This window comes from Eubalaena glacialis, chromosome 8 (assembly GCF_028564815.1).
Source record: "Eubalaena glacialis isolate mEubGla1 chromosome 8, mEubGla1.1.hap2.+ XY, whole genome shotgun sequence".
Lineage (NCBI taxonomy): Eukaryota > Metazoa > Chordata > Mammalia > Artiodactyla > Balaenidae > Eubalaena > Eubalaena glacialis.
The window spans coordinates 2,297,612-2,585,969 of NC_083723.1; the positions used below are offsets into that span (position 1 = coordinate 2,297,612).

The 288,358-nt window shown below is 40.0% G+C and overlaps 2 protein-coding genes and 1 pseudogene across 2 annotated transcripts; 2 read left to right on the plus strand and 1 right to left on the minus strand.

Annotated features, from left to right (window-relative positions):
• Nucleotides 1-16,050: 16,050 nt before the first annotated feature.
• ZPBP (zona pellucida binding protein) lies at nt 16,051-109,875 on the minus strand. The gene is made up of 8 exons (XM_061197524.1): nt 109,749-109,875; nt 106,183-106,263; nt 98,258-98,383; nt 90,390-90,539; nt 77,745-77,963; nt 65,242-65,318; nt 52,945-53,122; nt 16,051-16,145 (listed from the first exon to the last, which is right to left on the minus strand). Exons 1-8 carry the CDS (start codon nt 109,873-109,875, stop codon nt 16,051-16,053), a joined length of 1,053 nt encoding a protein of 350 aa, XP_061053507.1.
• A 2,049-nt stretch (nt 109,876-111,924) lies between these two features.
• SPMIP7 (sperm microtubule inner protein 7) lies at nt 111,925-166,450 on the plus strand. Its single transcript, XM_061199027.1, has 10 exons — nt 111,925-111,938; nt 112,647-113,212; nt 121,393-121,490; nt 134,586-134,662; nt 137,019-137,157; nt 138,009-138,076; nt 150,469-150,510; nt 151,815-151,922; nt 161,334-161,441; nt 166,327-166,450. The coding sequence occupies exons 1-10, from the start codon at nt 111,925-111,927 to the stop codon at nt 166,448-166,450; spliced, it is 1,344 nt and encodes a 447-aa protein (XP_061055010.1).
• Nucleotides 124,686-125,402, plus strand: LOC133096705 (aspartyl/asparaginyl beta-hydroxylase-like; annotated as a pseudogene).
• Nucleotides 166,451-288,358: the final 121,908 nt, after the last annotated feature.

Below are 288,358 nucleotides of genomic sequence, written 5' to 3' on the forward strand. Positions count from 1 at the left end.
TGTTTGCAATCTCTTTGCTTTACGTAACTTAGCAGTTAAGACTTTGGCCATTGGAGGCTGGTTCTAATCCCAGTCCCACCACTTACTGAATGCTGATCAAGTCCAAGCTACCTACCTCCAACTCTCACCCTGCTCATCAGTAAAATAGAGACTATAGTACCAACCCTTAAGATAATTAAATGAGTTAATATTTGTAAAAAACACACAGACTAGAAGAGATCATATTTATATATTTATATAGCACAAGGTCCATATAAAAGTGCTCACTGCTTAATACATTGGAAATATGAGACTATTGAAATTAAAACATTTTGGAGAAAATACTTGTAAAGAATATTTCCAGTAAGGGGTTAATATCCAAAATATATAAAGAACTTATACAACTCCATATCAAACAAAGAAACAAAAAATCTGATTAAAAAAATGGGCAGAAGACCTGAATAGACATTTTTCCAAAGAAGACATACAGATGACCAACAGTCACATGAAAAGATGCTCAACATCACTAACTGTCAGGGAAATGCAAATCAAAAGTGTGGTGAGATATCACCTTACACCTGTCAGAATGGCTATTATGAAAAAGACAACGATTAAGTGTTGGTGATGATGTGGAGAAAAGGGAACCCTTGTGTGCTGTTGGTAGGAATGTCAATTGGTTCAGCCACCAGGGAAAACAGTATGGCATTTCCTCAGAAAACTAAAAATAGAACTACTATATGATTCAGCAATCCCACTCCTGGGTATTGATCCAAAGAAAACGAAAACACTAAATTTAAAAAATATATGCACCCTCATGTTCATTGCATTATTTACAATAGCCAAGATATGGACAGATGAATAGATAAAGAAGATGATAAATATATATATATATATGTATATATATAAAAATATTACTCAGACATAAGAAAGAATGAAATTTTGACATTTGCAACAGCATGGATGGACCTAGAGGGTATTACGCGCAGTGAAATAAGTGAGAGAAAGACAAATAATAAGTGAGAGAAAGACAAATACAGTATGTTTTCAATTATATTTGGAATTTAAAAACCAAAATAAATGAACAAACAAAACAGAAACAGACTCACAGAGAGTAACCTTGTGGGTACCAGGGGGAGAGGGCTGGGGGGAGGGGCGGGACAGGTGAAGGGGATTCAGAGATACAAACTACCAGTTATGAACCTAATCAGTCACAGGGATGTAATTAATGTACAGCACAGGGAATATAGTCAATATTTTATAATAAAACTTTTTTTGAAGATTCTAATTAAAGTGAATGTCTTAATTTAGGACTCATTTTCCCCTTATTCTATGCCTCTCAAATGTTTAAATTTAAAACATATCTTAGTTTTTATCCTATTTATATAAAATAGCTGTCAGGAAAATGTTTTATAATACTTTAATTATATGTGATGTTGAATTTATATGATTAGGCCCAATGTGTACGTATTGTTTCATGGGTATGTGTGTCAAGCTGATTTATAAAGTAAACTATTTTTTAAGCTGGGTTTTGCACTTCCACACAGAGTTACGTTTAAAAGAATACTTTTGAAATAGTTCAGTCTTTTAAAGTAAATTAAACAAGAATAATAACATGTGTGTCATTAAAAAAATACTAAAAATGCTATAAATATTTTGAATTATTTAAATATAATCCTTGAGGCTTATTTCAATATATACTATGACTTTCACTTCTTATTTAAATAAAGGATGGACATTACACTGAAGTAGTATCTATAATATAAACTTGCCTCATGGTACAGACTGTGATGACAATACATTTTCATTTTGTTGGTTCTAAAATTAAATGTGGAACTTCCCTGGTGGCGCAGTGGTTAAGAACCCACCTGCCGATGCAGGGGACACGGGTTCGAGCCCTGGTCCAGGAAGATCCCACATGCCGCGGAGCAACTAAGCTCGTGTGCCACAACTACTGAGCCTGCACTCTAGGGCCCTCGAGCCACAACTACTGAGCCCGCGTGTCACAACTACCAAAGCCCGCAACCCTAGAGCCCATGCTCCACAACAAGAGAAGCCACCGCAATGAGAAGCCCACACTGCAACGGAGAGTAGCCCCCACTCACTGCAACTAGAGAAAGCCCACGCACAGCAACAAAGACCCAGTGCAGCCAGAATATATATATATATATATATATAATTAAATGCAATGCTCATTAAACTATGTAACTAGAAATAGGGTTTAACAGTAAGTAAATAAACCTTAAGTGCAAACTTTCACTAGAGTTTCCTCCACTGTAGCATGGAGGAAGACTTCTTTAAAAATAAATAAAACCCAAAAATCTTCTTTTTAAAGCTAAGAACTTCACATTCCTGAATTGGCAGATGGGATAATTTAGAAAAATCTTCCTGCCAAAAGCAACAAAAGAAGCTGGACAGAATGTATAATTCTTCTTTTGGTATCAAAAGAAACCATGGAATTCTGAAGACAGCTGAATATCATCAATGTGCTGAAGAAAAATAAATGCCAACTTAGAATTTCATATACAGAAACAGTACCCTACAGACTGTAGTATACATAAGTAGTTGTCTTATTAAGACGTAATATTTATTGATGCTTTTATCACTTTACAGGCAAAGCCATAGTACAATTTAACTCCATTTACCTCTTCCTTATGTATATCCATTATTTTTAAGTATTTTAATTCTACGTGTTTTATATCTGACAAGTCTTGACTATTATTTTTCTGATAGTCATTATTCATTTAGCTATATCCCTGTATCTGCTATTTTATTGGTTTTTATTCCTTCTTTCATTTTCATTGCAAATCATATTTCTTCTGCCTGAAGAATACTTTTTGGTATCTCTTTTAGTGAATTTCTACTGGTGGTGATTTTTTTCAGTTTTCGTTTGATTGAAAATATCTTTATGTCAACTGCATTCTTAAAACTATAAGGATATAAAATGGTAAAAAATAAACATTAGATCTTGTTAAGAATATATACTATAATTTATATTTTTATATATAACTGGTAAAATGAATAGGAGACAAAATACTCAGAGACATTTTACCAACCTGAATAACTTAATTAACAAAGTTGACCCAGTGGACATGTACATAATTCTTCCTAAAAAACTTACAGAATACATATTTTTTTATAAGCACGTGTGGAAAATTTATAAACAATGACTTTATGCTGAGCCATAAAGAAAGTCTCAACACATTATAAAGAACTGACATCATCCAGATTGTAATTCCTGACAACAGTTCAGTTAAACTATAAATCAGTAAGAAGAGCTAAGTAAAAAGTCTCCATATGTTGCAAATTAATAGAATTCCAAATATCCCAGTGGACAAATGAGATGTCATAGTGAAAATTATAAATCTGATGGACTGACCAAGAACAAAAAGAAAGAAAAGGTACAAATAACAAATGTCAGGAATGGAAGAGGCAAAGTCACTTGAGACTTGGAAGATATTAAGATAATCAAATTATACTTCAGGAGACGTCTGGTTCTGCCAAAATACAGTAGTTCCCTTCCTCGAAGATTCTCCCTCTTTCTACGAAAAACCCTGGACATCACTCAAAAGAAACAAAAGAAGACTCTGGAAGTTGCAAAGAAGCAGGGGGCTGCCTAAGTTCCGTGGGATTTGGGGAAGACCACTGCAGAGAGTTCCCTGGTTCCTTACTGTCTCCCCTAGAAACCACGCCCGCCAATAGCACAGACAAAAGTGCTCCAAGCAAGGCCAAAGGATGGGAAAAGGGTGACCAAACAACAGAAGACTTTTCTGCCCATTCCTACCCTACCCTGGGCACACACCAGCAGAAAAGTGTACCCCACCCCTGGTTTCAGCAGACTGAGGGGGAGCTGGCCTCCCACTTGCCCTCCACCTGCAGAAGCAGGTGGCACTGCTGCTGCCCTGCTGGGTGGTGGGGGTCCACTCCTGCACCTTCTATGCTATGGAGTGGTCCCATCCTTGGCTGGCTACTCTTCTGTGCAGGATTCCATGGCTGGGGCCAGGCTGGGAGTGGCACCCTGGGCAGTGGTGCTGACTACACAGTGGGTGGGTGTACATTCCTGAAAGGATGGACCGTTGGAAGATGAATGTCATCAAGTTGCTACCCAGTTGCTGGTGTCCTGAGGAGGGCGGCCATACCAGGGACTCAGAGGTGGCGTGAGCTGGAAGCGTCCGGGAAAGTGGGGGTCTGTGCCATCGGGAGCACACATAGCTCCACCTCATTACCCTGGCCATTCTGTCCATGTGTCCATGTGATGAAAGCTGGCAAGTGTCACCTGGCTGGGACATTTTACCCACTTGCTTGTTCAGGGCCTCTTCCAGGGCACAAGCTTCCTGCTGGATGTTAACGTGAGATTCAATGTCCTCATACTTGTGCCCATGCCCCTGTGTCCGTCCACAGATCCCTGCTCCAGACATTTTTGTATCCAATCTTCCAGGCTTTTTCCTTCTAGGCCCCTGGCTGCAGCCAGCCTGTGGACCACTGACCAGGAGCAGGTATAGAGTGTCCCCTCTCCAGTCTTTCTGCAACCTCTGAAATGGGCAGCCACTCATAAATTCTCGCTTGCGCTCACTGACGGAGCCAGTGCACCCATAAATCAAGCTTGGGATTTTCCTCATCCTTGCGTTGGTTGAACTGATGTGAGCGTGGGGAAGGGCCCTGGTGCAATGGTTGTGGATAAGATGGGGGTTGGGACGCCGGCTCTTGCAGTGTACTTGGGCTCGCTGGTCCTGTCTGGACTCAGTCCTCAATGGACCACTTCCATGCAACAATGGACTGCTGCCGGGTCAGCCCCGATTCAGTGCCCAGTGGGCGGTTCTGGGTCCGTGATCACTTGTGCCTAGAGCTAGGCATTCCCTCAGGCTTTATTACTGCATTACTCTATCTCTCTCTCCTCCCTCTCGTCCTGGCCTGCAGAGGAGACCCACCAATGAAGTGCTTAGTGATGCTGGTACTGCTCAGACCCTCACGTCCCTGATGGCTCTGTGAATGGCGTGCCCTTGAGCCCCCTTGTGGGACACAGTGCTCTGTTGGGATTCTCAGCCTCATGTCCGTTATCAGTTCCTGTATCCCTACGTCTGCATTCCTTGCTCCATCACTTTCCCGGGGCGGCTCCAGCACTTCCACTCTGCTCAGTGGGGCCCATCACTTTCCCCAGGCCTCTAAGAGCACCGCCCCCCCAGCAGTGAGTCTGTGCATAACCTAGGGTCCTTGCCAGGGGAACCCCCCAAAAGTGTCCTGCTCAGTGAACCCCTGCACCGTCCATTTCATACTCCAGTTCCTCTGACCAAATACCCTCACACTCCCACCTCCTGGTTGCAGCCAGTGCAATGAATGGGGTCTTTCTGTGGCCACAAAGGGGCCCCCCGGCTCGAGCCGTGGTCTTCAGTCATCTGCGTCTCGTTATTCCTTCTCGAAGCGTCCATCGGACTCAACAGCACTCTGCCAACACAGCTGACCCTGCTCGCACCACTGTCCCCTCATCTTTCAGATCGTCACGCCTGCAAGCACACGGCACACCGGTGAGCACCCTCTCTGCCCGCTGGCTGCGCAGGGAATAAGTCCCTGAGCCCCACCTCACTGCCTGTGTTCTCCGACTACTCCTGGCTCCTGGCCTTCCTTGGGTTAGTTAGGATCTCCTGAGAAACAGTCACAAAAATAAGATTAGATGTGTAAGAGATTTATTTGGGAAAATGTGTGTGAGAGAAAAAGGGGAGAAGAGGCTGAGAGAGCCTGGGGTAAGATGCAGGTTGGACCCCTAGGAGGCAAGGAGGAAGGAGGGGAGGCCCTGGGTGGAGCTGGAGGCTGCAGCAAGGGTCCAAGACAGAGCAGGCTGGGTGATGGGCAGCCCTCAGGCCACAGTCGCCCATCAGGAAACCCCATGTATGAGGATAACGGGCCCGAGCTCTGCGCTCCATGGAGCTCGGTCACTGGGGGACACAGCCTGCAGGAAGCGCGGGGCCAGGGCAAACAGTGGGGTATCCAGAGCGCGGCCATGGGTCCGTCGGTCAGTCACCTCTGATGGCAGAAGGTGGGGAAGGCGTGTTGTCACAGCTGTTACACCCGCATCCTGTGCCATCACCAGCCTGTCTATCCTGGGCACTGTGGTCTTCGATTCACTCTGCCACAGGACACCGGGGTGCTCAGACTCGCCACGGAGGACCCCAGCCTTCCTGCCTGTCTCCACAGTGCTGGGGAAACCCAGTCTCCTCTGGAACACTAGAGTCAATCACTCTGACCTTACAGCCAGCTCCCTCTTACGCATTGATTCGAGAGCGTGAGATGCAAGTTCCAGCTCACAGTTTAATAGATGCATTCCTCCCTTGGTAAATACTGCCTCTAAACTAGCAGAGTCCACAATTGCAGAGACCAGAAGCTAATGTTTGCTAGCTGGTCTGGGGTGTAATCGTGAGAAGCCATTCTTGTCACCTACCCCCCAACACACGCACAATTTGGAGATCCACGCGGGTCTTAACTATAGAAGTGACACTACCAGATACTACTGTCATACAGGTAGGGACAGTTCTCCCACCATGCCCTTCTCCAGATAATCACTGTAATTCTATAGGAGTAAAATCAATGAGGAGAGTGTGGCCATTGCTATTAGTTGGTGATTCAAAGCATAAGTCACACCCAGGAGGACATTACCTGAGCCGCCAGGTGATCCCTTCAGGTGGCACCAGAAGAGTCTTCACCAGACCAACCCACCATCCTGTCACTATAGATGTTTCAAGGTAATGGGGAGCAGGGTGAAACTAGCAAATTGTAAGAGCACAAGTCTATTGTCATGCTTCACCTCTTGTAAAGTAAGTTCCCTGTTCAGTAGCAATGCTGTGAGGACTATAATCACAGCAATAACGGCATCTGCTAAATCCGCAGGTGGTGGTTTTGGCAGAAATACTGGAAAGCAAATCTGCACCCAGTTCCAGTACGAACAAAGCATGTCCCCTTTCAGGATGCCCTTGGTCCCATGCTGCTGGACCTGCCATCCAGGTGGTTGGCTGTCTCCCTGGTAAATGCTGCCGTAATGGGCGCTCCTTGTTGGACCCTCCTGTTGGAAGATCGGGCACTCAGAAGAGGCTGCAGCCAGGTTGTGTCTTGATATCAGGCAGAGCCTCCATCTTTGTCACCATGGCCACTTGGTTCATGGCAAGGAGAGGCGGACCACTGTCCACAGAACGGTCACCCCGCGTACTGGACGGTCAAGGAGCTCTCAGCTGAGTTTCCCTTTAGTGTGCATTCCTCCGCGCTCTGTGCTTATTCTGAGAGATGCAGTCACAAACATTTCCTCTTTGTCGCCAAATTTCCAATCTTGTCCCACTAAGCTTTTGCTTATTGCTTAAAAATCCATGCAGCTCCATACTTCTAGTCAACTCTCATTTCTGACCAAGTGGAAAAACAAGGGCACTGCTCAAAGTTCCATCTCTTGAGAAGATTCCCCTTCACCGCTCTTACGGGACTACCTGTGAGCGTGGCTGTAACTGTCCACTTTTGGATGCTTCCAATATATCATGTACAGTCAACTTCCCCAGGCCTTCAGGACCCGCCCAAGCCCTTCTCACGCACACCCATCCAGCACCCCCGCGGCTGGTGGCGGGAGCAGCTCGTGCAGTGGCCTGCAGCAGCTGCAGGGCCATCTACTGCTCTGAGTCTCATTCAAAACTGGCAGCTTGCCAGGGTACTTAGTAAATTAGCAGGAGAAACACATCAGTAGAAATAAATACTGACTCCAAAATCAAGAGAATTCCCCTCTTCGGCTTTGCACCTCTTTCTTGCTGGAAGAAGCCAGATGAAGAAATTCTTCTACAGTCATGGAAAGAAATCAACATGGGCCAGATCACAAGACCCCTAGAAATGTCACCAAGGTGGCAGGATCCTGAAATCTTGTGGGGCTTGCATCCAACCTTCTGACACGTCTGTGTCTCACAAAGCTGTGTGAAGAATTTGGTAATTCCTGTTTAGCACTGCAGTCAGCACAGTGCCTTTAACACAGTAGGTCAGCCTGGTGCACTGTGGAATGGAAAGGTCAAGTTATCGGCAGACAAGATGATGACAGAGTTGGAATTTGACACAGCCTTGCAGTAGGACAGTAAAAGTGTTATTATTGGCTGGCCAGCTGAAAACAAACTGCTTCTGGTGGACTTTACCTAAAAGTACAAAGATGAGAGCATTCACCAGATCAGCAGCTGTGGACCATGTATCAGGGGCTGTTTTAATTTATTCTAGTAAATAAACAACAACTGTAAAGGAAGTTGCAACTGGAATCCCACCTGATGGAGTTGGACGGTCATTCTCCAAGGTCCACCGTCTTCTGCCCAGGCCGGAGAGATGCGTGCATGATGATGGGAGAGGAATCACTAGCCTTCATCCTTCTAGTCTTTGAAAATGGCATTAATCTCCTAAATCCCTCCAGAAATGCAATGTTGCTTTTGGTTTATTATTTTCATAGGTGGAGACAATTCTAGGGGCTCCACTAGGTCTTTCCAGTTCCAATAACTCCATAGTTCATGGAACCAACAAGAGGAATTCATCCAGCTGCTATTCCGACTACGCGTGCTAGAACTCGGAAGAGTCAGGCAGTGGACCAGGGAGCCCATCCAGCCCATCGTGAGACAGACCTGATCCCACAGTCCTTTACTAGTCCCCACCCTGAGCACGGTGGTATCGTGAGTTCCCGGGAGTAACATCAGTTGAGAGCCAGAGTCGAGTAATCTCCAAAATAGCTGGTATGTTTCATTCTCTATTATGCAGCCACCCTAGCAAACGGCTGTGGGTCCCTTCTGGAAAGGCTGGAAAGATGTGCAGCATATATCTTGGGCCATGTGGCGGGTCCTTCCTCAAGAGAGCCCCCGTGGGCTGCCTCTGCCCCAAGGTACACATACCTCTGAGTCTGTGAATTGATTCAGTTCTGGGAATTAGCTAAGAAGTCACAATTCTCAACTGCCATGGCTTAGTCAGGCTTCTTTGAAACAGGCCTGGAGCTCTGATAAACCAACCTGAATTTGAATCTCACAGACGGAACTGCCCTCCACCTCCTTCAGTCTGGGGACACCATGAGCAATGTGCCAAGACCCCTGTGGATCTGGTCGTTCTGATCGCTGCTTCAGCCCTGACGCCCACCACCTCTGGCCTCTGTATGGCACTTCTCCTGGATGCCATCAGCCCACGTGATTCACCAGGTCCATCTCAACTCCCATCGCTGGACCACAAAGCGCTGCCAGTACAGAGACCTCAAGATGCCAGCACGCTCTTCACCAAGAACTCCTCTGAGCCCTGGAAGGGAGAGGCCTCTAGACCCATCAGGGGCCAGAAATAGGGGAGTCTGCGTGGAAATCTCACATAAAATGTCCACGCCAGCATTCCAGCCTCTCTAAGCCTTCAGATGCCTTACTCGGCACGCCAAGTAATTCCAGGCTGTCAACTTAATTCAGTGTAAGCTACCCACCGCTGGGTTCAGAGTCCAGTCAATCAGATGAGCAAACTGTTAGTGTGATTCCCAGCTGCTCCAACTAATACACTGAATCCAGGCTCTCTGGCAATGACACCCGTCTCAATACGTTCAGCCCCACCCAACACGGCATTCCTTCCACTCTGGCTGAGTACACTGAGGACCTATTCCCTATGCATCGGTTATACACTTTCTATTGCTGTGTAACACATCACCATACGTTTCATGGCCGAGGACAACACCCGTTTTCATCCCAGTTTCTGGGGTATGGCTTAGCTAGGTCCTCTGCCCGGGACAGAGCTGTAGGCAGGTGCTGGCTGGGCTGGGCTCCTTTCTGGAGGAGGGTGTCCTCATCTCAGCTCACATGGTTGTTGGCAGAATCCAATTCCTTGCAGTCTTAGAACTAAGGCACTGCTTTCCTGCCAGCTGACAGCCGGGGACTGCCCTCAGCTCTCTGAGCCCACTGCAGGTCCTTGCCACTTGGTCCTCTTACAGGTCCTCTCACGACATGGCAGCTGTTTCTGTGCCAGTGGAAGGATCTCTTGCTCCAGATCCAGCAAAAAGGAATTCAGTGACTCTCCCATCTTTGACATCTTCTGTTGTCTAAAATCAAGTCACAGGTTCTACCCGCATTCGAGGGAAGAGGATTATACCAGACATAACTCACCGGCGGGGGGGGGGGTCCCAATCAGGTGTCTCCAACGTCGCCTATGCATGTCCCCAGTAAGCTTCTGCTGTAAACTGGCTACTACAATTCTTCTGATACATGTGGTAGGTTAACACTTGCTAACCAAACACCCTGGGGACTGCCAGGATTCAAATTAAGGTCTAGGTTCAGAAGCAATGAAAAATGATAGTTTTGGGGAGGAAACAAGACAACTGTTTTAGGACGATCATTATAGGCTCTTCAGGCAAGGGGACGTTTAGACTTCTCAGGGGAGGAAGGGCTGCTCTTACTGACAAACAAATCCCAGTAGAATGTTGGGCTTAATGTGTTTGGCTTCACTGGGACTTTCACATGTCCTCACCTCAATTCTTTCCCAACCAGTGCCTGGCCTCTATCATGAGAAACATATTAGGTGGTGAGTTCAAGTAGATTTATCATTCAATCCACCATTGGATTCGAATTTAAGTTTGTTTATCAAAAATCTGTGTGGCCACAGGAAAAGAGAGCTACTTCCATGGCAGTCACAGGAACTTTCTGGGTTTTTTTGAAGCCCTGAACTCATCATTTTCTTTCACCAAATGCAGTTAGAAGCAACCAACTCATCTCAGTCCTTATACTTCACTGTTTTCATTAAAATGTACTATTTCATCTGCGGCCTTGTCTTCCATAGGCACTTGGCCCTGAGTGATGACAGGTGATAATTTAAATGATGTTCCCCCAATGAATGCCAGGAGTTACCACCATCAGTGGAGTCCATCTTGTCTTTACATCTATAAAAGGACAGATCTGTGGAAACCGAGACCCCTGGGGAAGCTCAGCCTCTGGACATCAGACAGTGGGTGGCATAACTGAGGTCACTGCTGGTCAATGCTGGCAGCAAGTCAGATGCACAGCAGAGGAGAAGTGAGGGCCAGCTGGGGCCTTTGAGGGCACCTGTGCATCTTTTGTCACCAAGCTTAACCATGAGGACACAACACAACCTAAGAGAACTGTCCTGCCCTTGGATACCCAAATCTGGGCAGCAATAGCTTATGAGTGTTCTGGGCCCCTGACTTCCAGAAAGTAGAATAGAATAGAGAAGGAAGATAACCACTGAGGTCAGAACCAGGGACCAATCAAAGAACTCACCCATATTTGACAGGAGGAAGATCTCACTGTATCTTGCCCACCTGGATGGTGACTGGGATGTGTTTCTCTTTACTCCCTTTTCTGAATGGGCATTTTAAACTAGTCACTCTCTTCCTTCTCACCCATTTTATATTGGTAGTTTGGAGGCACATCAACTCTAGACCATAGGGACCCTGGAACTGATGCAACCTTCCACACATCACCCATGATTTTGAACTTCAACCTGAATGCACTCACTGGGTGAGAGTTTGAACCTGTATTATGGGGGAGGGAGAGACAATGAGCATGTGACATGCAGAGCTTGTTAATGTGAAGGGTGTGTATTGATGCAGACTCGTTAAAGGGATGCTCTGTGTCAGATAAAGACACTGGCCCACTCAACACCATTCCAAGTCCATGTCCACTTTTAAGCCCTCTTCTCTATTAATGAGAATCAAAGATGAATATATCAATTTCCCACTTACGCATCCTTGGGACATTGTCCCCTTCAATGTGATATAGAAGTCTTGTAGAGGGCTTTCATCTTCATCTTTTTTCTGAATGGAAGGTCAATCCAATGCCTAGATGCACAACAGCCACCTACAACCATGAAGACAAAAGCTACACTAAGGAAGGTGGAGCAAAAAAGGACAGGTGGCCCAAGGCAAGGACAGCTCTATGGAGACATGGCACCAGCTCTAACCCGACCTTTGCTAGACTCGAGAGAGAACAAAAACCACTGCATCAGGGCTCTCTGTAACTGACACACATCTTCACCACTAATCAGCTTGTAAACTTGGGGAAGTTATACAATTACTGTGACTCAATTTTCTCATATACGAAATGAGAGTAATATAATAATAAATCATAGAATTGGGTAAATAAAACACGAAAATATACGCAAAGGATTTCAAACAAATCTTTTCACATAATAAGCACTCGGTAAATAACACTCGTTAGCACTAGCAGCAGCATAATTATACGAGGAAAGCTCAACCTCACCAGTACCGCAGAAAAATGAAAGTATAATATGGGAAACTATTTCCATCTGTCAAGATAAATAATTAAAAAAATGAATTCAGGGAATTCCGTGGTGGTCCAGTGGTTAGGCCTCTGTGCTTTCACTGCTGGGCCTGGGTTCAATCCATGGTCGGGGAACTAAGATCCCACAAGCTGTGTGGTGTGCCAACACCCACCCCCCAAAAAAAAAGAATTCAGAGAGGGTGCAGTGAAATGTATACTCTGATATATCACTAGTGGGACTATAAATTGATACAATTCTTAGGAAATAAATTTGGCAAATGGTCCTAAGGATTAGAAATATCCAAACCCAGTAATTCTACTTCTGGGCAGAGAGAAGACTTAAAAATACCACAGAGTATTAAGAAAGAAGATGTTACCTGTAATGCTACATAAAACAGCAAAAGTCTGGAAGCAGTAGAAATGTCCAACAATTAGAAATGATTAACCATACTATAGTAATTTTGCTGAAATGTGTCATATGTAATAATCATTAAAATTATGTTAGTGAGGTGTATAAGATGGTATGGAAAATATATATTAAGGGAAATACTGACTGCATATACATGAATAAAACATATAACATGAATAAAAAATCACACAAAAGTAGGAAATTTACCAAAATGTTAACATTGCTGATATCTGGGTTATGAAACTGTAAGTGGTATTTTCCCCCTACTTCTAATTTCCTCTATTTTACCTATTTCCTGTAATGAACTCTCTACCAATTAGGATGCTTTTAGCTGCAGAAAACCTAACTTACTTTAACGAAAGGAACTTTCCTATCTCACAGGACTGGGGAGTCCAGGGCAGGCTGGGATTCAGACACAGTAAGGGTAGTGATTCAGCAGCAGCATCAAGTGCCAGCTCTTCCCATGTCTCCACTTGGGGTCCTCAGCGTGGGCTGCGTCCTCAGGGTGTTCACCTCATGGTTTCAACAAAGTGGCGGCCAAAAAAAAGTCACGTGCTGATTGGCTAAGAAGGATAGGTCTCTGGGGTAAACAAACTTGGTGCTCTGTTGGGAAGAAGGGGGGCGAATTGATACTGGAGAGTGAGCAACAATGTCTTCCCCAAATGGCTACTCTTGTCATTTGTCAAAGTATGTTTACTGCTTCCAAGATTTTCCAAAGTAATTCATTTCACTGTAGAAGACTTGGAAAACAGAGGGTATCAAAAATCCTCACACAGGACCCTATCACATAGCATGACCACTATTAACATTTTGGTTCATTTGTTTTAAAACTCTAAACAATACTACATAACATTCTACCATATGGAAACAGCATAATTTATTTAACCATTTCATTCTTGCAGATAATTTCTGTTAATTCCATTTTCATTATTAGTTCCATTGGATGGAATATTTCACCTGATCTCTAATTTGCTTCCTTTGGATAGTGCCCTTTAAGTGAAATTACTGGACCAAACTTGTTAAGACTCTTTTTACATATTGCCAAATGAATACATATTACACACCTATAGTGAGAAAAAAATCTAATTGATAAAATACAAAATGGGAACCATATTTCCCATAAGTTCACAGGTCAATGTAAATGTCAGATTGTGTAATTAAGAAAAAAATGTTTTGTTAAAATTAAGGCACTATATAAATGTAAGATATTATTTTGATATAAACAAAAATAATGAACACCTGTAACTGTCTTATGACAACAATCTCTCTTAGGGATTAGTTTATAGTTTTTATCATACATATTGTCAATTGCTTAAAACAACTTTCAACATTCCACAACCTATCTATTAATATAACAGAAGCAACTTTTATCTTAGTTATTATTTATACCCACAGGACTTTAATAATCTATTAATTAGTTTTAAAATTATTAAGCACATAACTATGTGCTTTGAAGATGACTAGGAAACTAGGAATACACTAGTATAATTGAATGTGGCAGACACACAACCAACTAAAATAAATGTGATATGTGGTAAAACAGAGCCAAGAACATTTCACTTTGAGAACCAAGAAAAAGAATTAACACTTCTCTTTCTTCTCCTAGCTCATCCTCTGCTTAAATTTCTACCAGCTGTTTTTTTTACCTGGACTTTAAAATCTTACCTGTTCTGCCCCCTGAAATTTGTGTGGCCTCATTTCTGGTCTGCCTTCATATGCTGAAAGTCCGTGACTGGCTCCACTCACTCTCCTGTCATTTGTCTCTTCTCATTCCAGATTACCCGTCTCTTCTGACCTCCAGTGCCCGTCATCACCATGTCACCCCCGCCGCTGCCTTCCCAGCTGACCAGCTAGGGGGCTAGTACTGATCAAGCCTCAGAAGGATGTATCAGAAATTAAATTCCTCTGGGCTTTTAAATAATAGGAAGAAAGTAATCCAAACTTAGGGAGTACAAAGGAAAGAATATGTACTCCAATTCATCTTACTATTAAATTAAGAAATTTGGAAAACTTTAGAAGCTTGCACTACTTTTACAGATGGAGACTTAATAGGTCTTTTACTAGTTACAGAAAGCACGTGCTAGAGGAACAGTAACTCACCCAAACAGCAAAACGGCAAAAATACGTGACTTAATAGTGGAAAGACGGCTCTTGAAAAACCTCTCAAAAATATATGAAAACGATTATGTCATGATTAGGAAAGTCCAAAGGGATTGTTAAAGAAAGATCAACAGGGCTAACAAAGAAATGTCATGTCCCTTCCCTCTCTTATTTGTGTGAGAATTCCAGAGTAATGTTTGTCTACAGGACGACAGAGAAGCTAATGTATTTACTGGACACTTTCAAAAAGCCATGCAGAGCCTCCGTGTAAGTACATGCTTCTCCTGTCCAGTGTGCTGCACAGCTGTGCCCAGATCCAATCTGTGTGCATTTGCCATTTACATGTGTTCACGTCTCCAGAAAGGAAATATGAAGAGAAAAACAGGGAACGTTCCAAGAGAGTGTAAAGTGGATACAAATACAATTAAAACAGTAATTAGAAAACTGAGAAGCTACTAATTTTGTGATTTACTTAAATATTTAATATTTAAATTTTTGGTAGTTTTTCATATTCAAACACAACATTCCAGGGTGAGAGAGTAAGTATTAGGCGGTCGCAGCAGTGGTATCTGTCACAGAACACTGTAATAGTGAAGGAAGTGAAACGACTGCTTGATTCTCACCCCTACAGGTGCTGCTGGGGAAAGAAACTGCTTAGTTTCTCTTTCTCTCCACATTGTGAAAGCTCAAATGTTAATTCAGGCACATACAATGATTACTCCATTCTAAAATGTCAAAAAGGTAATTTGAGGGACTTTCAACTGAAAAGTTTAAGATCACCACATTGAAGTATATTAAAAACTCATAGTGTGTTTGGGACTAGGTCTTAAACTAAAGTGGCTAAAAATTGCAACAATAAGACTTGCAGTGACTTTGAGCTATGAAAGGTCAAACTGGAAGGAATAGAATCCCATAAAATTAAAACAAAGGAATGAAACAAGTTGAAATTAAAATGATTGTGGAAAAATATGGTGGCCTGAGATTAGTCAACATATAATAATGATAGAATGGGCTATTTTTGAAAAATCATGAAAAAATCTTTTGGGCTAACCCAATATAGTATATTTCAAACGATTTTAAAAACAGTGATCCAAGAAATATTTTGGAGTCATATGTAAGTCTGGCACTAATGAATAAAGATTACTGGATGTTCTGTATATAGGACATTTGGACATACCGTGTTTCAATTAAAATGATGACACCATATTTTGGTAATATCTAATGTATTTAATTTTGGCATAATAGTGATTTATTATGTAGTAATATTTCAAAAATATACTTTTGTGTTTAACAAACCACCGAAGAGCTCAAAATAATGGCCTATAAACATGCTTTTGCTCCAAACACCAAGCTGCTATTGCACTGAAGGCAGTGAATTCCATCACGGGAGTTATAAGATCCAGGGCTGCAGATCACTGTGAATAAAAAATAAGTTAATAAGTAACGGTTTCCTAATGCCACGTAAATTAACTTTACATGGAGGATAAATTTTCAAAGAAGGTTCTTTTTTTTCTTTTTGTTTTTAATTGTGGTAAAATGCACATAGCATAAAATTTGGCATTTTAACCATTTTTAAGTGTACAGTTCAGTAGTGTTAAATGTATGCAAATCATTGTACAACTAATCTCCAGAACTTCTGCATCTGGGAAAAACTGCAACTCTATACCCACTAAAGATCTCCTCATTCCCCCTCCCCTAGCTCCTAGCAGCCACCATTCCACAATTTGTTTCTATGAGTTTGACTCCTCTAAATGCCTCATGTAAGTGAAAAGTTTTAAGTTTTCACTCTAATCCAGCTTAAACCAAGACTGTGACCTAAAATAATTTTACTGACCACACGATGTTGACATGAGAAGGCTGACTGGGCCATCCTGTAAGTTACAGAAGAAGCCACAAGGGGTCAAGAACCAAATGTGACTACCAGATGGTCCATAGTAACCACGATTTAGATGTATAAAGATAGCCCCAAATATGGGAAGGACTTGCAGATCATTTCTAACAATCCTCTGATTTCAAATCCTATTTCTATCATGGGCTAAAGGTGTAATTCTGGAAAAATTACTTAGCCTAAAACATAACTCAGTGTGGTCATCCCTAACATGTATACCATGAATACGTCACCACTGCTCCCTCTGCGTGATGGAAAGGAAAGAAAGGCAGGAAGAAACCAAAGTCAAATACATTCTCTGCCATTGATTAACTTTGGGATCCTGGGCAAAGTAGTCAATTCTCTTAGTTCTAGTTTCCTTATTTGTAAAACAGGTACAGTAACAATCAAGTCACAGCATTATCGTGAGGACTGAAACCAGATGACTTAGATGAAAAGGCACCCAGCATGTGATGGGCACTCAATAAATGCTTAACTCTGTGCATTGCGGGGGTGCTGCCTCTACTCACCTCTTCCACTGGGGGGGGCGGGCATCAAGGTCATGGGATGCCATCAGCCCCTAACTGGGTTGGGGTCTCTGACTAACCTATTGCAGATGTGGTCAGCCAAGGGATCACAAAGACGTTAGTAACAGCACATCTAAGGCATGGGTATCATGGACCATCAAAAAAGATTCTTTTTCTAGCACCATGATTTAATAACACATGTCACTGACTGGATCTGGGTCATATTATATTATTTAATTTCTTATTCTTTTTAAAATATATTTTTTCAAATTGGGAAATATCTTAACCGTCACTCAGAAAAAGTATTTTCCATTCTAGGTTCCACAGAGTTCCTCAAGTTTTAATAGACATTTTATTTGGGAATTAATGTTCCAGATGGAAAAAAATTGGGAAACAAAGTTAAATAGATTTATTTGCTGCAGTAATAAGAAGAGTGTTTAAAGTGAAAATGTATGTGGTAAAATTCTAATGATATAATATTTCTCAAAGGTGTGTGATCATGGTACACTTTCTCTCAAAACACATATTAATATTTCTTGATACACAAATATGGAAAGATTTAGCGAATGTATTGAAAGTGTCAAATCATTACATATGGAAAAGAGAAACCTGCATGCAGTCTTTACACACAGACTTTATACATGACTGTTACAAACAGAACTGATACTGGCATACAATCATCTAAACCAAAGTTTAAATAAATAATGATATTCTAATAAATATTCTTATAATTTAAAAAACCTTCATAATAATATAGTACATGTTATACCACAGAGCCCTTATCTGTAGCACTCTCTCCTAGGATATATCCTGAAATATTTTGTTCTCTTTTAAGTGGAATTGAGGAAAAATGCTAAAATGTTATTTATATTTAAAGTACAAAATTAGTGAAGTTTTCTTCCAGGTCTGAGTCTCAGTGAGTACAACATCTCCCAGCTACAGTTATGAGAGCAGCCTGATTAAAACTTGATTATTTCAATAAGAAGAGAAGGAAGCATTGGTGACTGATCGGTATCGACATATGAAGAAATAAGTAAATACAGGAAAATATCTTAATAAATTTTGGATAGGGAATAATTCCTTAAAAAGGGAAGTGACTAGCCATAATAGAAAATAATTGATACATGTGGTATTAAAATTAAGAACTTAAAGTAACAATAGTAACAATAGTCAAGCAAGAAAACTAGGAAATAGTTGCAGCTATATAACCAACAGAGGACTACCATTCAGAAAACACACACAATTCATATAAATCAATGAGAAAAGGACAGAAAATAATAGGAAAAACTTAACCAAGGAGGCAAATTCTTGTGTACTGAAAACTACCAAAAATTGCTGAAAGAAATCAAAGACACAAATGGGAAGACATCCCATGTTCATTTAATATTTAATATTGTTAAGATGTCAGTACTACTAACTATCCATGAAATCTCTATCTAAGAAATCTCTAGATTCTATGAAAGCTCTATCAAAATCCCAGTGGTGGCGTTTTCAGAGATAAAAAAAATTCATCATAAAACTAATTTGAAATCTCAAGGGACTCAGAATAGCCAAAACAATTTTGTAAAAGAATAACAAAGTTGGACATCTCACACTTGCTGATTTAAGTACTACAAAGCTACAGTAATTTCAGTGGTCTGGTACTGACATAAAGACAGAATTACAGACAAAAAAAAAATAGAAATAAACTCCCAAATAATTTTTAACAAGGATACCAAGATCATTCGATGAGGAAAGGACAGTCTTTTCAACAAATGGTTGAGCAAACTGGATATCCACTTGAAAATGAATGAGGCTGGACTCACTTTACACCATATATACAAAAATTAACTCAAAATGGATCAAAGACCTAAACATAAGAGCTAAAACCATGAAATTCTTGGAAGAAAACATAGGAAAAAGCTTTATGACATTAGATTTTACAATGATTTTTTATATGACACTGAAAGCATGAGGACAAAGGACAAATAATTAAATTGGACTACATCAAAATCAAAACTTTTTCTGCACACTTGAACCAAGGAAAGGCCACGTGAGGACAAAATGAGAAGGTGGCCCATTATGCCATCATCAAGCCAAGAGAGAACTCACCAGAAACGAATCACCAGCACCTTGAACTTGGGCTTCCAGCCTCCAGAATTGTGAAAAAAAATTTTGTTTAAGCCATCCAGTATACGGAATTTTGTTATGGCAGCCCAACCTAATACAGTATTTATCCAAAAGAACTAAAAGTAGGATCTCGAAGAGATATCTGCGCACCCATGTTCAGTGCAGCATTATCCACAATAGCCAAGAGGTGGAAGCAACCCTATGTCCATTGACAGACGAATGGATAAAGAAAACATGGCATACACATGTGGACAACGGAAATGTGGTACATTAGTGCTGGGCCACCTAATGTGATGTTAATGTGGGAATGAGAAATTATAAAAAGTACTGTGAAATGGTATGAAAATGTGTGATGGTCACATACTACACATGTTGGAGGTGGGAATGTGACACATATACACACACATACACAACAGAATAGTATTTAGCCTGCAAAAGGAAGGAAATTCTGACACATATTACAACATAGATGCCAAGTGAAATAAGCCAATCACAAAAGGACAAATGCCACATGATCTCATTTACGTGAGGTACCTAGAGTAGTTGTCAAATTTACAGGGACAGAAAGAAGAAGGGTGATTGTCAGGGACTGAAGGGAGGGCAGAATGGGGAGCTAGCGTTTAATAGGTATAGAATTTCAGTTTGGGAAGATGAAAAAGTTCTGGAGATGGATGGTATTGATGCTTACACAACAATGTGCATGTGCTTAATGTCACTAATTTGTACCTTTCAATATGCTTAAAAGGTTAAATCTTATGTATATTTTACCATAATAAAAAATGTGATGCATTACATAATCATCAGATTGCAAATATTTAAAGTTTGGTTATGCCAAGAATTGGCACAGATGTAGACAGGATCTGTCCTACATTGCGTTGTAAAAGTGTTTTCTAAATTTTTTGTATTAACCCAATCTGACATATTTTAATGAATTGCTCATCTTATGATCCAATATTAGCTAAAGACCTAGGATATACAAACAAAAATATTCACAACACCATTGTCTGTCATAGTAGAAAAACTGAGAAGTAGGAAGCAATTTCAACCAACAATAAAACAGATATATACTCCTTGATATATTCATGAAATAGAATATTATATAGAAAAGAAAATTTTAAAAAATTGTGTTATAACCACAAAAATGTGCATGAATCTCACAGATACAATTTGCAATACTGTGAATCTGTTAAAATAGCCTATCATTGGACAGATTCTCAGACTGGATTTTTAAAAATCCAACTTTATGCTGTTAATGTAAAAATGTAAATTTTAATCAAATTAATCTACACCTGCACTGCACTCATAAATAAAACTTCAACTACAATTTTATTTTATATATCTTGACAAATCAATTTAAAATGGACAACTTCTAAAAAGAAAAAAGAAGGTGGTTTACCCTCTCTATACATCAAGACATTAATTACCACAAACAGTAAAACAAAAACGAGGACCCTTTAAAAGACATATATATTCGTGTGTATGTACATATATGTGTATATACATACAAATGTAGGTGTGTGTATATATGCACCATACATTATAAGTATATATATGTGTATGTATACACACACACACATACACACACACACACACGGTATGTACCCTTATTTTATGGACCTGAGAGTAAAGAAACAAAATTTGAAATTAATAAAATAAATTATTAGAGAATTTTTTCCTGGTTGTGAGGCAGGTAAGACTTTTATAAGAGAAAGCAAATAGAGAAAATAAGCAATAAGACTTATACAATATTAAACAAAAAATAATGTACCAAAGACAATGTCCACAATGCTAAAAATCAAGTGGCCAAGAATTCTAATTCTAGCTTATATTGAATTAATCAATCTGCAGAAAACACTTATAACATCTGGAAAGAGGAAACATACACTATTTGACAGCCTTGAAGAGGTAGCAAAGACAGGCAAATGGGTAAAAGTATTATTATATATTTCAGCAGTGGGTACTCACCACGCTATGTGGTGCATGGGTGGCTAAAACTGAAGCAAAAATTATGTCTACTTGGTTACAAAAAATGAGAGGACAGACTTCTAGGCCACCAGAAGATATAGAAAGTAATGGGAGAAATTCAAGGAAACAGGTAGAAACAGAAGCAAGAACTCTAAAATCTCATATAAACTCCATGCAGATCACTGGCTGATGTGAGAACTTCACATTAGTCAATGATATTGCAGGAAGTTCAAAACCAGAAAGAGTTGGAAAGCTGAACAAACTGAGAAGATGGTGCCTACAATGGAAGAGACAGTTTAGATTTTGAATCTAGCATATTATTAGACTAAATAATAAACACTCTTCAGAGCAAAAATAAGCCAGAAGACTCTACATAGCACTACCAATAAAGTTTAGCATATAATAAAAATTATTAGATTTTCAAAGACACAGAAAACTAACTCAGAGTCAAGAGAAAAAACATCAATAAAACATTCAAAATAACAGAGGCGTGGTAATTAGCAGATAAGGACTTTAAAGCAGCTAGCATAAATGTATTCAAAGACATAAAGGAGTGAATTATTATAATAAGTAAACTGATTGAAAAATCTTATCAGAGAGATGGAAACTATAAAGCACAACAACTGAAAATTCTAGACCCCAAAAGTAAAATATTTGAAGTAAGTAACAAAACAAAACAAAACTGGATGCGCTTAATAGCAGAATAAAGACAGAAGTAGAATATGTCAGTAAGTACAAAGACATACCTATAGAAACTGTCCATTGTGTAGAAGAAAGAGAAATAAGAGTTTAAAAAAATTGAATAGAGTAACATCAGCAAAGATACTGGCAGCTCCAAATGACAGTCCCAACTAAAGAAACATGAAAATAATCAAGCAAAAACTCTCAGAATTAACTTTGAAAGAACTCTAAAAAACAATCAACATACAGGAAATAGTAAAATGGCAGAAATAAGTCCTTTCTTATCAGTAATTACTTTTAATGTAAATGGATTAAATTCTACAATCAGAAGACAGAAAGTGGCAGAATGAATATTTATGATCCAACTATATGCAATCTGGAAGAGACTCACTTTAGACCAAATGAAACAATTAGGTTGAAAGTGAAAAAGTGGAAAAAGATATTCCATGGAAACTGTAATGAAAAAAGAGCTGGCACTAATTCAGATTAAATAGACTTTAAGTCAAAAACTGTTATAAGAGAAAAAGGAAATTACATATTCCTAAAAGGATCAAATCATCAAGAAGATATAACAATTATAAAAATATACACACCAAACAACAGGTACAGAAAATATATAAAGCAAACACTGGCAGAACAGAGGGAGACATAGCTCTACAGTAATACTTGGAGATTTCATTACCTCTCTTCCAATAATGAATAGAGTTTCTAGACAGAGGATCAATAAGGAAATAGAGGACTTGACAACACTATAAACCAACTAAATTAACAGACGTATATAGAACACTTCACTCATAGCAACAGAATACCCATTTTTATCAAGTACACATGGAATATTTTCTAGGATAGATAATATTTTAGGACACAAGACAATTCTTCATAAATTTAAAAAGAATGATATCATACAAATCACAACAGAACGAAGCTACTGAAGAAATCAGTAACATAAGGAAAAGTGGAATGTTCACAAATATGTGGAAATTAAACAACACATTCTTAAAAGGCCAAGAAGATAAAGAAGATATGAAAAGGGAAATTGGAAAACATATTGAGATGTATTAGAATGAAAGTATAACACACCAAACCATATGAGATTAAGTGAAAGCAGAGGAACATTTATTAATAGTAAATGCCTATATTGAAAAAAAAGAAAGATCTTAAATCAATAACATAACTTTACACCTGAAGGGATGAGAAAGCAACAAACTAAATCTACAGATAGCAGAAGGAAGAAAAATTTTTTAAAGATTAAAGTGAATATTAATGACAGAATTTAAAAAATAGAGAAAAGCAAGGAAAATAGAAGTCGATTTTTATAAAGACTAAAAGGATTGACAAACCTTTAGGTAGATTGAGAAAAAGAGAGAAGAGAGAAATTTCCAGAGTCAGAAAGAAAGATGGAACATCACTACCAAACTTACAGAAATAAAAAGAATAAACCAATTTTAAGAAAAATTATATGCCACCAAATTAGGTAAGCTAGAAAAAAAATGAAAAATACCTGGAAACACACGTGTTACAAAAACTGACTGAAGAAGAAATAGAAAATCTGAAGAAATCTATAACAAGTAAAGATATTGAGCTAGTAACTGAAAACCTCCAATAGTGAAAATCTCAGGGTGAGATGGCTTCACTGGTGAATACTACCAAACAGTTAAAGAAGAATTAAACCAATTCTTCTCAAACTCTTTCAAAAACAGAAGAGGAGGAAACACTTACTAATCAATCTGTGATATCAGCATTGCCCTGACATCAAAGCCAGATAGAGTTATTACTAAGACAAGGAAATAAATGTCAATATCTCTAGAATGCAGATGCAAACATCCTCAACAAAATACTAACAAGCAACTTCCAGCACTATATTAAAGTATTATTCACCATAATCAAGTGGGATATATCCCAGGAACTGCAAAGGTGGCTAAACATATAAAAACCAATCAAAGTAATATACTATACAAATAGAAGGGGGAAAAAAAAAACTACATGGTCATCTCAATTGATGCAGAAAAAGAATTTGACAAAATCCAAAATTTTCATCATAAAAACACTCAATAAACTAGGAACAAAATGAAAAAAAATTCAATCTGATAAAGGGTTTTTATGAAAAACCCAAGGCTAACATCATCTTCAATAGTGAAATATTGAAAGCTTTCCCCCTAAGATCAAGAACAAGGTAAGGATGTCCTAAAGAAAGTTCTAGAGAGAGCAATTAGGCAAGAAAAATAAAAGGCATCTGAATTATAAAAGAAAAAGTAAACTAATTGTAGATGACATGATTGTGTGTATGTATACACACACACACACACACACACACACACACACACACACACAGGGAGAGAGAGAGAGAAACCTGTGAATACACATATACACATGGTACTAGAACTAATAAAGGAATTCAGCAAAGTTGCAGGATACAAGATCAACACACAAAAAGTGGTTATGTCTATACACTAGCAGTGAAAAATCCCAAAAGAAAATTAGAGAAGCAATTATATTTACATGATAATCCACAAAAAATCTAGATGTAAATTGAAGCAAGAAGGTTGAAGACTTGTAAAATTAAAATTATAAAACACTGCTGTAAGAAATAAAAGAAGACCTACATAAATGGAAAGACATCCTATGTTGGAGAAGTGGAAGACAATATTGTGAAGATGACAATACAATCCAAAGGAACCTATAGATCAATGTATCCTGTATCAAAATCCCTCAGGTCTGTTTTGAAGAGAGGGAATGATGATCCTCAAATTCACATGGAATTGCAAGGGGCCTAAAATATAGAACATAGTTTTGAAAAAAGCAAACCTAGAGTACTCACACTTCTAAATTTCAAAACTCCCTACAAAGCTACAGTAATCAAAACAGTGTAGTACTAGAAAAGGAGAGAAGGTACACTAATGGAATAGAACTGAGAGTCCAGAAATAGCCACACACATCAGTGGCGAACTGATTTTCAACAAAGATGACAAGATCACGCAAGGGGGAAAGAACAGTCTCTTCAGTGAAAAGTCCTGTGACAACCAGATAGCCACATGCCAAGAATACATTTGGACTCCTAACTCATACCGTTTTCTAGAACTTACCTCAAATCATCAATGTCCTCTTTGAAAAAAATGAAAGGGGTAAATTTTTCACAATTTTAGATTCCGTAATGGTTTTTTAGAAATGACACCAAAAGCATCAGCAATAAAAAAGAAAATAAACTGAACTTCATAAAAATATAAAGCTTCTGTGCACAAATGGACATTATAAAGAAAGTGAAAAAACTCTCTGAGAATAGATAAACATTTGCAAATCATACACGTGCTAAGGTCTGAGTATAAAGAATATGTAAATAGCCCTTAGAACTCAACAACAAAAAGAAAGAAAAGCCAATTTAAAAAATGAACAGAAGACTTGCCTAGACATTTTTCTGAAGATATACAAGTGGCCACCAGGTACAGGAAAAAATGCTCAACATCATTAGTCATTTGGGAAATGCAAGTCAATACTGAGACACTACTTCACACACAAGGATAGCAATAATTTTTTTAAAGGAAAATAACAAGTGTTGTTGAGAATAGTTACCCTTATATATTATTAGTAGCACTGTAAAATTGTGCAGGCACTGTGCTAAATAGTTTGAAAACTGCTCAAAAAGGTAAACAGAGGATTGCCTGTGTATAAAGTATAAAAAAACAATGCAATATTATTCAACCATAAAAAGGAATGACATACTGATACATGCTACAATGTGGTTAAATCTTGAAACATTAGGCTAAATGAAAGAAGCCAGAGAAAAAATGACACATATTGTATCTTTTCATTTGTATGAAATATCCAGAATAGAGACAGAAGGCAGACTGGTAGTTGTCAGGGGCTGAAGGTAGAGAAAAATAGGGAGTAACCACTTAATAAGCACAGAGTTTCTTTTTGAGGTGACTAAAATGTTTGGGAACTAGGTAGAGGTGGTGGTTGCACAGCACCGTGTACTAAATGCCACTGAATTATCCACTGTAAAATGGCTTTATGTTATATGAATTTCAACTTAATTAAAAAATGAGTAGAGCTTCATGTGACCCCTGGGCCAATATAAATTGGTGTAACATATGTGTAATTGATAACCAAAAAGGGAAGACAGAGAGAATAATGCAGAAAATAAATGACATATATGACCCAAAAGCCTAGAATTTAACAAAAGACATGAATGAATAATCCAAAAAACTCTGCAAACACCAACATGAAATGTACAAAACCTCCACCCCTACACACAACATAGTCAAACTGCTATAAACCCCGAGTAAAGATAATCTAAATGCTATGGAGTGAAAAAGATGACACATTAAATGCAGGGTGCGAGAGGGAAGAAGTATGAGTAGCAGCTCACTTCACACTAGAAGCAATAACTGCTAGAAGGCAGTGGAATATTATTCAGTGCTAAAAAGAAATACTACTAAGTGAAGGAAGTCAATCTGAAAAGGCTACACACTGTATGATTCCAACAATATAACATTCAGGAAAAGGCAGAACTATGGAGACAGTAAAAAGATCAGTGGCTTGGGGATAAAGAAGAATGAATAGGTGGAAAGCAGAGAAATTTTAGGGTAGTGTAGCTACACTGTATGATACTATAATTGTAAACATATGTCATTACACATTTGTCCAAAAAACCACAGAATGTACAACACCAAGAGTGAATCCTAATGTAAACCATGGACTTTGGGTGATGATGATATTTCATTCATTGTAGATTCATCAATTACAACAAATGTATCACTCTGCTGAGGGATGTTGAGCGGTGGAGGTTAAGCATGAGTGGGGCCAGGGGACATATGGAAAATCTCTGTACCTTACATTCAAATTTGCTTTGAACCCAAAACTGCCTAAAAAATAAAGTTTATTTAAAAAACGTGAAAGGTAAAAAAAGACATTTGGTAATACAATTTAGAGACACTGTAGACAATAACCCTGCACTACAAGTAAGGCTAAAAGAAGTTCTTTAGCCTGAAGAGAACAGTGACCAGATAGAATAAAGGAAATGATTTACCATTTTGCCTGAAACAACTGAAACATAATAACCATAGAAAGACATGGAAAATGGTTTTCAAGAAACTGGACATCAAACCACAAGGGACAGTGATCCCAAGGGACATACAGGAAACAAAATATTGATATATGAGCTCTACAACTGTTGCAGATTATTGCTTTCAGTGAGTTTCTAAATTATGGCAAAGGGAACTGAGGTGGAGCTGAGTTCTTCCCTGAACTGAAGAGACAAAGCTGAAGTCCAAGAAGACGAATGCAGCTAGTGTTCTTCCTGTGAACCAGAAAGGAGATACTGTGGAGACAGAGAACTCTGGAGATGAGTAGAACATCTCACTTGATTATATAACAGAAATCAGCATATGTGTCTGAGGAACATACCTGAATCTGGGGAAAGGACCATCAACTTTGATAACTTTATAGGAAAGGGTGCTTGGCAATCACTCAGGCTAAGGAACAGTGTCTGTTCCCAATAACCAGAATAGAAAATTCATATTCAAAAGGCATTGGGTGGAGCACTTAGGAAATTAGTGGAAAATGATCAGCTTTAGACTGAATACTGAACCAGAAACACCAATCAGATTAGAAAAGCAAGACATGAAATGATCAAATTGTTTTCAATAATGTATTAATTGCATGTGAAAAAAAGAAGACAAAATTCACAGGAATACAAAAATATGCAGTACCAAATAAGGTAAAATCACAGTGTTTGGAATCTACACAAAGATTACTAGGCATGAGAAAGAGGCAAGAAAACACATAATAAAGGGAATAATCAAACAATAAAACCAAACTAGAAAAAAGGAGGTGAAATACTTGTATACTAAAAACTACAAAACATTGCTGAAAGAAACTACAGGAGACCTAAATAAATAGAAAGTCATTCTGTGGTCATGGTAGGAAGACTTAATATTAAGATTTCAACATTACCCAAAGCAATCTAGATATTCAATGCAATCCCTATGAAAATTCCAACAGCTTTTGTTTTAAAGAAATTGAAAAGCCATTCCTCAATTCATAGTAAATTGCAAGCGGCCCTGAACAGCCAAAACACAATCTTGAAAAAGAAGAACAAAGCCAGAGGACTCATACTTCCCAATTTCAAAACATACTACAAAGCTCCAGTAATCAAAACAGATAGACGTACAGACCAATGGAACACAAATAAACCTATTCATTTATTACCAACTGATTCTTGATAAGGGTGCCAAGTCCATTCAATGTGAAAACAGTAGACTCTTCAACAAATGGTGCTGGGAAAACTGTATTTCCACAAGCAGAAAAATGAAGTTGGATCTCTACCTCACGCTATATACAAATATCAACTATGACTTACATAAAGAGCTAAAAATTCCTAGAAGAAAACATAGGGCTAAATCTTCATGTCTTTTGGTATGGCAACAAATGATGAGATATGGCAACAAAGCTAAAAAATGGATAAACTGGACTTCATCAAAATTTAAAATTTTATGCATCAAAAGACATTATCAACAACTTTGTTAAATGGCTAAGCAGAAATGTTAACAGGATCTATCTCTTCCTGACACAAGATATAAGCACTAATCATAAGAAAGCTGGAGTGATTATATTAATATCTAACAAAGTAGACTTCAATGCAAGGAATATTATCAGGAATAAAAAGGTGTATCATTACATAATGATGGAGAGTCAAGTCATCAAGAAAAGTACCAATCCTAAATGCCTATTTACATAATTACTGAGTTTCAAGATACTTGGAAGAAAATAAAGGAGAAATAGTCCAATCCACAATATCAGCTGGGAGCGTCAACATTTCACTCTTACAAATTGATTTAACAAGTGGAAACTAGAACAATAGAAATACAGAAGACAACTTCTACTTAAATGCCGGAATAAACTTATTATTCAAGAAGACATGGAAGAGTCATCAAGATGTGCCATATCTTGAACCTTAAAACACTTCTCAAAACAACTAAAAGATTCAAAGTAATATAGAGCATGCTTTCTAAACAGAAAAATTTAGTTGGGAATCAACAATATAAAGATACACTGGAAGTGATCAGTTATATGGGAATTAAACAGAATACTATGAAATGAGCCCTGGGACAAATAAAATTACAAAGAAAATTAGAAAATATTTTGCACTGAGTGAAAACTTAAAAATAAATAAAATTAGTAGGATGAAGGTAAAACAATGGTAGGGGAAAATGTATAGCCTTAAATACTTATGTAAGAAAAGAAAAAGATATAAAATCAATGTATTGATAGTATGCTGCTCCCTTAAGAAACTAAAGAAAGAAGAGCACATTAAGTTTCAGATGAGGAAGAGAGCAAAAAAAATAAATAAATAAAAGAGCAGATATTAATGAAACAGAAATCAAATGAAAAATTCAATAAACTAAAATCTGGCTCTTTGAAGAGACTAATAAAACTGATAAACCTCCAGCTAGAGCTTGTAAAACAAAAATAAGACACAAGACAAAAATAATAAGAAGAATGCCTGTTTTTATTTCTATTCAACACCGTACTGGAGGACCTAGTCACTGCGATAAAGTAAAAGAAAAAAGGGCACAGATATCAGATGAAGAAGTAAAACTGTTATTTGCAGATGATATGTTTATTCTTGTAAAAAAATACAGGGTCTACAAAATAATTATGATATCTAATCACTGAATAAAACAGACATATGGGATCCAGGTTAATATTTAAAAATCAATATGCTATAGTAATTCAAAAACACAGAGCAAGCAAAGCAATTTTTTAATGTAATATGGTAATAAAGCTTCATTAATCAAGACACTTTGGTATTGGTGAAATGATAAACATAAGGATGAATGGAGCAGAATTAAACCCACATGAATATAGTCAGTTGAATTTTTGACAGAGGTACCAAGGAAAGTTTAATGACAAAAGAAAAGTCTTCAACAAATGGTGCTGTATCACCAGGATAGGTTATATGTATTGTAACAAATGATTATTGACCCTTACCTCATACCAAATAGAAATATTAACTCAATATCTATCATAGACTTAAATGCACAACCCAAAAGTACTAAACAAAAAGCACAGTAGAAAATCTTTGTGACCTTAGGGTAGGAAAATGTTTATTAGAACACAAAAACACATGAACCACAGAATAAAAAAAATTAATAAATTGGACTTCTTCAACGTTTTGCTTTGAAAACAAAAATGTAAGCCACAATCTGGGAAAATATATTCACAGCACATATATCAGAAAAAAAACTTTTTGTCCATACTAAATTAAGAACTCTTACAACTCAGTGAGACAAACAACCCACTTAAAAAATGGGAAAGATATTTGAACAGATACTGTGCAAAAGAATACCAATATCCAATAGAAACTTGAAAATATCTTTTAAAAAGGAAAATTAATTAAAACCACAATGAGATACCACTACACATACACACATTGGAATGGTTAAAATTAAAACAGAGTGACCATACTATGCTTTGGAAAGTATTTAGAACAACTGGAACTCCACAACTTTGCTGGTAAAACATGAAAATTGTACAGTCACTTTAAAAATAATTTGGCTCTTTTTTTATAAAGTTAAACATACACTTACCGTATGACCCAGCAATCGCAATCATAGGTATTTTCCCAGAAGAACTGAAAACACATGTCCACACAAAGACTTGTACAGGAATGTTCATAGCAGCTTTATTTGTAATGGCCTAAAACTGGAAACAACCCAGATGTCCATCATCAGGTGAATGGATAAATGAAATGTGGTATATCCATACAATGGACTACTACTCAGCAATAAAGAGGAGCAAACTATTAATACATGCGATAATACTGACTAACCTCAAAATTATGCCGAAAGAATTCAGACAAAGATTATATACTGCATGATTCCATTTATTAAAAATTATTAAAATACATGCAGATATATAGTGATGCAGAGGATATCTGCATTTGCTTGGGAATGGATATTGAGGGAGGATTGATTACAAAAAGGCATAAGCAAAATTCAGGGTTACGGCAGAGATCCTCTTCTTGATTGTTGTGATAGTTTCATGGATGTATATGTGGCCAGGTCATTAAACTGTATAATTTCAACATGCGTACTTAATTGTATATCATTGTTGAGCCCAAACAAAGCAAGTTGTAGAGGTTATTTAAGGCAAGACGCCATTTATTACCATGCAAACCAATACTATTTGTCATTGTTGACTGCCTCAATAAGAATTAAAAGTATAAAATCTTGGATTGGGGTAAAAAATATCCAATTCTGATAATGAATATATCTGAGCAGAAGAGGAAGACAATGAATTGTTGAGGCCTTCACAGGAAGCTTCAGCTGTGTCCTATTTAAATCACTTTAAATCTCAGGATACAAAGCAAGTGACAGAATATGAAATTTGTTTGGAATGGGTGATATGAACATACTTGCTTATAACATCATTTTCTATATTTCTAGATGTTTGAAATATAACATTACAAAGAAAAATTTTATTTCCAAAGAGCGATAATAAATCAAAGACACACACACACATACACACACACATGCATCGTTCCCTGAAAACCAAAACTAAACAAGCTTCAAGGTACAGATAGCTTCAATGAGGTATTGAGGGAAAAATTATATAAATTTTACATAAACCATTCAGAAAACGCAAGAAGAGGGAATGACTGCAATTCATTTTTAAAACAGCAAGTGCCCTAATAATAAAATTTTATAAATATTTACAAGAAAACTATAGACCAAAGTTCCTCATGGATATAGACACAAGAATCCTTAACTAAATGTTAGCATATAAACCTCAGCGATATGTAGAAATTATGAATGATGATCACATATAGTTTATATAGAGGTCAGTTTATACAAAGTTGGTTTAACTTCTATGTACCGATCAATGCATCATAAAACATGATAAAAGATACAAAACATATGATCATCTCAATGGTGTATACAAGACATGACAAAATTCAATCTCCTTCATGATGAAAACTCAAAATAAATAGAGAATGGAAGGGAATTTCCTTCATCAACCCAATTAATGGCATTTTAAAAGCTGCCAGCTAGCATCACAGCTAACGGGGAAAGCCCGTGGGCCCTGACAGTTGCAACAGGAAAAGAATGCCAACTCTCGCCGCTTTTGGCGAGCACTTTTCTGAACATTCTAGCCAGACTAACAATATGCTAACATATAGTTCTAAAAAGTAAATTCTTAGAACTATAAGTTTTAGCAAGGCCACACAATACAAGGTCAATGTTTCTAGAAGAAAATAGAAAAAATTCTTCATGAATTTGGGGTAAGCAGAAATTTCTTGGATGGACACAATATCTTTGGTTCCTTAAGAAAAAAATTAAGAAACTTAGTTTTGTCAAAATTAAAACTTCTGTATTTGAAAGACACCACTAAGAAAGTAAAACGAATATATATGGACCTGTTTCCAGAATACATAAATAAACCTTGTAAGTCAATATTTAGAAGAAGAATAACCTGAAAAAGGGTAGAGGAAATGATGTGAACAGACAGTTCACAAAAGAACATATGTGAACGCTCACAGAGAACATGAGAAGATATTTGATATCGTTAGCTATAAAGTAAATACAAATTATATCACAAATAAAATAGCACTACACTGATTAAAATTTAAAAGATGGACAATATCAAGACTGCAAGAATGTGAAACCACCAGAAATCTCATACACTGCTTGGTGGACATGCAAAATCATACAACTACTTTGTAAAAGTTTGGGAGTTTCTTAACAGTTAAAAATACTCTACCATATTATCCTAAAACTTAACTCTTATGCATTTATCCAAGAGAAATGAAAACATAGGTCCACAAAAAACTTACACAGAAATGTTCATACAAGCTCTATTCACAATAGCCAAAAACTAGAAACAACCCAAATGCCTGTAAAAAACTGAATGTATAAATAAACAGTGGTAAATTTAATAAGTAGTTGTGATTGTGAAGTAGCATAAGGGGACAATTTGGGGAATGGAAATTTCTATATCTTCATAGTGGTATTGGTTAAATGGATGAATACACTTGTCGAAACTCACTGAACTGTACAATTAAAATGTGCACATTTAAAAATGAGTGTATTTATGACACCTTAATAAAGTTGATTAAAAAAATTTTCCCACAAATAATGCATGATCTAAAATAGTCAAATTCACAGAGGCAGGAAGTAGAATGGTGGTTCCCAGGGGCTGGTGAGAGGGAGAAATGAGGAGATATTACAAAGTTTTAGTTATGCAGGATGAATAAATTCTGGAGAACCAAGTAGAGCAATATGACTCTAATTAACAATATTACATTGCATAGTTGAAATCTGGTAAAAGGGTAGATCTTAAATGATCTCACCATACACACACACACACACACACACACACACACACACACAAAATATATATATATATATGTAACTATGTGAGGTATGGAGCATGATGGATATGTGAATTAGCTTAATTGTGGTGATTATTTCACAATGTATATATATATCAAAACATCAAGTTGTATATCTTAGATACATAAAACTTTGTCAATTATACCACAATTAAGATGAAAAACAGACACAGAGATATAACACATTTATGAATTTAAAGCCACCTTCTCCCCAAAACATAATCCTATCAGGCTTACTGAAAATGAAAACTGACCAGCTGACTCTAAAATGAATAGGGGAATATAAGGACCTTGTGACAGACTGTATTTCCCAGAGATGGCTAACAATATATCCATCCCATTCTACACATTCTTACAGTTGTGACCTTGTTGAGCAGTAGAATCCATCCAGGTCACCTCCTCTGTTCCTAAGTGGAACTTTGTATGACAGAAGTGACACCAGCTGACTTCTGAGGCTAGGTCATGGCTTTCTATTGTTGTCTTAGGACATAAGCTTTTAGATTCCACTGCCATACTGTAATGTAACAGTGCCCAGTGCTCACACAGGGCCAGTTAATGTGTATAATCCCATGAGTTAGTATGGAAACACTCAAGAATAACAGGCTTATGGCCAGAGTGAACAGAAAATTCTCGCCTCTATAGCAGAGAATGACTAGCCTAGACTGAACATTGGTTCAGCCAAATAAATTACAAGTAAGACCAGAAATAACCAAACTGTTTCCAAACAATTTTTCTGTGTAAGAACAAAATTCAATAATGCAAAAATATAAAAATATTCAATGCCAAACAACAGAACATTCACAAATATCTGGCATTCAGTGAAAAATTACTTGGCATGAGGGAGACAAGACAATATGTATGACTCACGATAAGAAAAAAAGTTAATTGCAATCTACCCTGAATATGTGGAAAAGGACATTAAAAAAATTAATGTAACAATATTCCCTATGTTCAAAACTTAGAAACCCAGAGATAAACCCACGCACCTATGGTCAACTAATCTATGACAAAGGAGGCAAGGATATATAATGGAGAAAAGACAGTCTCTTCAATAAGTGGTGCTGAGAAAACTGGACAGTTACATGTAAAAGAATGAAATTAGAACACTCCCTAACACCATACACAAAAATAAACTCAAAATGTATTAGAGACCTAAATGTAGGACCAGACACTATAAAACTCTTAGAGGAAAACATAGGAAGAACACTCTGTGACATAAATCACAGCAAGATCTTTTTTGATCCACCTCCTAGAGTAATGGAAATAAAAACAAAAATAAACAAATGGGACCTAATGAAACTTACAAGCTTTTGCACAGCAAAGGAAACCATAAACAAGACGAAAAGACAACCCTCAAAATGGGAGAAAATATTTGCAAACAAATCAACGGGCAAAGGATTAATCTCCAAAATATATAAACAGCTCATGCAGCTCAATATTAAAGAAACAAACAACCCAATCCAAAAAAGGACAGAAGACCTAAATAGACATTTCTCCAAAGAAGACATACAGATGGCCAAGAAGCACATGAAAAGCTGCTCAACATCGCTAATTATTAGAGAAATGCAAATCAAAACTACAATGAGGTATCACCTCACACCAGTTATAATGGGCATCATCAGAAAATCTACAAGCAACAAATGCTGGAGAGGGTGTGGAGGAAAGGGAACCCTCTTGCACTGTTGCTGGGAATGTAAATTGATACAGCCACTATGGAGAACAGTATGGAGGTTCCTCAAAAAACTAAAAATAGAATTACCATATGACCCAGTAATCCCACTACTGGGCATATACCCAGAGAAAACCATAAATCAAAAAGACACATGCACACCAATGTTCATTGCAGCACTGTTTACAGTAGCCAGGTCATGGAAGCAACCCAAATGCCCATCGACAGACGAATGGATAAAGAAGATGTGGTACATATATACAATGGAATATTACTCAGCCATAAAAAGGAACAAAATTGAGTCATTTGTAGAGACGTGGATGGATCTAGAGACTGTCATACAGAGCGAAGTAAGTCAGAAAGAGAAGAACAAATATCATATATTAACGCATATATGTGGAACCCAGAAAAATGGTACAGATGAACAGGTTTGCAGGGCAGAAATAGAGACACAGATGTAGAAAACAAACGTATGGACACCAAGGGGGGAAAGCGGCGGTGGGTGGGGGTGGTGGTGGGATGAATTGGGAGATTGGGGTTGACATGTATACACTGATGTGTATAAAATGGATGACTAATAAGAACCTGCTGTATAAAAAAGTAAATAAAATTCCAAAAAAAACCCCAAAAACTCAGTAATGCAAAAATATAAAAATACAAAAATATTCAATGCCAAACAACAGAACATTCACAAATATCTGGCATTCAGTGAAAAATTACTTGGCATGAGGGAAACAAGACAATATGACTCATGATAAGAAAAAAAGTTAATTGCAAACTACCCTGAACATGTGGAAGAGGACAGTAAAACAATTACTGTAACAATATTCCCTATGTTCAAAACTTAAGATAACATATGGAAGATATTAAAAAAAAAGCATTTCAATCAATCTTCTAGAGGCCAAAACCATGTTGTGTGTGATGAAAAACACTCTGGGTAGGATTACTGGTTGATTTGATATTGTAGAAGGAAAGATGACCAATCTTGAAGATACAGCAATAGAAACTACAGAGAATAAAACACACAGAAAAAATTTTTAATGAAGAAATCAACAAAGAGCTGTGGCAAAATGTCAGTCAGGTTAATATGCTTTTAATTGGAATCCCTGGAGGAGAAGAGACTAATAGAAAAATTATTTGAATAAATAAGTAAAACGATTTTCCAAATTTGAAGAGCACTGAGTGTCCACAAATCCAAGAAAATGAAATATTCTTCAATAGCAAATTCACACCGAAGAAATGTTAAATAAAATCCTTCAGGCGATAGGAAGAGAACTGCAGGTGGAATTGGGTCTACACCAAGAATGAAGACTAATGGAAAGGATAATTAGATGGGTAAATACATGTGATTTTTTCTTATCATTTACATCCCCATAAAAGATAAACTGTTTAACAAACAGAACAATGTAGTGTGGGATCTGTGACACAGGTAAGCTTAACTGGGTGGATGTCAACAATAGCACAAAGGTCAGGAGAGAAGAAATGGAAGTATAATATTTTAAGATGCTTATACTTCATATGAAGTGGTATAATATTAATTAAAGGTAGACTGGGATAAATTAATGATATACACCATAAGCCTAAAATTACCACTAGAATAAAAACACAGAGCTGTACCTAATAGGTCAACAGGCAGATAAATGGAAGCACAAACACTATTCAATTAATTTAATTGAATGTAGAAAAAATGGAAAAAAAGGAACAAAAAATAAGTTGGGGAAATAGAAAACAGTGAGATGATACACTTGAAGCTGACAATGCGAGTAGTTACATTAAATTGGGTTTAAAGATGCCAATTACAAGGCAGATATTGTCAGACTGGATTTAAAAAGCAAGATCAAACTGTATGTTGCCTAAATAAATACATCTTAAATATGAAGATATAAATTTAAAGTAAGGGGCTAGCAAAAGGCATAGCATTTGTACTGGCCAGTTTTATGTGTCAATTTGGCTAAGCAATACTAGTTATTCAATTAAACACTAATCTAGGCATTGTTGTGCAGGTACTTTGTAGATAAGATTAACGTTTATGATCAGCTGACTTTAAGGAGATAATCTGGTGGGACTGATTTAATCAGTTGAAAGGCCTAAGACCAGAACTGAGGGTCCCTTGAATAAGAAATTCTGCCCGTGGACTTCAGCTTCAGACTGTGGCCAAGAGTTTTTTGTCTGCCCTTCCTGAAGACCTGCCCTATAAATTTTGGAATTATCTAGTTAGCTATCACAATTACATAAGCCAATTCCTTGCAATAAATCTCTCAATATACATATATCCTACTGATTCTTTTCTCTGGTGGAACCCTGACTGATAAACCACGATAACACTAATAAAAAGAAATCTGTAGTTGGCAGTATTAATATTAGACAAAACAGAAGTCAGAGAAAAGATTATTACAAGGAACAAAAAATATCTCATAATGATAGGGGTATGAACATAACCAGAAGAATACAGCATAAAACATGTTTCAGTAAATTAAAAAGTATTCAAATCACACATATTCTCTCTGACAACTGAATTAAATTAGGTTTCAATAAAAGAAAGATCTCTGAAAATTCCCATAACATCTGGAAATTAAACAACACAATTCTAAATAACCAATTGCTTGAAGAAGAAACCCAAAGAGAAATGAACATTATGAAGTGAATGGAAATGAAAATACAACATGTCGAAATTTGTGAGGTGCCACTAAGGCTAGGGAGAAGTTTATATCTTGACGGCCACAAATTATTAAAACGTTACCCACTCCCGCACCAAAAAAAAAAAAACCTGAATAGCCATATGTATTAGAGAAATCGAATTTTTAGCAAAAAAAAAAAAAAACCCAAAAGACAAAAAAACACTTCCCAACAAAGAAAACAAAATAAAAGGTGTACTCTGTCTTTGCCTTGCTGCTTATAGTAAAATGCAGGAGGAAAGAGATAAATTGATGATGGCACTGCTAAGCAAAAAGGAACCATCATCTGGTAATGAGAAACCTATCCAGATTTCAAAGAATGCTAAAATCAGGAAGTCCACTGTTAAAAAGCAAGGCCTAGAGGGTAATGCTATGGCTGGATAAACTTTTGCTACCAAGACTACGTATGTGATTCATAGGTCCACTCAACCATCCTGGAAGAAACCTGGAATTGAGATATGGAATTGCAGGAAAGTTCTGTGCCTCCACAAGAGCTGTCCCTCTTGACTAATGATGTGAATACCCATGACATACACAGGAGAACTGCAAGGTTTTTAAGAATGTTTTACAGCAGAAACACTGCTAACTTGAACTAAAGGGAACAGAGACAGGATCAAATTAAAGAGAGTTTTTAGATTTCCAAAATTCTACAAGCAGGAAATGGGCTGGTAGAATTAATCATTTGCAAACATGCACTACCCTTCAATAAAAAAGGAATGACTCCCATGGAAAAGTACTGGGTCCAGTGGTGGACCAAGTCAGACCCACAGGCCTGAAACAGGGGATAATGGAACTCCCGTGGACTAGAATGCAGTGCCTCTGTGGGTCCAGTGGGCAGAGGACTGAGATGTAGAGGACTATTCTCAAGACCAGAAATATACTGGAATTTTCCCTTCTAAATTTCAAACTTGCTTGGGACCAGTGACCCCTTTCTTCCTTCCAATTTCTCCCTTTACAATTATTAAATTATTAAATTATTAACTACCTGGACATAATTGATATTTATAAACTAATACACTCAACAACTACAGAATATACATTGTTTCCAATAAAATAACTATATATATGAATTAAATTAATAAGTAACATATTAAATCAGAACTCAATACAAAATGATACCTGAAAATCTCCAAATATTCACAATTTTTTTTGAGGAGGAAAAAAAGAAAAAAGGGAAAAGTGTCCTTTGGCAGTTGCATGGTGAAGTGAAAAATTAGCAAAGGGGAAAAAATTAAGATCCTGCAAGAAAAAAATAACTAAAATCTGGAGGGCACAGAATCCCTCTCCAATTACTGAAACAAATTAATAAATAAATCTACTAGCAGAAAAGGACTAGAAATTTTGTAAGACATCCCAAATATCTTAAAAATGAATATAAAAAGACAAACATATCTGCACAGAACTATTTCAAAAAATGAGAAAATTAGACCAAATTCACATCAACTGTGGAAAAGTTTCCTTCCAAAAAATAAAGCCCCAGCCCAGATGTTTTCATTGATGAATTCTATGACATTTTAAGTAAATCCTAATTTTAAAAAAAAACTAATTACAGTTTTTTTTTTTCCCCCAGAATACAGAGGAAGAGAGAACACTTGCCCAACTTGCTTTCTTAAGGCTGGCACATTCATAATACCAAACCTGAGAAAGAAATTACAATAAAATACATAATATAATAATACAAATCTTTAAAATATTAGCAAATTAAATCCAGCAGCATACAATAATGAAGTAGGGTTTGTCCAAAGACAGAGATTTTGGTGACTACACACAACCGAGTATAAAATAGTTTTACACTTTGCAAAAATAGTTTGGAAAAGTCTCAAAACAAAGGGACTACTAAAACCTTCAGTAAAAACCAAACAAAAGCAGCAAACTCTGGGGAAGGGGCAGAATATGATTTCTAGAGTAACCACATTATATTATTCCAATGCTCAACTTAAAAAAATAATAATAATTAAAAAAAGCTCAGAAAAACATGGCCCATTACAGGAACATAGTAAATTGACATATACAATGGAATATTACTCAGCCATAAAAAGAAACGAAAGTGAGTTATTGGTAGTGAGGTGGATGGACCTAGAGTCTGTCATACAGAGTGAAGTAAGTCAGAAAGAGAAAGACAGAAACCAATCTTGAGGAAGCCCAGACATCAGGCTTATTTAAAAAAAGACTTTAAAATGACTACGTTAAATATGTTCAAAGAGCTAAAGATGTAAAAAGAACAAAGAACATAAGGAAAATGGTGTACAAAGAAAATGAAAATAACAATAAAAGACAGAAATCATAAAAAAGGAAACAGAAATGTTGGAGCTGAAACAACAGTAAATAAAACTAACTGGAGGGGTTGAACTGCATATTTGAGGCTGTACAAGAAAAAAAATCAGTGAATTTGAAAACAGGACAGTTGAAATTACCAAATCTAAGTTGCAGAAAGAAAAATGTAACTAGTGTCAAAGGGACTTGTGGGACACCAGTATGTACATTATGGGAATCCCAGAAGAAGAGAAAGAAAAATAAATAATGTCCAAAAACTTGATGAAATACATGTATCGACAAATCCAAAAACACAAGTTCCAAGTAGGATAAACTGAAAGAGACCCACACCAGCACACACATTATAAGCAAACTGTTGAAGACAAAGGTATAGAAAAATATTGAAAGTAGCAAGACAGAATTAATTCATCATTTACATGAGGCCCTACATAAGACTATCAGCTAATTTCTCAACAGAAACCTTGTAGGCCAGAAGTGAGTAGGAAGATACATTTAAAGTGCTGGGAAAAAAAAAAGTGTCAACTGAGAATTTTATATCCAGCAATAATATCCTTCAAAAATTTTGGAGAAATTAAGCCATTCCAAGATAAAGAAAAGATGAGGGGGTTCATTACCACTAGATCTGTCCTAAAAGAAATGCTAAAGGGAGTCCCTTCAAGGTACAAATGAAAGGATGCTAGACAGTAACTCAAAGTCAGATGACGATATAAAGATCTCTAGTAAAGGTAACATGTAGTGAGTATAAATGTCAGTATTATGGTAGTTTCAGGCTGTAACCACTATTTTTGTTTTCTACAGGATTTAAGAAACAAATGCATAAAAACAATTATAAATTATGTTATTGGGCACACAATATTAAAGATATAATTTAGAACATCAATAATTTAAGGGGGATGCAGAGTTGTAAAGGAGGAGAGTTTTTATATCTGAATGCAGTTAAGTTGATAACCGTTATAATTAGATTGTTATAATAGAATGTTATATTTCATTCCCATTGTAGCCACAGAGAAAAGAACTTTACTATATATACAAAGGAAATGAGAAGTGAATCAAAAAGTGTCACTACAAGAAATCAACTAAACAGAAAAGAATGCAGGAATGGAGGAAATAAGGAACAAAAAAGCTATGAGAAATATAGAAAACAAATAGAAAAATGACAGAAGTCCTTCCTTATAAGTAATAACTTTAAATATTAATGGATTAACATCTCCAATCAAAAGACAGATATTGGCAGAATGGATTAAAAGAAAAAAAAACATGATGCAACTGATATTAACTACAAGAGACCCATTTAGTTCTAAAACACAAATAGGCTGAAAGTGAAAGAACAGAAAAAGATCTTACATGCAAAGATTAATCAAAAGAAGGCTGGGGTGGCCATACTAAAGTCAGACAAAATTAACTTTTGGACAAAAATTGTTACAAGAACATTACATATTAATGATGGACAATTCAGTTCATCAAGAAGAGACAACAATTATAAACATATATGCACCTCACCTAGAAACAGAGTCTCAAAATATATAAAGCAAACATTGAAAGAACTGAAGGGAAACAGAGAGCTATAAAATATTAGTGACTTCAGTAACCCACCTTTAATAATAACCATACAAAAAAATTAATAAGGAAATAGAGAGCTTAAACAACACTATAAACCTATTAGACCTAAGAGACATACAGAGAAGCCTCCACAAGAATAGCTAAATACACATTTTTATCAAGTGCACATGGAACATTCTTCAGGATAGATCATATGTTATGCAACAAAAAAAGTCTCAATAAATTTAAAAAAATTGAAATCATATAAAGTGTCTTTTATGATTACAATATAATAAAGCTAGAAACCAGTACATTAAGGAATACTGGAAAGTACACAAATATCTGGAAATCAAATAATATACTATTAAACAATTAATGAATCAATTGATAAACACAAGGGAAATAGATACTTGAGACAAATGAAAATGATAACACAATATGCTAAAGCTTATGGGATGCAGCAAAAGAAGTGCTAACTCTAAATACTTAGATCAAAAAAGGGAGATCTCAAATTAGTAAACTGACTTCACTTAAGGAAGTAGGAAAAGTGGGACAAACTGAGCACAAAGCCAACAGAATGATGGAAATAATAAAGATTAAAATTGAGGTAAAAAAATATATATATGTATATAGGAAAGTAATAGAGAATATCAACAAAACAAAAACAAAAAGCTGGTTCATTGAAAAGAACAACAAAATTAACCACTTTAGCTAGATTGGCAATGAATAAAAGAGAAAAGACTTAAAATACTAAAATAACAATATTAGTGAAAGTGGGGACATTACTACTGATTTTACACAAACAGCAATATAAAACTATACTATGAATAACTGTACACCAGTAAGTTGTATAACCTAAATAAAATTGACACATTTCTTTCTTTCTTTTTTTGGGGGGTTAGGATTTTTATTTTTATTTTTTCTTTGATTTTCTTTTTTTTTTTTTGGAGTATAGTTGCTGTACACATTTCTAGAAACACATAAGCTACCAAAATGACACATAAAGAAACAGAAAATCTGAATAAATGTAAAACTAGTAAGACATTAAATCAGTAATCAAAAACCTACTCAGAGAGAAAACCCAGGACCAGATGGCTTCACTTGTGAATTCTACTAAAATTTAAAGAAGTAACACAAATTCTTTTTTCAAACTCATCCAAAAATTCAGAGGAGTAGACACTTCCTAACTCATCCTATAAAGCCAGCCAGATGAGACACTACAAGAAAATTAGGCCAATATCCCTTATGAATACTGATACAAAAATCCTCAACAAAATATAAGGACACCAAATTTAGCAACATATTTAGAGGATTGTAAACTGTGACCGAGTGGGTTTTATTCCCAGAATGCAAGGATGATTCAACATTCAAAACCTTGATCAATAAAATATACCACATTAACAGAATGAAATGTGGGGGGAAAAAACATATGCTAATCTCAATTTACATAGAAAAAACATTTTTTCAATGTCAATACCCTTTTATAATAACAATAATCAACTACGTATGGAAGAAAACTCTCTAAACATGTTAAAGGCCATATACAAAGAACTCACAGCTAACATCATATTCAACAATGAAAGACTGAAAGTTTTCCCCCTAAGAACAATACGAATGTCTACATTTGCCACTTATATTCAACATTATCAGAAGTTCTTGACAGGGTAATTTGGTAAGAAAAATAAATGAATACAATTGAAAAAGAAGAATAAAATTATTTCTGTTCAAAGATGTCACGATCTTATATGTATAAAATCATCAACACTCTAAAAACCCTACTAAATCTAATAAACAAATTCTGCAAAATCACACCATGTGAAACCAATATGCTAAAATAGTTGTATTTCTATAAATTAGCAATGAATAATCCAACATGGAAAAGAATAAAACAATTCATTTGCTTTAGCATAACAAATAATAAAATGTTTAGCAATAACTTTAACCAAGGAGGCAGAAGATCTGTTCACTGAAAACTACAAAACATTGTTGACAGAAATTAAAGGAAACGTAAATTTGGAAAGACATCCTGTGTTCATGGAAGACTTAATATTAAGATAAAAATACTACCTAAAGCAATCTACAAATTCAATGCAATCCTTATCAAGATCCCAAATGTATTTTTTTTTCTTTTCAGAAATAGAAAACCTCATCCTAAAATCCACATGGAACTCCAGGATCCACGAAATAACCAGAAAAATCTTGAAAAAGAAAGATTTGGAGCAATCACACTTTTTGATTTCAAAACTGATTACAAAGATACAGTAATCAAAACCGTGTGATATTAGCATAAACACAGACATACAGACCAATGGAACAGAAGAGAGGTCCCAGAAACAAACCCTCATGTACACGGTCAACTGATGTCCAACATGGAGGCTAAGACCATTCCATGGGTAAAGGATAGTCATCTCAACAAATGGTGCTAGAAAACTGGATATCCACATGCAAATGAATAAAGTTGGAGCCTTATCTTACATTATACACAAAAATCAACTCCCAAAGTCCCCACCACCAAATACCACCACACTGGGGATTAGGTTTTGGCATATGAACTTACTGGGGGTACAAATATTCAGCCTATACCAATAAGTTTGGTGAAAGTTAAAGAGGAATACTTTGTACTATTTTTCTGAAGTCCAACATTATATCAAAATAAGACATTTAAAACAATCAATTACCTAGATATAAATCTAAGTAAAATATTTGTAAGACCTCTATAAGAACAATTATAATTGGGATACATTTAAATGAAGACTTAATGGGATATATTTTAATGAAGAAGCACATGTGCACGTGCGCACGCGCACACCCACACACACACCATGTTCATGAATTGAAAGACTCAATACTGGTAGGATGACAATTCTCCCAAATAGCATTGTAGATTCAGTGAAGTGGCGATCAAAATCCAACAGCCATTTTTATAGAACTTGACAAGCTGATTCAAAAGTCTGAATAGAGAGGCAATGGATCTCATAACATTGGGTTGCCCAAAAAGTTCGCTTGGGTTTTTCTGTAAGATGTTACAGACAAGCCCGAACGAACTTTCTGGCCAAACCAATACAAAAGGACATGCCTTATCAGAGATTGACACTCATTAAAAGTTATAACTGTTTTTTTTTAATTGGAGTATAACTGTTTTACACTGTTGTGTTAGTTTCTACTGTACAATGAAGTGAATCAGCTATATGTATACATATATCCCCTCCCTCTTGGACCTCCCTCCCACCACCCTCCATCCCACCCACCTAGGTCATCACAGAGCACTGAGCTGCGCTCCTTGTACTATACAGCTGGTTCCCACTAGCTATGTATTTTATACATGGTAGTGTATTTATGTCAAACCTAATCTCCCAATTCATCCCACCCTCTCCTTCCCCCCATGTCCACACGTCCGTTCTCTACACCTGTGTTTCTATTCCTGCCCTGCAAATAGGTTCATCTGTACCATTTTTCTAGATTCCACATATATGCGTTAATATACGATATTTGTTTTTCTCTTTCTGACTTACTTCACTCTGTATGACAGACTCTAGGTCCATCCACATCTCTACAAATGACCCAATTTAATTTCCTTTTATGTCTGAGTAATATTCCATTATATATATGTACCACAACTTCTTTATCCATTCATCTGTCGATGGGCATTTAGGTTGCTTCCATGCCCTGGCTGTTGTAAATAGTGCTGCAATGAACATTGGGGTGCATGTGACTTTTTGAATTATGGTCTTCTCAGGGTATATGCCCAGTAGTGCGACTGCTGGGGATAGACTAACGTATCAGTGGAACAAGAGTATTCAGAAACATATCTACCTTTAGAGATACTTAAATGTAGCACTGGATAAAGGATGAACTTTTCAATAAATCATACTGAGAAACTGGGCATTCTACATGAAATAAAATCAGACAACTTCACATAATATAAAAAAATTCAACTGGGATTTCAGTATATACCACCTACTCATGCTTAAACATAAGAACCACTCTTTATTCTTCCCTTTCCTCCTGCTTTTACATTCCATAAACACTTTTTCTTGATTGTGTCTTAAATATACTAAATCTACTTTCTATTGCCGTGGCCAGTAATCAGCTCTGAAGCATGTCATGCTTAGTCATGCCTTTGTATGTGTTTTCTCTCTGCCAGGAAAACTCAGTACACAAATCTCTGTATAATCTTCTCCCACTTATCATGCAGGGCTCAACTCAAGAGTCACTTTTTTAAACAAATTTATTTATTTATTTATTCATTTATATTTGGCTGAGCCGGGTCCCAGTTGCGGCATGTGGGATCTTTTAGTTGCAGCATGCAGGATCTACAGCTGCGGCATGAGGGATCTTTTAGTTGTGGCATGCAGGATCTGTAGTTGCAGCATGCGAACTCCTAGTCGTGGCATGAGGGATCTAGTTCCCTGACCAGGGATCAAACCCGGGCCCCCTGCATTGGGAGCACGGGGGCTTAGCCACTGGACCGACAGGGAAGTCCCAGGAGTCACTTTCTGAGTGAAGTCATGCTTGACAATCCAATTAATGGATCCCCTATTTTCACCCTAGACACTCTCCATGGTAGTCTCCAATTGAACCCAAACCCGGTCCATCACCCACCCTTCTCTGCCCTGCTCCCTCTCTTGGAGCTAAGCTCTATAGACTCCATCACCCAGGTTCCCTTCCTTTGGGTCTGGCCACAGGAAGGCTCCATGAGAGGACGGCAGGACAGGACATTTATCTTCCTCTTGCCTCCTGCCAGTTTTATGGAGTGGCTGCCTCACTGTGCGCCTACAGCTCAGCTGGTGTCAGGCAGCCCTGTTTCCCCAGCTCTCACAGGCCACTGTCTCATTCTTCCCTCATCTTCATTCTTCAAGCCTATGGATGGTAGCTGCTTCAAGATGCTGTAGTCCCAGGGCCTCAACATCCCTTATCCCTACCTAGACCTCTGACAGTGGCACTTTCATTCAATCCTATTCAAAATACTAGTGCGCAGACCTCCTGTTTACTGTTTAAATCCTGCCAGGTACACTAGGGTGCATCATATCACCTTGTTTAATGCTTGTTATTGTGCCTATCATCATATGCAATGACTTTATTCACCTGTTTGTTTATAAGCTGCTTGACCAGACAAAATACAAACACAAGAGAAGCAACTTGTTCATGTCTCTCATCAATGTATCCCCAGTGCCAGACACTTAGTAAGCAAGCTATGTATTTCTGAATTCTAACACATTTCCTGGAGGAATAAAATATAAAAAATGACATCAGTGTTACAATAAAGGGTTAGTTGCTCAAGATAAGATTTGGCTTACAAAGGGTATAGTAAGTTATGCTATGAAGCCAGGGTTTTATTATTGTAGGTTTTAAAGTAATGAGATGATTACACTTGGAATTTACAAGTATAATCGGAAGCAATGTGAGATATGGACTGAAAAGGAGAAAAAGTAAAGGGATACCAGTTAGGAAAAGACTAATCATTCCAGGCACAAGAAAATGGAATCCAAATTAAGATGACTGCAGTGGGAATGAAGACAAGCAGATGAATTTGGGTGAAAGATCTAAACAAGAATTTAACTGTAGGAAGGCAGTGGGGGAGAGAGAAGGGAATGAATGAGCAGTTATAAAGTGCTATGGACGGTTGTCCAGTTAACAAGCCCTGAGTGGCAGGCAGACCTGTGAAATCTCCCAGGTAAGGATGTCAGTCTAAGCAGAACGCAGCAGGGTGAGAGATACACAGTCTTTACTCTACACGGCTATAAAATTTTGCTTTTTAATCTTTGAAAAGTCATGCTCAGAAGCAGTTAGAGGACATTCGAAAATGTCTGTAGTTACACATACATTGTGAGAGAGGTTAAGATAGTGTGAACATTGTGAACTGTTAAAATAACACACCAAAAATGTGAAAACTCAAAATGCCCATTATTTAAGATTATTACTCACATTTCTGTAAATTTATACAAGGAAATACTCAAAAAATAAAAGCTGGTTAAGTATTCTTGTAAATAACATTTACTATAATAATAAAAATAGGAAATAATCTAAATTCCAACATAAACAAAATGTTTAAACATAATTCCTACGATTAGTTGGTCATTTTTAACAAATAAAAGTAATAAGAAGACAGTAGAGTAATATGGAATGATATTTACAACTTAGTGGTTAACAGAAAAAAAGTCATTATAATTTCATTATTCCCACTGAACCATTTATTGATAGCTCTATTAAAATTATAAATTTATGAAGACAAAAATCAGGTGATACTATACACAAATGATAGATTTGAATTATTAGAGAAAGAAAGCACTTATTATTTTTCCTTAGCGTGCCTTTAGTGTTGTTAACAATGGTGTTCAAGCTTTAAGGGAAAATTTTAATTTTTTACCTTTTATTATGAAATCTAACACATAGAAAAAATAAGACATAAATGTACAATATAATGAATGCTTGCATAGAAAACCTGTCTAGAAACAACTGAGGCCGTAACGTAGAAATCTGCCACCCCTTAACACTCTGCCTATGTCCCACCCACTCACACTCCTTCCCCTTCACAAGTCAGCACTAGTCTTCTTCTGTGTCATGGTGATAATTTCCTTGGATTGCACTATGGTTTTAGCTTTCAGCATTCACAAATAAATCTCTATAAAACAGAGTTTAGCTATGCCTAAATTACATGGATTCCGTTGTGCTTAGCTTCTTTTCCACAAGTTATGTTTATAAAATGTATTCATGTGGTTGTAATTCCCATTCACCAATTATAGCCATTCCATTGTATGAATACATCACTGTTTATTTGTACATTTTACTATGAATAGACATTTGGGTTGTCTCTAGTTTGGGACTATGAGAAAATATGCTGAGAGGAAATTTCCCTGAGAGTCAAATGCTAGATCATAGAGGATGTGCATCGTCATGTTTACAATAATGCCAAACTGTTGCCCAAGGGGCAAGATTTATACTCACTCAGGCAGTGTATGCTGCTCTGAGACTCCACATTTCTTTGAACACCTAGTGTATTGAGACTATTTTTTGCCCACCTGATAGTTGCGTAGTAGGAGCTCATTTTGTTTTTAATTTACATTTCCCTGATTACAAAAAGGTTGAACATATTTTCATGGATCCATTGACCATTTGGAATTACTCTTTTGTGAATTACTTGTTCAAATCTTTTCCCATTTTTCAAAATTGTTTCGTCTTTTAAAAAAATGCTTTCTGGGCTTCCCTGGTGGCGCAGTGGTTGAGAATCTGCCTGCCGATGCAGGGGACACGGGTTCGAGCCCTGGTCTGGGAAGATCCCACATGCTCGGAGTAACTGGGCCCGTGAGCCACAACTGCTGAGCCTGCGCGTCTGGAGCCTGTGCTCCGCAGCAAGAGAGGCCGTGATAGTGAGAGGCCCGTGCACCGCAATGAAGAGTGGCCCCCGCTTGCCACAACTAGAGAAAGCCCTCGCACAGAAAAGGAGACCCAACACAGCCATAAATAAATAAATAAAAAATAAAAAATGACTAATACTCTAAAAAAAAAAAATATAGAAACTGATAAATGGTCAATAAATGTTAACTATTATAACTTTAAAAAAAAATGTTTTCTATGGGTTCTTTATATATCCTAGTCTTTTGTTGGTTACATCCATTATAAACAATTTTCCCATTCTGTAGATTATATTTTCTCTCTTTGCAGTATCTTTTGATAAACATAAGCACTCAACTTTTATGTAGACAAAATCTTTTTTTATTAAAGTTAGTGATTTTGGGGTGTTTTTCTGGAAATCTTTTTCTGATGCTGAAGACATGATATTTTCTCATTATATTCTAAAACATTTACAGTTCTTTATGTAGATATGTCTGTAATACATCTGGAAGTGAATTTTTAGCTGGGTCCAATCTTAATTTTTTCTATATGGTTTTATATGCCAGTATTACCTGACAATTTTTGTTTTATGTATTTCAGACCTACGTTAAGTCCTCACAGATTTAGAAATATTTTATTTTCACCTCTTCTTGTTAGACTTATCCTTTCATCATTACTTAATGCCTCTCTGTGTAACTAGTAAGACTTCTTGCCTTAAAGTCTGCTTTGTTGACAGCATATTTTTTTGTTATCATTTTTTTTGGTCCTTAGATGTAAAATTAAAACAAGAGTTCGTGGTTGCATGTCTGAGCAGGATAAATTTTTAGAGTCTAAAATACCTTATTAAAAACAATTGTATCTACTAAACAATTCACTTTCACTGCATAATTAAATTACAAAAGTATACTTTATTAATAAAATTATCTCAAGATGTTTAACCTGTAACCTAATTATTTCTAACTACTAACACAAACACTATATCACCATGAAAGAGCTCCTTGCTTAAGTTTCCTGGGACTCCCCAAAGCTTTGGATGTGCAACAGAAAACCTTATTTATAAAGAAAGCAACAGAAAACAACAGTGCTGCATAAACTATTAGTGAGCTATACATTCATCCATAACATTCAATAAAAAACAGTCTGCTGCCTCATTAGGAGGAAAGGCGTCCTATCTAGGTATCACTTTATCAACACCAATACTCAAGAGACTCAAACTTTCATGTCCATCAAATCACCTAGGATGCTTATAAACGTAAATGTGTGGCTCCCACACCTTGGATACATTTTTGAGAAGGTCTTCAGGTAACTTTGAGACAGTGCCATAGTTTAAAGACGAAGAAGAAGGAGGAGTGGGATATTATGTCAAAAAAAATGTTATCTGATGAGCTTAAATAGGAATAAAATAAAAAGGAAAGCAAAATACACAGTCTTACAGAAATAATAGAAACTACAGAAATTACACAGTAAAACATATTTTAGAATCTGTGTTTTAAAAAATTCTATAAGAAACAATATAATATTCTAGCTGGTCTTTGGTTGTAGTATCTTTATGATATAATTTACGAAATTATGAGACATCTATAATTCACAAATTAGAACTTTTTCATTATTCAGTGTCAAAATGATTGACAAAATGATGCATATAGTAAGCAATGATAAATGTGTAAAGAAGTACTTTCAGTAAAAATCAATTTAAAATGCTAAATTAACTAGAAATGAGAAAAATAATACAGGTAGAAATGTTAAGTCTCTAGGTTTATAAGCAAACAATCTTTATCTGTGATCTAGACATAAAGATTAAATGAGTAAAGATATCCGAAAAAGAAGAAAACGTCACTGTTTACTTTACCAACTGCTGAGGAAGTACATAAACTTCCCTCACATAATAGACATGCTTATCTCAATCCTTGCTGAACATAAACTTGGTGTGTCTTCATTTTGGAAGTTAAGTCACTTTACAAAGTATCTCATATGTTTTATGTGCTTCTATCTAGTATTCCATTTCACACTTGAATGGATAAGTTCATTTAATATGTTAATTTTGTCTTGTAACTACTGTTATATTTTATAGTGCCTACCAATTTGGAGAATGATATAAACGTTTTTTGGGTAGTATGTGCTCTTTAAAATTTTTAGAGTGATAGCCTTCTGTAATATAGACTGTATTAATCACTGTAAAAATTCTGTAAAAATGACTGTATATGATGGGGACCTGAAGGTCACATTATATTTAATGAGTTCTGTGCAAAAAAGGAGCTCAGTCTCGCTTAAGTAATCGAACAGAGATGATAATAGCATAAAGGTAATTCTAAATTAAAATATTTATTTACCATAGAACAACACAAACTGAGATACAGCAAATCATTACTTGGTAAGTATACTGAGCAATGATAATGATCCCATAAAATTCAAAAAATAAATGTTATTTCTCTCCTCTATGCAAAGATATGACTCTTAATTGCCACATTAAATTTGAACTCTCCCACTTTGCTTTCAAAGCCTGTCATTCCCCACAGCTCTTCTGATACTAATCCTCTAGTCCCAGTCAAGCAAAATTCCCCCAGAAATCTGACACTCAGTCATGCCCTTGCTTGGGTGGTACCTGCTAAGCTTGTATCTTCAAAGTCTTACCTCAAGTCTCAAATCACTCAGAAAGCCTTTTTTTCAATTATATTAATCCTATATAGAGATTCATCCTATCTCTAACTTAGTTTGCTTTATATAATCTCCTTTCTGTTCTCTTCCCTGTAGTTTGGTGGTCTCTTGTTCTCTAATTGTTTCCTGGATGTATCTCCTGTATCTCTAAGCTCTGTGGGCCAAGACATATATTTGGGAGAGCAAAGCAGTATTTTAGATGCAGAAAATATTTTGGAGATTTATATAACAGTTTTATTATATACTTCCCATGGTGTTTGTTGTCAGGAATAAAAGAGTTGCTTAATGAACTCGATCAAATAGCAGCATATAATAACTTGAATGTTATAATTACATGGTAAAATTAGAGTACCTGAAAATTGTGTTATCTGAACTTTTATAAACACAAAAAAACTCCAATGATGAAATTATTATTCATAATAATTTCATCATTATGATGAAACCTATCATTTCAACTGAAAGAGCTATGTTTATTTCAAAATTCTTAGAATTAATGAGATGCAACTATTTAAAATTTTTAGTTTGTCTTAAGGCTTTATTGACAGACAATATAAATGTATTTAACAGACAGCTAAACTACTAAGTTTTGGTTTCACTGTTTGGCATTGCCAGGCTTTTCTTCATCATTTTCTGTGCTCTAGCGTGATAATGCGTAATCACAGATTATCAAAACAGTCACAAAGTTGGCATTTGTAAGTGCTTTATTTGTTAAATTTGTATTGTATTTCCTGAGATAAATTTTCAGTACATTTTGTCAAATTTCATATCCTTAAGCAAAAACAAAATTATGAAAAAGTAAAGCAAAATCTAACCAAGTTAAATAAAGCAAAGCAAAAATAATATTTAGTGCTCTACCATATGAAAAGGTTTTTAATCTAACATAAGATAGTAGAAAAGAGGGAAGAACAGAGAAGACTCAAACAATGGCACTAATGTAGTGATATTTATGTTAGAAAGTCTTTCAAGACTGAAGGTTAATTGGCTCACTCCACAGCTGCAGATGGAAATTCAGAGACTGTGAACTCACATCCTCATCCTAAACAGCCTCTACAGACGGTCCTATAATGAGCACAAAGATGGGGAAGCCAGATAGCTGCTCAGATCCTTTAGTGCTAGGATCAGCGGTCAGAAGGAACAACTGGTAATAAAGCAACTCATATACTTACTTTTAAAAAAAGTAAAAAGTTACCTAAACCAGACTATACAAATGTAAACTCTTCAAAAATTGATTCTAAAAGAAATATATTTTGGCTGTTAAGATAAGTAACTCTAGGTGTCTCATAACTAGTATTTGTGCTTCCTCCCAGACAACTGCCTAACACCCCAACCCCTCGTCACTCTAGTATTAAAACAAGGCCAGAATTAAGTTGGCCTTTTTCTTTTAAATCTTCAAATTGACACAGTCTTTTCAAACACACTACTTCAAACCTAAATGATAGTAAAAATAAGTGATAGACATTCACTTAGGCATAATGAAGACAAGTGAATTTTCATACGTATAAACCATAAAATCATAGTTCATTACATACCACAGCACTCAGGACATTTTGGGTGTTTCAGGATATTCATTCCATACCCTGGGAAGCAGCGATTAATCCAAACCATTTGGAGAGTACCTTCAATGTAGTATATCTCAGGCAACGGCTCTGCACGTCTGCCCAGAACTTCCACTTGTTGATTAAAAAATCTCTCTATGAGATTTTTAGCCTGAAATAGAAATACAGTATGAAAAAATTATCACATAAATGTAATTTTAGAACAAATAAGGATGCTTATGTATTTAGAAGCAGGGGAAACAAATTCTCAAGGTCCTTATTTTTTCTTGAATTCATAGAATATAAATAACACCTGTAAAACTGAAAAGATATCACCTATAAATCTCAAATATTTCTAAATGTACTTCCATATACAACACAATGAAAATATTTCAATATATAACCAAACTTTTTGGTCCCTTTGGTTTTGAATAATATATGGATGGGCTTAAGAGCAAAAACAAGACAGCTCTTTGAAATTAAATGTACTTTCAGAAAGGTACTCTAACAATTAAATGTTCTTAAAGAAATGTACTTTAAGAATCTTTAAGAAGCATATCCTGAGACATCTGCTCCACTCTGTAAATAAAGAAAAATTAGCTTTAAAGATGCAATACAGCACATGTTAAAACTTCTAGCTCTGTTTCAAAAATCAAATTTACAAAATAATTAAGGCATAATTCTGATCTATAATTAATTACCTTTTTACTTGTAGTAATTATTCCGGCTTGACTCCTAAAAGTAACAAGAGGCTTATACTTCTCAGTGGCTGGTAAGCCTTACCTGGTAAAGCGTGAGGTATGGTCATGAGTTCACACCCTCTACAAGCCAGCTAGCTCTGCTCAGTTCTCCTGTGCTCACCTGCACCTCTCATGTGGTCAGGAGCAGGGGTAAATGAAATCGTGCTCATCTAGAACCACTAATGGTGCATCTCCATCTACTGACTTCTCCAGATACCTTACAAATTACACCCCTCCGATGAAGATTTCTATAAATAATTGTAAAAGTGTTTTTCAATATACTGCATTCAACTCATTCTATTACTGAATTACTATATTTTTACAGTCTAAATGGTTTTCTTGTACTTCTAATAAATTCTGTCAAATTTGCTGCCATTTACAATTTTGGTTAAGGAAGTGCTTATGAATTAATTAGCTACAAATCTGGTATCCAATTAACTATATTTAAATGCAAGACTACAAATAAAAGCATCAGGAGACATCATCATAATCACTTGGCTTCCTGACACCCTATGCAGGAAAAAAAAAAAGAAAAAAAAAAAAAAACAATGAAACTATACCTCACAAAACCTGACAAGAACAAAAATTATCATGTAAATCAGATTCCTGTTTCCTGTTTTCTTTCTAAGAAGCAGAATGAGGATAAATCTCTTATTTGATAAAAATGGAAAGAAGGCAAGAAATTATTTGAATCATTGACCAAATTTTTTTAAAATAATGAGTATGTTGATGGTTGACATGGGGTTAATTATTTGTACCAAACAAAGTGTGAAACTGAAGAATTCTCTGAGTTGGGTAAAGATTAAAGATTTTAAAGTAAAAATTTTTGGACAAATTTGGATGACATAAGAACAAATCATAATTACAGAAATTCTTCATAGATTAATCACCTGGTTTAAGATACAAAGAATTAATACAACTGAATAAACATCAGATTGCCTGGCCCAAGCTACTCCTCCCTTCACCCACCCACCCCCAAATTTTATAGAATTATTAAGCATATATGGAAGGAATATGTTCTATAATTATTGGTTATTGATTACAAGACTAGAACAAGAAATCATTACCACTTCAACAATAAGCAGTTTGTAAACTATATAAACTTCTGCATGGAGAAGTTGAACAGCTTACTTTAAATACCATAATCTTGCTCAACTGATCATGCCACATTAGGTACTGAAAAAGGCGACTAGAAAGGCTTAATATGTGCTCTACATTAGTCCAGCAAGCGATGGGAGTCCCAGGATAGGCAAAAAATGTCATACATTATACACGACCAGAGTTGAATTGGAGCTCCAGTATCCATGAAGGGAGAATTCATTATGTACCAGGTGTTATGGACAATACACTTTTAAGATGGAGTCCATTGGAAACCTTTGGTTAACACCTATATTGGGGGAATCTCTTTGGAAAATGACTATAGTCATCAAATGGGGCTGGAATTAAAAAGCCAAAAAAACCCCAAAAAAACAAAAAAGGAGAGGCTTACAGTATCTTGGATGAAATGGAAAGAATTGTGAATTTGCATAGAAAAGACTGGTGATCTCAGTGCTCAGTGAGCAAATGAGAGGTAGGGTGTCCAGATCTTACAGGACAATGTCCCAATGAAGAACTGTCGAAAAAGTTTAAAACAAAAACACTAAGTTGTCCCTCTCGTGGTAGGAACACCAACATGGATGATGTACACTCACTCATATCAGTAAAACAGGCAGAGAACTATGAGATAAAGCTCAGTTTCAAAGCAGAGCCAAAGGGAAGAGGAAGAAAGTAAAGGGTTATATAATAGTTTGAGTTCTATGAAAGTTGGAATCCACTCCTAAGAAGCATAATGAATCCCAGAACTTTAGAATAAAGAAAAATTTAACTTTGCAATGTAGTCTACTTCAGTCCTGAAGCAAAAGACAAAAGAATCGACTCTTCACTCAGCATTGTCACTGAAATGGTAGTTGCTCCACAAGAAATGAAACCTGTATTAGAAAACCAGATTTTTTAGAAGAAAGATTAAAGATAAATTATAATTTAAGTTTTGAAATTATTAGAGATTTAAACTGTCATATTAAAGTTTTTTAAAGTAGTATATTTCTAATTGAAAAAAAGCAAGCAGATAAGACAGGAGTGAGAGGAGAGAAATGACATTTAAAAATACAGAAAAAGAATTCACATTTCCAACCATATGGTGCACTAGATAGTCTGAAAAATCACCCTGCTAAAAATCACCTAACTGAACATAACACAGCAAAGATATTGTGTACTTATATTTCAACAATAAGAGAGGAAGAAGAAAGTAGAAAGGAAGAAAGGAAGACAGGGAGAGACAGAAAGAAAGAGAGAAAGGTGCTAAAAATGAAAATTATAAACCTAATATTAGCTGAGTCCCTATTTCATTTCATGTCAATCTGAGTATTCCAGAGTGTTATAATTTAACAAACAAAAGAGCTAAGGAAAAAAGGCTTAAAGCTGTTAAAAACAAACAAAATAAACAACCAAGAAAGACTCTAAGTAAAACAGTGGAGCAGGAAAAGAAATTCAATTACAAAAGGGAAATAACAAGAAAGCCTCTCAATAGGGTAGGGAGGGGGCAGCAGGAGGGGGTGATGGAGTGGAGGGATGGGGGAAAGCAAAACTCCTCTGTGAATTCCTACACGATGGTTTGCTTTCAAAGTGGGTGTGGGATTTTGTTGTACTTTCTGTGTGGTACAAGATCCCCAAGTCAGAAATTAACATAAAAATTTGGCTTTGATTGAGAACAACCATGGAACATTAGGCAAAAGCAAACATAGTAACTTTACAGAAAAACACACACAACCTAAGCCAAAGGGGCTACATCTACTGATAAAGGACTGACAAACATGACTTATCAGCCAGAATTATGTAGCAGAGGATGAACTAAGAAACAACAGTGGGGTCAACAAACTGCCAAATTAGACCATCAAGAAATTCAGATAATGGAGCTCCAGTGACCTAAAATAGAAAAAAATGATATGAAGTATCCTTAGAACACATGAAGACATAAAAGTGGTATGAAAACACAGGAAAGGAGATTTATATCACAATAAAAGAGAAAGTATATTTGAAAAATTACCTACTTAAATTACAATTAATGAAGGGAGTAAAAAATGGAGTGAAATTAAAAACTCAGTGGACAGACTGAACATCAGATTAGGCCCTGCTGGAGCCAGAACAATTAAATGCAATAAATAATTGAAGAAATTACTGAGAATGAAGAACATATTTTAAAAAAGAAAAAAAAGTAAGAGAGAGGTGGAGAAATCAATGAGATAACCTGAAACATACTAAATGGGAGTTCAAGAGAAGCAAATGGGGCAACAGGTAATTTTCAAAGATGTTCTGGCAGAAAAAATTTCCAGAACTGATCAAAGTAATGAATCCTCAGATTTCAGTGGAACAATAAATATAGGAAGAAGGAAAAATACATGATACGGAAAGACTGAGATGCAAGAAGAAATCGTAAGCAAAGAAATGGATAAAAGTGTGGGTAAATCTAAACAAACACTGACATTCTGAAACAATCTTAATAATAAGTGAAAAATTAAAAAAAAAAAACTAGAGTACTAGAAAACAAAACCTTGAAAGATGAAAACATGTCATAACAGTTAAAGGTCTTTAAGGCTTTTGTACTTTTTTGGAAGGTACTATAAACTAAGTAAGTTTTGGTTCTGCTACGAAGAATACATTAAAATTTGAAACAAATCCAGAAAAAGAGTGAAAAAAAAATATAACAAGAAAAAAGTCAGTTAAAAAAAAGTTTAATCAATCCAAAGAAGATAGGGACGGAGCAAAACCAGAAGAATAGAAAACCAGGTTAAATGATAAATAATAGAATGATAAAAACCCACCCACATAAATCAGCAGTATGATTTGAAAACAATAAAGCAATGAGCAAGACTATAAAACAGTATCATTCTTTAAAAGGCACAATCATCCAAAAGAAAGAATAAAAGGAAAAAGTTACAAGAGATGGGACAAACAGAAAAAAATGGAAAAATGGTGGATTTAAATCCAAATCATTGATAATTAAATTAAATGTAATTGGTCTAAATATTCTAATTAAGAGGCAGGGATTATTAACTTGATTTGTTAGCTGGATTGTTAACTATATCCAAAAGGAATGCTGTCAGCCACATGGCAGAATAGGAGAGTCCAGTCTTCACTGCACAAAAACACTGATTTGACAACGATTCAGGGATGAAAATACTTTTTAGGAACTCCTGAATATAGTAGAAATGTTCCAGCACCCCCATGGACCACAAAACCCAAGATCAGACACACTGAAAATGGTAGGAGAAACTGTTTCACTTTGACTGCATCACCACTTTCCCAGGTCACCAAAACTCAGCACCCAGAGAGATCCCTCTAGACCACAACTTCTCCCTCAGGGGAAGGAAAATGCAACGTGAAGGTTTGGCTTTCCCAAGCTTGGGGTCACTTCCCATGCGGACTCCTTCTGGAGGTCTGCTTCTCTCTTACTGCACCTAGAACTCTGAGGAAATTAGCATGGCCAAATCATTTAGAGAAAGCTGAGAACAAAGAAAAGGGGTGGAAACTCATGGCACCTGGCATGTGTGCCCTGACAGCTGGCACACAGATCTAAGCAGGCGGTATGGAAGCCAGCAGCAAGTTAAACTCTGCAAAATTTGGTGAAGGCCCACAACCCTGGGACTGTTCCTTCAGGAGAGAGGAAGAGAGATGGAGCTTGCAACCCATGGCTCAGAATCAAGGGCACTGCCCTGGGGAAAAGAGAAAGGTGACTCTTGGGGCACTTGGCATGACTCTGCAGACTACAGAAGGAGCAATCTCCAAGACATCCCCTTTAGGAGGGAGGGAGAGAAATGAAAGATGCATAAAAAGCCTTGGCATTTCAGGCACTGCCCTCAGGATAAAGGAGTGGTTTGCTCTTAGCACCTGATGTGACTCTCATAACCTGACATGGCTCTGTAGGATTGAGAGAAGAAATAATTCTAAAACATCCACCCCAGGAAAAAGCAAGACTTGAGGAGGTGTAGCCATAAGAAAGGTATGAGAGACTCCTAGAAACTCTAGTCTGGTAAAGGTCATTCTCTCCTGAAGCCAGACCATAAAGATTGGAAGAGGAAACTTTTCTTTAAAAGCACAGGCACCAATTCCAGCATACCAGGATCACAAAGAATCAATAAAACATGATATCATAAAAGAACAACAACAAAAAAAAGCTCCAATAACCAGCTACAAAGGCCAAAGATATGAAGATCTATGAATCACCTAAAAAGAATTCAATATAATCTTAAAGAAACTCAGTAAACTACAAGAAAACACAGACAAAATCAAGAAAACAATGTGCACACGTGCGTGCGTGTGCACACACACACACATACACACAAAACCCAAAAAGTACAACAAAGAGATACAAACCATAAAAAAGAACCAAACAGATATTCTAGTTTGAAAAATACAGTGATTGGACTTAAAAATTCAATAGAGCTTCAAAGGTTGACTCAATCAGGCATAGAAAAGAATCAATGAATTAAAAGACAGATCATTTGAAATTATCCAGTCCGAGAAACAAAAAGAAAAAAAGAGTGAAGAAATCCTATGAGACTTATTTGATATCATTACCTAAATCAATACATGCACTATGGAGTTCCCTTAAGAACAGAAAGAGAAAGGACTAGAAAGCTTATTTAAAGAAATAATACCAAAGAACTTTTCAAAGATTCATAAACCTTAAAGAATACCAAATATGTTGTACTAAAGGGAACTACACCAAGAAACACTGTTATTAATTTGACAATATCACAAAGACAGAACTATGAAAGTGGCTAGAGAAAAGCAATTCATCAAATAAAGGGTAACCCCCCACACAAATAATACTATCAGTGATTAGAAGTCAGTGGATGTCTTGGCACAAAACTTTCAGGCTAGGAGAATACATAATGATACATTCAAAGTGCAGAAACAAACAAACAAAACTATGAACCAAGAATACTATACCTGTCAAACTCTCCATTGAAAATGAAGGAAAGATGAAGCGTTTCCCAGAAAAACAAAAACTGAAAGAGTTCAACACCATTCGAAGTCCCAGCATCTCAGTGCTCTGCCCAAGTGAGTGAACTGCCTTACAAGAATTGCTAAAGAGAGTTCATCAAATGAAATGAAATGAAAGAACACTTAACAGCAACATTAAAAAGTATAAATCTCACAGCAAATACAAACTAATGTAATACTGTAAGGGTGATACATAAATCAGATTTTAAACAAGTATAAAACTTACAGACAAAAGTATAAGTATAAAAATCTGTAATTAGATGTACAATATAAAAGATGTAACTTGTGACATCAATAACATACTGTGCAGGGGAGACTATAAGTATAGACTTTCATATGCAATTGAACTAAGTTATCAGCTTAAAGTAGACTGTTAAAAGATTTATACGTAAGCTTCATGATAATCAAAAAGAAAATATCTTTAAAAAAGAGAAAGGAATCAAAGTGTATCAATGCACAAAAAAATCAAACAACAAAGGATGACAGCAACATTGGAAGAAAGGAACAAAAGAACTACAAACATCCAGAAAATAATTAACAAAATGACAATAGTAGGCCCTTACCTATCAATAATAACTTTAAATGTAAATAGATTAAACTCCCCTGTAAAAAACATGACATGGCTTAATGGACAAAACAAGATCATCCAACTATATGCTGTCTACAAGAGATTAACTGTAGATTTAAGGACACTTATAAGCTTAAAGTGAAACATGGAAAAAGATCCCATGCAGATGACAACCAAACAGAGCAAGGATGGATGTACATATATCCAAAAAAATCACCTTGAAATAATAAAAAACTGTAATAAGAAACAAAAACGGTCTTTATATAATGATTAAGGAATCAATTCAACAGGAAGATATAACATATATATACACCCAACATCAGAGTATATAAATATATAAAGCAAACACTGACAGAGCTGAAAGGAAGAACAGACATCAATACAATAATAGTAGGAGATTTCAATACTCCAATTTGAATAATGGATAGAATATTCAGACAGCAAATCAATAAGGAACTACCAGACTTGAACAACACAATAGACCAAATGAACTTAACAGATCCACAGAATGTTCCATGCAACAGTAGAAGAAAATTGATTCTTCTCAAGTGCATACAAACATTCTCTAGGATGGGTCACAAAACATGTCTTTACGAATATAAAAATATTAAGCTCACACCAAGTATATCCTCCAACCACAATGAAGTGGACCTAGAAATCAATAACAGAAGGAAAATGAAATGATTCACAAACATGTGGAATTTAAACAACACATCCTGGGACCACTGAGTCAAAGAAGACAAGAAAATATCATGAGACAAATGTAAACAAAGACACAAAATACTAAAATTTATGAGATGCAGAAAAAGCAGTACTATGAGGTAAATTTATAGCAATAAAAGCCTACGTTAGAAAAAAAGAAAAATACCAAATAAACACCCAACTTTACACCTCAAGAAACTAGAAAAAGAAAGACAAATTAAACCCAAAGTTAGGTGAAGTAAAGAAGGAATAAACACTACAGCAGAAATAAATGAAGTAGAAAACACAAAAATTGAACAATGATGAAACTAAGAGCTGGTTTTTTTTAAAGATAAACTAAGAAGACAAACAATGAGCAAGACTAACAAAGAAAAAAAGAGAGAAGACTTAAATAAAATCAGAAAAAATAAAATCAGAAATGAAAGAGGAGAAATTACAACTGATGCCACAGAAAAAGATGATTATATTATTTCATAAACATTTTCTTTCATAAATCATAAAAGAGGACTATAATGAAAAACTGTATGCCAACAAATTGAATAAGTTAGAATATATGGCAAATTCCTATAAACATACAAAATATAGAGGCTGAATTCAGAAATAAGAAAAAGACAGAAAACATGAACAGACCAATAATAAATAAGAAGACTGAATCAGTTATCAAAAACCTTCTAGCAAGGAAAGCTCCAGGACCAGATGTCAACATAGATGAATTCTACGATATATTTAAAGAAGAATTAATACCAGAACTTCTTAAACTTCATTCAAAAAAAAATAGAATAGGGAACACTTCCAAACTCATTTTGTGAGGCCAGTACCACTCTGATACCAAAACCAGACAAAGACACCAAAAGAAAAGAAATTTATAAGATAATATACCTGATTAACATACATACAAGAATCCTCAACTAAACACTAGCAAACCAAATTCAACAACCTATTAAAAGGATTATACACCATGACCAAGTGGGATGCATCTTTGGGATGCAAGGATGTTTCAACATACACAGATCAATCATTAACAGAATGAAAAATAAAAATCATATGATTATCACAATAGATGTAGAAAAGCATGATTTCACATCCATTCATAATGAAACTTCTCAATAAAGTAGGAAGGTTAGGAACTTGCCAAAATATAATAATTAAGTCCATATAGAAAAATTCCACAGCTAGCAGCACATTCAAAAGTGAAAACCTGAAAACCTTTTCTCTAAGACCTGGGCAAAGAAAGGATGCCCAGTCTTGCTACTTCTATTCAATATAGTACTGAAAGTCCTAAAGAGAGCAATTAGAAAAGAAAAACAAATAAAAATCACCCAAATCTGAAACGAAGAAGTAAAATCATCTGTTTTCAGATGAAATGTTCATATATGCAGAAAACCCTAAAGACTCCACAAAAACTCATAGAATAAGCAAATTCAGTAAAGCTGCATGATACAAAATCAACATTAAAAAAAATTGTTTTATTTCTACACACTAGCAAGAAACTACCTAAAAAGGATATCAAGAAAATAATCCCATTTACATGAGTACAAGAAGAATAAAATATTTAGAAGTAAAATTAAGTAGGAAGATAAGAGATGTGTACACTAAAAACTAAAAAACATTGATGAGAGAAATTTTTTTTTAAATAAATGAATGTAAAGATACCCTACATTCAGATGGAAGACTATTGTGAAAGTGTCCAGAATACTTAGAGGGATTTAGACATTCATTGCAATTTGCTTCCAAATCCCAATGGCATTTTTTCCAGAAACAGAAAAAAAAAAACCCTAGAATTCATCTGGAACTACAAAATATCCCAGTCAAAGCAATTTTGAGCAAGATGAACAAAGCTGAAGTCATCACATGTCCTGATTTCAAATTACATTACAAAGCTATATTGATCAAAACCATATGGTATTGGCATAAAAACAGATATATTGTCCAGTGAAACAGAATGGAGTATCCAGAAATAAACCCACACATATACTGTCAACTGGTCTTACACAAGAGAGCCAAGAATACACAATGGGGAAAGGATAGTCTCTTCAATAAATGGTGTTGGGCAAACGATTTTTCCAGATGAAGAAGAATGAAATTGTACCCTTATCTTCTACCTTACACAAAAATCAATTCAAAATATATCAAAGATTTAAATGTAAGGCATGAAACTGTAAAATATCTGGAAGAAAATATCGAGAAAAAAAGCCTGACACTGGCCCTAGCAATGAAAACTTGGATATGATACCAAAAAACACAGGCAACAAAGGCAAAAACAGACAAATGGGATTACATCAAACTAAAAAGTTTCTGAACAGAAAAGGAAATGAACAAGAAAACAACAAGGCAACCTATGAAATGGGAGTGTATTTGTAAACTTTGTATCAGATAAAGGATTAATTTCCAAAATATATAAGGAAGACATAAAACTCAATAGCAAAATAATAATAATCATCAAATGATCTGAATTTTAAAATAGGCAAAGGAACTGAAGAGACATTTCTCCAAAGAAGACATACAAACAATCAGCAGGTATATGAGAAGATTCTTAACAGAACTAACCATCAGGGAGATGCAATAAAAACCGCAATGCACTATCACATCACACATGTCAGAATGACAATTATCAGAAAAACAAAAGACAGAAAGTGTTGGTAAGGATATATAGAAAAGGGAATCCTTATACTTTATTGGAATAAATGCAAATTGATGCAGCCACTATGGAAAACAGTATGGAAGGTCCCCCAAAAATTAAAAATAGAATTACCATATGATCTAGCAATTCCATTTCTAGGTATATATCCAAAGTAACTGAAATCAGGATCTCAAAGAGATATCTACACTCCCATGTTCACTATTCACAGTAGCCAAGACAAAGAAGCAACCTAAAAGTCCATCTGTGGTTGAAAGGATATATAAAAAACTGTGGCCTACACATATAATGGAATCTTACACAGCCACAAAAAAGAAGAAATTCTAAGGACATAGTTGAACTCAACACCACCATGAATCACCTGTTATAACTGACTTCTATAGACTGAGTCATACAACATCAGGAGAATACACATTCTCCTCAAGCTCAGATGGAACATTCACCGTGACAGACAATATTCTCCACCACAGCACACACTTTAACAAATTAACAAGAACAGAAATCATACAATGTCTGCTCTCAGATCATAATGTAATTAAACAGAAATCAATGGAGATTAAACAACACACTTCTAACACATGGGTCAAAGAAGATATCTCAAGACAAATTTAAAAAAGTATTTTGAAAATTTTAAATTTCAACAAAATATTAACAAAATTTGTGGCGTATACGAAATAATAATTAAAATAGTACTCATGGATTAAGAAACAGAATTAGAAAAATAAGATTGCTTTCTGTTCTCAATGCCCTAAAATTTAACTCCTATTTCAAAAGTAAAGGAAAAAATATATCCCTGGGATGAGAGGTAACCCCTAAGGAAGTTTTTTAAATGGAAATATCTGGTTATATATAAATAGATGATTTAAGCTACATTTCAGGAGGCTTAGTGAGTACAAATTAAGAAATCATCCCCCTGTCAATTTCACTGGGCAAAAGTAATGGATACTGACCTATAAATATGCATTACTTATGATTTTAACAGAAAATTTTCACAATTATCAAATGTAAATTATATTGTATTCCAAATATTTTAAAATATTATTTTTAATAAAGTGTTCAGGGTCACTGAAGAGTAATCTGAAGTAGGAAAATCTGCCATAAATTTACTGAGCATGAATAATATGTTAAGTATAATGTAAAAGAGAAAACTAAATTGCTGCTGGAAGTTACAGTATAATTTTCACCCTAAGCATAGGTACAAGATGCTGAGTATAGAGCAATGTGAAAACAGTTAATAAACAGTATAGATCAAATTTATTATTTAGGATTAATAACAGTAACATGGAGAGAATTCTTCTGGATTATTAGTCATAAATTAATTTGCAATAGCAAACAAGGCCATATAAATGGGAAAATCCTATTTCCTAATACAATCAGTTACAAAATGCTAAATTTCAAAGCATTTCATAAAAATATTAACTCCACTAAATTCTTGTCATTTATTATTTGATGTTATTTGATGAAGTTTTATTTTTATTGTTGAATTCCCTAAGTGTGTGTGTTGGGGGTGGTGGTGGTGTGTTCTATAAATAGCTAAGATGCTTACTCACACCCTGGGCATGTTCACCGTTTCCTCTTTTTTCTCACCTCACATAACATACCTTAGATAGTCTTTTGGAAGATTCACAACTATGGTCTGCACATGGTTTGGGTCCTTTTTCAGTGTCTAGAGATGAAACTGAGAAAATATTTTATATTTTATCATGGGTCTAAACTACTATATCACAATATTTAAATTGGCTTTTGAAATATAAAATAGACAATGTGTCTAATATTTCTATTCCACTAAAAAATTAAGCAATTTTCCAAATGTTAAATCACTTTTTTCAGCCAAAAACCTAATGTAAAAATTTATCTTACATAAATCAGGAAAACCTATTGCAGTGAGTATGTGGCAATTGACATCATACAATTTTTAACAATGGAATTATTTTGCCTTTTATATCATATATATGTATATGTATGTATAAATGTGTTTACTCATTCAATATTCTACTTAACTCTACCCATATAATATAGTGTTAGTCATTTGACTAACTCAATTCTTAATCTCTACAAAGAGATAAATGATTATAACAATACTGAAAAGAGAATGAGGTTGGACTACAGTAGACAATACTGAAAAGAGAATGAGATTGGACTACAGTAGTGGCCATGGTAACTAAAATGATGAACATAGTCATATATGCATGCATTCATGTACCTATTTATTCAATAAGTAATTATCGAGAGTCTATTACATACTAAGAGTTATTCTAAGAGTCTGAGACACATAAGTGATCAAAATCTACAAACTCCCTGACTCTTTGGAAATTATATTCTAAGGCAGAAAATGAGAATAAACAACAATACACACAAACAATAAACAATCATCATTACAGAAACATATTTTGTGATAAGGTGATAAGTACTAGAAAAGAAAGAGCAAGGAAAGAATCCTATAACCTGCAAAATTTCCCTTCAAGAGTGAGAGAGAAATGAAGACTTTCCTAACTAAACAAGAGCTGAGGGAGTTTGTGACCACCTGACCTGCCCAGCAAGAACTGCTCAGGGAGTCCTGCAGGTGAAGTGAAAGGATACTAGAAGGCAACATGAAGTTGCATGAAGAGAAATAAAGACCTCAACAAAGGTAAGCACACGGACGACAGGAGCTGCTGTTACTGTCAGATCGGATTGTAACAGCAATTTTTCTATACATGACTTAAGAGTCTAATATACTTAAGAAAAAACAATTGGTCTAAAGGCTAGTATTACTGTAACTTTGGTTTGTAACTCCACACTTTGTTTTCTATATAAATTAAGAGACTAATTCATTCAAAATAATTATTAGTTTTTATTTTGGGGCACACAATTTATAAAGTAGCAAGTTTATGTCATCAACAACTGAAAAAGGTGGGGATACAGCTGTTAAAGGAGAGTTTTCATATGGTGTAGAAGTTAGGTTGGTGTAAATTCAGATTAGAGTGTTATAAACTTAGGAATGTGAAATGTAATTCCCATGGTAACAACAAAGAAAATAACTATACAATATACACAAAAGGAAATGAAAAAGATTTCAACATTTAACTACAAAAAAGTCTACACAAAAAAGACTATAATGAAGGAAATGAGGAACAAAACTGCTATAAAGCATAAAGAAAACAAATAGCAAAATGACATAGGTAAATTCTGCATTATCAAAAATCATTTTAAAAGTAAATGGATTGGGGACTTTCCTGGTGGTGCAGTGGTTAAGAATCCGCCTGCCAACGTAGGGGACATGGGTTCAAGCCCTGGACCGGGAAGATCCCACATGCTGCGGAGCAACTAAACCCATGTGCCACAACTACTGAGCCTGCGCTCTAGAGCCCATGAGCCACAACTACTGAAGCCCGTGCTCTCTAGAGCCCACGCGCCGCAACACCAGAGCCCGCGTGCTCCAACTACTGAAGCCCGCACGCCTAGAGCCCATGCTCCACAGCAAGAGAGGCCACCACAGTGAGAAGCCCATGCACCGCAATGAGGAGTAGCCCCCGCTCACCACAAGTAGAGAAAGCCCACATGCAGCAATGAAGACCCAACACAGCCAAAAATAAACAAATAAATAAATAAATAAGTGGATTAAATTCTCAAGTCAAAAGAGAGAGAGATTTGAGAATGAATAAAAAAACATAATCCTACTATGTACTGTCTACAGGAGACTCACTTTAGATACAAAAACAAAAATAGATTGCAAATTAAAGGATGGAAAAAGATATTCCATGCAAATAGTAACCAAAACAGAACAAGAGTTGTTATACTCATAAGAGATAAAATAGACTTAAAATCAAGAAAGGGTGTAAGAGACAAATAAGGATAATATATACTAATAAAAGGTTTAACACAGCAAGACTATGTAATGTAAATATAAACATTTACATACCTAATATCAGACCATGAAAATTTTTGAAGTAAAAACTAACAGCATTCAAAAGAGAAATATACATTTCTACAATAACATTTGGAGATTTCAATATCTCACAGTAGTGGATAGAAGAGTCAGATAGAAGGTAAGTAAGGAAATAGAGGTCTTAAACAACACAGTCATAACCCAGGACTGGATGACTTCAGTGGTGAGTTCTAACAACAGTTAGAAGAATTAATACCAATCCTCTCAAACACTTCCAAAAAGGTGAAGAGGAGGTAACACTTCTAAACTCATCCTCTGAGGCCAGCGTTACCCAGACACAAAAGCCAGACAAAGACACCATAAGACACTACAGACCCATATCCCTAATCAACACTGATGAAAAACTCAACAAAATACTAACAAACCAAACTCAGGGGCTTACTAACAGGATCATACACCATGCACAAGTGGGGTTTATTGCCAGAATTCAGGGATGGGCCCACATACAACTATGCCATTTCGTCTCAGTAACGGAAGTTGTAGCCAGTGCGTTGTGGCAGGAAAGCAAAATAAGAGGCGTCCAAATTGGAAAAGAAGCAGGAAAATTACTTCTGTTCAGAGATGCTATGATCTCACATGCAGACAGTAAGATTCCACAAATAAAACTGTTAAGAACTAATAAATAAATTCAGCAAAGTTGCACAATACAAAGTCAATGCACACATCAGCTGCATTTCTATACACTACAATGAAAAGCCTGAAAAGAAAATTATGGGAACAATTCCATTTACAAAGGCATCAAAAAGGATAAAATACTGAGGAATTAACCAATTAATTAACCATTAACTTAACCAATACTCAGGAATTAACTTACAATTAACTTAACCATTGTTGAAAGAAATTAAAGAAGACATAAATAAATAGAAATGCATCCAATGTTCATAGATTGGAAAACGTAACATTGTTAAAATGTCATTACTACATAAAACAATCTGTAGACTCAATGCAATCAATATTAAAATCCCAACTACATTTTCTGCAAAACAGAAAAATCCACGTTAAAATCTATGTGGAATCACAAGGGACTTTATATATCCAGAAGTCTTAAAAAAGAATAAAGCTAAAAATCACAATTCTTGATTTCAAAATTTACTACAAAGCTGCAGTAACCAAAACAGTGTGTTACTGGCATAAAGACAGAAATATTGACCAATGTAACAGACAGCCCAGAAATAAGCCCTCACATATATGGCCAAATGATTTTTGACAATGGTGTCAACACTATTCGATGGGGAAAGGACAGCCTTTTCAATAAATGGTGCTGGGAAAACTGGATATCCACATGCAAAAGGATGAATCTGGATTCTTACCTAACACAATACATGCAAATTAACTCAAGATGGATCAAAAACCTAAATGTAAGAAATAAAACTACAAAATTCTTAGAGGAAAACTTATGGCAAAAGCTTCATTGGATTTGGCAATGATTTCTTGGATATGTCACCAAAGGTACAAGAAACAAAAGAAAAAAAACAGACAAGTGGACTTCATCAAAGAACTTTTTTAAAGTGTGCATCAAAACACAATAGCAATAGAGTTAAAAGGCAACCTACAGAATGTGAGAAAATATCTACAAGTCACATATCTGATAAGGGATAAATATACAGAATATATAGAGAACTCCTAAAATTCAATACCAAAAAAAAACTAACAACCAGGTTAAAAAATGGGCAATGAACAAAAAAAAAAAAAAAAAAAGTGGGCCATGAGGGACTTCCCTGGTGGTCCAGTGGTTAAGACTCCATGCTCCCAGTGCAGGGGGCCTGGGTTCGATCCCTGGTCAGGGAACTAGATCCCACATGCTGCAACTAAGAACCCGCATGCCGCAATTAAGACCCGGCACAGCCAAATAAATAAATAAATAAATAAATAAATATATTTTTTTAAAAAAATGGGTAATGAACTTGAATAGGAATTTCTCCAAAGAAGATGTACAAATGGCCAATAAGCTCAGGAAAAGATGTTCAACATAACTAATATTTAGGGAAATGCAAATCAAAACTATAATGAGATACTACCAAATACCCATTAGGATGGTTACTATGAAAACAAAAGAAAATAGCTAGTGTTGGTGAGAATGTGGTGAATTGGAACTCTTGTACACTGTTGGTGGGAATGTAAAATGTTGTAGCCACTGTGGAAAAACAGTAGCAGTTCCTCAAAAAAAAACAAAAATCAAAACAGAATTACTATTATGATCTAGCAAATCCACCTTTGAGTATATACCCAAAAGAACTGAATGCAGGGTCTCAAAGAGACATGTGTACACCTATAAGCAGCATTATTCACAATAGTGAACTGAAAACAACACAAGCGGCCATCAATGCATTCACGGAGAAGCAAAATGTTGTATATACACAGAATGAAATATTATTAGTTCTTAAAAAGGAAGAAAATCCTGCCATATGTTACAACATGGATGAACCTTGAGGACATTTTGCTAAGTGAAATAAGCCAGAAACAAACAGAAAACTACTGTATGAGTCCCCTTATATGAGATATTTAGTTAAAATCACAGAGGTAGAAAGTAGAAGGGTAGATGCTAGGAGCTGCAGGGAAAAGAGCAACTTATTGTTTAGTAGAAACAGAATATCAGCTTCCCACAGTGAAAGTGTTTTGGAGGTGAATGATGATAACAGTTAGACATGAATGTATTTAATACGACGTAACTGTATACTTGAAATGGTTAAGATTAATTTTATGTTATGTGTATTTTACCACAATAAGAAAATGGAAAAAAATTAAAAATAAAAGAATTAAATCAGACTTCTCCTCAGAAGCCATGCAAGCAACAGAATAGTGTGAATGATTTTAAACACAGTATTGAAAGAAAAAAAATGTAACCAAACTAAAATACTGAATTCTGTGAAATTATTCTTCAAAACTGAAATAAAAACAAAGACTTTCTCAGAAAAACAAAAATTGAGAGAATCTGTCACCAGAAACCCAGACTTATAAGAAACATTAAAAGAAGTTCTTCATAAAGAAGGAAAACAATATGTGTCCGCAACTTGGATCTAAATAAAGGAAGGGCACTAGAGAAGGAATAAAAGAAGGTAATAGTAAATCTATTTTTCTTATTCTTAACTGATCTGACAATAGCTTGTTCAAAATAATAATATGAACAATGTATTAACTGATTAAAGCTTATGGATGAGTAAAATAAATTACTGCATTTTTATAAGGGAAGAGAGGACAAATTTGGGAATTCTATTATAAAGTACTTGTACTACCCATGAAATGGTACAGCATTATTTGAAAGTAGACTTGGATTAGTCGTAAAGGTGTACTGCAAACTATAGGGCAAACATTTAAAGTAAAAAACAAATTATAATTGATATGCTAAGAGAAACAAATGGAATCATATAAATGCTTGATTAAAACCAGAGAAGGCAAAAAAGTGGAAGAGGAAAAAGAAACAAAGAAAAGGGGCAACAAATACAGAACAGTAACAAATATGGTAAATATTAATCCAACTCCACCAATAATCATTTTTAAAGTCAATGGTTTAAATTCACCAATTAAAAGACAGAGACTGTCAGAATGAATTTTTTAAAGATCTAATTATATCTCATCTACAAGAGACCCACTTTAAACATAAAGACACTTATAGACTGAAAGTAAAGGGGTGGAGAAAAATATACCATACTAACATGAATCAAAAGAAAGCTGTAAAAGCAATATTAACTTTAGACAAAAGACAAACATCTAGACAAAGAAAAAAAGAGAAATTAAAGTAGAGGACATTACTATCTATCTTTCATAAATAAAAAGGATTATAAGAATATCATGTACAATAGTATGCTAAAAATTAGATAACCTACATGAAGTAGATGAAAATATAAATTATCTAAACTGACCCAAGAAGAAACACAAAATATGAACAGGCATGTAACAAAGAGATCAAATCAGTAATCAATGATCTTCCAATAAAGAAAACCCTGGACCCAATGGCTTCAGTGGTGAACTCTACCAAACGTTAACTATTAAAAGAAACCTTTTTCCATCACTTTCAAAAGAATAGAAGAGGAAGGGACACTTCTTAAAACTCATTTCATGAAGCCAGTAGTACCCTGATACCAAGGGCAGACAATAACATCACAAGAAAAGAAAACTCTGGGCTAATATCAATTTGAATGCAAATACTCTCAATAATAGAAGTACAAAATTATTCCAGCAGCATACTAAAAAAATATATATACCCTGACCAAGTGGGATATATTGCAGGAGTGCAAGTGTGGTTCACCATGTGGAAATCAAAAATTACAATGCACAACATTCATAGAAGGGAAAAAAAAGTACATAATCATCTCATTTGATACAAAAGAAACATTTGACGAAAGCTAACACCCTTTCATGACTAAAAAAAACCACACTCAATAAACTAGGAATTGAAAGTAACTGCTTCACCCTGATAAAGAGCTTTTATGAAAAACCCACACAGCCAATATCAAATTCAATAGTGAAACACTTAAACTTTTCCCCTAGGATCAAGAACAATTCAAGGATGTCCACTTTTGCCATTTCTACTAAACAATATATTGACATTCTAGCAAGAGCAATTTGTCACAAAATAGACAGAGAAGAGATAAAAGTTATCCAAATTGGAAAGAAATAAGTAAAACTATTGTTATCCTTAGGTGACATAATCTTCCATGTAGAAAATACTAAAAATTCCAAGCACCATAAAAAAAACTCTTAATTAATTAAACCAAGATGTAAGATACACAAAAAAAATCAATGAATTTCTACACACTAGCGATGAACAATGTGAAAAAGAAAATTATTGTACTTACAATAGCATCAAAAACAATAACATACGTAGTAATTACTTTATCAAGAGGTGTAAGACTTATACACTGAAAAGTATAAAGCACTGCTAATAGACAAAGAAGTCTGCTGTGGTCTAAATATTTTATGTCCCCCCCCCAGTTCTTATGTTGAAATGCTAATGCCCAATGTGATGGTATTAGGAGATGGGGTCTTCAGGAAGTGCTTAGGTCATGAGAATAGAGCCTTTATGAATGAGATTGGTGCTCTTACAAAAGAGGCTCCAGAGAAACCCCTAGCTCCTTCTGCTATGTGAGGACATTATGAAAAGTCTGTAACCCTTAAGAGGGCCCTCACCAAACATGGTGGCACTGTAACCTCAGAATTACAGCTTCCAGAAATGTGAGAAATAAATTTCCATTGTTTATAAGCTACCCAGTCTATGGTATTAGTTACAGCAGCCCAACAGACTAAGACAAAGTCCTAAATAAAGGGAGAGCTATCCTGTGTTCATGGGTTGGAAGACAATATTGTTCAGGAGGTAACATTAGAGACATCTACAGATTCAATGCAAACCCCAATGGCTTTGCTCAACAGGAATGGAAAAGCAGGTGCAAAAAAACATATGGGATTGCAACTGACTTCAAATAGCCAAAACAATGTTGCAAAGGGGAGAACAAAATTTAAGGACTCCCACTTCCCAATTTCAAATATTACTACAAACAAAGCTACTATCAAAACCTTATGATCAAAACGTTGTGGACTAGCAAAAGAACAGGCATACAGAGCAATGAAATAGAATTAACAGCCCAGAAATAAATTCACATATCTGTGGCTAAGTAAGTTTCAACAAGAGTACCATGACAATTCAATGAGAAAAGAACAGTCTCTTCAAAATTGGTGTTGGGATAATCGTACATCCACATTCAAAAGTATGAGGTTGGATCCATATTTCACAGCATATACAAAAATTAACTCAAAATGAATCTGAGATCTAAATGTAGGTGGTAAACTTCAAAATTCTTAGAAAATAGCAAAATGAGTACACATCAAGCAAAGAGATCTCAAATAAAAAACGTAATATTATACCTCAAGGAATAAGAAAAAGAAAATCATGCTAATCCCAACATTAGCAGAAGAAAGGAAATAATAGATTAGAGCAGAAATAAATGAAATAGGAAAAAATAGAAATGGTTAACAAAACCAAAACTTGGTTTTTTGAAAAGATAAAACTGACAACCTTTAGCTATAATAAGAAAAAAAGAGGACCCAAATAAATGAAATTATAAATTAAAGAAGAGACATTACTCTGATACCCAGAAATACAAAGGAGCCAAAGAGACTACTATGAATAACTATACACCAAAAATTGGACAACTGAGAAGAAACTGATAAATTCCTAGAAACATGCAGCCTACCAAGACCGGAATCATAAAGAAGTAGAAAATTTGAACAGATCAATAGTGAGTAAGGAGATAGAATCATTAACCGAAAATCTCCCCCCAGCCCCACAAAAAAGCCCAGAAGCAGATGGCTTCACTGATGAATTCTACCAAATATTTAAAGAACTAATGTCAATCTTTCTCAAACTTCCAAAAAACTGAAGAGGAGGTAACATGCTCAAACCATTTTACAAGGCCTGATACCAAAGCCAGATAAGGACACTAATCGAAAAGAAAACTATAGGCCAATATTCCTGATGAATATAGATGGAAAAATCCTCAACAAAATACTGGCAAACCAAAATGAACAGCACATTAAAAGCATCAAACAACATGAGCAAGTGGGATTCATCTCTGAGATGCAAGGATGGTTCAACATATGCAAATCAACAAATGTGATTCATCACATTAATAGAATGAAAAATAAAAACCACAGGGTCATCTCAATGTATGCAAAAATGTATCTGACAAAATTCAACTTCCTTTCAAAATAAAACTCTCAACAAATTAGGTACAGAATCAATCTACCTTAATATAATAATGGCCATGTATGACAAGTCCACACCTAACATCATACTCAACATGAAAGGTTGAAAGATTTTCCTCTAGGATCAGGAACAAGGAAAGGATGCCCACTCTCACCACCCCTATATAACACAGTACTGGAAGTCCTAGCCAGAGTAGTCCAGCAAGACAAAGAAATAAAAGACACCTGAATCAAACAAGGAGAAGTGAAACTATCTCTGTCTGCATATGATGTAATTTGACATAGAGAAAATCCTAAAGACTTCAGCAAAAAACTGTTAGACTTAATAAATGAATTTAGTTAAGTTTCAGGATACAAAACAACACGCAAAAATTGGTATAATTTCTATATAATAACAAATTATCTGAAAAGAAATAAAGAAACAATCCTATTTACAATACTATCAAAAACAAAAAAATACATAGGAGTAAATTTAAACAAGGAGGTAAAAGGTCTGTACACTGAAAATTACAAGACAGTGATGAAAGAAACTGAAGAAGACACAAATGAATGGAGATGCCTCGTGTTCATGAATTGAATGAAATATTGTTAAAATATCCATACAACCCAAAGTAACCTACAGATTCAATGTAATCTTTACTAAGATTCCAATGTATTTTTTACAGAAATAGAAAAAAAAAAATCCTAAAATTTGTATGGAATCACAAAAGACCCTGAATAACCAATGCAGTTCTAAGAAAGAACGAAGCTGGAAGTATCACACTTCTAATTTCAAATTATATTACAAAGGTATAGTAGTCAAAACAATATGGTACTGGCATAAAAACAAACACATAGTCCTATGGAATAGAACTGAAAACCCAGGAAATAAACCTATGCATGTAAGGTCAACTAATATTTGACAAGAAAGCCAAGAATACTCAGTTGAGAACAGACAGTCTCCCCAATAAATGGTACTGGGAAAACTGGACATTCACATGCAAAAGAATGAAACTAGACTCCTATCTCATACCACTCACAAAAATTAACTCAAAATGGATTAAAGACTTAAATGTAAAACCTAAACCATAAAACTCCTAGGAGAAAACACAGGGAAAAGCTGGTGCTGGCAATGACTTTATGAATATGACACCAAAGCACAAGCAATGAAAACAAAAATAAACAAATGGGACTACATACAACTAAAAAAGCTTCTTCACAGCAAAAGAAACAATCAACAAACTGAAAAGACAACCTAGAGAATGGCATAAAATATTTGATAACCACATAAATTTGATAAGACAATAATATCCTAAATATATAAGGAACTCATACAATTCAAAAACAAAAAACAAATAACCCAATTAAAAATTGAAAAGGACCTGAATAGACAATTTTTTCTTAGAAAGTATTCAAATGGCCAACAGGTAAATGAAAAGGTGCTCAACATCACAATTCATCACGGAAATGAAAATCAAAACCATGAGATATCACCCACATCTGTTAGAATGATGATTATCCAAAAGACAAGAGATGAGTGTTAGCAAGGATGTGGAAAAAAGGTAACCCTTGTGCACCTTTAGTGGGACTATGAATTGGTATAGCTACTATGGAAAATAGTAGGGAGGTTCCTCAAAAGGTAAAAACAACAACAACAAAAAAAACAGAACTACCATATGATGCAGCAATTCCACTTCTGGATATACATCTGAAGGAAATGAAATCACTATCTCTTAGAGATATCTGTACCCACGTGTTCAATGCAGCATCATTCACCATAGCTAAGACACAGAAACAACCTAAGTATCCATCAACAGACGAACGGATAAAGAAAATATGGTACACACACACACACACACACACACAGGAATATTATTCAGCCATAAAAATGAAGGAGATTCTGCCATGTATAACAACACAGATAAAACTTGAGGGCATTTTGTTAAGTGAAACAAGTCAGAGAAAGACAAATACTGTATGACCTTACTTATATGTGGAATCTACAAAAACTGAACTCAGAAAAAGAGAACAGATTGGTGATTGCCAGGGGCATGGATCGGGGGTGAGGGAAATGAATGAAGGAAGACAAAGGGTACAAATAAATTCAGGTATGTAATGCAGAGCTTGGTGAATATAGTTAATAATACTGTATTGTATATATTTGAAAGTTGCTAGAAGAGTAGATTTTAAAAGTTCTTACTGCAGAAATAAATAAATTGTAACTATGTGAGAAGATCTATGTGTTTAACCTTATTATGGTAAACATTTTGCAATATATAGATACATCAAATCCTTATGTTGTTCACTTTGAACTAACGTATTGTTATATGTCAATTATATATCAATAAAGCTAGGGAAAAAAATCAAAATTGGGCAAAGGACTTGAATGGACTTTTCTCCAAAAAAAATAATACGAATGGTCAATAAGCACATGAAAAGATGCTCAACCTCATGAGTCATTAGAGAAATGCAAATTAAGCCCACAGTGAACTCATTTCTATTGAAAATCATCTCTTTTCTCTTATGGGTTCAAGTACACTTTCAGGTTTTCTCAAGACTATTAAATGCCTATTAATAGCACCTATTCAATACACCAGGTACAAAGACCCCATAACTCTTGTGAATGCTAACAGTGGGTCTTTGATGAGCTAAAGAAAGACTCAGCCTATCTTTCATAATTTGCCTCAGGGGCTGGAGAAAAACTCTCAAAAGTTTTTCTGGAGAAGAGAAAAGAAGTAAGGAAGATAAAAGATAGTGAAAATGGGGTTGAACACCTCTTATTCTTTTCTCTGAAAGCTTCGCACCTCTCACTTGTATCTAAACATTCAATCCTAGATGGCCAAGAAAGAGAGAGGGAATATCAGAGAAATGAGTAAGTGTAATCAAACACTGACAGTAGAGGAATCAAGGACAGAGGGTAAAGAAGAAAGAAAGGAAACAGCAACATATCATTTGAGATGAAAAGTGGAGGGGGTCCTCTTGCCACTGGGACCCATTAAGAACACATGCATGGGTATTCCTAAATGCTCATTCATAAACAGGCCCTTTATAAATCTAAAGTCTTCAGATATTAAGTCCAATTCTTGGTTTTCCAGAATATACTGGGCTTTTGCTCTGCATTGTTAGGAAAAGCAACCTAAGCTGTTAGAACACTCCCTCTGGTCTAAACTGTTAACCTAGCTTATTATATAATTACACGGTTTTACAAATTAAATCTTTGTAGCTAAATATCATGATAGATATTCCTCATACTAAATTCCGTTCTATAGTAAATTATCATAGCAATGTTTAAGTTATTTGGGAACCCAAACTTTTCATTAAGTACATGAATCAGCAGAAATGTATTTGGGGGCTATTAGAACTAAGAAGTGAAAGTAAAGAATATGAAACATTCAGATCTATAGCATTTACATTCTAAAAATGTCGCTAGTAACTCACGTCTCTAAGATTAGTTTTGCATTCTAACTTTGTTTTCTTTAGAGAACTGCATATACTTACCTGAAAATGTAAAAAACAATTCATTTTGCAAACCAGCTCTTTGCATTTTAACACGATGGCATTCAGACTTCAGTAAGAAAATTTGACATGAAAGGTCAAGAACCAATTTGCTTAAAATCTGAAGAAGTTTCTTCTCAAAAGAAACATTATAGACACTATTGCAGGGAGCTGCATGATATCGAGCTGTGAACTGGTAATAATACTGCGGCTCACGATAAGCTGCAAAAAATTAAACAGAGAACAATATGGCAATGGTTATTTAAGCAATTCAAATATATTTCAGCTGTTCAAGAGAAATCATTACTTGGAATACATTGGACCCTTGAACAACGCAGGGTTAGGGTTAGGAACACCAACCACACCCCCAGTTGAAAATCCACGTATAATTTATAGTCAGCCCTCCTTACCCATGTTCCTCTGAATCCAGGGTTCTGCATGTGTGGATGTGGATCGTGCGGTACTGCAGTATTTGCTACTGAAAACATCCATGTATAATGGACCCACACAGTTCAAACCCATGTTGTTCAAAGGTGAACTGTATATGTTTTTATATACAGCCATATATACATAATTTTAATTTAACAAGCACTTATCTAGCAGCTACTAAGTGACAAATGCTGTTATAGGCACTTTAAAAATAGAAACTCATTTAAATCTCCTAAGATTATTAAAGATTGGTATAATCTTCACATCCAGCATGTATTGAGGGATACTATGTCACATGCCTAATGCTTGTGCTATCAAAACTGAGACTCTAGCTGAGGACCCTAGCCCAGAGTCTGTGCCCTTAACCACCATGTCATGCTACCTCAAACTCAGGTATGAGACTTCCCTAAGTTTAAATATTCATCTTAGAAGAAAAGAGAGTCATAAAATTGCCAACAATAGGCCAAAAAAAAAAGTATGTTTCTAACTTATCTATAAGCTTTATTGAGTTCAATTATAACACCTGAAACTGAGATTAGGGTTTTTTTTTCTATCCATTTCAAAATCTCACTGAAATGACACAAGAAATATAAAAATGATAAATCCATGGTACTAGAAATCAGAAAAGTTTACCTTCTGAGACAGGGAGCTCTGTTGCTACTTTTGTTAATCAAGGGGCCTGCTGAGGAGACACTCTCCACTCACACTCAAGTGACAGCCACCACTGTTCACTTTCCTACCTGCTCATTTAAGCCAAAATTGAGTGCACAGACCAAGCTACTATAAGCCTTTGTATTCAAGGTTGAGACCAGACAGCTTCTAATTCATTTACAAACATGAATGAAAACCACAGATTCTCCTAACTAATTCTGGGGAAATCCAAAAGCACTAAAGAAAAGCATGAAAATGAACAAGCAAGGGAAAATAACATAAAAGAAAATTAATGTAGGAAGCATTTAGAAATACGTTTTTAAAATTCTAACTAGTAAAGATAGAAAATACATCCATAAAACTATTATAAAGCTATTGTAGAAGAGAAGTGATGGTAAATATGAAAAGCATCCTGGAAATAAATTTTAAATACAAATACTGAAATTTAAAAACTAATTGAAGTAATAAATGAAAACAAGGTTAAAAATATATGTTTGGAGATGAAATAATGAAATTCTCACATAGCATAGATCAAAATTAGAAACAAAATGACAAGAGCAAAGGAAGAGAAAAGGAAGAGAGATCCCAGATATCCTATGTCAAAGTGAAGGAGTTCCAGGAGAGAACAGAGCAGACGAAGGAGAAGTTAATCAGGAGACAAACAGGGAAAACACTCTGTAAGCTGAAGAAAGATTTGTGTCACCACACCAAAAAGGTCCATGAAACTGTGAATAAGAAAACTGAAAAACAATGTCACATTGAGACATAAATCTTAAAAACCTATCAATATCATGCATTTACTGATACATATATTCCCATATGATAAATGACTGATTTATATTGATTATATCATGATTGATCACATCAAAGCCGTGTGATGTGATACACACAAGCACCACGTAGAAGAGTGAACCTTATCAGATGGACCTGGAAGCTGCAGCAAGGCTCACAGCAAGGACTGCAGACAGAGCAAGCACTCCTCTGGTTCACGGGCTAAAAAAGAAGTCCTTTTTCCTTCCAGAAATCCGGCATGTATCATGCTATTACCTTTGATAGAAAGAAATCTGAATATAAGCCACAATATCTTCAAAATGCCCTCAAAAATTGTATCAAAAGTGTCCTCTTCTGAAGACAGCTTCTTATCTCTGGGAGAAGTACACATTTACACACACAGCGACTCAGGATCCGCTTGTAAAAGAGTTATTAACAAGTTGTATAAAAGAGAACACAGCAGGCTGAGGCTGCCTACAGGATTGGCCCCTGGATGGTAAGTATTTCCCTACATGGACAGGCATTGCTCCCCATATGATAAAACTGTTTCCCCACCTGAGGAACTGAACCCTGCACCTCTGGGAGTTTGGGACTTCTGTCGTTGTCAGGCAGAGGGAGCCTTCATGACTAGCTCCCAATCAGCGCCTGGGTGCTGAGCCGGCACAGGGGTTACTGGATTTTCACCACTAAGGAAAGGAGGGGGCTCAATGCGACCTCACACAGGAAGGATAGCACAGCAGTCCTGTACGTGGATCTCACCTGGCTCTGCCCATGACTTTCCCCCTGCCATTCCTACTGTGCATCCCTCACCTTAGCCTTGAGTACCACTCTGCTGAGTCCCCCAAGTCCTTGCAGGGAATCCCTGCAACAGTTTAAAAAATAAAATCCTCATATGAAAATCAGAAGCTTTAAAAGAAAAAAGACATATACGGCTCTAGAAAAATGAGAATGATAAAAAAAATGGCATAAACATCTACAGGAGCTGTTCTCAAAAGTTTTGGTCTCCGGATCTCTTTACATTCTTAAAAATCACTAAGGACCACCAAAGAACTTTTATGTAGGATATATCTACCAATATTTATGATACAAAAAATTCAAACTGAAAAACTTTTTAAATGTTTATTAGTTCATTTTAAAATGATAGAAACTCATCAGGCAGTAACATAAAAAAAACACTTTTAGGTACAATAACACTTTTCAAAAAGAATCAGTGAGAACAGTAGTACTGTTTTATATTTTGAGAAGCTCTTTAAGGTCTGCTTAATAGAAGTCAGCTGGATTCTTATACTTGCTTGTTCATTCAATGACATATGATGTGTTGGTTTATTGCCTCATAGAGATATGTAGTTGGTTAGAAAGAAACATTTGAACAGCTTTTTCAGGTAATTGTGGATGACTGTTCCACAGTAGTTTACCCACTGCAACTGTAAATCTCAACACAGTTAAAACAGTAAATAATATCATTGTATAATTACAAAAACAGTTTTCACCTTACTGACCCCTTGAAAGGGACTCAGGGACTCCAAGGAGTCCACAGATTACTACTGGAAACAGATTACTACTGGAAACAGATTACTATTGGAAACAGATTACTACTGGAAACAGATCACTACTGGAAAACTACTGATCTATACTCAGGGTTAGAGTATTTGAACTTACCAGAAATTGGCAAGAACACAATAACTTAGTAAAACAGGCAAAAAATATGAATAGAAAATCTCAAAAGGAATAATAAGCACAGAAAAAGATGCTCAGAGATACTAGTACTAAGGAAAATGCAATCACAACAGTGGCATAACATTTTATACCCCTATACAAATAAAAGAGCAATAACACCTATTTTTGTGAGGGATATGGGTACGAACAAGTTTTCATACATTATTATGAAAATTTAAAAATAAAAGAAATATATATCTCAAAATATTAAAGAAAGTAATAAATTAAGAATAGGAAATTATAAAACAAAAACCGGTACATATGACTAAAGAACAAGTGGAGATTTTAAAGAAAAAGATCCAATTGGAAATACTGGGGATGGAAAGTATAGTCATTGAAATAGAAAAACGGCACCAAAGTTAAAACAGAAAGTGAATAGACTATCTAAACTTGCAGACTTCACACCGCTGAAGAGAGGTTTGATAAATTGGCAATGGTACCTAAAACACATTTAAAGATGTGTATATATGAAAGACAAGTGAAAAAATATGGACGATAAATTAAGGAGCCCTAACAAATATGTTTAATTGGTATTCCAGAAATAAACAGTTAAGAGGAAAGGTTTTTAGAGATCATGAAGGAGTCAACAAAATCCCAGCTAGATGGAAACTCCACTCCAGACTGGGGCAGACAAGGGCATAAGGCTCCCTCTCCCCAAGAAGGGACAGGAGGTCAGCCTTTCTCATGCAGACCAGAGCTACCTGGTGCTAAAGGGAAGTTGTGGGTGAGTACAGCTGAGAGGTGAAGGCTCCCTCCTTCCACCATCCCCACTTTGTGAGATGGAGGCTCTAACCTGGCTGCAGCAATTCTGAAAACAATGGGAGCCCATCAGCCCTGTCCAGCTCGTCATGTGAAGTGTCCACACCAGGAGAAACATGCTGTGGAGACCCGGGGCTGCTGCTGCTACCCCCTGCAACAGGTGCTAAGTTCCTAAAGCAGTGTGTCACTCACAGAGAAGCACACCACTGTCCCCAGCCCCAGCTCCAGAGCGGTGGCTCAGAGAATCTGCCGGGGATGAGCAGTGGGCTGTAGAACAGAGAGCTCAGAATCTCTTCTCAAAGGAACTGATGTCCTTGTGATAAACCGTAGGGAAGCTCAAACCTCAGGGTGCTTTCAGAAACACTGGCAATATGGGGAAAGACAACTGGGAGAAGGTGAAACTGTAGGCAGCCTAGTTGTCAGAGAGCAACACAGGAGGAGTCAGCTGGAAGGAGCAATCCTGAGGTCAGAACGAATCTCAAACAGACCTGGGGAACCCAAACTGAACTGGATCGGTTTTAGAGGAATTTATGCCTCAGGGCATTGTTGAAAACAACAGATACATGAAACCTCTATGGGTACACCCAAGGTGCACCTTCCTAGGACAGACTTTGGAGGCCTCACACTATGGTGGTAGGGGGAGTGAACCTCACTGAAATAATCTAGCCAGTTGCTAAACAAATAAACAGGATAAAATTATGACAAATCTGGAGGGTGGGGGAAGGAAATGGACCACTACCCAGAGTTGCTACAATACATTATCTAAAAAGTCCAGTTTCCAAACAAATTTATGAGACATGCAACGAAACAGGAAAGTATGACCCATACACTGGAAAAAACTAGGAAGCAGAAATTGCCTGTTTAAGAGTGACCAGATGTGGTCACTTTTAAAGATAAATATTAAAAACTAAAGACTTCAAAGCATTCATTATAAATGTGTTAAAATAACAAAAGAAAATCATGATTAATGAAGGGAGGTATTTTAATAATGTCACATCAAATAGAAACTATCTATAAAAAATTATAAAAAAAAGAATCACGTGGAAATTCTGTAAGTAAAAAGTAAAAACACTGAAAGGAAAAACACAATAAGAAGCTCAACAGTAGATCTGATCTGACAGAATAACGAATCAGATAAAAGTTTTTCAGACTGTTAAAAAGAAAACCACAGGCCCAAAATTATGTCACATGTGCTAAACCCCAAGATACCAAAACTACACTTAATATTTAATCTAATGGCAGTTTCAACCTCTCCCAGAAATGTAATCCTAATCAACCAGTCTGGAATTTTCTAGTCTAACGGTAAGGTAATCTATCACACAGGCCTCCTCCAGTCCCCAGAGGAAGAAGCAGCAACCTGCATGATAAAACCAAAACCTCTGCCACTCCCTTCCCCACACCCTCAAAAAAAGAGGGCCTAGTCTGAAAATAATCCTTTCTTTTCTTTTGCTAATAGCTCCCTTGCTCCATCCTCCTGCCTACAAAAACTCCCATTTCATACAACCCCTGAGAGCCACCTTCTAGTTGCTAGATGGGATGCTCCCCGATTCATGAATTCCCTAATAAAGCTAATTAGATCTTCAAATTTTCTTGAATTTTGTTTTCTAACAAGACTGAAAGAACATGACCTCAGTCAATAATCTGAATCCACACAAAAAAACAAAGCACTCTAGTAAATTATGTAATTATATAGACAGAATAAGTGCATATTTCTTCTACTTTCTTTCCTCTTTACTGATTTAAAAAGCAATTGTATAAAAGAATTTGTATATGATGTATCACTGGGACCAAACATAAATATATATTTTCCAATAGGAGCACAATGGAGGTGGGTGGGAGCAAAGCTGTACTAGACTAAGGAAATGACTACAGATGGAAACTTGAAAAAATGCAAACAATTAAAGAAAATAAAAAATGATAAACAAGAAGGCTAATGTAACAAAATCTATAAATATACACTTGCTCTCCTAATTTCAGCTTCTCTGAAATACATAAAGTTACACAAAGTAATAATTATAAAAATGTATTGTTAGTTTTGTAACATTTACAGGTGTAATATGTATAATATTAATACCACAAAAAGCATGGAAAAGGAATAGATCTACATAAGACTAAGGTTTCTGTATCTCACTAGAATTAAGTTTGTAAAGATGTCAAGCTGATTCTGATAGGTTAAGATATATGTGGTAACTTCTAGAGCAATCAATAAGGAAATGACTCAAAAATATATAGTAAAAAGTCATTAAAGTAATTAAAATACTACATTAGAAAATATTCACTTAATTCACAAGACAATGAGAAATAGAGGAACACAAAAGATAGGGAAATATAAAATAAAATGATAGAGTATATCCACTTATACAAATAATAACATTAAATGTGAATGGATTATCTAATCAAAAGGCAGAGACTATGAAACTGGATTTAAAAAGCAATAAACTATTTAGTGTCTACATGAGACACACTTTACATGCAAAGATACAAATAGACTGAAAGTGATGGGGTGCAAAATAATACATCCTGTATACAGCAATCACAAGACAATAGGAATGGCTATTCAATTATCAGGCAAAGTAAACTTTAAAACAAAAAATGCTACTGTAGCTAAAGGGTAACATTTTTTTATAATAAAAAAGACAACCTATCAGGAAGAGAGAACAATTAGAAACATACACACACCTAAGAACAAAGCACCAAAATGAAGTAAAAACTGACAGAAATGATAAAAGAAATAATCATTTTGATTATATGATAATGATTATATCATTAAATAATGATAAAAACAATTCAAAATATTGCCTGGAGACTTCCAATAATGAATGAAACAACTAGGCAGAAGATCAACAAGGAAACAGAAGACTTGAACAATGCCGAAACCAAATATACCTAAAAGACATCTACAGACCTCTCCACCTGGCAGCAGCAGAATATACATTCTTCTCAAGTGCTCTGGCACATTCTCAAGGATGGAGACTATTTTAAGCCACAAATCACAATAAATTTTAAAGAACTGAAATAATACAAAGTATATTCTCTGACCACAATGTAATAAAATTAGAGTAACAGAAAAAATTTGAAAAACTCACAAATGTGTGGAAATTAAACAACATAATTCTAAGTAACCAATGTGTCAAAGAAGAAATCAAAAGAGAAGTTAGAAAAAAACTTGATATAAATTTAAAAAAAATAACCTATGGAATGCAGCTAAAGGAGTACATTGTGGGAAATTATATATATATAAAATATAATGTGATCTCTAATCAATAATTGAAACTTTTACCTTATGACACTAGGAAAGAAAGAGAAAACTAACCTTAAATCAAGAAGAGGGAAAGAAATAATAAAAATTAGAGCAGAGATAAATGATATAGAAAATAGAAAAACAACAGAATCAATGAAACAAAAACATAGTTATTTGAAGATATCAACAAAATTTATAAATCTTTAGCTAGAGTGACCAAGAAAAAAAGAGAGGACTCAAATTAACAAAATCATCAATAAAAAAGGAGGCAGTATTACTGACCTTACAGAAATAAAAAGAATTACAAAGGGATACTATAAAAACCTGTATGCCAATAAATTAGATAACTTAGATGAAATAGAAAAATCGCTAAAAGACACACACTACTGAAACTGACTCAAGAAAAAAATAGACTATATGAATAGAGCTATACCAAGCAAAGAGATTAAATTAGTAATCAGAAAAAACAACTATCCAGGAAGAAAACCCAAGCCCAGATGTTTTCACTCATGAATTCTACCAAACATTTAAAGAAATATTAACAATTCTTAATGAACTCTTCCAAAGTCAGAAGAGAAAGAAAAAATTCCCAAGTCATACTCAGTATTATCATGAAAGCAAAACCAGATAAAAATGATATCACAAGAAAACAGAACTACAGACCAATATCTCATATGAATATAGATGCAAAAATTCTCAACAACATTCCAGCAAAATGAATCTATCAGTATATTGAAAGCATTATACATCATGACCAAGTGGGATTTTATCCCAGGAACCAAGCTTGGTTCAACACTTGAAAATCAATGAATGCAATATACCATATCAATAAAACAGAAAATAAAAAACACATGATTATCTCAATTAATGCAGAAGAAACACTTGACAAAATCCAACATCCTTTCACAATAAAAAATTAAAAATCAACAAACTTGGAAAGGAAGGAAACTTCCTCAACCTAATAAAAGGCATCTATGTAAAAACCAATCTAACACCACATTTAATAGTAAAAGACTGGATGATTCCCCCTAATATTACAAAGAAGGCAAGGATATCTGCTCTCACCATTCTTATTCAACACAGTACCAGAAGCCCTAGTGTCCCCAATAAAAAAGAAAAATAAGAGGCATATGATTGAAAAGAAACAAAACTGTCCCTATGTGCATATGACATGACAGTCTCACAAAGAATCTACAAACATTTTTTTAAAATTCTAGATCAAGACACAAATAATAAACCACTTTTTTTTTTACAGTAGAACTTGAATATGTGACTGAATTGCTGCAATCTCATGATAAAACTTGAATAAATGAGGAGTTGCTTCTTATGGATGAGCAAAGAAAGTGTTTTTTTTTCTTATTTTTTATAAATCGTTTTTTCTATATATTAGCAATAAACATGTGGAATCCAAAATTGGAAATCTAACATCATCTACAATTGTGCAAAAAAAGCCCAAAATAACATACTTAGGTATACACTTAAGAAAGCATGTATATAGAGATGAAAGAGGGAATTCCCTGGCAGTCCAGTGGTTAGCGCTTCCACTGCAGGGGGCACAGGTTCGATCCCTGGTCAGGGAACTAAGATCTCACATGCCTCACGGCATGGCCAAAAAGAAAGAGAGAGAGAGATGGCAAACATTCCCCAAATTTATCTATAGATTGAATGCAATTCCCATCAAAATTCCAGCAGCATACACTGTAGATACGTATAGGATTATTCTAAAATATATAAGGAAAGGGGTGGGCCCTAAAAAAGAAAGCCATTTTGATAAAGAATAGTGGAAGGAATCACTCTACCTGGTACTGAGGGTTTCTACATAGTTACAGTGATCCACACAGTGGCACTGGCAGAGGAACAAACCCCATAGATCAATGGAAGAAATTAGAAAACCCAGAAATAGACCCACACAAATATTCTCAGCTTACTGTTGACAAAGGTACAAAAACACTTCAAGAAATCATGCTGGAGCAATTGGATATCCTAATGAAAATTATTAAACCTCACACCTTACACAAAAATTAACTGAAACTGCATCATGTTAAGCAAAACTATCACAAAAGAGGAGAAAACCTTTGCCTATGGCTAGGCAAAGAATTCTTAGACTTGACAACAAAAGCATGACTAATAAGCAAATTTGATAAATCAGACTTCATTGAATTGAAAACTCTGGCTCTGTAAAAATACTGAAAACTACAAGACATTAAGAAAAGAAATTGAAGAAGAAACAAATAAATGGAAAGATATTCTGTGCTCATGGATTGGAAGAATTAATATTGTTAAAATGTTAAATACTACACAAAGCAATCTACAGCTCCAATGCAATCACTATCAAAATTCCAATGGCATTTTTCACAGAAATAAAACTATCAGAAATTTGTATGGAACCACAAAAGACCACAAATAGCCAAAGCAATCTTGAGAAAAAAGAACAAAGCTGGAGGCATCATGCTCCCTGATTTCAAGCTATATTACAAAGCTACAGTAATTAACACAATGTGGTATTGGCATACAACCAGACACACAGATCAATGTAACAGACAGAGAGCCCAGAAATAAACCCATACATATATGGTCAATTAGTTTACAACAAAGGAGCCAAAAATATACAATGTGGAATAGACAGTCTCTTCAGTAAATGGTGTTGGGAAAACTGGCCAGCCACATGCAAAAGAATGTAACCACTGTCTTACACCAGGCACAAAAATCAACTCAAAATTGATTAAAGACTTGAATGTAAGACCCGAAACCATAAAGCTTCTAGCAGAAAACACAGGCAGTAGGCTCTTTGACTTACTGTCTTAGAGATAAATTTTTTAATCGAACACCAAAAGTAAAATCAACAAAAGCAAAACTTTTGTTCACAGCCCACACAAATAGCAAAACTCAAAAAACCTCATCAATGACCAAAAAATAAACATTAAAGCCATGAAATACCATTATTAACCTATTACACTGGCAACAATTCAAGATACAGTATACTAAGGGCATTTTAGGTAATGAGGTTCTCGTGTACTGTGGCGGGGATACAAACTGTACACTCTTTGCAGGGCAACTAGCAGAATTATCAAAATAACACTGTGAAAACCCTGTAGAAGATATTACCTTACAGAATCACCTCAGCGAAATACTAACAATTTAACATCTATAATACAAGAATACTAGTGTGTGTGTGTGTTTACACACAGATCAATGAGCAACGGACTCATACACAGAGAGACACGCACAGAGGGACTCAGGGAGGAAGAGACTGAAGGACTTATTTCAAGGTTCCACGCACTGCTGTTTGAGGCAGGGAAAATCTGAAACACATGAAACGAACATCAGCTGAGGAATGTGGAAGCAAAATCTAGAATACCATGTGGCATTGGAAAGACTAAAGTGGATCCTTAGAGTGAAACAGAATGACTTACATGATTTTTTTAAGCACAAAAACAGCAGGTCTCCAAAATCAGTTTATTAAAGGATGTGTCATCCTGCTGCCACTGGTATAACAGTGGGGCACAGTAGGATATCAAGAGAGATAAAAATACTAACTCTAGAATGAGAATCCCTAGATTCAAATCTGAGTCCCACATTCTAACTGTGTGGCCTTGGGCAGGTCACCTAGCCCACTCGGTGCCGCAGTCTCCTCATCTCGACAACACAGAAAATTGCAGTACCTACTGTACAGGTTTGTTGTGAGGATTAAATAAGTTGAATATAAATAAAGCACTTCAAAAACAAGCCTTGCAAAAATAAGCAATATATGTGTTTTGCTGTTATTGTTATAATTACACGTAAAAACACAGCATAAATGCTTGGTAAATATTAGCTATCATTTTCATTACTATAAACCAGCATTCTTTTTAGGCACTGTTACACTTGTTAGCTTATGTGAATATACCCCTATGAGAGATTTCAAAGTATATCTGTTATAAACTATATAAACTATACGAAATAACACATATCATATATTACAGGAAAAACTATGTAACAAAAATGAAGTGTGACTGATTACAAAGTTTAAACAAATTATCTGCCTAACAAAGTTAATATAATTTCTCATGAAAATTATGTCTTTCTTTGGATATATGGAACACCGTTTTTTAGTGTATAAAAATGATCAGGAAACCATTAATAATTCTGCCATTTGTTCTGCATCCCAGCTGTGAAAACAATGCTGCATGAGCTTCCTATTGCTTCCAATGGTATATTAACTTCTTAAGCCACAAACCTCGTGGCTTAAAATAACACAAATGTATTATCTCACAGTTGTGGAGATCAGATGTCCAAAGTGAGTCTTGCAAGGCTGGAATCAAGGTACATTCACTCTGGAAGTGCCAGGCTCCAGAGACCTGCCACGTCCTTGGCTTGTGGCCCCTACCCCACCCTCTCCTTTCACTGCCACATCTCCTTTTTCTGCCTTTGGCTGTCCTGCCTTCCTCTTTAAGGACCCCTGTGACTGCACTGGGCCCACGCTAGTAATTCAGGAGAGTCTCCCCTTCTCAAGATCTTAATTACACCTGCAAAACCTGCTACTGTAGGGTAACATATTCAGAAGCTCTGGAGGTGAGACACGGACATCCTTGAGGACCCTGACTTTGTCTCCATGCGTGGGTCCCAGCCGTGAGATGGAACTTTCACTCAGGCTGTTCTCCTGGCCACTCCACGACCAACTCACCCCTCCAGTCTCAGACCTCAACAGATCAAGCTGCTTTTGGAAAGGGGTTTTAATACAGTGGCAATTCATGCTCCTGTTCACGAGGACGGCAGTGCACCATCAAGAGGATACTCGGAATTTAAAAGCAGTATGGAGTACAATATCATGCTCATTCTCTGAAAACACGATTTCCATACCACCCTGTTTCTACGCACTGTCTTAAATTGATCTGTACATGTCAACATTCCCCTGAAGAAAAAAGATCTTCCCTTACCACTAACCCCTTACAAAGCACTCCACAAAATATAGGCAGGCAGAAATTTTTCTTTAATTAAGAGAGAGTAAAAATAACAAAATCCCTTTAAAAAAAACTTGTTAAAGTATGTAAATATTTGAAAACATTAAGAAATGTTAAAATACAACTAAAATCCATTCTTACCATATACAATATATTTCAGTTCGAGATTTTTAACGACTTCTTCCACAGTAGGTTTATACTCCAGAAAACACGTGTAAACCCCACTCATGCTCTCCTCGAAGTTCTGTAATACAAGGCTTCCTGTGGAGGTCACTTGTGCAGTGTTGTTTTCTAATAGAGGAACAAGATACAGTGATCAGTAGCTTAAATTACATGAGATCGAGATAAAATAACAAAATATTTTCTAAACAGAGAAAAACCATCCAAATTTACCTACAGAATCATTGAAGAAGTCGGGGACATAGTCATTGTGTCTGGTGGTTCTTGACAGTGGGTGCCAGGATGAACTTGTTAGTGTCAGAATTTCACTAACCAGAGTTCATCAAGTGTGTGGCTGCCTACGTGGTAAGAGACTAACAATCACACGTACATGACGTGCTCCTGATCTGCATGTCGCACTGAGATGGCACGATCAGTACTCATATACATATAATATAGTATATAATTATACATACTATCAAGTAATTATATTTGTATACATGCATATAAATACTTTATTGATGAGTTATGCTCCCATTAAGCATAAAAAATGTACATGAAAGGGATAAAACAGTGTGTCCAGAACAAAGGCTAACTCAATATAATCACGAACACCTAGGGATTTGTTGTCATTACACAAGGTACTTGGCAAAATTTGGATTACAATCATGAGGGTTGCAGAAAAAAGAAAACAGGAGACTGGATCACTTGACACCCGAAGTCGCACAATCAGAACTGCAGTGCTGGGAGTCAGAACTTGGACGTAAGGTCCCTTGTCACTTCAGCATCCCTTAAGTACCACACTGGGAGAGAGCCATGTTGTGTAACGGGAAAGAAGCCTGATTTAGAGGGTTAGGACTTGGTTTTGAGGTGTGCCGTTCTTTCTCATAAACTGTGTAACCGGGGATAATCACTTAGTCTTTCTGAAGTCTAGCTCCTTCATTTGCACAACAAAGAATCATAATATATGATAATATATCTCATAGAATTGTTTTTGAATAACAAATACAAGGAATGTTAAAGTACTTGAAAAAGCTATAAATCATTAAGCAATTAAAAATGGTTACTCTCAAAGTTCATAACCATGGGTCTGCATTAGAAAAAATTATTAGATATTAAAACTCACTCAATAATTTAATAAACTATTCATTAGAATTGAAAATATTACCTTAATAAATACTCATCTTTTTCTATTTTAAGAAAATAATTTATTGCCTATAACTGTCAAGTTGAAATTTATTCTGAAGAAATTTACTGCTTCAAAATAAGACAAAAGATGAATGTTCTTAGTGAAGAAATTTTCGTTATTAATTTTTTCACTAACAATTTGTTGAGTTTCTAGCACATGCAAAGCCCTGTTTCAGATACTGAAGGAGAAATGAATAGAGGGATATACCCACCCTCAAGGGATTTACATAGAGCATTATGCCTTGAGAACTCCCATTTCTATATCCTGGATGAAGCTGAAAAATGTGATACAAATTTAGAATACATTTCTATTGTACTGCCTATTTCTTCATGAATATCTTTTGATGAAAGAGTACATATTTATCATAACATGTTGTCTCTTTTTTAGAACAGGTTAAGAGGTTTTCAAGTGTTCACTATACATATATTTCAGCAGACACAAACAGATACATCATAGTAATATGATAAAAGGTGCCCACAAATTGTAAAGAAATTTTAGAATATCATGTCAGCAATGAAGCTATGCATTCCCTGGCAATAATTTGAAATAAAATTTCCCAAACCAGAAGCATTAATAAGTGTATTAATATATATTTGAATGCCTACTACAATGTTAAATATTATGACAGCCAGAAAATCTAGTATCATACAATTTGTAAGAAAACACTCTCTGGCTACCTTCTTATTTTAAAAAATTTAAAAGTAGCACACTTGGAAAAGATACCCAGATGATTTCATAGCCAAGAGAAGAACCCACTTAACAAATACCACTTAACAAAAAGACTTTTACAAAACTAAGTTTAAATGGGAATTTCGGGATGCCACGGCATATCACTATAAGATATCACTGTAAGAACTCATACAACAGCAGACAGTCAATAAGTAATTAAACTGAAGTCAGGACTTCTTTCTCTAGAACTCAGCTTGATCATCTAAAAATTCAGAGTTGGATTAGATTTCTAGAAGCACATGCCTTAGAGCTCTAAAATTATATGGCAAAATTTAAGCACCATTTCATTACAACTTATTTTTAAAAACAGGTTTATACTTTTGGTTTCTGCTCAGATATGGAGAGTGACTATAAAAGCATCAACATCATACAACAATAAGGAAAAAGACAGACAAACTGTCAACCAACAAATCTTCTTGAACCCATCAAACAAATGAGGCAGGTAGGGCAACCAGTAACCCTGAAAACCAGGAATGAACAGGGCCTGCAGGTAGAACCTAGACCTAAGCATTTGCTTCAATGGTCTAAGAACATCTGGCTAAAAGTTTTCAATAAATTGCTAAAAGCCTAGTGTTGTCCAGTGTGAGCATGTGAAGCCTCTGAGGACCACGGATGGGGGCGGGGGGAGTGCAAAGGCAGCTGCACCCTCTTACAGGCTTTACCTTCATGAAAACCTCTGGGTGTTCAAAGGAAGATCAGGGGAACCCTGAGCAAGATTCCCACAGGGTACTGGCTAGAGGAGGGGGCCGGCACAGGGTACTGGCTAGAGGAGGGGGCCGGCACAGGGTACTGGCTAGAGGAGGGGGCCGGCACAGGGTACTGGCTAGAGGAGGGGGCCGGCAGCCCTGCCAAAACTCCACCCTTGCCCATTTCCCCTACCTCCTGGTGAGGAGCAATGCTTTAACCTACAAGGGAGAAGAAACAAAAATGGTCACTGAGGGCACTGTGGAAACATGTTACCACTAGGGAAGGAAACAGGAAGAAAAAAACTCATTCTTGAGGAAGTCAGCAAGAAGTACTAGGCCAACACTAAAACCAGCAGACACGCTGAAACACTTCTAAAGGCCACACCCACAAGATCCAGTGACACCACACCTGCCAAAGACTAATGCTGAATCAGAACACTAGAGACTGCCCCTCTCTCCCAACTGCCCATCACTAATAAGAGTCTAGAAAAATGCAGTGAAATCAAGCTAGGAGAGCTGCAAGAAAGATTCTCTCTAGAGAAAGCAAAAAAGGAGAAACCAAAGCCAAAGATGAGACACTGGAGAAAAATAAGTTTTCAGTAACCACAGCAATAACCAATATCAAAGCCAGACAATTCCTGACTAGTTTAACACAAACTCCCAATATTAAAGGCTTAATAATATTTTTAAAAGTGTTCATCTCAAATATAAAAATAATTATCTCAATATTTACTATCTTATTCAAGATGTTCTTATAAAATTAAGAAGCATACAGAAAGGTAAGAAATGGCACATTTCCGAAATACCAAGCAACGACACAGATGTCAGAAGTATCAGTTAGTTTAAAATAACTATGAATAATGTATGAAATAATTTAATGGAAAATGTAGAAAGCATGCAAGATCAGATAGGTGATTTCAGCAGAGTCTGAAACCATAAGAAATAATCAAATGGAAATCTTAGAACTAAAACCAAACCAAAAAAGCAAAAACTATAAAAAAAGAACACAGTAACACAGATGAAGTCTTCCTTCAATGAGCTCATAAAGAGGCTTGACACAGCTAAGAAAAGAATCAATGACTTGAAGATAGATCAAAAGAAATTTACCCAAAGAGAAAAAGCAACAACAACAACAAAAGCAAAACAACACCAAGAAGAATGAATCCAAGAGCTATGGAACAATTTCAAACAGTGTTACATAAGGGTGATAGAAATCTCAGAAGGAGCAGAGAGACAGGATGAAGCAGAAGAAATATTGGAAGATATAATGGCTGACAATTTTCAAAAATTAATGACAAACCAAAACTACAGATCCAAGAAGCTTATAGAACACCAAGCAGAATAATACAAATAACCAAAAAAAAAAAAAATGCATTTAGTATTCAAATCACAAAGTGAAAGGGAAAGAAAAAATCTTGAAATTAATCAGAAAAATATGGCACACTGCCTACAGAGGGACAAGGACTATTTTATAGCAGCCTTCTCACGAGAAACTATGCAAGCAAAAAGAATACAGAATGCCATCTTTGGAATGTTGAAAGAAAAAAACTGCCAATCCAGAATTCTACAACCAGCAAAAGAAAAAGATAAGCAAACTTTACCCAAAGCAAACAGAAAGGAAATAATAAAGTCAGAAATCAATGAAACTGAAAACAGAAAAATACCAGAGAAAAATAACTCAACAGCTGGTCCCTTGAAATGACTGATAAAATTGTTAACCCTGTAGCCAGAGAGACCAAAATGAAAGAGAAAAGACACATCCAATACCAGGAGTGAACCAGAGCACATCACAGAGATCCTGGATATATCAAAAAGATAACAAGAAAATATCACAAACTATGCACATTAATTCGACAAGTTGAAAAATATCTAAGTTGGACAAATTCCTTGAAAGACACAAACTACAAAAAGTCACAAAATGGTGAGAAGGGAAAATCCTAGTCCTACCTCATTTAGATTATTATCTGTGAACCCTGAAGCCAGACTTCAAAGGCACCTGACTTCAGGAAAGTACCTTGTTCTCTCAATGCCTCTGTTTTCCACATATAAAAGGGAGAAAAATGACTGTACTTACTGCAAAGAGCTGTTGTGAAACTTAAATGATTAGTATGTGTAAATTGCTTAGAACAGAATCTGCTATATGATAAAAGTATATGTGTTGATTATTTTTATAAAATTCAAAATAAAAACACTAAAGTAAAAATATGCTTGCAGAATATATCCATACATGTATATCTATATTTATATATATTTAAATATGTGCATTTACTACGTGTATGAATACACATGTACATAGATATATGTATGTATTTGTGCGTGTGTATTCATACACATAGTAAATGCATAAAAAGCTAAGGAATAATATTGTAAAAGTTCAGGATAATGTTTACCTAAGAGGGGCTGGGGACAGAAGAATGGGATTTTTCAACGTTAGAAGGTTCAACAGTCACGATAATGGTATATCTTGGCTTCTATAGCAAGCTCAAGGATGTCTGTTTTATTATGCTTCACAACTTACATATCTGTTATACAGATTTGTATTTATCAGATGTTTCATAATAAAAATATTAAGGTAGAGTAAGATATAATCTATGATCTCATTTTTTAAAAAACATAATAAGGATACAGTTACAGGGTAAAGCTCAACGTGTGTGTTTGTGTGTGTGTGTGTGTGCTTATACAGGTTTGTGTGAACATTTAAAAAAGTGGGAAAGTCCACACACCAAAAAGAGCTAATTCATCAGAATGGTATTAGGGTTGAAGTAAGAGGTACAGGGCTTGCTGCAATAAATGCTTTACCTTTGTAAACCAAAAACGTTGGAAGAGAGACAGACAGAGGAGGGCGGTAGTGGGGGTGAGAGGAAGAGAGCCTAGCAAGTCTAAGACTCGGTCCCCACACTGTACAACCATCTAAACAACCTGGATGCTTCTCTCCAAAGGGAGGCGCAAGTACGTAACTACATGTTTCTTTGGTTCAACTGCAGGGGAACTATCTTTGGAATATCCATAAAAAGATAACAAAAGTACAGTGTAGTTTAACTTAGAGTCCAAAAAGCTTCTCTGTTTTTCAAGCTTTAATAAAATTAGACATTTTCCACGTCTCTCTGCAATTACAGTGATAGTACGGAGCTTTAAAGCTGGCAGACAGCGAACTATGATGTGACACTGCACTGAAAACACAACTGTAATCATGACGTCAGAATACCAGGATTTTCTGAGAATAGTCTTTATAAATACAAAACCATTGCATCTATATGATTTTATCCTTACCTGGAAACAGTTACGTTTTTGAACATCTGTTTTCCATTATGAAAGTGAGTAATATAAAATGTCACTTCTAGTTAAAGGATTCAAAATTCACTTACATATTATACTTTGCAATACAAGCTGCAAGACCTGGCCTGGCATCTCAGAGAAGAGCATATTTCACATCTCAATTTTCAAATCAAAGGAGTAACAAATTACAACACAACAAATCAATACTTAAATGCTTCTATTTTTGAACTCACAGAGTTTTAATAACAAATGTAAAATATATTTAATATACATGCTTGCATTATATTATTTGTTATTAGAAAGCAATAAAAATAAAGACTGATTTTATTTTCAATATTGGATACCTTTACTCCTGGCCCCCTTCGCTGATTTATATTAACTGCCTAGCCTCTCAGGACCTCTGTCCCTGACCTCTGCTGACCCCCTCCTACACTCTAGTACTGCAGCCAGGCAGAGGTCATGCTGCTCTGTGTACCTCCTGAAAAGCTGGGCACAATGGCAGCCACCAGGTAGTCACTCACCTAGAGCCGAGTAACTCACTTTGGAGACACACCACCTAACCTAAAGAGTGAAGTGACTCTTTAAGCCTTGAGCTATTTTAGAATCAACATAAATATTATAGCAATGTACAACTTAGATTGTTCAACTATATAAAATATGAATTAAAACATATTAAAAAATAAATATTTCTTATAAATGTTTCTTCAGCAAGTCTTTGTATGAATATACTGCTTTCCTCCATCCAGGTCTACAAAATAAACCTGTAGGTTTTCATCCACAAGCACTATCTCAAAACACCAATAAGGGAAAAAAAGGAGAAGAAGGAAGGAAGGAAAGGAGGGAAGGAAGGAGGAAGGGAGGGAGGGAAGGAAAAGAAAGAGAAAGAAAACATGGTGAATAGAGCAATAAAGAAAATCTTCCACAGAAGGTATGCAAAAGGTACTTCCTTGAACAGATATTAAGGATGAAAACTCATTATCTGAATTTTCAGCATGGCTGAAAACAAAAACAGCTAAGCTGATTGATATTTTTTAAACTACACTGCAAAAACAAATCAGCTTTTAGCAAATGAGATATCAGAATACAAGTAAGATGGGCATTTCAAAATAACAAAATAAGGAGCTGAATGGAGAAAATGTTGATCAAATTAATCATAGCAATAGTAATCTCTATGTGGAAAAATGTACCTTCATGAGAATAAGACCTTGTTTTCTCAAAAATCTGACAACTGTAAGGCTACTACTCAGATGTGTCTCAAGTCCATCTTCTCCTCTGGATGAGTACCCGAGGATTAAACTTCCTCTTTTGTAAGCACAGCATCAGTAACATATTATTACACAGCTACCGCCAAACCATGCAGTATATTTAAGAGCATGTTTTTCATACTAAAATACTGAATGTTAAATTTAGTCATTTTTTTCAAAATGGATATTAATATTTAGGTTAAGTTAAAATATAATCCATACTGTCTGGTCAGGATTTTAATCAGAGTGAAATATAAGATAAAAAACATAAAATCGTAACTACTAAGAAAGTCTCAAGTTGCCCCTATGTGGGGCTATATAAAACAAACAAAACCATAGTTTTAAACCTAGAGCTCAAAGTGCTCATTTGTATTTTTAACAAAAGCCAGAATCATATTTGCTTCTTTATACATACTTTGCTAACAAAAGTCTAACTAAGGTAACCAAAATGATTTTATGAATTTTACAATAAAAAAGGAAAATTTTTTGAAATACGGATGCTTAGAGAATTCTCCAGTTTAATCATCCAGTGTGTCTCTATCTCAAATTAAGATCTGTAAAAAATGGTCACGCCATCTACATTGTCAGATTCTAACTCCAAAAAGAAATCGCAAGAAAAAGAAGTGAGCTAATACATAAATGTATATGAGATACAAATATTCTTTTTGTTCTGAGTACATTTCATACATATCACTTTTAATTATAACAACTGAAACAGAAGCCCACCTGAAATGATTCTTCCTTTCGGCCCATGCCACTGGAATGATGGGTCTACGAGTTCGGAATTCCGCAGTCGTTGGGTTACACATAACATGTGTGGACTCCTTTGATGGAGCATAACATATACTTTCACTGAAAATAAATATTAAAATGTTCCAATAATATTTTATGTTCGTTCACGATCTATAATGGCTTACATTTTTGTAGTCTGGGTTACATGTTTTCAGAAGTTTTCTTTGGATTATTGCTATTGCTTGGTAAGAACTAAATTTCATTGCATTCCATATAACTAACTTTCAAAAACATACACTTATTTTATTTGCGTATGCGAGTGTATCTTGATCTCAGCATTATGCATTGGTCTTTTTATTCAGAGTTCATATACCAACTTACTTTGTTCTCACAAAATTATTTTAATTACAAAGTATTAAGATAATTCTATATCTATACTTCATCTGTTTTGCAAAGACACCAAACCTGAAAGAAACTGACAAGATAAATTTGTTTAGATTAGGGAACAATACATTACTCACAATGATGTAACACAGGGTACTGAATTTTAAAATTGTAATGTGATTAAAAAATTGACAAATACGTGCTTTGATTGATTTTAATTATTAAGCATTTTTCCCACTTTGCTTTAAAATTTAGAGCACTGCTCATTAAACAAGCAAAAATAGTATTCTCTAGGAGATACAAAAGGAACACAGTAAAGATTCAATTGTTTTGCATTTACTCATAAGGAAGCTTTTAGAAAAGCTTCTAGCAACTCCTCAGTAATCCCATGGCTACACTTCACTAATCAACCATATACTAAGATTTTTGTGTTCCAGTAAAATAAAAATTGTTTCTATGAGAATCAAAATTCTCCTTAACTTTAAAGAAACTGTCTCTAAACTTTCACCATACAACATCATGTTTATTGAATGTAGCTTTTAGATAGCTACCCTTACTTAGGTTAAGAAAGTTCCCCTCAATTCTTGGTAATTTGTTTTCGTGGGACACTTGCAGCTATATTCATAAATGTAACTATATATAATTTTATTACATTATCCTTTGTCTTCTTCCAATTTCAGTACAAATTTGTTATTTAGTGTTTAGCACTATTAATTTAGGCATCTAAGATTATAATAGCCACATAAAATGAATTAGGCAGATTTCCTTCTGTAAATTTTCTCTGAAAGAATATGTAAAGTGTTTTTGTCCTCGGAAACTATATAGCCTGGTACTTATTTTTTGGCAAGGGAGGATGTAGCAAAACAAATTTCTAATTAACAATCTGGAGAATTTAATTATTAGTTTACTAAGTAATTTAATCAAGTCTGTTTTAGAAACTTATATTTTAGTAGAGTTATTCACTGTAAGTTTATTATATAAAATTATTCAGAATACTAAGTTCTGATTTTTAAATCTCACCATATCTTAATTTATTCATAATATTTTTGTACTTTCATTATTCTCTTGTGAAACAATTACCAAAACTCTGTCTACTAATTGCTCCAAAAGCAGCTTTTGGTTCCATTCAATCTATTATTCTTCTCTGGTCTCTTTCATTAATTTCTCCTCTTATTTTATTTCCTACTCACCTCAGTTTAAATGTTTCTTCTTTTTTCTACTTTTAATAAATGCTTATTGTATTAACGTGTCATTCCTCAGCACGACTTACTGGCCCTTTTATAAGGACACCAGTCATATTGGATTTGGGTCTACCCTAATGACCTCATTTTAACTTGATTACTTCTATAAAGACGCTGTCTCCAAATAAGTTCACTTTCTGGGGAACTGAGGATTAGGACTCAAACATATGATTTTAGGGAGAAGCATGATTCAGTCCATCACACTGAGATTCAGTTGTTTTTCTTAACTGAAATGTTAATTCATTTTAAGGATAAATTTAAGCACATCTAATAAAAAGGGAAGTTAGTTATATACGACTGTTTTATAATTTAGGTTTAAAAGCTGTAGTTTTAAAACAAAAGCTGTGATAAAAGTTGTGATATCAGTGAAAATGGCAGAATAAAGAACTCCAAAAATCATCCCCTTCATAAAGGTAATAAGAAAATGGCACATACTGTTAGAATCAACATTTTCAGAACTCTGGAAATTAATCAAAGACTTGCAGCAACCACGAAAAATGTACTCAGGAAAAACAACTGAATCTCGGTGTCATGGCCTGAATTATGCTTCTCCCTAAAGTCATATGTTTAAGTCCTAATTCCCAGTTCCCCAGAAAGTGAACTTATTTGGAGATAGAGTTTTTATAGAAATAACCAAGTTAAAATGAGGTCATCAGGTTAGGCCCAAATCCAATATGACTGGTGTCCTTATAAAAAGGGGAAATTTGGACACACAGACAAACACAGAGGAAAACAATGTGAAGAGATACAGGGAGAAGATGGCCATCTCCAAGCCAAGGAAGGAGAACTGGAACAGGTCCTTGCCCTACTGCCCTCAGAAGGACCCACCCAAGCCTCCATGATTGGACTTCTATTCTCCAAAACTGTGAGACAACACATTTCTGTTGTTTAACCTGCCAGGTCTGTGGTAATTTGTTATGGTAGCCCTAGCAAATACACCTGGTAAAAACAGTGAGCTTGTAGCACTTTAAGTTGCTGCATTCCCATTAGAACCAGCAGCCTGGCAGCCACTAGAGGGGCAGACGGGGTTAGATGGACTTCAGTGCCTCCTTCCCAGAGAACTGTCATTATTTCACCTTTCTGGCAGTGTCCTGGAAGACACATGCACAAAGCTATCTTTACATGACCTAACTTGGAGCACACCCACTGTAAAAAGCCTTCTCCCAAGAGTCCTTGTCAAAAACAACTAGAGCTTGCCACTTAACTTTGTAAATGCCTGAAGCAGTGGGAGTAAACATCAGCTTAACCAAAAGCTTAAGAGGAAAAGCTGGGTAATGGCATGTCAGTGGTAGCTTTGAAAACTTCTGACACATTCCTAGGAAAACAGAAGGGCATGTGCATGCACAGAGTAGGCCACGTGGCCGAGACTGGGCATGCTCAGTAAAGAATGAGAGGCCTTAAAGTTCTCACCTCTGGCTGAAATTGAGCCTCTGTACAGCAGAAAGTGAAGGATATGGTGGAGTTGTCAACTGCCTGGCTAAATGTTTAAGGCAAGCCACGACAAGCTCACAAGGATTCTCAGAAAATACTAGGAGACTAACTGGTTCAGGTGTTTAATGAAATCTCTGTTGAACCATTAGCCTAACTAAGCTAACTAAGCAAAGACTTCAGTGGCCACACATGACAAAAAATACAGAATTTAAAGAGAATTAGTTCAGAAAAGTCACTAAACAAATGCTACAGGAATACCTCATTTTACTGTACTTCACTTTACTGTACCTCACAGATTTTGCATTTTTTACCATCAATGGTTTGTAGCAATCCTGAGTTTCAGATGATGGTTAGCATTTTTTAGGAATAAAGTATTTTCTAATTAAGGTACATATATTGGTTTTAAATCAAATGCCTTTGCACACGTAATAGACTGCAGTACAATGTAAACATAACTTTTATAGGCACTGGGAAACCAAAAATATTCATGTGCCTTACTGTATTGTGATACTCGCTTTATTGTGATGGCCTGTAACTGAACCTGCAATATCTCTGAGCATGCCTGTAAAACAAAAAGCAACTACATAAATACATAGAAAGGGGGAAGAATCTGATTTCCAGAGTACTACATAATATTCCCTACAAAGTCCAGTTTTCAACCAAAAATATGAGTCATGCAAAAAACCAAGAAAGTATAGTCATAGGCAGCAAAAAAAGCAACTAATAGAAACTGTCCCTGAGGAAAGCCAAATTTTGGAGCTACTGGACAAAGACTTTAAATCACTTATTTTAAATATGAGCAAAGAACATCATGCCTAAAGTACTAAAAAAGTATGAAAATGATGTCTCTCCAAATAGAAACTATCAATAAAGGGATAGAAATTATAAAAAAAGATCCAAAGAGAAATTCCGGATTAAAAAGTACAATAACAAATGAAAATTCACAGTAAAGAATCAATAGCAGATCTCAACAGACACAAGAAAGAATCAGCCAACTTTATGTTACATCAATGTGGGATTTATCCAATCTGAGAAAAAGAAAAATAGAAAGATAAGTGAAGATAAATCAACAGTACTCAGAGACCTTTGGGAAACCATCAAGCATGCCAGTATATGCATAAAAGTCCCATGGAAGAGTGGAGAGAAAGAGCCAGAAAGAATATTTGAAAGAATAATAGCAAAAACTTGCCAAAATTGATGAAAAACATGAATCCACACATCAAACAAGCCCAATGAACTCAAACTAGGATACATTCAAAGAGATCCACACCTTAGGCACATCATAATCAACTGTGAAAATCCAGAAACAATCTTGAAAGCAGCAAGAGAGAAGCAACTCATTACATAATATGGTCCTCAATAAAATTAGCTTACCTCTCATCAGAAACCATAATGAAATAGAAAGTTTGAATAGACCTAAAACAAGTAAAGTGATTGAATAATAAAAAAAAACTTCCCACAAGGAAAAGCCCAGCACCAGTTGAATTCACTTGTGAATACTACCAAACAAGTAGAATTAACAATACTTCACAAACTTCCAAAAAACAGAAATGGAGGGAACACACTCCAAATCATTTTATGAAGCCACTAGTGCCCTAAAACCAAAATCAGACAAAGACAACACGAGAAATCTACAGACCACTTTTCCTTATGAATATGTACATGATACTCTTCAAAATACTAGCAACCAAATCCAGCAACATGAAAAAGGATTATACATCATAATCAACTCAGATTCATTCCAGAAATGCAAGGCTAGTTCAAAATACAAAAATCAATCAATGTAATACCTTATCATATCAATAGAATAATGGACAAAAACCACTGATCCTCTCAATATACGCAGAAAAATCATTTGACAAAATCCAATACCCTTTCACAATAAAAGCACTCAACAAACTAAGAACAGAAGGGAACTCTCTTAATCTGATAAAGGGCATCTACAAAAATTCACAGCTAACATAATACTTAATAGTGAAAACTGAAACCTTTCCCAGGCCCCCAAGGTCAGGAACAAAACAAAGATATCTGTTAACATCAATATTGAACTGGAGGTTCTACCTGGAGCAACTAGCAAGGAAAAATAGGCAGACTGTAAAAGAAGAAATAAAACTACCTCCATTTGCAGATGACATGATATTATCTATAGGAAATTTTAAGGAATAACTCCCCCTACCCCCCATTTAAAAAATTAGAGCTATAAATGATTCGGCAAGATGACAGGATACAATATCCATTTGCAAATCTCAAGTGTATTTCTATACAGTAGCAATGAGAAATCCAAACACTAAATTGATAAAAACATTCTATTTACAGTAGCATCAAAAAAAATAAAATATTTAGGGATACATTTAACAAAAGTAGTACAAGAAGACTCATACACTGAAAACTGTAAAACATCATTGAGGGAAAATAAAGAACACCTAAATAAATGAAAAGACACTCCATGTTTATGAATTGGAAGACTGTAGAGTGTTAAGGTGGTAATACTCCCAAAATTGATCAACAGATTCAATACAATCCCTATAAAAATCCCAATGGGCTTTTATTCCAAAAATTGACAAAGCTGATTCTAGAATAACACGAAATTTCAAAGGACCCAGAATAGCCAAAACAATCTTGAAAAAGAGCAAATTTGAAGTACTCACACTTGATAATTTCAAAACTTATTATAAAGCAACAGCAATCAAGACAGTGTGGTACTAGCATAAGGAAAGACATATATATCAAAGGAATAGAATTTAGAGTCCATAAAAAAAAACTCATACATCTATGGTAAACTGCTCTTCAACAAGAGCACCAAGACGTTCGATAGAGAAGGAAAAGTTTCTTAAACAAACGATGCTGCAACAAAGTGGATATCCACGTGCAAAAGAATGAAGTTTGATCCCTACTGCATACCATATGCAAAAATTAATTCAAAATGGATCAAAGATGTAAATGTAAGCACTAAAACTATGAAATTCTTTTAAGAAAATGTAGGAGTAACACTTTGTGGCTGCTGATTAAGCAATCACTTCTGATACATGACTCCTAAAGCACCAGTACAAAAGAAAAAATAGAAATCAGACTTTATCAAAGTTTAAAATGTGTGCTTTAAAGAACACTATCAAGAAATGAAAACACAATCCATAGAACAGAAGAAAATATTTGCAAATCCAACATCTGATAAGGGTTTAGTATCCAGAACATATTTAAAAAAAAAAAAACAGAACTCTTCCATCTCAGTAATATAAAAGACAGCCAAATTAAAAATTGGGTAAAGGACTTGAACAGGCATTTCTGTAAAGAAGACATCCAAATCATCAATAAACACATGAAAAGAGGTTCCACATCATTAGTCATTAGGGAAATGCAAATAAAAAGCACAATGAGAATCCACTTCACATACACTAGGATGGCTAAAATTTTAAAAGATGGACAATAATAAATGTTAATATGGATGTTGGGAAATTTGAATCCTCATAAATTTCTGGTGTCAAAGTACAATAGTTCAGGTTCTTTGAAAAATTGTTTGGCAGTTCCTCAAAATGTTAAACATAGAGTTACCGTATATCCCAGCAATTTTACCCCTAGGTATACTGAAAACGTATGTTCACACAGAAGCTTGTCCAGAAATGTTCATAACAGCACTATTCAAAACAGCCAAAAAGTGGAAACTTCCTAAGTATCCATCAATTGATGGATACACAATTGTAGTATATCCATTCAATGGAATATTATTCAGCCATAAAAATGAATGATACATTCTGTAACATAAATGAACCTTGAAAACATCATACAAAGTGAAAGAAGCCACACACAAAACACCACATAGTGTATGATTCCACTTATATGAAATGTCCAGAATGGGCAAATTCTTGGAGACAGAAAGTAGATTAGTGGTTTCCAGGAGCTGGAGTATGATTGCTTAATGGGTACAGTGTTTCTTTTTAGAGTGATAAAAATGTTATGGAATTACATAGTGCTGATGGATTCAGAACCTGGTCAATATACTAAAAACTACTCGATTGTATACTTTACAGGAGGAATTTTAGGGCATGTGAATTTACCTCAATTAAAAAAATATATATACAAAAAAAGTTGTAGATGCTATGCCTCATGTTACTATTGCAAAATCTTATTAACCCAAAATCTTTATGATATACAGATCCCATTTAAAAAAAGTTTTAGCATAAGAACTGCATATGGGGACTTCCTTGGTGGCGTAGTGGTTGGGAGTCCGCTTGCCAATGCAGGAGACACGGGTTTGATCCCTGGTCCAGGAAGATCCCACATGCCGCGGAGCAACTAAGCCCGTGCGCCACAACTACTGAGCCTGCACTCTAGAGCCCACAAGCCACAACTGCTGAGCCTGCGTGACACAACTACTGAAGCCCGTGTGCCTAGAGCCCCTGCTCCACAAGGGAAAGCCACCACAATGAGAAGCCCACGCACCACAACAAAGAGTAGCCCCTTCTCGCCACAACTAGAGAAAGCCCATGTGCAGCAATGAAGACTCAACGAAGCCAAAAATTAATTAATTGATTAATTAATTAATTTTTTAAAGTGTTTTAAAAAAAACTGCATACATTTAGTATTATGTTTAATTATTATACAATAACAAGCAAAAACACTGTAGACAACTTTAATTAGATAACTTTTAGAAATAATTATTTTTTGCACACTTAAGCAGTTACAGCAAACAGAATTAAACTATATGAATCTAACTCTGTGGAAACAACTTTAATCCATTTCCATAGAGGAAAAGGGCCATAGGAAACTAGGATAACTGGGGAACACTAGCCTTTTGCAAAAGACTGATAAGATTTAAACAAATGCCAATTACTTTCTTACAATTACTGAAAATCTATTTATTAATACCTGGAAAATTTGGTGATCCCACTATTTTCATTGAATCTTGGGTCAAGTGAATACCTCTTGGCAATCGAGCCAAATATCCATCTATCAAAAACAAAAAGAACAGAATTAATCAACAGTCTGGCTCATTACAAATTTCAAGACATTCGAACAGGATAGTATCACAGTATATTTGATGTTTGTTGAAGGGGAGCCATAAATCAATATCCTTTGATATCTGGTATCTCTGTTCCAGCTCTACTCCCTTCATATGCTCCAATGAAATTAACACACCCACCGCTTTCCCTATTATGCCTCACCTTCAGCTTTCTCTACAACCACTTAGAATACTCTCATTTTTAAAAGTCCAAATCCCCACTCTTCAAGACCCAAATCACAAGTCCCTCCTCCCTCAAACCTTCTGTTTTTCCTCTTTTCTTACCTCTTTAGTACATCATCAGCAACACTCACTCTACATTGTATTACAGTTCTTCATGCACAGACATAATTTTCCTTATTTGACTATAAGCTCAATAGTAGGATCAGTGTTTATGTCAACTTATCAAGAATCGGTATCTTTTGACTGCCTTCATCCAATTCCCCTCAATCCCACCTCTGGTAACCACAAATCTGATCTCTTTTTCCATGAGTTTGTTTTTGAAATATAATTGTCCCACAACACTTTGTTAGTTCCTGTTATACAACATAGTGCTTTGATGTTTCTATACATTTCGAAATGATCACCACGGTTAGTCTAGTTATGATAAGTCATCATACAAAGACATTACATTGCTATTGACTATATTCCCCACACTGTACATTTCATACTTGTGACTCATTTATTTTGCAACTGGAAGTTTGTACCGCTTAATCTCCCTCACCTACTTCTTCCCTCCCCTTTGGCAAACGCCTGCTTGTTCTCTATCTATAACTCTGTTTATGTTTTGATATGTTTGTTCATTTGTTTTTTTAGATTCCACATATAAGTGAAATCATGCGGCATTTGTCCTTCTCTCATTTCACTTAGAATAATACCCTCTAGGTCCTTCCATGTTGTCACAAATGGCAAGATTTCATTATTTTTTTATGGCTGAGTAAGAGTCCACTGTATGTACCTATTATCTTCATTATCCATTCATTTATTGATGGGCACTTAGGTTGCTCCCATATCTTGGCTACTGTAAATAATGCTACAATGAACATAGGGATGCATATATCTTTTCTAATTAGTGTTTTTGTTTTCTTCAGATAAATCCTAGGAGTGATATTGTTGGATCATATGGTAGCTCTATTTTTAATTTTTTGAGGACCTCCATACTTTTCTCCATGGTGGCTGCATCAATTTACATTCCCACCAACAGTGCAGGAGGGTTCCCTTTTCTCCACACCCTCTCCAGCACTTGTTATTTGTTGCCTTTTTGATAATAGCTATTCTAACAGGTGTGAGAATGGTATCTCATTGTGGTTCAGACTTGCATTTCCCTGATGATTAGTGATGTTGAGCATCTTTTTCACGTGCCTATTGGCCATCTGTATGTCTTCCCTTGGAAAAAGGTCTATTCAGATCCTCTGCCCATTTTTTAACTAGACTGCTGTTTTTTGATGTTGAGTTGTATGAGTTGTTTGTATATTTTGGATATTAACCCCTTAGAGGATACATTCTTTGCAAATATCTTCTCCTATTCAGTAGGTGGCAGTCAAGACGTACAAATTTCCAGTCATAAGATAAGTACATACTTGGCATGTAATAAACCATACGATAATATAAATTATGATGATAAACATATGATTAATATAATTAACACTACTGTATGTTACATATGAATTGTTAAGAGAGTTGATCCTAAGAGTTCTCAACACAGGAGAAAAAAATTTTTTTCTATTTCTTTAATTTTGTAGCCATATAAGATGATGGACAGTCCCTCAACTTATTGTGATAATCACTTCATGATGTATGTAAATCAAATCCTTATGTTGTATACCTTAAAATTATACAGTGCTGTATGTCACTTATACTTCAATAAAACTGGAAGAAAAAAGTATGTTCCTTAAACCTGGAGGACACAGGGATGGGAAGCAGAAGAGAAAGGTAGGGCCAGACTGGGAAGGTCTTTGTAAGCCATGCTTTGACTCTGCAAAAACCAGCAAGCAAATAAAAGATTTAATCAAGAAAAAAATAATCCGTCAAGCACTATACCTTGCACATAGCAAATATTAAATAATAATTGTTGAATATGATATATTCTGATGTTGTTCAGTCCTCGTTGAACAAGTAAATGCTGATGGACACAGGAGTGTGCACAGGCCAGGGGGAGGAGCAGCACAGAAAATGCAATAAAGCTTAGACCCAAATCCTCTTTGTTTGTTAACAGAGCAAAGAGGAGTATGGTATTCAAAGCCAGATGACCTGGATTTAAATCCCAACTTCCACTAACTAGTCTTAGGAAAGTCACTTAAAACTCCAGGAGCTTCAGTTTTCTCACCCACAAAATGAGACTAAATTCCAGATTTAGAGTTTTTGTAGGAACTGAACGGACTACTGTATAAACTATAAAACGCTACATAAATGTTGCTTCATACCTTACATTCATACCTTACATATTATGTAAGGTATTCATACCTTACATATGAATTCATACCTTACATATTAAGATACTGCGGTCTTAGTCTACTTCTTATATCCTCAGGCCTGATCTTGTTCTCGGATCAAAAGACAACACACACACACACACACACACAGAGTCGTACCTAGCATAAGATCATGGGCCGTGGTCAAGAAGCATCCTTCTCCTACGGGGTAATGAACGGCTATTGGCTAGTCTCTACTTAAACTAGAATGACCTCTGGACTTTGGCATATTTTGTAATGTCTCTTCACTCCATTTCTTTCCATTCTCCTCCTATCCCCTGTCGACCTCCGCAGCCCTTCCTCATTCATATTCTTGGAGGGCTTCTTTACTCATTGCCCCTTTTCTGCACAAATTGTATTTTAAACAAACCTCTTTTGTGCTTTCTATGATTCAATTCTGGGAGACACTTTATTTCTAAAAAGTCTAAAACTTGAACGCAAAATAACGCAGCCAAAACCTTTCTAGTTAAGTGACGACCGTTTAATTAAGCACTCCCTTCGGTATATTAACTCTATTTTGAAAACATGAGAAAGCATTTCGGATCTCTGAATCAAAGGGAGGAAACAAACGGCGGCAGCAGAATATCAAAACTTGAAGTTCCCAGTCTTTCCGGTACTTTATAGCTAAAACCAATAGATGGAGCCCCAGGACCACGGGAAACGCCAAAGCGGCGGGATGTCTACTCATTTCGAAATACACTGAAATCCTGAGCCCCGTACGTCGTGGAAAGCTGGCAAAGGACCCGGGGGCTGATAAGGGGCTTGTTAACAGCCAATTTAATCTCAAGCCTTGAGCTGTGGGTGTTTGAATGACCTCGCCCCCCTACACGACATCAATGTGCCCAGTCCTCCTATTAAATTCAAGAGCGGGACCAGTGATACAGGCTTTCCCATCAGCGGACGCACGTGACACGCAAAAACCTCCGGGAGCCGCGGTCCGGAGCCGCCCTCCGCCGCCTCACCTGACGCGATTGTCCGCAGCACCAGCGCGGAGAACACCAGGACCACCGCGGCCCGGGAGAGCGGGGAGCCCGCGGCCCGGGACCGCCGCCAGCCCCGCCGCGCCCGGCCGGGGGCCGAGGCCTCCATCCACCCGCCGCCGTCGCCGCCGGCCGACACTCAGCACAGAAGGTCGTTAGGCGGCTCGCGCCCACCCGCCCGCCAGCGGACCGGAAGGGGGGCCGGAAAAAGGGCCACCACTTCCGGCAGGGCGGGGGCGGGGCTGGTCGTGGAGGCCTAGGGGGCGCGAAGTCGCCCGCCTTGAGGACCGCGCCGTCGCTCAGGCAACCCGGAAAGCATAGGCGACCTGTGGAAGGTTGTGGAGCCGCAGAAGAGTCGCGGGCCGAGGGACGGGCTGGCCGAGTGTGAGCGTTGAGGCCGACTCTGGACCACAGGGCGAGGGTCACGGGAGTGAGGGCTGGTCCAGCCCGAGAGGGCTGCCTGCCTCTCCCGACGTCGGCTGCTGACTACCTACGGATTTATGGGACGCAACTGGGCGATGGATGCAAGGCCCAGCCACCGGGAATGGAAGTGGGCCCTGAGCCCCAGGAAGAGGCTGGGCGGGAAGAACGAGGCAACAGCCTTAGATGGAATGGACCGCATGCAGCGCTCAGCCCGAAAGATGGTCTTTTATCACCTGAGTTCGGGAAGATGCATAAAACCACCCGTCCGCCTACGTGGGCGTTTATAGCCAGAACGTGTTAGAATCCTCTGCGTTTCTGCGGCGGGAAGGATTCACTTCATGTGAAAGGAGCTACGATACAAGTAAATCTTACCCAGCTGGTACAAGTACATAGGAGAATGAAGTTTAAGCAACTGAAGACAGAATGCCCAATAACCCTGTGTAATCGGAAGAAATGAGTGATCCAGGGTGGTCTGAAAGCCATCGCTGGGTGTCCTTCGTTCCAGACGAGGGTTTTCGAACTGACAGCCTGAGCACCCACCTGAGTCCACCTCCCCGCTTGTTCGGTGGCGTATCTCGAACATCGATGCCTTCAGATGTATCTTGTTTGTGCCACAGAGAGCATCGCCCCTTGCTGTCTTTCAGCTGGCCTGCTTTACAAACTATGTCTTCACAGCTAGAATCGTGTCTGTTTTGCCACCATTTTAACCTCAACTCCTGAGATAGTTCCTGGTATAAAGTAAGCATTCAAATAACCATACTTTTTTTTTAAAAAAAGAAAAGAACGGAAAACATCTAGCAGAAAGGAAGGAGAGTTCATTTGGACCAGGACCAGGATGAAGACATTTATTAAGGATTACGTAAATATCCAAAGTCCTTGGTTCTTATTAACAAAGGAAATTGAAATTTCTGCTTATTTCTTGAGTTTTCTGGCTATCTTTATGCACGTGCTAATTGGTAAAATGTATCCAGTACAGTTTATTCTACTGAGTAGATTTACTTCTTTAGAAATCCTTTCTAATCTGTATAAAGTCCTGAATTGAGTTCAGCCTGTTCAGGCATGTCTTAGTAAAGAGACCTGCATGATTGAGATCCAGCCAGCATTTTGGTCAAGGTCTTGCACTTCCTTTGAGCACACCTAGTAAACAAATTTTACTGAATAGTGCCCAATAAATCACTATATTTGTCTGGGTACATATTCTGCTAAAATTCCTTTTAATTTTTATAAACAAGTCAACCTGCACAACATGATTTTTACCAAATGAACTTTGGACTGTGGACTTATAGAGAATAAAGGGCAGAGAGGACTGTTCAGACCATGCTAAATCTTGAAATCTCTGTTTTCTGTAATTCAGCAGTCCCTCCTGCCTTGGTCTGCTGTGTAAATTCCTAATATTCAACCTGAGAATAAGAAGTAATATTGGAGATCTTAGTTAATGTATGGTGTGATTCTAAAGATGGAAAGCTGATTGCTGAAAATCAAAAAGAAAGTGGGTCTGTCATTCGTATTTGCACTTTTTACTCCAGTAGGGATGGTGTTAGCTTTTGTGCCCGAATTCTACTGTCTGGAATTCCTTTGATAGCAGTTTTCATGCAAGACCAAGTTACCTAGTTGAAATGAGCTTTTAAATGAACAGTATATTGATGACGTCTGTTTTTGTATTGAGCTAATAGCTGCTACTTACTGTAGTTTCCTGAAATGAGTTTAAGAACTTCATTGCTCTTACTCTGCCATCATGGTAGCAAAAAGGTAAGTAAGGATAATGTAGGACACGTAAAAGATGAACCTGTACTTTGACTATAAATTGCAAGTTACTTTCCTTAAAAATTAGATACATTGATTTAACTGTAATGTAATATATGTTCATTTTTTGCACTGCATTTAAATTTACAATTTATATAGGCAGCGTGTTTTGTACTTTTTTATATCTATCAGGTAAATACTTAAAGTATATCAGAGATATGCTTTAAGAAATATATTGCCTCTTCATTAACTGCTTTATTTATACCCTTTACTGAATCTCGTTTACCCAGAAAGTATCAACTTATGGAAAAATTAAAAAATAACAAATGAGCACAGTTTTCCTGAGCATTGCTGAGGAAACTGTCATGGAGATTTTACTAACAAGTCTGTTTTTGTTTTTCCTAAGAATTAAATTATGATGTATATAATAAATGGTCCAATGTGTTAGAGTTCTAGCTGTTGCCAAGCAACATGGGCTCTGTTTTGTTTTGTTCTTTTCTGTTCTGGTCCCTTACTTCCTTTGATGGAGAAAAAATATTTATCTTAAAAATTTAAAAAAAGAAAAAACTCTACTCTATTGACATTGAGAAAGCCAAATCAATAACTGTGTTAGGTTAACCAATCCTCAGTGGTTAGAAATATAAGAGTTTTATAGTTAAAGAGAAAGGAGACTTCAGAAGCAATTAATATACAGTCATCCACAATTTTAAAGAGAAAGGCCATAGATATGGATTCACAGCACACACCTGGAAAGATAAGTATCTCTGAAGGATCCTTCCTTTCAAGAACAAAGACTGTTGAGAATATAGATTACCCACACTATCGTGCTCTCTTACGAAAACTGAACATGCCTTTTGTGAAAGGAGTTGAGGACAGACATGACTGTGGCAGAATTGAAAAGAAATGCAACCCTACTTTTCTTAAATTTCACCCTTATCCCCCTTCAGTCCTGCCAGACTATCATTTACACTATCCTTATCCCCCACCGTATGGGCCAGATTATCCATTATTTCCACTTCGGGATGATATCCCCTTAGGTGACACCTGTTCAGGGTTTGTGAGTCCTGGTGGTGATGCTGACTTGAAGCCTGGCATTGGCAGAACCATACCAAGCTTGGTAGATTTCAGTGATGTGAAACCTCAACATCGAGTTCCCAGGCCAGACGCAGGATTTCAGACGACATTAAAAAGGAAAAAAATGTTATTAGAAGAACTAAAACAGGGCAGGAGATGGAATTCCAGGGCAGTACCAGACATTTCCATCAGAGCAAGACTTGGAGGTAAATGAAGTGACATGAGCTTTGTAATTTTTAAACACTCAAATGAGAGAGAAGAGCATGGATCTAAGATTCAGTATTTAGCAGTTCATTTGACATAAAATTGTAAAAGACCAAATAAGGAATTCTTATTTTTAAATTATGGATTGTAAGGAAAAAGTAGTAAGAATGATAAGCCTTTTATAAACCTGTTTGTAAAAGGATAGTTGGTTTTCAAAAAATACATTCGTCAGTATGTGGCCAACACAAAGTATATATCAGATAATTTATTCTAAACACACAGATAACCTAATTTTGCCACAAAGGAATTTATATTTAACTTTGATAATTGTGTATCATGCCTCCTTATCTGTCTCTCTCCTTTGAAAAAATTAATTCACTGATGATTATCAAAGAGTTAGGTTACAGGAGCTGAAATGCAATGGGAAAGTAGTTGAAAGTAAATTTGGGGGTCTTGTAAGAACAGGAGCTGAAGAGAGGCAACCCCTGCATAAATAACTCCACCACATTCCTGGAGGCAGAATTTGATGAACACTGCTGCACCTTTTGGTTTCTCTGTAAGAACTCCCAGAGGGTGTCACAAGCCCAGCCCAGAAGTGGTGAGAAACTTCCAGAAGAAAGCCACGGACAGTGTTCCCATATGGAATGTGCCTGGTAGGCAGGGAGTGAAAAGAGATTAACATGTTTGAGCATGTGGGAAAGGCAAAGACCAAGTGCTGTAGCAAGAGATGCTGAGCTTGCTCTAGCCTTAAGAGGCTGTGCCCTCTTCACCACTCCTCTGCAGTGCCCGGCCACAGACCAGAGGCCTAGGGAGGCTGTGTGGAGGAAGAGTGACATCATTGTTTCTTGGAGCAGTGGGAGAGCTCACGGTTCCTGCCGCTCCTCCATGAAGAGAGGCCGTAGGCACTCGGGACCAGGAAGGGAGTAAGAATCAGGGCAAAGGTAGTAGAAATGCAAAGCCCCACAAAATAATGGTCCCAAGCCACACGCTCCAGATACCCGCTGTTGAACGAGAAAAGAGCAGTTTGATGAGAGAGAAGCATGGGATAAGAACTATGCTTTTAATGTGCACTCCAGTTGTGGCCTCAGCGGGTAGGCTTAGGGAAATTCCTTAGTTTGGAATGTTCATGTAAATATATAAATGAGGTTCAATAACCTATTTTAAGAAATAATTAATTTATAATCCATTTGAAATACCATCTGTGGAAATAAGATATTGCTGAGAAGCAAATGCAATTCACATTGAAGGAACCATTAATGAGTTCAGGCCAGTCTTACAGCTATAGTACAGTTTTCACTGATTCTGAACTAGTGACCAATTTTCTGATCTGTCAAGAAAGGAGCTTGAGCTCAATCTTTTGTTAACATTTCAATGTACACTGATAGTCATTATCAAGAACTCTTCTTTAAAGGAATCGAAATCATTTTTCATTGTAGTCCTATTTTAGACAAGTATGACACTTTGCTTGTAAGCAGAAAATCCCAACCTAGTGTAATTTTTAAGAACAATATTGATTTGTTTTTGTAAGTTTTCCTAAGAGTGAACTGTCAAAGCATTCCAACAAATTAGAGGTGAAGAAGCTAACTTATGACTGAAATAAGGATAACAGACATTGCACCAACAGTTCAGAACCAAAAAATAGAGCTCATCTAGGCTCTATTTCACTGCCTAGATCAGTACAGCAGAATGCAGAAGATAGGCTCTAGAGTGAGACTGTCTGTACTCTATTCCTGGCAGGAAATTTACTTGCACCATGACCCAGTACTCTTGCTAATCTCTATGCCTGTGTATCCTTATTTGTAAAATTCAGATACTATTTATACTTTATAATAGCGAGGGCTATTAATGTTATTCATGTAAAAATATCGGACAAAGGAATGAACCAATAACATTTGTTAGATGTTGTAAAGTTAAACAAAGTCATGTTATAAAGTTAAAGTCCAGAATTTTCAGTTCCTTCATACATAAATTCTCTTATAAAATTGTAGGAATTGAATGAATTAAGATGGGTAAAATACTTAGCAAATTCGTGGAACCTGGTAAAGCATTTAATTAGTAGTAGCTGTTATGAGCTATTAACAGTTTCAAAGAACAATACTTGCAGTTCAGGGATTGATTTCAATATAATTTGGCCTATGCTTTCAGTGATTCTGGAAATAATCATTAATTATAAATAATAAATACTTCCAGTTTTTAGCAAACCTAAATACACATAATTTCTCATACATTCTGATAAAGAAGGGTATCTTCTCAGAGTTAATTATATCACACACCATTATGCTTTTCAGTGGACTTTCATAAATATCAAAACAAGATCCTGAAAGATTATATCACTGATTTTTTTTGTCTTGTTTCAACCTTATCTAGACATTTAACTGTGGTCAGTTGTTTTTTGTTCCTAGTTCCATCCTGTCATGGGAGCCACACCGTCATGGCCTCATCTGAACCTAATTACCCAAAGGCCCCACCTCCAAATACCATCATATTGGGGTAGGGGCTACAACATATGAATTTTGTTCCCTCAGTAACAACCATCTTAACCATTTTTAAGTGTATAGTTCATTGGTATTAAGCACATTATTGTGCAGCCATCACCACTGTCCATCTCCATAACTCCTTTCATCTTACCAAACTGAAATTCTATATCCATCAAATACTAACTACCTTTCCCTCCCTCCTCTCAACCCCTAGCAATCATTTTACTTTCTTTCTCTATGAATTTGACTACTTTAGCTACCTCATATGAGCAAAATCATACAGTATTTGTCTTTCTGTGACTGGCTCGTTTCACTTAGCATAGTGTCCTCATGGACAACAGCGTTCTTGCTGTAGCATATGTCAGAATTCTTTCCTTTTTAAGGCTGAATAATTTTCCATTTTATGTATATACCACATTTTGTTTATCCTTTCATCCATCAATGGACACTTCGGTTGCTTCGCCTTTTGACTATTGTGAATAATGCTGCTATGAACGTGAGTGTACAGATATCTCTTCAAGATCCCACTTTCTGTTCTTTGGGGTATATACCGAAAGGTGGAATTGCTCAATGGTAATTCTGTGTTTAATGTTTTAAGGAACCAGCTATTGTTTTCCATAGTGGCTACTCCATTTTACATTGCCACACAATGTACTAATGCACAATTACAATTCCTTACATTCAAGGAATAAACCCCACTTGGTCATGGTGTATAATCCTTTCAAATGTGTGTTAAATTCTGTTTTCTAGTATTTGAGGATTTTCGCATCAGTATTCATCAGGATATTGGTCCATTTCTTCTTGTAGTGTCTTTGTCTGGCTTTGGTATCAGTTGGCCTTATGGAATGAATTTGGAAGTGTTCTCTTCAATTTTTTTGGAAGAGCTTGAAGCGGATTAGTCTTAATTCTTTTTTAAATATTTTGTAGAATTTACCAGTGAAGCCATCTGATCTGGAGCTTTTCTTCGTTGGGAGTTTTGATTACTGATTCAATCTCCTTATTAGTTATAGGTCTGTTCATATTTTCTGTTTCTTCATGATTCAGTCTTGGTAGGTTATGTGTTTTTAGGAATTTGTCCATTTCATGTAGGTTATATAATCATTTGGTGTACAACTTTTCATAGTACTTTCTTATAATCCTTTTTATTTCTGTAAAATTGTTGGTTCAAAACCTCAGGAGTTCCCCAGGTGAAATCCAAAACTGGCCCCTGTATTCACAGGGCAAGGAGAAAGAGGCAGACTCTCCAGACGGGTAGGTGGCAGGTTTAATTACCGAGGAAACTTACTTATGCTTGTCTTAGGTGCCTCAAGATGAGTAGATCTCCGCACCCACCCTCCAGAATCTTCAAGTTTATGTAGAGGACTTAACAGGGCTCAGTCACGTATACTGTCCAGATGGTCTCAACGAAACATTACTCTCTCAAGGCTGTGTTCTTGAAACAGCTCCTATGGTGGGAACAGTGGGCAGAACAAACATTCATTTCAAGGACAGAGGAGGGGGTGAGGAGCCTCTGATTGCCTGAGTTCAGCTCATGGGTCAGTGGGTGGTCACGTCCTCTCAATGACCTCCTCCAGCAAAAGTCAGTTGTAATGTCCCTTCTTTCATTTGTGATTTTAGTTATTTGAGCCTTCTTTCTTTTTCTCTGAGTCAATCTAGCTAAATGTTTGTCAATTTTGTTGATCTTTTCAAGAACCAACTCTTGCTTTCATTGATTTTCCCTATTGTTTTTCTATTCTCTATTTTGTGTATTTCTGACCTAATCTTTATTATTTTCTTTTTTCTGCTAGCTTTGGGTTTAGTTTGTTCTTCTTCTAGTTTTTTAAGGTGTAAATTTAGGTGGTTGATTTGAGATATTTCTTCTTTAATACAAGCATTTATACCTATGAGTTTTCCTCTTAGCACTACTTTTGCTGAACCCCATGACTTATGTTTTTGTTTTCATTTGTCTCAAGATAATTTCTAATTTCCCATGTTATTTCTTCTTTAACCCAATGGTTATTTAGGGGTGTGGTGTTTAATTTTCATATATCAGTTTTTAATTTCATTCCATTCTGTTGATATCTAGTTTCATTCCATTGTGTTCAGAAAGTATTAATATATTTTACATGCATTCAGTCCTTTTAAATTTACCAAGACTTGCTTTGTCACCTACAATATAGTCTAGAGAATGTTCCATGTGCACCTGAGAAAAATGTGTATTCCGCTTGGGTATTCTGTTGGTTTGAGTGTTCTGTAAATATCTGTTAGGTCAAATTGTTGTTTAAGCCCTCTATTTCCTTGCTGATCTGTGTCTGGTTGTTCTATTCATTATTGAAAGTAGGGAACTAAAGTCTTCAACTGTTATTGTAGGGCTATTTCTCTCTTCAATTCTGTCAATATTTGCATCATATATTTTGAAGGTTGGATGTTTGGTTCATATAAATAAAATAGAGAATAGAAAAACAGCAGAAAAAATAACCTAAACCTAAAGTTGGTTCTTTGAAAATATCAACATAATTAACCTACCTTTTGCTATATTGAGAAAGAAAACTCAGGGAAGACCACTCACAAAGCGTATTTTAGATGTTCAAAAAAAAAAAAAAAAACCTGTCTGTAACCATTAGAGGAGAGATAACACATGAATAAAAAAAATACATAGAATAGTCCTTGAATCTTTCTTCTAAGGTTTTGGCTTCCTTAAAAGCACCTTGTTCTGGAAATGTTTTATAATAAAAATAATAAGGCCTATGGGAAAATAGTGTTCATGGTAGACTCCTCCAAACTCATGCAGTTTCATGGGTTACACACAAAACCCATTCACTGTAAAAATACGATCACAGTTTTAAACATGTTAAATCTCTAATAAATGAGGGAATACTTGTGTCAAGGAAATAATACAGTGCTTTCCTTGACAAAAGACTTGATGTTTGTTTGGTGGCATGAAAGCAATGAAGTGAGACTGTGGGTTATGAAGGAGAGGTGGGTAATAGCTGTTCCCAAAAGTGGCTTTTGGCAGCTCACCCCTTCCTGTGTGTGCCTGCCACTTCTCCTACCATAACATGAGGTCTGTTTCCTTCTCACGTTGACTCTGGGCTTGGACATGTGAGTGGCTTTAGCCAATAAGATATTAGCAAGCATGATGCAAGTGGAGGCCTGGGAAGTACTTGTACATTGAAATTGGTCCTTTTGGGATTCTTCCCTGGAGTTTCAGTCACTATTTTGTGAGAGACCCAACCTAGATCCAGAGGGGAAGAAAAATAAGGCATTGGTCATCAGGCCCAGCTGAGCTCCCAGCTAACAGTCAATACCAACTTGCCAGCCATGTGAGTGAGGTCATTTTGGATATTTTCAGCTATTGGAGCTATGCCTTGTGACAGAACAATTCAGAGTCCCAGTAGATGATGAATGCTTGTTTTAAGCTACTAGGTTTGAGGTTATTTTGCAGCAGTAGATACTGAAACAAGGTAGAAGAAAGGATGTCATCATACTTAGATGTAAGCGTAGTGCCTCTGAGGTATATAGTTGTAATTCATTGCCCTGTTTACTTCTACTCTGGCTTAAAGTCCAAATTTTAGTTTTCTTGTTTTTCTACTTTCCTTTTTTTTTTTTTTTTTCTAAGTAGCTGCTAGAATGGCTTCAAATCAGAGGATACCAAAAAGTGCCATATTGCTGCTGATGGCATGAGAATCTACCGGAGGATTTTCTTTGGCCAGCTGAGTCACAGATAGAATTATCCTCCTTCTCAAAACTGAAATGATGGTGGAATTCAGCACTGCCTCTCTCACTCTGCCTTGGCCTCTTGCCTCTGCTTCTGTATTAGTTTTCTCCTGCTGCTATAACAAACTGCCACAAACTTAGCACCTTTAAACAAAGGCCATTTATTACTGACAAGTTTGTGGGTCAAAAACCTGAGCAGGCTTAACTGTGTTCTCTATTTGAGATCCAACTGCCAAAGTCAAGGTGTGCTCTTTGTTCATATCTGGAGGGTCTGGGGAGAAATCTACTTTGGGGCTCATTCCAACTGTGCAGAATACAGTCCCTGACATCTGAGGCGCCCATTTCCTTGCTCTTGGGCAGCAGGGGATGCACTCTGCTCCTGGAGTCTTCTCACATGGCCTGCTCCATCTTCACAGTCAGCAGTGCTGGGTCAAGGCCTTCTCACTTACTACTCTCTCTCACTTACCTTCAGAATCCACAGAGGGTCCCCCGTTCTCCAGCCCTTCATTGCCACTTCTGAGTTTGCAGGTTCTGTCCTGATTGGTCAAATATTGACTGAATCAACATCATCATTATGAAGATGATATTACTACATTACTACTATAGGTACTAATAATGTTACAACTACTAACTGATAATTAATAAATGTTATAAACTGCATGCCAGAAATTTGCCAATTCCTTTAAATACGTTAATGGTAGTTTTTACAACTCTGACAGCAATCATTAAAGGTAAGAAAAATAAGACTCAGGGGGGTCAAATAATTCACGAGGTCACAGTGGCACCTTAGCCAGGAAGCATATACATTATTAAGCCCCAAGTATTGCTGTAGTCTGTTACGGAGCTTCACCAGATTGCTATCCATGGTGACCAGGGTGCTCCTGTGTTATCCCAAATCCCTCTCACAATTCATCTCACCTATGCTTAAATATCTCTGTACTGTCCAGTTAGCTCCCAATTTTAACATTTTAAAGTTCATCTTTTGCTGAGTTAGATTAATTCGTGGGGCAAAGCTAAAAAGTAGAGGACCAAGTTAGAAGACCCCATGGGGTAAGAAAAGGATCTCTATGGTACAACCATTATCTTCACCTACACTAGTCCCCTGTCCAAACCAGAGTAATTTGCCAAAGTTATCAGTCTCTCTGATTAAGACCTACCAAGGCGGATAGGTCCCAGGCTTTCATGTCCTGACATTGGCCTACCTCTTTTGTTCATCTTCCACCATTCCCTGGCTGCCATTTCAAGATGTAGCTATACCCAACCTTCAGTAAGAGTTGTGATGTTGCTCTCACAGGGCAAGCCTACCATTGTACATACTGTTCCCCCGTCTGGAATGACTCTTCTTCCTCCACTCCCCCTTTGTTATCCAAGTCATACTCAATTGTCAAGATGAGGTCAGGTCTTATCTTCAGGAAGATGTTCCTAATTCCCTACAATCTGGCTGGATTAGATGTCCCTCCTCTGCACTCCCACAGCACTCAGAGCTCAACAATTATCACAGTCACCACATTATATTGAAATTATCTACTTACATGTCTGTCTTTTCCATTTGTTCATGAGCACCTCAAAACCGGGAAACCTGTTTTCCATCTTTATATATTCATCTGCTTCCATTTGTGGTGAGGTAAATATCTGTTGAAGGCAGCTTTTATATTTGCTCGTCTCTTATCATTAGGCTGAATTATCTACATAGTAAACTCCTTTGTGTCACCACCATCCCCAACCTGTCTGCGTGCACATGCACAGATTAATAGTGCCCAAGAGATCTCTTCCAATAATAAATAATAAATAACAAATAATTGTACACTAATTAATCTAACACATAAATTCCAGAGCGCTTCTGTTCTCACTGCTGAGAAAAATTGTTAGATAATCCATGGAAAAATCAATACCACGCAGTTTAGCTTTCTAGTAGGAAGTATATCTGGTGGAAGAAGAAATTCCTATTGCATTGTGTACGTTTGTATTTCGTACATATGTACCCAAAGCACATACATTTTTGTTTTCAGGTTGGACAAGCCCACTGAAAGTTACTGCCTTACAACCTCATCATGAAGAATACTCAGTAAATCACCTATATACATTTGATGAGGAAGCAACATGTACCGTAAGATTTTCTTACTGCATAGCGTTATGTAGTATTTGTAATCAATTTATTTCCTTGTCTGTGTATTTGATATTTTATGCCCTGTAAAAAATAGCTACGCATACTGAGTGAAGTAAGTCAGATAGAGAAAGAGAAATATCATATGATATTGCTTATATGCAGAATCTAAAAAAAAAAAAAAAAAAAAAGATACAAATGAACTTATTTACAAAACAGAAGCAGACTCACAGACTTAGAGAACAAACTTATGGTTACCAGAGGGGAAGGGTGGGGAGTGGGAAGAATAGTTAGGAAGTTTGGGATTGACGTGTACACACTGCTATATTTAAAATAGGTAACCAATAAGGACCTACTGTACAGCACAGGGAACTCTGCTCAATATTATGTTACAACCTAAATGGGAAAAGAATTTGATAAAGAATAGATACATGTATATGTATAACTGAATCACTTTGCTGTACATCTGAAGCTAACACAACATTGCTAATCAACGATACTCCAAATATAAAATAAAAAGTTTAAAAAAAAAATAGCTACCATTTATAAAGTACTCCTTATGTGCCAGGCACTGTGTAGAAGTTCACAGTCATTGTATATTATGCATGTCTGTGCATCCCTACAACAGAACAGTACTATGGAAGAGGAATGAGTAATAGATGATGGTAGTGCCCAACACAGGCCCCTCTGCTGGCAAGTGCACCCTCCCCAGTGGCAGTGGGCAATGGCCACTAAATGTCTGCCAGCTGCCAGCTGGACACTGCACCCTCCCACACTGACCACTCAGGCTTTGGCTAATGACTGACTTCCTTGAAGAAACAGAATAAAGCTAGACTTCAGCTGAAACCACATTCCCACTAGTGTCTTTTCCTTGTCGTATCCTACACTTCACCTAGAGCACTCCCACCATGTATTAATTGAACAAAAATTGTGCTTGAGTCCCTGCTTCTGGACAAGACAGTGTTGTTATCCCCATATTATTTGAGAAATCCGAAGTCCTGTGATGTTAAGCAACTGACTTTTGACCACAAACTTTAAACCTAGATATATGTCTGAACCTAGATATATATCTGAACCTAGATATATGTCTAAACCTAGATATATGTCTGAATATGTCTAATCTATGTGGATTAATAGATTCTAAACCCGTGACATTTAAATTACTTGAAGACTCCCCAAGGAATACATAGATATGACAAGGGATTAAAAAAAAAAAAACAGCTCTACTGAGGTATGTTTTACACACCATAAAGTTTGCCCATTTGAAGTGTTCAATTCAGTGGGGGGTTTTCTTCTTTTTTTTAGGATATTCACTGAATTGTACAACCATTGCCACAATCTAATTTTAGAACTCTTTCATCACTCCAAAAAGAAACCCATGCCTATTAGCAGTAAAGATACGGATGCTTTCAAGGAGTCAATTTCCATTTCTGTTACTCTTGTATGTACTCCTTCATAAAGTTGATCTGCCTGATAATTTATCTGTAGTTAGAGATTCAGACTGATTTCTTCTTTTCCCTCTTTCCCCACCTCTCCCTTTGCCTTTTCTAATTTTACCACAAAGAGGAATGGAGCATACCTCCCACAAATCATGTCCTAGGATATATGGCCATGGAATAAAAAGGTCATTCAAAATAAATGTCACCAGTGCCTCCTTGACTCAAGATGCCATCCACCCATGCCAGGGCTTCATGTCTTTCCTTGTCTATGCATTTTTCTCTATAAGAAAATTATAGCATTAGAAATGAGGGAGATTTGACCTGTTTTGAGCTATTCTAAATTCAGATAAAAGGCAGAATGTGGTTACAAGGGTAAAGAAAATTTGTATCTGTTAGTCTCACTTATTCCACCTCCAGACTCTTCAGGGTCTATTGCTCCTTCTGGTAAGTCCTGTGAAAGCAAATGAAAGGGAACATTATAAGGAATTGAAGGCATTAATGCCTTTTTTTTCCATCTAAGGCTACAAATTTATATCAAGGCTACATGCTTTACTTAGATATCTATTGTAGAATTAGAATTCTGAAGTTTGTGCTTGTCCTGCAAAAGCTTATAGAGCATACTTATTTAAATTTAAAATAAGCTTAGACTTTTATGACAAAATCTTGATATTTTACCACCAGTAGTGGGAACTAAGTAACATGGGACAGTCCTTCCAATGGAAAAACAACTGGATTAACATTTTTTTTAATATCAAAAAGCTAATAAGGTGGAGAGAAATTACTGGGCCAATGAGAGGGTAGAAACTCTAAAATTTAAGCCATCACTTAGGGTCACTTCGGCCTTACAGGAATTTGCTGTTCTGGAAAGGGAAACTAAACTTTAACTGAACATTTCCTAGCTTCGTGGGTATAAAACATCAAAAATTAGAATTGATCTTTGAAAACCACCCACTACACCTGAAGGCTTTCACCTTAGAAGTAAGGGTAGATCAATAGTAAAAAGCCTTGAACAGACCACAGCTGCTTCACAATAAAAGAGAAAACCAAGTCTTGAACTGGTATTAAGGTGATCCTATTGCTATCATTCCCAGAATCCAGACACATACAAATAAAACTTCTTTGGAGGATGATAGTATATTAATTACTAAGCCTCTAATTATTTCTGTCAATAACTTTTAAAATATAATGTTTAACACACAATCAACAGTAACCAAACACATAAAGAGAAAGGACACTGTGAATGAGAATCAGCGGAAATGAGAGAAAACAAAGAGAGACAAAAATTGATTCTAGACGTTGGAAATATGCATAAAATGTTCAAAAAGAAAAAAAAGATAAGCTCGAAATTTTTGTAAATAAGTTAGAAATTATAAAATGCAAAATTAGAAAAATGGGAAAAATGTAGTACCAGAACTGAAAAATACAATAAGCAAAGAATAAGGTAGATGGGTGCTGTAGCATATCGGACAATTAAAGAGAGAATTGGAGAACTGTAGATAAAAGAGAGGAAAATACTCTTGATGATGCACAAATTTACAAAAAGATAGAAAATACCAAAGGGAGAGTAAAAATCATAGAGGATACAGTGAAAAAGAAAAACATATGTTTATTTGGAATCCTAGATGTGTAAGAGAATAGGATAGAAGCAACATGTGAAGACACAATTATCATATCCACTGCTGTTTATTTATGGAGTTCCCTGTGGCATCCCCTCACATATTCTGCTGTACATTAAGGATTAATTATTAGTAAGCCAATCATGACAGCAGCAGTAGCAGCTGTTGTTGTCAGCCCCAGCACCAACAAAAATGGCAGCAAGAGTCTCAAAAGACAGACAAAGCACAGAAGACACAAAAATGGAAAGAAGGAAATTTTTGAAAGTTATTTCTTCACATTGTTTATGGTAATTGCATTGTTTAGAATCTGGGCATCAGTTGTTATCTTTTGTTAGGTCTTGTTGAACATGAAGAAATTCTAGGAAATTGAAACATGATATTGTTGGTGATGGTGGATCTTAATGTGAATGATGCTAAAGTATCAGGACATAAAGAGAGATCTCCTTCAATGTTATTAGTCTTGTCAGAAGAATCTAGGAAATATCTAGATTTATTAGTAGAGGTTCCCATTGAATCAGATTCCAAGAGCACTAGAGATGAAGTCAAAGATCAAATTTAATCACTTCTTTATGAAATAGTACACACAAAACATTCAGAGAACAGAGACAGAAGATGCACCAGCAGAAGAATAGCTACTAGAAAATGAATATTTATTAGGAAATGATGTAGATGATAAATTTGAGGACCTGGAAACTGAAACATTTCATGAAGAAATTGAAGCTACATAACATAGAACTGGCAGCTTACAAGACTAATCAGGAAGTGGAAGAGATTGTGTATTTGAGAAAAATCCAGATTCCAATGAAAGACTGTGCCATGATACCAATGACATGATAAACCAAGATGATGATGAACAATGATATGAACCACCAGAAATGGGGAGACATAAATTCAGACCCTGCTAGGAAAGATTTAGTTACCTTCTTGATGAAGAACAATAGGAAATGACAGATTTCAGAATCTTTGCCCCTAAAACTAGAGGAGGACCAATCTTATCCACACATCACTCACCAACTTTATCAATACATTACCCACAGGAAACAGGTAATTGTGAAAGATCTTGTAAATTGCTGAAAAGCTCACAATCTAAAATATTTTAAATGAATTGTAGTCAATTGTAATTTAGAATACTTTTTAGAAATCAAAAATTGATGTGATTTTGCATTTCTACACGCCTCATTTTTGACAGTAGATCCATTAGTTTTATTTGCTTGTTTGCTCCATCTCTCACACAGCTCTTATTCTTACCCATGTTTATGTGTAATCTTCAGAAAAGATGTAGAAATTATATTGATGTAGCAGCAATTGATTTGTCAAAGATTTCATATTTGTTAGTAGTACATAACACTAACAATGTTAGGTTTATTTGGGTGAACTCTATGCTAAACATGGATTTTTATCTGCAAAGGCACTGAAATATTTGCTAATGACTCAAGCTGATAGGAATCATCATAAACTGTGTGCCAATTAACAGGACAACAGGATACTGGGGAATATAGTACATAGAGATATACTGGAACTAGATATAGTAGAATAAAACAGCACAATTAACAACTCAACCTAATAGACATACATAAATAAATCTTTATGCAAGGACCATTTACAAAAATTACCACATACACTTAAAAATATTTTAAGTCATACAAAGTATATTCTTTGCCCACAAGACTATTATGACAGGTCAAAACACCCTAGAAAATCATGCATTTGGAAATATAAAAATGTATTTATGAGTGAGTGATGGGCCAAAGAAGAAATCATAAAGGAAACTAGAAAATATCTTGAACTGAATAATAAAATGTTGTACAACACAAGGAATATAGCCAAAATCTTACAATAACTATAAATGGAGTATAACCTTTAAAAATTGTGAATCACTGTATTGTACACCTGTAGATTATATAATGTTGTACATCAACTGTACTTCAATTTAAAAAATAAAATCGATCATGGGAGGAGTGCGCCTCCAGGGAAGGAAAGGCCAGAAGTGATTCCGCCATGGTTGGGACCAGCCTGGAGCCAGTGAAGGCCCCTGACTGAAGACCCAGGAGGCCAGCTTTGAAGAAAACCTGGAGAGAGGGCAAGTTACAAATCATCCCCAGACTACAGGAGATACAGACATGGCAGAAGGGACTTGGATCAGGTCAGAAGCCAGTTTCCCTGTGGTACTGAAGTGGATCCTGAAGAATTTACCCTTGCAAGTGAAAAAGATGATGTTACATACAAAACTGGAAGTGCACGAGTAAGAAGAGATTGAATAATAACTCATACATGCCTTTTTGGGCATTTAAGCCCTGAGAAAACCCTCTGTGACCCAGAGACTCACAAAGCGAGAGGAGTTGTCATTCCTCACGGTCTTGGCATTGCCAAAGGCCTCCAGCAGGGAATTGGCATTGACGATTAGATCTTCCAGAGTCCCCTGCAAAGCCAAGAGCAGTCCTCACATCTGGGCTTCCTGAGCGCCCTGACAGTCTTGATTCTGACACACCAATCAGACCCACCTGCACTTTGCCAGTTTCATCCTTCTTCTCTCCAGTAACTGCAATTGTTGCAAAGTACTGGATGACACGCTTCTCTGTGTTCACAGCCTTTCCTGCCCCAGATTCTCCACTGTCAAACAGAAACCAGAGAATAGATCAGAACTACAGCTTACATTGTCAATATCTAAGACAATCACCACAAACCAGAGAAGAAGAAAAAAATCACTTACATGGTCAGGATGGACTGGTTCTCGTGATCTGTGAAAAAGAAATCAAGACCATCAGTTTTTAAAAATAGTACACATCCAATATGAAGATTATCGACTCTGTTCAGATTAAACATAGTTTATTCTTTTTAACATTTTGAAGATGTTGCCTGTGATCTTGGTTTTGTGTGTAGCTCCCAGATAGTACTTGCCTCTTGCAGTAAAGTTTGTGAAAATGAGAGGCAAAGAATCAACTGTTTCTTCTTAAAATATTATTAATTTTAAAACTTATGGGAAATTTCAAACATATACAAAGGTAGAGGCAATAATGTAAAGACCTCCTATGTACCCTTCAGCAGTTATTATTTGGCCAATTTTATATAATCTATACTCCCATCCTAAACTCACTCAGTTATTTTAAAGAAAATTCCAGGCATCATATAATTTCATCTGTAACTACTTCAGTAAGAATCATACAATTCTGAAGTTTCATTTAACAGATGAAGAAACAAACCCAGAGAGAAATAAGTGATTTTCTAATAGTTACATAGCTTGTCAAGATATTTAGGTCAATAGTTTATATATTTTTCTGCTACCTGGCCTCCTCCCGGTTCTTCATATTAATTTGACTACTGGTAATTCTAAAAAAGAAAGGGATCTGGAATTGTAAATGTTGGTGTTCATTTACTTTTAGTTTCCTTGTATACACACTTCTAAGGGATAAAAACAAAAATTATCACTAAAAATAATAAAATAAAATAGAATTATTGTAGCAACATGTGTGGGAATGCAACTATAACAGTGCCTGGAGGAAAATATATCATCTTAAATGAATATAACAGAAGAAAACCTGAAAATTTAAGAACTAAGCAAGCATCCATCTCAAAATGAGAAAAAAAAATAGTCAGTTTTTTAAGTTGAATGGAGGATATAATAAAGTTAAAATGAGAAATAAGAAAAGAGAAAACAAACATATATTTTAAAAGAACACCAATGCCACAAGTCGGTTCATTGAAAAACAATTGATAAATATCTGCCAATGTCAATCAAGAAGAACAAAAAAATATAACTTTGGGGAAGCCAAATATAATGGAGACCTCATAAAACTGTGCATCCCCACATAGCCTCAAAAACAGTGCAGAAGAATACAAATGACAGTATACAAAAACCTTACCATCACCATAACTAGAAGACAGAGAAATTCTAAATTTCAAATTACTGCAAGTTCAGAAGAAAAGAAAACAGAAAATCCTAACAAGTCATGTCTCAACATCTCAACAGAAACCCTTTTTTGTAAATGAGGACAGCTTTGGAAAAATTACATGGTAGACAGAAGCCAGCTTAAAATTGGTCAAAACCATGGATAAATAGACAAAGTCTAAGACTAAAAATATAGATAATGTCTAAGTCTAAAGTCTAAGTCTACAGAGAAGGAGTTAAAAGAACATGTGATCTGAGATGGCAGTTTCTGAAAGGAATCAATTGTGTAGGAGAAGAAGGTTAAAAAAAAAAAAGAAGGAAAAGAAGAAAATTTAAGATCCTGAAAGGCAAAAAGAATTATTTAATTGGAGATTATACAACCCCTCTGGTAACAGTCAACTAAGATAAGGAAAAAACTTTATTAAAGAAACTGTACTTTGCTACACTGACAGAAGAGGGTACCATTGAACTACAAATATTAAACCACACAAAATTCACAGAATGAATTAAAGAAAACTGTAATAAAACAGAAAACAAGAATCAAAATACTTTAGTGAAGAAAATTCCTCCCCAAATCAACTATAAAAAAAAATTGTAATATAACACTCTGAAGTTTATTATATATTTTCAAGCAAGCATTTGAGAATATGAAAATTGCCTGCATAAAGAAATTCAAAGATTTACAAATAAAATTTTAGGTGAAATAAATGAAGGAAAATTCATTTAGAAATTAAGACCTAATTTCTAATTACATGAAGCCCAAGGAAACTAAAATTAAATAAGATTTAATTAAAATAAAAATTTAATGGGGGACATTGAAGAAAGGCAGGAAACCATCCAAGAGAAGAAGAATGAAGAATTAGTTTAAAATATCTGAGTGAAAATTGTTGAAAAGGAACATAAGCAAAGAAGAAAGAATATATGTATAATTGGAATCCCTGAAGAAAAACTAAATGATAGAATGGAAATAATATGTTAAACCAGGGTTTCTCAACTTTGCGCAATGACATTTTGGGCTGGATAATTCTTTGTTGTGGGGGAGATTTTGTGCAGTGTAGGATGATTAGCAGCATTCCTGGCTTCTCCCCACTAAACGCCAGTAGCACCTTTCTTGATGAATGAAAATCCCTTCTCAAAAAGCTAGAAAATGGACAGCAAAGGAAACCAACAATAGTACAAGGCGAGAAAAAAGATAACAGAAGAAATTAATGAAGTACAGGAGATGGAGTAACATGCACTCAACTATCCTGCCTTAATAATGTAGAAAACTGAACAAATTATGAGAAATAATGGCTTCCAGACACTAGACAAGAGGCAGTGAAGTACTGAGCTCTCTGAGGAAGGAATAAGAACAGTGTAAACTCCACAATCGTACTGGCTTACTACCCGGAGACAGTTTCTAAACCACAGTCCAGGGAAGGGAAATCCATACAAAGCTTCACACTTTCATGCAGTTGAGGAAGCAGAGATTGGTGTTCTGGGGGTGAGGGGCAAGTCAAGCAGAATTTGCAAAGTAGGATACCAGGGAGGAGGGAGCTACAGAGAGGGGGCTCTGGAGATCTGGGAGAGAGAATGAGCAGATCTTGGAGCACTGATCTGTGCCTCCTTAAGGGGAAGCTACCAAAGCTGAGGAAACAGCTATCGTAAAGAACCGGCATGATCATTTTCTGAAGCTCAAACAGGCAGAGGCTGTCCATGTCCCCACAAAGTAGAAGGAAGGAACTTTTTAGTTCATGGGCTGTCAGGTGGATGCTTCAGAAGGATGTCACCTCTGTAGTCGGGCTTAGTTAGCCCTACTCTAAAGCTTCCTCTGGACTTTAATGAACAAAGCTTAAAAGCAACCCTCAAAAGCACCCAACTGATTTCAAGTACTGAACTTTGTGCTGGAACAGAATCTAACACTATTTAAGTATTAAAATAAGTTCTAGCAACCAATAAACTAACATCCAAAATAAGCAAAACTCAATTAAAAAGTAATTTTTATGCAAAGGAGAAGAAAAATATTACCCACAGTCAGGAGAAAAAGTAAGTCAGTAATGCCAGACACAGAAGTGACTAGACATGAAGAAACAAGCAGACAGGGATATGGTCAAGCAACTATTACAAATGTGTTCCCTACATTCAGGATGTAGAGGAGACCACAACCATGATGATGTGGAAAATGGGCCATACAAACAAGACTCAAAAGGACTTCTAGAGAAAAACACCATGTCTAAAATGAAAGTTAAATGGGTAGCTTCAAGAGCAGATTAGACACTGCAGAATAAAAGGTCAGTGAAATTAAAGACATAGCAGTAGAAACTTGAACATGAAATACAGAGAGAAAATTAACAAATAAAGCATCAGTCAGCTGTGGGACAGTGTGGAGCAGTCTAACATACATGTAATTGGAATTCCAGGGAAACAAGGAAGGTGGGAGAAAAATATTTGGGGAAATAATGGCCCAAATTGTTCCTAACTGAAGAAAATTATAAATCTTCAGACCCCAAAAATTCAGCCAATGCCAAGCTGAGTAAAGATAAATAAAACCATGCACATCAATCACATTGTGGAAAAACAGTGATAAAGAGAAAATCCTAAAATAGTTAGAGAAAAAAAAATTATGTACAGAGGAACACATGTAAGAATGACAGTAGGTTTCTTGTCAGAATCTGTGCAAGCCAGAATAAAATGAAGACACATTTTAAATTTTAAAAAAATCAACTAAGAATACTTTAACCAGAAATAACACGTTTCAAAAATAAAGTCAAAACACACAAGGACATTTTCAGAAAAACCAAGCTGAGAAAATTCATTGCTAGCAGACATAAAGGAAGTTCTTTAGATAGAAAGAACTAAAGTATATGGAAATTTGAGTTTCCACAATGAAGTGGATTTGAGATCAACAGAAATGGTAAATATGTGGGTAAAAATAAAATACTATGTTTTGTTTTTAAGTTAGTTAAAGTATACTGGCTGTTAAAGAAACAACCATTACAAGTAGTTAGAGGTTATAGCATATGTAGGAGTAAACTGTATAACAGTAACCCAGGGAATGTCAGGATGAAAATGGGGATATGTTGTAATTTTTACACCATTTGTGAAATGGTGTAATATACTGTAAACCCTAGAATTAAAGACGTGTATTGTAAATCTTAGAGTGACCATGATAAAAGAAAGAAAGAGAGAGAGAGAGAGAGAAAGGAAGGAAGGAAGGAAAGAGAGAAAGAAAGAAAGTTAATAGGCAGAGATAAAATTAAATTGTAAAGAGGAAAAAAGTTACCTTAACTAATCCAAAACAAAGTAATGCAAAAGGAAAAGGAGCAGGTGAAACAAATAGTAAATAAAGCTAGATTTAAACCAAATTATGTCAATTGTTATAGTGACTCTAACTATATATAATTAAATTTAAAGTCAGCAATTTTTGTGTTGGATAAAAAAAATTAATACCCAACTATATTCTGGCTACAAGAAAAACGTGTTAAATAGAAATAGATAAAAGTTTAAGATGGGAAAATATATACTACACAAAAAAGAGTTAAAGAAAACAGAAATATCTGTAATAATATCAAATGAAGTAGATTTCAGAACAAGAAATTTTACCAGATAGATATTCCATGATGATAAAGAAGGTCAATTTATAAAATGACCTAATAACGCAACTCAGATACATGAAGCAAAAACTGATGGAACTGAAAAGCAGATCCACAATCACTATCAGAGATTTAAACACTCCATTCTTAGTAACTGATAGAAAAGGTAGACAGAAAAAAAAGTGAAGATAGAGAAGATATAAAAAGAAGATATAAAAAAACATTATTGACTGCCTTGACCTACTTGGTATAGTCCACACAACAACAGCAGAATAGGAATTCTTTTCAATTAACACAGAGAGTTCACCAAGGTAAATTGTATTCTGGGACATAAAACAAATCAATAAATCAAAATAATTGAAATTATACACAAAATACGCTCTGATTGCAAATGAATTAAGGTAGAAATCTGTAATAAAAGGTATCAGGTAAAGACTGAAGATGCACACACATGTTTAGGGTCTAGCAATATAGCACGTGGTTACTACATCATGATAAAGTTAAGTCTACCCCAGCAATGTAAGATTTGCTTAACTTTAGGAAATCGGTGAACATAACTAACTGTATCAGAGTAGAAAAGTCATATACTCATCTAAACATAGGCAAAAAAAGAAAAAAGTTTGATGAAGAGAACTGAAAATTATCCTCAAATTAACAATAGATATCTATGAAAAAGTAAATCAAACAATATTTGAACTCTACACATTGGAGTTCCTAGCCAACCAAATCAAAGAAACATAAAAATGTATGTCCACACAATGACTTGAACATAAATATTCAAAGCAGCTTTATTCATAATTGCCAAAATGTGGAAACAAATGTTCATGTGCATGTGAAAGTATGAACAAATTGTAGCATAGTCATAGAATGGAATAGTATTCAGCAATAAAAATCTACTGATACATGCAACAACATGAATGAATCTCAAAATCATTATACTGAATGAAAGTAGCCAGAAACAAAATATTACATACCAACTGATTCTATTTAAATAAAGCTCTAAAAATGCAAACCAATATAGAGTGACAAAAAGCAGATCATTTGTTGCCCTGGCCTGGGAACAGGGAGAGATATGGATGCAAAGGGGCATGAGAAATACTTCTGCAAAATATAAATGCTCTGAATCTTTTTTGTTGTGTTTTCATGGGTATACACAGCTATAATATCCCATCAAATTGTATGCATTTATCGTATTTAGTTCATTGCAGTATATTATACCTCAATACAGTTTATTTTTTTAATAAAGGATATGATAAACAACTTTATGCCAGTCAATCTGACAACTTAGCTAAGATGAGCAAATTCCTTGAAAACACAACAAAACTGACATAATAAGAAAGTCTGAGTAGCCCTATATCTATTAAATAGTTTAATTGATTATCAAAACACTTTCTACAGAAAAAACTCCAGGGCTAGATAGTTCTACTGATGAGTAAGATCAGATATTTAAGGAAGAAATAATATCATTTTACCCAAATAATATATTTGAGGACAAAAGAAGCCTGTCACCAAAATATGAAAAAGATATTACAACAAAAATTAGTCTGATATGAACAGACAAAAAAATCCTTAGCAAAATTTTACTAAATTGAATTTGGTAATATATAAAAAGGATGATACATCACAACTAAGTGGGGATTATTCCAGGATTGCAAGATTTTTTTAGCATTCAAAAATCAGTGACTGTAATTTACTATATATGTTCTCAAACCACCACAGAGTTAAATTAAAAATAAATAACTATAAGCTGTCTAGGAAAGAATCAAATATTTTTAAATTAAACACCACAATTCTAAATAATCCATGGGTCAAAGAAGAAATCACAGGAGAAATTAGAAAATGTTTTAAACTGAATGATAAATTTGAAAATGAAACATATCAAATTTTATACAAAGGAGTTAAAATTGTGCTAAGAAGAAAAAATTAGTCTTTTGTGTCTATATTAGAAAACTAGAAAGGTCTAAAATTAATTACATACATTTCAATCTTAAAAAAATTAAGCCAAAAATCAGAAATGAGTAGAATAACATATATTTGTAAATTTTAATTTAATTAGTAGGAGTATACACACACACACACACACACACACACAGTGTAAATTTCCAAGACAATAGAGGAAAGTAGGAAAGCATTAAATCCGGTGGATCCAAGACGTGCTTTGAAAGAAGAAAAATGCAGAAAGAGAGGAAAAGACAGCGTGGTGGGGGGTTCCCTGGTGGCGCAGTGGTTGAGAATCCGCCTGCCAATGCAGGGGACACGGGTTCGAGCCCCTGGTCTGGGAAGATCCCACATGCCGCGGAGCGGCTAGGCCCGTGAGCCACAACTACTGAGCCTGTGCGTCTGGAGCCTGTGCTCCGCAACGGGAGAGGCTGCGACAGTGAGAGGCCCGCGCACCGCGATGAAGAGGGCCCCCGCTCGCCGCAACTGGAGAAAGCCCTTGCACAGAAACGAAGACCCAACACAGCCAAAATAAATAAATAAATAAATAAATTTATTAAAAAAAAAAAAAAAGCATGGTGAATAGTAAACATTAGCAATTTTCATTTACATCTAATCTTTTTAAACTTATTATTCACCCCTTCTAGGATGATGGAGAACCACTTTTACAACCAAACAAGAAATATAATGCAAAAGACTCATTTTACAAGTCCTCTACACAAAAGTAAGCATTTTTCCCCAATAGAATTTGATTTAAAAATGTATTTCTTTTTTCTTTAATAACACATCTCCTTTGTGTCCACAATATCCTGGATCCTGTGAGGAATTCAAAGACTATCAGACACAATTCTTTACTTACTTACATTGATTGCTAAAATAAACAGTTAAAGGAAGAAAACCTATATTTAATAGAAAAATAAAACCGAAACATAAAGGAAAGGCTCAGAGAGAGAGGACGAGATAAGGGTACAGCATCATAGAAAATGAGAGCAGAGAAGTTTGAAGGAGAACTTTTTTACCCAGTCGAAAATCATATAGAGTATCTGTTATGTGTCCATGCCCTAGGCTGTGAGATTCACCAGTGAATAGAAGACTCCTCCAATGAGCACTCACTCTAAAGGGAGACGGACAATAAGCCACAAACGTAATAAGTAAATAGATCATATCTTAGAAGGTGATGAGTCAATGGAAAAATAGGAGAGAAAAAATACAACAGGATAAGAACATCAAGAGTGCCCTGTGTGGAGTAAAAGGCTTCCGTAATAACTAGGAGGTCTGGGTAGGCCTCCTTGAGCGATGAGATTTGAGCAGGAACTTGGAAGTGAGTGATGTGCAGATATCTGGATTGACTACTTCCCAGTCAAAGGGAACGTAGAGCAAAAGCCCTGTGTCAGAAGTGTGATTGAGGTGTTAAGGAAGAGCAAAGGCCAGGGGTCTGCAGTGCAGTAAGAGAGGGGTAGCAAAAGAAGAGGTCAGGGAGTGCCCAGGAACCAGATCTTGCTGGGCACTTGAAGAGATTGTAAACAGTAGGGTGTTAGCAGTGAAGTGGCCAGATCAGACTTGTGTATCAAAGTAGTCATGGTGGCTTCTGGGTTCAAAGTGGATTGGGTGAGGGGAGAAGCTGGGAGACCAGGCAGAAGGTTGCTGCTGTCATCTAGGTCAGAGATAATGGCGTTTTGGAGGAGCGTGGTAGGAAGTTGTAACAGCTGCTGGCCTCTGGATACATTTTGAGAGCAGAGTCAACACAGTTTCCAGACTGGAGATTGTGAGTCTGAAAGAAAGAGGCATGGAGAATGATTCCAAGGTTTAGGGCTCTGCAGCTGGATGGACTGAAGCCATCACTTATCAAGATGAAGGCAGGTAGAGCAGGTTTGGAGGGAAAGATCAGAGGTCAGTTTTAGATGTGCTGAATATAAAGATGCTCATTAGACATCCAAGTGGATGTGTCAAGTAGTCAACGGGGTCTGTGGGTCTGCAGTCTGGGGGAGAGGTCTGTGCTGGCGGAACAAGTCTGGGTGTCATGGCTTAGGGGCAGGGACGTCAAGCCCCAGCACTGCATGAGCCAGAGGAGAAGAACAGAGCTTGAGTCCTGGCATCTGTAGATCAAGAAAGAGGAGAAAAAGGGGCGGGGGGCAGCAAAAGGGACTGAGAGGAGGGAACCAATGGGGGGGGTGGGGGGAGGAAATGCAGAGACCTAGTGCTCGGGTGGCAAACTAAGAAAGTGCTTTAGGGAGCAGGGGGGTGAACATCATGTGACTGTTACTGACTCCTCAGTGGCAGGTAATCAAGATCAGAGGTCTAACTTCGACCATCAGTGGCTGAGTGACCTTAAGCAAACAAATTCAGTTTTCTAAGCCATAGCTTATTTATTTGTAAATTAATGTTCTTCTTGCCCTGCTGCAAAGCTCAAATGAATTTTTTTTTGGTAAAGTGTAAGATGTATATAAGTGTATGTATTAGTTTTCTATTTCTGTGTAACAGATTACCACAATATGGCAGCTTTACATCATGCCCATTTAGTATCTCACGTTTGCATAAGACAGAAGTGCTAGCAAGTCCCCGGTGAGTTCAATGCTCAGGGTTTCTCAGGCTGGAATCAAGATGTCAGCAGTGGCTGAGTCCCCATGTCCCAGGATCATTCGGATTGTTGGCAGAATTCAGCTCAGCGCAGCTCTAGGACTCACAGGATTTGTTTAAGGATAACTGAAGTGTGTCTGCTGCTGTTTTCTTGCTTCTTTTTAGGGGTCACCTGTTTAGGTCAGAACCACTTAGGATAATCTGCCTTTTTTTTTTTTTTTGATTAACTCAAATTCAACTGATTATGGACCTTAATTACCTGTGCACAATCCCTTTTTGCTGTATAAAATTGCCATATAAACTATCATAGGCGTGATACCCTACCATATACATTTGCTCTGCCCACACTTGAGGGGAGGTGACTATGTACAGTATGTACACCAGGGGCAGGAATCTTGGGGGGCAGTTTAGAATTCTTCCTACCACAGAATATGATATTGTTAAGAACTATGCCAACTGAATATGTATTTTTCACAAAATGTCATTATTTAATAATTTCATAGGGCTTATGAAATGGTTCCTTGGGACAAGATGCTACCACCAAAACTTGATCCAGAAGAAACAACAGTGGAAAAAGCTGCTGACCCTATTTCACAGTGTTTTACACTGAAAAGATATGAAGGATTGCCAGCAGTAACTCAGGTCAGTGATCACCTCTCATAATGAAGTTTTTTAATACCTAAAAGTACACAAAACTAAAAAGAAAATCAATTATATTGAAATACAGTTCTAAACATGGACTCCTAAGAGGTTTGTGAACTACAGGTTAAGAAGCCCACAGTATCTTGAAAAACTTCAGCTTTTACAGAGAAAAATGATAATTAGAGAGGAAAAGTATAGTTTTAATATAAAATCTCAGCACAGGATTTGTGCACAGAAATGAAAACCAATTAAAGGACCAAAAATGTGTCTGGATTCCTATAACTATTTTTAAGGATCTCTCAACTCATTTAAAATATTTTTATACCTTGTGAAAATTGGTCTTTTATTACATATTGTTTAGTGTTGAATTATACTTGTATCCAAAGTCCTTCCTGGCAAGATGATGGTCTAAGATGACGGCTCTAGGTGGGGGACACTAGCCTGGGGCTGTGGAGCATGGGCTAAGGGGGAGCCAAGAAAGCACAGTCTTGGGATGAAAATCCAAACCAGACCTTTCACAAGGGCTTCAGTCCAAAGGAGGTGGCTAAAGAGGCAGATTCCAGCTATGAGAAAACAAACTGACACTGAGGGTCTGCGAGCAGAGCAGAGACCAGGAGTGGCTCAGGAGCAACCCCCTGAGTGAATAAGGATGCTCGGGGAGTGCTTTCCATTGGGTGACTGGGGCTCTTGCCTGTGATACGAGAGGACTGATAAGAGGACTGAAGCTTGTATACTAGAAATTACAGTAACTTAGAACACATATACTAGAGATTACAGTAATTGGAACTTAAATACTAGAAATTACAGTAACTTGGTTAAATACTTGTCATTCATTTTGATGGTGATTTTAGACGGTTGGTGGACTATGGGACAGATTTCAAACAAGATCTTTCTTGGCACCAGTCAAACCAGTCAATTTGTAAGTTTTATCTCCTAATGTTCTCATCAGTAGACCTTTTGCTGTCACATATTTATCATAAGAATCAGAGGCTCTAGCCCATGGGTGAGGGACATGTCATCCAGAGAGCATCCCAGAGGCCCTCAGACTTTGTCCTTGTGGCTGGAAAGAGAACACAAATCCCAGTTCAGTCACTCAGAGTTGCCAGCTTTCTCTTGTTTTCTCTTAACCCTTCTTAAAATTTAGACTATCAAATATACCACAACCATTTAAAAATAAGGAGTGTTTTATATGTCATTTGATATGAAGAATTATAATGTTGTAAAATGCATGGACTTCAAGGGATTATGAATTATTTTCTATCAACTTTTGTATCATATAGTTATTTTGAGTTCTATTAATGCTAGAAACAATGATTTATTACTAATCTTTCCACATAGGTAATTTTGTGCATTTAGTCTAAAAAACTTGGTGTTTCTGTCTTTGAAAATGTCACTATTTTGTCTCTTTTTTCTTCTTTTAACCCACAATACAGCCATCATCTCTGTTTTTATTTTTTAAATTTATCTTTGAATAATTCCTATATAAAAATGTAAAATAAAAATATGATATAATCTGCGTGTCTACTTCCCAACTATAAAAACAAACCGTTACTAACACCACAGAAACCCCCACGTACTTCTCTCTAAGCACATGTGCCTTCCTAAGGGATCACCATTATTCCGGCTGTGAAGTTTCACATTTTCATGCACTCTTAAAACGTATGTGTTATTCTTAACCAAGATGTGGAATTGTGCTCCATGTTTACAAGTGGTAAACAAGTGTTCCATGTTTATAAGTGGTATCAAACGTATATTCACACAACTTAACATTTTTGTTCAGTATTGTGTTTGTGAGACTCATGCTGGCATCTCTAGGTGTTCACTTTCTCTGACGCATAGTCTTCCATTGAATCATTATACCACAATTTATTCATCCATTCTCATAACTTAATTTTTTGTCTGATTTCTGTTGGAGTTGGAAACAGTGTCCCCATATCTTTATAAAGTATAAAGCCATTTCTGGGTTTTATATATACATCCTTACATCTACAATTGCTACATCAAGAGGTGTAAACTTCTTTATGTTCTAAATATTGCTACATTATTCTCCAAATGAGTTTTACCAATGGACCAACCATCAGCAATGATTGAATTCCCACTGCTGCACTTTGTGGCCAGCATTTGGAATTTTCAAATTAGAAAAATTCTAATTTTAGAAGCATGAAATTGTACTTCATTATAATTTTAACATTTACCTGGTTACTAATAACCATCTTTTTGTAAGTTGTAACTTACTGCATGTTCACATGTATAACTTACTTGTTCATATATTTTGTCTTTTACTGATTGATTATAGAAATTTTTAAGTCTATTATTCTGGATTAAAATCCTTTATTGGTAATATGCATGTCTCCTTCTAGGCTGTGACTTTTCTATTTTATAGTGCCCTTTGCTGAACTGAAGTTCAGAATTTTAATATAATGGAATTCATCAATATTTACCTCCATATCTTGTGATATTTGTGGAATTTTTAATAGATCTTTCCCTATCCAGAAGTAAAAAGGATATTATCCTTTATTTACTTTTTTTCCTAAAAATAATTAAAGTTTTGCTTTTCATATTTCTCTCTTTACAACATTTGAAGTCAATTCTCACTTATGATCTGAGCCAGGGACCCATTTCTCAGCATGACTCGGCAGTTGTCCTGTCCCGGTTCAGTGAGTAGACTGCTGAGTAGACTAGTGAGTGACTTGTAGCCTGCAGCCCATTCGCGGAGAGTCACAACCAGCATTTTGTGAAAATTAAATAGAATAGAAAACATAAGAATGAATCACATGAAACTTTAAACAGATATGTGTATTTTGCAACAAATACTGTGGCCAGTTATGAAGAATAGTGCGAGACAGACAGATAATGCATAAAAAGAATGCATGCGTCCACAGTGAGATAACACCATCTTTTGTTCCCTGGAGTTTCATATGATGTTCTGGTTTGATGATGGTCAATTTGATCGTCACCTCAATGGGAGGGTTTTTAATCTTGTACATTTAATTTTATATTTACCTAATCCATCATTAATTGCAAAGCAAAGTATGGGAGATTTTAGGCCTTAGTCAGCAAAATTAATAAGTTATTAATAAATTTAAGTTACGGAAAAATAATATCAAAGGTGACGTTTTTCAAATCTTTAACAATTGTATGTATCACTTCAATAAAACCAGCATAAATTGCCCTTTAAAGAAGGATTTTTTGGAGGACCCTTAAGATGGCAGAGGAGTAAGACTTCCTCCCCACAAATACATCAAAAATATATCTACATGTGGAACAACTCCTACAGAACACCTACTGAACACTGGCAGAAGACCTCAGACTTCCCAAAAGGCAAGAAACTCCTCACGTACCTTTTTTCTTTTGCCCTACCCACGTACCTGGGTAGAGCAAAAGAAAAAAGAAAAAACAGAGACAAAAGAATAGGGACGGGACCTGCACCAGTGGGAGGGAGCTGTGAAGGAGGAAAGGTTTCTACACACTAGGAAGCCCCTTCACTGGTGGAGACAGAGGGTGGGCAGTGGGGGGAAGCTTCAGAACCATGGAGGAGAGTGCAGCAACAGGGGTGCAGAGGGCAAAGCAGAGAGATTCCTGCACAGAGGATCAGTGCCAACCAGCATTCACCAGCCCGAGATGCTTGTCTGCTCACCCGCTGGGATGGGTGGGGGCTGGGAGCTGAGGCTCAGGCTTCTGAGGTCAGATCCCAGGGAGAGGACTGGGGTTGGCTGTGTGAACACAGCCTGAAGGGGGCTAGTGCGCCACAGCTAGCCAGGAGGGAGTCTGGGGAAAAGTCTGGAACTGCCTAAGAGTCAAGAGACCATTTTTTCAGGGTGCATGAGGAGAGGGGATTCAGAGCACTGCCTAAATGAGCTCCAGAGACAGGCACAAGCCACGGCTATCAGTGCAGACACCAGAGACAGGCATGAAACGCTAAGGCTGCTGCTGCAGCCACCAAGAAGCCTGTGTGCAAGCACAGGTCACTATCCACATCTCCCCTCCCGGGAGCCTGTGCAGCCCACCACTGCCAGGGTCCAGTAATCCAGGGACAACTTCCCCGGGAGAACACATGGCATGCCTCAGGCTGTTGCAATGTCACACTGGCCTCTGCCACTGCAGGCTCACCCTGCATTATGTACCCATCCCTCCCCCTGGCCTGACTGAGCCAGAGCCCCCTAATCAGCCACTCCTTTAACCCCCTCCTGTCTGGGCAAAGAAAATATGCCAGAGGGCAACCTACATGCAGAGGAGGGGCCAAATCCAAAGCTGAACCCCAGGAGCTGTGCTAACAAAGAAGAGAAAGAGAAATCTCTCCCAGCAGCCTCAGGAGCAGTGGATTAAATCCCCACAATCAACTTGAGGTACCCTGCATCTGTGGAATACCTGAATAGACAATGAATCATCCCAAAATTGAGGTGGTAGACTTTGGGAGCAACTGTAGACTTGGGGGTTGCTGTCTGCAACTCTTTTGTTTCTGACTTTTATGTTTATCTCAGTATAGTTCTTAGCGCTTGTTATCATTGGTGGATTTGTTTATTGGTTTGGTTGCTTTCTTTGTTTTTTTAATTACTTCTTAAATTTTTATTATTTTTTAAATAATTTTTTAATATTTTATTTTAATTACTTTATTTTATTTTATTATTTTTTCTTTCTCTCTTTTTTTTCTCCCATTTCTTCTGAGCCGTGTGGCTGACAGGGTCTTGGTGATCTGGCTGGCTATGAGGCATGAGCCTCTGAGGTGGGAGAGCCGAGTTCAGGACATTGGACCACCAGAGACCTCCCAGCCCCATGTAATATCAATCAGTGAGAGCTCTCACAGAGATCTCCATCTCAATGCTAAGAACCAGCTCCACTCAATCACCAGCAAGCTCCAGTACTGAACACCCAATGCCAAACAAGTAGCAAGATAGGAACACAACCACACCCATTAGCAGAGAGACTGCCTAAAATCATAATAAATTCACAGACACCCCAAAACACATGACCAGACACAGTTCTGCCCACCAGAAAGACAAGATCCAGCCTCATCCACCAGAAAACAGGCACCAGTCCCCTCCACCAGGAAGCCTACACAACCCATTGAACCAACCTCACCCACTGGGGGTGGACACCAAAAACAACGGGAACTACGAACCTGCAGCCTGCAAAAAGGAGACCCCAAACACAGTAAGTTAAGCAAAACGAGAAGACAGAGAGACACAGCAGATGAAGGAGCAAGGTAAAAACCCACCAGACCAAACAAATGAAGAGGAAATAGGCAGTCTACCTGAAAAAGAATTCAGAGTAATGATAGTAAAGATGTTCCAAAATCCTGGAAATAGAGTGGAGAAGATACAAGAAACGTTTAACAAGGACCTAGAAGAAGCAAAGAGCAAACAAATAATGATGAAAAACACACTAAATGAAATTAAAAATTCTCTAGAAGGAATCAATAGCAGAATAACTGAGGCAGAAGAACCGATAAGTGATCTGGAAGATAAAATAGCGGAAATAACTACCTCAGAGCAGAATGAAGAAAAAAGGATGAAAATAATTGAGGACAGTCTCAGATACATCTGGGACAACATTAAACACAACAACATTCCAATTATAGGGTCCCAGAACAACAAGAAAAAAAGAAAGACACTGAGAAAATATTTGAAGAAATTATAGTTGAAAGCTTCCCTAATATGGGAAAGGAAATAGTCTATCAAGTCCAGTAAGCACAGAGAGTCCCATACAGGATAAATCCAAAGAGAAACATGCCAAAACACATATTAATCAAACTATCAAAAATTAAATACAAAGAAAAAATATTAGAAGGAGCAAGGGAAAAACAGCAAATAACATACAAGGGAATCACCCTAAGATTAACAGCTGATCTTTCAGCAGAAACTCTGCAAGCCAGAAGGGAGTGGCAGGACATATTTAAAGTGATGAAAGGGGAAAACCTACAACCAAGATTACTCTAACCAGCAAGGATCTCATTCAGATTTGACAGAGAAATTAAAACCTTTACAGACAAGCAAAAGTAAAGAGAATTCAGCATCACCAAACCAGATTTCTAACAAATACTAAGGGAACTTCTCTAGGCAGGAAACACAAGAGAAGGAAAACACCTACAAAAACAAACCCAAAACAATTTAAAAAATGGTAAAAGGAACATACATATCGATAATTACGTCAAGTGTAAATGGATTAAATGCTCCAACCAAAAGACACAGACTGGCTGAAAGGATACAAAAACAAGACCCATATATATGCTGTCTACAAGAGACCCACTTCAGACCTAGGGACACATACAGACTGAAAGTGAGGGGATGGAAAAAGATATTCCATGCAAATGGAAATCAAAAGAAATCTGGAGTAGCAATACTCATATCAGAAAAAAATAGACTTTAAAATAAAGACTATTACAAGAGACAAAGAAGGACACTACATAATGATCAAGCAATCAATCCAAGAAGAAGATATAACAATTGTAAATATTTATGCATCCAACATAGGAGCACCTCAATACATAAGCCAAATGCTAACAGCTATAAAAGGGGAAATCGACAGTAACACAATCATAGTAGGGGAATTTAACACCCTACTTTCACCAGTGGACAGATCGTCCAAAATGAAAATAAATAAGGAAACACAAGCTTTAAATGACACATTAAACGAGATGGACTTAATTGATATTTATAGGACATTCCATCCAAAATCAACAGAATACACTTTCTTCTCAAATGCTCATGGAACATTCTGAAGGATAGATCATATCTTGGGTCACAAATCAAGCCTTGGTAAATTTAAGAAAATGAAAATTTATCAAGTATCTTTTCTGACCACAACACTATGAGACTAGATATCAATTACAGGAAAAAAAACTGTAAAAAATACAAACACGTGGGGAGCTAAACAATACGCTACTAAATAATCAAGAGATCACTGAGGAAATCAAAGAGGAAATTAAAAAAATACCTAGAAACAACTGACAATGAGAACACAGCAACCCCAAACCTATGGGATTCAGCAAAAGCAGCTCTAAGAGGGAAGTTTATAGCAATACAATCCTACCTCAAGAAACAAGAAACATCTCAAATAAACAACCTAACCTTACACCTAAAGCAATTAGAGAAAGAAAAACAAAACAAAAAAACCCCCAAAGTTAGCAGTAGGAAAGAAATCATAAAGATCAGATCAGAAAGATATGAAAAACAAATGAAGGAAACAATAGTAAAGATCAATAAAACTAAAAAGTGGTTCTTTGAGAAGATAAACAAAATTGATAAACCATTAGCCAGACTCATCAAGAAAAAAAGGGAGAAGACTCAAATCAACAGAATTAGAAATGAAAAAGGAGAATTAACAAGTGACACTGCAGAAGTACAGGGATCATGAGAGATTACTACAAGCAACTCTATGCCAATAAAATGGACAACCTGGAAGGAATGAACAAATTCTTAGAAAAACACAACCTTCCAAGACTGAACCAGGAAGGAATAGAAAATATGAACCGACCAATCACAAGCACTGTAATTGAGACTGTGATTAAAAATCTTCCAACAAACAAAAGCCCAGGACCAGATGGCTTCACAGGCGAATTCTATCAAACATTTAGAGAAGAGCTAACACCAATCCCTCTCAAACTCTTCCCAAATATAGCAGAGGGAGGAACACTCCCAAGCTCATTCTACAAGGCCACCATCACCCTGATACCAAAACTAGAAAAAGATGACACAAAAAAAGAAAACCACAGGCCAGTAATACTGATGAACATAAATGCAAAAGTCCTCAACAAAATACTGGCAAACAGAATCTAACAGCACATTAAAAGAATCATACACCATGATCAAGTGGGGTTTATCCCAGTAATGCAAGGATTCTTCAATATACGCAAATCAATCAATGTGATACACCATATTAACAAATTGAAGGAGAAAAACCATATGATCATCTCAACAGATGCAGAAACAGCTTTTGACAAAATTCAACACCCATTAATGATAAAAACCCTACAGAAAGTAGGCATAGAGGGAACTTTCCTCAACATAATAAAGGCCATATATGACAAACCCACAGCCAACAGCGTTCTCAGTGGTGAACAACTGAAACCATTTCCACTAAGATCAGGAACAAGACAAGGTTGCCCATTCTCACTGCTATTATTCAACATAGTTTTGGAAGTTTTAGCCACAGCAATCAGAGAAGAAAAAGAAATAAAAGGAATCCAAGTTAGAAAAGAAGAAGAAAGCTGTCACTCTTTGCAGATGACATGTTACTATACATAGACAATCCTAAAGATGCTACCAGAAAACTACAAGAGCTAATCAATGAATTTGGTAAAGTAGTAGGATACAAAATTAATGCACAGAAATCTCTTGCATTCCTATACACTAATGATGAAATATCTGAAAGAGAAATTAAGGAAACACCCTTATTTACCATTGCAACAAAAAGAATAAAATACCTAGGAATAAACCTACCTAAGGAGAAAAAAGACCTCTATGCAGAAAACTACAAGACACTAATGAAAGAAACTAAAGATGATACAAACAGATGGAAAGATATAGCATGTTCTTGGATTGGAAGAATCAACATTGTGAAAATGACTCTACTACCCAAAACAATCTACAGATTCAGTGCAATCCCTATCAAACTACCAATGGCATTTTTCACAGAACTAGAACAAAAAAGCTCACAATTTGTATGGAAACACAAAAGACCCCTAATAGCCAAAGCAATCTTGAGAAAGAAAAACAGAGCTGGAGGAATCAGGGTCCCTGACTTCAGACTATACTACAAAGCTACAGTAATCAAGACAGTATGATACTGGCACAAAAACAGAAATATAGATCAATGGAAGAAGATAGAAAGCCCAGAGATAAATCCATGCACATATGATCACCTAATCTTTGATAAAGGAGGCAAGAATATACAATGGAGAAAAGACAGCCTCTTCCATAAGTGGTGCTGGCAATACTGGACAGCTACATGTAAAAGAATGAAATCAGAACACTCCCTAACACCATACACAAAACTAAACTCAAAATTGATTAAAGACCTTAATGTAAGGCCAGACACTATAAAACTCTCAGAAGAAAACATAGGCAGAACACTCTATGACATAAATCACAGAAAGATCATTTTTGACTCACCTCCTAGAGTACGGGAAATTAAAACAAACAAATGGGACCTAATGAAACTTAAAAGCTTTTGCACAGCAAGAGAAACCATAAACAAGACGAAATGACAACCCTCAGGATTGGAGAAAATATTTGCAAACAAAGCAACTGACAAAGGATTAGTCTCCAAAATATACAAGCAGCTCATGCAGCTCAATAACAAAAAAACAAACAACCCAATCCAAAAATGGGCAGAAGACGTGAATAGACATTTCTCCAAAGAAGATATACAGATTGCCAACAAACACATGAAAGGATGCTCAACATCACTAATCATTAGAGAAATGCAAATCAAAACTTCAATGAGGTATCATCTCACATTGGTCAGAATGGCCATCATCAAAAAATCTGCAAACAATAAATGCTGGAGAGGGTGTGGAGAAAAGGGAACCCTCTTGCACTGTTGGTGGGAATGTAAATTGATACAGCCACTATGGAGAACAGTATGGAGGTTCCTTAAAAAACTAAAAATACAACTACCATACTACCCAGCAATCCCACTACTGGGCATATACCCTGAGAAAACCATAATTCAAAAAGAGACCTGTACCACAATGTTCATTGCAGCACTATTTACAATAGCCAGGACATGGAAGCAACCTAAGTGTCCATCGACAGATGAATGGATAAAGATGTGGCATCATATATACAATGGAATATTACTCAGCCATAAAAAGAAACAAAATTGAGTTATTTGTTGTGAGGTGGATGGACCTAGAATCTGTCATACAGAGTGAAGTAAGTCAGAAACAGAAAAACAAATACCGTATGCTAACACATATATATGGAATCTTAAAAGAAAAAAAAATGGTTCTGAGGAACCTAGGGGCAGCAGACGTAGAGAATGGACTTGAGGATACGGGGAGGGGGAAGGGTAAGCTGGGACGAAGTGAGACAGTGGCATTGACATATATACACTACCAAATGTAAAATAGATAGCTAGTGGGAAGCAGCTGCATAGCACAGGGAGATCAGCTCGGTGCTTTGTGACCTTCTAGAGGGGTGGCATAGGGAGGGTGTGAGGGAGACGCAAGAGGGAGGGGATATGGGGATATATGTATACGTATAGCTGATTCACTTTTTTATACAGCAGAAAGTAACACAACATTGTAAAGCAATTATACTCCAATAAAGATGTTAAAAAAAAGGATTTTTTAAATTATTAGAATAAAAAAGTATAGTGAAGTGGAAATATGCAAAGTCATAATCAAGTTTAAATGCTGAATCTGGAATTGCAAGTAATGACAGTATTGAGAAAAATATTGAGTCGTGTCAGCAAACTGATTTTATTGAGCCATATTCTAAAAACAGTATGTAAAGTTTTGATAAAGATTATTTAAAAGATGGTTTAACCAAAGGTATAAAACACCCCAATAAAAATAATAGATTCCAATGTATAAATTGAATGGTAATAATTTAAACCAAAGATTAAAACATTCAAAATATAAGTTCCTTATAAACACAGCAAGCTGAAATAGTTGATGATCCCATTCAAATATCTTTTAAAAGAATAAAGATGTAAATTGCTGGTGCTAACTCTTAATATTACGTGAGTGCTAATAAAAAAACTTTATTAGCGAGAATTCCCTGGCAGTCCAGTGGTTAGGACTCGACCTAACCACTGCCATGGTGGTTAGGATAGGCCCTTTCACTGCCATGGGCCCAGGTTCGATCCCTGGTCGAGGAACTAAGATTCCACAAGCCACGTGTCACAGCCAAAAAAAGAAAAAGAAAAGGAAAACTTTATTAGCATCTTTCTATTTACATGTCATGTGGTAAAATAGCAAATAGCTCACCCAGTTTCTATGCATCCATTGCATTTATTGTTTTAATGATGAATCATCCACTGAACTAAAAGGTATAAGTCCTAGTCAGTTCTGCCACATCTCAGAACTCCTGAGGGATCCACTCACCCTGGAGCCTTCCTCTAGTAAATGCTGCTCCCATTAGCAAGAAAAACCTATATGTGAATGCTCATAACAGCTCTATTCATAATCTTCAAAACCTAGAAACAACCAAGATTGCTTTCAACAGGTGAATGGAAAAACATGTATTGGATAAAGATACTAGAGTAGAGCTACACAATGGAATAGAACAAATGCAACACACAACAATACGGATGAATCTTAAAAGCATTTTGGTCAATGAAAGCAGCCAGATCCAAAAGATCTCATATTGCATGATTCCATTTATATGACATTGTAGAAAAGGCAAAACTACAAGGGTGGGAGTAGATCAGTGGCTACCAGGATTTGGGGGAGGGGGACAGAGTTGAAGACAAAGAGCCTGTAAACAAACATTAGGGCGATGGAACAGCTCTATATGGTTCTGTGGTGCTGGCCACATGACTGTATTTGTCAAACCCATAGAACTGTACCATGGACAGCAAACTGTACCGAATGCAAAGTAAAAAAATAGAGAAAGAGAGAGAAATATATACCAGGATGGTGGGAAAATCCAGGATAGAATTCAAAAGGTAACAAGTGAATCTGTATTACAAACAAATGACATAACTACATTTAAGTGGATGGGAGAAAACAGGAGTGATCCTAAATTTGGACCTTCATAAATTTGGAAACAGTATTTAGACACAAAACTGTAAGGCTAATGACAAAAATAACTGTATGTAAGTACTATCTATACTCTACTTGGTAAATGTGTTTCTCACCAAGAAACAGGTTGGCAATTCTAAACTTCTTACATGTACACTCCATATAAGAACATGTAGTATGACTTGTGCCTTTTTGTCACATTTTGTTACATGTGACAAAAAGTAAATCTTTGGTAGATGGTGGGAGGCAAGTCTCACACTGTCAGAGAAGGAAACAGTAAATAAGGGAGAAAAGGCTGAGAATGAGCCCTGTGGTGCTGATTAGACTTGGGGACATCCCACGAACTCATGTTTACAGGCACACTTCATTTTGTTGTGCTTCATAGATTCTGTGTTTTTTACAAATGGAAGGTCTGTGGCAACCCTGCCTCGAGCAAGTTTATCGGTGCCATTTTTCCAACAGCACTTGCTCACTTTGCATCTCTGTGTCATATTTTGGTAATTCTCACAATATTTCAAACTTTTTCATTATTATTATATTTGTAATGGTGGTCTGTGATCAGTGATCTTTAATGTTACTAGTGCAACAAGATTTCAGCTTGCTGAAGACTTAGATTATGGTTAGCATTTTTTAGCAGTGAAGTATTTTTAAATTAAGGTATGGACATTTTTAGACATAATGCCATTGTACACTTAATAGACTACAGTTTAGTATAAACATAACTTTTATATGCACTGGGAAATAAAAAAATTTGTGTTACTCGCTTTACTGTGGTATTCACTTTTATTGCCATGATCTGGAACCGAACCCATAATATCTCTGAGGTATCCCTTTATTTATATATGTGTATATATATATATATATATATATATATATATATATATATATATATATATATATATATGCAGAAAGTAAATATAGAAATATATGTAGATATATGGATACACACGGGTTCAAATACACCCAGATATTCCTAGTTCTGTCTGCTGGGAGGGCCTAGAAGCAGGGACACACAAGCAGCCAGAAGCATGTCTACCTCCAAAATGTTGGTTTAAAATGCCACTCTCCAATAAAAGACATTGTGAGATCCTTGGAGAAATGGCTGATTCTAGGGTTGGAGCAGGGAAAGTACACAATAAACCCCAAGCTCCTCTAAGTGCCCTAAATAACTGCAATCTTGTGTACATCACTGAACTCCTTTGGGCCACAGTCGCTTCCTCTCCACCATGGATAGTTACACTAGATGGTCAGTAAGAGCCAGTCAAATGTGGACCTTCTGTGTGTCTAAGAAAATGAGAGGTCAGCTTTGCCAAATATGACATGTCTAACCATCGAGGACAAAAACAGCAAAGAAAAACCCAGGAGAAGAGGATTTGGAGCTAAATCATAGGAGTCAAAAAGGACTTATGTGTCCTTGGCTGTTTGGAGTCAATTTGTTCGGTGCTTGATTTTCATCACTTAAGAACTACATCTTTAAATCTTTTCTGCTTAAAATTAGAAACTTTTGGAAGCCCCTTCCTATGGGATATCTCTGAAGGTTTTTTTTAATAAGAGAAATACTCTAATCATTAATGTTTATTAATGTCAATAACTCAGTTGCCCATGTTTTCTCTTTTTCTAAGTGTGAGTCCAAGTTCCAGAAGCAAATACATTCCTCTCTATACGTAAGTAATGTTTCTTAATGTTTTAAAAATTACTAGATTTACATCTAAATTGTAGTTGCTTTCAGCTCACTCATGTTTGTAATCCACTTTTTAAACCAGCTTATGCTTTCTAACAGATTTCTAATGTTTTCCTAGCATGATGCCTGTCAGGAGTTTCATCAAAAATGTGTTAAAGATTTTAATAAAAGAAAGAAAGGGGGAGCAGTATTTTCAGTTTTCCCAAATTGGTTATTTTATGAAATAAAATACCTTGGATGCTACTAATATTGGGTGTTGTCACCCAGAAAGACTTTTACACTTGATGTGGAAGCTGCAATGTGCTCACCAAAGCTGAAGGGCAGGAAACGCGATCTCTTGCTTTTCTATCTAAATTTGGCTCTCCGTGGGTGGCACAGATGTGCGTCATCCGCCCTTTGGGGTCTTCTCTGCTTTGTATTGGAGAAAAAACTTGTGCTTTAGTCAGCTTGGGCTGCTGTCACAACATAGCACAGACTGGGTGGCTTGTAAACAACACACGTTTATTTCCCACAGTTCTGGAGGCTGGAAGTTAGGGATGGCCAAGGGGTCACAGACTTGTGTCCATGCATGGTTCAGGGAGCGAGGAGCTCGTGGTGTCCCTTTTATAAGAACACTAATGACCCAAGTACCTCCCACCTCCTGATACCATCACCTTTGGATGTTAGGAATTCAACGTATGAATTTTGGGGGCACATAAACCTTCAGATCACTGTACCTTGGAACAAAGTAAATCCAAGAAAACAGAGGAATCTGGGTCTTTCATCTTTGCCCTCCCCCCTCATTACACCAGCCTCTCCTGCTCCACAGTAGAGTTGACTCACCTTCCTATGAGTGGCCCCAGAAGTGCCTGCGGGACACCCCCTCACTGCTGTGGACTAATTGGACCTTCTCGCAGGCCCTGAAGGCACATCTCCAGTTGTCCACAATCCCAGGCACCTGCCCCGTTTCCGTCCCCACAGAAGGCCCCTCAGCTCTGGCGACACCCGTGTCTGCCTTGCCCCAGCTGCCTCCAAGCTCCAGGGAGGAGTTGGCTCAGGGCTGCAGAAGCAGCTGCGTCTTTGCTCAAAAACACAAACCAGCTGTTGCTCTCACTCTGGCCCAAACGGAAGATCAGCTCTTACTCTAAAAGAGAGAAAGTCTCCTTACTTTATTTTTTTTTAAGGCAAATTGTTCCATCACCGTGGTTAATTTTTTGCATTTTGAATTTTGATCTATTTTGGCAAGATTTCCTTTGCAAGTTAGGATATGTTCATCTATTTTTTCTATGTTTCTTTTCATCCTAACAGTGGTTGCGTGCAGTCTACAAATGCTGATGACGTTGACAACCCCCATGGAGACATCACATCTCTCGCCAAGCCTCGCAGCTCTGAAATTCTTTATACGCACTCACGTTGGTGAGTTCCACTTATGATTATCCCCCTCACTTTATTATTCAGGAGGAAACATGGTCATGGGCTTTGCAATGAATGAAGCAATTAAAAAACGGCCCTGGATAAACAACAAGGTCCTACTGTACAGCACAGGGAACTATATTCAGTCTCCCGGGATAAACCATAATGGAAAAGAATCTGAAAAAGAATGTATATGTGTATAACTGAGTCACTTTGCTGTACAGCAGAAACGAACACAACATTGTAAATCAACTATACTTCAATAAAATTAAAAAAAAAAAAAGGAGCCTGGTGCTGTTCACAGCTTAAGAAGAAAGATACCTGTTTCCTGAAAGGACTGTAGTTTCTCACAAAGGAGATGATAGTTTTGAGCACTGACTAACCTGGGCGCCTACATATATATGCAATATATCTTTACATGCTATGTTTTATGAATATATTATATATATAATATATACAAAAAGTATGTGTATATTCACTTTCACCAGTGGAAATACTGAGCCTCAGAAATTACTTCCCTAGGATTCACAGGATACACTACAGGAAGCTGACATTCTGTGTCTTTTTTTTTTTTTTTAATTTTTACTGGAGTATAATTGATTTGCCATGTTGTTAGTTTCAGGTGTACAGCAAAGTGAATCAGTTATACATACACATATATCCACTCTTTTTTAGATTCTTTTCCCATATAAGTCATTACAGAGTTTTGAGTAGAGTTCCCTGTGCTATACAGCAGGTTCTTATTAGTTATCTATTTTATACATAGTAGAGTAGTGTGTATATGTCAATCCCAATCTCCCAATTTATCCCTCCCCCCCTTACCCCCTGGTAACCATAAGTCTGTTTTCTACATCTGTGACTCTATTTCTGTTTTGTAAATAAGTTCATTTCTACCCTTTTTTTAGATTCCACATATAAGTGTTATCATATGATATGTCTTTCTCTGTCTGACTTACTTCACTTAGTATGATAATCTCTAGGTCCATCCATGTTGCTGCAAAGGGCATTATTTCATTCTTTTTTATGGTTGAGTAATATTCCATGGTATATACGTACCACATCTTCTTCATTACGCCACGGAGCTGCTACACATCATGGCTGTTACCCCATCAGTTTCTGTGGTGACTGAAAACCTTGCAGGAGGTGTCCTGCAAGCCTATAGTGTGAATCACGACAGTATTTTAAAGGTTAGCTGCTTTCTATTTTTTTTAAACATCAGTTGTGCCCATGAGACAAAATAGCTAAATTTCACATTGGCTGTCCTTCAGACCTGTTCTACACCCTATAATAATTTTGAATTTTCCTGTGTTATATATTCTGACTCTCTAATTCTTTTGACTACTTGGCCAAACTAAAATATGTTTCAAAACTAACTTTGGTTTTAAAATATATTTTTGTAACTTATTGCATTGAAGAATTCAATGAGTTGATCTATTTCAACCAAAAACAAAAAAGAGAGAAAAAAGAGGAGAGAATACATAAAATATTCCATGTACTGTGACAAAGACTTAGCCCTCACGTAGCTTGCAAACCTGCAGGGCCGGTGAGCTCTGCACACCAACAATGATAATATAGAGCAGCATGGAGTGAGTCTCCTGAGCAGTGAGCTTAGTGCTTTTGATCTCAGTTGCACAGAGAGGTCACTTTCACCCACAAGACTTGAAGGCTGTGATGTTTTAGCTGAGTCCTGAGGAAGGGTTCGTTGGTTATGATTCTTCCATAATTTCTGCAAGGAAATTATTGTTATTAAACGTGGCAATTCTAAAAAATTTTCAAGAAAGAATATGAGGATAAACCCAACTGAAAATATCCTACTGGCATAAAATTTTATTTCTCCTTTGAAATGCACATCTGAATTTTGGAATGTTTTATGAAACATTCTTGCTAAAGAATAAAATGTATTCTTCTGGGTCATTCTTCAAGGATAGTAAAAAGAAGTCTGGCAGCATTTTAAAAATTTGATGTAGAACATACCATTTAACTTGAGTAAATTTGGGAGCATGCCATTCTACCTCATCTTGCTGTTAATTAGTGTTTTTAAGGAAAGGAAATTGAATGGATTATGTAGAAGAATTGGACACTAACTGTACTTCCCCAAATTGGCCACTAGAGGGCACCCAAGGTTGCAAAGTTTCTTCTTTGGATGCGGTTTCATTTTTTAACAGAATCTTAACCTTTTAACACAAAGAAAGATTTTCCATTTTTATTATGAGATATTGATACAAAATGTATACTGTCATATGTAACATATAAAGCAAAATAACAAGGAAATGCCTGTGCATCCCGGGCCTAGCTAAGGACATAGTATTGTATCTTTTAAGCCACCTGTATATTCCTCCCAAACCCATCTCCTCGGTCTCCTTCCCCAACCCAGAAGTCATCACATCAGACTTCGTGCTTATCCTTTGCTTGCTTTGCTTGGTAGTTTGGCTACATATACTTGAATCTCTAAACAAAATGTTATGTCCTTTCCACAGTACCACACTGGGCAAAGTATAGAAGAATGCATACAACATGACGTCATTTGCACAAGGTCCAAAACCCAGAAACACGTAAACTTACTCTGTGCCCAGTAGAGTAGAGTACCATCCTATTCAAAAGCAAATATGACTCTTCCTTTGTTTCCTCATCTTAAACTTTCTTAAAGGGAAATATGTTTATATGAGATCATCTTTAAGGTTCTCATAACCCATGACACTTAGGACAGGAACTGTACCTGCCCCTACTCCTTCAGTGGAAGCCGCATTTCAGACAGAGTCAAGGCTACTGCCTCTTGGGTTCAGGTGGTTGGAATCACCAATTTCCCCAAAGGGTAAATGTTTTCAAATTTTCCTCATTCATTGACTTTGTATTCTGGCCACCATGTCATTTGACGTGCCCAATGTATTGGTGGTGATTACACTAATAGTTTTAAAAATAACTTTTAAAATTGTAGAACTGAATCTGATCATTATAGAAAAAAGTACAGAAAAAATTAATAACAATAAAAATATAAACTTTTACACAGAAACATAGGCATTATTAATATTTTGACATATTTCCATCTGTCATCCTGAATCTTGTTTGTGTATATTTATATAGCTATGATCATGCTACATATATAATCTTTACTACCTTAACATTGCAACATCATCATGGGTACATGTTATTATGAACTCATCAGGATTTTTTATTTGTGTAGATGTACTGTCATTGACTAGTTCACTTAGGTTACGTATGTAAACTCTTTCTATTTTTTGCTATGATAAATAATGCTGTCAAACACTTTTTAAGTGAATCTTCTTCTAATTTGGAGTTATTTACTTAAGGGAGACTCCTTGAAATGGATTATGAGGTCAAAATATATAAACATTCTTAAGCATGTTGCAAAATCCTTTCCTGGAAGTATTATAAAAATTTACAGTGGAACAAGAGTTCATGTCCAATGTGTATGCACACACACTTTCAATGCTAGCCTTAAAGCTCACCAAATACCATATTCTTTTCCTTCCAAATGTGTTTATTATAAAAACAATTCAAATATGTTTGTCAAAAGTAGAATACCTCTTTCATTTTCAGGGCCAGTATTGAAAAGTGATATATGTTTTAGACTTTACTGCCAAGCGTGCATGAATTTCTGCTTGTAGGTAGCTGCATGTCGCTGTGTGTGCATGAGTGTGTGGGGCGGTGTTGGGTTGACAGGTGCCATGGACATTTTCCCAGGCTCTATGCAGGGCTATGAAATCTTTTTTAATGGCTGCATGATATTCCACTACAAGCTATATCATAGTTTACATAGGCCAAGTAGTTACTAAAATCTTTCCTATTGTTAAAAAAATACAGCAATAAACATCCTCCACATATATCTTTGCACAGTTTTATGCATCCACTTCTGTAGAACAAATCCTTAAAAGCAGAATTGTTGCATGAGTTTTCTCATTAAAATTAATAAAATATTTTCTGATTTGGTAGTGATGCCCAGTTATTAAAAGATATTTAGAGTTAAGGAACTCAAGACATTAATTCAGTTTCCACTGAGGTTCCTAACTTCTAACTTGGGCCTAGTTTAGGAACTAGAATCCACAATATCCATTGGCTTCAACAGTTCTTGAAGCTCAGGCACTGATCAGGAATTACAAAAAAAAAAAAAAAAAAAAGATAAAAAGTCAATCCTCACTTATAATCTGTGTCAAGCAAACAAGGTAAGACTAATGTAGGAATTCCCTCCCCCCCATTTTTTTCCAAATCTGTTTTTTCATCCTACTCTTAAATACTAGAGCCATATTCTTTGCAAGAGCTTATTATAAAATGAGATGGAAGAGAAGTTTGTTTTCTGTTCGTAATTATTTTGTGGCCCACATTGTTTCAAAATGCCTGGCATTCAGGAGTCATCAGTGCAAAGTGCCTGGCTATAGAATGATGTGTAACAGCAGATCTGTGCAGACTCAGGATCCAAAAGCATGGAACCTTGCCCTTTCTTAAGAAAAGGGAGAGTGTTTTTCTTTTGCCACGGACCACGTGGGCTCTCACGTATGTGCGTCTCAGCTGGTCCAGCCCCTCCCTTTACCAACGAGGACACTGGGGCTTGAGCAGGAAAGAAGCACGTCCAGGTGACAGAGCAGAGGCTGCGCCCTCCGACCCCATACCCGGTGCTTTCCAGACACTGTTTGCCGTTTGGTTTCCCAAACCAGCCTGGCGCCTCCACCGTGCTGTCTTCCACTAAATCATAATCTTTTATTTCAGGACTTCACCCAGTTTCGTATTCACTGTGCCTTTACCTCTGTCGTATCTCTGATGAAGCACTTGCAAATAATGAGTAATTGTCCAAAGTGACCTCCAGGCACCCCTGGGCCAAGGCCTGAGATGGAAGAAGGGGCCGCCCTGCCCGTCCCCGGGTGCGCTGCACCTTTAACAAACTCTGACCACAAGGCAGGTTCAAGACGGGCTATGAATAGCAGTTCCTTACACTAGCCCACACTTCTGCCTTTTCTGAGAACTTTCACATCGACTCTCTCATTTGTTTTTCAAAGCAGTGTGATGAAGCCAGAGGTGCGGGAATAGGTTCTCTCCCCACTTTACAGATGAGGAGGTTGAGGCAGAGTAAATTATATAAGAGCCCCAGGTACTCATTCCATGAGCAGTTAGGATAACAGCCCCAGTCCCCAGGGCAGCCTCTGGCCAGTGAGTGCTTCCTGGGCATCAGCCCTGCTCTGATGGGGCTGTTGGCTCCTTTCTGTGTCCCCTCCCAGACGCAAGAGGTGAAGGTTCCCTGAGAACAGAGGGAGAAAAACATATCCTCTAGAGCGTGATGATGGTAGGAGTGAAACTAATTCCTGAGCAGATCCTGGGGATCTTACCACATCTTACCACATTCAAGGAAGCACAGCCCAGTGGCCAAAGTGACTCTGGTCTTATTTAGATTTCTCACAGAACGATCAGCAAACCAGTCACAGCTCCCAGACCCTCCTTCCCCTCAGCTGTGCCCCCTCAGCCTTCCCAGGCCTGCCTCCTTCTCTGTCCACACATGCACTAGGCCAGCACTTGGCCCGGCTAACATGGCCCCCCGCCCCCTGCAAGGGAGCTGCAAATCCCCCCACCCCTGACTTGGGCAGAGGTGGCTCAGAAAGCTCCCATCCTGTGTCCAGGGTCACAGGGCTGGCGGGGGCAGCCCTGAAGGCCGATGCCAGCCCTCGGACACTCTGAGCCCACGCCTATCTCTGTGTCCCTCTCACACCCTCCGGCTCTTACTTTGCATCAGTGATCTTTGCCCCACTTGGGTTCTGTAAACCTCTAGTTGTGCATTTAAAAACTTTACTCCTTAATGTGAAAGCTGTCAGGAGTCAGGCCTGTTTGAGTTCCACTAGATCTGTACCTGACACAGAATAGCTCTCAATAAACGAGGGTCCAAGTGACTTGAACTTGCACTACACCCACACCCTGAACAATGCCGACCACCCCGACCCAGCACAGCTCTCCCGGCTCGGCTGGCAGTCTGGGTGTCAGGGCCTTCTGGGTCGGGTCAGTTCCGCCACCTGCCAGCTCGGTTGTCTCTGGGCACATGACTTAGACTTTTTCTGAGGCCCCAGTGCCTGCATGTATGAAATGGGCATGATACCAGGACCAGCGACCCAGAGTGTTGGGAGATTAAATCAGTCAACTCATGTAAGTGTCATAAAGGGCGCACACTCAGTGAGGATTCGTCAGGCCTGTGGTACAGAGAAAGAACGTGTGCACACTGGAATTCTAATCCACGTATGCATGACCTACAGTCTACATATAACACGGTTTTCTCCATGTTTTCTTTATTTTCTATTTAGCTTTTCATTACACACCATCTGGGCTCCCTCCTTCTAACTGATTTACTAAAGTTCCTTATATTTCTCAAGTTATTTAATTTCTATTTTATTATGCTTTGCTGAGCAAAACCAATTAGTAGTAAACTTAGACAACACTTTATTCAAATTTACCCATTAGTGAACCAACTCTAGGCTTATTTTGGGAATTGGGTACCAGAGAAGGTGTTCAAAAGACTAGCAGCTATGGAGCAAAGGCAAACATGAAGACTTCGCTTATTTTCAAATGGTTTCCTGTTTCTCTCGCTTTCCTTAAATGGGGGAGTGGGTTTGAACGTACAACTGCTCTGGAAATTCTCTTAGAGCCTGTACATTTCGGTGTCTTTAATATCTTTGTTTCTTCCATCTGAAAAACCGTGTCACCCATCAGCCGCAGGTCTGCAGAGTGTCCCCCAGAGACTATTCTCCTCTTGATATAAGGTCAACATGTTGCACTTAAGATGGAAAAAAGTCCCCCTGTGATGTCCCTGCCAAAGGGTTAAATGGAATAGATTTTAGAAGCAGCGTGGGTGAGGACTTTCATTTTCAAATATGTGGCAGTTTATTATGCAACTGAATTCATTTCTCAGGCCTAAGCAGCTTCTCTTCAATTCAGTCCACTAGTGCATGGGTGCTATTTTTAGATATGATGTAATATAATATCATTATTATAACGTAATGTATAATACTGTTTAACATCAATAACCTGTATGCCACAAGGCACATATAGTGGGGTGGCGTTTTATATCAAGCCCTTCTTGTGATTGACACATCACTTGTTTCCACCTTTGACTTCTTAAATGCTCTGATGGAAGGTTATGACTTCAGAGACATTTTCATTCTGCAGGTGTTTTAGGGGCAGTGGAAAAAACCTCTCACGCAGAGGAAGGGGATTTCCTTTGTAACATGCATGGAAGCTTTAATGAATGTTTGGGGAGAGACACGACACATGAATGATTTTGCCCCATTTTTTGTTACCTCTCTGACATACAGCTGCAATTCTTTAAGAAAATTCCAAGAAACCCTGAAGGGCCCTGCCTGGAATTGGACAGCAGTGGTTTACTCACCCAGGTCCCTGCAACAAACCTGAAACAGAGACTTCCAAACCTGGCTGCCCACGGGAGTTATCTGGAGAGATTAAAAACCCCAATTCCAATTAAATCAGAATGTCTGGGGGTAGGAGTAAGGCATCAGTACCTTTTAAAAATCCCCATGAGTTGTCAGGGCGCAGCAGCGTTTGGAAACCACTGTCTGTCTTCACCTCTCTCAAGCTGCCTGTCCTGGACGAACCGCATTCTTCGCCTGCCAGGCTCCTATTTTGTACAGTTCTTATTTCTTTAAAAATCTTATATGCTCAATTAATTGAGCACCTACTAAGTGCTAAAGACTTGCCAGTTGCTTTCACCTTCACTGAATCCCTTTGACCCCCAGGGCCCTGGGAATCCACGTGCGCTCTCGGGCTGCAGCTGGCCGAGACAAGGACAATCTCACAGCTGGCGAAGAGGTCCAGGCAGGCCTGGCTCCCTGATTTTCCTGGCCTCACAAGATCCATTAACTTGCACTGCTTACTCTGCTGTTGCCCTTGATGTGCTTGCCCTTCACTTTGTCTGCATCGGGGTCCCCTGTTTTATTGCCTGCAAGCCAGCTAGTCGTAGACTGATGCGCTTGGAAGAGACACAGGACTTTATTGGTGCAATTCCTACCTGATACGTCATTTCCCCTAACGTGCTGATGCCAGGGGCACATCATCCGTGCCCAGAAGGACACGAGAGGACCTGCCTGCCCGCAGACACAAGTAGAATCTGGCCTCCCTCCTGCCCATGCCCTTGAGCTTGGTACTGTCACCCCTCTCGTAGCTGAGGCCCAGATTTGCGCCCAGGCCCCCGAGCCCACCCCGTTCATTGCCCCGCCCTCCGCTCTCTGCCCGTCCATGACTCTGTACGGAGCAGCCTCCCTGAAGCTCCGTAGTTTGAAAATTCCTCCTGCGGTCAGTGGTGCTTGGAGGTTTCCTTGGCTTACTGGATGTGTGGAAAGCACGGGCCGAAACCAGGAGACCCTCAGAGGAGCCGTCCCTCTGCCTTCCGTGGGCGCTCGGTCCTTGCTGCTCTTGCCTTGCATCTGGGCCTCCATCGAGGATAAACACCCTCGCCAGAGGGATGTCGCGCTCCCGAGGAGGGGCCATGGAGCGGCCGGGGCAAACTGAGCCCTGGCCCTCTTCTTGCCGTGGCACCAAGAGGACCCTGAGAGCTGAACTTCACAAAGATGGGTGTCATCTGAGAGAGGCTTGTGATTTGCAGAGAGCGTGTCCTTGCTCTTTGAAAATAGTCTCAACCTCACATTTTTCCTTGCACCTGAGGGCGAGGCTGCATGCCTTAAGCAGCACTCGGACTGGGCCCACCTCTTCCTCAGGAAATAATCCATGGAAAGGGTTTTATATGCTGTAAGAATGGCAAAAACAGTACTTATTATTCACACTTCTCTGAATTACCCATTAAAATATTTCTTTTGGACGTTTGCTTGCCTTTATAGAGAGGGATTTTATACCCACCCTGAAAAACCCTGCCAGACCTTCTTGTGGTTTTTTTTACTCTCTGTCTCTCTGGAGGGGAAAAGGACCAGGGAAGCAGAGGAGTAAGCGGAATTGAGTTAAATTTGTGCAATTTCAGGAAATTATATGAAATCAGTACTTTAACGGTGGCAAAAATAAATACTATTTAAAAATCACAGTTGTGACTGATAATGGAGTTGGTGTCACAGAGCTCCGTGTGGGACCCAGGTCCACTCTTTGGTAAGGAAAACCTGTCCGCCTTCATTCGAAAACAGAGCTCAACTGTGAATCATGTATGTAAAACACATGCAAATTGAAACAGTAGAAAAACATGGACCTGAAGTAAGTTTCTTTAGTCCTAGAGCAGGGCTGTCATCTGCACATCTCTGCCCCCTGCCTGCACGCTTTCCTGTCTGGCAGCCAGATTTCCAGACCTGACGTGGGACAAAACCTTTAGACTGCGTCCTCCTTTATGTTTTCATAGTTGGGTGCTGGTGACCGTGACTATTTCACAGATTGTTATTTTCCTTTCCTTCCTTGCCCTCTTTCCTTTAGCTCTGCAAATATTCCAGGATACACCGGTAAGGTTCATTTCACAGCCACCCATCCAGCAAATTCTGATCATCCATCAACGACCCCCTCGCCGGATTCAGGAGTGCCCCAGTAAGTATGAGACCTATTACTCAGCGCGCTCAGATACACGGTGGGGAGGTGTCCTAATGATGATTATCCCATCAAAGAGCGATTCAGTACTAAGAGTAAATTTACGTTGTTTAAAAAATAGGGTGTCGAGTCCAAAAAGACAGAAGAGTTCATTCCCCACTGTTGTTGCTCCAAGGAGCCTATGAAGGTATTTAATGCATCTTAGGTGGACGGCATCTTCGCCTCTTGGGCTCAGCTCTGCATACACATCCCCCTTCTGCATTGTCCTCAGAACACGCGTGGAACACGCTGCACGAGACACGTATTCACTTCTTGTGAATAGCCACCTTACTTTTCACAAAAGACAGCATTCGGTTGAAAGCCATATATATTTTTAAACACTGTTTTGCAAATTGAAAACAGGAGACATCTGATGGGAGTTTAGCACAGACCCCGTGTTTTGAAGCTGCCAGTGAGAAGCGGCGCATTATTGCTCATTATACCTCAAATTTGAAAGCATCTGATGGACGTCCTGGTCTTGCAAATAAGATGACACAGCTCTGAAGATTCAAATGCGGGGTCCAGAGGCCAGCCCCGTGCCAGTAAATAAGCTCTCGCGGTGGGTCGGTGGGTGTGCGTCTGGGAGGGGGACCGACGCGGCCCCCCGCCTCCATGGGTGCCTCTTCTCCTTTTTGGTGGAGAATCCACTCATTCCTGAAACATTCATTGAGCACCCACCCTGGGCCAGGCACTGCTGAAGGCTCTGTGCTCACAGGGTTGAGCAGGAAAGCTCCAGGCTCTCAGGAAACTATGTTCTGGCGTGAAAGACAGAAGCAAAGAGGCACACAGGTATCTGAAGAAATGAATTAAAACGATTTTGGAGAGAGACACATGCTGTGCAGAAGAAAAGGCAGAGTGATGTCGGAGAGAGAGCCTGGGCAGGGACCCAGGAAGCTGGGTGGTCAGGGGGCTGGTGGGTGCTGACCTTCAGGCGGAGTCCGAGCTCCTGCCTTGATGGGCTTCCTGATCATCCCGAGAGGCAGGATATGGCGGGGCCTCGTGGACCTTGGCCCGCGGTTCATACATCAGTTCACTAGTCATACACTCGTGTGCGTGTGGTTCGTTCATATGTTCTTTCTTTGTGTCAACAAATGTTTACGGTGCCAGGAATTCACAAGAGTTAGACCCAGTTTGCAAGGAGCTCCCAGTCTAGCGGTGAGCGAGGGATAAACATTTACCCTGGAGGATGCCCAGTGTTGTCATAGTGACAGTCACTTAACAGCTGAGGGCTTCTGGAACGCTGCCCTGTAAGGACTGACTGGTCTCATCAACCCTGTGACCCTGTGAGGAAGGTCTCTTGTTTTCCCATTTGACAGGTAAGGAAACTGAGGCTCCAGGCCAGCAGGGCATCGGTGTGGGTGCAGCGAAGACTTCACGGAGGGAGGATGTGGTCCACGCCGTGATTCTCGGGGCAGTGAGCTTCGTCTCACAGATACCCGAGGGCAGGCATCTGCCTGCCCCAGGCAGCCCTCATCGCGCGGCCGTGGGGTCTTAGGGAGGCAGCTCTCAGACCACCGCCCGCCGCCGTGTGAACTGAGTGTAGAGAGCCGCGTGGTAAGGGCAGTGACCGCAGGACGACGTGGCGCGTCGTCAACTGAGCTTAGCTCTGACAGTTTGACAACTGACCGGCATCTCTGGGCCACCCGGTGGGAAACATTTTAAAGAAGGTCGGTCATTGGCTTTCTAGGCTGGTGTTTTGCATTCAGTCCGTTTTCTCTCAAGACACATTGTCAAATGTCCCACAAATTCCAAAGGAAGGGCTGGTAGAAATTTAGACACAGTATTTTACTTCCTCTGAAGGACCTAAAGAAACAACGTCAAAATTAAATGCATCCTTATATCTGTTGTTTAGACTTATTGCCCAGAAGAGCTAGGGTAACGCCCTGCGTCTGGGCAATTCACGATGGAGGAGAGACCAAACTCGAGGATACTTTTTCTGGCAAATGCAGCCGGTTCTCACCCGTCGCCGTTTTTGTCCACAACCCATCTTCTCACCCCAAATCTCTCAGACCTCGTCCCCAACAGCCTCGTGGTCTGGCATGTTTCTGCAGCCACGTGAGCCAGCTGTCCAAAGTCCCTAATATATTTCAGAGGAATCTTTATTCCTACGTGGGAAACTAGCCTCCACCGCTACTACTCCTGTTCCTACTGTGATCGCTGCTGCTACTTGAGAAAAGAGCCCGAGTCTTTAGGCCATTTGTGGTAATGGCCACAGCAGCAGATTCAGGCTGGTTGCTGACCCCTGGCAGCCCCGCACTCACCCCACACATACTGCACACACAATTGTCACCTGCCGTCCCAGAGTGGGGACCAAGGACCCGTGGAGCTGTCTTCTCCGGGGTTCTCATTCTCAGGGTGCACGGCGGCTCTGGAAACACAGACAGTGGCAGGGAAACACGTGTCACCCACTATGTGACATGAAATGACGGACTTGTGTTGGGCTGGGAGCCCAGATCGCCCCTGCGTCGCCCCAAACGAGGGCTCCTGACGTGGCAGCGGGGCTCTGCGGTGAGAACGCACAGGGGGTACGTAGACTTTTAAAAGCACTCTGCTGACACAGGCCAGCGGCCTGCAGCAGGGTGGCCAGTGGTCTGCACCTGTCCTGGCCCCTGGGATCAGAGAAAGTCAGGTCTCTGAGGTTCTCTGTGGTGAAGTAGTGCCTCTGATTTTTTGTGACACTACGTTTAATGTGTTTTTGTTGTTGTCGTTGTTTTGCTTTTCTCTTTGCTAAAAATTTCCAGTGACCGTGAGAGTCTGAGTCTCTGTCTGATGAGAATCATGAGAACTTAGTGAGCTGACTGCCTCCTGATCCTCTTTGTTTCTCCCGCTGTTCCTGAGAAGCCGCCTGCCCAGGGCCTGCCCTGGCTGCTCCGGAGTGCCAGCCGCCGATGCGCCCCCTCGCGGCTCTCCTTCCATGCAAAGCTGGCTCCACCCCGTGGTGGCAGCAGCCCTTCTCCTTCCCCCGCAGAGGGGCCCCCCTGCTGCTCTCCAGGCCCCCGGCCTACCTGCTCTGGTGGACCACCACCCCCGTGTCCTCCCCCCACTTCAGAATCGCTACTCCCACCACTACTTCAGTTTCCTTTCCTCCCAGAAAGACAAGCTCTCACGTGCCTCAAAGGTTCTTCCTTCCCTGTGAGCTCCGGCTCCCCTTCAGCCCTGTTCCCTCCCTGCTGGCTGGCCAGGCCCAGGGCCTCCCTACTGGAGACTCAGACCTTCCCCTAGAGCAGCCATCCTGCTTCTCCCTCTCCTCCCGGTCACTTCTAAGCCTCTTTAAGAAGCGAGCAGCCACCCTGCCCTCCCTCTCTGCTCCATGCCCTCCCAGCCCTCTCACTCCTCCGGCTCTCGGCTCTCCTCTCGCAGTCACATGAAAAACTCCCATAGGACAACCGGGGGAGGGACTGAGGGCCCCTCTTCCCGCCCAGGGCAAGAACGGCGCACTTGCGGTGGAGTTTGTGGCCGATGGGCCGCAGTGGTGGTTTGGGGCTGAGTGGCTTAGGCCTCGAATGTCAATGCCAAGGGAGGGAGGGCCATGCGGTCTCCATAACACGTGCTGAGGGTGGTGTGCAGGACACCAGCAGTGCCCTAGGATGGGTATTGCTGAGAGGAGATGCAGAGGAGCAAGGAAGGGATTATGGGACAGGGGTTCAAGGTGGGGAGATGGGGGTGCAGGAGATGGGTCAGAGGGATGCTGCGAGTCTCCAGGTCTGAAGGTAAGGGCGTCCACTCCTGTTTCCACCACAGCTCAGTGTTTCCTGTGCATCCCTCACACCGGAATTCAACCTTCACAGACGCAGGAGTTCTCATTTCAACAGCCTGTTTTCACAACATAAGAAAAAAATATTGTTACTTCATGATAATCACGGTGTAAAAACAGGGTGCTTGAGATTCATTTGCCGTGTCCTCTATAACTTCTGCCACATACAAGCATCGTGGTGTGTGTGTGTGTGATTCAAGTAGCAGCAAATTCATGGAAGAATTGCCACAGGCTGTGTGCAGCTGTTCAAGAGAGATGGCATGACCCAGGTCCATGCTGAGGTGGACACCTCTGGACACAAAAGGTGTTTGGAAAGCATCATTTGCATACATAGTATTCTACATTTTCACAGTTATTTCCTTTCTATTAATTCTCACCGGAAACTTGGTAGGGCATCATTTCTATTGGAGAGATGAGCAGACTAAGGTGTGTGTTGAGAGCATCGTGAGGGAACCACCAGGATACCCCACCTGCAGGGTGAAGCCAGTTCTCAGCCCTGCACGTGGCCCCTCCCGCCTCTGCCCTTGTCTCCCTCTCCCCCTCCCAGCCCTGCCCGCATGCTCCACACCCTGCCACCTTCCTGTCTCCCTGAACTCTGACCTTTGCACCAGCTGGACTTTACCGTGACCCTCCTGATTCCTCCCTGACATAGACGCTGGGTGGATGTCCTTCCCCAACCCAGAAAGGTGACTCTACCTCTGGGCGCCCCTCACACCCTGAGCCCACCCCCACGGAGGCTTTGTGTGGTAGCCCTGGGTTATTCAGCTGCCTCTCTGCAGCCTCACCTCCTTTTGTCTGTACTTTCTGTATTCTTAGCACCTACTGTAATTCTAGGCACAAAGTAGATTTTCAGTCAATGAAACTGATGGCAATATAATGCATAGAATGCAATCAATGCACTGAATGCAAATAAATGAAATAAAGGAAACAATACACACAAGGACTAACCATTTTCTTTCTGTTCTGTGCTTATTCTCTCTCTCTCCGCCCCACCCCCCTGCCCCGACATGTGTATCATTAGTTGGAGGATAAATGAGGTTATATGCTTTTATTTTATTTTATGTGTCTTTTTTCCCCTCCATTCTGTTACAGCATCTTACGGAGAGAAATGGCAGTTGACCTTTTCCGTCACCAGGGGCCACTGTCTAGAATGGTCACAACTGTGAAACCCTACAACCCCTTCAATAAGAAGGAAAAGGAAACTGTAGGCTACTGAAAGGGACCTGCCCTGAGTGACATCTGAGCCTTGGGGAGGCACCATGCACAGTACAATGGGGAAATAAAAGAAATCAAATAAAGCATGTTCCCAGTGTGTCTATACAAGTTGGACAAGGTTTGGTGGTGCCACCATTCCAGGATGGCAGCCAAGGTCTTCTGGAAGCCCCCAGCAGCAGAGGTGTTATTTTAGAATATTCCTCTTTAGAGTTGGAATGCCAGGCTACCTAGAGGTCTGGGGTTCATGTGGGGATTATAACTGTGGAGCCTAGATCACAGATTCTATGATCACAGATTATCCAGTCCAAGGCCTGTATGCTGTTGATGAGAAAACTGAATATGAAGAGAGAAAGGGGCATTCTTTTCACACAGAGTGTATCGCATGGGGACAGCACCTGTGATACAGAAGACAAAAGCCGGCCTTTGCCTGGCTCCAGTGTTTCTCTTTCTGAGAGACAAGCGTACCCCAGGCTCCGTGAGGGTCTGAGGCAGGAGTGACCACACATAACCACATTAGGGTCAGCGTGTGGCCTGGCTGGGCCGTGACCAAGTGAAGCTCCAGCTCCAGAATCTCTCAGGCATGGATGTGGGCTGTGTGGGATCCCTCCGTCCTCCCACACGTGGTTATATTTGTATCCACACTTCTGTAGATCCCGTTAGCTTGCATAAACCTTAGCACATTTGATCTACAACCCCACAGCAGGCATTTTTCAAATCTCTTGCTATTTTATGAATAAGCGTACTGAGACTAGGAGAAGGGAAATACTGATCGAAGGTCACACACTCATACTTAGCAGAATTAGAACTAGAACCCAGGCTTTCCGGATTTAGAACCTTGGCCACTCCATTTCTCAGCACATGGAATAACCTTCCCTGAGTTATTAAAAAACAAACAGAGACAGAATGCCTTCTCCTTCTCCCAAGAGATTCAGAATGAGATAGGGATCCCACAGAACTCCAAACAGATGTGTAAATCGTCTGGGGGTAGTTTGGCCCTGCTTTCCCATCGGAAGGGCGAAATCAGCTGTTTTGGCTTGGGAATCATCTGTTGCCTGAGCTGACACCTCTACAGACCTAGACGCTGACTGCAGACCCTCCCTGCACCCTGCCTTTCTGCCAGGACGCACAGGAAGGCAGACATCCACCCTCCATCCATCCTGCGGAGCTGACTTGCCTTCACAGAAAAGGAATGGCTTCACCTGAACCCGATCGTGCAGTGTAATTATTTTCAGACAGAGCAATTCTATCAAAAAATCAGACTAAAACAAAAATCTTCATCTCTGCAAGATTCTCACCCAAACACAGATGGGAAGGATGAGCCCTGTCCAGGGGGTAGATGAATTCAGGGACCTGAGATCACATTTTGCGGTAAACATCCCTGGCAGGTCACTTTGTCAGGAGACGTTGTTGCTCCAAATCCGAGGCACCTGTTTATCATTCTGGGCCTTTCTATGGCAGGGCACCAGCAGCACCCGATCCTAACACCCTGCAGCCTGTGATAACTGTTTCCATCCTCCACGGTGCAGATCCCTGGGCACCCATCAGAGCACTGAGCACCTCCAAAGCTGCTTCTAGAAGGATGCTGGCCTCTTCCGCAGCATCCCTGGACCACATCCAGAAGAGAGATGGCAGCTCTTCATCTTCACAACACCTGGCTCAGACTTTTCACCCGTGAAGCTCAAATGCAAACCCTGCTCACCACAGATCCAGGGTCCAAAGCCAACATAGCAACGCCAGTGTCCCTGGCCCTTACCTCCAAGTGCAAGTTGTATGACTTGGGTTTCCATGGTCAGCAACTGAAAACCATAAAAATCAAGGAAGATAGCTTCAGGGATTTGCATCTGCTCTTCAAGTTCTGAATTCTGGTCTTGGATGACTCTGATGCTTGCCCTCCACTCTTGTCCCCAAGCCCAGGCTTCCTTGTAGTGTTACTGCCTCAGCTTTCATTTATCACCAGGGATGACACAGACACAGAGAACCTCTGCAGCTTTTGTAAAACACAGGTGGAAGAGAGTGTCGGAAATTATTAAAGAGTTCACTTGGAAGAGAAAATGCACACGAATGAGCTTATTTTAGCAAATAAATATATTGCAACGTAATATCGTAAAAACATTACACAAGTGTAACACTATGAAAAATATGACACTCATGGGAGAGCAGAAGAGAGAATCTAGAAATGGACAGATAAATAAATCATTTTAAACCCCTGAGCCCAGGACAGATTTTTTTCAATAGATGATATAGAGACAGCTATTTGGAAACAAAACAGAAAGGAAGGTTCAGGTCTCACCCATAGAACAAAAGAAAACTGCTCCTGGAATACAGCTTTAAATGGATAATTTACAGCCTTCAACAGGTGACCTCGAAATACAGGAGAACTGGTTTATAACATGTGGATAATGGAAAATTTTTCCAAAAAGGCCGCTGAAGCCAGAAATCATGAAGAAAAAAATAACTACTTTTAATATTAAAAAATACTGCCAAAAAATTTTAAGACAAACCTGTTGGGAAAATATGTCAGACAGAAGATTCATATCCTCATTCTAAAAACACCCAGTGATAAAAAAAAAAAATATTATACCAATAGAAATAAGACAAGGGATATTAACAAATACATTCAAAACAAGAAATATAAGTGGCCAATAAATAAATGTTGGAGTATTAGAGAAATAACAGTAGTATTTCTCTTTTCACCCATGGTCGGCGCTCGTGGGAAGAGATCCGTATCTTTACCTTCCACTAGTCGGTCTTGACATTGCTAACACCTTTCCAGAGGGCATTTGGCAAAATGTTTCAAGAGCTTTTGCCAGGTGGCATAAGTTCAGACTTAGCAATTTCGCTTTTAGGATTTTGTCAAGCAAATAATTTCACCAGTGAGCAAACATGTTTTACAAAGGAGTTGAAGGTACAGCATTTCATAACTGAGAAATTAGAAACAACTCAATGCTCATCAAGAGAAAATTTAATAAACTGCGGTCCATGAATATACCAAAATACAATACACGCATTAAAAGATGATGGGGGGTCTCTTTGTATTTATTATCACGGAAAGATATACATGCAATTATTGGTAAGTGCAAAAAGCAGAATTTACAACAGTATATTTAATTATCTTAATTTTATATATGAACATATAGAATAATGTGGGAAAATGTAAAAAAAAAGTTAATAGTTTTAATTCTGTATTTTATACTGTTACTAGAGTAGACATGTATTTCTTTAAAGTTGGAAAATTTGAAAAGTCATATAAAGACAATATCCTTCAAACCTCAAAACCCCTTATAAAGGAAACTAGCCCCCAAACTTCTTTTATGAATTGAGTACCAGGAAAACATTTGTCCCTCTTGAAGAACTGGTGTCTGAGTATGCAGATTACGTAAGCCATCCGCCTCAATCTTTTCTAAAATTTGATGATTTGTAATATATACAGGAGTGAAATTACAGTTCCTGTAAATGGAAAACGCTAAAATGGGAAGTGCTTCCATTTCCCCATGCCTCCCAGGAAGCTCAAAGCGTATTAAGTAAAGAAATTAGCTTAGAAACCCGAACAGACCTGAACCAGGTGCCCGGTTCAACGTGGGTGCTCCACAGGCCTCTGGAGGCCTCTGGCACACGCCCACGTCGGGGACCACTGATTCTGCAGAGCAGTGTATCTGCTTTCCCCTCCTTTCACATGGTTTCAGATTTTTCTGTTTCTACTGTAAGAGCCTTGTACTCTTAGGAGATGCCTTCACCCTTGGGGAAACTGATAAGATACAGATTACATTAAATTTTTAATGTTTCCCCATTAGTGTTTCATGCAAAATAATGGAGCACTGGCTAAGGAAGGAAAAACCCAAGCCGGGACTGAGTGGTAAAAACCGTCCCAATTGCCTTTTGTTGGGGGCAACCTCCAGCCCTGCTGGTCCTGCCTGAATCAGGTTGGCAGCGGGAGAGGGTCAAATCACCCAGCAGCAGAAATAACCTGATGACCCAGGACTATTTTCTAATAAGTGAGAATATTCTACAGCAGGCCCATTTTCTCCCCTTCGTCTAGGGTAGACTGGATTGTTTTAATCTCCGGGAATCAAAGAGCTCTGCTTTGCGATCTATAAACTGCTGAAATATAAAAGGCAAAGAAGAAAATGCAAAATAACTACAATTAACTGAGGAGCAGGTATGTTTCTCTGCAAAATACATTTTCAGGATTGATTTTTTTAAACATCTGCTTTGAAGACGGAGTTTTCTATCACTATTCTCATTTAAAGCCTGGGAGGCGAGGAGGCATTGTGGCTACAAGCGTGGGTTTCAGGATCAGCCTGAATGGGGTCTAAATCCCTCACTGTCCTGGTGAGCTGCTTCACGGCTCTGAGCCACACTTCGGAGAGGGAAAGAACATAATATATTTCTATACTCATAGGATTACAGAAATAGTGCTATGATTGCAATCACAAACATGGGTATGACAGTAGCCACAGCAGTGCTGAGAACCTCATTCCCTGAGATAGCGTGGAAGGTGGCTACCCTTGTCCGGTGCACATTCGTCGTTCAGCAAATATCCCAAGAAGAAACAATGTGTGAGATGCCTGGGGTTCAGGAGTTGTGGGTCCTCGTCCAGCATTCACGCTGGAGAACAAACAGGAGCCGTAGAAAATGTAAAAACATGTTGGTTGTGCCAAGGAGGCTACAGGCAATAGCGATGTGCCCATCTCTCAGCTCACACATGTACACAGATTATATGGGGATACATGTATATGTACAGCTGATTCACTTTGTTATACAGCAGAAACTAACACACACAGTATAAAGCAATTATACTCCAATAAAGATGTTTAAAAAAATAAAATAAAAATAAATCCTTAGTGTCGTAAATTGAGCAATCTTTCTTCAAAAAACTACGCTGCATTTTTCAAAGTAAAAATATTTCCTATCGTAAGATAGGTGTACTTGTATACACGCATACACACAAATACACTTAACGGATCATCCAGTGGAACTAATTATATATCTTTGCCATAAAAGACCTTGGTTTAGCCAAATTAATGCTGTTCTGGAAAATGGGAATAAATTATATTGGCTTTGGGGAAGGGTGGTAACAACTGCGAATCCGTAAGAGTACTGGGCATCCAGTAGGCGCACAGTATTTTTTTTATAAAATTTCGTGAAAAGGCGATATCTGGGCGCCCTGATTTTTGGTGTTTTTTTCTGAATTTGAGTCACAATCAGTCCTTCTGTGTTCTATCCAAATGGTTCACACACTGCACTGTGGTTTTATCTGATGCGCTGGTATTTTCTTATTATGGTTGGTTTTGAATACACTCACAATTACTGTCATCAAGGCAGTTCCCATCTCACCCCCCTACAATGTAGGTTCCTCACACCCCGGTGCAAACTGACATGAAAGGCCACTCCCGGCCCGCACAGCATACACGCTGATGGCAGGTGCACAGGAAGAGCACCGCCCTCACAGGGCACTCACCCATCGTGGGTTTCCAGGCAAACCCCACTGCTGCAAGCTTGTAAACTGGAATGCAAACAGCTTTACGTCCTTGCATTCCCACTTTGGAAATAAAGTGCTAACGTGTTGCATAAATCGATTTTTCCAGTGCTGGCTGACCGCGTTTATGTGTCTTCTGTGGGCAGGGCCAGGAGGTAGCAGACAGAGCAGACTTGGCAATGTGCCCTGGTGGGGGGGTTGGTGGGAAGGAGGGCAGGCAGGTGCGGGTCCCGGGGGCTGTTGGGTGTTGGTGGGGAGACCCCTGGGGATCTGCGCAGAGGATGGGGCAGTTGGGGCCCACCCAGTGCCAAGCACAGCCCTGGACTCCCAGGCAGGATTGTGAGTGTCAGGGCAGGTCTGGGGGGCGGCGGGTGGCAGGGTTGACCTGCGCTATCGAAGCAGAGTCTAGGAGAAACCTACTCAGATAGCTGGATGGGGAGACCTGAACAGCAACCCCATGGTCTAATTTTGGCAGATCTGATATTTCAAACCCATCTCAGCAGCATTTAATGGCTTAGGGACACCCTCTCTATCCTCAACTAGTTTCCTAAGAGGACAAATGCAATAGCAAGTCTTCCCTGAGAGGGTCACTGAAAGTCACAGTGTTTTGAGCAGGGTGTCCTGGGGGTCCTTACTGAGATGTCTGCAAGCCCACTGCAGATCCTAGTCCAACGTGGACGCTAGACCAAGACCCCAAGGTCACCGTCATTTTGGACACTGCAGTGGAGGACCCTGGATTCTAGAGACACTGTGGCTGTTGGGTCCCCTCCACTTCTGTGACCTGGGTTCCACTTACAGGGATTCACGTCCCCCTCAGCTGAGCTCCGCTGGTGGCATGGACACAGTGGCTCAACCGCCTGGACCCCCCCATGAGGAGAGTCACGCGAACTAAATCCAGGTCTCAAGGACAGGTCCAGCCCCAGGAGGGGCTGACGGCCGTGACCAGTGCTGATGCACAAGGAGGGGCTTGTGGCTGCGCCCTGGGGCACAGCTGCCAGTGCACTCTGACCCACGTCTCCTCTCCCACCTATGCTGTCATCCAGGTACTGACCAAATGTGTAATCCTTTAAAAACTCAAGTAAATTCCCTAAGATGTAACAGGGAACTGGTGTATAAAGCCCTGCAGTGCATCAAAAGATGGATGGATCTGAATCATGCCTGCAAAATATTGGAATCTATCTGTCTATCTATCTATCTATCTATCTATCTATCTATCTATCTATCTATCTATCATCTATCTATCATCTATCTATATCTATCTACCTATCTATCTATCATCTATCTATATCTATCTATCTATCATCTATCATCTATCTATCTACCTATCTATCATCTATCTATATCTATCTATCATCTATCTATATCTATCTATCATCTTTCTATATCTATCTATCTATCTATCATCTATCTATCTATATCTATCTATCTCTCTATCTATCTATCTATCTGTCTGATAACATCTGTCTATAATTATTCTATTTGAACTTTTCAAGTCCCCTTGAGTTTCTTTTCCCTTTGGGAAAAGAGTTCTCTCTCCTAATTTGTTTATCAAACTAAGGTCAGTAATATGCACTTTAGGTTATCGGTGTTCTTGCTTTTGCTATTTAAAAGAATATGTCTCAACTGCCATCTCGTAAAGGTCACAGAAATCTTAATGTACTTCTAAAACCAGGGGACCAAAAGGCTCAGCTTTCAACACATGTTAAAGTGGGATGATGCAAATTGCAGAAAATCAGTGGCCTGTGTCTGTCTAAGAATTATTTAATGATGAACTTACCAGCTGAAAAATACAAGGGTCTCTCTGGAGTCAGCAGGGAAATTCACAAGGGGCTTTCAAAGAGACCTTTTGAAAACAGCAGGAGGACAGGGAAGTAGGTCCACATGCCCTGAATGATCGAGACCTGACCCAAGTCACTGTGGGGACAGAGCAAACCAGGTCCCCAGAGGGGCATGTGTGTCTTTGTGTCTGTGTGTCTGTGTGCAGAGGAAGGCCCTGCAGGGTGCATGGTGGGATGGTGGTTGTTGGGATGTTCCTGAGGGGCCTGCTGGTGGAAAACACCCCCCTACATGTGATTCCTTTCAGCGGACTCAGATGGGGTTCCTGGTCGCCCGAGTAGGTCTGGCCACTGCCTGTTTGGGGTGCAGAACATTGGAGGTGCCCTCTGGCCTCTGTAGTTGGAGGCAGGGGTCTGCAGAGGCCGATGAGGGAGGCTCTGCCTGGCCTGCGAGTGGCACAGCCGGGTGCCAGGCTGCCCCTCGAGAGGGCCCCTGGGGCTCAGGGGTGGAGGCCACCATGCTGGGGAGGTGACAGCGCCTGATATTTCTGCAAAGCCCAGGGACCTTTGCAGAACCTGTACCCTCTTCTGCTTAAAAGGTGAGATTAGTGAAGGCGGGGTACAGTGCTTGTGTTGGCTGCAGTTTGTTCACCGTTCCTTTGAATTCTTCATTGTTTGCCCTTCTGGGCGCCTGGAGTGGGTACCTGAGAGAAGGTGTTTTTCTTCAGAAAGCCTCAGCCCCCTTCAATCACAGTGACCGCACCCCTTCCTTCCCCACAGGCCCCACCAAGAGGTAACCCTTTGCATCAGAAGCACCTCTTGTGAGCGACTTTTCACTTCCTGCCTAAGAAGAAAGCAGTGGGTCTGAACTGGAGGGGGCCCAGGAGAAGCAGGAGGACAGAGCTTCCCTGGGGTCCAGAGCAGAGAATCCATCCTGGGTACAGGGGTGGAGACCCCAGATTTCCAGCTCAGCTCCTCCTGGGGTCCCTGAATGTGAGAGCAGGGCATTTGCTTCCTCTAGGTCAAAGTTTTCTCCCAAATCTGAATGCTGATTTTTCTAACTTTCTAAATTGACATGGATATCCCATGAAGACCTATCCCCTTGGAAAGGGACAGTGGGCTCCATGAGCCCCTCCCTCACAGCTGACTCACCGGCCCAGGTCAAAGTCTGCATTTCCCCAGAGCAGGCAGGGCGGGTGGGGGGGGAGCGGCAAGACTGCACAGCACCTGCCTTGATTTGTGGTTAGAAATTTATGTCCTCAGTACTCACAGTTCTCATTTGGAAAATGCTGGGTGATTGAGGGTGTTAAAGGAGAGAACATACGTAAGTAACTGGTGCATTAGAGACATTCAATAATATTAACTATTATTATTATTATTAAAAATAACGCTCCTCTGAAACAGACCTCGGCTTCCCTTCTTGGAGTGGATGCACTATTCACGTAACAACCAGCCCTTCTCCCACCACTAACCGTGTCCTGTGTTCTCCGACCCTGCTCGGCCTCTGCAATCCCAGCGAGGTGGTTATTCCACGACTCACTACATGCTGAAGCCGGAAGCTGAGAGTCACCTGACATCCAGTTTGGATTCTACTTTCTCTCTCTTTTGCTACAGCTCTCAAATAAGCTCTCTTATTTCCGTCTGCTAATATTGCCTTACTTAGGTTTTGTATGTATTGTAATATATTATAGCAATTATCTCATTGTCTTGATAGGATCTGTTTATGTATTTTCCTTTTCCATTCCTTGAAGTCTGGAACTGTGTTTTATTTATCTAGGTATCAACCAGGTCCTATACCTAGCCAGGCGCTTATTAGATACTTTAAAATATCTGTGTAATAGTGGATGGATAGATGGATGGATGGATGGATGGATGGATGGAAGCATGGATGGATGCAGGATGGATGGATGGATGGATGCAGGATGGATGGATGGATGGATGGATGGATAGGTGGATGGATGGATGGATGGATGGAAGCATGGATGGATGCAGGATGGATGGATGGATGGATGGATGGGTGGATGAATGATGGATAGTTGGGTGGATGGATACATGGATGGATGGATGGATGGAAGCATGGATGGATGCAGGATGGATGGATGGATGGATGGATGGGTGGATGAATGATGGATAGTTGGGTGGATGGATACATGGATGGATGCAGGATGGGTGGATGGATGGAAGCATGGATGGATGCAGGATGGATGGATGGATGGATGCAGGATGGATGGATGGATGGATGGATGGGTGGATGAATGATGTATAGTTGGGTGGATGGATACATGGATGGATGCAGGATGGATGGATGGATGGATGCAGGATGGATGGATGGATGGATGCAGGATGGATGGATGGATGGATGGATGGATGGATGGATGCAGGTTGGATGGATGGATGGATGGATGGATGCAGGATGGATGGATGGATGGGTGGATGGATGGATGGATGGATGGATGGGAGCATGGATGGATGCAGGATGGATGGATGGATGGATGCAGGATGGATGGATGGATGGATGGATGGATGGATGGATGGAAGCATGGATGGATGCAGGATGGATGGATGGATGGATGCAGGATGGATGGATGGATGGATGGCTGGATGGATGGAAGCATGGATGGATGCAGGATGGATGGATGGATGGATGCAGGATGGATGGATGGATGCAGGATGGATGGATGGATGGATGCAGGATGGATGGATGGATGGATGGATGGATGGATGGAAGCATGGATGGATGCAGGATGGATGGATGGATGGATGCAGGATGGATGGATGGATGGATGGCTGGATGGATGGAAGCATGGATGGATGCAGGATGGATGGATGGATGGATGCAGGATGGATGGATGGATGCAGGATGGATGGATGGATGGATGCAGGATGGATGGATGGATGGATGGATGGATGGATGGATGGATGGATGCATGGATGGATGCAAGATGGATGGATGGATGGATGGATGGATGGATGGATGAATGATGGATAGTTGGGTGGATGGATACATGGCTGCATGGACACATGGATGTATGGCCAGGCACACGGATGGATGGATGGATAATTCTTCACCCCAGACTCTGAGCAGTCCCCTTAGCAGAAAATGAATTTGAACCTACAACTCATAAAACTGAATATCAGGAATTCCCTGTACTTTTTCTTCTCTAGCTGTATCCCCACTCACGCCCTCCTTTTGTTCCCTGTGTTTCCTCCCTCAGACCACTTTCCTTCATCTTGTGCTAAGGTCAACATCCCTCCTATTCTTGTCTTCTGCTTCCCTCTGCTCTCCCAGTCCCCACCTCACTGCTCACAGTTTGAATCTGCAGCTCTGTCTGCATTCCCATTGGCCAGCGCACGGAGAAGCATCTAATCTCTGCTTAGTGCTGAGAAGAAGTATCTGCATTTCTCCCTTCCCAGCTGGGGGAACCTGAGCTTTGGAAATCACATGCTAACTTGTGTGTGTGTGTGGGTGTGCAAATCTGTGCACACTTTTACTGGGAGAGCATCTGGGACACAGAACATGTTAAGTTCTTCTACTTTAGCTTAAGAATCTTCATTAACAATAAGACCATATATCACTAAGGGCTAAATTACATGGTGCAGACTATACACATGTTAGAGCCTCAGAGAAAAGAAAGAAACTTTCAGGTCAGGGAAATTGGCACTGACCTTTTAAGATGTGGAACTGGAGTTAAAACTTGAATGAAAATTGAAAGGGATCTCGAAAGTCAATTTTTAAAGATTTTTTTTATCCAGTACAATCTCATTAATTTGGACCCAATCATCAGGATTCTTAAATAATTTTATTATGCTTTCTCTGAATTTGGCAAGTGAAGATGTAAATGACACTATAAAAGGAATGCTGAATGTGGATTGGAGACCTCATCTGAATTTAAGTAAGAGGGGAGGAGCAGACAGAAGAGAAGGGAAGCAAAAGAGCAAAAGCACTGCTAGCCCCCATGGGCCGGGTCAAAGTAATATTTCATTTAATCACTCCAAATACGCTACAGGGTGGGTATTATTTCTTGCATGTTACAGATGAGGAACTGAATTCAGACTCGTACCCAAGGCTATACCCGGCTTCATGGCAGAATGAGGAATTTAGCTGGTGTCTGGCTTCCTCAAAACCCTTGGCCTCTGTAGATCTGCTCCTTCCAACCCCCTCAGACAACTGATATTCTGATTGCAGCTTATCACAAATTATATTTAATCAAGTACCACTCATTCTAATTGCTATTGAAGGAGAAGAAAATATTTCTTTGAAAATACCTGTAATTCAGGTTTTACCTGCCAGATGGAACTGCCGAATTCCTTCAAAAAAGCAACATCTTACTCTACGTGTATGTTCCATTCCTGAAAAAGTGACTGTCCTCAGCCTGCTTCTCTGGGCATGAGATCCATCTGCCTGGATGTAGACACATCCACAATCTTTCTTTTGTATCAAGCTCCATGTACATCTCAGCCTTTAGCACGGATCTGAGTGTGCTGTGCCAGCTGCTCTGGTTCCTCAGTTAAGGAACTTCAGAGTAGGGGTCTCCCTCCAGCACGTTAGGTTCTGTGGGTTATGGAATGTGGTCCAGCTGCAGGGATAAACAGCGTGAGGTGAGGCAAGGTCCCAGATGCAGTAGGTGTAGCTAGGGAGCTCTTAGAGAGGAATGGAAAACAGACGATTCTTCCTGGGGTCCATGACCCTAGGACCTCATTAAAGGGAGGGGAGGGGAGACCTTTCCAGGCAACAGGGGAGCCAGAGCAGAGGAGGAAAGTACATGGCCGCACTGGAGAGATCTGAGCTGACTTCCTCCATCGTGTGGGCTGGCGGGTCTCTAACATTTGATCTCAGGGCTCCTTGACACTCTTAAAAATGATGAAAGTCACCAAGGGCATTTGCTCATCTGGGTTATGTCATTCGTATTTACTGTATTAGAAATTAAAATTTATCAATTTAAAAATTTTTATTAATTCATTTTAAAACCAGAATAACAAAGCCATTACATGTTAACACAAACTACTTTTTATGAAAAATAACAATATTTTGCAAAACAACAAAAAATTAAATGAGCCTCATCATTTTAATTTTTGTAAATCTCTTTGGTGTCTGGCTTACTGGAAGACAGCTGGATTCTTGTGTCTGCTTCTGTGTTACAATCTGTGGCAACAGGTGTTTTTGAAGTATATAAAAAAAAAGTGAAGCCTCACGTAGATCGTTGATAAGGAGAGGCATGTCTTAACAGACTTTTTAGACAATTGGGGCTATTCTTCTTTGATTCTATATTAAAAATCAACAAGAGGTAGTTTCTTCAAGTTTAGTTGCAATGTGGAAATTGAACCATGTTCGTGGTTCGTGGCTGAGATCCACTCCCCAGAATTTCTGTTCTAGTATGTTTCCGGTAAGGACGGGCAATGGGGAGCTTCCCCCTAGAGTTAGGGTGGGAAGGGAGGCAATGGGGTTCTGCAGCACTGTCTTCCAGCTGTTCAAAGACTGGTCCATCAAATACGAAGAGTGGAGGCCTACTCCACCAGCCTCCCTGCCTTCTGGGCCAGGTGTGTGTGTGTGTGGTTACTGAAGAAGGGCCCTGGCTTCCCCAGGACCCCCCCACCACTAAGAGAAGAGGCAGCAAGAACATACACAGACCCCCTTGTGTCCTCGTAAGGCTCCAGCCCCACCTGTGGGTTCCAGCCTGCTCACAATCATTCTTTCTGATGGCCTGCTGGAAGGCTTGGGGCTCCAGCCTCAGATGGAGGACAGCCTGGTGCAGGCTGCTCGGCCAGCCCCCTTCTGTACTGAGTTCACTGAAAATGGTGTGTGTGTGTGTGTGTGTGTGTGTGTGTGTGTGTGTGCGTGTGTACATATACATCTGTATATCAACATCAGTATATATACAAATGCATACACCCACGCATATACTTACATGCCACTGGTTCTGCTTTTCTGGTTTGTGAACTGAAAAAAAATAAACAACCTAAAAGTTGAGAATTATGTTTTATTTGGCAGACAAAACTGAGGACTTAAGCCCAAGACACAGCCTCTCAGATGGCTCTGACGGACTGCTCCAAACAGGTAAGGGGAAGCCAGGACATTCAGGAGATTTGCAACAAAAAACAGGTAGTAGGAACATCAAAAGATTACTGTTAATTAAAGAAAACCAGACATCTCAAGTTAAGGAATTTAGTGCTTTTCTATGTACAGGAAAATACCAGAGTCTGGGCTCACTGAAATCATCCCTTTGATGTGCACCTCAGCTACCTGGGGCCAGCGTGCTGCTTTTCTCCATCCTGGATCCCCTCAGGGTACAGAGTTTGGGGCCGCTGCAGTGGCTGAGAGCTTGGCAGTGGGCAGCCTGTTTGTCTCCATCCTGAGTCCCCTCAGGGGTCACTGTTGGGGCAGCTGTCATGTGATGGCTTGATGGCTGCAGAATCATTTGTTTACTGATATGGCAGCAACATTTTTCATTCACAAGGCCTTCATCATCTCATGTCTGATATTTCTGTGACAGCCTCCAGTGTTTTCTCTCACCCTCCCTCCCGCATTCTATACTTTTCAAATCCATCTTCCTCAGTGTTGTTCTAGGACAGCTCGAAAACACACATCTGTTTATTTCAACTTTTTGCTAAGAGTCTTTCTACCTTCAGAACAAATCCCAACAAACCCCAGAAAGAATCCTCAGCCCTTAACAGGGCTTCCCAGGTTTTACACAGCATGGACCCTGCCTTTCTTTCCAAGACCATCTTCTGCTTGCCTCCATCCATCCCACGTGGCCATCACGAGGTGGCCAGTTTTGTTTTACATCTTCTTACAAACTCTCTTGCCTTTGCCTGGAAGTTCTGCATTTCCCACCAACTTCCTCACCCCAGACGTAAACACTAGATAGTAATATTCCAGGGGGAGTTAATTACTAACCCCCTGGGGAAATTAATTACTCCTTCATCATTTTATTGCACTTTGTACATATATCTATTTACTTGTAAACTGTTTCATAATTGTTTATCTATATGCCTGTTTGTCCTATAAAGCCAGCAACTATGTCTTGTAAGGGTAGAAACATAGCCTAGAGTATACTGAGAAGTCAACAGATGTTGGAAGAAGTAAACTGAGGTTCATGTCTGTGAAAGACCACGTATCCATTTACACCTCCACCATCTTATCTAACATGACTCCTAAGATGTCGAGGATAAGAGGGGAAAATTGCAAACTCATTCACTTTGATTTCTCACTATTTTAGGAAACACTTACTAAAAGCCTACCATAGCCCAGGAAAAAAAAGTACCCTGTATTCTGCATGCAGATACACATGAGGCTTGGCATATACTGTGGCTAAAAAGAATTCTGCCCTAGGACCACACGTGCAGGCATGTGGAGAAGACTTTGCCTGGAGTGGAAGACAACTGTGGGCTGATTCACCTGCGAAGTTTGTACCTGAAAGAACTCAGGAAGGTGTGAACAGTAGAGACGGGCTGCCTGCTAGTAGAGAGGCATCCTGCCGGGTGGTTGTGAAATCCCTCAGGCAGTGGGTTTCTGCTGAAGCTTATTTAGAATAAAATAGAGGAAGTTTACTTCTGAGTCTGTCAGAGAGAGCTGGTCAGGTAGGAGAGGAAGCAATCAAGGTATAAAGCATTTGGCTCTGATGCCGTCCACTGATGGTGAAATTTGACTGGATGACTTGATCCAGCTGTATTCCTCAATTTCTACTACCACAAGTGTCCTTTTCTCACATCCAGGTCATTGGCTGGTTCAGGTGGGAGAATTTGCCACCAAACCTTCTCATATCCCTTCCCTATGAAGCTGATTTTCTGCTGTTTTAACTCAAATAAAATGTTCCCATCTGTTCATTAGCTGGAAACCTACTCCCTTGATTTCATGTCCAGGGCAAGATCTCTTCCTAACATCCCGATTGTTCCTGAGTTCATTCTGAAGCCCAGTTTGTGCTTTTCTGACATTAATTTTACTTACAGAACAGTTGGGTACTTTGTGTGAATGGCCATCCTGTCAAAATGTTTTTTTCAGACAATTAAAGTATTAAAACTTAGGTAAATAGCCCATAATTATTTAGGCAAAAGTATTTGATATAATAATCATACTTTTTTTTTTATGATGGCCTTGGAAATTCTTAAATCTTGTCAATTGGTCGGTAAGGAGTTGCAGGAGCAGAAATGACATAGAAAAGATGCTGGGGACAGTGGCCTCTGCTTTTGATCAGCTGCATGATGTCATCAAGCAGGTCATGTGGCATCCTTGGGCCCCAGGTGTTCCCTGTAAATTAAAGGGTAGATTTCAAGGATTTCTAAGTTCTTGCCCACCTCGCTCTTCAGGATGTCATGAGTAGCTAGAACCTTCTGACCATATAGGCCAACTATGTAGTACCTATGGGGATTGTATGGGCTACTTCAGGTGCTTGTTGGGTTTATACGGCCACTTAGATCTCTGGGTCCTCTTTTGATTGTTCATTTACTTCCCAAACAGAATCACAGAAGCAGGGTTCACACAAAGTGCATTGATTACAAAGCTGGTGCACGCAGTTTTGCTAACCTGGGACTTCAGTTCCCATGTTCTTGGGGTGTAGGTCACAATCTTAAGGGTCTTGGGTACCTAAGCCTCACCCAATACCATCTCTGGGTGGGGAGTTGGGGGGCTGGGATGGCAGAGAGAAGAGTGACCTAAAAGCATTCCATTAGCTTCTGTTAGGGTAACTCAAGTTGTTCTCAAGATCCCTGACCAGCCCTGGAGCCCAGCTTGGTCAAGGCCGTCCAGTCAGAGTGTGGTGTTTGGTGGACTTCAGAGCTCCTGTTACTCCAGGCCCATCTGCCCTTGGTGCAGACCAGACCTCTGATCCCAGTCTGCCTCTGTCATCTTTTCTGGGGACCAAGGCTGGTCCAAGGACTTGTCATGGATGGCGCGGGGTCCATGGGGTTCATAGCAGTCATGACATGACCACATCATCTGTCCTGACATGCTCCTACTTCTTTTCAGTTCCCAACTCTCAGTCTTCTTCCTGTTTAGGTCCCGCTCCAACACTTTGAGCAATATGTATTAATTCTGTCCAGTTTCTAGAACCTTGGCTTGGATTTACTGGGTCTCATCACCCATTGCAGACCTCCTGGGAGAGGCGACTGCCCCTCGTGCCCCAAACTCGTCAATGGTGGTGGGAGCGTTCAACCGGCAGAGACGCCAATGAAGGAGCAAAATTCTGGTCTAAGTGCAAGGCATTCATGAAATTAGACTGAGGTACAAACTCAATGAGCATTATCCCTGTAGAGATTTGTACTAAGCTGAGAAACATTTGCTAAGTTAGGTGTTGGTGGACTGAAATATGGCAGGATGAGATTGTCTTTGTCTTTCAGGATGTCCTTCTCAGCTTTAACCTTCCCTTCCCTTTTTGTTAACTTGTTAACAAAATAAAAAACTTGTTAGCATAAAGCTTACGCTATGAGAGAAGCTGGATCCTTGCCTTACATCATATCAAAAATTTCCTCAAAATGGATCAAACACCTAAATATAAGATCTAAAACTAGAAAACTTTTAGAAGAAAACACAGAGGAAATGTTTCATGATGTTGGATTTGGCAATGATTTCTTGGATTTAACACCAAAATCATAGTCAACAAAAATAAAATTGGGTAAGTTGAACTATGACAACACCAAAAACTCCTGTACATCAAAAGACATAATCAACAGAGCGAAAAGACAACCTATAGAATAAGAAAAGATATTTGCAAATTATAAATCTGATGAGAGGTTAATATCCAGATTATAAAAGTGACTCTTACGGCTTAAGAACAAAAAAATAAATAAATAACTCAATTAGAAAATGAACAAAGGACTTGAATAGACAAATGACCAATATTGACAACAGGAAGAAAGAAAGGCAAAGACTAATAGAGAGGACTCAGCAGATGCCCCAAGAAGCCCTGTTTGGAGGGAAAGCAGCTCACTCAATCCAACTGGTGCATAAATATTTTGCACCATCCCATGGATACCTTGTGTATCCCTGGTCACCTGAGAGTAAGGTGATATTCTTGGGTGTTGGTTTATACCAGGACAGGTTTGCAGACCACCGTGGGCATAAACAGAGAATAAACATATGCCCTGTGCCTTTCGGTAGCTGACTACAGGGGGAGACAGACTCGTATCCAATTAGCCAGAGCTATAATTTCATCAGTGCTCTTAGGGAAATGTAAAGGAAGTGTCATGAAAGCAGCTCCTTTCCCTGAGCATATCAGAGAAGCCGTCAGAGGAAACGTGGCCTTCAGGACGAGCAGGGGTCTTTCGGATTAAGGAAGGAGCTGACCGTGTGCAGGGTCCAGGCTACTCCATGTGGCTGGAGAAGGCTCTGGAAACCCAGGAGCCTTGACAGGTGATGAGGACAGAGGCTACAGGACAGGAAAGGCTGGCGGCAGTGACTGTCTGAGCCGGACAGGCCTGGCCTCCCTGCCTGACACCACCCCTGCCACCGGCCGCCCAAGAAAGGCTGCCCTGTCCTCAGCGTTCCCCTCGGGAGGTGCCGTGAGCATCCCTGACAAATGCGATGCATTTGGGCATAACCCAGATTCTCAAGGGCGTTCAAATGGAGGAAAACTGAGGTTTCACAGTGAGAATTCATTGCCCCTAGTTTTCACTCAAGACTGGACAATTCCAGTTCCCCACACCTGTCATTCAGCCATCGTTTTAAAGCACCTACTATCTGTCAGCGTTTGCATTAGGTCCTGGGAATACAATGAAAACCAAAACACGTTCCCTGCCCTCACAGAGAGCGGGAGAGAACAGGAAGATGGACACACAGTTTGCCATGAAGCCAGGAGAAGCATGGTTGTTGCCAGAAGCCCCACTCGGGTTGGTACGTGCCCAGCACACGCCAGCCCAGCGCTGCCTGGATGCCCCCGTAAACCGGAGAGGTTGTGCTGTCGTGAGAAATCCCATTTTACAGATCAGAAAACCGAGACCTGGAGAAGTTCAGTAATTCGGGGGAAATGGTGCAAAGCCCAGAGCAGAGCGGCGGTGGGACCAGCAGTCTGTCATCGCAGAGGGGCCAGGGTGTCCTTTGAAATGAATGGGCAAAAGGACAAGCCCAGACCAAGACACGGCTGGGGCTGGTGGCAGGGACAGTACCTTGGAGATGGGAGGTAACTGGTCCAGGGCCTTGAACTCCAAGCCATGTGTTTTTCATTATGCCCAGAGATCAGGCAGCTTTCCTTGGGATTCCATGGGGATTCTGCTTTTGCTTTAGACTTAGAGTTCATTAAACGATGTGCTGGCCATGATAGCTGTGCAGTTATATACCCTGAGTGCCTTCACACATGGCTGGGCTTTGCACCAGCAGGTTAACAACCTGGCTGCTATGATGCCATCAGAGAGTTCAGCCCTGAACCAAAGGCTGTCTCTGTCCGAGTCAGCTTCTGAGGGATCCAGACCAGAGAGCTCAGGTCTGGGGGCAGCGTGAGCCCCAGAGGCACCCGCCGGCCACTGCAGACCCTGTGGGTTCCAGCTCAGAACAGCCACTTGGACCCCAGGGATGCCGGGGTCAAAGGCAAAGCACACACGGGGCCCAGCAGTGCGGCATTTGTCAGACTTTCCAGGAAAGAAATCCTGTCAACTTTACCAAGTTCCTCCTCTCTCCAGACACTTCCATCAGAAATGCGTTTTTGTGTATAATAAATTGCTTCTCCTTGGCGAAAAATCATTTCTCGCTGTTATCTCTGTGATCGGTAACTTCTGGTGTCCTTTAATGGACTTGCCTTGATTATACGGCTAAGTCATTAAAGGCTTAGTCCCTGGCACAATGGTATCTTATGTAGAGTGATCCCTGAGAGCTTTTGAGAGGCTTGCCAGCCGCAGCCTTAATTTTACTCATTCGTCTTAATTTTTTGTAATCATTTTTTGTAAAGAGGGTATAGTGTCAGGCTTGCTTCCCTGCCTCTGACAGATCCAATCTAGCAGATAATTACCATAAGGAAATTGATGCTTTAGTGTGCGGGAGAGAATTTAATTCACTCAGACACCCTACAGCACAATGCATTCCACAAGATATGAGGACTTAAGTTTTTAAGAAATTAAATTTTACTATTAACATGATTACTTATGTTGAACATCATTAACTAGCTTTTTTAACTGTTTGAAATAATTACGAGCTCACTTGCTGTGTCTCAAATCCAGAGGCTGCATTAAATACGGGTTAAGGATCCATGAAATGAAAAGAAAATCCCATCCTCTTTTCTTTCTCTCCAGTCTTCCAAAATCTGCTCTTTGACACCCACGGAGGAGGGCTGAGAATATGCCCTCTTTGAAAAATATATACTCTTTTCTGCATGAAGTTTTAATGCATACTTTAAAAGAAATATTACAATAACAGGTCTGACCTGGGGCAAGGTTATTAGCGTAAAGGGTTGGAAGAAACAGAAAAGCATTTGGGGATGGAGTGACCATGGTTATTCACACACTTTGCAGAGCAAGGGTGTACTGCAGACATGACCCACTTACAGTATTTCCTGTTTTTCCTTTTTTTTTTTTTTTTTTGAGACCTGAAGAAAACAACAACAACAATGCCAAGTGCAAGCTCAGGACCACCAGAAAGTCAAGACACAAAGACAGGATGTAAAATAACCTCCTTGGCATATGCCGGTGAGAAGAGGCCTGGGTGGAGAATTTCTTTTCACTGAGTCTAAACCTTTTTTAACTAGATTCCCAAGAGTTCCTCAATCCTTTCCTAAACGTGAAGTGAAACACTTGACAGGAAATTTCTGGACAAAGCCAACCCAGAAGTTCCCTTTATCCAGCACCTCTGCCCGCTCACATTTCCTCTCAGGAGAAACTTTCAGAGAAGCCTGTCCTGCGCTGTGTCCCAGACAGACCCTGTGACCGTTTGGGTAACAGCAGGGGATTGCCCAAGGGTCCCAACCGAAAAGTCCCCCTGCCCCTGGGCTGAGGAACCTGGGTGGCCTCTGCAATGGTCCTACTGTAGGGGCTTCTGGGATGCACACTTGTGGCCCCAGCTGTCTCGGCGGCATCCCTCCCGGGTTTCCGGGTGGATGTGTAGGTTCCAGATGCATCGATTCCTGGAAATGGTGATGTTTCACCAGGACTATCAGGGCCCCCGAAATGGAGGGCCACTCCATAAGCCAGGAAAATGAATGCCAAGGTTTAAAAACCATATTCATCAGATACGAGAATGGTGCGTTCTGTCCTTACCTCTCCCTGCTAATTGCTCCATCATTTGAAACCTTAAATATCACTTTATTTAAGAACATATTTGCACTCTGTGTCTGTATTTTTAAGCTATAAGGGGCAAAAAGGGAAGCAAAAATGCAAGCAATACAAAATTGTAACACGGTGGTCTCTGTCTGAAATAGTCAAGTGGTAAGGGAGGTCTGGGGTCAGATCCCATCAGCCACATTATCACATTCATCTTTGACAGCCATTCCAAGAAGTATATATATATATATATATAGCCTATACATATAGTTAGAAAATATGAGAAAATTGGGACTTAGGTTACATGTGTCCAAACATATACAGCTGCCATTACAACTAATAATACTAGCTAATATTTTCAGACACCTCACTCTGTGCCAAGCATGGTTCTAAGCATCTCACTTATAGTGACAGCCTTTACACACACACAGACACACACGGTACTATCATTACGCCCGTTTACAGTTGGGGAAACCTGCATGCAGAGAGTTAAGTAACACACTCATGGCATCAGTTAACAAGCGGCCGAGCTGGGATTTGAACCCAAGATGACTAATGGGAGTCCGTGATTTTAACTGTGAGGCACTGCTTAGGGGAAAGCCTAGATCCGTCTCCACGGCACTGAAGGCCATGTCAGCCGTCGGCATCACTATTATAATCAAAATTCTACCATTTCTTCACTCCCCCCATCAGCCAGCATTTCTTCCCAAACGTTCACTGACACCTGCTCCCTGCCGGATGGCCAGGCAGGGAGGATGCCAGATAAAAACCCTCACCCCTCTGCATCTGCACAGAGACATGTGTATCACATGAACCCACAATGAAACGTTTGGCCTCTCAGACGACTGTACTTGTCGTGGAGAATGTGACTGGGGCCCCCAAGGCCAGGCGGCTCCTCATCCAGCTCCCCGCCTCGCCCTCCCCCGCCCTGACCACACACGCTTCCTCTTTCCCCCGGGGCAGCTCTTCCCAGAGTGCAGGCTCCTGACTTCTGCCCCGTGGAAATGCACATCGTCAGGCACTGCAGGTTAACCAGTTCGTGGCTGGATTCAGTCTGGAGGCTGGTCTGCCACCCTTGAATTCCCTAATTGTCTGGAAAGCTCCGTTCTGTGTTCTGAGTCACCATAGCATCCAGAGAGGGCAGGCTGCCGTTCCTGACCTGGATCTCCAGCAGCTGGTCTGGCTCCCCAGCTGTTGGAGGCATGTCCGCTGATGCACGTCTCCTCTGCTTGGGATCCACCCTGAAGGAGGGGCTGAGCCCGTGGAGGGGGCCTCAGGGATGCACCAGGCAGGGACCAGACACAAGAGACTTGCACTCATGCTCAAAAAAATGTCGCAGGGCAGCACAAAAGTCATCCCCGTGATGTAACAGGTACATCCAGAGAAAGGGAGGGCTGGAGAAAGGGCTTCATTTAGGGCCCAAGCTTGCCCACCCCACTCCACCCCCCATCACCTGTGGCTTCTGAAATGTTCCATTGTGGGACATGGTGAGCAGCAAATGGAAGCCATCTCTAAGTCCAGAATCGCCAGTGAAAAGTTTTTAGGAATTTAGGAGCTAACAAGGCTCCAGGAAGCTTCCAGCCGGTGATAACCAGGGCCCACCCGGACTGACATGACAACACTTCCTTCTCTCATCGGGCTCATTCACGGATGACCACTTCCATGACATTAAGTTCCAGGAGGCGAAGGGTCCTGTCTCGTGCATCACTCTGGTCCTAGCGCCCGGCACAGACCCTGGCACGTGGTGGAGTTGAGTGACTGTGGAAACATTATTGTTTTGGGGTTTTCCTGTTGATCAGTTTTCCACCCTTGTTGCTTATCCTACGACCCGTGGAACTTTTTCTTTTTATTGAACTATAGTTGATTCACAATATTGTGTTAATTTCAGGTGTACAGCAAAGCGATTCAGTTATACATATACATATATCTATTCTGTTTCAGATTATTTTCCCACGTAGGTTATTACAGAGTATTGAGCAGAATTCCCTCTGCTATACAGTAGGTCCTATTTGGTTATCTATTTTATACATAGTAGTGTGTATCTATTAATCCTATACTCCGAATTTATCCCTCCCCCAACCTTTCCCCTTTGGCAACCACAAGGCTGTTCTCTATGTCTGTGAGTCTCTTTTCGTTTTGGAAATAAATTCATTTGTGTCATATTTTAGATTCCACATGTAAGCGATATCATATTGTAGTTGTCTTTCTCTGTCTGACTTACTTCACTTAATATGATCATCTCTAGGTCCATCCATGTTTCTGCAAATGGCATTATTTCATTTTTAACGGCTGAGTAGTATTCCATCGTATATGAATATCACATCATATTTATCCATTCATATGTTGATGGACATTTAGGTTGCTTCCATGTCCTGGCTATTGTAAATAATGCTGCTATGAACATAGGGGTGCAAGTATCTTTTCGAATTAGAGTTTTGTCTGAATATATGCCCGGGAATAGGATCATTGGATCATATGGCAACTCTATTTTTAGTTTTTTGAGGAAGCTCCATATTGTTCTCCATAGTGGCTGCACCAACTTACATTCCCACCAGCAGTGTAGGAGGGTTCCCTTTTCTCCACGCCCTCTCCAGCATTTGTTATTTGTAGACTTTTTGATGATGGGCATTCTGACCAGTGTGAGGTGGCACCTCATTGTGGTTTTGAACCTGTAGAACTTTTTAAGGAGTCAACTTACTGAATCAGAAGCTAAGAAGGTGTGGTCTGGAACAGATGTATTTGCTGAAATTTCTGAAGAAACTGATACTCACAGATTTTTACCCCAAGCACCCAGCTAGTAACTGCCAGGGCTGGTCTGCTATCCCAGGTTTGTTGCCTGCCGGTTTGCTGCCTGTACATCCTCACACACCTGACTCCATTCGTCCCCTCAGTCCTCAGACTCCGACAGTTCCTGGTGCAGGACCGTCAGTGGGCACTGTCCACGGCAAGCTGGCCCCAGGTTGACACACACCTCAACAAACCGAAAACTTCTGTCACAGAGGAACTTCCTTTTCAGTTGGGGGAGGGGGGTTGTTAATTCTTAAAATTGGTTTGCATTTCACAGTCAGAGATACTATCCATGCGCTATAAATCGTAATCTTTTCCACTCATTAAAAAATAAATGGTTTGTCTTCCTTTGGGCTCATTTTGTCCTTTTCGAGAGGGGAAGCCTGGATTGCAATCTTGGGGGGACTTGGCCAAACTCCACCGCATTCTCTACCAAGCCCAATTTTACGAGGGACCCACATCCCCTCCCGCGGACTCTGATCTAGTAGCACACGGTCACATTTGGAGTCAAAGAGACCAGAAGAAATGGAGCTTCACACCTCCTGCTCCTGTTAGCAGGACTGGAACGGTGGCCTTTCAGCCCCGAGTCGGGGATTTCAACTCTTCTTAACTCTGAGCTATGCTAACTAACCTTCTTCAGACAAAGTCCCTTTCTTGCCTAAGCGTGTCCCTTTCTGCTGCTTGCCACACAGACCATGACACCCCGTTACCAATCCCCCAGGCGCTCGCCCACTTTCTGACCAAGTACTGATGCTTCTACCCATGAAACAGCCTCAGGGCCATCCTCCTGCCCCACCTGGACCCCCACAGCAGCCCCGCACTCGGGGCACAGCCCTGGTCCCCACGTCCAGGTGCACGGCCTGCAGCCCCCCGCCCCTCATCCCACACACAGCCACGAGGTCATCCTAACCCGGGCGCTGGATGGCCCTACCTCGGGGGCCCCTGCCTTCTTCAAGGGCTCCCCATCAACAGCTGGCTCAACCCCCTGGCTTTGCAGAGCCACAAGGCCCTCTGTGACTTGCCCCTACCTCCTGCTCGCCACTTCCTCTTCTCTCCCTGTGTCCCTGCCCCACCCGTCAGCAGGAAGTTTGCTTCAGTAACACTGCATGGGTTTCCCAAAACATGAGATGACCTTGACCTCTGGGCTTCGGCGCGTACTATTTCTTCAGTTGGGAATACTCCTCTCTTCTTGTTCACTTGGCAAGTTCTCGCTCAAGCTTGGAGATTCTGTCTGTCCTCCCTCCATGGTGGAGCCTTGTGGGGTGGTCAAAAGCTCATGCTCTGCAGCCAGGCTAAAGAGACGTACATCTCGATCCTGTCACCTGATGGCCACATCACCTCGAGGAAGTCATTTTTACCTCTCTAGACCTCAGTTTCCCCACATGTAAAACTCTCCTTCCTAGGGTTCACTGTGAGGATTGATCCAGATTGAGCGTGTTGACACCTAGCACAGAGGCTCAGGAAAGCTAAATATTGTCATCACAGTCATCGCCTTGTACCACTGTATTGTTTACACCTGCGTTTCTGCACTAAACTGTAGACAACTCCTTCCTATCAGAGGCAAGGTCTTTCCTGTACGTGTACACAGTGTTCAGAGCCCTGGCACGTAACATGCTCTGGGTAAATGTGTTGGTTCGATGCCCAGCTGCAGCAAGGCTCGGCTGATGCCGGGAGGTTTTGAATGCACTTCTCACTTTGATAAACCAGAAAAAGAAGACCCCCGTGGGGAGAGTGTGAGGCACCCACTCATCATGGTCTTTGCTGTCAGTACAGACCTGCAAAAACACCGTCCACGGAAGACAAGCCCAGACATTTTAGTTCTCAGTAATGCTTTGGAAGATTTGCCCTTGAGAGTTGAGGGCAGGGGTGGGACCCACCACATCCCCGATGACTGAGGAAACACCGGGAATCCGTTCAGGGAAATGGTCACGGTGGTGGGCTTTGGGCCCTGGGGTGAAGGGTGCCTGAGGCAAAGGGAACTGAAAAGGGCAGAGGTTTAGGACAGAGCAGAGCCAGCTGAAATCACTTTTTTTCTTCTGGAAATGTGTGGCGCGTCCTACATCAGAGTTTGGGCCAGTGTAATCATTAGCAGTTTGGGCCAAGGCGTCAGATGAAATTTCAGCTCCATCCTTTAATAGGCACCTTACGTGTGAATTTGGGGACTTTTTAACATCTTCAAACTTCCGCGTCCTCGTACGTAAAGTGGAACAGTAGTACGTACGCCATGCGGCTGCTGGGGAGATTGATGCTCCACTGCATGAGAAAGATTTTGTGGCGTTCCTGTCCTATATGGAAAGTGCAAATGATGATTGTGATGATTATGCATCCTAAGACACTTTCTGTAGCTTAATATACATTCTAGATCCAATGGGGATCTCCAAGCAGCTTGGGAAAAGAAAATAAATATAACTTTTTGGAGAACAGCTGCAAAAATTATAATCTACATGAGAAACAGAAGCTATTTACTGAGTCCTTATTCTGTTCCAGGTGGGATGCTAGGCACCTCATGTTTTGTCGTATTTCCTCAACATCCAAGGGTAACACACCAAAGTATTTGCAAGGCTCCTTCTTCTTCCAGAAATTCTCAGGATGGAGACCCCAGACTGTGCATCCAATCAGAGCAGACGAGCATCTGTATTTGAACATCTCTGTACATTGATCAGCAATAACGGGGTTAATGATGCTCTTAGGCAAAGAGTCTCAATTATGTTTCAACATTAACACCCATTAAGATGAATGACAACGCATTATAAGTAGTGTTTCCATTTGAAATTGAAATTGTATCAATTAGCCTTTAAACTAGCCCAAATAAATTCCGTTTGGTAGCTCAAAAATGATTCAAATGCCATGATTTTGAATAAGAGGTTTTTAAAAATATTTTTATTCTCTTCTAAAGATTCATACTAATAATCATCATATCCGTGTCTATGATCTCTTAAGAGAGAAGAGGAACAGGGACCAGCAGCTGGTAAATCATCCCAGCTGATGAGGGGTGAGCAGCAATTATAAGAACGGTGATTTCCCAAAGGGGGAAAGAAACACAGAGGAATGAGGTCCCTTCACACTGCTGCCGATGGAGAGAAGTCTTAAAATCTGGGAAGAAGGGGGTCCAGATATTTAATGGGTCCTGTGATGCCACAGACTCTCAAAGATGCCTTGGCTCCAACCTCCAGTGGGTCCTCCATCCCAGCCATCACATAGCAGGGCTGTGGCCCAGAATCTAGAAGGATATTCCTCTTCTCAGTTCCCATCTGGCTCTCCTGCAGCTTCCCCTTTGATGACGCACACACCTGCCTCCTATCTGAGTGTAGGCACCACTGAAGGCGTCAGCCCGACTCTGCTCATCTCTCCAGCCCCCCCATCTCCCTTTACCTGGTAGACGCGTGCTAACAACACATGCCCAGGTAAACAAATACCCATCCTTTCAGACAGTGGACCAGCTCATTGATGTGTACACACGTTTGCTGTTTGCCTCTTGATGAAACTCCCAAACTATTTCTCTGCCAAAGTTCGGACTAGACCTTCCCGCTCTGCATTCAAGGCCAGAGGTGGACATGGGCAAGATGCAGCGAACATCCAGGGCTGCTGCCCGACCGTCATGGGACCAGGCGTAGGGCGGGGCTGGCACTGGGTCAAAGGGTCACAAAGAGAAAACGCTCAAGAAACACCAGCCCTTGCCCCCTGCGTGCTGTAAGGGTGCGGTGCCCACGGGCTCCTGCGGTCAGGAGCCCAGCTTCTCCTTCTGGTCCTGGAGCTGGAGGAGAGGCACAATCCCCTTCCTTGTCTTCTCTGTTGCTGCCCTCAGCACAGCTCACCTGACCCAGAGCACAGCTGGGCAGCGGGACCAACACAGCCGTACGCAGAGGCGCCCACGTGTCCTGGCCACGTGCTGCGCCCAGGGTGTCCTGCTGGTGACGTCATCACATCACCCTCCTCCAGCCCTCAGTCACCAGCCCGTCCACCCTGCTGAGGGTGACACTAATTTCCTCTCTGTGGGCCCAGAGCCCTGGGTGACCAACAGCGCTGGAGGACAGACGTGCCATTCTGCTCCCTTGGTCCACGTGTCCTGCCCCCCTCTACACACACACACACACACACACACACACATTTTTCTTTTGAGAATGTTGACTACAAACTTTTTATTAGAGATTAACCAGCCAGAGTGTCATGATTGAAGTATTACTGCATAAAGCACAGAATGACCATGTCCCGTTTGACTGACAGGAGCTGGTTCTGTTTCCTGAAATTTTTTTAAAATTATAGTTGCTTTACAATGTTTCAGGTGTACAGCAGAGTGGTTCAGTTATTTGAATATATATATATATATATATATATATATATATATATTCTTTTTCAGATTCTTTTCCATTATAGGTTATTACAGAATATTGAGTAGAGCTCCCTGTGCTATACAGTAGGTCCTTGTTGGTTATCTATCTATATTTAGTAGTATGTATCTGTTAATCCCAAACTCCTAATTTATCTCTCCCTCCCCCTTTAGTAACCATAAGCTTGTTTTCTATGTCTGTGAGCCTATTTCTCTTTTGTAAATAAGCTCATTTATATCATATTTTTAGATTTCACACGTAAGTGATATCATGTGATATTTGTCTTTCTCTGTCTGACTTACTTCACTTAGTCTGATAATCTCCAGGTCCATCCATGTTGCTGCAAATGTCACTATTTCATTCTTTTTTATGGCTGAGTAATATTCCATTGCATATATGGACCACATCTTTTTTATCCATACACACATTTTTGCATGTGGCTCCCAGGAGTCTCAGACCTCTGAAGCCACCCTTAGGGAAGGACGTCCCATCTAAGCTGTCGCATTTTCTTCCCTGGAAGGTGCTGGCAGGTGGCCTTGGAACACAATTTGTCTCCATGTTGTGAAACTCTCTACACTTTTGTATAACTGTCTGACATTTGAACCTCCACAAGTCCTTTGCTTCTCAAATGAGTTATGGAAGATTAAACAGTCCTAAGCAACTTGCTTTTCAGGACGGGACTGAGTCTTGCTTTAAGACAGTTGCTGCCTTTCTCCCTGGACCTCTCATCTCTCTCGGGAGCCTGGGTGCCAGGCTGGACTCTCAGCTCTAACATGCCCGGGTTTGTCCTTGAGCATGTTTTTAAACTGAAGTATAGCTGATTTACAATATTATAGTAGTTTCAGGTATACAACATGGTGATTCAATATTTGTATAGACTATACTCCATTTGTATAGACTATACTCCATTGTATAGACTATACAACATAGTGATTCAATATTTGTATAGACTATACTCCATTTAAAGTCATTACAAAACAATGGCTACATTTCCCTGTGATGTAAAATACATCCTTGTTGCTTATCTATTTTATACATAGTAGTTTGTACCTCTTAATCCCATATTCATAATGTGTCCCTCTCCCTTCCCCTTTGGTAACTATGTTTGTTTTCTATGTCTGTGACTCTGTTTCTGTTTTTAATCTTTGAAAGGCTTGTTTACTTTGTCTGTAAAATGGGTGCAGTCATTATACCCATCTGGAAAATAAGATGATCCAGGAAAATAGAAGTCCTCAATAAATGTAAGTGAATATTTTATGACAATGATGTTTGCATCAGTCCCATGGCCATGGTAGCTATAGCCCAGAGGCAGCCATACCTGGATGATGCGTTAGAACTGGAGAACCCTGTGCCCACACAGTTACCGGTTATACGACCTGAACAAATAACTTCTTCCCCAAAATGAGGGGTAATGTCCCTCGAATGTCTTCCATCCCCCTCTCTCTCCAAAGGCGAGGTGGAATTGGGTCTTATCAGGTTGGCTGGTAGCTGCATGCGTCTGGGTAAGACTCCACCTCCGTGGGTCCAGGTTTGTTTATAAAGTAGGGTCAGTGATCCCCTCACAGTCAGGGCTGCTGTGGAGCTAACACACTCTCTGGCACACATGTCTGGCACGAAGCAGATGCTCAGGAAAGAGACATGATACACCAACTGGGAGTGCCCACAAAATCAGTCGTGAAACCTGTGAAACATCTTCATGGCTCTATTTGTTCTGTGATGACATAAATATAAGACCTCTGGTCCAGAAGCAAAATGGAAAGAAAGAAGAACTATAAGTGCCACTTCTTGGCGGGAGAGACCTAAGCCCCTACTATCCCTCTTCCCAGGTCCCCACCCCTGCCATTGCAAAGCGCAAGGGTGGCTTAATGGACCTCATGCTGGGGAACCCGGATGAATTTTATTTGCAGAGAAGGCTCAGTAATGTCCAGGAAAGCACATGCATATGCATCCACGTTGTATCATCACGTGAACTTGTAGAAAGCCGAAGCGGTTAGTAAAAGCAGCATGGACATATAGACACTACCAAATGTAAAATAGATAGCTAGTGGGAAGCAGCCACATAGCACAGGAAGATCAGCTCTGTGCTTTGTGACCACCTAGAGGGGTGGGATAGGGAGGGTGGGAGGGAGGGAGACGCAAGAGGGAGGAGATATGGGGATATATGTATACGTATAGCTGATTCACTTTGTTATAGAGCAGAAACTAACACACCATTGTAAAGCAATTATACTCCAATAAAGATGTTAAAAAAAAAAAAGCAAAGAAGAACTCTGGAATTGTCCTCCCCCACTTAACAGCTGTGTAGCCCTTCAGGGCCTCCGTTTCCTCCTTGGTAAATGGCACTCTCAGCAAGGACAAGCTCATGGAACTCCAGAAGGATCAGGTGAGATGGTGTGTGCGGAGGTACTTTGTAAACTGTAAAGCCCTGTGCAAATGTGACACAGTGTTACTGGTCCAACCAGGAAAAGACTCTTGGAGATTTCCTGGGCTAGTTGCCCCTAGCCGTCCTAGAGCCAGGAGGCAGCTACCCTCTTTTTTAAATTTTATAACTAGTTGATTAACAATGTTGCGGAAGCTACCCTCCTGTAGAACAGAAGCTCCTGATTGTGTGCCCGCGCCCCTGACAGATACGCACTGGCTCTGACTCCCGCCTGTAAGCAGGGCTGTGTCCACACGTGGTAGGCCCAGGCTCCCATCCCTCGGCCACCTGCCTTTTCCTCCCGCCACTGCCCTGAAGCCGGCTGTCCCCTGGGGCTGCTGACGGCTCTGCCTCAGCTGTACAGAGGACCTCTGTCTTCCAGCCCTGTCCTCCTGGGATGCAGATGCTGCAATCGGGCCCAACTAGTGGTGTGAGGAGTGAGGGCACCAGAGGCACCCACTGCTCCCAGGGGGTGGAGCCAGAGGACAGACGCCCCTCCTCTGTGACTCCAGGGACAATTCTGGGGTGCGTCCCACAGCCCCCGAAGGGCCCTGGCCGGGTGGGGTCCAGAGCCCCAACAGGGACTTTATCTCCTCTCCTTATCCCCACCCTTAATCCTGGGGACCACTTCCTGCACACCAGCCCTTGCTTCCTTGTCCTTTCTGCCAGGAACCCAGGCTTCACCTCTTAGCCAGTGGGCTGCCCCCAAAGATGATCTGGCAGCCCTCCCCCCTTTTCATGGCACCATTGGGTCCCCATGAGCTTAATAGGGCCAGGGTTTGACGGAGCTTCCAAATGCCTCACTGAGTACACAGGCTCAGCAAGGACCAGAATTTGGCCGAAGCTTTTCCATCCTTGTCTCCACGGTGGAGGCTGTGGTCTGGCAGAAAGAGCAAAGCTTAGGAGTGAGAAAGTGAGGCTGGAAAACCAGCTCCATCAGTGACTTCTGGGTGAATCTGGGCAGGACACGTAAAGCTCCCTAAGCCCCACTGTCCCCACCTATGGAGCTGCGGAAATAACCCCACCTCACCACACACCCGGTGACAGTTACACTAGATGACGGGGCAGAGCTGTCACCTGAAGATTGGTGACTCTGATGGTGAAGACAATGCTGATGGTGATGAACATCAATTTGCTGCCTGGTGCTTTCTGAGTTTGCATTCTCCATATAAGGAAGGAGAGACTCTCTCTCTATGTACTCCTTTTCCCTTGATATTTTAAGGCAGTAATAAAAAATTCTGACTCCTTTTACCATTCTTTCTGAATTTGTCTCTTCTCCTCTCTTCCCCCGAGGCTTAATTGACCCTTTAGTACTCTCTTGCTCGTTCGTTTTCCATTTCCAATATAGTTCCAGGCGGGTAGCTCTAAAGCTACCGCGTGAACCTGTCTAACCATAAATACAACTTGACAAACTATTTCCAAGCAGTCGGTAACATGAGAAGGGAGGCCATAGTCGCTTCTCGTCTCATTGAGCCTCACACGTCTTTTCAACACACATGGCAGACCCCAGGGAAATGATATGATTTTGCTTAGACTTCAGACAATAAAAACTGACCCTCAACCTGGGCACCGATTTTCAGACCTGCCTCTTCTCTCTGCTGCTAGAAAAGTCACGGCCATTATGAGAAGGATGGTGCAGGCCCAGGACAAAGAACCCGGCAACCCACGACTGCACACAATGTCGTTTGCACCCAGAGATGAATGGGGACTTGATTTCTCATTATCAGACCACCGAGTTGAATGGGGGAGGGGGTGTCATCAGGGGAAAGAGATGCAGGCACACAGTTTAAATAATTTTAATTGGAGTAGAGTTGATTCACAATGTTGTGTTAGTTTGAGGTGTACAGCAAAGTGAATCAGTTATACATGTACATATATCCACTCTTTTTTAGATTCTTTTCCCATATAGGCCATTACAGAGTATTGAGTAGAGTTCCCTGTGCTATACAGTAGGTCCTTATTAGTTACCTATTTTATATATAGTAGTGTGTATGCATCAATCCCAATCTCCCAAGTTATTCCTCGCCCCTCTCCCGCTTAGTAACCATAAGTTTGTTTTCTACATCTGTGATTCTATTTCTGTTTTGTAAATAAGTTCATTTGTACCATTTTTTTAAGACTCCACATATGTAGAATCTATGTAACGAGAGTATTTAATCCTCGCTTAAAATTTTAGGATACCCACAGATAATTCCTTCACATAATATATAGAAAATGTAAGGCTATTGACTTTCCATCACTCTTTCTATAGGTTGTGAGTGACAATGATCCATTAGCTGTGTCTGAAGAAGCCAAGCTATGTTTACCTCCCGGAGTAGAAAACAGTTTTCCTTCTTGTTATCTGTAGGTGACCTGCTTCGTCAGCGTGGGGTACAAATTAAATCACATTTTTTTCATATTAGTTGCTTGAGCCCTCACCTGCCCTTATTAGCAAAAATGTCTGTATTTCCCTTCTGAGGCTGACGTGGTCCAAGGAACCAGCTCTGAGTCCACTTCCAGGCAGAGGGACAGAGCAGGGGACACCCAGTCAGGTCTGCTCACCTGTCACCACTTCCTGCTGGATACCCGTTCTGCCGGTCTGACGGCCACCGTCCGCTCTGCGCTGGTTCCTGGGCTACCCCAGGCACCGGCCATGGGGCTGCCCTGCCTGGAGCCTGGGGTCACCCCCCGTGTGCATCCGCCCCATCCAGGATGGCTCGCCTTCACCCGCAGTCACAGGGCAGCCATCCAAGCAGCCGGTCTGGCTGTGCCCAGTCCGACCTCGGCCCGGCTGTGCCCAGTCCGACCTCGGCCCCTGACCTCCTGCCGAGCTGGGTCTTTTGCTGGCGGAGGAGCTTAGTTAAAACCCCAGTCGGAGGGGCCTGGGGTCCTCATCCCTTCCCTTCCGAAGGCTTTGGGCTCTTTACCTAAATTGGTCCACCCCCTTTCCCCGGGGCTCTGAACCCCTATGGAGGGGATGGTGTCTCAAGTCAAATAAAAAGTCACTCTCTCTTCTGCCTTCTGAGAGATTTTGCTCAAATGTTTCCTATTTAACAGACATCCTTTCCAAGGTGGATTTCTGCTTCTGCCACACAAAGCTGTGGTTGAATAAATAAAGTTTAAAAACCGGGTATTCATTGTTTAAACACTAGTACCTCTGATATGTAAGAGAAAGATTAGCTTTGTTGAGTCTCTTACTGGCTCCCCCAGGCCTCTCCAACTCTAGCCAACTCTGTTGCCATCTCACACTCTTGCTGTAATATTCCTGACGTCACCCTAGATGGAGCCCCGTGAACTTCACCTGTGTGGGGGGGCACTTGCCCTGTTTCCCTGACCACCCTTCACTGCTTGTGGTCTTGTGGGGAGAAACCCTAAATATGACTCTTCATTTGTTCAGTGCATCACATGTAAGCCAGGCTTCGGCATGGGGCTCATCAGGGAATGAGGAAAGACGCAGAGCAGGGGCAGGGGTGGGGATAGGACCGCAGCCTGGTCATGACTGTCCTTCCGCAGCGTCTAGGCTGTCAAAATGCCTGAACCGCTCAGAGAGCAGCCCCAGCCTCAGGCAACAGGACATCACAGGGTAGCCCATGCTTTAACCAAAGGGTCAGAGACAAATCCTGTGAAGGGGAACAATTTCTTACACTGCCCAGGAACACCCTCCCCTTTTCCCCACAGCTACCGAAATCCTCTCCATCCTTCTAACACCTGTTCAAATGCCACGTCCCAGAAAAAGCTTCCAACGACTTCCACAACTTGGGCCGTAGTTATTGGAACAGTGAGGCATCTCGCACTCCATCATCTTGGGATGTGTAACAGACATCGAAGACTGGGGCCTAAACAACAAGCACTCATTTCTCCTGGTTCTGGATGCTGGACGTCCAAGGTCAGGGTGCCAGAAGATTTCATGTCTGTTGGGGAGCTGCTTCCTGGTTCATGGATGGCTGTCTTCTTGCTGTGCCCTCACGTGGCAGGACGAGAGCTAGAGAGCTCCCTGGGGTCTCTTTGTAAGGGCGCTAATCCCATTATGGGGGCTCCACCCTCGTGACCTAATTACCTCCCAAAGACCCCACCTCCTAACACTGCTACATCATGAGGTTAGGATTTCAATACATGAATTCTGGAAGGGGCTGGGCATGAACATCCAGCCCATAACACACACCAAATGAGTCACACAGATAGCACAGCTAGAGCCAAAAGAGACAATGACAAGTGTTGGCGAGGATGGAGGGAAGTTGGAACCACCATTCACCACTGGTGGGAAGGAAAAGTGGTGCAGCCACTGTGGAAAACAGTCTGGCAGCTCCTCAAATGGTTCAGCACAGAGCTATGATGTGACCCAGAAACTCTACTCCCAGGCACTGAGCCAAGAGAAATGAAAATGTGTGTCCCGCCAAAGCTGGTACATGGACATTCATAGCAGCACTATTCACAATAGCCCAAAAGTGTAGACCACTCACACGTCCATCAACTGAGGACTGGATAAACAAACTATGGGAAATCAATACAATGGAATATTGTTTGGCAATAAAAGATGAAGCGGCAATGCAGGCACGACATGGAGGAACCTCAAAAACGTGATGCTAAGTGAAAGAGCCAGACACGAAAGTCCACATATTATATGATTCTATTTTTATAAAACGTGCAGAATAGGCAAATCTATAGAGACATAAAGTAGATTATTGGTTGCCAGGGGCTCAAAGAGGAGAGCTGGAGTGGGAGGGTATGGTCATTACTAAGGTACAAAGTTTCTTTTGGGGGTTATGAAATATTTTTAACTTTGATCGTGGTGATAGTTTCACATTTCTGTGAATATACTAAAAAAACACCAACTTGTACAATTTCAACAGGTGAATTCTCAGGTATGGGATGGTATCTCAATAGAACTGCTACAAATTGAAGTACAGAAGAAAAGAAAAAGAGAAGCATGATACTTATTTATGGCCTGAGCAGCAGGGCAGATCTGTTTATTGAGACAGGAAGACCCATTTAGTGGCAGTGAGAGCTAAGAGCTCGGCCATGACCCTGGTAAGATGGAGAAACACACTTGCACAGATGTGCCAAGTGTGAGGTTGGAGGTGAGAGTCTGGATTTTCAGGGAGAGGCCTGACCAGCAGAAACAGAATTGGGGTGATGAGCATGAGCTTGGTGTTTGAATCCACAGAGCTGGGTGAGGTTCAGGTGAGGGCAGGTGAAGAGGAGAGCGGTCTGGATCAGAGCCATTGGGCCCAGCAATGTTTCAAGACCAAGCAGAGAGATTGGAAAGGAGGCTGAGATAAGAGGAAGAGCATGGGCTAAGGGTCCCCAGAGGCCTGCAGGAGAAGCAGATGTAAGAAGGAAACGGTGCTGAATACTGTCAAGAGGTCGAATTAGCCAAGATCTAAATGTGCCCTTTGGGTTGGGCCTGGAGTTCCTCGGTGCCTGGCAAGAGCTGTAGGGGGTGGAGGGCTGGCTGGAAGGGCTGGAACAGAGAGCGCAAAACACAGCAGTGCTGGGCAACCGGGAACCACCCTGCAGGGAGCATTGTTGGACAACTGGGAGGAAAAGGGTCCAGGAGCAGGAGGGGGATAGGAGACCAAGAGTGGGGCTTTTTTTTCCTTCTTCTTTTAAGATGTGAGATCCTAAAACATGCATGTATGTGCATGTCCATGATTTAACAGAAGGGCAGTCTGGGGGCAGGATTTCTTCTTTCTTCCTCAGGGGATCTAGATCTTTGCTCTGAAGACCTTCAACTAATTAGAGAAGACCCACCCACATATGGAGTGCAATCTGCTTTACTCAATGTCTGCTGATTTAAATGTTAATCTCACCTAAACAAACAAACAAACAAACAAACAAATACCCTTCACAGCAACATCCACAGTGGTTGTTTGGTCAAAAGCTGCCTAAAGAGCCTAACCAGGTTGACACATAAAATTAACCATCACACCACGTGAAGATGTAGACACTCAGTCTGAGTGATTCACATGGGTGGACCTGTCAGTTGGCTGAGGCCATGTTGCTAATATTAATACGAGGTAGATTCCAACCCCAGACAATCTCCAGGGCCCTGGCTGGCCCTTCTCCTTCCCCTGGGGTCTTCGGCTGCAAACCTCTACCTCTCTGCTCTCAGGGCTCCCCTTGGGCCTCAGGGAGGTCTCTGTGTTTCTGGTTCACATTGAGCTTCACAGGACGTGCTCTTAAGCTTGCTTATTCACCAGCATTACATGTGAATAGACCTTAGACTTAGGACACCTTGACATTCAATCTACAATAAATTTCCTCTAGAACTGCATCAAAATGGGAGAATGTAAGTGTCACTTGACCACCCCTGCCTTTCCCATCATCCTCCCAGCCAGCGCCACCCCACCCTTCAAGCAGCCCCCTGGGGAGCCCTCACTTCCCCAGATCCATCCTGATGGGGGCTGTCAGCTCCTGTCACCCCTCCAGGTTTCTGGAAGTCTCCAGCCTGCTTTCGATGAGATCACTGTCAGAGCTTATCCCTTTTAGCCTCAAATCACAGCTAAACTTGAGACTGTCATCTCTAATGACTCTCCCCAGGTTTGAGGCCAACATAGGGGATTATGGTGTAGAAAGGAGAACTTGAAGCCATGTCAGCTGGTCCCGCTTCTGGCATCACTCAGCCTCATCAACCTGCAGTCCCTCCTGATCCCAGTGCAGCTGCCATGTCACTGGGTCACCCCGTTCTTCCTTGGGACGCCCCCCAAACTCCAGCTCCATCTTTGCCCCCATCCGCAGTCACAGAACAAGGTGGGGGGGACAGACGCCTTCTGACCGTCATCCCCGTCACCTGGGCAGAAAAGGCCTCTGCCTCCAGGAAAATAGATGTCTCTCACTGCACGTGGATTGTCTTCTTCAGAAGCAACTATACAACAGAAAAGAGCATCAAATTGCTCTGCACCCAAGAACGGAGGACGAACCTCCCCCCCAAGACTGATTCAGACCCCAGAGACTGATCCCCACGTGAAAATAGCTTATTTATCTCTGACCCAGTCAGATGACAAGGCCTGTGGGCTGTGCTCTGCGAACACAGGAGAAGCTGGGACCTGGGAATCAGGCTGCAGGAGGCTCGTAGCCGGGGCAAGAGGTAGGGAGGCTCCCAGGGGCCTGACCTCCGTGAGTCACACATCAAGCCAGACCAAGGTGGGTGACGCAGCTGAGTCGCTCTGACTCACCGCCGCCCCCCGTGGGCACAGGGCTCCTCCTGCCCTGCTGGGTGGGCGTATGGAAATGGGCCATGACTAACGGGGGGCTGCCAACAGCCTGGGTGCCGAGTTTTCCAGAGATAGATAAGTGATGTTCTGATTCTCATTTCTTTTAGAGCTCAAAATGTTGCTGGATATGTAAATGCAGTTTGAAAACCTTACACGTAATTTCCAAGTTGCTGAGAACATATTTGAATCACAGATTAAGAAAGCAAGACGGCAAGCGTCTCTTGTGTCTTTATAATAACGAGTATCTGGACTCTCAGACACAGAAAACAAACCTATGGTTACTGGGGGGAGGTGGGGGACGGATAAACTGGGAGATTAGGATTGGCATATACACACTGCTGTATACAAAACAGGTAACTAATAAGGACTTACTGTGTAGCACAGGGAACTCTACTCAATACTCTGTACTGACCTATACGGGAAACGAATCTAAAAAAGATTAGATATATGCATATGTATAACTGACTCACTTTGCTGTACACCCGAAACTAACACAACATTGTAAATCAAATATATTCCAATTAAAAAAAAAAAAGCTTTTCCCTATTTCCTTTTTCAAAGGAAGAGAATTGGATGACTCTGCCATGGAACACCGTTCATAGTTATTAAAATTGATTTTAAGGAGGAAAAGATGAGCTGGAATTTTCTCTCCTGATCTTCCACTCTTAATGAGCAGCAGTGAGCAAATGTAATTATAAGTTTGCCACCGGTAAAGCTATGTCTGTAGGACATATCATTTTCCAGGATAAAATGATGAATGCCCTTGTTCAAGTCTGTTAATTGCCAGGCATCTCTTCACAATGGACGTCAAGTGAAAAGACAGTAGTCTGGGTCCTGATGCTTCTTGGTCAGCTGTCTGTTCTAAACGGGCAGGAACCCACCTGTGATTCGCTGAACATGGTAAACATGCACAAAGGTTGATTATGCAAATGAAGGAGTAGTGGCTGATTTTACACTGGGTGATGTGCACTTTTTTGCTTGTGTTTTGTGAAGGAATGTCAAGCTCGATTTCTCAAGGACTGTAAGGTCTTCAGTCTGGTCCGCTGCGAGTGTGCTGCAGGAACCCCCGCCTTAGCCGGAGGGAACTCCTCCTCCCTCTGAATGGCCCACTTCTGTCTTCCATCCTTTGCCTCCCCTATTCCTCCAGCCCCGAATCTCAACCATTCGAACCTTAATCGCTAAAGGTTACTCATTTTCTGCTTCAAGTTCACATTTTCTTTCCCCTGAGATTTGCATAGACATTTTCCTTTCCTTGTTTGGGCTGTAACTCATGTCATCCTCCACTGAACTCCCGAACGTGTCATCACCGTGCTGGGCATTTTGTGCACGTGACTTCTTTCAGGTGAAATGAGACATGTGGGCAGCTCATGGGGGTGTATGTGCGGAAGCTGTGGAGCATGTGCTGGGGGAATTGGAGAGAGAGCGGGAGAGCCTGTGGGTCTCTGATGGACCCTTTGGGCAGGGCCTCAAAAGGTTGGAAGGTTGCGGACCTGTGAGGGAACAGCATGAGGCAAGGTAGGGGGGCGGCCTGTCCAGGTGTGGAGAGCAGCAGGTGTGGCCACAGGAGGAGAGGAGGGAAGCCCACGGGGGCCGGAGTTTGAACCTAAAGCCCCACGGATGCTTTCTGTTGGATGGGGGAATTTCAGTGTTCACCTCCTAGAGTAAGAGGTCCAATCTTTCTTCTGAAACCCAGGGGTAAAGAGAAAAGTGTCATTTGTGGAACCACATGTGTTCAGGTTTGTTGACTGTTTATTAGCTGGGGGATGTTGGATAAATTCACTCACCTTATTTGCACCCCCAGGTCTTCCGGGTCTTCTGGGGTGAGATGGAGGTAGGAACACGCATTTCACGGGGTGACATGTGCGTGAAATGGGACGACACAGACTAGTGCCAACAGGATGCCCAGTAAATCTCTCTGCCCAGCCTGGCCTATGTCCCCAGGCTGTGCTGCCTGATACCGAATTGCAGTGAAGAAAGAATGCGAGGTTTAGCCCAGATAAGCCAGTATAGGGTGACCAGATGTCACTTTTGAGGTTTTTTAACTGAGTGGAGCTTTTGATGCAGGAAAACAAGGTAAAAATTTCCCAAGGGGTTTCTACAAGATTTCCAGCACTTCCTAAATTAGCCCCAACCAGTAAAACCACGAGCGAAGACCTCCTGGCAGGGCCCGCACGGCCATTTCCAGTCCCAACCGAAAGCAGGAAGCCTTGAGACAAGTCATAACTCAACTCTTCAGTTGGCTTCCAAAATTATCCACGTTCAGATCCCTGGGTATTTACACCAAAGGTCAGGAGGTATTCTGATTTTATCTGTTCCAGATTATCGACTCGTTTTTGACCAAACCAATTGCAGATTCACTTCTAGCTACTGGAAATATTTTTACATCTTCCTCTTTACCGACACACGCTAAGCACAGATCTCTCCCCATGAGCAGTTCCCTGCAGCTGGCAGGAGCCCCTCTAAGCTGGAGCTCGTGTGCTATGAACCTGGGAAGGGAATGAAAGGAAACCCTGCCCCTTGGATTCAGACCCCCTGAGTGCCACTCCCTGCCTCGTTACTTATTCTCTGGGTGACCTTAAGCTAACTGTTTAAATTTGCTGTCTTGGCTTCCTATTCTATAAAACAAAGAAGCTCCACATCCATTAGGGCGGCTACTATTAAAAAAGAAAGTGTTGGCGAGGAGGTGGAGGATGTGGAGAGATTGGAAACTGTTCATTGCTAGTGGGGATGTAAAATGGTGCAGCCACTGTGGGAAACAGTACAGCAGTTCCTCAGAAAGTTGAACAGACAATCAGGGACAATCAGGACTAACCACGTCTGGATATGTTCTCCAAAGAATTGGAAGGACTGTCTCAAAAATTATGTGTATACCATGTTCATAGCAGCATTATTTGCAATAGCCAAAAGGTAGAAACAACCCAAGTGATGGATGAATAGATAAACAAATGTGGTATGTATATATATATATATATATATACAACACAACATATTCAGCCTTAAAAAGGAAGGAAATTCTGACACATGCTACAACATGGATGGACTTTGAGGACATTATGCTCAGTGAAGTGTCTGTTGCAAAAAGACAAATACTGTAAGGTTACATCATATGAAGCACTTAGTGAAATTCATAGAGACAGAAAGGAGAATTGGGGGTGCCAGGGGCTGTGGGAGGGATAAGGGATGCAGCATCGGTGTTTAATGGGGACAAAGTTTCAGTTTCGGTGAAAGTCCAGGAGATGATGTTGGTGATGGTTGCACAACAATGTGAATGTACTTAATGCCATGGAAATGTACATAGTATGGAGGTTCCTTAAAAAACGAAAACTAGAGCTACCATATGATCCTGCAACCCCATTCCTTGGCATATATCCAGAGAAAACTATAATTCAAAAAGACACATGCACCCCAATGTTCATTGGAGCACTATTTACAATAGCCAAGACATGGAAACAACCTAAATGTCCATCGACAGATGAATGGATAAAGAAGATGTGGTATACATATACAATGGAATACTACTCAGCCATAAAAAAGAACAAAATAATGCCATTTACAGCAACATGGATGGACCTGGAGATTATCATACTAAGTGAAGTAAGTCAGAAAGAGAAAGACAAATACCGTATGATATCATTTATATGTGGGATCTACACTTGATCTTAGCCAAAAGGCCGAGAAGCGATTATATGTGGGATCTAAAAATAAAGTACAAATGAACTTATTTATGAAACAGAAACACTCACAGACATAGGAAACAAACTTATGGTTACCAAAGGGGAAGGGGGGAAGGATAAATTAGGAGTTGGGATTAGCAGATACACACTACTATATATAAAATAGATAAACTACAAGGTCCTACTGTCTAGCACAGGGAACTATACTCAATATTTTGTAATAACCCATAAGGGAAAAGAATCTGAAAAAACTGTATAACTGAATCACTTTCCTATACCCCTGAAACAAACATGACACTATAAATCAACTATACTTCAAAAAAATAAAAGAAGTTTTAAAAATGTTAAATAGTAATGTCATGTTATATGTATGTTAACACAACATTTTTAAATGGAGAAGTTCCTTTTTCTATGAACGGTGTTTAGTCATTACGGTTCTTCTTTATCAGAAATCCTGTCCCAATTCATGCTTAGATTCCAGGCAAAGCACACACATCCGTACAGGTGGTCGCAGGACGTGCTGCCCGCTGACGTGGCAGATTTCAGTGCATAGAAAGCTCTGGCTCTGTCTTTAGGGCGAGGACCTTCTCCGGCAGGTGTTCAGCTGTAGTGGTCCAGTGCCTGATGGTCCTTCCAGCCTCTGGACACCTGGACATGAAGTTTTCTGGCTTCTCTGTGAGGAAGACTCAGGCCTGGAGCCCAGATGGTGATGCCAGGATAGGCTGGCCTCCTCACTTGTCCTCAGCTATTTTCCTGTATTGTGCTATTCTCTCTCTCTTTCTTTTTCTGCTCTTCTTGGCTTTACATGAACGATTCTCCCTCCTGCAATTCTTTGATCAAAGATCAACAAGCCAAGTGGGGAATGTCTCCATCTTTATCAAATAGATTTAGTTAAGATGGAGGGAGTAGAACGACTGGGTAGCCATGGTGCCAACAGAGGAAAGGGCTGTCCCGGGAGAGGAAACACCCTTTTGAGTAAAGACTTGAGATTATAGAATTGCCAGAGCACTGATCCTAAGTCAATGACTCCGTTTCTCTTTGGAAAATGTTAATTAAATCCTTCTGAGACTGGCAGAGAGTAATAGACGTTTAGAAAATTGTGGACATGTTTCATTATGTCACTTTGGGGAATGGGATGAAATCAAGTGACATATGTTTTCTTTGAATTATCAGATAATTCCTCCACTCTGGTTCATTTTCCCTGAGCTTTTTCATTTTCTACCTTCTTAGGAAGCCTTTGCATGGTAACTCTGCAGAGTCACAAGCCAATACGCCATTTGTTACTGGGGCAGAGATGATCCAGCTTCCTGCGAGTACTTTGGAACATGGTTGCCAGTATTTCCTTCCTCTGAAGGGGTGGGCATGGCAGTGTCACTGATGCTGTAAGAACCCTGGGGTCGGCGTGAACTCCAGTGACCTCCTCCTGCATTCCCACCTGTGTCGTCTTTTCCCCCCTTGCAGCAGGCAGGGGTGCTTGTGTGATCCACAGCATAAAGTAAAGGTATGGGGCTTCTGAGATTAAGGTATGAAAGGCTCTGATTTCCCTTCCTCCTCACTCCTTCTGCCCCTCTTCCTCCCCGACCCTGTGATGGATCGAATCCTCCCGCCACTAGCCTCGTGCTTAGACGTGGATGCTTCAGCCTCTTCCAATGACTGCATCCCTGGCCAACAAATTCACTGCAATTTTAAGCCTCCCTCAGATTTCTTTAAATTGCTAAATTTGGGGACAACTTTTTACCCAGCAGCAGATGAGTAATACCAACACCATCGGCGTTTTCTGCCCTCGCATCTCAGGTTGTGCAGCTTCTTGCAGAAGAGCAGCAGTGTGGGTCTCAATCATGAGAGTTTTTGACTCACAATAGTTTTTAGTTCCCGTTCAGTAAAGCCAATAGAAGCCCAAGCCCATTCCTTTTTCTCTGGTGTCCTAGAGGTTCCTGTGCCTTCCCTTGACTCCCCAGTGGCCTCTGTCCTGTGACCAGATGAGTTGAGATCGTGCTACAGACCCAGACGGGAGCCTCTGTTTCCAGCACTTGACATGCTGTCTGACCCCATCTCTGTGGTTTTGACAGGTGAGTAAAACGGGGCTAGCGTGGCCTGCGGGCCACATAGACATGATGCAAACGTTAGTTCTGCCACTTAATGTCTTTGCACCATCTCTGGGAGGCTCAGTTTCCTTATCTGTAAAATGGACAAATAAGAATCTTGCGGGGTCGTCATGAGGCTGGAACAAGATGATGCAGGGAGTCTCCGGTGTGAAGGACGTGGTGTTGTGATTTACTGATGCATAACCAACTACCCCAAAACTCAGTAGCTTCAAACCTCTATGAGTAAGATCCCTGAGGGCCGCGAGGATAGGCTGCAGCTCTGGCTGACTGGCCTCAGCTCATCCAAGTAGCTCCATTCAGCTTCAAGGTCAGCGGGGTTGAGGTCACATGTTGGGCAGTTGATCTTGGCCTCTGTTCTTCTCGTGTGACCGCTCAGTCTCCAGAAGACAACACAGGTGTCCCTACTCGGTGGTCTCAGGGCAGAGTTTCAAGAGATCAAAAGCAAAACCAGTGGATCTCCCAAGGTTTAGACCCTGAACTTGCACAATCCCATTTCCATTCATTTTATTATCAATTATACCAATACAAGTCACAGCTCCAGATGGCAAGGGTGGGAAATCCACACCACTTCTGGATGGAAGAGCCACAAAATCACATTGTCATGGGACACACATGCACTTTGGAAGGAATCTCTGCCCGTATTCTGCAAGCTACCACGAATGTGTAGGAATCTGTATCTGTACGATTCATTGACCCCGGGGTTCCCAGAGCAGCCATTAGAATAAAGTTCTGGAGCCTGGGTGACCTCAGTTTGCTTCCCCACTTGGAAGAGTTCTCTGTGTGGCCTCAGGATAGTTACTCAGACCCTCTAAGTTTTACTTTCTTATCTGCATTTTTTTTTTATGCCTCCACTTTCTCCAATCCTTGTACTTTCACCTTTAATGCTATTGTCACAGTCAGTTGTCAAAAAGTAAAACAGAAGAGACAGGAATGGTGATGCCCACAAACGCTTCCTGAACCTCGGGCCCAGGTCCCCACAAGCGCCCCCCGCAGCCTCAGCAGGGCCCCGTGTGCACAGATCCCTGCGAACCACACGGGATCGCTCCAGGGGCACCACCTGCCTAGACCCAAGGGAGCAGGCTGACGAACTTCTTTCCATCTTTGGTTTCCTCAGCCTCAACCTGTAGCATCATTCCTGCCGCTTTTATGGTAAGGGGGAAATGTCCAGCAAGGAGAAGCAAGTCCGGATACAAGAACCAGCGCGACAGAATAGGAGAGCAGGGGTCTGATCGCCTGTTTCTGTTGTATCTCGCTTCCTAACGCTCAACAGAAAAAAAAGACCCATTCATCATCCCTGGACTTGAGCAATCCAGAACCATCCTCCTCTCCTCACTGGGGATGACGGCGGGGGATGGAAAACTCAGGGGGACCTGGGAGCATTCCTGTGCTGGAGGCCACCTCCCAAGGATGGGGCAGAGCACCTTTTCATTCATTGATTCATTCAACAAACACGGAGCACCTATGGCAGCCCGGGTGCTGCTTTATGTACAGACACCCCCGTCCGGGAGGAGCCCCCAACTCCGCTTTTACCATCCTCTCAAGGAGCATCGGACAGCCTGCCTTGCGGTGCATGTAGTTGTCTTCTCACCTCCCCCAGGGCAGAGACCACCCAGGGCTCACTGTGCCTTCTCCCCCAGTGTCCCCAGGGAGCGGGCAGGGGACCCCAGCCTAGCACCCCCCTGCTCCAGCTCACAGCTTATTTCAGATCCTCAAAGAGGCCCCACTCCCTGCTGCCCTGGAAACTTTGAGCCTCTTTGCTTTCTGTCGGGGGCTGTTCCTCTCCCCCTCGTGACCGAGCTGACTCTCCTCCATCCTTCAGCTCTCTGGACAGAGGTCCCTTCCTCAGGGGAGCCTGGCAGAGCCCAGGTCAGGTGAGTTCCTTTGCTCTGTCTCGTCATGTGTGAGGTAGCGTTCTCCGAGTAAGCATACACTCATCATGTGATATTTTGGTTACTCTTCATCTCTGTCTTTGAGAACAGAAACTGTGGAGGTTTCGTCTCAGTGTCTTACCCCTGCCCCTGGCATGGTCCTTGGCAGTGGACTCTCAATTATTATCTGATGAATAAGTGAATGAATGACTGACCCTCCCTTGGTGGTCTTCAGAGATAACCCCTGAGCCTGCAGGTGACCAAGCAGGGTCCCAGGCCAAGCCCTCACCTGGGAGCAGCGTCCTTCCCAAGAGGCTGGGCCCACTTTCATCTCCTCCTCTTTCACGTCCTCAACCTGGAGCCTCGTGTCTTCGCCTCTGTTCTGAGAGTCCCTCCTGTTATTTCTCCAAGAAAGGCTGGGAGATACTCCTGTGAGCCTTCTGCTGGCCACTCAGACACCCCAAACTCCAGACCCAGGCCCCATCCACGCCTTGTTACAATTCAGAGACAGAGAAGACAGATAAGGCTTAGCATAACACACAATTCTAAGTCGGGATTCTTGGGCATCTTCAAAGGCCGCCCGTTCGCAAGGCGTTGGTGAGGACACAGGAGCATCAGGAAAGCTGTGTCAGAGGCAGGAGCGTGTCCTGGTAAAGAGGCCTCCCCGCCCAGCAGACGCACAGGCACAGCTTCCCACTGGCTGCTCGTCTGGACAGCCTGCCCAGGCTGCCGGCAGGGCCTGGCTCTTAGGGGAACTTGATCCCATGTTCGAGGGGCCAGGTCATCACTGCAAAGACCAGAGGACCAGGACACACAGTTACCATCTGCTGGGATACTGGTCCCGGTGAGGAGATGCTGACAGAGCCCCAGAGGGGAGCAGCCAGTGGCCAGCTCTTCCTTGTTTCATGAACGATTAGAGTCACGAGGAAACGTAAACCAGCCAGAGTGTGGCTGGTCGGGCCTGACATCTTAATGGACATTTTAAAATGGCTCGGTTTTGGCCTAAGCGCAGTCAGTGCTGCTGAAGGTCTGGAGCTGAGCTCAGGGCAGACCACACTGCCACTCCTGGAGGTCTCCAGGCACAGACAGCCCGACAGGTGCTGCTGGTGCCTTGAAATCCAGGCTGCTCCTCCCCCGGGAGCTGTCTTTGTGAGAAGCGCATGTCTGGGTCACGGTGGGAAGTGGGAGACAAAAAAGTACAGGGAGGAAATTCTCTCTCTCTCACCCTAGAGGAATCCTTCTTCCCCTAGGACTGGGGAAGGATCGGGAATTGCACCAACCTAAAGATCAGAAATGCCCTGCGTAGCCGAGCCTGCAGGTGGGGTACCTGGCCAGCAGGTGGCAGTAGTGATGGGTCCTGGCACCCACCAATCAGAACGGTCTCCCAGCGCTGGGTGAGAAACAGGCCAACTCTGTGGGTGACGCCCCTGTCCCCCAGTCAGCTGGGCAACAATTCAGTATCTTCTCTCTCTCGGGCAGGGGCTGTCACTCTGCCACCTCAGCTCCCAGTCCCGCATTTGGGGAGCAGGACCCGCCCTGCAGTGGGCCAGGCCGGGGGTCTGCAGGGGCTGCCCTCTGCCCTCCCCCAGGCTGGGGGGGAGGTGATTCCAGGGGGAGGAGGGGCCTGTTCCAAAAACCAAGGGGCGGGGGCCTGCAGCCTGAGGTTGTGCAGGTGGGGTGTACGAGGCGGGGGGGGGACGTCTAATAAAACGCGGGGTGGCAGGTAGGGGCCCAGGGACCATGTCTCCCATGGGGAGCTCAGCCTACAGCCAGAGGAGCAGGGAGAGATAAAGTCAACGCAGTTATTTCCCCTCCAGTGGACCCTGGTAGAGGCTGGGGGTGGAGCGGTGGCCAGGGTAGCCTCCTTGAGGAAGGGACTTGAATAAGACCTGAGCCCTGGAGCCTGCATTCCAGGCACGAGGGGAGCACTGAGGAGGTGAGAGGTGGTCCAGCTCCCCTGTGAGGAGCAGCGGGGCTGGGGAGGAAGTGGGGGGAGGATGTGCAGCCAGCAGACACCTCCAGGGCAACGTCCAGGCCAGGAAAGGAGGCGGGTTTTCCTCTGAGAATGAGGAAGGGGTTTGCAGGTGGGGCTGACAGAGTCCAGTGGTGGGTACAACTGTCTCTCTGGTCTCTGTGTGAAAAGAGATTAGAGGGCAAGCATGCACGTGAGGCCAGAGCCCTGGTCCAGGGAGATGGGGCAGGAGTTTGCAGACAGGGTGAGGAGAAGCGTGTAGGTGCAGGATGTGGTCAGAAGTGAAGGTGAAGCTGTGAAAAGCTGCTGATGGAGCAGGTGTGTCAGGGCAGAGAAAGTGGGACCGTGAAAAGGGAGCTGGATGAAATGCCCTTGAAAGATCAACTGTGTGACATTAAGGCCACGTGGCTGGAGACGGTGGTGTGACATCATGAGGTTTCTGGAGAAAGCCACCTTTCAGTTGATGGAGGATTGAGTGGGAGTATCGATGCTCACTTGGGTACCAAATAATGGTGGGAGGTTGGATGCTCACTTGGGTACCAAATAATGGGTGGGAGGTTGGATGCTCACTTGGGTACCAAATAATGGGTGGGAGGTTGGATGCTCACTTGGGTACCAAATAATGGGTGGGAGGATGGATGCTCACTTGGGTACCAAATAATGGATACTCACTTTAGTACCAAATAATGGGTGGGAAGTTGGAAGCTTACTTGGGTACCGAATAATGGGTGGGGACTTGGATGCTCACTTAGGTGCTACCTGGCACCTCTCCTGCTGGTGTGCATGGCAGGCCCACACTGCCTGGCCGTTGGTCCTGCCCTTGGTCCTCATCACAGACCCACACTCCTCCCCAGGCTGGCCTCTCGGTCCAGTTCATTTGCCATAAGAAGCCCTGCTTTCCCCATTGCCCGCCGCCTGTCTCCAGCTTGCCTGTGTTCTTTTGTTTCTTTATGTTCTTAGCACTGATTAGAGCGAGGCCTCCCGCCTCTTTATTAGCTGCAAAGTTCATCCACATGTCCGGGGTGCTTTCTTACAAAAGCAGATGGAATGAGGCCATAATTGAAATCATAGAACGGTCTTGTCTGATCAGAAATTGTTCTCTCTTCTTTCTTCAAGAAGAGAGACATAGCATGAAAGACAGAAGCCACTTCTGCTAAGAGACCCCAGACTTTCATCGTGGTACCATAACCATGGCTGAGGTGTCCCACTTCAACGGACAATGGGCAGAACTTATTTTATGTTCCTCTGAAGAAACTGTCCTCCTCAAGTGTGAGGATCTATTTTTCAGGAATAAAATATTTTCAAACATTTTCACAGAACCTTAGAAAGGCTTTAAAACAGAAAACTAAGGTGGCTTCCTGCCAAGGGGAGAAAATAAATCCATAAAGCCAGATCTTTGTTTTCGTCACAAAATTTTTTTTTTTTCAAAAGCATATTAGGTTGTTGCTTTTTTAGATGTCAGCACTAATTTGAGTATTATAAACTAATAGGCAGGTATTTTTTAAATGAGAAAACTTAAGTGTTTGTCCAAGAGCACACGGCTTTCCAAGGGTGGATTTCAGGCTGGAGGGGGTATTTCCTACCCGACCCATGTGACAGCCAGCATGGAATCTCGAATTAAGGGCAGAGGAGCCACAGGGCAATGGGCACATTCACAACGCCTGCTGGAAAGAATGTTTTGCTTCAGAAGACATAGATTTTGAAAATCTTTACTGCAAAGTCTGATGGCTGTAACTTCATGTCTTTTCAGTGAGACCACAGGACAGGCCAGCAGCCTCAGGACTCAAACAGAAGCATCTTTTTGCTGGGAAAGTCATGGCCACGTGTGGGACCCCTAGCGCCGTGTGCCTGGCTGGGGTTAGCTGGTCACTGGACCCGCCAGGGATGCCACAGAATCTCCTGTCCCTCCCTGCCCTGTCCCTGCCCGGAGTCTGCTGACTGGCCTTTCTCCTCCGTGGTTCCTTCGAGCGTAACTCATACAATTCCGCACCTTAGCCCCCCTGCCACCCCTACAGACCCTACAGACTCTTTCCCTTTCTGGAAGGAGGTTGGAGATGGAGGAGACTCCAACACAGCCAGCCCACTCGTGCTTCTTCGGATTCGGACGTGAGGCCTGGGATGCGAACTGAGTTGCGGCCTGGGCGCTGCCCTCTTGTTAACGGGAGATACTACCAAAAATACCTCCATCCGTCACTCTGGACGTCGAAGTAGCAGGTAAATGAAATGATTCTCGAGAGACCGGAGGAGGTTGGTCCAGAGGCCTTGTCTGCATTCCAGCAGATCTACTGAGAGGATCATCGCAGTCCGTACTTACAGGGCTCTTGCTCTGGGCAGTTACCTTGTTTCTCTTCCACGGTGCCCTGTGAAATAAATACCATCTGCGTAATGCTTTCACAGGTGGAAAGCAACACCCAGAGAAGTTATCTGCCCTAAGGCGCACAGAACACGCTGGAGCTGGGGTCAGGGGCTTTGGGCCCCCAGACCACATATCCCTAACTTGTCCTTCTGCCGATCCACGTGGAACGTTCCCTGAACGCCTGCTAGGCATTGCACCGGCCACTAGGTCACTGAGTTAGCAGGTGGCGTCCGTGGCTTTCGCTGGCCTCGCCCACCAGCGAGTGATTTCATTGGGTCAAATGGGAGTGTGTGCAAACTGACCGGGGAACTTCGCAAATCTCTCCTTATCTGGGCGGTCTCTGCTGTGCAATAACCGTGTGCCCAGCCCAGGCCTGGAGGACAATCGGTGGCTTCACTGAGCAGCCCTTGTGCAACCGGCTGCATCCAGAACCCTCTTACTCAAGACCACTGCCAAGGGCGGAGTGTGAGAGCTGGAAGGCCGTGGGGCCTCAGCCTGGGCACGGGAAGCACTGGATGGAGACAGAAGTTCCCCCTCTCTTCCTGTTGCTCTCACGGGTGGGCCGGGCATGGTCAGCCCTGGGCCTCGGGTTCTGCTCTTTAACGTGTCATGATAAATGCCTGACTATCCTCCTTCATAAGGCAGTAGCAAATGAGCGGAAGTTACTCAACAGATGCAAAAGGATGGAATTTTACTCGTACCAGCGTGTCTGTCTGTCTCTCTGGGTCACAACTACAAGATGTGGGACATCACAACCCTGGGGGGCCAGAGCCAGGTGCCCGCTGCCCACAGGCATCAGGGTCACCTCCCACCTCTTCATCTTCTTGTTTCATGCCATCCATCCCTTTTTTCCCCTGAGGCCACTTGTAATCTCATATTTTGTGTCCTGAGAAAGGATGCGCACATATTATAATAAATACCTCTTGTGACTTAGGTCTTGAGTATTGGTAGCATCTTTTTGGTGAAAGGAAAATGACAATACCCACATCACAGGGTGCGGTGGAGAGCCAGTAACGTTGTGGATCAGAAAAAACAGATTGTAAAGGAGCGGACACATTTATGAATTGTATGAATTGTATTTAGCCACAAAAGTTTTTAAAAGTTGATCTGTTTGCTATTTTTTAGATACTAGTAATGTTTTGGGGAACGGACACAGTTTAACAGTTTTTAATATAAAAAATCTCTATTTCATAGTATTAAATCTCTATCTCATATTATTAAAACATGACTTGTTTTAATGTTTATCAAAGAAAATTGCAAACATAAACTGCGATGTCTGATTAAGGATGAGTAGAATTAATACAATGAATAATTATGATTGTGCAGCTTCTGTGAGTGACATAAGGGGTACCCATCAGGTATGTGGGATGAAAAAGCAGAGAGCTCTCTGCCGGGTTGCAGGGGGGACTTGAATGTGCTTATTCCCTCCACACCCCACGTGTCTGCCTGCATCATGTAGTCGTGAGCGCTCCTGGCTAGTACAGTCAAATGTGTACCTGTGGGCTGAAAAACACCATTCCGTCCTTTCTTTCATTCATTCATGTGATAACCATCACTAAATACCTGACAAGTGGCAAACACTGTGCTTGATACTGCAGGTTTTCGTAAATGACTCAGCACAGGTCCTGCACTAACAGCCTGTCTGACGTGGAAGGTGGGGTCTCTACGCGGCCACAGCAATCACACTGATGCACATGGCAGCCCCTAGGAGGGAGGGGAGCCACTGAGATCAGAGCCGGGTCATTTGTCCTGCTTTCCTCTTCCAGGGTCCTCGCTGGCAGGAGCCTTCACTCAGGGGCAGACGCGGCCCAAGGCAGCTACACGAAAGGAGAGACGTGAGGTCAGCCAGGTGTGTTCTGACCCCGTTCAGAGGTCCCGGCAGCTGAGCACAGAAGCTGGCTGGCGCTAGGAGGCGTCCACTGACGCACACGTTCTGGGCTCCGAGAGACTGTGAGACCCGTCACCTGCCCTCCCGGGGCCTGGGTCGCCTCCCAGGCTGTGGAAAGTTGAGCCGGGCCAGCAAGGCCATTTGCCACCCTTAGGGTAGATGCCCAGGGCCCAGCAGTCAACAGTGCCTGTTCCCGCCTTCCTGTGTCCCCTCCTTTTCCCCTCCTCACCCAGGCCTGCCCTCCTGCTGCCCTGTCCTTGGTCCTGCATCGTAGGATACTCTAGGCCACAGTTCACACTGGACGCATTTTCACATTCTTGGTCCTGGTTAGGGTGCATTCGGGATGCGGGAGGAAAGGCGGGCAGAAGTGACCAGGTCAGAGAGACACGGCTCCGTCTCTGAGGCCACAATATATTGGGTGAGGAATGCAGATGCACCAGGAGATGGTACCAGTAAAACAAGGAAGTGCGCTGATGGGGTGTCCGGCGTCTGGGGTACTGGGCTGAAGAGCTGGGCGGTGAGGTCGGGGTGGAGACTTTGGTGGGGGCCCCCCACTCAGAGGGAGGTCGAGGCAGGGGGAATCCCTGTGCCTTGGAAGCAAGGGGAGCAGACGGGCCAGACCAGGGTGCAGGGTGATGATGCCAGGCCCCCCAGCCCCGGCAAATAGGACCGAGGTAGGCAAGTGTCTCAGGTGAACCCCCTGCTAAGTTCTTCCAGCCTCAGTGCAGCTGCTTCCCTGGGCGCTGAGAGCAGGAGGGCCTCTGTGTGGCCATTGGACAGACTCAGGCCACCAGGGCTCGGCCGGGCAGGGACTCTGGGCCAGACTGGAGCCAGCAGCGTGATGCACAGGGTGGCGGGCGGAGGCAGGGGAGGGGGAGGGGCGCCGGGCAGGCAGGGGACACTGGGAGAACCTACCTGGTGGATGGGGAGGACGAGTCCTGCACTGGGCACCCCTCGCCCCTCCCCCTCCTTCCTCCCCCCATCCCCCGCTCCTGGGTTCCAGACCAGCTCTTATCTCTAAATCAAGCACGCACGCGGCCAGGATGCGTATCTTCAGGGGGCCTCCAGAGAGCTGGAAACCACATCCGTACCTTGGCTTCTACACGAGAGGAACTGCCCCGTGCTGGAGAGCCCCTGGGCTGCGCCAGCTGCCTCTGCTTCCTCCCGGCAGCCTCCGCTCTGCCCGCTGGGATGGGGTCTCCTCCCCGCTGGAGCGCGCGGCGGGCTGCTATTCTTGGCTTTTCCACATGTGCATGCTCTGCCCTCCGCATCCCTGCTCCCCTGCACTCAGAGCCCACACACACTCAGCGCCCCGCTCTGCAGACACACACACAACAGCGCCGGTCCTGTCCCGGCCCTTTCGTCACACAGCGTATGGTGGCGCTCGGGGCTGGACGATGCTTGAAAACGGGCCTTGGCCCCAGCCCCGGTGTTGGCGGGGAGGTGCTGGCTTCATCTGGGCCGGGGCGGGGGATGGGGGCAACTCCCCAGGCCCCTCCCACTGAATCTGGCTCCCGTCTGTCCTCCTTTCCAGCACGCACTTCCGTGGATCCCTCACACGAGCTGCCTTTGCTTTGCTGGCATTGAGCCCAGAAAGGACAGGAGCGTGAGGTCAGATCCCAGGGTCTGGGGGGATGTGGCCGCCCTTTCCCCATCTGTAAAGCAGGGAGCAGTACAAGGCTTGGCAGGTGAAATTCTGAAATGATCGGTTTGCCTGGCTCAGAGCTGCCCTTCCATCCACACGAGTCGCTTTCATTGCCTGCGCTGGCGGAGGGGACACAGTGGCCCATCTCCTTGCTCTTCAGGAGGCAGGTCAGGCCCAGCCCAGCGAGGCCGAAGGGTACCCGGGGGAAGGAGGCCCACACAGCACAGGCAGGCCGGGCTCAGCAGCTCGGAAGTGGAGTCCAGGAGGGAAGACTCTTACGTGTGGAAGGAGCGTGCTGTTGAGTGGTCAGGTGGCTACAGGGCTCATCACACTGGTTTTGCAAGGACCGTCCAGGCTCCTGTGCTAGTGGGCCAGCTGCCCAGTGTCTGCAAAGCAGCAGCCACTGCTCTCCTGGAGAGTCTTGGTGACGGGGCAGAGCAACAGAGAATCGCCCGTGGACCTGCTCCCAGACCTGGCCTGGGGGTGTCTGGCTTCCTTCCTCAGGCCTCGCCTGCCCCCTGGGAAGCAGGAGGACCCCACTGTTCCCAGAGCAGGTCCCCCAGATCTCCCAGGCACTCAGCTCACACGGGGCGTGGATTGGTAGCTGTAGCTGGGAAGGTCCTACAACAGAGTCACATCTGCAGCAAAGACGGGACAAGAGAGGGTCAGGGTCTGCTGGCTGCAGGCTGTCCTTGCCCAGCACGGCTCTTCTGAATGTGTCTCTCTCCCCCTTATCTTTTTCCCTTAAAGCCTGTCCTTTCCTGGATTCAGAAGTCACAAAATTCCCCTTATCTTTCCCTGTGGTTCCCCAGCGTTCCCACCTGCCCCTCTGAGATAATCTGTAGAAGGTGTAGCACAGCGCCAGGCGCAGAGCAGCCAGTCAGGCAACACCCGTGAGCCCCACCCCTCTGTCCCGCCATGGCCTCATGAGGCTCAACATCGGCCGGGACCTCTTGGGGCCTTCAGATCAACAGTCAAAATGAAGGGATGTGAATGTGCGTCATGTAATTTACAAAACTGCAACCAAGTTCTGTGTGACCCAAAACTCAAGAATTCACTCATCTGGATGAGGTCTGCCCGGCGGTATGGATAGATGGATGTCCCTTCAGCACTCAGCAACGGACTCAGTTCCCAGAGCAGGATGGCGAAGTCAGACGTCCATCTGGGTCTGGATGCTGCGGCGTCCAGGGGTGGAGGGCCGGACCGGCACGGTGTGCCTGCTGCCAGCTCTGCAGGGTCGGGGGTGCCAGCAGAAGGGGGGACACGCCGCTGGGTGTCCTGGGGCTCATGGCTCTGCTTCAGGATTCAGGCTCCATCCTGATCCTGCAGGCTCCGCCCGGGGAAGCCTCGCTCAGCAGGGTTCAAACTAGGGAAGACGAAGTTCAGTGTGGACCCAAAGGCAGAGCAAGGATCCGGGAGAAGGAGCTGGAGCCGAGGGGGAGCAGTTCGGGGTCGTTTCAAAGCCCCATGTGAGGAGTCCTGGGTCCTCAGGGACCGCTGCTTGCTGCCCCGCTTTCCAGGTGTCCCTGCCAACCCCCCCTTCCACCACAGGTGAGAGTTAGGGACCCACGTGTCCGAACGCAGCATCAGTTTGGAGGTGGAGTCGAGAGAGTCTTGGGGTGGCGGGATTTAAGAATATTCTGCCCCTGCAGCGAGGAGCTAAGAACGCGGGTCCACAGAGAAAGAGGAGTCACAGGTGCGCAGCAGGGAGTGCATGTGTGTGAGAGGGAGAGAGAGGAGGGAGCACGGAAACGCCTTCCTATCGGTTCAGAGAGCGGCGTCTGTGTACCTGCCATACACGCTCTTGCGTCACCTCCGCTCCCCAGAGGCGACCTTTGGTTCTGGCCATCAGCCCGCCCACCTGACATCCCCCCAACAGCCCTTCCTCAAGCAGTGTTCTCACTACCATCTCAGGCATCATGGGAGAGTGTGCAGGCCTCGCATCCAGAAACCGCAGGTCCCCACCCCGGCTCAGCCAAAGATGCTCTGAGTGACACTGGGCAAACAAACCACTTCCCACTCTGGCCCAAGCTTCCCCTTCTCCGACATGAGGGCTGGGCATGGATCACACCTCGGGCCCGATTCAGCCCTTAGATCCCCCCAGCTCTGTACTAAAGAGCCCAGGCCTGAGCTCTGATTTCTTGGGGTTGGTTGCCACTTGGAGTTTTCACTCTATCCATATTTACCATGCTTTGGGGCCCTTTGATTTTAGGGTATGTAAATTGAGCCAGATCACAGCTTTTTCCAAGCATGGGTAATGCACCCGCCCCCCTGGGCTGTGCATTGCATAATTCCAGAAGTCACCCATTTCATAGACCCCTCTGTGAATGGTAGCTCCACTGGGTGTCCTAGTGGCCTCACTTCCATGTCCCCACTGTGCACTTCACTTGAAAACAGCCATGAGAACAGAGGAAGGGCTAGCTGGATGGGCAAGGTCAGGTTTCATACGGTACCACCCACCTAATGGGGCGGGTCAGGACCCTTGTCCCAACTTATCTCCTGACTTTACAGTCATGGACTTTCCATCCTGGAGACCCGTGTTCTGAAGCTGCAGAAGCCAGAAGTGGTCTCCGGTGGCCTGTGACACCAGCTGGAGTGGATTCTGTAATAATGGTCACTCAGGATGGAGATCTCGTGGGAATCTGGCCTTACAGTAATGCTGCCTCTCTGATATGCTGGGGAAATCATTCATTGTGCCAAATTTCTCACCGGAAATCCTACCACCCGTTAGCTGGCTGCGATATCCAGGAAAACAAGCCAGACATTATGGTTAAACGGTCCCAAGCATTTCAGGGAACTGAGCGAAAACATTTTTTACAAAGTTCTCTCTATTCGTGTTGCCTGTCTGAAGCCCGAGTCCATTAAGACTTGAATGCAATGAATCCCCTGCGACTTCCTCGGGCCATCAGAACACACGGCATTTCAGAAGCGCAGAAACGCACAAGCCAGCTTGGATCCGTCAAGTTGCTTTCCTATCTGAGAGGACATTGTGGGGATATCTGACCAGCGCTTTATTGGTAACAATAACAACAACTGGCCAAATCTCTTTGCTCGTTTCACCGATTGATATTAGAGACAATGTTTAAATGCCCGAGAGGAGAACCATCTGTGAAGATGAATTGGGAGGGCTATGATGCAAACTCCCTTATCGAGGTTGCATTGTGTGCTTGGCATCTATTTCATTATCTCCCATTTCCTACTTATAATGTAATGACCAGCCTTTTCCTGTTGCCCAAGGGTAGCAATTTCCACTTTAGACAACACATTTCTTACATATACTTTGGTAATCGTGGACACCTTAATGATTTCCCCTTGTTCTCTATACAAGAGTGTCCTGCCCTTCTTTTGAGCAGAAATGCCAGACTCTCTTCTCTTCTTTGCAGGCAGGAAACCAGTGACCAAAGCTCTAATCAACAATCTGAGATTGCACAGCTCTCATGGCGATGAAATTGGAGTCGTCTTTAAAGGCTAGAAAGGAGCCATTCTGAGGGAGCCATCGGGTCACCCAGCCTTTGGGAAAATGCGGGCCAGCAACCAACTTCTCAGAGGGACAGACCACCAGGAGGAGGGAACGTGCTCCTGAAATAAACAGGAACCTCATTCAGTTTAGAAACAAGACTTTCTCACTATATCCAAACAGCAGCCTTGCTAGGGTGAAAGGAAGGTATTGCCTGCCCTCCCTGGATGATGTCACAAAGGTGAGGTATCTCTTCACAGTGTCCATAGGTGGTGAGAGTCTAAGCCAGGTGTGCTCAGAACGCCCAGGCCCAGGAAGAGCCCAGGTGTCAGGAGCTGTGATCCAGGGGCCAGAGGAAGGGTGAGCACCAGCTGAGAAAGGGAGCTGTGACCAAACCAAGGGGACAGTTGGAGCCTGCGAAGACTGAATGCTTTTGAAAAAGCCCTCAAAACAGCTGTCCCATGTCCTGCTTGTGGGATCATCCAGGTAGAGAGGCCAGAGATTGGCTGGACTTAGATGGGCCTGAAAGAAAAGGGTTAGGTTGGAAGAGGAGGATTGAAGGTGACAGATACTATCCAAGTCACTGAGCACTCATGCCCTCCATCCTCACAAGAGCCTGGGAAGCAAGGAGAATTCCCACTCTATAGACATAAAACTAGGCTCAGAAAGGTGAAGGAATTTTCCCAAGGTCATGAAGCTGACAATGGAGGAAACCGAGATAACCACTCAGGAGAGGGAGGCTTCAAGGTCCACGGTTTTACCACTAAGGGCTCATCACTCAAGGTCCACAGACCAGCAGCACCTGGATCACTGGAATGCTTGTTAGAAATGCAGACCCTTGAGCCCTGCCTCAAACCTTAGAATCAGAGTCTGCATTCTATCAAGATTCTCAGATGACGAATCTGCCTTCCTGTGGTTTGCCCTCTAGTCCTCTAGGGTCAAGTCTCAGCATCCAAGCCAGGTGGTGGCGTGTTCCCAGGTCAGGAAGGGGCTGTGGAATCTCTGGAGAAGGAGTCCTATGAGGCAGAATAAGCAAAGTCACCCTGAGAAATTAATGTTCTAATGTGATAATAAAATGCAGACAGAAAGTGATGATAAAGTGAGAGTTCATGAAAGACAGAAAAATCAGTAGATGTTGCCTCTGTCATTGATTTTGAGTTTACAAGCTCTTTGTCCATCTCTCTATCCAACCATTCATCCAAATTATTGAGGATAAAACGTCTTGTAAGGATACAGGTTATGTCATGACGTTAACTTATTTTGGCCAGCTTGGTCAATACAGAGGAGTTAAAGTAGCATGTCTTCAGGCTTAAGCGGCGCTTCCAAGTTTACATTATCAGAATTCTCACCTAATGTAGATGACCACACTGCAGTAGTCTTTAGGAGATGGGGTATCTCTTAAATCAAGGAGAGAGCAAGACCATGCAGAAATCAAATGAAGAGGCAGTGGTCCAACCAATGGTAGTACCATGCCTGAGAAAAGGGTACCAGTACAAGGCAGATGGTTTAGAAAAGGGGGACGATGTGAGTGAGTGCTTACCAACAGTGCCCAAAGAAAAAGGACTGGGCAGATATTAGCATTTAAGAGACCGAAGTAGTACCAGGAATTGTCCTGGGGGTTTTCCCAGGGTCTTCAAATGTCATCCATTATCCTGTGCCCTTAATCATATCCTGATGGTTATTGATTTGGAAGTGGTGCCATGGGCAGTACATATGAGCATGATTAGAAAGGAATACAGTTGACCCTTGAACAACACGGGGGTTAGGGGGTTCGACTACATTTTCCATGTAGTCAAAAATCCCCATATAACTTTACAGTTGACCCTCTGTACCCATAGTTCTGCACCTGTGGATTCAGCCAACCACAGATCACGTGGCACTGTAGTATTTATCAGGAAACATTCATGTGTAAGTGGACCCATGCCGTTCAAACCCATGTTGTTCAAGGATCAACTGTACTTCATGTTGGAAGTTAACAAAATAACTATAATTTGGCATCTTGTGATCTGCCATGAATTCACGAATATCATGAATTCTTTTCTGAGATTGTGGTCACTTCAAGATGCGCTGACAAAATTGATCCCCTCCAACCTGAAAAATCTGAGGCCTTTACCCTGGACCTGGTCAGTAGGCCTCCTTTGCTGACATGATGCTGTAACCTCACTGCCCCATATCTGTCCCACAACTTTAAAAACACTTATTTGAATAGTCACCTGTACCCAAATGTCCCCTCTCTATCCCATCCTTAGGTCCTGAGTCAGTTTTGATGAAGATGCTCAGTACTTAAAGCTCTGCAGCCATCTCCTTCTCCTCACTCAAACAGGTAGAATTTAATACCATCACTGTCCTCACTGGGCTGAATGGGGAGCTTCTGCTCAGGTCCGCAGTTGCTGGTCCCTGCCCTGTGCGCACCCCAGGCTGTGAACAATGACTTTGATCCCTTTTGCAGTCCCATCCAGCCCTCTGAGCCCCTTGTTCATGGCAGAGCTCATGCCTTTGGAGTTTGAAGCCTGGTCTCTGAACACCTCACAAGGTGGCTAGGACATAGTCTTTGGAAACCAATTTTCCAAATGCTTTCCCCCCCAGCTGGCATCATGTACCTGAAATGCTGAAAGTCTACACTCCATTTTCCACTGGGGTCCTATCACCTCCTACCTATCCCAATCCCATTCTTAGAGCTGACAGGGTTTCTTGACCCCTGACTGAGATGTGTCCCTTGGATACTCTTGTCCAGCTTCCCTTACCCCAGACAGTACCCTCAGCCCCGTGGGTTCCTCTCACTCTTGTTTGCTTGCCCTGGCTGGCAGACTAAGCACTACCTAGACCCACCTCTGTACCTCCCTACATGGCTAAGATGGAGTTCCTTCTATAAAATTCACCTGATTTCAAGATAGAGGTGCTCAAAGTAGCCACCAGAGTGAAGGAAGTGAATTAGTGACAATTTCACATAGAAAAGTTTAACACACGTCATGAAGATGAATTAGGAAAGGGGTAGAAGAGTACCTCCAAATAGAGGAAGTGGGGTAACACTGGCAGGGACTAGGCAATCACCAAGCTCAGCAGGAAATGGAAAGGAGACTAGTTTGTGGGGAGGCCCCGGATGGAAAGCAGGGAGGGGTGTGGCTGCCTGGAGTGGTGAGGCTCTCCCTGGGAGCTTGGGGCCCTTCCCTCAGTGGGAGGAGTAGTGGAGGAACACTTCTAGTTCTGTGCTGAAGTACCAGCAATGAACATTCATTTGTAGCTTATAAGAAGAAAATTAAACAGCCAAGGTTAAGATTTCAGACCTCAAATCTATGTCAGAACTATTATGAAAATGCAAAACAACCTAAGATGAGAAATTGATTTCCATGCACTATTTCACTTTTTAACCCAGTGCAACAATTTCAACTACAGACCTAAGCCAACCAGATCATCTCTGTGAACCATCTCATAATTCTCACTAAATGTTCAAAAGTAGAATTACATTTAATCATATATACACAGAGATACATATACACAAGTATATATAATACACATGTGTATGTGTATATACAGACACAATTTGTTAGGGAGAAATTAAGTGACTAATGCCATGTGGTTACAACCTCGAAAATGTTTGCGATACTAGAATGTTGCTTCCCAGTCACTAATTCCAGTTAATGTAGTGATTAGAACGAATCCTAACATTACTGGAATCTGACTTCAGCCAAACACAATGAGACAGGCTCATGTTGTTTTTAATAGGATTTTAATAGATAATCCCTCAAATATAAAGAAACAAAGGAGTTGGAAAAAGTCCATTCAAAGGCACATTATATGCTTGATACCAGGTCCTGCACAGATACAAAGCCTAGTTCCACTCTCTCTAGGCAATTCAAAAATTAACTATGTAAATGGGATAAAATGGATTAAGAAAGCCTTAATGTAAGTGTCAAAGATAGAGATAAAATGCAATATACCCTTTCTTGCACATTCTGCACTGTCTTGTCGTTTGAAGAAATTTCCCTGGTTGGTTAGATCTTAGGAACACTTGTAATCTGCCCCTGCTCCTTACCTTCCATAAATTCTAAAATCCCTATTGTCACGAGAAAAAGAAAACAGACCAATATCTTCTATAAATATAGATGCTGGGACTTCCCTTGTGGTCCAGTGGTTAAGACTTCACCTTCCAATGCAGGGAGTGCCGGTTCGATCCCTGGTGGGGGAGCTAAGATCCCACATGTCTCGTGGCCAAAAAGCCAAAAAACATAAAACAGAAGCAATATTGTAACAAATTCAATAAAGACTTTAAAAATGGTCCACATCAAAAAAAAATTTTTTTAATAAATATAGATGCAAAAACTGTCAACAAAATACTAGCAAATAAAATCTAGCAACATATTAAATGAATTATAAAACGTGTATAAACACGAAGTAAGATTTACCCCAGAATTCAAGGTTGGTTTAATATCTGAAAATCAATTAATGTAACACAACATATCGATTAAAAAAAGGAAAAAAACTGTATGATCAGCTAAATTGATGCAGAAAAATCATTGATAGAAAAATCCCATTCCTGATCCTAAAAAGCACTCAAAAAAACTAAGAATAAATGGTGCAATCATCTGCTAGGGCTGCCATAACAAAATATCATGAACTCGGTGACAAACAATAGAAATGTATTTTTCACAGTTCTTGAGACGAGAAGTCCAAGATAAAGTTATCATCAGAGTTGGTTTCTGGTGAGACCTTTCTTTCTAGCTTGCAGATAGTGGCTTTCTTGCTGCATCCTCACATGACATTTCCTCTGTGTGCGCATGGAGAGAGAGAGAGAGAGAGAATAATGGTGTCTCTCCTCTTCTTATAAGAACATGAGTCCTATAAAATTAGGACCCCACACTTATGGCTTCATTTAAACCTAGTTATCTCCTTAAAGGCCCTATCTCTGAATGTAGTCTCCTTGAGGGTTGTTATGGCTTCAACATATGAATTTAGGATGGACACAATTCAGTCCATAACAAATGGGAATGCCTTGAACCTGATAAAAGGTATCTATGAGAAACCCACAACTAACATATTAGTAGGAAAAGACTGAATGCTTTTTCCCTGATATCAGGAACAGGACAAGGGTTTCCACTTTTACTGCTTTTATTCCTCATCGTACTGGAGGTTCTAGCTACAGCAATCATGTAAGAAAAAGAAATAAAACACATTCATATTCTAAAGGAAGAAGTAAGACTATCTTTATTTGCAGGTGTTATGATTTTGTATATAGCATATCCTAAAGAAGCCACAAAAAAGTATTTGAGTTAAGAAATGAGTCCAACAAGTTTGCAGGAAACAATATCAATATGTAAAAATCAGTCATAAGCTATCAACGAACAATGCAAAAATGAAATTAGAAGAACAATTTCATTTACGACAGCATCCAAAAGAATAACATACTTAAGAGTAAATTTAACCAAGGAGAGGCAACACTTGTACACGGAAAACTATAAAACACTGCTGAAAGAAATTAAGGAGACATACATAAAAGGAAAGACATACCATGTTAATGGATTGGAGAGTTTAATATTATTGACATGGTAACACTTCCCAAAGCGATCTACAGATTAAGTGTAATCCCTATCAAAATCCCAACAGTCTTTTTTACAGAAATGGAAAAGTCATTCCTAAATTCCATATACAATTGCAAGAGACCTTGAATGCCAAAACAATCTTGCTAACATTTGGAGCATTCATACTTCTAACTTTCAAAGCTTACTGCAAATCTACCACTTCAGTGGTATTGGCATAAGGGTAGACATGTAGATCAATGGATAGAATTGGGAGTCCAGAAATCAAGCTATATATCTATGGTTAACTGAGTTTTGATTAGGGTGCCAAAACCATTCAATCAATAAAGAACTGTCTTTCACAAGTGGTATTGGTACAATTGGATATCCAATATGCAAAAGAATGAAATTGTAGCCTTACCTCACAAAATATACAAATATTAACTCAAAATTTATCAATGATCTAAATATAAGGACTAAAATATTACAGCTATTTGAAGAAAACATAGGAGTAAATATTCATGGCCAAGGATTTGGCCGATTTCTTAGATATGACACCAAAAGCACAAGCAACAAACAGACACATTGGATTTCATCTAAAAGTTAAAAACTTTCGTGAATCAAAGGATACTATCAAAAGACGGAAGTGTTTGCTTATCATTTCCAACTTCTCTACTTTTTAAATATCTAAAGATATTTAGATATTCTGATTAAGTCTAACCAGGGATTTCAACTTTTATGCTAGGTAAGTTAAAGAAATAAATTATTTCACTTTGTAATGGCTGTTTACTCTTGCTGCAGCGTTAAGCTATTTTTCTAAGAATTTGGAACATGCTACGTCATTGGAACTACTTCATGGTGAGAAATATTTATTTTCTTGGAAATGTGTGAGTTTAGAGAATTAAATGGGAATTATGGAAGGAAAAAAAAGAGGGAAAAAACACTCACAGAATGGGAGAAAATATTTACATCTTATATCTGATGAGGGTCTGTTACCTAAATTACATAAAGAACTCTTACAACGTAACAACAAAAAGGCAAACACCCCAATTTAAAAATGCACAAAGGATTTGAATAGACATTTCTCCAAAGATGATATACAAAGGGCCAACAAGCACATGAAAAGATGCTCAATATCATTAGTCATCATGGAAACTGAATTCTAAGCCGCAAGGAGGTAGTACTTCACACTCACTGGGATGGCCGTAATTGAAAAAGTGGAAAATAACAAGTGTCAGTGAGGATACGGAAAAATTGGAAACTCATACACTGCTGGTGGGAATGTAAAATGGTATAATTGCTGTGGAAAACAGTTTGACTGCTCCTCAATAACTTAAACATAGAATTATCATATGACCCAGTAATTCCACTCCTAAGTATATACCCCCAAAAATTCAAAACATGTGGGAAAACAAAGCCTACACGTGAATATTCATAGCAGTACTATTTATGATAGCCAAACAGTGGAAATAACCCAAATGTCCACCAACTGTTGAGTAGATAAATAAAATGTGGCCTCTCCACACAGCAGGGAATAGGAGTGATTTCTTAATGGGTACAGGTTTCCATTTGGGGTGACCAAAAATTTCTGAACTAAAGGGTAGTGATGGTTGCAAAATATTTTTTATATGCTACTATTTTTTAAAAGTGTTATAACCAACATTGTGTCATGCTTTCAACTTCACAAGATGTTTGCACATGACAAATATTTTGGAACTCAAGGAAGTAGTATCATTGTCATTTTATAGAAGAAAAAAGACACAAGGGCAGGGTCTTCCTTAGGCCCTAAACCTCTGCCTGAAACTGGGCTCCCTTTTCTTTATCTGTTCGATGGGTTAATGACAATACCTAACCCAGAGTATTAGTATGAGAATTAAAATACACAGCACATGTAAAACACTTAGCACAGTAAATGGCAGGTAAAGATCACTCGAAAATATATGTTGTTACAAAAATCCATGCATGTGTTGGTGTATGTTAGTCAATAAATGGCTTTAAGAAAAGAGTTGAAAACCATGATAAAAATAATGGTTTGAGCCTCTGATGCAATGAACTTACAAACACAGAATTTCTCCCTAAAACAGATTTCTAGGCACAGTGTCATCAGCATGAAAAAAAAAGAATTAGAAAGAAGCTGCATTCCATGGTCCAAGACTCTCAAAAGGATGTGTGCTCAAGGAGACTCGAGCGATGCTCAGAAACACTCAGGGATCCAGCTCGGGTTGGAATTTTCAAAGAATATGCGCAAGGTGGAAAGAAAACACAATCCAGGCCCAAAATATGAGCTGATGCTCGGTCATCAGAACGCAGTGAGACTTCTGGAAAAGTGACTACAGCAAAGATCACTCTAGGCTCTGTTCAGAGGAAGAGATGTGAGGGAGAAGTGGGCAGGGCTGGTGGTGGAAAGTGTGGGGAATTCCTGACAAAAGGAAAATGAAGCCCAAGATGAATGGGGAAATGAGAGCCACAGGCTGTGCTGAATCAGTTCAAGGCCAAGAAAATTACATCCCAGGCAACGGTGCAAACTTCAAGTAAGCTGACTCAATAATAATGCAGACAGACCCGGGATCAAATTCCTGTTCTGCCTGTTTCACTTTGGGCTCATCTTTTTCTCTCTGTCAGCTCCATCTCTTCATCTACATGATGAGAATGGTAGTATTAGGTTGAAACATACAAAAAAGTCAATACTGGACCTTTTTTACCTCCGAAATTGACAATTTAATACAATTCAATCTAATACCTGATTTGCCTATGTGTTAACAATGATGAGATTAGATAACATATAATTTCACTAGGGTTGGTTCACAGTACAGGTTAGCTCTGGTTCACCTATAATGGAAGATGTGCCAGACAGCTGGACGTGGGAAAGTACCAGAAAACATCCTGATTTTACACAACTAGAATATTCATACTTTAAAAATTTGAATATGCTAAATAAATCACTTAAATTTCCTAATAACAATAATGTCATAATGCTCAGGGCACATTTTTTTTAACCACTGTCTTATTTTGATTCTTTTGATAATCTTTTGAGCTGTATGGTTAATATCGGTCCCCTCACCACACCTCCAGAAAGTGAGTGATTGGTCTAAAGACAGTCCATACATGATAGAGACAAGACTCACAGCAGAGGCTTTAATTTCAAATTCAGGGCTCCTTTCACTACACCGTACCCACTTCTGTATTTGCAAGCAAAAACTCCCAGAAATGGCTCTTCAGCTCTAAAGCAAAGTGATCCCTTGCCCTTCTCCATCCCGATGTCCTTGGAAGAGGGAGGTCTGGTTACTTGGTAACCGGGTGGGTGAAGCAGGGATTCTCTTTCCTCTCTTAAGTGAGTGGTAAGTACCAAACATTTTCTGTTTGGAACTAAGGTTTCCAATCTGGGGGCCATTCTTTCAAGACAGCTAACCCATCTGAGCTACTATTAATACAGAGGAACCCTTTGCGTCGTTATCTAGTGGAGGGAACCAGGATTTGGGTTTCAAGCTGAGAGTTCTTAGAATTAAATTTTCTATTTTCAACTAAAAGTCACCTTCCCCATTTTGTTCGTTCTACTATAGATTGTAACACTTCCTGACTGACTAGGTTTAAAAATTGGGAGAGAGGAGGAAAAGTTCAAGTATTTATTTATTTGGCCACTCAGCTTGCAGGATCTTAGGTCCCCGACCAGGGATTGAACCCTCACCCTCGGCAGTGAACCTAATCACAGGACCACCAGGGAATTCCCAAATTCACATGTTTGAGTATGTAAACTGAGCAGTGAGGGTAAGTGTGGAGTAATTACAGTTAGCATCAAAATCAAGATATCTTTCTTGTCTTGCTGCTTGTCTGAAATAATCTCATTACAATTCACATACAGAAGAGTAAACATCTTGGTGCACAGCCCGTTGTGTCCCTGCCCCCCTGCCCCACAATGAGTGAGGCTGTTTGAATGTCGCTGGTGTCCTGGGATCACTTTCCAAACACCTCGAACTTCCCTGGAGGGCCTGGAGCTCTGCTCTCCATCACTTGCCTGCTTCAGTGAATGAGAGACAGGACAGCACGCATTTCACCGTTCTCTTTAGTGAGGGCTAATTGTTGGAAACTTCTTCAATTTATTCACATCAAAGAAGAAAATAACAAAATGCCACACGCAAATGCCGCCTTTAAGGTGTTACCTCCTCCTCATCCAACCTCATCTCCAGCGAGGACCCAATATTGTACTTTAATCTGCATTTGTAGTTAAAGAGAATTTCGTCCTTATCTTGTTAAATATAGTTCATTTTAAATTTCCACTAAAATTGCTCTTCTTGTTAAAATGAGAAAAGCAATACAAACCCTTTCCAGTTAAGTGTTCCTCTTTTCTCTAGATCTTCAGCAGTATTTTAGGGTTTAAAGGAAGCAAGTCTCGTCCTAAAATGTAAATATAGATCTCCCATTGGCTCCAGACATGGCTTTGCCTTGTGGCTGAATTTTGCAAACGGACAGGAACAGAATGGCCATTCTGCATTACTCAAGTTCTCAAATTACTCTGTTAAATGTTCAATCATTCATATTCATAGTCAAGACAGGGCTTACCGTGAGGGAAATGTACTCTACTTTCTATTTTCTTCATTCCAGGATGCCATTGATTAAACCTACCATAGATTTAATCACATCTGTAAGCATTCAAGGTGAGGAAATATTAATTTCCTACATGTTAATGTTTCTGATTTAGAATGCATTGTATGATCAAAATATACACATTAATCACATATAGATCACAAAATGTATCCCAACATGAGGAATGTGAACATATGAGAAAACACACATCTTAGTGTTTTCACGTTTTCTTCTCTTGTTTATTTGGTGTTGCTCCTTATCTCATCCCAGTCTGTGTTATAGATTAAATAGCAAAAATTCTATGCTTTCCAGTTGGTGAAAATTTCAAATATAAATTAGACTTCTGAAATACCGACCAGGCATCCCAGGAGTTGGTAAATGGGAGAAGCCTGAGGATAAGTAAGGATGATGAAAAAGAGTGACTTATTTAAGAAGACTATTTGGGAAGAATGTCAGTTCTATCCAGGGTCCACTGTGAGAGTAGTCTGAGTAGTTTTTGTTTGTTTGTATGTTTGTTTGTTTTTAAAGCTTAAGAGTCAGAAGCTTAAGAGTCAGAAGTCACCTCAGAAAAGTTGAAAAACTTTTCAACGTAAAAGAGGACTGATAAAGTGACTGTGGGAAAAAATCTAGTTATCCTGAAGTCACCTGGTTGCAAAGGTAATTTGTACTGAAAGCTGAGAGGTCTTTACTTGGACCCCAGCAATAAAGGACCCAGGATGGAAGGAAACAAATCACCTTGCTTTGGAGAGATATCAGAGGCAACTAAAAGAAAAATTATTGGGTTTATTTGGGCAAGTCTCTATTCAATGAATTATTTGTGTATGTATAAATAATCTACTGCGACCATAAGATACTTAAGATATGCCAGGATTGTTCTGATCATTTTCCAATATGCTTCCTTGCCTCCAAACTCTATTTAATGCATCCTTTTAGGGAAACTTCATTGCAAGTGGATGACTGGATATTTTAGAGGTCAGGCTGCTCATCAATCCCAAACACAGCACTCCTCTGTTAAAGAAATAAGATAGCGATTACAAATAAGAACGGAAACATTCAGGAACCAAATTTACCTTGAAGATAGCCATCTCAGAAAAGAGCTAAGCCTGCAATTATAGTGACCCACCACCAACCTGGCAGTGGTTCTTAAGCAGAAATCTCTACCCCATCAGTGTGGAGCACATGCCTAGGGCATAGCAACAGGCAACATGATTCAATAATTCAAATCTCTTTATTTTTAAATTTATTTATTTATTTATTTATTTATTTTTGGCTGCATTGTGTCTTCGTTGCTGCACACAGGCTTTCTCTAGTTGCGGAGAGTGGGTGCTACACTTCGTTGCAGTGCACAGGCTTCTCATTGCAGTGGCTTCTCTTGTTGCGGAGCACAGGCTCTAGGCTCCTGGGCTTCAGCAGTTGTGGCACGCAGGCTCAGTAGTTGTGGCTCATGAGCTGTATAGCGCAGGCTCAGTAGTTGTGGCACACGGGCTTAGTTGCTCCTCAGCATGTGGGATCTTCCCGGACCAGCGCTCGAACCCGTGTCCCCTGCATTGGCAGGCGGATTCTTAACCACTGTGCCACCAGGGAAGTCCCTCAAGTCTTTATTTTTAAAAAGCTCCTCAGGATATTTTTCCTAGATGAAAAATTATAACCCATGCTCTTTTTAAGCATTTGAAAAAAAAAATCTTAAAAATCACCTGTAATATCACTTCTCAGACATTGCCATATTTTGTATTCCCTTGCAGTCCTTTTCCTTTGTGCATGTATTTTCATAAATAAGACATATGTGTGTGTGCATTCATACATGTCAACATATATATGCATATGTGTATCTCTACATATACACGTACACACATTATATGTACATTCATTATTTTACACCCAGTGCTTAGCACAGTCCTTGGCACATAGTAGGTTAATATAAATATCAGTTAGAATAATTAATCATTGAATACTTTGGTAGATTTAAAACACAGCAAAGAAAAAAACAAAGAGAGAAAGAATCTGCTCAAGGGTGAAACATAAACAACAGATTCTTTTTTGCCCCTTGTGACATCAGACGTAAGCTATTTTCCTATAGGTCTTTACCTTCATTGTGCCTCTTAAAGAGAGATGAACTCAAGGGGAAAAAAATGTGCAGTTATGGGTTTGGGAGGGTGGTCATCGGTTTTTGAACCTACAAATTAATGACACATCTTCTCTACATGGGAAGTAAATGCTGACTTTACTAAACAGAAGGGCAAGAGCACTACACTCAGGTAATATCACCTGAGTGATAGAGAATGTGACTCAGGGCATGAGTCCTAAACTGGGCTGCTTAGTTCCTCTTGCATGAACTCTGAAGGTGAGTGGTTGACAAAGCATCTTGGTAATTGGAGATCAGCCTTGAGGTCAAAACTTCCAGAGGTCAGACTGTAATTTTCTGTGTAGGAGGGGCTGGACGGTCAAGGAAGAGACAATAAACCTCTCCTCAGAGAGAAACCAGATGGTGGGGAAGACACACCCCATTTCTTTTCTCCGTTATACTGCCTCTGCCACCTGTGCTGCCCTAATCAGATATGACCACTTACATAAGCATTTCTCTTACGTCCAGTAAGAAAGTTCTAGGATCTTCTTGTTCTGTTCTGTGTATTTATTATAACATAGTTTACAATTTTGGCTGATGTTGTCCCTGTCAATGGGATCTTCTACAGATATTTTTCCAGTTATTTATTGCTAGTATTAATTAAGGAAATTCCTTTGTGTCTGCCCCATTTACCAAACTTTCTCATTGGTTGTAATAGTTTTTGCACTTAATATTCTCATATTTTCTAGATATACATTATATCATCTGCAAATAATGAAAATTTTGTCTACTCTCCAATATTTGAATCCATTATTTCTGTTTTATTCCTTGCTTTATTGGCTACAAATTCTAGTATAACGTTAAATAATGGGTACATTTATCTTACTTTGTTAATTAGGTCATTTCTAATGGATCCCTCTTAAGTATGATATTGGCTGCTGCCATGTTATATATATATTTCATGTTAAAAACCAGTTTGTAATCAAGTTCTGTAAATTTGGGGTATATTTTGTTTGAAATCAGCTGTAGATCTCTAATAAAAGTATTCAACAAGTGGAGGGCTAAAAATCTTCAGCATTTCTGTTTTAACAAAAGGAATTCTTGGAAATTAAACTGAAACCACCTAAGGACCTATCCAGTTACTGTATCCAGCTCAAAGTTGCAAAAAAGGGACTGAACAAATTAAATGAGAACTCAAGCGATATACTAGATTTAATGGTGAATATCTACAATTGCGTTTTGGATTATCTAGATGTGTAGAAACACTATTTCAATAGAGCTTTTATTTCTTTATTTTGGATAAATTCATATTCTATACCAGAATAGCACAGAAGTCTCAATGTGTGCCATCTCTGCTCAAAAGAATCATGAAAAAAAGATGATTTATGTCATGAGCTTTGTCTTATAAATGTTTGTCAAAGGGAGGTACTAATGACTAAAGGCAAAAAGATGATGCCTATGAAAATATTTAGACTTACACACATTTTAACACAAACATATTAGAATATTCCCCATTTAGCAGCTTTTACTCTGAACTACCAGAAATCTCAGCACCTCTGGAGAAATTTTTCTCAATTAAAAGTAAGTTCTAAAGAGAAAAATCCATGAAAAGTGTCAACAGTTTAAAGTATATTAACCATAAAATGCATCTATGAAAAATATTTTAAACAATTTTATTTTTTAAAGCCAGTAAGAATATTTTATAAGTGTTTTGCAAGAAGGCAAGTTGTTATAATCTAAGAGGAATATTTTAGAATGTTTAGAAACAAGCTAAATAAATACCAACAGCACTGATATTAGTAAAACACTAAGATGACTTTGTCCTACACTGTCTCTGAATATCATTTCATATGGGTAGCTTACAAATTTGATTTTGGGTCACAGCTACCAAACCTGAAGAAATAGTTGTTCCAGACTTTAAAAAACAAATGGCCCCATTCATTTTGTGAGGTTAGTGTATTCTTGGTTCCTAAACGAAATAAGGTCCATGCAAACAAGCAAAGAAAAATTTATAGGTCCATTTCACTTATGAATCTAGATGCAAAAATCTTAAATAAAATATGGGTAACTAAATCCAATAGTATGTTTAAAATATTGTCATAAAATGCTAGGAACATAAGTATAGTTCAATATAAGAAAATCTATAATGTAATCTGCCATGTTAATATGTTAAGGATAAATACATTATGACTATTTAAATAAATGGAGAAATAGTAACCTTTATTCATTAGTAATTCCCTTTGAAAAACATTTATAAGACAAAACTCATGGCATAAATCATTTTTTTTCATGGTTCTTTTGAACTGAGATGGCACACATTGAGAATTCTGTGCTATTCTGGTATAGAATATGAATTTATAAATAAATGGAGAAATAGTTACCTTGAGATACATGACAGAACTTCATCATATATGCCAACAATTTATAATAAATATTTACTTGATGAAAAAAATGTCGATGCATTCTATTTAAACCAGCAACCAAAGGTAATAATCACCATTACCATTTGACCTAGTGTTGGTGTAGAATTGGGAAGGAAAACATGAAACTATGCTTATTTGCATGTGACATGATTACCAATGAAGAAAAAGCATCAGGTAAACTGTTAAAACTAATAAGAGTTTTCAGCAACTTTGCTGTACACAAGCTTGATCTACAAAATTCAATAGCATTTCCAAACACTAGCAAAAATCGATGACCTCTATTGTCAGTTATCATTGTTCACAGCAGTTGTTTTCTACAAATTCAGCATGAGGACTGAGGTGGCAAATGCAGAACCATCCTTTCTAGAGGAAATACAGTTTTAAGTCCCTATGAACCTCTGGTTACAACAATTTTATCAACTGATCAATACATACCTGATTTTTTGTGCCCTTCTCTTTAAAGACACCTTACTTAATATATACATTGTTGATTCATTAACACTGAACACATGGCCAACTTATGCCTGAACAGTGCTGATCGAATAAACACACACATTTTCTCCATAAGGCAAGTTCTTTCTTTAGTTATTGAATTTAGGGTAAGCATTACTTTTATTTCAAGAAATCTTACATTGAGGTTAATAGTAAAGAAAATTTTTGTAAGCCACTCCCACCACTCAAACAACTAGCACTGACAAATAACACAAGATCCTTAAATTCATTTTCTTTCAACACTTTAATAAACCATTGATGATCCATATCCTTTGCACTTATATACTGAAAGATATTAACAAATATATTCATGATCCTTTCATTAAAAGCTTCAGAAAACTGAGCAAAAGATATTTTCAATATCTATCAAACTGTAGAATGAAGCCATAAGAGAAACACCAGTCTCTTGTTTTAAAATTGTAAGGAATCCAGATTTTTAATATAGCTGGAACGCTGTCTGTTGTAATTGGAGCTAATTTCTCCACATCTATCAGAAATTATTCTTTGAAAAAATGTAAAAGATTCAACAATATCTATGCCACAAATTCAATTTTTTTAGATTGTGAATTGACAGTATTTCTAAATATATTTGGAAGTTCTTTGGGATAAAGCATACCAAAAGTATTAGTTGAGTGGCATTTCATAACAGATGACACATCTAAAGCTAAAAAATGTGTTTACAGCTTTGCAAATGTTGAATCAATTGGTCTTTGATATTCTTAGAAAAGTATTGTATTTTGTGGGCAATTATTTGATGGCTTAATGGCAGGTTTTCACTTATAGTAAAATATCTTTTTTAGTCTTTCCTTTGTAACTTTCTAACAAAATTTCTATAACTTAATAATTTCTTTTACAACCTTCCTATCTAAAAATTCTTTTTTTTCTGTGTAAGAATTTAAGCATTCTATAGATGGCAAAAGTTATAAGCCCAGTTTCTATTAAGAATCATATAAAATTTTTCTGTTGGTCATTTAATTCTGATTTCAAGTGATTAAGTTTTATCAATTATTTTTTGTTGGCAATTTTGTATTTGCTGTAAATGTCTCTCAATATTATCCTCTTTCTTATGTTTAAATTTTACTCTTTTTTTGCTGTGTTAGAGCAATTTGTAAATGCCATTTATCATAAACTTTGTTATGTACATCTCTCCATGTTATATTGATTTTTGTTATATACATCTACATCTCCACTTGTTTCTGCATCAGTAGTATGGTTTCATTTTAATCCCAAAAATTTGGTAATACTTATTTTTAGACTAGAAAGATATTAAATACATTGACTAAATAATAATTTTAAAATGTATTTAATAATTACAATTTACACAAGTTTCACTCTAACTCTTCCTGTTTTCATAATATGTTCAATAAATACACTATGATGTTACATCAGTGTATAGAATAAAATCATTTTAACTAAACCAATTGGGTGACACCAGTTAGATTGGTAATATGTTTATGTGTAATAATAGAAATGATGCATGTGTCTGACAAACACACCACAATAAAACAATAATATCTTATATAATGTAATAGTTAAATGCATGCCTATCAGAACAATTAGTTATGTGTGATGGAAAATAACACTGTTTCAGATTTTACATTTAAATTAATTAAAATCAAATAAAATTAAAATTCAGTTCCTCAATGCACTGGTCACCTTTCAAGTGTACAATAACAAATCTAGCAGAGTTCTACATGAAACAAAGATTCCAGTGTGAAAGACAAAACTTTAAAGTTAATTATGAAAAATGTAAGACCATACCTTAGTGATCCTGAAGAGTGACAGAAGCATAGAACTTAAGTAAAATGAAAACCAACAACCTGTTATTAGATCATATTAAAATTATTTCTTTTTAATGACAAAAACCACAGACAAAGTTCATAGATAACAAAATTTGAAAGCAAGATAGAGTCAAGCATTAGTAGAAGTGTGAGGTATAAATCCCTTCCTATAATACTGGTAGAAATATAGATTGATTTTAATTGCTACAGAGAGCAATCTAGTACTATTAGTCAAAGGACATACAACGGTTCCTCAGTGACAACGCAGCAGTCCTCAAGGGCTCACATATGAGGATGCTTCTTGCAGCATCCCTGTGTTGTGGGGAGTTGGGAGCCACAGGGAATCTGTCCTAGAATAGTGGGTAGGAAAAGTATGGTAGACGTCTTCCATGGAGAATTATTTAATAGTTAGAAGAAACAAATTAGACGTATACAATAAGACATAGAGAAACCTTTAAAAAAAATAGTGCTTAGTGAAAAAAAAAGAGTAATAAACAGCATGAGATTATATTTTGATACCATGGGGATCAATTAAAAATACATGCATACAAGATACCAATACACATTTTGAAAGAACACTCCCAAAGTATATACTAAACACATCAGAATTATTGTCTGTAGGATAAGAACAATGGCAATGAGGTGGACAAATGATTACAATGTGTCATAAAGTTGGGAGTACGATTAATTTAATTTTCTATTTTCGAGGTCCAAGAAAATTGTTCCAAAGTACACAGTATGACAGGATGACCTGAGATATCTTTTCACACACACAAAATTTAGTATAAAACATTTTTAAGTATATATTTTTTGCATTGCTCAGACGCAGACAATGAAGTTGAGAAAAGAATCCACAGATGCAAGCAAGCACTCAAGCTCTTTTTCCCAGAAGCATCAGTGGAATACTATTGAAATCGGCTTTCTGATTTGATTTCCACTCACGAAGCACAAGGACAAGAGATAAGTAAGTACTCTCCCAAGCTGGGGAAACAAAGAGATGCCTACTTAAAGTCAAAAGCCAAAAGGATAGGGTAATTTAGAAACAAACCTACAAAGAGACAAAGGGGAAAGTCGCCTACCTTGGCTTTGGCGCCATATAAAAGGGAACCAATTGTCCTTTGAGATTTCATCATCTCTACTGACTTTCACGTGCATTTTCAACTCAAATTCCAGCTGTCTCTATGGTTTGAAAAATCTAAAGCCAGAAATTCAAGTGTTCCCAGGTTAGTAATATTCAAAATTTCCTGGAAGGAAAGACAAATCCTTTCCAGGAAACCCAATTTTTATTCAGTTCTCAAAGAATTCCTACAAATAAATTTCAAAGGAACATCATAAAATATAAAAGGAAATAGGGTACGATGAGTAAAAACTAGTTGACAATAAAATATGACCAGGCATATTGGGAAAAGAAGGAAACATATCAAATTTCTGAAATTTTTTATAGTACTGAAAATTGAAATACAATAGTCAGCAGATTAGATACAGCTGAAGACAGAATTATTTATCTGAAAATTAAATCTGAAGAAATTATCGAGACTGCCACACAGAAAGAAAATGAGATGTTAAATATGAAATGGATTGACATGAAGTGTAGATTGTGATGGTTTTACACAGATTTATTTAGAGTCTAATAAGAGAGAGATGGAGCAATGTCTTTATTAGCAATTGCTGACAATATTCTAGAATTGATTATAAGACTCTCTCTTGAGATTCAGGTAGCCCAGGGAATCTAAAAAAAAAAAAAAAAATTCATACCTAGGTTCAAAATGTTGATGTTTCAGAACACCAATGATAAAGGCCTAAAAATTAGGCAGAAAAATACAAAAACCTAAAAAATAAATGGCAATTACACTGACAGCTGCCTTGGCAACAATGGAAGCCAAAAGATACCATTGGAGTGTTGGCAAGAGAGAACTGCCAATCTAGAATTGTACATATAATGAAACTCCCTTTAAAGAACAAGAGGAAAATAGAAATTTTTCTCAGATAAACAAAAACTGATCTATAAATACTCGTTAAAGAAAATTCTAAAGGATGTTCTTTAAAAAGAAGGAATATAAACTCGGATAATTTGACCTGCAAGAAGGAATAACAAGCAAATATATTTGTTACTGTGACAGGTAAATCTAAATAACCATTAACTATATGGCAAAACAACAACAACATTTAACATTAGTGCTTAGGTAAAAGTAGAATTAATCTAAAATAATTGAACCGAAAAAACAAAAACATATTTATCTTAGATCTTTGCGACATTTACAAGGAAGAGAGATATATTGGTGAACTGCATACTTTATTCATTATCCCTTTTAAAATTTCTAAGATAATCGCTAACAAATAGTGACACTTGAACAACAGGGGTTTGAACTGTGTGGGTCCACTTATACGTGGATATTTTTTCCTAATAAACAGCCCTCTTTATTCCTGGTTCCACATCCATGGATTCAAACAACTGGGGATCACAGACTTAACACACAACCTGTGGTTGGTTGACTTCCTGGATGCAGAACCTGCAGATACAGAGGGCCAACCATGGTGCATGAGCATCCCCAGACTGTGGTACCCTCCACGGATTCCGGCACCAATCCTCCATGGATACCGAGAGGCAACTGTATGTAAGTTCTGAAAGAACTGGAGGAGAAAGAAAAGGAATGAGAAGTTTAAAAATTTAATCAATCTGAAGGAAGACAAGAAAAGAAGGAAAAGAAAGGGGAGATATTAAAAGCACAAAATAGAATGGTAGAAATACATCCAACTACGTTGAAATGAAAATAAATGTAAATGAAATAATACCACAGGTTAAGTTCTATCTAAAATAGAAACAAAAATTGTAGGAATAAATACAATAGCAGACATACAAATTTAGCAGACCTGAACAAAGAAAATGAGATACTTGACTAGGAAGACAATATAAGAAAGATGTTAATTCTCCTTGGCTTGATTTTTCTGTTCAACACTAATGCACACAAATTTCCAACAGGTTATTTTCTGCATTTAGCTGGCTCTAAAATTTACATATTGCCAACAGTTAAAGAGAGCATTGTTGAAGAGAACAAGGTGGAGGGATGTGCCTGACCACATATCAAGACATATTTTAAACAATATGATTAAGACACATTTCATTGATGCAGAGATAAACAGATAGACTTATGGTACAGAAGAAGAGACTCAGAGACAGACTTACACAAACTTAGAAACCTGATTATGATGGGGCTGGTGGTGGAGACGGAGGGAAAATGGTGCAGAAAACAACCGCTTTTATATGCGGAGGAAAATGAACTAATATCACTATCTCACATAATATACTAAAGTCATTTTAAGGTAAACTTATGACATATACCTTAAAAGAAAAACTATTAAACTTTAAGAAAACAATGCAGCTAACCATTACCTAGAAAAAGGAAGACTTCATAAAGATGTTAAAAGCACATTCCATTAAGGAAATGATTGGCCAATTCATCTTAAAATTAAGGTACAATTAAGATGTGAAAAGACGATACATATTGAGATAAGGTATTTGCACACATCACAAATATTTTTTTCCTAAAACATGTGAGTATACTCCCAATACAAAAATAACAAAAATGACAAGTGATCTAGTAGAGAAGTGGGCAAATTATTTCGATGGGCACTTTGTATGAGAGAAAAATATATGAAAACATGTTCAGTCTCATTAATAAGCAAGGGAATTCCGATCAAAACTACAGTAATGTTAGTTTTATCACTAGATAAAGAGTTTGAAGCCTGACAGTATCAAGAGTCAACAAGCATTGTGGAATGAGGCATTTCCAGCATTTTCCACGACTGAAAAGCAGGAGGGCAGCTGTGTACCTACACCGTGTTAGAGGGGGTGAACCTGGGTGTGTGGAGGCAAGGCCAGCAATGGAGTGAAGGGACCAGTGGTTCCAAGCAAAACCAGTCACACTGACTATAATTTCAATATCTTCATTCAGTGGACCTGAAGTTTATTCAGTACATGAAATCGTAACGACCAAAATAAACCAACTAACAGTACCACGAAATCACAGAAATGCACAAACCAGCTGCCACTCCTTTTTGCTGACATAGGGGGAGAATTTATTTTATGGTATTACCATATTTATTTATTTGCAGTATTACCACATTGCCCCTAATATAATTGTTTGAAAAATCACTAAACTAATGATTATAAGAGAGAAGCCAGTACTTATCAAATGCTTTATTATGATCTGCACATCACAAACAAGTTTATAAAATATTATTTTGGGTACTATGTAAAAATGTATGCTAGGTTTTTTTAGGTTTTTTGTTTGTTTTATTTTGTTTTGTTTTGTTTTTTTTCACATTCTCCATGAAGCAATGGGTTCAAGATAAAAAGAAAGCACCATTGATAAAGATAATCAAGGCTTTGTGGTTTTGTTCAACAAAATTCCATGGGCCCTTCTGAGTTTTAAGATCCAGTGTCCTCTTGGCAAATCTGCCTCACTTCTCTGGGTGACAATTTCTCAACTGGTTAAAGAAAAGAGTGATAAACTGGACCTGCCAGTGCTGAAATTCTAAAATTCTAGGATATGTATAACTGAATTGCTGTGCTGTACACCTGAAACTAACACGATATTGCAAATCAACTATACTTCAATAAACTAACTAAATAAATAATAAGTAAATAAAATAAATACAATTCTAGAAAGCACCATTGATTAGTGGTAAGATGGCAAGTTTTCATGGCTACCTGCTGAACTTTACAATTCTAACTACATTAGAGAAGGGATATATTCTGCCATTTTCCCTCTGGCATCAGTTCTACGTTCATTCTTGCTTAAGCAACTCTGAGTCAAGCACTAGTCGTGCAAGTTCTAGGGCTTTGGAGTCAGACAGCACTGGGTCTCCCTCTCAAGCTAGTTACAATAATTCTCTTAGCCTCAGATTTATTTTCTATCTATTATCTAGAAAGTGTAGATAATATCCTTCCAGCAGGCTTGTTGCAGGGATTAAGCACATAACGTCTCTCAAATGTCCAGCCAGTTCTTGGAATGGAGAAGCCCTCAGTGTGTCCCTTGCTGCCCTGATAAGCACAGAGAACAAAGGGGCATCATCCAGAGAACAGGGCGAGGAGCATCCCATCTGAGCAGGGAGCACATCATCCCACCGCTGGCGGCTCTGCATTTGGCCCTCACTCCCTCTCCCTTCCTGTCCTCTGGGCCCTCCAGCTTGTTGACTTGTCACCAACCTCACCGCTGCTCCCCGGACTTGGATGTACATCTCTGCCCCTGGGCACCAACCTCCGTGGAATGCCATTAGACACCTGTCACCCTCACCCTTGCTGGCGTGGTCCCAAAACCTCCCACAAATGTCACGAGCACAGCCAGACACCAAGCAGGCCCTTCCCAACCTTCTCCTGCTCATGGCCTCACGACCCCAGGCTCTCTTCATCACTCTGCCTGCCCAGGACAAGCTTGCCTGAGGCAGTACAAGGGCTCTGGACCTTCATGCATCAGAATTTTCTTCTCTGAATGATTTAGGAATGAACATGGCCCAGGCAATATAAAAATATGAGAGATCCAAGATTTTTGTCATTATATCCGGTTGTCTAAGCTTCCACCTCCTTATCTGCCGTGTGCTCCTCATTCTGCTACCCTCCAGTTTCCGGGCGACCATCCCCCCAGCTGCTCTTGCCACTCTCCAGCTGCCTTATTCATCGAGCACAGCTCCCTGAGTTCTGATCTGACAGCCTTGAACTTGCTTTGTTAACTATGTGTCTGCATCCTCTTCATTTAATCCTCTGCTAAGCTGCAGGAATGATGTTTCCTAAAATGCAATCTAAACCATGACACTTCTTTCCCTAAAATCCTAAAACGGCAAAAATACAATCATTGGGTCCTTTGTGATACAGCTCTAGCTTCAGCTCCCATTCTTCAAATGTATCTTACATTCCAAACATATTGACCTATATGCAGTTTTCCAAATTGGCCGTGTCCTTTCTTTTTGAAAATCATGGTTTTTGGGAAACAATCTCAGATTTAGAGACAAGTCTCAAGTACACTAATAAAAAGCTTCTCCCCTGCAACGTCATTTGATACTAGGTTGCTGACATGATGTTTAATCAACCTTCAAATGTTTTAGAGTATATTTTCCACAGATAAAGAAATTATCCTATAAATCATCTATAACACCGTCAAAATGGGAAATTAACATTGATAAACTATCATTCAATCTACAAACGCTATGCAAATTTTATGAACTGGTCCCCAAATACATGATTCTGAACTTGATCTGTTGGTTCTAAAGGGTGTTATTTTTAGTTCTAATTTCATTTTAGTCTCTTTCAACCTGGAAGAGTTACTCAGTGTTTCCTTGACTTTCATGTTCTTAACGTGTTTGAAGAGCATAGGTCCACTGTTTCAGGAATTTCTGCCAGTATGTGTTTGCCCGGAATCTCCTCATGACTCATGTGCTGTGGACATTCTATCATGTGGAACATATTTTTATTTGTTCCATAACTGACGATGTTAACTTTGTTTGATTAAGTTGGTATCTGCCAGTTTCTCCACTGCAAAATCATTGTTTTCCCCGTTCAAATGAACAAACATTTTACGGTGCCTACTTTGAAATGATGTAAATATCCCATGCCTCAACAAAGTTATAGTTTATTAATGCATTTATTATGTATATCTATATAAACTCATGGTTTCCTATTTCGTTCAATGAACTGTAATCCATTACTATCCTTATTTATTTTGAGACTCAAGTTCTTCCAGACTTGGACAGTGGGAACCTCTTCACGTTAGCATCTGTGTCCTTTTGATAGGTTCCCCTTCAAAGTAACTATGTCATCATGGTCTGACACAACAAAATGTTGTAGGCTCGTGTCATATTTTCTCTGCTCCAGCCCTGGAATCAACCATTCCTTCAAGGAGCCCCAGCTCCATTTGGTGGAAAATGGTGTTGGAAATCAAGAACGGGGCCTACGTGTGCTCACTGCTTCAACCCTTCTCGGTGGATCAAGCTGTGGAGTATCTGTCTACATCACAGATAATATATGCGTAGACTGACATCTACCTATACAACCATGAATTCACACGGATAATTCCAAATTCAAGGCAGAAGGATAGTCTGCAGCCTCCATACAGGTAACACCCTTCTCCAACATTAAGAACCCCACGCTTGTTATTTTTTATGTGATTCATCTCCCTGGAAGTAACCCATCTCCAATCATTGCCTTTCCCTGTGTTGATGCCTCTCTAATCCCAACTGGGCTCAGACACCCCCTAGCTGCGCTACATGGTGCAAACTGGGGCCTTACTACAAGCTAAAAGCCAAAAAAGTAAGGTTGCCCCATATTGTTTTCTTCTTCCAAGTATCAACTCCACTAGAGAACCTGCAGCTTGTATTTTGTGTTTTGTTTTGTTTTTTTTTAACATCTTTATTGGAGTATAATTGCTTTACAATGGTGTGTTAGTTTCTGCTTTATAACAAAGTGAATCAGTTATACATATACATATGTTCCCATATCTCTTCCCTCTTGCATCTCCCTCTCTCCCACCCTCCCTATCCCACCCCTCTAGGTGGTCACAAAGCACAGAGCTGATCTCCCTGTGCTATGCGGTTGCTTCCCACCAGCTATCTATTTTACATTTGGTAGTGTATATATGTCCGTGCCACTCTCTCACTGTCACAGCTTACCCTTCCCCTTCCCCGTATCCTCAAGTCCATTCTCTAGTAGGTCTGTGTCTTTATTCCCGTCTTGCCACTAGGTTCTTCATGACCTTTTTTTTTTTTCCCTTAGATTCCACATATATGTGTTAGCATACTGTATTTGTTTTTCTCTTTCTGATTTACTTCACTCTGTATGACAGACTCGAACTCCATCCACCTCACTACAAATAACTCAATTTCATTTCTTTTTATGGCTGAGTAATATTCCATTGTATATATGTGCCACATCTTCTTTATCCATTCATCCGATGATGGACACTTAGGTTGCTTCCATGTCTTGGCTATTGTAAATAGAGCTGCAATGAACATTTTGGTACATGACTCTTTTTGAATTATGGTCTTCTCAGGGTATATGCCCAGTAGTGGGATTGCTGGGTCGTATGGGAGTTCTATTTTTAGTTTTTAAGGAACCTCCATACTGTTCTCCATAGTGGCTGTATCAATTTACATTCCCACCAACAGTGCAAGAGGGTTCCCTTTTCTCCACACCCTCTCCAGCATTTATTGTTTGTAGATTTTTTGATGATAGCCATTCTGACTGGTGTGAGATGATATCTCATTGTAGTTTTGATTTGCATTTCTCTAATGATTAGTGATGTTGAGCATCCTTTCATGTTTGTTGGCAAACTGTATATCTTCTTTGGAGAAATGTCTATTTAGGTCTTCTGCCCATTTTTGGATTGGGTTGTTTGTTTTTTTGATATTGAGCTGCATGAGCTGCTTGTAAATTTTGGAGATTAATCCTTTGTATTTTGTGTTTTGTCTGGAGTTTTTAGTTGGCCTCTGGGAGGTTTGGTACAGAGCTTACTCAGCCATAGTGGAAGCTGCCATAGGTTGATTTGCCTTGTTGTGCTTTGTTTTGTATTTGTGGGTTTTCTTTATGAGATTAAGAAAGGATCCTTCTATTCCCAGTTTCCTAAGAATTTTTATCCTGAATGAGTTTTGAATTTTATCACATGCTTTTCCTTCATTTGTGGAGGTAATCATAAGATGTTTCTCCTTAATCTGTAAATGTGGTAAATGATACTGGTTTATGTTCAAACGTGAAACAAAATTTGACTTTCTGAATTAAAGCCAATTTAGTTGTGATAAATTGTTCTTTATTATATTGCTGAATTCAGTTAATATTTTGATGGGAGTTTTGCATCTGTGTTCATGAGAAAGGTTTGGCTGCTCATTTTCCTTTATTGTGATATTCTTTCTAGGTTTTGTATCAAGATTATGCTAGCACTGTAAAAATGAGTTGAAAGGTTTTTAGTTTTCAACTGTCTGGAAGAATTCACCAATGAAGACAATTGGATGAGTTTTCTTTGTTGGAAGGATTTCATAACAGATTCAAATTCTTCGGTAGATGTAGGATTATTCAAACATTTTATTTCCTACTGTGCCAGTTTTGAAAAACTGTATTTTTCTAGGGATTTCACCCTTTTGTCTGAATTCACAAATATATTAACATAAAGCTTTTAATAAAATTTTTATATTAGCTTTTCTGTACATAGTTTCTGTAGTAATGTCCCCCTTTGAATCCTTAATATTGGTAAGATATGCTCTGTCTGTCAGGGATTTACCAATTTGATTGGCTTTTTCAAAGAAGTAACTGTCAAGCTCTCTGTTTCCTTATATCCAAAGTGTAAATCTTATATATTTCATTTTTATATTCAGTCTGACAATCATGGTCTTTTTATTTGGAACATTTTCCGTTTTTTTTTCCTAACTACTTTTATATGTAGGTTTGAATCAAACATTTTACAATTTATTTTCTACTTGTTGCACCTGTTCTCTGCTTCATTTTTCTCCTTCCATTCTTCATGTGGGCTTGATTCAACTGTTTTTAAAAATGCTTTCTCTTCTTTCTCTATTTATTTGATAGTCTTACAGGCTTTTATTGTTCTTTCAGCAGTTACCCTAGATATTACAACACGCTTCCTTGGCTTATTTATAAGCATTTTACCACTTCCTAAGCAATGTTAGAGTTCCCTTCCTGCCTTTTGGCATATTGTTTTCATGCTGGGGGGAGGGGCGTAACTAAACTTTTAAATTTTGAGGTAATTATAGATTCATATGCAGGTGCAAGAAATAATACAGAGAGATCTGTGTACCCTGACCCTCCTTTCCCTTATGGCAACATCTTGCAAAACTATGTATAACAACCACAGTACAGACATTGATACAGTGCACTGATCTTATTCAAAGTCCCTGGTTTACTTATACTTTGTGTTTGTCTCTGTGTGTGTGTGTGTGTGTGTGTGTGTGTGTAGTTCTATCAATTTTATCACATATGTGGGTCTACTGGCAACAGTCAGGACACAGAAGACTTCCATTGCCACAAGCATCCCTACAAGCATCCCTTATGCTGTATTTTTGTAACACCTCCCACCCCATACTGCTGCCCACCCCACCCACTCCTAACCCCTGGTGACACTAATCTGTTCTCCATTTTTATAATTTTGTTATCCTGATTTATTTATTCTGTTTTTGAGTGCATTTCTTTGTATGGTGTTCTTACTGGCGGTGGCTCTGGGTGTGACAAGACACACGTGGGACATACCGTCTGCTCACCGTCACATTTTACCTTGTTGACTGAAGTGTGGAAACCCCACTCCCACTTGTGTCCCTTTACTGTCCCCACTTTTAAGTACCATCGTCTTGAGTGTCAGGTGTTGTTATAGTTTTGTTTCCATTATCAAATATCATTATAAAACTCAATGAGAATGGTCTCTTGTATGTACTGGTATTTCTGTTTTTTCTTGTTCCTCCTTCATTCCTAATGCTCCAAAATTTCTTCTTTTCCCATTTCCTTTCTGTTTGAAGAACTTCCTTTAGCCATTTGTTAAGGGTAGGTCTTTATGTGAGTAGTTCTTTTTAGTTTTCCTTCACTTGGGAATGTCTTTATTTCTCCTTCCTTCCTGAAAGATCATTTCCCTAAATATAAAACTTATAGTTAACAGTTATTTCTTTCAGCATCTGAGAAAGTGGTCTCCCATCTGCCCTCCAGGGCTCCAGGTGAGAAACCTACTATCATCCCTATTGATGTCCCCTCTAGCGAATGTGTTGTTTCTCTCTGCTGCTTTCAAGATTTTTATTTTGTCTTTAGTTTTCCCAAGTTTAACTATGATGTGCCTTAGTACGGATTTCTTCGAGTTTATCCTATTTGTGATTCATTTGAGCTCTTGAATCTATAGGCTTATGTCTCCCTCCAAATTTGGATGTTTTCAGCTCCCAATTTCTTTAGATCCCAAGTTTTCAGCAGCACTTCTTTTTTCAGATTTGCTCTCTTTCTCCTTTCCTTCTTGGACTCCAGTGAGGGATGAATCATTTGTTATTGTTCCTCAAGCCTCTGCAGCTCTGTTCACTTATAGTTTAGCACACAAGTCCTGGCCTATATTTGTGGACGACAGTTCCAATGACAATGTCATTTTCAAAGCCTTTGAAGTGTTATTTCCTCTGGTTTATCTGGTTCTGTTGGGAATTCCTTTGATCCCTGCCAATGCTACCAGAGTTCCCTCCAGCCAGGCTACCTGATGCCTCGAGGTGGGGGAAAGGATTCTCCAGTCCATGGGATCCTCCTTATTGCCCCCCTCCAATTCAGCCACAAGTAACCCTTGACCAGCCCCAGAAGCTTCTTTGTTCCCACTGATCTTCTCCCCACCCAGAAGTTTCAGGCAGCTTTGACATTAGGTTGTTTTGTTTTCCCTCTAACTACTCCTAGAATTTTTCTTAAGATTTGGGTCTCAGGTTTTTTTTTTATTTATACTATTTTGGCTTCTTTCGGCTCCTTGAATCTGGGGGCTGATGCCTTTTATCACATTTGAATATTCTTGGCCATTATCTCTTTTTTTTTTCATTATCTCTTTAAATAATGATTTTGCTCCACTATTTCTTCTCTCCTGGAAATCTAATTACATATATGTGTGACATTTTCATCATGTCCCAAATGTCTCTGAGGTTCTTGTCTATATTTTCTACCCCTTTTCCACCTGGCTACCTTATTCCAGCTCATCATCACTCCATCTATGCCTATTTGCATCTCAATAGTTTCAATTATTATATTTTACATTTTAAAGATTTTCCTTGATTCCTCATTTCCTAGTTCTCTGTTATTCTCCTTCTTGTTATTTAATTCCTTGAGCATGTTAATTACAATTAAATTAAAATCAGTGTCTGATAACTCCAATTCCTGGATTTCCTGTGATTTTGATTTCACTATATGTTATCCCTACTGATTTTTGGTCATTTGGTCTTGACTCCAATTACTGGATATTCCTAGTAATTTTGTGTTGTCTGCTGGACATCATGTATGAAAAATCTTACAGGCCATTTAAGGCTCTAAATACTTTTATATCCCTTTAGATAGGATTTATTTTTGTTACTGGCAGGCACTTAATGTAGCAGCAGGTCAACTTAATCCCACCAAAGACAGAGTTGTTTCAATCTTTGTGATGCTGATCTGTTTCTGGTTTTGCCCCTGAGAGTCCCAAATAAAATCCTTGACTTAGCAGGGTCTGACTTCTTTCATGGTTCCTGAACTGTAATTTTGGTCTCTTCTGCCCCATAAGACTAGAGGAAGCTCTCCTCCGCCTCTTAAATATAGAGTCCACCTATCTGCAATTCCCTTATTTTAAAAAATTTGAAGCTTTAAGTCTCTCTCTGCTCTCCTGATAGGTCTCCAATGCCTTCTTCTTCTTTTTTTTTTTTTTAATCCAGCACTTCTAGTTTTAATAGGTGGAAGTTTGTTCATAATAAACTATTGACCATTATCTGAAGAAATTTATCTCTTTACCATACATTTTAATACCTGATTGTATTGGGTTGGTCAAAAAGTTCATTCTATTTTTTCCAGAATTAATAGTATTACTTTACACAATCTTGGCTCTTTTTTTTAAAATTTTACCTATTAGTGCTTTATCTATTAGTGCTATCACATAAACTTTAGTATAATTATTTCAGCTTCCTAGAATAATTTTATAGCACTTTGGGCTGAGATTTGTCAAAAACTAATATGTTTACTATTTTCAGTTTTTCCACTCAGAAATATGGCATAACTTACTATTAAATTTTTCTGTTAGATCTCTCAATAATGTTTCTCTTATATGTTCTGCACATATTTATTAGTATTATTAACAGATTATTTATTTGTATTGTGCTCTTATGAATAGAACTTTATTCCTAATTATATTAACTAGTTATTGCTGGCAACCAAGCCTGCTTTATATTTGGTAAGTTGGGCTAAGGGTTATAGTTACTTGTTATGAATTGTTTTCAATGTAGAATTTCCTAAAGACATTAATATTCTAATCTTAATCAATATCTATGATGTTGACTTAATGTGTAGCTTTCCCAAGGTTATTTGTTCTGGAAAAGATTTATTTTTAACATACCAATTAAGATTAATATCTCATTGAACTTGTAGTCTGTAAACACTATTCAGAAAATGTTTCAACAGATCCTTAAAGTGACTTATATTCCTGGTTTAAACCATTAGCAAATGAAATCCCCACCTTGCAAATTTATAATATGTTTTATATATATATATATATACACACACACACATATGACATGTTTATTCCATTGCCTTACATTTTAACTCTTTATAAACTTTTGATATTAGGTTTAGTCAAGATTATGAATTATGTTGACTTTGTTTCCAGGCTATGGAAATGCAAGGTGCCATGAATATAGCACATGAGCCTTTACACCCACTTGTGCACCCAAGGCAGACATCACAGATTGATTATAGAAAATACCTCTAATTCATCACAGAATTCTTTCCCTTTGAGTCAAGATGTGGCTTTAGAATCTTTTACAATATTGTTTTCTAGGCAGTTATAGAAACAGGACAGAAATGATATACAGGATAAAATTTGTGCTGTCCCAGCAATAATGTTTGTCACTTAGATGACATATTGAATTATTTTATTTTATGTTTCATAAATAGCATTAACACTTGGATTTAATTTTAAACTAATTTTATAATAATTAAATTTAATTTTCATCTTTAGTCCTTTGATATTTTTGCTTTCTCATTCTTGATTGATTTCTTTCAGTTTATTTTTTTGGTTGGCTGAAACAAATTTTTATGTTATTATTTAAAGAAGGTTTACAAATGGTATATTTTCTTTGACTATTTGGAAAGGTCTTTTTATAGCCTTTACAGCTTAATAAAAATTTGGTGGCACATCACATTCTTGAGTCATATCATTTGCACTAAAAATTCTGTAGACACTGCTTCTGCCTTTTTTCCCTCATAATACTGTTACAGAGGAAAGCCAAGAGATTAAGTATATTTATTAAACATTTGTGGGTGCTCCATCTCTTCCTTTTTTTCTTTTTTTTTTCTGGATATTTATAAGAATGTGTGTTTTTGCTGTTATCTTTGTAGTTCAAAAATATTTCCAGGGTAATTCTGATAGATTTAATTTTATTAATTTTGCTTGTATATCAGTTCACTCCTTTATTAGTTCAGTAGAATTTTAATCTGCTCTGGCTTTATTTGTTCCTTCTACTCTAACTGCTTTATTTCCTCTCTCTAAAACACCAGCACCACTTGGTCAGCTTTCTGTCTCTGTCCTTCATAATCCCCATCTTCTCTTCCATCTTCTTCATCTTTTTCCCTCTGTCCTCAGAAAGCTAGTAGAATTTCTCTCAGTTTTCACTTCACGTATTGATTTAATTTCAACTGTGTGAGACTTTCTCTTTACACATATAACCAGTTTTTAAATGTGCAAGTTTAATTGGGTATAAAATTCAGTAAGGCTTAAATCCAGCTTTAAAGATAGTGATAGAAATATATGTAAAGAGATATAAATTATTTTTTAAAGGACCAAATAGAAATTTTGGTCTGAATTATTATCAGAAGTTAATAATAACGTAAATAAAAATTTTTCCTTTCTGCAACAGAAGATTTGAGATGGCAGAGAAAAGATGCAGTAACCTTCAAGATAGAGTAATAGAAATTATTCAATATGAATAACAAAGATAAAAGTTTGAACAAAAATGAACAACGACTCAGAGACCTATGGTACAATATCAAGTGTATCAATTTATGGGTAATGAGAGTCCTAGAAGAATCAGAGAGGGGAGCATAAAAAAAAATTGAAAAAATTAATGGCTAAAAACTTCCAAAATTTGATGAAAAACTATTTATCTACAAATCCAAGAAGTTTAATAAACCCAAGTTGGATAAACACTAAGAGATGCACACTTAGACACAACTTAGTTAATTTTTTTTAAAGACAAAGATGAAGGGAAAATCTTGAAAGCATCACAAGAAAAAGGACTCATGGGCAAGAGACAGACAATACAATTAATGCTGTCTTCTCATCAGAAACAAGGAAGGCTGGAAGGACATATTCAGAATGCTAAAAGGAAAACTGTCAACTAAGAATTATACATTTAGTAAAACTACTCCTCAAAAATGAAAGAGAAATAAAAATATTCCCAGCTAAAAAAGACTGAGAAAATGTGTTGGCAGCAGATCTGCCTTTCAAGAACTACTAAAAGAAGTCTTTCTGGGCTTCCCTGGTGGCACAGTGGTTAAGAATCCGCCTGCCAATGCAGGGGACACAGGTTCCAGCGTTTGTCCAGGAAGATCCCACATGCTGCAGAGCAACTAAGCCCGTGCACCACAACTACTTGAGCCTGTGCTCTAAAGCCCACAAGCCACAACTACTGAAGCCCACACGTCTATAGCCCATGCTCCAAAGCAGGAGAAGCCACCGCAATGAGAAGCCCGCGGACCGCAACAATGAGTAGCCCCCGCTCACTGCAACTAGAGAAAGCACTCCCACAGCAACAAAGACCCAATGCAGCCAAAAATAAATAAAATAAAATAAATTAATTAAAAAAGAAAAGAAATCTTTCCAGCTGAAAGGAAGTAGCACCAAAAGGTAACTCAGGTCCACAGGATGAAATACTGAGCACTGGAAATAGTAAATATGTGGATAAATATAAAACACTTTATATTTTTTCTTATTACTTTTCTTAACTTCTTTAAAAGACATAAGGTAGTGTAAAGCAAAAATTTATAATACTGCATTCTTAAATTAATAACCTATATAGACATGATCTATATATCAATAATAGCTCAAAGGAGGGGTGAGGGAAAGGAGATGTATTGGAGCAAAGTTTTTATCTGAAGTGAATTGTGATAAGATGTATAATGTAATCCCTAGTGTAACTAGTAAGAAAATAAAATTTTAAAATATGGCAAAAAATTAGAGAAATTAAAATAGTGCACTAAAAATATTTATCTAACATGAAAAAAAGCAGCAAAAGAGGAATAGAAGAACAAAAAGACCTGAGACAATTAGAAAGCAAATTTTAAAAACTGACAGCCATATATCCATCCATATCAGCAATTACATTAAATGTAAATGAAAAAAAATCCCATTCAAACAGTACAGATTGTCAGGCAATATAAAAGCAAACTCAATTACACGCTATCTACAGAAAATACACTTTAGATTCAAAGACACAAATAGGTTGAAAGCAAAAGGATAAGAAAAGATTTATAACAATAACCATAAGAGAGATGGAGTAGAACACTATTAGCAGATAAAATAGACTGTAAGAGAAAAGTATATTGTTAGAGATACGGAGAGATATTTCATAATGATAAAAGGGTCAGTACATCAGGAAGATATAACAATTATAAATGTATATGCACTTAATAACAGAGTCAAAAAATACATGAAGCAAAACTGACAGAATTGACAGGAGAAATTCATCAACAATAGCTGGAAATTTCAATAAATCCCGTTCAATAATTGATAAAGATAGTCAGAAAATTAGCAAGAATAAAAGATTTGGACAAAGCTCTCCACCAAGTCTACCTAACAGAGATTTGTAGAACACTCCACTCATGGGCTACAAAGTACATATTTTTTTTCAAATACACAAGAAATATTCTCCAGGATAAATCATATCCTGGGCCACAAAACAACCTTAATACATTTAAAAGATTGAAATTATATAAAATATGTTCTCTGACCACAGTTGATTTTAGTAAGGAATCCACAGCACAAAGAAATCTGGGAAAAACTCAAATATTTGGAACTTAAACAACACACTTTTAAATAACAGGTGGGTTAAAGAAAACAACTTACAAGGGAAATTTTAAAATATTCTAAATTGAATGAAAATGAAAACACAGATATCAAAATTTATGAATGTAGCTCAAGCAGTGCTCACAGGGAAATTTACATCTTCAGCATCTATATGAGAGAAAAATGTCTCAGATCAATACCCCAAGCTTCCAGCTTAAGAAACTAGAAAAAGAAAAACAAACTAAACTTCAAGCAAGCAGAAGGCAGAGCACATGCACAAGCTACACTGGGCATTGGGCACTGTCATGCAATATAGGATGGAATACAGATCAGAGATCAGGACCCTTTTTCTTCAAAGGGCTAGAGCATAAATAGCTTAGGCTTTTTAAGCTTTAGGATCTGTGGATCAACTACTCAACTCTGTAGTTGTAACATGAAAGCAGCCATAGACAGCTATTTTAAAAATGCAAAAACCATTTTTGGCTTAGAATAGAATATAACTTAGGCATTGGACCAAATTTTGTCCATGGCCACAGTTTACACATCTCTATATAGATGATAGAAGAGTCAGAAAGAAAGAAGGAGAGAGAGAGAGAGAGAGAGAGAGAGATGAGGGAGGAAGGGAGGAAGAAGAAAGAAAGAAACAGAGAGAGAGAGAGAAAGAAAGAAGAGAGGGAGGAAGGAAGGAAGGAAGGAAGGAAGGAAGGAAGGAAGGAAGGAAGGAAGGAAGGAAGGAAGGAAGGAAGGAAGGAAGAAGAAAGAAAGAAAGAAAGAAAGAAAGAAAGAAAGAAAGAAAGAAAGAAAGAAAGAAAGAAAGAAAGAAAGAAAGAAAGAAAGAAAGAAAGAAAGAAAGAAAAAAGAAAGAAAGAGAAAGAAAAGAAAGAAAGAGAAAGAAAAGAAAGAAAGAGAGAGAGAGTGAAGGAGGGAGGGAGGGAAAGAGAGTTGGGGAGAGAGAGAAAGAAAGAAAGGGGGGGAGAAAGAAAGAAAGAGAAAGGAAGAAAGGAAAAGAAAGGAAGAGAGAAGGACGGAAGGAGAGAGAGAGAAAGAAAGAAAGAAAAGAAAGAAAGGAAGAAAGAAAGAAAGGAAGGAAGGAAGGAAGAAAGGAAGAAAAAGAAAGAAAGAAAGAAAGAGAAAGAAAGAAGGAAAGAAAGAAAGAAAGAGAAAGAAAGAAAGAAAAAGAAAGAAAGAAAGAAAGGAAGGAAGGAAGGAAGGAAGGAAGGAAGGAAGGAAGGAAGGAAGGAAATGAAGTCACTGTAAGCACTGAGCCCCATTGAGGAATGGATTATATCTTCTCAGTTCTGTACCCCCAATCAGTGAAAACATGAGATAGCAGAGTTTGGGAGAAGTGGGGCATCTTGTAGAGTCCCTAGGATGAAAAAGGAGAAGCAGCTGGCTTATCAGTAGTAACAGTTTCTAGAAATGTGATTACTTAGTTTTGGTAAATCCTAGAGGGAAAGAACAAAAGATGCAATCGAACAGGTAGTAACTGCCTATTATACATACATTATTTCATTTCATCTTCACAAGACCCTTCATTTCATAAATATTTACTAAAGCTGAGGTCCAGAGAAGTTCAGTTACCTGCTCAAGATGCCATAAATAGAAAGAGTCCAAAACAGGAATGGAAGAGCTTTGTAGCTCCAAAGCTCAACTTTTTTTCATGAAACTGAGAAAGGCTGGGACCTGGGACCTGGGATCCTTTGTTGCAGTGCTTGCACCTGGACAGTGTCTCCTCAAGCAAGAAAATACAAAGAAACTATAAGGGACTAAAAATAATTGTGCATGTGCAGTTGGGGCAAATTATGGAGAACAAGGTACAAAAGACCAAAACCCAGCTGCTACTTCTGAAGAACCGGGAGCAAAAACAGGGTGTTGGGAGCCAAAGCAGGGCACTGCACATGCCCCCAGCACTCCAACACCACCAAAGGGGTGGGCAAAACACCTAAGCCACCCCTCTGGCCCGACCCCTGGACACACCCCTACCCTCACCCCATAAAAGGAACCAGCTTGCCCCTCCTCGGGGATGGAACAAGGGAACCTACTTGTTCTCGCTCCCCACTACTGAAGCAGGGGCCCCAATAACGCTTTGTCTGAATTTCTTGTCTGGCCACGTACCAATTTCTATTGATTGGGGAAGGCCAAGAACCCTGGTTGGTATCAAAACCAGCCTTACTTGCCTTGCTGGCCATGGTGCCATAGTTTGCTGTTTCCACCACTGCTGTTCTTAGGACTTCTCTTTCAGTATTAATACAGGGAGATCACAACCTCGTCTTAGGGAACCATAAGCCCGGATTCTAGCAATGGCTCACTTCCAGCAGGTCTTCTTAGCTGTCACTCAACATGATTGAGCCTCCAATTTTCCCAGCTGTGTAATGGTCATAACGCTTCTGCCTATCTTAGTGGGTGACTAGGAAGAAGATCAAGGAAGATAATGCAAGCAAAAATGCTCTGAAAAGGATAAAACATTATCCAAATGATGGCAGAACTTTTAATCATCTTTAATTGGCTTTGGCCTTATTATTTTTTTTCCAGATATGGACACACCTTTGTGAATCAATCACTGTGCTTTACAGGCGTGTGCAAGCTCTTTCTCCATCTGTTGCGTGACTGTATGTGGCCCTTGTTTCTGAGCAGGCCTCAGTGTGTGAGAGATCTCTATCTGTGGGTGTTCAGATATCTAGGACGCCCTGTTCTGTTGCTAAGTCAAAATTTTACTGATTGGATTTTAACTTTTTTCCCCTCTAGTAGCTTCTTCTGGACAATATTTTTTTTTCCTGGAAAACTGAGTATAAAATGAGAGTACTCATCACCTCCTCCTAAATCATAGCATCATAGGAGGTTAAAAATTCCCACAAGAAGAAGACATTGTGACTCTCTCTGGTTTGGAATCTGATGAAACTCAGAATACTTAAACCTTTAGGCTAGATAAGCAACAAGAAGCTGCATGCTTATCTGGAAACTTTGAACTTTCAGTACCTATTTGGGTAAGAAATCTCATGAGATTAAGTTTTGTTGCCCGATTTCCAGAACTTCCTGGTTTTGAACATGCCAGAAATTCTTTGAAAAAAGGAAAAAGAGAAGCCACTGTGGTGCCCGGCTGCTTCTGCCCAGGAGTAGAGTGGAGAGAACCAGAAGGAAGTGTTCAGTGACCACCCTGACAAACCTCCCTCATAGCTACCTTGGCACTGGCCAGATTCTGAACAACAGTAGTTGGATAACCTGTTGTTGGTAATATGGCTTTCCAATTTTTATTATACTTGGTGGTGATATCTTCCTTTGGAAGGGGGGTAGTGCAGCAGGCAGCCCAGAACATCCACTCTCTGAGTCTCAAATTCCTCATCTGAAAAACATGAACAGCGATGCCCACTTCACGAGATTGCCATGGTGATTATTAATAAACCAAGGCACAGCTCTTGCAACCTCTCCTGTACTGAAATGTCCGTCTCTTTCCTCTTTTTCCACCACTTTCCCACTGGGGGACTTGTTCTGATAAGGCAATTGTCCAAAATAAGATGGGTTATGTAATCTGCCACGTGCATTAGCAACCCCTGTGCATCAGGGAATTCTGCTGGGAGTCTGCATCCCAGAATGGGGTGGGAGTGGAGGGGTGCGTGTGGAGGAGAGGGGAGGGTACCTCATGCCACTCCTCCGTGGGATAAATCTCCGGGCTTCAAAGACGCCTCTAGAACCTGCCTGATCAACTTTGCTTCTCCATCAATGTTTTCATCTGGACATTTCTAAGAATAATTGTGATCATCTCTGGCTGCAATGCAATGATTGAAAAGCAGAACAAGAGGAGGGAGGAAAGAGGTTTCTTCTTCTGTCTCCCACCTTTCCTGGATTAGGTGAGTGAGCCAAAGAGACATCAGTGGATCTGATTCTCATTTAATAGCTGCAAACCTGACCAAAGTTGGGCAAACAGGAAGGGAATTTAGGGAGGACTACAGAGGGCTCTCAGCACAGATGGTGTATGTTAAACTGCAAAAATCACCACATAATTGCCAATTTGGAATTTTTCAGAATGATAAATCAGGTTTTTTTAATCTGAACATTTAGTAGGCAATGTTATCTTACTCTATCATCATGTATTATCACCTTCATCCTCCTCATTTCTCCTTATTCTTAAATGCCCCTGAAATTAGAATTGATGTCCATTTGGTGCCATTTCTCTCTTACAATCAGTGTGTGAGTATGTAAGACCTAAGCCATGTATGTTTTGTTCATCATAGCATCATTAACACTGGCAATATCTCAGCACAGAGGAGGCACAGAATAATTCGGTAATGCTGTTTTTACTGTGGATTAAAGCCCCATGGACGTAAGTGCCCTAAGAACAAATCTCCACCTTTTTCCGCCTGTGCATCCACCACTCTAGGGCTTGGCATCTGGCCTTCCACATAGCAAGCGTTCAATACATACCCAATAAGGGAATGAATGGACAGAAGCAGTAAACATTTACTGAGTACCTTCTGGAGAGAAAATAAATATAAGACAAGTTTCCTGCCCTTCATGAGGATAGTTGAGAAGGGCTGATGCAGATACAGAGGGTTAGATAACAGTGTCAGGTGAGTTTGCACTCCATGCAAAGGGTACAGATAGCAAATCCTGGAGAAAACTCACCAAAGGAATGATGTCAGGGGGTTGGGGACGCCTTTGGGGGATGCTAAGACTGGAACAGCCCTCACAGGAAGGGCTGTAGGAAATGCAAAGTGTAGTGAGAAGACTAACATGTTGCCATGTTCTTTCTATTACAAAGAAAAACATAAGGCCAAATATAGTAAATAGCGAGGGCATGGTTTTAATCCAAATCTATCTGACTCTTCAAAGACTATGCCTTTTTCCACATGGGGATGCCTTACACTGGCAGAAGGAAGAAGGAATTAAGGGAAGGGAGAATGGTGGGAGAAGGGCCTTGAACTAGACTGCACGGCTAGGGAAATAGAAGCTGAAATGGTAAGATGGGGTAGAGTTTGCTTCCAGGGAGACAAACGCTGGAATCAGATAAACGCCAGATGAAAGGCACCTTCAACAGCAAGGTCTACAGATTGGATCTTGTTCTGTCTTAGACTAGGGAACTTTTAAGGGATGTTAAAAGGGGAATCAGTATTCTAGGAATATTAGGAAGGCTCTTACATAAGATAAATAAAAAGAGGTGAATCCCAAGTCACAGAATGGGGATGGTTGTAAGGGCCCGGATAAATGGTGCTAAGAACTTTGCTGAGTGAGTTATACATTCATTCATCCATTCTCTTAAGTATCTCTCAAGATGGTCTTCTAGGTGTTAAAAATACAGCAAAGGAACAAGACAGACGTGATTCTTTTTCTAATGGCACCTGCATTCTAGTGGGAGAGATAAGACAATGAACAAGAAAAAAGAAAGGAAGGAAGAAAGAAAGAAAGGAGGGAAGAAAGAAAGAAAGGAGGGAGGAAGGAAAGAAAGGAGGGAGGGAGAGGGAAAGAAAGAAATTCAGCAGGTGGAAACCATCGTGAAGAATAAACAGGACGATGGGGCAGGTGGAGGGGCTGGTGACAAGTGTGAGCCTGGGGGACAGGGAAGGCCTCTCTAAGAGACGTGACCTCTGAGTGGATGACAAGCAGCGTCAGGTGAGCAGGGAGAGGGCAGTGGGGGTGGGTCAGGAGGGCCAGGGTGAGGAGGGCAGAGGGGAGGGAGTCTGGAAGGAGGACTGAGGTCGGAGCCAGCAGGACGGGGTCGGATGCGGGGAGAGAAACAGGAATGAGGGATATGGTGGAGGAAGCTGTGCAGGTCCTGCGCTGTCCGTGCACGTGGGGCCCGAGAAAGGGGTTCCAGGCCGATTTCAGAGTCAGGACTCTCCAGGACAGGAAGGTGGCGGAAGAAGAGGTGAGTGCTTCCAGCTGAAGGAAAGAGGAAGTCTTAGGTTTTATGAAGAAGCCTAGGAGGAGGCGGAGGTAGCCTGTGACTCATCTGTGGCTTGAGGCCTCTTTCTTTTAAGGGTAAAACTCTTTTCTTTCATACCCTGTGGAATTTCCGAGGTTGGAATTGCTGATGCCACAGAACTGATTTGCTGAGCCAGGTGCCTTGGGAAAGATGGTCACACCTACCTTGACCCACCACGTGTCAGTGTGAAATTGACGAAGATGCCAAATGGACAGGATTCTAGCATTTTCCCATCAGAACACACTTGACGAATTTTCAAGTTTAGTTACATAGAGAGAGCTCACCTCGTTTCAAAATTGCTTTAAAGTTGACTCAGAGTTAAACAAAGAGACAAAGCTAGCAGATACATGAAGAATGAAATCAATGACCATGAAATAGAAAGGAATGAGGATGGTGGAAGGCATGGGGACAAAACCTCTGTTGAGAATTCTTGGATGAGAGATAAAACGCACAGGAACATAGAAATGGATGAAGTAAAACGTTTTGCTCCAAGCATCCTCGTCTGGTCAGAGTCAGGACAGAGAAGACAAACTGTGGGATCCCACTGTCTGGTCACAATGATTCTTGCTGCTTATCCGGGAAAATAAACTTCCTTGGCCCGGAACTTCAAAGGGGGGTACTTGCATAAGGAGAAAAGTTATTACTAACATCCCTGATTAAAAATTTGCCAGTAGGGAATTCCCTGGCAGTCTAGTGGTTAGGACTCAACGCTTTCACTGCCGGGGGTGTGCGGGTTCAATCCCTTGTCGGGGAACTGAGATGCTACAAGCCATGCGGTACAGCCAAAAAAAAAAAAATGCCAAAAAACAATTGTTCCAAGTGGCTGTTTCCTTCACCAATCCCTGGGGGGAGAAGAAGAAATCATCCTGCCAAATCAGTTGCTTTTTGGGGTGTGTGAGAGGCAGAGAACCGGGCCACTTCTGGCGATCTGGCTGAGCACTGGAATCATTATCGGTTAACCTTGAAGCATCGGGCACCGCGGTCGCTGGTCTCCCGGGCAATGCTGCCTCTGAAGGTGCGGGTCAATGCTCCGCAGACAGGTGTTCCACCTGCAGCTCCGAAGAGGCACCGCTGCCTCAGCTTGTTCTATTTAAATTTGTAATGGAAAAAAAAAAAAAATTCAGAAGCGGGTCATCACAAGCCTCCCCTGTAAAAACACAGCTTGTTTTCTATCATCAGCAACCTGAGTTACACCAGAGCCCTGACACGTACGTTTCAGGAGAGATTAGGAATCGCCGGCTACATTTACATAACATTAAAATCACTGTCTCCACGCACAAAATAAAATGAATCTCTTCCCATCTCTCCCAGGGGGCCTTGCCTGCGACAGACTTCTGCCTGGCTTCCACTTTCGGAGCCCCGCTGATGTATAGGATCTGTGCATCCTTGGCTTTCCCTGGCAGTGGCTGGATTCCCCTGTGCTCTGGGCAGGGAGGGAGCAACAGGCCAGGCCCGCGGGAGCCAAACCGCCTGAGAACACGCGGGAGGTGAGGCCCAGATTGCGCACCTCCTCCCCGGCATGCCTTGCAGCTGCAGGAAGCCGGCCCCCCCGTTTCAGAAACCACAGCCTCCTGCGGGCGCCGAGATCCCCCGTTTTCTGTGCTCTGCAAAACACGCGCACCACCTGCTCTCTTGGGAGTCGCCTCCTTTCACAGTTTTTGGAGGAGCTGGGACTGGGAAAGCACAGCGTGCCCTGAGCCTTGGGGGGTTGGCACTCCAGCCTCCCCATGCCCCTGGGCGCCAAGGGAACCGCCCCCCTGCCTCGTGCTGGACTATTCCGTCTCCTAGACTGCAGCACTGACGGCGCTGTTTCCTGTGATGGAATCGCACCCCTAACCGCACGGCAAGGGCGCTAAGCAAACCAGGACGTGTGTTTAGCTGCCACTGTCACTCTGGAAGCAGGGATGTGTCTCAGTGGTATGAGGAAGCAGGGGTCTCGGGGTTGGGTCCGTGGCTGAGAGCTGCCGCCCCCCGCTTCTGCCCAGGGCACCCCCTTCCCACTTCCACCTGCCTGCTTCAGCTGCTTGTCACTTAGGACTCAGCCCAGGGCCTGCATTGCACGCCTTCTCGACCAGATGCTACCAGGGCCCCCCTGGGCTGCCCGGGACCGTGGCTCTGAGCTCCTCGGTCCTCTGCCTCTGAAGCCCAGCGAAGGGTCTGGCCATCCGTGGGAGGTACGGGGGCCCTGTCGGCCTCAGCCGTCGGGTCGCCAAGCAGTCGCAGCTGGAGTACTCCACACCAGGCCGGGGCCAGAGGGACTCCACAGCTGCCTCCTGAGGGCTGCCCGAGGCCTCGGGGAGGGGGGGGGAGTCCCTCCATGGTCACAGCCAGCCTTCCCGACCACGAGGCCAGCCCCCAACCCCGGGCCAGCTGCAACTCCCAGAGCCAGTCAATCCCGAAGGCAGTCACCCCCCGAGGTACGGGGCCTCTGCCCTTGACAACCCCTCCATCCTCCCGGTGCCCTGGGATCGGCTGCCGCGTGCAGAAGAGGCAACTGAGGCCCAGAAAGGTCAGGCTACTCTCTCAAGATCACGTGACCCGTAAAGACCAGACAGACGACGCCATCAACGTTGAGAAATCCAGTACACTCGATGGTTTTCTGTTTCCCTGGCCGCCCACGAAGCCTGGCAGCTGGGCCACCTCCCAGGGCCTGCCCACAGTGCGGTCGCTCGGGGCCCGGGTGCAGGAGGCCCCGCCATTACTGCTCCACGGTTGTGGCCTTGAACTGTTGGTTGTTTCACCTTGACTTTGTGTTTGGTGTGTGGGGTGGAGGGGGCAGTGGAGAGTGTGCCAGGGGAGCCGTGCTCCCAGCTGTCTCCCCACCCACCCACGGGCGCCCTGCCGCCTGCTCCGGCACCCCGCCCCACCCTCATGGCCGCCCTCCACCCTGCGCTGGGACCCGGCCTGGGTGTGGGACACAGGGACCTGGGGACATGGGAAAGGTTAGGCACACACAGCTGTGGGCGGTGCCCTGGATGCTGGGAGGTCTGCAGTTACCCCCTGAGTATCCCCGAGGCCAAGGGAGATGACCTCAAATAACAAATAAAAACCCTCGTGGCAAGTTAAGAGAGACCACAAAAGAAAGAAAACACGTCTTTCCTCTTTTTTGCACAAGGAGCCCATGTCTTCAGTTTGCACAGGACCCACCCATTACGTAGCCTGCCTTGCCCACCCGGCGGGTGCCAGGGCAACTGGTCACCCGGGACACAAGGTTATGGACGGAGTGCTGGCTCCTGGGGCCCACACTGTCCGGGACTTTGGCTGATGTTCTCCTTAAGGGATAGGGTGGGTTCGGAGGAGACAGACCCACCGGCTTCCTCTCTGGCAGCTTGGTTTCTATACGAGCCAGGGCCTCAGCGGCCAGCAAGTTAGGGTCAGGCCACCTCCTACTCAAAGATGCAAGGTACTGCAGAAGATTTAAGAGCTGCATTCTCAATGCTTGTGGCTAAAATCAGGCTGCGATTTTGCATCTGCAATTATTTATGCCTGGAAATAAGGAAGTGAAATTCCCACCTACTGGAAAGACAGTGACAAGGGCCACTCTCTGGGGCAAGTGTGGCTTCGGGCTGTGCAAACAGTGCCTCACACGTGTGGGGAGGCTCGGGAGCCATGACAGGCAGCTGCCATCGTGCTGGTGTCCAGCAAGATAGGGACCAGCCTGCGTTTCCTCCTCTGAGATGTGGAAGGGGCATGGACTTCTCGGGGAAGTGGTGAGGGCTGGAGGAGATGATGCGGGTCTGCAGGAGGCCTGCGCCCACGCAGGGACTGTCACCCAAGGCTCGTGCCCTCCAAGGCAACCTGTCACTGGCAATCCTGCCTGTACGGGACCTTCTTGAGGTGTCCTGGGCTCTGTTAGGCTCAAAGTCACTTTGGGGAACGCCTTTCTGTCCTTCATGCCCATGCTGGTTTCCTGTACAGGGCCTGCCTCGTGGGCTGCTTCAGTTCCCCGCAGGGAGCAGCCTCTTCTGCACTGACCTGTGAATGACCTGGATTCCATGGTCACTGCAGGAAGGGGCCCTGAATGGCTGACACCACCGACCACAGTCATCAGTTACAGGACAGGGATGTGGTCCAATCAGAGCCAAGGATGCTTCCTGGGGCCTCTGGACAGAAGAACTTTGTCATCTGCAAGAGCTTCAAGGGCCAACATCCTCCCTTCCTCTGAATGGTATGACGGAGCCCCTGGGTCTGGATGTGAGGGCAGAGCTCACCTGAGCAGGAGCCACCCTGTGGATTCCAAGGATGATGCCGTAGAAGGCTGACCATGGGCAGGGAGGATATTTGATGCTCTTGCGGATCTGCTGGGTCTTCTTCTTTTGTGTCACCTGTTGACTTCTTATTTGAGCTGATACATTTCCTATATTGTTTAGATATAAGTTTCAGGTTGTTTTTTTTTTTTTTTTTAAAGTTATTGAGGGACTTCCCTGGTGGCACAGTGGTTAAGACTTCACGCTCTCAATGCAGGCGCCCCAGGTTCAATCCCTGGTCAGGGAACTAGATCCCACATGCATGCCGCAACTAAGAGTTTGCATGCCACAACTAAGGAGCCCGCCTGCCACAACTAAGACCTGGTACACCAAATAAATAAATAAATAAATATTTTTTAAAAAATGTTATTGACTTGATAGGTATTCAGTTGTATCTCAGGGTTGTTCAACTTATATTTCGATTAAGTCATGAGTTAGCTATTAGTTTCATCTCTTCTTGACCCCATGATGAAGGAAAGCATCTCGAAGTCCTTAGATGGATAAGTCTATGGACCATGGAATGGACCCAACCTCTCTGGGAAGAGAAGACCCTGTCTTGAGTGTGGTTGCACACCTGGGATGATATGAGCCTGGCGCCTGCATCATACCCATCCCCTGGATAGACAGTCAATCTAAACTATGAGACCAAGTAGGAGATGGAGGATGTATGTAGTAGGGGGAATTCTAAGATGATCCCCAAAGGCCCTTTCCCTTATCTAACTTCCTTCCCTTGAGTGTGGGTGGAATTTGTGAATATGATGAGATACCCATTATCATAATTATGTCATGTTATATGGCAAGATAGTTTTTGCAGATGTTATTAAGATTAACCATCAGTTGGCTTTGAGTTAATCAAGAGACATTGTCTGGTTGGACACGGTCCCTTTCGATTTGGCTCTAGAGGCCAGAGACAGGAAGTGAGCAACTCAGAGTGTGAGAGAGATTTGACATTAGGGACATTCTCCACTGTTGGCTTTGAGAAGGGTGGGGACCAGGTTGCAAGGACCATGGGCAGCTGAAAGATGCTGGCAGCTGTCACCTGCTGACAGCAGGGAGGAAAGGGGGACCTCAGTCTTCCAACCATAAGCAGTGAACCTGCCAATAACCTGGAAGAGCTGAAGCACGTCCTTCCCCAGACCCCCCAGATAAGAACTCAGTCCAGCCGACACCTTGATTTCAGCCTCAGAAGATGCTGAGCAGAGAAACCAGGCCCGCTGTGACCGGGCTTCTGACCCATTAAACTGTGTGCCAAAAAAAAAAAAAAAGGGAATAGTTTTAAGACTCAAGTTGTATGGTACTTTGTTATACAGCAATAGAAAAGTGATACAAGTAGCCAGACCCAAGGCCCTTCTTTCTAAGCTTCCTTCCAGGGGCCTACAAAGCTGTTTGTAACTGAACTTTACAGTTACCAGGGAAAATAGAGTCTTTTATTTATTTAAGTTTATTGAAGCTGGATTTTCATTGTTGGTGACCAAAGCCCTACTATAGCCCTTAAGTTCATTTAATTTATTATCTTATGATACGTTTCAAGGAATAAGATGACCTGGACAAGGAGTATTGACAGTTTTGGAAACCTTGTTGAGAATTTTTAATTGTTTCCTAAAAGAGTGTGTCAATATATCCTGTCATCAAAAAGCCATAAATATGCCAGTGTCAGCATAATGTTTATCATTATTGACCCTTTTATGTCACATGATGTTATATGGTGACCATAGGATATTAATTTGTGTCTCTGGGGTTTTTTTTCAACTTTCAAATTGGATAATGTATAATCAACTTCTGTGAATTGTCTGTTCATTAAGTTTGCCCAACTTTCTATTGGAGTCCTAATTTTTTTCTTATCAATTTTTATGAGAATCCATATTAAATCTCTTATCATACTTATTGAAAATATTGCCCAATTTGTTTTCCTTTTCATTTTATTTCTATTGTGTACTTGCTTGATAGAAATTTCCTATTTTTTTGTTCTATACTGTTATTTGCTTTCTTTATAATTTCTTATATTGAATATCAAATTTTTGGAATTATGCCAACTTTCTGATACATACTTTACCTCTGTATGCATTTCTGGGACTTTTCTCTGTTATTAGTTTTTCAAAAATAACTTAGATTTATTTATTCATTTTGCTTTTGTGCATTTTTTCTCCTTTTATCCTATTTCTCAGGAGCCTCTCAGTTGCCTGTGACAGAAACCCAATTTGAACTGGCATGAACCACCCTAGATTCTCATTAAAAAGATGCTTGAAAAATAAATAAATAAGTAAAGAAATTAAAAGATGCTTGAGTGAGGGAATTCCCTGGCAGTCCAGCGGTTAGGACTCTGTGCTCTCACTGCTGAGGGTCTAGGTTCAATCCCTGGTCGGGGAACTAAGATCCTGCAAGCTGCTCGGTGCAGCCGAAGGGAAAAAATAAAGATGCCTGAGTGGTCTACAACTCTGAAGGAGAAGCTGGACTGTGGAGCAGGGTGACTGCGGGTGAAGAAGGCTTGGGCAGGGGATGCTCTCTGCCACCCTCTGTCTCTTTTTCTCTTAACTCCCGGATCTTGGTACCTGTTTTTTCCCAGTGGCTGACATTTCTCTGTGCTGACGAGGACACAGGACCATGACCAGACACCTTCCAGCCCATCACCCAGGGCGTGGAAAGTCTGTGTGCACAGCAGCATGCAGGAAAGTCCAGGGAAGGCCCTACTGGCACAGCCTTACAGAATCAAATTACAGTCGGTGAGTCTTTCTGCATGAAGAAATTTCTTGACTGTCGATATTGAGACTTTAAATTCACCATTGTAAAGCTGAGCCCTCCATGATCCAAGCCTCCTGAACATGAATCAGGCCTCAGACTGACCTCAAAGCTGAAAGCAGAGGTTCCATCCCTGAGCAGCCCTGGGGGCTTCGTGACAACCCCCGGCCATATCCCACGTTCTCCACAAATGACCACGGTCACCTGCCACAGGTGGAGAGAGGGGATTCCCCTGACCACTGCTTCTTGAGAATTCCCACATCTGCCATTTATTCTCAGAAAGAGATCTGGATCCTTAAATCTGAACTCCCTGGTAAGTGGGCTAGAGTACAGGTTTCATTTGACCAAATCCAAATGTTTTGGGTCAAGCTTTTCTCTATTATTATGATCAAGAGTAGGGAGACCAAAACAGCATTCTTTACACAACTTTGCCTGAATATTGCTGTCTGTTTATACTATTTACCACACAATTTCCCTAGGCTCCGTTCTTCCTGAACAAGTTGGCCCCAGCATCATAGGGTGCCACATCGCGATACATAATGACAAATTTTAAGCCACATTTTTTGGAAGAGCAAGCTTTTCTCAACTTGGTGAAAACTTCTGTTTTCCCACTGCATGTTAGTTAACTTTATTTGCATCATTTGGGGCTTTGGTTTCAGTCAGCACCATTAATAATTTACTCTTGGACTTAATGGTGCTGTCAAGGGGATGAAGGAGGTCCAGATGGTGTGAGCGCCCTGTATGGACAGCTAAGGGCATCTGGTGTGAGTTGCCAAGTGCATCGCAGGGTAATAAATGTATAACGAGCCGGGCCGCCTTGTGTGCGCTAAAAATGAACTCTGAGTTAAGTAAGAGAGGCGTTTCCATTGTCCTGCCTCTGCTCTCTGGGAACCTCCCTGGCCGTGGGGCTGCTCAGACCCCAGTTCTCAGAAGGAGTGAGGGGTGTGTGTCCACAGCCAGCCCCAGCGCCTGCAAATCCTGTGTTGTGTCAGAAACTCTGCTTCTCCATCCGTTATTTTCATCAGGAGAGGTCCTTAGCCGCGTTCCGGATCGCGCGCCATGTGACAGGACTCTGTGCTCCTCCACATTTTCTGATCTCACGCATTTCGCTGGGCCTGGACTAAGCCATTCCAGGGCCGCTTGTGGATGTGAAATGGTTAAACAGTAAAAGCTCACAGGTCTGCAGCTGTGGGCGATGGGGGTGAGGGGTCTGCCCACTGGGCCACATTCACAGTGGGGAAGGATTTGTTCTCCTCACACTCAATCCAGAGGAGTCACAGCTGTTCACAGTTCACTCTACTCATGCCCAAGTAACAGAAAAGCTGCCAGAACATTCCAGAATTGGAGGAAAGTCTCTCCCAAAGATTTAGCAACAACCAAAGCCATTTGGAGTGGGTAACTGCACTTAAAATGTGAGTATCCATCACTTGCAGAGAGAGAAACTGAGCATCTTTTTTAGTCAGGGTAAAAGACGCTACACCAGAAAGATGGCCTCATGCGGGTCAAGAATGAGTTGGGAGCAAGGGGCACCCTGAGGAACATCCATGAAGGAAGTGGGCCTGATGATTCAAGACACTGGCCAAAAACAGGACCCAAATATTCCATTGCTCCCAGCTGAGAGCCTCCCCCCATCCCCTAACAAAGTGGGAGCAGTGGGTAGTATCAGACACTCTACAAACTAGCTACAGTATTTTATACACGTGATTGGCATCTATAGCGATCCCCACTGGGTAGACCCCCAACCAGCATTCACTCCGTATGCAAACGCCACATTGCAATACTTAATGATAACTTTCAAGCCACAGAAATCATAGAGAAAACTTACTTTAACAATAGTAGGGAGACCAGGAACACAGCATTCTTCACAGAACTTTACTTGACCAGCACTGTCTGTGCTATTTCCTATAGCGTCCAGGATTTCCAAATTTTAAAAAAGGTAAAGCCAAAGAATTACTGCTGTGTTGTTTTCTGCTATTTCAGTATACTTAGGTCACTTCATTGTATCCAACCCAGCCCTTCTCCCTTAGGTAAGAACCAAGGGGCCATTAGGCCTACCTCTCTCCCAAGAGGCTAACCCTGTTGGTTAGGGCAGAGACGGGTCATTTTCAAGGGTGGGCCATGTTATGTGCTCAGGAGGAAGTGGGAGGGGTTAGTCCATCACTCTTCAGCCATTTTCTCTCGAGCAGAGCATGAGTTCTCTTCCAGCACAAACCCTGTGGACATTTGGGATGGCAGCCCTCCAGACGGCTGGGTCCTCCTGCCCACATACACACAGAGGAGCCCAAGAACTGGAATTGGCCTCCATCTTTTTTTTTTTTTTTTTTTTAAAGGTTGTTGACCAAATTCTTTTTTTTTTTTTTTATAATTTTTATTTATTTATTTATTTATGGCTGTGTTGGGTCTTTGTTTCCGTGAGAGGGCTTTCTCTAGTTGCGGCAAGTGGGGGCCACTCTTCATCGCGGTGCGCGGGCCTCTGACTATCGCGGCCTCTCTTGTTGCGGAGCACAGGCTCCAGACGCGCAGGCTCAGTAACTTGTGGCACACGGGCCTAGTAGCTCCGCGGCATGTGGGATCTTCCCAGACCAGGGCTCGAACCCGTGTCCCCTGCATTGGCAGGCAAATTCTCAACCACTGCGCCACCAGGGAAGCCCTAGCCTCCATCTTGAATGAAGGACCCAACCTTGATTTATTCATCCAATAAACATTTATTGAGCACCTGCGTGCATATAAAAGAGAAAAGCTTCGGGATCCTGTCCTTGAACACTGGTAGCATAGCAGTGATCAAAACTGACTTGATTAAACCAAGGTCGGGGGTGGGAGGGTGCGTATCCAAATGGCTCCATCCTGGAAGAACCCAGGGTGTCACAAAGGGGGCTTTCTGAAATGTACCCTTCCCATCATGAAGAGCAGAGTTTAAACAGTTGTCTCTGAAGATGGAGAAAACACAAGAACAGCTGTGCAGAAGTCAACACATTATGTTCTTAAAGAATAACATGCTTAATTAAGCCCATGCCATGTGCCAGGTACCCTTCTAATCCCTTTATGTGCCTATTTAATCAACACGACCACACTGATTGAGGCCAGATTGTGTGCCAGGCATGCTTTTACGTGCTTTAGAAACACTAATTCGTTTACCCCTCAAAGCCACCCTATGGAGAGGTACTATTATTATCCCCATTTTACAGAGGACACTGAGACCCAGAGAGGTGAAGTAATTTGCTCAGGGGCACACGGAAAAGAAGAGGAGGAGCCAGGACTGGAATTCAGGCAGACTCGCTGTGGACTCCATGCTCTTAACTATGGTGCCTCATCCCAGGTGGGGGAGCAAGTGTCAGGCACAGAAGCAGGAGGAGGCAGAAGTGGGGTGTCTGCTTCAGTGAGAGCCTGTCCCCGTTACCCGGTATATAAGCAGGGAGACCATGGTAACACCTTCAGCTGGGCTGTGTGGACGACGGGAGAGAAGAGAGTGAGAAAAGGAAAAATAAGTTCATACAAAACATATGTGAGTTCAAGTCGAACTTCACCAACTGACCAGCTGCTCTGAACTTCAGTTTTACTCATCTGCAAAATGGGGATAATAATGTCTGCCTCCCAGAGGTGTGATGGGAATTCAGTGATGCATAAAACCTGTTCACACAGAGGTAGTGAGCAAAAAATGTTAGTCACTTCTCATAACCCAGGTCCCTCCCTCATGAATGAAGATTTACTGTGGAGCCAGACAGGACTTTAAACTGCTCCCAGAGCATCTGCGGTGCCTGCAGAGATGCTGCTAATGGGTTCTAACAAGACACAAACATACAGGCCATTCATACAGTGATGTAACCAGGTAACCCTCAAAGTCCCTTCTGGTTCAAACACTTGATGTGCTGGGAGTCGAGATTACCATAATTATGGTCGTTGCATGGTCGTTGCCAACACACGGATCAATACTTGTGGAAGAAAAATCACATTTACGTTAGGAAATTAAATGAAGACTATCCTTGGGCAAACTTTCTTTGCCTTACATACACCCCATTAGCAGGAAATGAATATATTGCATGTAATACATAGATATTTAAATACAAGTAGAAATCAATTATTCCTCAATTCTTCTTTTTAAAATTTATTTATTTTATTTATTTATTTTTGGCTGCATGGGGTCTTCATTGCTGCGTGCGGGCTTTTCTTAGTTGTGGCGAGCCGGGGGCTACTCTTCTTTACGGTGAGCGGGCTTCTCATTGCTGGGGCTTGTCTTGTTGTGGAGCACGGGCTCTAGGCACCCGGGCTTCAGTAGTTGTGGCACGTGGGTTCAGTAGTTGTGGCTCATGGGCTCTAGGGCGCAGGCTGAGTAGTTGTGGCACATTGGCTTAGTTCCTCCATGGCATGTGGGATCTTCCCGGACCAGGGCTCAAACCCGTGTCCCCTGCATTGGCAGGCGGATTCTTAGCCACTGTGCCACCAGGGAAGCCCCTATTCCTCAATTCTAATAAGTTTGGAAATAACACTTTTGGAAAAAAGTTATAGTGACATTAGAGGAAAGGGGAATTCTCTTTGTTTAATTGAAATTTTCATAAAATTAAGAAGAAGATTTGACAGATCTTCAGATTTTCCAAATGGAATCGTTTTTCTTTTTTAGACAGAAAATTAGAAAATAACTATCCATACGTTGCTGACGTCCAAATAGCAACAAATGGCATTAAATGACAATAGCAAGCAGCTCCTTAATATTGTCGATAGATGCTGTAGCAGTCAATACAGTGGATTATATAAGTGAGATGTTTGGGAAAGGGGAAAAAAGAAAGGTGAGGCAAAGGTGATACATTTTTCTAATCTCATTTTACAATGGCTCAATTACTCTCTTTTACACTTCATTTCCTCTGTGCCTCTAAATGTATACGGCTCATGAATGTGATCCACACCCCCTGGAATATCGCCTATCAACCTCTATACCTTAAAACCCAGCACCACGGGGCAGACCTCCTTCATCCTCTTTAATGGCTGGGCAGATCGATCTCATTAATTGGCAAGAGCTATTTATTTCTTTTCTAATAAATACTTCTTAATTCAATTAATCTCTTTCCTAGAGGACACGCTAAATCTAGAGATTGTGCTTTAATAACAGAGGTACCATGATGCGGGAAGATTGCTATAATAGCAAATTCATTCTTTCCAGAACATTAGCCCAGAATTTCTAATAACCTCTCAGGAGCAATCGGGTTTGCACAGGAGCACAATGGCTAAGTCTCTGGCCCAATTTATTCTCTTACACAGATACCCACGCTAATTCACAAGCTTGAAATGTATCCGTTTTAAATTGGGAATTTAGAGGTCTTCTTGATAGAAAGCAGTAAAGTAGTATGCTCCAATTCCAGGCATGGCTAATGGAAATCTGATTCCTAACTGTTATTTAATTACTTGGATATTGTGTTTTTGGTTTCTGTGACCCATTACATACTATAACATCTTTATTTAAATGGCATCTCAGGTCATATTTTCAACAACCTATTAAAAAAATAACTGAGTTATCTATAATAAAGGAACTCATTTATTACTAACAGTTCTAAACTGAATAAATTCTTCTTTCCCTTTTAGATGGTCAACAAATTAAATAATCAACAAATGTTCCTGTATCATTGTAGAGGCAGGAGGACCATTGTGTGCCTCGCATTGGCTGGCCCTGGGCTTCCTTGCAAACACTGATGGAAAGAGAATTTACACCTCCTGTGCCTTCTCCTGTTCATTTCTTTATAGATCCAACTCCTGGTTCCTGCATTTTCTAATTATCCCCGACACTCATACTGAAAATGCCATTCCTGAAGCTTTCGGAGAAAAAGAAAACCTACTAAATTTACAGATAAGAGAATTCCACGTAAGAAAAACTTGCATTGAGGTAGCAAAGGGGTTGAAGACGTTTCAGTAAAATTAAGGGTCTAGCTCACTCCTGCGGAACAAAAGGAGACAGAAATTCTCTGGTGTCTTGATAATAGACCAGGATTACAGAGCGTGATTCAGGCTCACAGCTAGGGTCACCCCAGCCTCAGGGATAACTCAATCCCTTCACCCTCCACCCCTCTGGAATCTCTCTTCCTTATTCTCCAAGGTCCAAGGCATCAAGTCTTCAACGCGGGGGATCTAGAAAGCATGGGTGTGTTTGTTTTGTTAAACAAAGACACATCCTTTTCTGAAAAAAAAAATACCAATTTTAAAAAGCCCTTTTTAGATTCTGTTATATGAGAAACGTCAAAACTTGGGAAACAAAATCCTTAAATGTACATAAGCAGGGAAACGAATAGATCAAAAATGACGAGTCTGCATTACAGACTAATACGCATTTTAAAAAAGAATGAAGTACAACTGAATGTTAGAAGTTGGAAAATTATTCACGACATGTTCAATTTTTCTTAAGTATTGAGTAGACACAAAATTATTAATATACATAAAGTACAATGAATAGCCAACTAACAGCCATGAACCCACTTGGTGCATTAAGAAAACCAACTATATCGTTACTTTGAGGTCCCCCTTCCTAATCTCATCTCCTTCTGTCCTATGTTCTTTAGAAAATTATTCTTATTTCTCACCATCTATAAATAATATATTTGGTTTTTATGTCTTTGGACTCTACAGGAATAGAAATTTACCTTTTATATTCTTTGTGACTTGCTTTTCCCATTCAAGAAGAAGTTCATGACATTCATTCATATTGATGTGTGATGAACAGTTAGTTCATTTTAACTGCTATGTAGTACCCCCAGTTTTTAAAAATATTCACTTGCCAGTGGACCTTCTTGTTTCTTACAGTTTTGTTTTTACAAAGAGTGCTACTTTATATTTTTGAATATTTTAGTTTTTCCAATCTGGTGATATGATAATATGATTTTAACTTGCATTTACCTAATTACTAGTGAGGTTGAACATCCTTTCATGTGTTCAGTCATTTATGTTCTCTTTTGTAAGTGCCTGTTCAAGCCTTTTGTCATTTTGCTATTGCTTTGTAATCAACTTTTTAAATCTAATTTGTAGGAGTTATTTACATATTCTGAAAATGAGTAGTATACGTTCTTTATAGATTCTGGAAATGACTATGATATGTATGTATTTGTGAGAGAATTCCTCAGTTTGGAGCTTGTCTTTTCATTTTCTTTATAGAAGTTTTTAATATTTTCTTTTTTAAAATGTGCTTTTTGTGTCAAAACTTTCCTTACCTCAAGATCATGAAGAGTTTTTTCTATATTTTCTTCTGAAATAAAAGTTTATTACTTCACAATTTGGTGTTTAATGTCTTCATTTTAAAGGAATGGATTGAGAAAAGGGTTTTCATTTTTTTCCTTCTGTAGATAACGAATTATCCTCTAATTATGACTTACTCAAAAAACTTTCCTTCTCCATCATTTGCAATTTTAGCTCCATTATAAATTGTTTCCATGTATGTATGAGTTTATTTCTAGGCTCTCTGTTCTGTTCCATTGATCCACTTGTCTATTTCTGTACTAAGACCAGACCATAATAGTCACTATGTTATTCATAATAATTCTTGTTAGCTGATCAGAAAAATGGTCCCACATTTTGAATCAGTATTTTCTTAGCTACTCTTAACTTGTGGATCCCTTCCACATAAATCCTAGAATTATCTTTTTGAATTCCTTAAAAAGGTAGAGATTTAACTGAGATTGAATTGAACTCCTCAATCTGGAAAATCGACATTTTTTAAAATATTGAGTTATTCAATCCATGTACATGGTACATCTCTCTATTTATTTAAAACTATGATGGTAAATTTATCTATTTATCTATTTTAGTCCTGTGTGTGCAATTGTATTTCTATATTATGAGGCTATTTCTCAGTTTATAAGTTTATTACAAGAATTATTATATTTTTCTGACAATGATGTAATAACTCTTATTCTCTCATAATTCCCTTTACCTTAGAGTCTCTTTTGTGTGATGGGAATATAGCTACACTTCTTTGTTTGTTTGTTTTGATCTCTATTTGGCTACTGTATCTTTTCTGATAGTTTCATTTTCAATCCTTCTGAAATCTCTATCTTATATCTATTATTAAAAGCCTATAGCTTTGTTTATTTTTAAAATCCACCCTCAAAATCTAGTTTAATCTCAACTAGAGAATTTGGCCTATTCAAATTTATTTTAAGTAATGAAATATTCTGATTTATTTCTATCATTTTGTATTTTCTGTGTATTCTGCCTTTTTTTTTTTTTTTTTTTTTTTACTATTTTCTTGTTTCCTTTTGAATTGTGTTTTTTCTTTACTAATAGTTTGACAGTTACATACCTTATTCCTGTTTTTTTGTTTTTAGTGGTCACCATAGAAGTTTTAATATGCACACTTAACACATAAAGTTAATAAATATTTTTACCTCGATTCAGAAAATGTTAGGACCTGAGGCTCCTCAACTCCAGTCCTCTTCCTTCTGGTTTACACACTATTGTTGTAGCTGGAGCCCAACAGAGCCTGGGGCCAATGCCTTAGAGTTTGTCTGGGCGATTTTTTCCTGAAGCTGAAGTTCATTTCCAAGATTTTCTGTTATCCCAGAATCTTCCATCACCAGCTTTGGATGGAATCAGAGAGCTCATCCACAGGTTTTTGTGAAACCAGAGAAAGTGACAGGAGGAACACACTGCACTTGGATGCATCTTTACCAGGATGAAAATGACCAGGGAATATTCTCCTCATACCTTACCTGCCCCTGGCTAAATCCAATCCACCTGGGCTCAGAGTGCCTCAGTAAAAGGCTGTGTCTGTTAGCATCTTCTAGGTTTGGGGGCTCTATGTAGTTGTAAGAATATTCTAAAGTCCTTTGAAAAGAGGGGAACTCTGAAGCTCTTAGAGGAAGTGACTGAGGTCACCCGGGAGTCAGTTGGTAGGACCAGAAATAGACTTCAGGTCTCACTCAGTTCAGACAAGACAGCATGTTCGCTTTGATGCTACCAGAGAGGGAGAGAGAGAGAGAGACCAACAGACACCATATTTGTGAAGTTGATACAAGAGAATTATCCACTTAAGAACAGTTCTTTCTTCTCCCCTTCTACTCAAGCCCATCTGAAACTCCTCTGCTGACTGGTGTCACTATTAGGAATATTCCAGCTACAAGAAGTCCTGAATGGTAAGCGTGGCAGCTGCCGTCCCCCACAGCTGCGACCACGTCTTCGTCTTGTGATTTCCGCAGCGCTCAGCCTGTGCCTCTTGGTTTCTCCTTGCCCTGCGTGCTGAGTGTGAGAAAATTCTGTGTGGGAGACTTTGTCTTGAACCCTTGGGGCGTGTGCCACCGCCGGCCTTTCACTCCTGAGTACACTGGCATGAGGGACGGCTCTGAAATGGCGTCAAGACAACTTTAGGAAACCACAGGGAGAATGCACACTTCTGACTTGCCTCTCACCCAGCTCTGAAATCCCAAAGGCAGGGCTTCAAAGAGCAGAGAAACTCTGGAGAAGAGATTAGTCTTCCCTTGTTTTCCTCCACGGTGGGGCAGCTTGAGGCCCTACACGCCCTCCTCTTAAAAGAGACCAAGGCCACGCAGCAAGGTGAAGTTGCACCTTCAGATTTTCTCTCTTTCCCAGAAATAAGAGGTTACAGAGAAAACACAAATGGAATCTAAATCTGGCAAGATTTGCAGAACCTCGAGGTTTCGCTGGGTCAGGAACAGAGTAAAAATAGTCTCTCAGGATGAATCCTGGCCAGGAAAATAGAGACAAGTGAAGGGCAAGAAAATACATAGTAAAATTTCACTTTTTTCCAACTTCCTGTTTGGTTTCACTGTTTTTCTCTGAATCAGTCATTTCTCCCACCGCCTTCATGGCATTTCTGATGAGCCAACTAGGATACCAGAATCCAGGGGATTGCAGAGTCGGGAATTTTCACAGGTCTGCTCATCAAATCTGTGGTAAAGATGGATCCTGGCTGGATGTGGACCCTGTGCCACAGAGCTGGCCAGACCAATTCCTATGATGCAGGACCTCACCCCTCAGCACAAAATATGGCCACAAACAAGCCTTGAGGGAGACTCAAGAGGCCAAAGAGAAGGAACAACCGAGGGTCACTTCATCACCGGATGCTCCCAACTGTCCCTGATGAGCAACTGCTCTCTTATTTCTGGAAACCTCCAGGATGGAGACATCCCTGCTCTCCCCAATGGCTACCTCCTCTCTGTCCGACACTTACGTTCATTTCCCTCAGGGCGATCCAACCTGTTCTCACCCAGTTCCTCCTTCTCTCCTGATGCTCTTATTATATTCTAGGGTCATAACTTAAAGATTCCATGTACCTGTCATTCTGGTCATAATAATCTGCTTTTAAAGGACTATCTAAAGAAATTCAACTGCCCAAGGTCAGCAAGCATGAGAATAACCCACACTCTGAGATTCTCTTTCAGGACAAGAAGTCAAGTTCTTTAGGTTGCAAGTAACAGAGACCTACTCAATCTGCCTTAAGTAAAAAGTGTGTTCTCATGTTCTTTTCTTTCTTTGTTTCTTTCCTCATAAGGAATAAGGGGTGTCTGTGGTACCCAAAGTCAGAGAGGTCCCCCGGGGCTTATCAGAAGTTAGAACCAGGAGCAGGGAAGCCCCAATTGAGCCCAGCCAGGAACCTCGGCTGCTCCCTCCACAGCAGCAGGTCTCACCGTGTCTTCCCTCTTCCTCCCTGAGTGCCTCTTATTCCTATGAGTCTGCAAAATGCATTTCCTTGTTGAGGCATCTACGTGCACAACCAAATAGAACTACCTCAACCTCAGGCTCACGACCTTCCTTGGATATCAATCAGCATGTCAAGTAACAATTCCAAATTCCTGGGGAAGAAAATCTAACTGGCCTGTTTTAGGTTAGGAGACAAACCTTAGCCCAATAAATTGTGCCCAGAAAGAGGAGGGACTTATGGTTGAAATAAAGACATATTCCCACCTTGTATGGGTGAGACCCATGTGGGCTCCCACTATCCATCTGCTATGAGACTAGCAAATGACTTTCATAGGCTTAAAGTAATTAATAAGCTTTGTCCAGGCCACTGTGTCTAAGAAAATGGCCTCTCTGGAACCTTGGAGGAGAGATGCACTTGCATTCTTCCCATACATTCTTTACTTTGTTAGGACTACACCTCAGGGGAGAGAAAATTTCGAGTGGGCCTGAGCCCTCTCTGGGTATGACCAACGGGAGCCCACATCCATCAGCTGGGCAGATGCAGTGGTAATAGACCATGGGTTAGGTCACCGACGGATCAGTTATTAGTCGCACAGTCCCTGGGCGCAGGTTTAGTCCCAATATCAAGCCCATACCCAGCGTGTGCTGCTGACCCCAAAAATGTGTATGCAGGACAGTAGGACAGCACCCCCGCCATTGCTTGGAAGAAAATCAACAAAGCCCCAGTACTCTGGATCATCTTTGTTTGTAAAGGGGAAATTAAAACGTGCATTAAGACTTAGAAGGTGGATGACCAACAGAATATCAAACCATAATTACGTCCAAGTTTCAATAACATCTCAAATCACCCAGTGCATTGTTTCAGTCTTTTGGAACTGCTACAACAAAATGCCAGTGACCGGGTAGCTAATAAACAATAGAAATTTACTGTTTATGCTTCTGGGGGCTGGAAGTTCGAGATCAGGGTGCCAGCACGGTTAGGTGAGGGCTTTCCTCCTGGTTGCAGGCTTCTCGGTGTGTCCTCACATGGTGAAAGGGGCTGAGGATCTCTCTGGAGCTTCTTTTATGAGGACACTAATCCCATATGTGTGGGATCCACCCTCATGGCTTAAGCACCTCCCAAAAGCCCCGCCTCCTAATACTATCACATTGGGCATTAGGAATTCACATATGAATTTTGGGGGGACACAAACACTTATAAAGAAGCCCCTGATGTCCTTGGGGCTTTCAGTCTATTTATCTCCTCTTCATAGCATTGATCATCCAGAACGGCATTAGATTTCATGTTTGCCTTCCTCACTAAACACTGGGGCTCTTGAGTGAAGGCACCATAACTTACCATGTCATAGGCTTAGAGCCTGGCCCAAGACCTGGTATGTAGCAATAAACAGTTGACAGTAGATGGATAGATAAATGATGTATGGAGGAAAAGATTTAGGAGTTGAAGGCTGAAAGAAAGGAAGGAATGGACTGAAAGGAAAGGAAGGAAGGAAGGAGAGAAGGAGGGAGGGAGGGAGTTCCATAGCAAACATGACACCAGAGTAAGCCTTGGTGTCATCTATCCTGTGGTTCAGCTTGGCAAGCAGGTGTGAGCAACCTCCTGGACCAAACAACACATCAACACAGTGCTGCTACTTGGCTTCACCCAAGAAGCTAACAAGCTTGACCCCCAGGCTAAAAGTTCCAAGTGTCACGTTGCTTTGGGGATTTCTCTGCCCCTCCTGTGTACCCCTTTCCTCTACTCAGGCACACTGCTTTGGGGACTTCTCTGCCCCTCCTGTGTACCCCTTTCCTCTACTCCAACAGTGTCTTCCCCACATCAGACAGAGAGGACACTGCTATGGCCATTTGCTTTTGCGAGGGACTACGTTTCAGTGTAAACGTGCTCCAGCAGTTTTAGTCCAGTGGTACTTAACCTTCCTGGGTGGATGCCTCACAGGCCTATCGATGTCCCAATAAAAGCTACCACTCGCCTTCTAGGAAAACACACCCTTACTGCCCCTCAAATGCAGAAACTCCGACACCATTCCAGGAAGCTTCTGGGGCTCACAGCCTTGAGCTCTGTGGTCCAGGGCTACTGGACTCCGTGTTATTTGGCTCAGGATATTTTTTAATGTTAAACTTCTGCTCTCTCATTGGTAAAGTACCCAACTTAGAGGACATTCAGGCACCAATAACCGGATGGGGAGAAAGATGCTTCGTTGATCTGAGTCAGACCTCAAGGTGCAGGAAGGAAAGCCTTGTTGGTCTTCCTGGTAATTGGGAGAAGATAAGGTACCAAGGATGGAAATGCCCTTCTCCCAACCCCTCAGCTCCCACCTGTCCTGCACACACACACACACACACACACACAAACACTGGCCATTGGACAAAAGTGCCAGAAGACTATCACCTCTGGGGAGCAGCCCCCATGGACGATTGATATGAGTCAATGGATCAGCCGCTCAGCTTCCTTCAGGTGGAACACCTGGGCATGCTCCCTTGTCTCCCAGAGGCCCCATGGGGTGCAGGTGCAGCTGCCCACAGTGTCACCTGTGCAGTCATGCACCCGTGTTGGCCTCCTTCCCTCCCCAACTCACCTTCCAGCTCCGCCACCAGGGCCTCCTGGGATCATCTCCCGAGAAACTACCTGCATGTCAACCCTTGTTTCAGAGTCTGAATGAACACAACCTGACAATGGTAGTGGCCAGAACTTTGAACACTCAGATACGATTCTGAGAGGGCTTTATAAGATGGTCAACAGATTTCACCATCAGGTTCAGTATCTGGCCTCCTGGAAGAGAGGAGCGGGAAGCAGGTGAGGGTGCGGCTGTGCCTGGGAAGTAGAGGAACAGAGGGTGTGGAAAGCTCACCTCCAGGCACCTGAGGGTGTGGCCCTGACAGGAAACGAGGTGGGTCTGTCACTCAGGCCACCCTGACGGAATGCCCCAGGGTGGGGGGCTTACACAGCAGACCCTACTTCTCACAGTTCTGCAGGCTGAACATCCGAGATCAAAGTGCTCATAGATTCTGTCCTTGGTGAGAACCCTCTTCCTGGCTTGTCGATAGCCCTCCTTACTGTGTGCTCACATAGAGGGGAAACAGACAGGGGTCACTCCTCTTTTTCTCCTAAGGGCACTAATCTCATCCTGAGGGTCCCATCCGTGTGACCTCCTTTAAGCCTTACTACTTCCCAAAGGTTCCACCACTAAATACCATCACAGTGGGAGGTTAGGGCTTCAACAAAGGAATTTGTGGAGGCTACGGATATTCAGTCCATATCAAACTGTATAATTGTTTCAGTTGAAAACTATACATTGTTTCAGTTAGCACTTAACCATGTTTCTCAGATGGCATTTGCTAGCCAGCTTGTTTCTGTTGTTTGAAGTAGCTGTACTACATCATCAGATGTCTGATCTGTGTAGCTCATTTTCCAGGGGGCAGCAGCCACTCTAGCCATGTGTATTTAGGGGAGGTGGGTCCTAGACTGCAGGAGCCCAGGAATTTAAGGGGAGGGAGGGAGCCCAGAACAACACCGCCAAACGCCTCTTTGCAGACACCCTAGGAGACTCTTCCAGTCAGGATGCCACCTTTAAGCCCTTAGGGAGTGGCTCTCAAAAACCATCAGCATCAGTATTACCTGGGAACTTGTGAGACATGCAAATGAGGGGCTTCATCCTAGACCCACTGCAGCATGAATTCTGAGTGGGCACCAGCAATCTGTTCCAACAAGCTCTCAGGGTGAGGACATGGGCTCAAACTGGAGAGTCACTCCCCGAGGGGGTGGCAGTCCTAGAGGGGTTGTCCTTGTAGGTATAATTTTCTAGCTTTGGGGGTTTAGAACCAGAGGAGTGGGGAGTTGAACGCCTACCACCAGTTTTTTTTTTCAACATCTCACACCAGACAGGTTTTCCTCAACCCTGATATCACCCAACAGGTGCTGGCATCAGTGGTCTAGACCCTTGTTGAAGATTTATGAAGTCAAGAAAAGAAGCAGAAAGTGTCCCAAGACTTGTGAGCAAAAGGCAAGAGGAGAAGCCAAAAATCTTTCTGCCAATCTGTCATCTCTGTGCAACTTCTGACCCTTCTCTTCCCCAACCACCATCTCCCGCTTCCACACAAGTCTGGGATGGCCCTCAGTTCCTGAAGGGATTCTCATGCTTACTTTTAAAATATTTTTGTTAATTCCCCCTTAATTCCTGTGGTTTTATCAGGTTTAATTTGAGGGTAGGGAGCCAAAACTGTTGATACACCATTTTGTCACCTACCCTGAGAATTCTAACCCTATAAGTCTCTAGACATAATTTTCTAGAGCAATCTACCCGTGGCATTCTAAATAGACCAATCACTTACAGGCTTCTTTTAAATAGCCCTTATTTTTTTTTATTGAAGTATAGTTGATTTACAATGTTTTGTTAGTTTCAGGTATACAGCAAAATGATTCAGTCATATATATATATTCTTTCTCAGATTCTTTTCCATTATAGGTTATTACAGGATGTTGAATATAGTTCCTGTGCTATACAGTAGGTCCTTGTTGCTTATCTACTTTATTTATAGAAGTGTGTATCTGTTAGTCCCAAACTGCTAATTTATCCCTCTCCCCACCCCAGCCTGGACCTTATTTTTTAAAGAAAAATTGAGCAGAAAGTACAGAGATGCCCTTTATACCTCCTGTCTCCACACATTCATACCCTCCCCACTATCAACACCCCCAACAGATGGTACATTTTTTATAATCCATGAACCTATACTGACACGTCAATATCACCCAAAGTCCATAGTTATATTAGGGTTCACTCAGTGTTGTATATTCTATGGATTTTGACAAATGTATTATGACATGTATCCACTATTATAGTGTCATACAGAGTAGTTTCACTGCCCTAAAATCCCCTGTAACTCTGCCTATTCATCTCTCCCTGCCCCCTAACCCTTGGTAACCGTTGTTTTTTTTACTCTCTCCATATTTTTGCCTTTTCCAGAATGTCATTTAGTTGGAAGCATACAGTATGTAAACTTTTCAGATTGGCTTCTTTTACTTTGTAACATATACTTAAGATTCCTCAGTGTCTTTATATGGCTTGATAACTTGTTTATTTCTAGTGCTGAGTAACCTCCATGTCTGGATGTTACACAGTTTATTTAAACACTCACCTATTGAAGGACATTTTGGTTACTTACAAGTTTTGCCAAATATGAATAAAACTGCTATACATACCCACATGCAGGTTTTTGTGTGGACCTAAGTCTTCAACTCACTTGGGTAAATACAAAGGAACACACTGCTGGATCATATGGTAAGAGAATGTTTAGTTTTGTAAGAAACTTCCAAACTGTTTTACAAAGTGGCTGCACCATTTTTCATTCCCACAATCAATGGATGAGAGTTCCTGTTGCTACACATTCTCGTCAGCACTAGGTGTTATCAGTGCTAGAGATTTTGGTCATTTAAATAGGTGTGTAGGTGTATCTTGTTGTTTTAATTTGCAAATCCCTAATGACATGATGTTGGGTATCTTTTCATATGTTTTTTTGCCATCTGTATCTCTTTTTTTGGTGCCGTGTCTGTACTTCCATGCTTTTTATTCTAATGAGATGTCTGACAGCAAACTCTATAAGGATGTTTCTGCATGGAATTATTGTAATGCTGCCTTGCAACTTTTTATTTTGGATCAATTTTCTCCAAAACTAAAGTTGCATCCCCATTTTATAAAACTAACAACAAAATGAGCTCAAGTATTTGATTTGTCACTAGTAATATAGCTGGTCACTACTCTTATAGCCCATGAATTGATATTGTTAACCACATTATCATTTTTACAATCATCCTGAATCTTTTTTTAAAGTTGGCAACTATATTTTTTCCTCAATGAATAAGTAATGGTTCCGTACATAATGACTTGTAATTTCTTAAGTATCAGAAAATACAAACCGTTGGATCCAATTGTACTGACTAAAATCACTTTTTACTTTCAAAAGTACTATTTAGTTGCTTTCTTTCCAATTATAGCATACATCTCATCTCTCTAACATAGAAAGCTTTAGCTTTTAGGTCACAGTTTTTTTTACGAAAGCAAGTAAAACCCATGAAAAGCTTCCAACTTCTTAATTTTACACTAAAGTTTTATTTTCACCAACTAGATGAAGACCATGCACTTTTTAAAGAACAACAACAACAACAAAGGAAACAGACATTTTAATACAAAATTATTTCAGGGAAAGAAAATACATTTAAGTAAATAATCATGGGTGATAAAAACACACCAGAGTTCCTCTTACGGATAAATTCGAATATCCCAAAATGCAATGAAAATTGACATTAAGATATGACATTAAGATTGTCCTTAATGCAGTCAATGAAAGAAAAAACAGATAAGTTGGACTTCATCAAAATTTAAAAAATTTGTGCATCAGTAAATCAAGAACACTATCCAGAGAGTGAAAAGACAACCCATAGAATGGACCAAAATATTTGCAAATCATGCATCCAATATGATTCTAGATACTGGAATATATAAAGTCTAGTATATAGCCAGAATATCTAAAGTGTTCAGAATATATAAAGAACACTTACAATTCAACAACAAAAACACACACAATCCAATTTAAAAATGAGTAAAGGACTTGGATAGACCTTCCTCCAAAGAAGATATACAAATGGCCACCAAATATATGAAAAGGTGCTCAATGTCATTAGTCATCAGGTAATTGCAAATTAAAACCACAATGAGATACCACTTCACAACCATTAAAATAGATATAATCTAAAAAATGGAAACTCATGGGTATCAGTGAGGATGTGGAGAAACTGGAACACTTATACATTGCTGGTAGGAATTTAAAATGGTGCAGCTGCTGTGGAAAAAAATTTAGTAATTCCTCAATAAGTTACACATAGAACTACCACATAACCCAGCAATTCCACTCCTAAGTCTATACCCAAAAGAATTCAAAACAGGTACAGTATTCAAACAGAATCTTGTACACAAATGTTCATAGCAGCTCTGTTCACATTAGCCAAAAGGTACAAACAACCCGAATGTTCATCAACAGATGAATGGATAAACAAAATATCACACAGTGGGATGTTGTTCAGCCATAAAAAGGAGTGAAAAACAAACACATGCTACAACATGGATGAACATTATTCTCAACAACTTTCTAAGTGAAAGAAACCAGACACAAAAGGCCACATGTCGTATGATTCCATTTATAAAAAATATCCATGATAGACAAATTAATGGAGATAAAAGCAGATTAATAGTTGTCAGGGGCTGGGGAGGGGTGAATGACAGCAACTGTTTAATGGGTATGGGGTTTCCTTGGGGTGATGAGAAAATTCTAGAGATGATGGTGGTGATGGTTTACAACACTGTGGATGTACTTAACACCCCTGAACTGTACACTTTAAATAGGTTATGATGTAAATGTTATTTGATGTGTATTTTACCACAGTAAAAACAGTCAAATGCTTCAAAAGCATCATCTAAATTTGTTTCATTAGCCAATTTTATTTCAGAAACTAGTGCTTCCACTATGTAAAAATAGAAATTCTCTGTGTTTAAAGCTTATTTTCTATGGGACAGTTGTAACGTTTCCCACCTTCATCTCATGTTCTAAAAGAGCATTTTGTTTGTTATACTGGTTTGAAAAGTATGTCTACTTTTTTTAGTTAATATGGCTTCCACAGGTGTGTGTTAAATCTTGGGGTTCAAGATGTGTGATAGATTCATCATAAATGCTGTTGGATACAAACAATAAATGCTAGAGAGAGTGTGGAGAAAAGGGAACCCTCCTACACTGTTGGTGGGAATGTAAGTTGGTGCAGCCACTATGGAAAACAATATGGAGGTTCCTTTAAAAACTAAAAATAGAACTATCATATGATCCTGCAATCCCACTCCTGGGCATATATCCAGACAAAACTATAATTCAAAAAGATACATGCACCCCTATGTTCATAGCAGCACTATTCACAACAGCCAAGACATGGAAGCAACTTAAATGTCCATCGACAGCTGAATGGATGAAGAAGATGTGGTACATATAGACAATGGAATACTACTCAGCCATAAAAAAGAATGAAATAATGCCATTTGCAGCAACATGGATGGATCTAGAGATTGTCATACTAAGTGAAGTAAGTCAGAAAGATAAAGACAAATATCATATGATATCACTTATATGTGGAATCTAAAATATGGCACAAATGAACTTATCAATGAAACAGAAACAGACTCACAGACTTAGAGAACAGCCTTGTGGTTGCCAATGGGGGAGGGGGTTGGGGGAGGATGGAATGGGAGGTTGGGGTTAGCAGACGTGAGCTATTATATATAGGATGGATAAACAACAGTGTCCTCCTATACAGCACAGGGAACTATATTCAATATCCTGTGGTAAACCATAATGGAAAAGAATATTTAAAAATATGTATATATGTATAACTGAATCACTTTGCTGTACAGCAGAAATTAACACAACATTGTAAATCAACTATACTTCAATTTTTAAAAAAAGAAAAGAAAAAATAAATAAATGATGTTGGAGACATATTTATGGGTCTTTCTAAATTTTGTATGTCTGGGTTTTATTTACCAGTGTGCAATAAACTGTCTTTCACTTTTCCAATAAAGTTGATAATTAAGCTATCAAAATATTTGCATCTAACACTCTTGAACTCATGGA

What these genes read in the sequence shown, in the direction of transcription:
- ZPBP (XM_061197524.1), bottom strand. Translation starts at nt 109,875, where the DNA reads ATGGAGGCCTCGGCCCCCGGCCGGGCGCGGCGGGGCTGGCGGCGGTCC. An exon ending in ACTGAAATATATTGTATATG is followed by an intron (nt 77,964 to 90,389) that starts GTAAGAATGGAT and finishes AATTTTTTGCAG; the next exon opens with CTTATCGTGAGCCGCAGTAT. An exon ending in ATTGTTTTTTACATTTTCAG is followed by an intron (nt 65,319 to 77,744) that starts GTAAGTATATGC and finishes ATATTTTCTCAG; the next exon opens with TTTCATCTCTAGACACTGAA.
- SPMIP7 (XM_061199027.1), top strand. An exon ending in CCAGTCAAACCAGTCAATTT is followed by an intron (nt 138,077 to 150,468) that starts GTAAGTTTTATC and finishes TCTTTTTCTAAG; the next exon opens with TGTGAGTCCAAGTTCCAGAA. An exon ending in AAATACATTCCTCTCTATAC is followed by an intron (nt 150,511 to 151,814) that starts GTAAGTAATGTT and finishes TCATCCTAACAG; the next exon opens with TGGTTGCGTGCAGTCTACAA.